Raw genomic sequence first — 288,358 nt, forward strand, 5'->3', positions numbered from 1 at the left:
CTGTGACAAATGACTCTACCACGGATAATAGGGAAATCCGGCAAGCGGTTGATTGGAAGTTTCTCTGTTCTTACCGAGTTCAGATACCAGCTGCAGATTCTCCAATAAATAGGGGTTCTTAGCACCACGGCAATGTTGCGGAAATTAACCAGACCGAGAAAGAGTGCTGCTCATGGACTGAGAATCTTTCTCGTACTGAAATAGCAGAAGTCGCCAAGGGAAGTTTCTCCCTGCTGGCTCACAAAACGATCACTGACTCAGGAAATGACCTAAATGTTTAACATTTGAGTCTTCGTTTTTACATTCAAAAAGTAACGTAACAAACAGCAAATGGGGCCAGAATCAGGATTACCTGGGGTTTCGGTGGGTTAGAGTGTGTTACCACAAGCTCAGGGATAAAAAGAGAGAGGGGAAACCAAGGTGTATTGAGCATCTCCTGACTACTCATTGAGGGACGAGGTTAGTCACTCAGCACATGGTACCTCGTTAAATGTCACAAGCTTGGGAAGTGTTGTCATCATTTTAGAGGTGAGGAAACTGGGACTTGGAGAAGTTGGGTGACTCGTCTCGGCACGGGGAGCGAGGGGCAGAGCTGGGATTTGAACGTAGATGGGCCTGGCTCCAAAGCCCACAGTCATCTCTAGAGCCACCGGACTGTGTCCTGGCTGGTGCAGGCATGGCTCGCTTCTCATGCTAACATGAGGGCAGTTACTGAGGGGCTCCGTTACTAAGAACTCACCAGATCGGACCATCCCCTCTGGAGAACTAATCTGGAGGTTTTACACACATACGTAAGATCCCCACCCCGTCTTTAAATTCTAGACGCGAAGGGGAAATGACTCAGTATTACCAAACACGACTCTCCAAATCTTGAATAAACACAGGTGTGCTGTCTATTCCCCCAAACTCATCCCAGGATATAGAGCACCCCCCTCCCCCGACAAATCCCAGCTCCCAAAGAACTGCTTACCAGGGTGTCAGTGATGCGGAGACAGTCACTTGTTATAAATACCCTCATGGAATAAAGATCTTCATTTACTTTTCCATAATATTTGCTAACTCAGATGAAACGCTTTTCATCTTTATTTTCACCACAGCAGAAAGTTGACATGTCAGAGTGCTGCAGCTTTCTGTCTGTCTATGTCACCTTTGATTCTTTCTCACATGCATTGTGTGCTCCATGTTCAGCCTCCCTTTACAGCATGTTAGGTACTGTATCTGTTTCCACAACACGCTGTCCTGACCGTCTAATGTTCAAGTGCAGCATGGCCCGGTCCTGGACTTCCTACTTTCCTCCCCCTGCCCCCCGGCTTTATATACCTTTCACACGCCCCTCGCACCCTCTTGGATCTCCCCGGCTTCCATGCTTCCAGACAGATGTCCAGCAGCAATCTCCCATTGAACAGAGCTGCAAAGAGTCTCGCTTCCTACCTTCGTCTCAAACCTATTCCTCCCCTCCACCCTGAACGCAATTCTCCCCGTTACGACATCACCATCCATCCACCCTGTTGTTCAAACCTGGAATTTTCCTGGTTGCCAAACTTTCCCTCGCCTCCGTATCTAATTCTTCGGCAAGTTTGGAGGTTCTGCCTCTAAAACATCTCAAATTCATCCACTTTATTTCATGTCACTGCTGGTACTAAGCCACCAATCTCTTGCCTCAACTACTCTAAGCTGGTCTTCCTGCTTTCATCTGTTTCCTGTCAAGCAGCTGGAGTAATAACTTTAAAACATCAATAATATTAATATTTTGCTTGAAATCTTGAAATGTTTTCCAGTTTTACTTTGTCATGGGCTACAGGACTCGCATTATCCACCCTCTCCCTACCCACATGACTTCATCTTCTGTGTGTCCTTTAACTCGCAGCCCTGCCGTCACGTTACCATTCTTCCTATTCCTTGAACATGCCAAGCTTTTCCCTTGGGTTTCCTTGGACGCTCCCCAGATTCTTTCCCCTGGCTTTCCATGGATGGGCCTCCCTTGTATTCAGGTCTAAGCTTACAGGTCACCTCCTGGATGGTTCTTCCGTGACCACCTTAAAGTAGTTATTCCTTACTTTGCAGCTCATTCCTTATCATGCATCCTGTTTTAGCTCTTTTCAATAGCGATTATAATTATCTAAAATTACTTTGTCAATTATTTACTTACTTATTGTTTGCTTCCCCCTGTAGAAAGAGCCCTCCCCAGGAGCAAGGATTGTTCCTTGTGCAGGGCTGTATCTCTAGACCTAGGACTCTATCTTCCTGAAACAGTAGAAGGTGTCAGGGCAGTTTTCTCTTCCGTCAGCCTCCAGAGGAACAGATCACGGACTCAGGACCTGACTTAAACAATAGTATCTTCATTTTAATGTTTGCATTAAAAAATAATGTAACGAATGGAGCCTGAATTAAGGTTCTAATTCAGAATCAGACGGGCAGATAGTTGGTGTTCAATAAAAGTGTGTTGACTCTTGAAGGCACTGTTGCTTGAATGTGATGACAAAGGAGTGAAATGCTGCCCTTTACTAACCTGAGGCTGTAATTATGATAAAGGAACATTGTATCCATTTTACAGCATTGTAATTAAATAAAGAATTCTAGCTCCTATTTAAAATATGCATTGCATTATGTCACGACTAACAGGATCCTTTGTCACATCAGTTGAACATTGCGAAACACTGACCCCTTGAATTCATCCACGGAAGAAGAATATGGGGGAAATCTGCTTCCCTAATCGTGACCAGCTGGCCTTACTGAACATGCCTGCTTGATTCTCTTCACTTTGAATGCCTCGCCTCACTTCTAAAAGCTGAGATGGCCAAATACGGGCTGCCCTAATGAGTGACCTCCACCTCACCTTGAAAACAGTGCCTCCGGGTTAGCTGAACTGGTCTGTGGCAGTCCTGGCTCCTAGCCAATGAGCCGGCAGTAAAGAGGGTTGCTTGTCTTTTGAACGACACCTTTCCTAAGCGGAGGCCCATGGTGAGGACTCACCCCTCTTGGGAGTGGTGGAGGCATTGATTTTGCTCTTTTATTCCCCCTCACAAACAGTAATATATGGTTTATTCTTATCACTCGCTTGCTACCACTTGTGATCTAAAAGCAAAGATGCAAAATGCCGAGAAACACGGTAGAAGCCTGAGGTTTCCTTCTGCCTCCTAAGGAGGACTGCGAAGTAGAGGCATTTTATAAACAGCTGCATGTTCTTTGGGAGAGGAAATTGGAGGAACTGGCTGGCTGGGAAAAAAATGAAACACAGAGCTGTATGAGGCCTTTTCTTCTGATAAATCTGGGTAAACCTGAAGGAGCAGAGGAGGTAAGCGGTCCTTTTATTATCCGCAAACCAAGCCCAAGGCACGCAGGATGACCCAGGGCAACTTCTCCAAATGGAAGTGGCTCTTCGTTAACTTTAGGTGAAAAAACAACAAGATAAAATTGGAAACAGTCTGGATAAGTGGTAAGGAGGAGCCATTCATTTCCGTTAGATTTCTCCTGATTAGGTCTGTGGATCAGCTAAATTGGGTAAAGTTGTCTTTTGCAGTTTGTAAGAGATTTATTTCAGGATTCCATGTCGACAAAGAGTGCAAAATGAGTTCAAGTCAGATTCCGCATAGATTTGGAGGGAGGAGAACATACGAGTCATCATGAATGAAATAGAGAAAGATTTCCTGAGGAGTCACAGCAGTTAAATTCTTTGGGCTTTTTTTAAAAGTCTGGATGGGGGCTGCAAGATGAGTTACACCTGCAAGGGAATTAGGCTCCGCTGTTTGTTCTTGAGACTCGGGAAAGCCAAGAACGAATTGAAGCTTAGCGGAGGTTTCTGCACGTTAGCAGGACTAAAACACACAAGGTCAGAGAAATTCAGCGTTAGGGGGACTTTGAGGATCTTCTACCCAATTTATAAATGGGGACACAGGTCCAGAAAGGCTTCCGTCCCGAAGCTAGAAGTCAAGTCATTTTTAGGTTCACACCACTTTCCCCTTAATCTCTTCTCTGTCTACCTCTCTCTCTTAAGTTGGAAATTCTCAACCTATTTGAAACTACACAGGTCTGAGACAGTTTAGGTAAGGATCTGGTTGGACTTCATGTCCTAGTTGGAGACACACCCACAATTACAAAATGAAAATCTTTTCGGAAAACCGAGTTCAATAGAGGGGACTTAGAGTTTCATGCGTGTTTCTGTTTTGTGTATCAAGGGGTTTCTTTATTTCTGGGACATTTCCCGATGAAGAGAGTGGAAAAAAAACTTTGGTATGATTCAGTGATGGTGGTTTCAGTTGATTTTAATTTCTATCAACAAGCTAATTATATATTCTCCTGTTCCTCAAACCCCAACCACCCCGTCCCCAAAGTCAAATGCCACCTATTTGCTTCCTGCCTCTGTGCACTCAAAGAGAAGCTGGAGACAATGAAGTTTCAGGCAGACAGGTGTACTGGGTCTAGAATACTTGGACATTGACATGTTGATTTGCAAGTCTTTAGGGAAATATTTAAAATTATTGTGAGTCAAATTATTTCATTGACCTTCTGAAAACATGATGACCTCAAAAGCATCCCCTAGAACTTAGGCCCACCATCATTGATGCCAACTGAGAAAAATGAGAACTCCTTTTTTTACTAACTCATACTCTCTAAGAAAAAGAAAAAAAATTCTCTTTACAAGAAAACAAGCTCTTTGCACAAAGAAATGCTCTACTGCATTAATTGTAGTAACGAATGTTGGAAACTATCTTAGTATCTAGTAATAAAGCAGTGATTCAGGAAATCACGGCATATAACCTCTATAAAGTGTCGTGCAAGAATCCAAGTTGGTAGTTATGGAAACCACAGCAATATGGAAATGTTTAATAATTATGCACGGAGTAGACACTGTATTCTAGGACGTTCCTGGGCAGTGGAAATAAAGGAGTCCCTCGGATAGCTTACACTGTAGTAGAGGAATCAGGCATGGACAAGCCTTTCAAGAAGAAAGGACTATGAAGACAGAGGGCTAGAGGTATGTTCTGGGAGTTATAAGCCATTCAGTATGGCTGGGAAGACAGGGGTAGGAGGGAGTGGAGCCAGAGAGGAAGGCATGGGCCAGATTAGGGAGCCTTGGGATTTATTCTGTGGATAAAACAGTGTTATTTTAAGTTTTAGCAGGATAAAATACCTGACTACTACAGTCATGTATTCATTCGTTCACTTGATTATTTATTTGTTAATTCAAGGATCACTTATCAAACATGCATTCATTATGACAGACACCGGGACTATAAAGATAATAAAAAATGATCCCAACTCTGAGAGGCCAACAACCTTAGTGGTGGGACACTGTCATAGAAGAAGATCATTGTTAATAGTGTGATAATCAGCACATCTCCCAGGGACCGTGGAATCACAAAAGCAAATGCTTTGATGGGGGGGAGTGGATGAAATGGTCCAGAGTGTCCTATATAAGGAAGGAAAAACTGTCTTCCTCTATTCATCTTAGCTTTATTGGCTGACGCTCTGTAAATTAGATTGAGAGAAAACAAGTTTGTTAGTGCCCGCATCGCCCATGTACACAGGAGTACTCAGTGATGAGTGATTCAAAAGGGGTATAAGTTAGACCTTGGGCTTCATGGAGTTTTAACAAACACACAATAAATTTTTAAGAAAGTGACAAGACAAAGGAAAAGGACTGAGTGTCTGAGGTGGCAAATTGTGGGAAGGTAAATACATGGGGAACCAACGGATATAAGGACTAGGAGTAAAATTTGTTACACGGATTCCCTGGGTTGTTAACTTCTGTCCTTCCTGGTAAAGGAGGGGGGTGGGGGGCATCTTAACAAGTTTATATCTTGGTTTTAGGCAAATAGGGGGAGCGTGGAGAGCTTCGTTCCTATCTGTTCCTTCATTGATTGCCTTCAGCTCAAAATAATCCTTAGGGACACTGAAGTGGCATATTTTGGGGTGGCATATTCTGCTACCCACCACTTAACAGAGGACACATCAGTCAAGAAAACAAAAAACACATTAAGAATTTCAATAGAGAAAATGTAATACAGGGAATGAGTTAAGCAGGTCTTAGAGAGAACTGAAAATACAAAAAAGGAACCCTGAGGTTTCATAGAGATGGTAACTTCAGGAAGCAAAACCACCTCTGAGGTCTGAGCAAACAAAGAAGACATTGGGGTTATCAGAATTCAGAAGCTTGGAGATGGATGACACACAGAGGGGACCCAGGCCTCAGAGGGGATCCTGGCCAGTTGGCGCTGGTGTTTCTGAGGAAGGTGGGACGAAGAGCGTTCTGGGAGTGCCAAAAGAAACTGGAGTCTGGAAACAACCGCTGTTGTCAGGACGAAGGGTCGCTGCTGGGTGACATTACAGGAAAAGCACAGGTCCCTTCAACTTCCTTGTGCCTTCTGGGCTCCCTTTAGCACCCCCTATTACTAAACCAAAAGGAGTTCTGCTGACTAAAGGAAAAGGTGGTTTGCATAGTCCCAACCTCACAAAAGAGGGAAGAGAAGAGTGGGTTTGGAGCTGACAGAAAACAGCTTCATCTCCAGGTTCAGAGTATAAATCTGATCAAGTGAGGAAGCCAGTTTCCAGGGAAGGCGGTGCCGGCGGAAAGGCACCCCGCATGCTAAGGCAGGACACCATCACAGGGCTGGGTGCTCTTGGGAGTTACAAGTACTGAGGGCCCTTGTAGTTGGAATGCGAAATGCATCGGGGAAGTATTGAGCGGTGCAACTGGAGCGATTGAAAGGGACCACGTGGCCTGAAGGGCTGGGACTCCCAGGCTAAAGAGCAAAGCAAGATAATATTTTTTAAAGATCTCTTACTATATTTTTGCCTTTCAGTTATCCAGGGTTTTTTGTTTGTTTCATTTTGACCCTCGTAGCCATTAAGAATAACCTTGAATCGGAGGCTTTTTGTCCTAGGGAAGGGGAGTATTTGATAGAGCACAGAACAATAGGTCATTGCCTACATTTTTGAATTTCAAAATAGTTTTTTTAAGTCCCTAGGGAAACAAGATAGCCTGAGGACAAGCCCTTTTGATTTGCAAAAGTATGGCTTTTATGCAGAAAAAGATTGACTCAACACTCCAAAAGCTTTATTAAGAGCCAAGAAACCAGAGTTTATTCTAAGGAGCCATAGAGTAGGAATACACAGGAGAGGTGGAAGGCACATCGCGGTTCCACGGGACAAAAAAAAAAGCCCTGAGCTCCAGAGAGGAGGAACCAAACACAACGTCCGATTCCAGCGTTCGTGCAGTGTTCATTCCTCACCCCCCACGTCTGGGTCAGACCTGGGCAGGGTGGGGTGTGTGTGCGTGTGTGTGTGTGTGTGTGTGTGTGAACCTCCTGAGACATTTAACTCTAAGTTCCAGAACAAAAAGTCTGTTCCTCGATTCCCCAACTACGGCCTGTTCAAACTGCTCCCCGAAGAAGCCTGGTGTTAGCTGGGGCCACAATGGCACCTTAGGATGGGGCTGGGGCAGCGTAACCCCAAAGAGTAGAATGAATGGTTTTCTTGTTTTCAAGCTTTACAGGACTGTATACTTGACGCGTGGAACTGGAGTCTCCCATATTATTTCATGTAGCTGCAGTTCACTCACACTTAAATATAGTGGATTGTGAGAATATTCTCTCATTTATTAATCCATTTCCTGGTCAACGGATATTTGTGCTGTTTCTTGTTCTGACTCTTCCCAGCAGTGACGCTGTGAACATGGCACCCGTCTCATTAGGGTGTACATTGGGGTGGAACTGCTGGGCTATAGGCTACATGATTGTTAATTTTATAAGATAATGCTAAGTTTTCCAGGTTAGTTATACCAATTTGAATTCTCAGCAGTAATTTAAGAGTTTCTGTTGACTACATTCTTGCTACCGCCTGGTATTACCTGACTTCTTAATTTTGTCAGTCTAGTGAATGTAAAATATGACCCTGTTATCGTCTTAATTTCCATTTTCTTAAGGATTAAAAAGGTCGAACATCTTTTCATGTGTCTATTTGCCATTAGAGTATTCTGTTCTGTGAAATTCCTTTCTATATCTTCTGCCTGTGCTATCAAGTCCCTTGTCTTTTGATATTGATGGTAGGAGATCTGTCGAGACGCTGGATTCTAATCCTTTGTTATAGTTCTTGCAAACATCCTTTTTTTGTGGTAGGAGTTTTCACTTTCTTAATAGTGTCTTTTGAGAAACGGATGTTCTTAATTTTAATTTATCAGACTTTGCTTTAATGGTCAAAACTTTATGTCTCATATTTAAGAAATTCTCTACTCTGAGGTTATAAAAATTTCTCCTAAAAGTTTTAAAATTGTGCCATTTATTTTATATTCTCAATCCACCTATAAATTAATATTTCAGAATGATATGACAGAGGGGTTGGTTGATTTTACTCTTTTCAAATGGATAATCAAGGATTCCATTTATTGAATAATCTGCCGTGTACTGCCACACGTGTGCATATGTCAATTCCGTAACTACGTTTGATTTTTAACAAGTCCTGATATCTGAAATGAAAAAATTCATTGGTCTGTGAGAGTAATTTGGCCATTCTTGGCCCTTTGATTTTCTACATGCTTTTTAGATTCAGTTTGTCAATTTTTAAGAAATATTCTATTAGGATTTTTACTGGAATTGCATTAAATCCATTCAGTCTCAACCCACTCCATTCTGACTTCAATCTCTAGGACTCCACAGCAATGATCTTGCCAAAAATTACCAAAACTCTCCATATGGACAAATCGAATGGATTTTTCTTCATTCTCACCTTTACTTGACCTGTTAACAGTATTCAACACAGATAAGAACTCTTTCCTTTTTGTGAATCAATTTATGCTCTGGGCTTCAGAAACATTACACTGTCCTGATTTCCTTCCCAAATTAATGAACTCTTCTCAGTTTTTATAGCTGGCTTCTCACCTTGGCCTGACATCTGAAAGTTGGAGTGTCATGGGGCCTGGTTTTCAATTCTCCCTCCTTACTTCTCTTCTGGTCCGATGGCTCTAAGTGTTGCTCTGTGCCAATATATAACTGACCTGAGCTTCAGACTCATGGGTCCAACTGCATAACCGACATTTCCAGTTAAACTCCATGTAGGTATTGGAAATGAAATGTACGCGAGAAAGGACTCCCAAATATGCTCCTATCCCCATCGAGGTAAATACCTCCGTCATACACCCAGTTGCTTAACCCCAAAAAACCAGGATCCCAATCATTCCAGATTCCTCTTTCCCTCGTCCTCTGTATCTAATCCATCAGCAAATTTGTAGGGGCTACTTCCATAATATATATATATATATATTTTAAAGATTTTATTTATTTATTTGACAGAGAGAGAGACAGCCAGCGAGAGAGGGAACACAAGCAGGGGGAGTGGGAGAGGAAGAAGGAGGCTCATAGTGGAGGAGCCTGATGTGGGGCTCGATCCCAGAACGCCGGGATCACGCCCTGAGCCAAAGGCAGACGCTTAACCGCTGTGCCACCCAGGTGCCCCTACTTCCATAATATATTTTGAATCCTTCTACTTTACTCTATCATCCCAGTCTAAGTCACCATCCTCTCTTGTTTTCACTACTACGTAGCCTACTAATGGGTCTCTTTCTTTCTGTTCTTGTCTCACCATCATTCACTTTTCACTAAGCAATGAGTTTGGACAAAACAGCTGCTGCCTCTGCTTAAAATCTTCCAAAGACTTCTTCTTGTACTTAAAATAAAATGCAAACTCCTCACCATGGCCTACAAGGCCCTACGAAGCTGACTCCTGCCTTCCTCTTAGGTCCCTGCTGGCTAATTTCATTCCCATTGGCCTCCTTTGGCTTCCTCAAATACGCAAAGCTCTTTCCCGCGTCAGAGCTTTCGCGTGTGCCGCTCACTGCACGCCTCTTACCACCTCATCTTCCTTCTATCCGCTGAAATATTCTCAGAGGAGCCTTCTCCAACCCTAAAAAGTCTGCAATTATTTTATTTATGTTTTGGTTTACATATTTATTCCTGATGAGAATTAAGTTCTTTGAGGGCTGGGGCCTTTTCTGTCTTGTTCATCATTATATCCCCAGCACCTGTAACAGTGCTTGGCCTGTGGGAGGTATTCAATAAATACTTACGAACGGAGAAAAGCTTCTCCCAGAGGGAGTGTGTGGTGTGATAAGGGAAAGGACAGATGACTCAGGCTTATAGAGCATTTTACTTTTTTTTTTTTTTTTTTTTTTTTGGTCCACTGTGTAAAAAAAAAGGGCAGGCAAATGGACTTGCCATAGAAAGGAGCAAAGAAAAATGAAAACGATGTGTTGGGGTGTAAGTGTTAACGGTATTTCCTTCCTTCTATTGTTATGCTATTTGTGTAATAAATCCAAATTCGAAGAGAGAATTAACTGCTTTGAGTTCTATAGTCTTATAATGAAATGGGCTGCAGCCAGCGTATGAAACCAGTTTATATTTATGATTTTGGAAGAAGAAATGAAGCCTATAAGAAAGTGTTCATCTGGATATTCGCTCTCACCTTGTCTGACAATCTAATTTCTGCCCCAAATACTGAACTTAGACATTTGTTTTAAAATCCATAATACTACCTTATTGTTAAGAATGCAGTTCTTCAACTCAGATGTTTCATGTCTAATCTATTTTGGAGAAGGAGAAGTTTAAGGGATTGTCAATATGTTACTTTTGTCTCAGTTTTAATTATTGCCTTAGTCATGTTTTAGTTGGATGTATAATTGAAAACATAGTATGGCTAACACAACATTCTGTCCAACAATTAGAATATGCTGGAATAGTCATAAATGATAATAAATACATACTTGTATATGTTATTTATTTAACAAATTCATACGTCATGCTTACTACATGCCAGGCACTGTTCTAAGGACTTTAAATATGAAACCATTTAATTCAAATCTTATAAAAACCTTATGACATAGTACTATTATTGTCCCCACTTTACACATGAGGAAGCTGATACACAGAGCGATTAAGTAGCATTCCCAAAGCTTACACAGCTCATAGTAGATGCCAAAGCTGAGATTACAATCCAGGCAGTTTCTCGCTACTGGATGTTACAGTGATTGAAACTTGGTTATGTAAATGAAAATGTTTTCTTCGTCCAATTGCAATAATTTCCACATGCTTGCCATATGCCTGTTCTTTTGAATAGCTGCTTGTTCTGAAACATCATGAGAAGAGCTAGTACCATGGGTAGCTACTGAAGTGTCATTTAACACCATGAGCTTCTGAAGGATATCACTAATACTCCCATGGTCAGAGCCACTGTGGACCATTTTGCAGCCTGTGCAGTGTGCGGCCATGACCCGTATAGACTCAATGTGACTGGCATATCTTAGAGTTGTTTGGGGTCTAACTATCTGCAGTAACCCTGCGAGTGGCCTAAAGATTTATTAGCTTTCTCAGAGAAAAACTTCCAGCTGGGAGACCCTTCTCTCTACATGGTCCATTTTTAGTTTCCATCCATCAAAATTTATTGCTAAGAGAATGTGTTAAAATGCCACTCGGTATACTGGATGCTTGTCATTGTCTCTTCCATGTTCAGTTCACTAGAAAGAAAAAATGCTTACATGTTTAAGTATGTCTCCATATATGGTGCACTATAGAGATAGGGTTTTTTTTTTTTAAATCATTGGCAATCATTGCTTTATTTATTTATTTTTTAAAATATTTTATTTATTTATTAGACAGAGATAGAGACAGCCAGTGAGAGAGGGAACACAAGCAGGGGGAGTGGGAGAGGAAGAAGCAGGCTCATAGCGGAAGAGCCTGATGTGGGGCTCGATACCAGAACGCCGGGATCACGCCCTGAGCCTAAGGCAGACGCTCAACCGCTGTGCCACCCAGGCGCCCCGAGATAGTTTTTTTTTTTTTTTTTATGTGAAATGTTATGATTTTAAATGCCTTTCTGGGTACTTTCAGAGATGGCAACAAATCTAAGCCAAGATTCTATGAAAGGCCACATTCATTCCTCAGTCCACCTGCCTTTAGATAATTTTGAGAACAACCTACTAGATTCTCAATTTATTTGACTGGCAATTTTGACTGCTGGTTTGTACTTCTGATCATCTGAGCTTAACCTCAAAAAAGCAGATGCTGTCATTCCTAGAATGACCAGAACTGGATGAGTCAGGGGTACATGGGATCTGAGTGGTCCTCTGGTCTGGTTTTTCCTTAGATAAAGAGCCTGTGGCTTAGAGAGTTGATAGCAGTCCATGTACACACGGCTGGCTGGTGGCAGGAATGACTCTTGAATCTCAAATTCCAAAGTCTTTTTTTTTCCTGTTACATCTCATTATATCCTGTACTCCTATAGAAAACACAGACTTTACCTTGTGTCCCAACTTTGTTATTTGCCCTTGTCCACATTCATGAGGACATTCAGTAGAGCCCTTTGAGCATTAAATGTGATCTATTCCATCTTTAGGAAGAAAAATCCATTACTAGCCCGGAAATATAGACTGGGGGTTTATTGGTCATGACTTAGGAGTCAGGGCTCCACCACTAATTGTGTGGATTAATTAACTGGTCAATTAACTTTTATGGGCTTTCCCCAATTATGAAATAAGAGGGTTGGACGCGTGGCCTGCCATGTAGTCTCCAGCTCCTGCATTCCATGTTCTGTGGACTCTACTCGTGAGTCCCCATTATCTTGTCCTTAAGATGAATTTGGAACATATGCACACTCCTTTGAGATCATGATTAAATGAGATCATGTTTTCTAGTAGCCTAGTCAGTTTTGGTACCTGATTTTTCCCATGTTGCTTTCAGTACTTAGGATCCTAACCCTCTAATATTCTGTTCTTTTCTTCCAAATTACCACTAAATATACAGTGACCTGTCGTTCTGCTCTGGCTAGTCTAGCCTCACTTTTTGTTTTTGTTTTTGTTTTTGTTTTTGTTTTTGTTGGGAAAGGACCGTTGCTAAAATGAACAAAGGAGGAAATTTCCCAGGTGGGTTCTTCAAAGTCTCAGGGATCTGCCAAGGGTTGCCGTGGTTAGGACTCCATGACTGCTTTAACCAGTGGTAGGTGTCTGGTCCACAGGGAACTCATGGGGCGCCTGGTTTGAGAGCTGAACCCAAAATAAATGCTTAGGACTAGCCTCTTCCCAACACACTCAAACAGACTCTCTCTCTTAGAGCCTTAGAATCAGAAGCAATGAGGTCATAGAAGCTATGTAGTAGAGGAACAGTCAGAAAGGAAGGAAAATGAATAGAGATAGAAGCTGAGTCACAATCATGGTTGGCTCACTAGAGCAGGACTAAATCAACAAGCCTGAGGCAATGACCAAATGACCTGATGACCAGAGCTCTTGTTGCATCCCGAGGGCATCAGACGCTCTTGCCGCATGCTACACCATGTTCTAATTCTCTGTGAGACCCGGCCAGCTAAAAGCTGCTTCTCATAGCTCCAGAGTTCCCCACTATCTTTCCAATAATTTCCATCTCCTGAAAAATCCCGGGTAGTCCTCTGTACCTTGCCATTTGAAAGAGCCTAAATAACATGGCGTCTTTGTCGAAGTGTCTGCATGGTGTATGGGGTCATCATGCAGTAAGCGCTCAGCAGTGTTTGCTGAATGCCATGTCGAGAAGTACGGAATGACTTTGGAAGTGACTGAGTCCATGTTAGGCGGTGAAAGAGTAGTTCTGTACAAGGATCAAGGTGTATCCAAAGCTCTCTGAAAACTTGTCGGCTGAAGCGCAGTGAGGCCTTGGGAGTAGGTGAAGGAAGAAGGGGTTTATGCAGCAAGATAACTAGGAAGGATCCCTACCCAAAGGATTTTTCCGTCCAGTTTGCCCACACTGCCTGAAATTGATGCTGGGAGATGAACTTCTTCAGTGGGTCACTCTGCCTGCAAGCGCCCACTTATAAAATACTTCTGTTCAGAGGCAGGATTAACACGCAAAGCTGTTATCAGTATTTCCTACCTTAGTGTGCGTTCATTCAGAAAACCCACTCCTTGCAGTCTGTCGTCTTCAGGGACTGAGGAAATGGGAGCTTCGATGGTCACAGGCAGTAGAAAGGGGATATTTTCGGAGCGTGGAACACTGCTGAAAGAAAGAATGGTGACCGTGTAGACATAATAAATTCTGGCTGCTCTTGGTGAAAGAAACAGTAGGGACAAAGCCAGATATCAAATACTTCCAAGCCTTACTCTAGATAGCCCCGATGACCAAATATAATACAAAAAGACACTCTTCAAGGAGGTATGTTGTAGGACAAAGATTATAGGCTTTGGAATAAGAAGATCTGAGATCTGAGTCTGTTCTCTATTGCTTGTTTATCACACATATAACTTGTGGTTTCTGGACCTTGGGTGCCCCATCCATAAAACGGGACATAATAATAATAATAAACAATTCTTCAGAGGGAGGTGGCAAGGACCAACGGAGAGGATGGAGGTCCAATGGCTGATAATTGCAGACTGCATCTGTTGCTAAATAGTTCAACAGTAGTAGCTGAAGGGGAGGGAGTAATTAAGAATGGCTTTGGCTGAGGGTAGACCCTTCCTGCTGCTAAGTCCCTATCCCCCAGTCCCCACTCTGGCTGGGCCTTGGAAGAAGGCCCATGGATTGACTTTTCTCCTTCCCCACACTGCTGCTGTGGTGGTTACTCATCACTTGGGAAACATTTTTTTCCCATCCTTTTCTCACTAGCAATCACTTCTTTATTCCTTACTGGTCTTGCTTTTCTGTAATTAGTTCTGAAATTGACCTTAATAGTAGCCCATTAGATTATCTCTTTGTCCCTTCAGTTTTCTTTTATAAATGTCTTCTAACAGATAGGTATGACAAATAGGAAGCATTGGTTGCAAACTACAAAAAGCTTGAAACAAGCTAGTTTAAGCAATACGGGGTATTTAATGGTTTATCTTACTAAATGGCCCAGACAAAGATCTTCAGGCAAAGCTTGATCCAGCAGTAAAACAATGACATTGAGACCTAGTTTTTTTCATCTTCTCTATCCTGCCTTCTGTGGTATTTGCTTTTTTTAGGCAAATGCATTAGTCCCCATCATGACCCTAAGGTGACTGCCAACAGCTTCAGTGGTCTGTCCATCAGGAAAAAGTGACTAATGTTTTCCCAGCAAAAGCCTCAAGATTCACTTTGATTGGATAAACTTAGGTCACATGCCTCTGAACAAATCTCTGTGGCTAGGAGAGATAATACATTGAATAGCTTAACCTAAGTCACATCCTCTATTCCTGGGACTGGAAGTAGATTAAGTTCTTCCAGAGTGCCATGGATCCCAAAATAGTTTCTGGGCTGATAAGAAAGTGAACAGGGAAGAACAGATGCTGAGAGGACACTAACCAAAGATCACTGTAACAGGTTAGAAAAAGAGGCCATCCTTCTGTGAAAAGCTGCAGGGACCATATGCTTAACGGTTTTTCCATCTGAGAACTAGAGAACATGCTGTTTAAACCAAATTTGATGTGTCCAGTGTAATACGGATTTACTTTCATCAATAAGCATGAAAAACAATCATTAACCTTTGAATTTTGTGATTTTATAAGCACTGACTTCTATCCTTCACTGCTCTCATGAGGGCAGCTTTTTGTTGATGCATTTTGGCCATTTTCAACATGCTCTAAATTGAAACAGAGGATGTATTTTTTTTCCCTTCTAGTGTAAAATCGAATAAGCTACAGCACCCTGCAGGAAGTCAGTCTAGCCGCAGCAAATCTGTACTTGTTTTTGTGAGAGAGGATGGGAAGAATGAATATTTGCCCTGTGGCATCAATTTCCTGTTTAATGTTCTCCAAAAGGCATTTGGAAAATGCCCAACAACACAGATGTACGTAAATACCATACATAACTTGTTTTCGTGAGTGGAAAGAGGAGTCTGTAAAATTATGACAAGGCTGGCTTACCTTCACCTGCTGGTAGTTGGTGAATCACTCTACCTTTAACTTAGTGATTTGGAGAATGGATCATTCCAGACTGTGGCATTGAAAGGACAAGCCGTGTAGACATAGCATGGCATTTAGCTTCTGAGCCCAAGTTCTTACTCATTTAAGGCTACTTCCATCCCAAAGTTTGCTGGTGCCTGCTGGAGGCTGCCGTCAGATCACCTGTAAGAAGTATATACATACCAGGACAGTTTTCTAAATAAACGAACAAACAAACAAAAAATAACCGCCCAGAACAGAAACCCATCTGTACGATTAGCAGACAGAAATTTGTTTTCAAACCGCAGAAAAACATATGCACATACCACATAGCCTCTCTCAAGGTGTGGGCTGATGCGTTCTCATTTCTGTAGATCGCCTTACCCCAGACCACTCACACACCATTTTTGGACTTCTTTAAAAGGTCACGGCTTGGTTGGAGAGCCAAACTCTTTTATTTTTTCAGCGACTAACCTTTAGGGCTACTACATGAATTAAGAACTTGACACAGAAAAGAAGATTCAGACTAAAGAATCCATTCTCTAACTTACCCTTCTTCGGAGCCACTTCCCCGGCATTACACAAGGTGAGAAAGAATAGTTACGATCTGTTGAACCCACTAAGGTGGTAGAGACGGTATAGACAGCCCGAGGCCGCCCCAGAAGGTGGTGGAGCCAGCATTTGAACCTATATCTGGCTGACCTAAGGTCCATGCTCTTTTTTCAAATTTAGAACTTATGAATTTAGGATGAATGATAGGCTTCAGAAGATTCACAAGAGCCTACAATGGAACGCAAGTATGGAAGTGTGTTCATACGTGCTTTTTTTTCTGGGAAGAGGGTCTAAAACTTTCATCAGATTTATCAGCTGTATTTCTAGAGCCTGGCACAGTCGGAATACAGTGGAAAAACCGTAAATACTAATTCAGTGAACAATATAGGCCCATGACCCGGAAGAGGATCGGTACCGCTGATTTTAACACGCCTCTGCATCCCTATAGCTTGTCCTAGCACCTGTCCTATGGTTTAATGGATTTGAATTTCCAGTACAGCTGGCTTTGTTTGGGACACATAAATGCATTCTTTTAAAAAGTTAAAAATACATAATTTAGTTGATAAGTCATTTGAAACTATTTGATAGTTATATAAAAATATTAAACTATTTTATATGGTATTGTCTAAGGAGATGTTTTTTCTTAAATAGAGCACATTAATGCAAAGGACTGGAAACTAAAGAACAGAAATATAACATGGGCTACAAATGCAAGTCACAAATTTTAATTTTAATCTTCCTAGTAGCCACATTAAAAAAGGATTTTTTTTAAAAAGCAGGTAAAATTAATTTTAATCATATATTTTATTTAACTCAGTATGTCCCCCAAATTCTCATTTCAACCCGCAAGCAAAATTGAAAGTTGTTAATGAGATATTTTACATTCTTTTTTTCCACACTAGGTCTTGGAAATCCAGTGTGTAATTTTACACTTCCTTCAGACTGGCTTTACTGCTTCTGCTCAGGGGCCATGCTGGCTCCTTGCTGCTCCTAGGGCTGGTGCACACGGAGACTCAGGTGTTTGAAAGAGGGCAATGTTGGTGAAGCATGGAGGAGAGTGGGAAGAGGGTACGGCAGGCTTGGGCATGTGGGGAGACACCTCGATAATCCAAGACCCAGTGACGTTGGGTTAGGCCGCCAGCTCATATTGCCAAAATTGTAGCTTTGCAGGTGATTATTAAGACAGGCTCTAGAAAAACAGTGGAAAAGTCAGCATTTCAGCAGAACTTCTCCCATACCCACAGTCACCTTTTCTTGGTAACCGACGTGCAAACCTAGGGCGCACATTTAGGGGAAGATGTGATGCAGAGTGACTAAAGTTACACCCAGTAATTATAATAATTTTGTTCTTTTAACCACACCTAGAGCAAAGGATCTGTGTTTTATAGCGCACAGCTTCGGCAGTCTCTGGCCCCCTGGGGGAGAAAAGCAGAGCAGAGGTCCTGGACTTGCATTCCTCCCTTTTACAGATACAGAAAGGAGGCAGCCGAGTGCCTGAGGTCATAGGCTGCAAGAACAGACAAAGCTGTAAAAGAGCCCAGGAAACTGCTCTGCACCCGGCCCAGGCTTCACTCAGTCCTTCCCAAGGCTTTTGCCCACGGCGTAGTCCTCCCCTCCTCTCTGGCCTGCCTCCTCCAAGTCCCGAGAGGGAGCACACTTCAAACACCTTCTGCTTCTAGGCAGAGCAGCGCTGTGATCTACAAACACGACTAGAAATGTCTTGTTGATGTAAAGTATCTTGTAAAATAACATCTCTTCTAAATTTTTTAGTGATTCAACCAGACAAGCGTCTGATTGTCATTTTCCAGAAGAGACCGCTAATCCATTTGGGAGCTCATAGTGTGGTTAGCATGGGTGCCACGCCCAGATTCCCAAGAATTGAGGAGTTTTATCTGAATCCATAGAGCATGGTTTCCTTTTATCCTGGGGTCTTAAGTTAAAAGCATTTGCTTGAGACAAACAGTAGAGGATGTTTTAAATTGTAAAGGAAAAAAAATACAACATACGTGAAGACATAAACCACTGGAAAATGAAGATACTGTTCATTTGGGACCCTCCATAGCTCCTAATAAATGACAAAACATTGACAAGATAAGTTCAAATTGTCAGAATAGAATGAAATCTATTGCTGGGTGAGGTGCCAACGTGGTTGAACAAAATCTTTCCACTACCATGTTATCCCCACTGCTGTTACAAGCACCATCAATATGCTCTTTCCATTAACCTTCAGGTAGTCAGGGAAAGGACCCAGGGAAACAACGTTTGATGAGGAATTTCCCCTGTACTCAGGGCCGTGTCCTCCCACAGTTACTGGGTCATGGGATGGTACACACTGGAAAGTGCAGCATTTGTAAACCATTCCACAATCCAAACAATTTCTTGCCCCTGTATAATGATGTAAAGTTATTTGCTGAGGTTGACATCGACTGGCCTAATAGAAGAATCTCAGAAAGCAATTAACTAGGTGGGTGAAAATACAAGTCAGCGATGGCTGTGACTGAGCACCCTTGGGGAGTAATGAGACAGGAATTCCTAGGACTGAATTCATAAAGGAGAGCACTAGAGTGTGGAGGAGTGGATGGGTCGGCGATGACTCATGTTCCCGCACAGCGTGCAGCCTCAAAATAGTGACGCTGATCCTACGAAGTGTGCGTAAAAGCCAGTCTCAGAACTGCAGACGTTACTCGGGGATGATCGTTGACTCTACTTTCGAAGATTACTTCCTAAGACAGCTTTTGTAGAAGCACAGGGCTCGGCTCACAGTCAGTTTATGAGCACAAACAGGAGGTTGGTTCCTCAACACGTGTGATCTAGAGCAAGATTCTTAATGGCCTGAACCTCAGTGGCTTTCTCTGCCAAATGGGCATCATGCAGTATAAATTAGAAAATGCAGAACTCATTACATAGGACCTTCGACACACATTAGGAGAGATGATAACGTAGGTTTTGTTCACTAAGAGAATGCTTGCCTCATCTCCATTAATCTCCCCATCATCCCCAGGAAATAGGTACTATTTTCACCCCCATTTTATAAGTGAGGAAACTGAGGTTTAGCGAGGTTACGATCACACAGCTTGCAGAAAGACTTCTACTTTATTTCTCACTATTGTGCTCAACTAGACCTCTTTAATACGTAAACTGTATTATTTGCAATGGTTTAGACACCGGTGGAAGACGAAGATCATTCAAACCCAAAATATAAAGACATAGAGAAAAAGCCACTGATCTGGAAAACTGGGCCATTTCAAAGGACATGCAGCTTTATTACTTTCCAGTACATACAGTAACCAGAAAAATGACTAATCCGTGCTGGCAGTTCAGGCCCACATTCAGTAAATAGATAAAAATGATCAGCGTATCTAAGAAGTTCTGGTCTTGCCTACACTTTGAATAGACAGTTATATAAATATAAGAAATCTCAAGTGCTGGAAAACAAATTATTTTCTTTGGTAAGTAAATGCTTCCTTTCAAATGTTATTTATACTATCCATTTATTTACTAAGCCACTTTTTCTCACAGAGAGTACAAAGTACACTTCAGCTCAGTCCCCGCACACATTATAAAAAACTTAGAGATTAAAACTGTCTACATTAAATGTTAAGATATTTTAATCAGATTAACTTATTTGCCCTTTAATTCTTTAGAATATAATGTTCCGAAGAAATGTAAATTTCTAAATGGTTTTCAAGTATTACAGTTATCCAAACATCATAAAAAAAAGATTTATTCTAGTATTAATATGAATGGCATAATATCAGCTATGTCCTCTGTTAATGTAGGAAGCTTTTGAGGAATACAATCTTTCCTCCCGTGAAATATTTATGTCATTTACGAGTACTCTTTATAGTAGAAAATGGAAAAACGGAGAAGAAAGTGTTCAGACTGTAGTCTGGGACAACAGTGGTGCTGATCTGCCCTGGGTTACAGACCTGGGACTTTCATTCACTTTGGTATACCAGGCGTGGCCCAACGTGGGCGTGGAATCTTTTAGTTACTGCTGTTAATCCATGGAAAATACTTTAGTGTGCTTTATTCTCCTTAAAAGTGAACAAATTGTTGCAAAAAGAATAATGGGATTTGTTAAATATGGTAGTCCTGAACCATGTCAAATAGTTTGTGGTTTTGTGGGAATACAGCAAAGGTAGTTATTGGTATTGTAATAAATGAGGGTCTCAGCAAGTTCCAGCTGTTGAACATACGATCATTACTTAGGAGTACAAATAGCAATATTTTTCCATCTCCAGAGTACATTCTGCTCCTGATACGCCTGCATAACTACAATGAACCATTAGTGGGAGTTACACACAGAGGAAAGAGACTGAGGAATGACATTTCTTTTCTGCTGCCCAAATGAAACTTCTTCTGGTTGATATCTGTCCAGAGTTTAATTTTCCATATCACACAAACTCTGTCACTATTTGAGTTCCATTTCGATAAGAGTCTTTCTTTATAAAAGCCAACCAAACAGTACATTTTTTATTAGGTGGAATCTGGTTTTGCCACGTATTGGTGTATAACTAAATTAATGTTCAACAAACAACTTTTAAGCATCTGCTTTATGCCTAGCACCGCAACCTGCAAAAGCAGAAGAAAAGCACCAGACGCTGCCCTTCCAGAATTTAAGTCTGAGTAGAGAGATAAGATATATTTATCCAGAGTCAGAAATATGTAGAGTTAGAAGGGATCCAGAAATGATATAGTCTTGGGGTTATATATTCAAACTCCAACAGAGAATTAACATGAACAAGTGAGTGTCCAGGCTGCTTGGGCACCATGTCACATCAGAGGGTCCCCACCCCCATGTTAAAGTTGCTGGGGTGCCTGGGTGGCTCTGTTAGTTGAGCATCTGACTCTTGGTTTCAGCTCAGGTGGTGATCTCGTGGGTTGTGGGATGGAGCCCTGCATCTGGCTCTGCACTCAGCCGGGAGTCTGCTTGAAGAGTCTCTCCCTCTGCCCTTGCTCCACTTACATGCATGCATGCTCTCTCTCTCTCAAATATATAAATAAATCTTAAAAATAAAAGACAATTGCTTTCCTTCTCAGTGGATTTTTTAAAAAAGATTTTATTTATTTGAGAGAGAGAGCACATGAGCATGGGGGGGAGAGGCAGAGGGAGAGAGAGAAGCAGACTCCCTGCTGAGCAGGGAGCCCCACGCAGAACTCCATCCTAGGACCCTGGGATCACGACCTGAGCCGAAGGCAGACACTTAACCGACTGAGCCACCCAGACGCCCCTTCTCAGTGGATTTGCCACCATGCAGAAATGTAGGTCTCTTGTTGCCTGATCTATTGATTTTTTTTTTTCCAGAGAGGGTAGAATTCCAGGCTTTCCAAAAATTTCCCAATCTTTAAACATTGCTAACTAATTTGAGTTTCACTAAGGTCAAATGAAACACATCTGTGGGCCTTATTCAACCCGAGGGCTGGCATTTTGCAACCTATGGTCTAGACTAACTCTTCCATAATGTGCAGATGTGGGAAGTGGCCTCTCCACAGTCTGGAATTGTTCTCCAGGACTCCCAGTCCAAAGCTTTTGTCACTTAACTACACCTTCTGTCAACAAGAAAACAATTAGATGACTCAGAAAGAAAAAAAAATGTAGTTATAAAGCAATATGTTAAAGTTGTTGGGTTTTTTTTTTTTAAAGCACAAGATAATATCATGAAAACAATGGGGTGAATCTTATGGGGAGAAGTAAAAGAGTGCTCATAGTAGGAAGAATTCGAGAAGGTTTTACAAGTCGCATTTAAGCTAGATTTTGAAGGAAGTGACTAATACGAATTGATAAAAGATAACAGTAAAGGGAATTAGGTAGAGGAGAATAGAATGAAGAACATATAACCAAGAATTTGCATATGGACATGTAAGACAATGTAGAGAATCAGGGCTTAATCAGGGAGTAAAAATTATGTCACTCTAATTCACTCAGCAAATATTTCGTGGGCTGGAACTGTGTGCCAGGCACTATTCTAGGCCCTGTAGATAGAGCAGTGAACAAGAGAGCCAATCTGGGTTCTTGTGAATTCTTTTTTTCCCAGTGGCACCATAAAAAACAAGTGGAAAATAATATAAAGTACTATGAAGAAAATAAAACGAAAAGATGTGACAGTAGCATCTGTGAATGCACATTAGACAGGATAGTCAGGGAAGACCTCTCTGAGGAGGTATTTGCACTGAGGCATTTGCACTGAGTCCCAAATGACGAGAAGAAGCCATCATGCAATGATCTGGGCTAAGAACTTTCAAGACACAGAAGAAAGCTTGTGCAGTGGGCCTTGGGTGGGAAGGAGCAGAAAGACATGTGAGCTGTGGCAAGGATGATAGGAAAAAAGCTCAGAAAGATTGGCAGACACTAGCCTTTGGTAAGGAGTCTGAAGTGAAATGAGGTTTCCCATAGGGAAGCTGCATAATTGGTTTTAGGGACCATTTCTGATAAGAAAGCAGCATAATTTCTTAAGAAAAGGAGGTAGGTAATGGAAGTTCTTGAATGGAAGCTGATGAAACACAGTTAATATTGGGGAATGCTGTAGATTTCAGTGGGCAGAAGAACAGTGGCAAATATGGTGGCTGAGAATCTATTCTGTCTGCTGAGTGCAGATGGGTTGAGATCAGGAGCTCTGGGTAAAAGCTGTTGTACAAGTCCAGGTATGAGGGAGGATTAGGATTCAGTCAGGAATAATGGAAGTGAGGGGAGGAAAATTAGCATCATGGACACTAAACAGAATGAACTGATGTAAGTCAAAACAACCAGGAGAGGAAAACTGTTGTGAGGATCTCCTAAGTTTCAGAGTTGGAGGCCCTTTGGGATCAGCCTTGATAATTAAGATAGGAGAGAATATATCAAGATAGTAACTCTTACTGGATTGTAAGTTATATATTATAAGCAATTAGAAATACAAAATTTGAGAGGCCTTGGAGGTGATAGTTGAGGGCAGAAGAGAGGTTTGAAACTACTCCTTGTATCAACAGAAATTGAGGAGAATAGAGAGAACTTTCCTAGAAAGTAATGTAAAGAAGAGAATCAGGTCAAAATACTAAAACCTGATTATATCCACAGCAGGGTTGAAAGTACAGGGTAACTAGGTGTTTGCTTTGTTTTGCTTTTTTTTTTTTTAAAGTTTTATTTATTTTTGTTAGAGAGAGTGCACACACACGTGTTTGCGCAGTTACAAGAGCAGGGGGAGGGGCAGAGAGAGAGGGAGAGAATCTCCAGCAGACTCCCACTGAGCATGGAGAGCGGGGGTGGAGGGGTGAAGGTGAGGGCAGGAGACCTGGCTCCATCTCAAGACCCTGAGAACATGACCTGAGCCAAAACCAAGAGCCAGCTGTTTATCTGACTGAGCTACCCAGGTGCCCCTGCTCTGTTCTGCTTTTTAAATTGATTTGTTAGTCAAGGAAAAAAAGAACATAGACCCTTTGTCAACTCAAGTTTAGAAAAAAATACTTGTTAGAAGCAGGAAGTTATTCTATATCAATGTAATAAATAATAATATATTTTACTATAGGAAAGTTGTTATTTGAAGCAAAATTTAAAGAAACATAAAACTTGACTTACTTGGAAGGCTTTTAATTTTTACTTACTACTGATGATTACTTAATATTTGAATGTAAACCTGAGTGTTTTCCTAGAACCTGCAACCTCTCTATATAGTCTAGAAAGGCTGGTGGTCTTGAACTTGAAAGCTCTGAGTCTCAAAACAAAACAGAACGAATTTTCGGGCAGACTTAAACCGACCCTTTACTCTTTACATAGCAAAGCATTAATTTTATGTTTCAACAAAAATTTTTAAAAACTTTTAATAGCCACAAATATTTATAAAGAATGAAGGCATGGTCTCTGCTCTCATGAAGCTTCCAATTTCATCAACAAAAATAGAATTTGATAACATCTCCAATAGTAGAGGAATAACTATTTTAGCAGAGTGCCAAGTGGGGGTTAGAGAATAAGCATTTGATTGTTTTGTGGGAGACCCTTGGCCAATGTCAGTTCCTTTTGAAAAGAAGAGTCAAGCTGAGTGTAGAGGAAAAGATCAGGGAACAAGTTTGCTCTTCAAAACTCCAAACTGTACTTTCCTCGAGGAAATTCTGAGAAAGTTAGGCCATTTAGGAAAAATCAAAAGGGTTTCTTTCAATTATTTTAAAAATGCTTCCAAATTTTTTCGTTGTTTTGATTTTGAGGAAGATCTCTATCGCTTTTGTGAACATTAAACATGTACATCCATGCTCATCATGAAAATTCAAATAATGCACACGGTACAAATATGAACATGAAAAAACATCATCACATTTCCACCGGTTCATAATGATATTATCATTATTAAGAGTTGAAAACGATATCTGGATGCTTTCTCTGCATACAGACACAGAAGGATAGATAGAAGGGTAAAAAAGGAGTAGGGAAATAGAAATACTTTTATAAAAGTTAAACACTGTGTTGCATCTGTAATAAAATATATTACATTTAACTATCTTAATTTCAATAGAAAATGAAAAAGGCAAAAATAGAAGGGAAAAAAGATGGATTAAAGTGTCAGAAAACACCTGAAGCCATTGGACTTTGGCCTCTAGTGACTCGCTACTGTGTACTAGGTATACTAATCCTCGTGATGTAGTAGATGTTTATTAGCTTTATTTATGCTACGTGAAGATAAATGTTTAACACTTCATTTGATGCGTTACGCTTATTACCCTGCCATGTTTAATACAATTCACTTATAATAGATGAGATAGCTTTCTATCATGAGGAAGTATTTTCTATTGATATTTATGCTAAAACCTAACAGAGATAATGCAGGATAGGCAGTCCTCTGCGTGGCTCTGATATGCATGGGTTTCGGTTACCACACTGTAGTTAAGTAGCACAAGTGCCCCAATAACACAGGTCAAATTTTAGTTACCGTGCTGCAGAGTATCTTTACTGTATTTGCATAAAGTGCAAACTTTGCTCCTAGCACTTCAGCACACAAATCACTATGTAAATAACAGATGGGAATCACAATCCACGACCAATCACTTCCTTGAAAGTCTGTACGGTCACCTCGCATCTGATATTCAGTTCACCCACAGATAGCAAAGCCTGCCGTTGTCTCCTTGTCTCCCAGTGAGAACCCTCTGTGACATTTTACAGAAAGAGTTAATCAAAGGAGTGACTTGACCAACAGAGATGAGAGTGCAGCACAGAAATGAAAGAGATACGCTGGAAGCAGAATCTGAATGCAATGTAACTGGAGTTCTCGAAGACACTGCTGGCCATGGCAGTGTCGCCAGCTCAGTGTGAGCTCCTCCAGATGGGCAGCCAGCACTCAGCAAAGCCAACTTACTGACATCGGTGGGGAAGAAGCCGTGATGAAAAGGATGACGATGTCCCAGAGGAAGTGACTCCAGGAAAATACTTCACATTAAAGAAACTCTTGGAGGTATTTCATGTCACTGAACATGCAAAGGATAAAGCGTTGGGAGCTAATCCAGATTTAGGAAGGAATATGACAGCTTTGCCAAGGCATCGGAAAGATATATAGAAAGTTATGTGATGAGAGGAAAGCAAGTACTGTTGAAACTCTTCTTGATGCCTTTTCGCAAGGAAGTGAAATACTTTCATTCTCAATGTTTTTAATGTTTTGGATTCTAGTTTACCGGATGTCAGTTTTTACAATGTTTTTTCATTTCCCAATACATTGATAACTGACCTTAGGAGAGTTTTTCATGTTTTCGCAAAAGTTTTTCAAGATCTTGGAATGATCATAATGTTCCCTATTGATGATTAAGATTACTTTGCATGGCTTTAGCTTACGTAGGCCATTTTTATGGTCCCACACTGCCATGCAAAGTGAGGTCTCCCTGCACTTAACTCTATCGTACAGATTAGCACTTAACATATATTTTGTGTATTTTGACTCCAACTGGATTTTAAGTTGCTTAATTACAGAAATAGGGCAAAGCAAACCCTTTATTTCTACATTGCCTACTCTGCCTAGCATAGCACTGAACGTTTGGAAAATGCTTGAATAGTACTTATTGGTTCACTACTTATGTGGAAGGATACGGTTTTCATAAAGTGTCAAGTCATAATAATAAATATTATTCCTTTCGTTAGAATGTAAGCTTTCCCCATTTTACTTTCCACTGTTAGGGCAACAAAGTATGACTCCCAGGTGTATCCTACTGTCTTCAGGGTGCATTGTTCCTTTGGATGATGATGCAAATGGTGGCCTGTAGATTTGCTTTGTGCACAACCTGTACAATCCTACAGGCAGCCCTGATGCCCACCCCTATTACCTAAAACAATGCTTCCCATGCCAAAGGTGCATGATAAATATTTATTGAATTAATTTAATTCATAATAATTTCTAGGCCCGTGCACTGCATTATTTTGTACCAGATGTTTTATGTACATTATTTCATTTTATCTTTACAACAATCCTGTGGCCCCATTTCATAGGTGACAAAAGCTTGGCTCGGAGGTTAAGTGACTCAGCCAGCAAGGGCATGCCAGAGCCAGAATGGGAATCCAAGGTTGTTTGACCCTAGTGCGCCTTGGTCACCCCAATGATAATAAACTGACATCAGTGACACCAAGTGATGTGCAAATGGATTAGAGACAAAAAGATGATGCAATTAAAAATCTCTTCAAACTCATTTCCTGTCTATCACAGGCCTACTTTGTGAGGGGAGGACTTCCTATCAAATTTATTTTTGTATTTCTTCACATTTATAATTTCCCTCATGATATTCTTTTTCTAAACACCAATTTTTAGAAAGAATCTCCCCAAAAGCATTTCCCATATTAGCTTAAAGTAGAAAAGGCCCCAAATCATATTATTATTTAAGACCATCTAAATTTACAAGCCATTTCATGAAGCCACCTTGGTATATAAAAGAATGTGTGTGCGTGTGTGTGTGTGTGTGTGTGTGTTTAACACCTCTTCCATTTTAAGAAGTTTATGTTTTAAAAAATCATTTGGTTTTCTGCTTTGGCATTTCCCCACGCTAACCCTTTATTGGTACTTCCTGGCTGATAAACTACCGATTGCAGGGGGAGAGTATCACCGTCGCACTGCACACACTGTAAATTTCCTACTCCGGTAGCAACACATGAGACTCACCACAGCAGGCTTTTCATGGGAAAGGTCATGTAGCACATGAAACCCGAAGAGGTCATCATGGCCATCAGAGGCTGCGTGCGATGTCATTGGGCAAACCCACTATTGTGGGAAGGCTGTTACCACTGTCAACTTGGCAAAGGCCTCCACTTCACACTTGTTTTCTTTCTCTTTGTATATAATAAAATCCTCTTTTGACTACTCTTCTCCTCAGTGAATAGATGTATATATATTATTTGGTGGGAAGAGTTAGTTTGAATCCACTGTTGAACAGAATATGGCTTACGATCTAATGACTCCCTGTCCCAGTTTCTCTCTGTGCCTCTGTCTCTCTTGCTTTCTGTCCCTGAACCCCACACCCCTACCCATTTTCTCTCCCCAGGATTCTGTGCTAAGACTGCTTTTTAAAACCAGGCGTTTAGGATTTGATATCTGCTCTACATTTAGACTTCTTGCTGTGTGCTATTCACAACGCCCTTTCCTGGCAGTCCACGTTCCCTTTCTTCAAATCTTCACACTTCTCTTCCTTTCTCTTGAAACTAGAGGATCTGTTACCTTCAGTTGTGTTTAATAAATGCTCAGTTAAGGTGGTAGCTTGGCCTGTGTGTGGGACCTGAAACAAATAATTCTATCAACGGTGGTCAGTTAGTGAGGTTAGTGAGTTTCTTCTGTTGACATTTTCTCGCTCAGATACCTGGTTCTCCTTGGGGCTTAAACTACAGCGCCCCTGGGCAGATTCAATTGTTCAACAAATATTTACTGAGCACCAGCTATACGCCAGGCCTGTAGATATGGTGATGAATAGGACCAATACTCCTCTTACCTTCCCTGAGCTCACATTTTAGTGCAGAGGGCATTAAACAAAACAGTAAATAAAAGGATATGCAATATACATATTCATAGGTAAGTGCGACTGTAGGGAAGGAAAACTTTTCCTCTAACTCTCTTATCTCTGTAGCTAGGACTTGCAAATTCAGCTGACAAATGACGATTAAACAGGATAAAAGCATACACACTTTATTGGATGTTCGTAATTTTACTTGGCACAGAGGACTTCACAGGAAAGAGGTGAAAACAGACATGGGGGCTTTTATGCCATTTTAACAAAAGGTGACAAATTGTGAAGAAGTAACTTTACAAAAGGAAGAGGTTTGGGGCTCTAGGGGTGGTAAATTGTGGGGAAATGACTAGGAAATATATGAGGGAAACAAATGGAAAATAAGGATTACTTTAATAAGATTTGTTTGTGCAGGCTCATCTTGGCATCAGCTCCTCATCTCCAATGATAAGAATTTTCTATTCTTCCTGGTACCAGCAGGACATCTTTCTCATAGGCAATTTATGCCCTGCTTTTTTTAGAAAGGGGGAAGGGCAGAGAGCCCTTCCTGTATCTGCTATTTTTCAATAGTCTTCAGCTCAAAATAATCAGTATGCCAAAGTAGCATATTTGGGGCTGCATGTTCTGATCCCCTCACTAGGAAGGCAATAAATGGGTACTATGATGTGGTAGGCATATACGAGTTTTAAAAAAGTGGTCGTTGAGGGGTGTTAAGCATACAACTCCAGGTTTCGGCTCAGGTTGTGATCTCAGGGTCATGAGATCGAGCCCTGCATCAGGCTCCATGCTCAGTGTGGAGACTGCTTGAGATTCTCTCTCCCTCTGCCCCTCCCCCTGTAAAATAAATAAATCTTTAAAAAAAAAGTGGTTAGAGAAAATTTTTCTTAGGAAATGCATTTGTTCAGAGAACTGACAGATAATATCTTGGATAGTCAATTCAAGATCCCAAGAAAGAAGCGGGGGGTAGAGGGAATAGCACGGCTACCCTGTGGCAGCAATGAGCCAAGCTGTCTGCTGAAGACCAGAGAGAAGGCCAGAGGGAGTGTGGAGAGGTGAGCCAGGGTGAGTGGAGGAAGTGAGGCCAGGGACTAGGCAGCGTCTGGATCCTCTGGCGCCTCTGTGGGCCCTGGGAAGGAATTTGAATCTTACTCTAAATGTAATGAGGAACCACTTGAGGACTTAAACAGGGGAGTGACATAGCCAGTGTATTGTATTGTATTGTATTTATTTATTTTTTTGATATTTATTTTTTGCTTTCCCTGGGGTAGTTTATTTTCTACTTAGGATTCAGAAATAAACTTAAAAGAACAACTATAGGAACTGTGAATGTGACCATTTATAACAGAAAACAACCACACGAGTTTAATAATCAAATGAAGGATAGCAGGTGTACTCTAAAAAGGTCATTCCGAATATCCGTGCAGGATGGATTTGAGGAGGTGAGATGGTAAGTACAGGAAGTCTGACTGGGAGGCGAACACAGTAGTCCATGAGAGGGGATGACGGTTTGGCCTAGGCAGTACGGTAGAGGTGGGAAGAAGGGCACAGACTCGCAATACAGTTTGGAAGTAGAACTACCAGGACTTGCTGATGAGGTCAAGTAGATAGATACAGGAGAACGGGGGAAGGAAGGAAGAAGAAATGACTCAAGATTTTGGCTTGACCACTGTGGAGTGTTCGCTGAGCTGAGGGAGGCCAGGGGAGGGGCAGGCTATGGGTTGGAATGAAGCGTTCTAGTGAGGTGCCTATGGGATACCCCGACGGCCGTGTGTAGAGCTTGGAGTTCAATTGCAGCTCCTTCCCTTACGTTTGGAGAAAAGTTTAAAAGGCAAATATTTTAAGAGAAACAACAATACATCTATCTTGGAATTAGAATTATACCTTCATCTACTCACGTTCGGGTTAGCTGTCTCAGTTTGGAAAGCAAATGACTGGTGACAGCAAGTTGACATGAGAGAACCCTTTGGACATGTGCTTCAAATCGATCAAACTGATTTTTTCCGAGCAGGACTCTCAAAGTACACGTCCGGGACTGTTGCAAACAATCCCAGTGGACTCTGGAGTTAGACTGACTGGATTTAAATCCCAACGCCATCACTTGCTAATTTTATGATGGTGACAAGTTCTTTAAATCTCTTGTCAGGCTTCCTGTGTGTAAAATGGAGATAATACCAACCTCATAGGGTTAATGTCATCAGCAGCCTCTTTTGTCTTATGTGACCCTTATGTGAAGGGAAGACATGAGAGCAGTGAAGGTTCCTTTGTCCTTGGCTCCCAATCTGGCCTAGACCTGAGCTGGACTGGCCTACGAGGTGCTGGCGGAGGTGCTCGATATAGCCCCACAGGAAGGCCGGGACCCTCCTCATCGTCTTCTCTGCTTTGAGATGTGCTGTGAACATAGGGAGGTGCTGCTGGCAATGAGCGGCTCGTCATTTAGTAAGCTCGCAGGAGGGTGTGGAGTTGACCCTGTCTTAGCCTGGGGCTCTAAGACATGCTTGAGGACGAGATGAGTGTTTGCTGTTCACAGATGCCCCCAATGCAGTGGTTCTCAAATTTAAGTGTGTATCAGAATTCCCTGGACGGCTTGTTGAAGCACAGATTGCTGGGCCCCACTCCCAGGATTTTAAATTCAGGAGGTTTGGATGAGGCCCAAGAATTTTCATTCTAACAAGTTTCCAGGTGATGCTGATGCTCAAGGCCCACACATCAGAGGAGCCACTGCCCTCCTGCACCCCAGAGACCTAGGCAGTACGTGCGACTCTGACCACATACTCTGTACCTGGTACAGACGCAGGTAACCATATCCGCAGCAGTGTGAACAATGAAAACAACATTCTCATCCTGGGGGGAAAACCTACCTCTAAATATAACTTCTCTCAGCTCCAGAGCGCAGATTATAATCCTGGCTTTCAACATCAATTGAATCCAAAGCACAGGTAAGACAAAGAATATAGAAAGGTAGGAAATTACCCTAAAACCACCTCCCTCTGATCTCTAGGCCAGTCCAGGGCCTGGTTTCCCTAGGTGGGACCCCTGCATCCTCCCTGGATTGACTAACCATAGGAATTGGCCCCGGCAGTGGCAGGACCTGAACTGACCACAATTTCCGTATGCTCTCTAAAACAGTATCTTCCTCATGGAGATGTGTGTAGGGTACCTTAGGAATTCCATCTGGGGCTTTCAATCATACTACATCCAAGATCATACTGCAAGGAGTCAAACTTGGCCCAGAGGAGGGAAAAGTATTGGCTTTGCTCTTAGTCCTAGCCTCAGATACTATTTCATTTCTACTCTACAGACAACGAAGAATGAGGTACTTTTGTTCTTTAATTCATTCTGAATTGTGTCCCTTTTCTCTCCTCCTATTTCCGGAAGGAATCCTCATGCAGGTTTTCCCTGACACTGGCTCCTCTTGTAAGAGCCGGTATTGCTCCCCTCAGAGGTCTTCCTGATGTTCGAATGGTTGCTAAGTCTCCTGTGTCATTGTGCACAACCTTCAACTCCCCCCCACCTCCCCCCAAACATTCCTACTGCTGCTCTTTCTCTCTGCTTTCTGGAATTAATGGTTTTATCAGTCAGGTCAAGCTACATTATGCTGCAATAACAGATGAATCTTCTACTTCAGTGGTTTACAACAACTAAGGCTATTTTCTGATTTATTTTCTCACTCATGTTAGTAACAGATCAGCTTCTGATCCATGTCATCTTTATTTTGGGACTTGGACTGAAGGAGCAATCCCCACCTGTGACACACGGGTCATTTTATAACAGAGGCAAAAGCAATGGCAGAACCATGCAATGGTTTTTAAAGCTTCTGCTAAAAGTGTCACATGCCCTTTCTACTCACGTTTCATTAGTCGAAGCAAGTCAGAAAACCAAACATAATATTGGTGTGTGGGAAGTGTAATCTCTTAGCACAGCCTCTCCTGCAAAATCATCCTCCCTTGTTGGGAGGGGCCAGTAGAGAGGAGCTGGACTTGTATATGTTTTTGCAAACTGATACAAATTAAACTGTAACTTAATGGGCATCCAAAATATCCAAGTTGGTAGTGATCTGCTCCTCTCTTCTCTTTTTACTTTCCAGCCTCCCTGTTTTTATTGGCTGCTCAACCCACTTTCTTCCTGTCATTCAAGCCACATCAGCTTCTTTGGACTCTACAAGCCATCTTAAACCATCTTTGATTGAGAGGTTGAGAAAAGGACAAAAAGAAGTGAAACAGGGAGCATGAGGAAAATGAGTTATTTTCTTTAAGAACTTTAAAACCGTATACTTCCATAGAGTTGAATAAAAGTGGGCTCCAGAGGAAATGTTTATGTGTCCTGTGTGGCACAGATTAACGATATTGCCGGTTGTTGGTGGCCCTTTTTAGTCGCTGGCCCTGTTTGCTGGGATTGTGCACAGACTTGGGGTAGTTCATGAACACTCTCCGCTCCTGTGTGGCCAGAGAGTACAGAGGCCGTGAGACTGTTGGAAGAGCTAGTAAGAAGACACATATGGCTATGATGGAAACAAAAGTGGGGGGAATAAACATTCTAAATGAGGAGAAAACGATGAGAGTTGCATGTGTGTAAGGGATGAACTGTTTCACAGGAGGAACAGTTCTGAAGGACAAAGAGAATCAGGCAGCAATTGAAGAGCTGGGCTTTTGCAATCAAGAGTCATCAGCGAGAGATGAGGCAAAGTGATTAACAAAATGGAAAGCATGGCCCACGGGGTTAAAGGATCACAATCAACACAGATGTCCTTTAGCCCGTGTTAATTCAGGAGAAGGCCAAGAGTTTGTTTGAGAACTTAAAGGCTCAGATATGTTTGTGGTAGACCAAGGCCAAGCCGGCCTGCAAAATAAGTGGAAAACTCCTACACCCTGCCGCCCAGGTGTAGATAAGGAGAGACTGCCCCGGGCTGGGCACAGCAACCATTTCAAGGTCTGGAATCTGGACATTAGCCTGAAGGAAGCAGCCCGTTGGATAGCTACATTTTGGCCTTATATGGTAGCATAAATTGTTTCTGGTTGCTGATGTGGCGGGAGGTATGAAAGATAGTGAGCCCGCACTTCGGGGCTCCCCTGACCTCCCAGACATCTCACTCTCTTCAAGCTGCCAAGACCACCAAATTTATGTGTCTCTGTGAAGAATAAAGGAGGCAGTGGGCAGCTGCGTCTGCCTTACCTCATGTCTATCCTTTGCACTGCTTGGATGCTGCTTTGGAAATAAATCAAAGTGCAGCATCTTTGAACTGAACTCAGAATGTCATTCTTGCCCATTCTCTCACCTAGACCAGACTCCATGCTGTGACTCCCATGGAGTAAAAGTGCATTCGGGAAAGCTCTTGTTAAAAGCCACAAGTGGTCCATTAGTTCAAGGCCTAGCCCCATCTGCACTGTCAAACGAGTGGTAAATTCATGCTATATCACTGAGGTCAAGAGATTACTGCCTCAAGAGATTTTCAGTGATCTATTTTGGTGGAGAAAATGCCTGACAGTACTTATGTGTCATTAGAGAGGGGACAAGTCCATCTGACTTAAAAGTTTTGAGAAACATCTAACTCCTATTAGATAGAAATGTGTTCATTATTATAAGCCTAATCTCCTCTTAGTCACATCAGACAGTGGCAATGGGGTGCAAATGTCACCTGCTTAGGCTCTCCCTTTCCCTCTGAGAGTCTCTCCTCAGGCACCCTTACAATACCAAGGGCTCCTTACAATACAGTGTGAACAGCACTGCCCTACCTTAGGCAATGTTAGTAAGTTATAGGCCAAACTAGGACACTTTTGAGTGGGAAAGGGAGTACAATTGGTAATTATGCTAGACAACAGACATAACCTGGGGCCATCCTAGGAAAATTGAGAGTCTAGTCTCCCTATAGATATCCTAATCCCAGTGTTTGCCTGCCAAGTCTCCTTCCAAAGGGATCCTGTTCTGTCCACAGCCCCCACTGAAGAGGCAGCCCCAGGCTCTTCGGGCTGATACTGAGCCACCAGCCTGTATTCTAGTTGAGCATGTGACCCAAGGCTGGTAAATAACCCTAGGCTAGTGACTCCAGGAGACCTCGAGGAGGCTTGGCTAGACAAGACAAACCTGGTCAAGCAGATTCCATCATGAATTGGAAATCCTGACCAAAAGAAGCCAGTGGGTAATGATTCTTTTTTTTCAGCCTCCACACTGTTAACATGTTGAATTCACACTTCATTGTCAGTAAGTAACACCTGTCATTGCACTACAATTCTCAACTGCTAGGGAGTGGGGAGGGGAAGTAATAATAGAAAAATCTCCAGCAATGTCTCCTAAAACCACAAATGTACACACCCTTGACCAAGTAATCCCAAGTATAAATCCCAAATTTATCAGACAGACATGCTTGCATACTTGCAAAATGCTCCATGTAGAGGCTATTCATTGCAGTAGTGTTTTACTAGAAAAAGACTAGCCCCCTAAAATGACTCAATGTTGATCAGCAGGGAACTCATTTGTGAGTTATGCACATCCATAAAGTGTAAAATATGAATGTACTAAATGGAATGACCTTCAGTATGTAAGTGAAAAAAGCAAAGTACCAAAGAGTATTAACAGGTTGCTACAATTTGTGTAAAAGGTAGGGCAGAGGGAATGTGTGTATGAGTGTGTGTTTTACTTGTGTATGCATAAAATAATAAAGATAATAAAGATTGCCTCCAGGGAGAGAAATTGGATGGCTGGGGAGTGAATTGGAGCATTTTCACTATACACTCTTTTATACTTGTTGAATTTTGAACCATGTGAGTTTATGACCTATTTTGAAAATGAGTAAATAAAATTAAAGCTCTAGGATATATGACAGCTCCTAGGTAGAAGCTTAGAAATATTAACTCAGGGGCGCCTGGGTGGCACAGGGGTTAAGCGTCTGCCTTTGGATCAGGGCGTGATCCCGGCGTTATGGGATCGAGCCCCACATCAGGCTCCTCCGCTATGAGCCTGCTTCTTCCTCTCCCACTCTCGCTTGTGTTCCCTCTCTCGCTGGCTGTCTCTATCTCTGTTGAATAAATAAATAAAATCTTTAAAAAAAAAAAAAGAAATATTAACTCAATATTTGCCCACAGGGCACCTAGGATCCCTTCGGGCATGATGCACTCAGGAGCATTGGGATTTGGGGACTGGCAGTTTTAGGATTGGGTGGCAAAGTCCTGATTATTCAGCAACATGTGCTAGGCACTATAGGAATTACAGACATTAACAGAATAATTTATAGCTGCATAAAATGTGAATATATTTCACATTACTGAACTGTACACTTAAAAATGGTTAAGATGGTAAATTTTATGTTATGTGTTTTTTTACCACAATTTAAAAAGCAAGGAAATAATTAAGAACAAAACAAAATTTAAAAAATTGTAGTCTCCTTAGAGCCTGAATATAATCCAGTATTTTAACCATAGATGATGCTTAACAAATGTTTAATAAATGGAATAGAGTTGGCAGAAGAGAGAATAAAAGTAACAAATTAAAACAAAATGGAGTGAGAGGTGCCTGGCTGGCTCAGTCAGTAAAGCACAGGACTCTTGATTTCAGGGTTGGAAGTTCAAGTCCCATGTTGGGTGTAGAGATTACTTAAAAAAATAAAACCTTAAAAAATACAACCCCCAAACCAAGGGCATGTGGGTGGCTCAGTTGGTTAAGTGGCAGGGTTATGAACTCAGGGGCATGGGCTAGAGCCCCTGTCAGTCTCCCCATGCAGCTGGGAGTCTGCTTGGGATTCTCTCGCCCTCTGCCCCTCCCCCACCCGTGCATGCACAGGCATGCGCAGGCTTGCTCTCTCGCTCTCTCGAATGAATAAATAAATACATCTTAAAAAAAAAAGATTCTCTCTCTCTCCTCTGCCCCTCCCCCCCATCAATTCTGATGGAGAGGGTCAGAGTTACATGCATTGTGATGCAAAGGAACAAAACGAAGGCTTTTGGATCCTACAGTCCTGGGATCCTTTCCTGGCTTGACTCTTTTTCTGGCTAATTGACTTAGTCCCTCATTGCCTCCTCGTATAAAGGATTGATAATATCCCCCTTTCAGGACTACGCCCCACTGTTAATGAGGCAGCTCACATAAAGCACCTAGCAAGATATTGGGCACATAGTATATGCTTTACATAGTTGGTCCTCCACTGAGATTCAGTGAGAGCCTTGAAGATGAGTAGAAATTTGACGGTCTGGAAAAAGTCTAAGAAAAAGGCATTTCAGCTCAAAGGACCATTACAGTTGGGTGAGTCAAGCAAGAGAAGCCTTGGGGGGGGGGGGGAGAGAAAGACAGAGAGAGAGAGAGGGGGGAAGTGGAGAGAGAATCTCAAGCAGAGTCCCCGCTGAGCTTGGAACCCATTGTGGGGCTTGATGCAGGGCTGGATCCCATGGCCCTAAGATCATGACCTGAGCTGAAATCAAGAGGCGGATGCTTAACCAACTGAGCCACGAAGGCGCCCCTTAAGTAACTCTTGTATGTGGCTAAATGCCGGTACAAAGACCTAGGTCTCCTCTTTCCCTTTTCTTTTTGTTTCTTCTCATTTTCTTCTTTTGACTTCTTATTGTTTTTCTTTAATCCCTCTCCTTTTGTTCCTCTTCCTTTCCCCCCTTCTTTTTCTTTCTTTCTTTCTTTCTTTCTTTCTTTCTTTCTTTCTTTCTTTCTATGTCAGGAGATACATTGTATTCCAAAAACCATCATTATTTTCCCAGGGAATCTTAGGAATATTACATAACTTTCCTGAAACAGCATAGTTTATAGGAGTTAAGACCTGGAAGGAGCATGATTTCAAATTTAAATCAGGAAGAAGAGCTATTTGCCCCACTGAGACATTATTAACAAAGGAATAATGATAACACCTACTGCGTACTGAGTGCCTGTTACCTACTTCATATGCAATATCATGATTTTTCACAACTGTAAGGCAGATATCAGCCCTGTTTTACAGGGTGAGAAAAATCAAATAAATCCTAGATTTGGTGGAACTAGGATTTAAGCCTAAGTCTCAATTCAAAGACTGTGGTCTTTCCTGCATACCGTCCTTCCTCTCCAAACTTCTTGATTTTCTCTGGTCTCCCATCTCTGGCCCTGTACTCATGCTTATAGTCTTCAGCTCTGGAAGCAGTAGTCATGTTTAATAGAGAAGAGTAGTTAGGTCATCTATATACACAAGAAACATGGCAATAGTATTCCTAGCTCTTTGTTGGTTCTGAGAGTGGAATTTTATTTAATAGATGCCAAAGTTATTAATAGCTTATTAAAATACATGAAAGACACGGGAATGCCTTTGATTCCACCAGATTCTCAGAATGATTAATACTGAATCAATGAGTGCCTCTCCCTAAATTGTTCTGTTTTTAATGCCTGAGGTCATAGAGCTGACCTCCTTCTCTTATTCTTTTTGCTTCATCCTACTTATGCAGTGAACAGAATTATCACCATACAGAAAAACATGGAGAATCTGTTCTGCACACTCAGGAGAAAAATGTATCATTTTGAGAATTTAACAACTATTGTAGATGTTTTATTCATTTATTCTCTTGGTGACTTAGAGCAATTGTCAAGAAGACTGTATGCTTTCAGGCCGGAGCCTACTTTAAATACCAGTATGTATTCTTTGTCTTTCAAATGTGATTTGTAAGGCTCAACAGTTTTTTTTAACTGAACCATGAATGTGTCTGAATACAATGAAAATTGGAACAACTTCTTTGTGAGTTTCTTTGCTTATAAGCAAAATGGTTCAAGTAAGATAGTGTACAATTGCCTAATTTCTGTTCTAATTTTCATGAAATGCTTCTCTCTGGCCTATGATGTTCTAATTTACCACTGGTGGCTACACACACATGCTAATACGTAGTCATACAGACAGACACACAGACACACACCTACTTCTTTGCTCATTTCTAAGATAAATTTTTCCCCTGGAGGAAGGCAAGACTTAAATGTTGAAAGAGGAGGAAATTCACAGGCTCTTTGCTGGAATTACAAAATATTTTTTGTAGAAATGACTTTAGAGAATATTGATCCAAAGTTTTCATTGATAAGGAAAATGAGACCCAGGGAGGCAAAGTTCCATACTCAAGGTCACACAGGGTTGGAATCCATCTTTTCTGACTTTCGGGTTGAGATAGGTTAGACTGATCAGAGGGGGAGCAAACCTTAAAACAATTTATGGAAAAGGTGCCACTTTGAAACAATGTTCCTTTGCTCCTGGCTACCTTCCCCACTCCCTCCTCAGTTTCTTTATCAGAACTTTCGGTTGAAACTGACAGCCCAGATTCTTCTATGCCTTTTACCTGCCTTCAGGCTTTCTACCATCCTCCCTAACTTGACCCCACTTCTCACAAGGGCTGCTGCTTCTTCCTAGTGGAAAAGTATTTTATAAACCTGCTCAGAATTTACAGGAATGTCACTGAGAGAGCTATTGCCTAATGGCAAAGATGAATGGCAAAAATGTAGACAGCAATAGAAGAGAGGTTTTTATTTTTTAATTACACTAAGTAAGTAACGTTGGTTGGGAGAGGGAAGACCTTAGTTGGTGGAGTGGTTCTTAGTCTTTAAATAATAACCACCTGGGCCAATATCAACCACCTAGCCGTACAAACGTCTTTGCATACGGTCAAGCGTAAAATGCATAGTAAACATGAGAACTGTTATCTAGAGCTTGTATCTTTAAGCCTGTAAAACAACTAACATTTTTATAGTTCTTTACCGTTTACAGAGCACTTGCACATACGTTTTCCTCTTTGGGTCGCAAACAGCCGTGTGAGCTCATTAGGGCAATCTGTGTTGTTCTCTAGAGGAAAAACAAAAGTTCGAAGTTAGACTTACTCAGGGTGGACTCAAGTCTGGGGCTTCTAATTCTATAAATCCCAAGGTCTTTTCATTTCACCACTTTGTCTCCTAAAAAGCCCACCAGTTTTAGAAATTTGGAAACTTGGGCCAAATCTATTTAGAAGGTACGAGGGTTAATTTTCTGTGCCATCTGCAGCAGGTCCAGGCTACCATGCAAAGCTGCTCCGCTGCTTGGGCATATGATCCCAGAAGGGTATGTCGAGATTATTTTAAGATACTATTTCCTCAGTGCTGTGGCAGGTGGGGTCAGAATGTGGGGCATAGACATGCACACTGGATAGAACTTGGCTGGTTTTGGATGATTCGAATATGATAGGACACACTGGCTTATTCGCTCTTTTATTTTTATAAAATGCTTCTCTCTTGCATGCATACACACAGAGATTATTGATGAGAAAGCTAGTATCTTTGGGAAAGTGGGCTTCCTAATGTGAAACCCCACTATGAAACTTGTTTCCCCACTCACAAGACCTGAAGAGGCCTCCTTCTGCCCTGTTTGTCTTTGGGCCTAGAAGAGCAAAGGACAGACGTACCTTCAGACACCTCTGTCCTGAGAAAAGAGAAGGGAAGGGACTGGGCTACTCAGGCATTGTTACTCTTTCCAAACTGTCACTTTATCTCCCCTTGGGCGGAGTAAATAAGGCAGGGAGAAAAGCCAGGATTGTAATGAAGCTCCCTTCACAGGGCAGGAGACGTCAAGAGTGGGAAGACATGCTGCACCCTACTGTAAATTAGTGAAGATTACATGACTTAATGTAGGTGAAACACTTAGGGCCTGGTCTAGAGTCAGTACTTGATTCATGGAAGTGCTTTAAATTAGAAATCCACAGACTCATTTCTGGTTCTAGCTCCTCCATTAACTGAGTGATTCAGTGCAAGAGACCACATCTGTCTTGTTCACTGCTGGATTCCCAGAACAGACACAGGTGCCTTGCACAGCACCTCTAATGATGACGATGATAACAACAATAATACTGTTTTTAAATAAATTAATTTTTCCTCTCTGAATTTGCTTCCTCATCCATAAAATGAGGAATTTGATTTTGACATTTAAATCTCTTCCTTGCTCTAATGATCTAATTCTATAATAAAGGATCTCTGCAAATCTGATAAACCTGTTTTTTAGCTTTATTTACTTATTTATTTTAGATTTTATTTATTTATTCGACAGAGATAGAGACAGCCAGCGAGAGAGGGAACACAAGCAGGGGGAGTGGGAGAGGAAGAAGCAGGCTCATAGCAGAGGAGCCTGATGTGGGGCTCGATCCCATAACGCCGGGATCACGCCCTGAGCTGAAGGCAGACGCTTAACCGCTGTGCCACCCAGGCACCCCTGTTTTTTTTTATCTTTAAACAACAACAACAACAATAACAACAGGGTTTACTGCCAGCATTCTCATTTAGTCTTCCTATTTTGAATTCCAATATTCACAAAAGGCAACTCACTAAGAATAGCAACATATGTATCCCTAATCATGTTAGGGTTAATTAATTTTTCTCTATCCCCCAAATATCCTGGTCAATTTTAGTAATAGTGCCAGCATTTTATTTCATTCCTTATAATTTTTTTAAAAAAACTTTCATTTTCTCTGTTAGTCAAGTGTCCACAGCTATTGCTACTATAAGTTCTTCTCAATTTAAAAGTTTAGGATTTTGTGGAATAAATCCAATGTTGCCAAGCATTCAGATCCTTGTTTTAGAAAATCTCTTCCTTGTTCACTGAGCCAAAAACAAAACCATTCTCCGGTTGTTACATATTAGAGATGAGAAAACAGGCTCACGTAGTAATACAACCAGGGCACAAAAATATAGATGGCTGAGCCTAGCTCTGAGCACTTTATTTTGTTGTTTTTTATTTTTTAAAGATTTTATTTATTTGAGAGAGAGAGAGACAGAGACAGAGATAGTGAGAGAGCACCAGCTGGAAGGAGAGGGAGAAGCAGGCTCCCTGCTGGTTCAATCCCCAAGATCATGATGACCCCAAGAGCCCAAGGCAGCTGCTTAACCAACTGAGCCACCTAGGCGCCCCTCCAAGCACTTTTTACAGTGCCTTTATGTTTTATTAGTATTTTATTAAGCAATTGGTACTTATGATCATGTGCTCCATCATCCACTGTGCAGCTAGAAAGCTAATATGCTCTGGAAGAGGGCATGCACAGAACATAATAGAATTTAGCACTTTTTCATTAAAAAGTCTAAAAATTTCTTATTTACATTTGAAGGGATTAGCTAACAAAGGCAAATATCATAAATCCAGTGAACAGCCTCAAAAGGCACAATGGAAAATATCACAGAGTAGGTGAATGAATTCAGCAACTCTAAAAAAGTTTCTTCAAGACTCAGACCTTCTTTATGCACTGCTATTTCAGTTTGGAGTCTAAAAGACTATCTATCTACTTTGTGTCTGACTTATTTTCCTGTCAGGCAGGAACTGGAATTTGAACTTTGCTCTCCAAAAGCCAAAGGCCAACTAATTTAGAAGGAGACTCTCAAAATCAATGATGGTTTCTTCTAGTTTCATTAGCTCTGTCTAAAGTGATGAAAGGATTTGATTCCCAGATAACCATGATCCTTATTGCTATTTTTACAAATCACATTAATTTCTATACTTAGTTCTGATCACTTGTGGCATTCCTGAGGCAAGTCTGGATTCATGCAGCATTCCAATCCTGAGTGCCTTTTCAAGTTTCCAACAGAACCTTGTGCTGGTGAGTGATGATACCTTTATTGTAGTAGCCCCAAGGTGTGGAAGTTGTTTCCTGTGGCCTAGACTCAGCCCTACCCCTCCACTTGTTGAAACATCTGCAAATACTTTTTTCATTTCAGAGGCATCTGACCACAGCTAGCCTCCCATCTGGATTGCTTCCTTTTTCCTGATTGCTCATGTAGGCATCAATAATCTGGGAAGGCATGGAGCAACAGAGAAACTGGGAGGGCTTAGGGATTAGAATAGAGTGCTTCGAGGTTAGTTCTTAGGGGTTTTCTCTCATACTCATTCATTAATTGACTCATTCAATCATCGTGATTGATTACACGGTACTAGCAATGCGAATATCAACATGTAGCAATATCTGTCCTCAAACAGAAAACAATCTATTACATGCAACATTTATTGTCTCAGATAGGGAATTACATCAATCAGTTTATAGTAGTAAACTATTTTTACTAGGTGTGTTCTGTGTGTAAAGTTCCACAGTTGCTTTAATTCTTACCCTTGTTAGGTATAGGATTTGTGGCATATTTTACTTAATCTCTTCCCCCCCCCCTTAAAAACTGAAAAGCAATGCTCTCGATTTCAATAAAATTGAAAGCAATACTCTCTGAAGGCTTTTGTAAATAATAATCATTAATTAATTTAATAAATACCATAGGAATCTTTACTCGATAAGCAAAATGATCAATTGTGTAGTGCAAAGTAATATTTCTTCATATGTTTCATTTGCTTTAGGCCTATATGTTAAGCCATGAATCTAACTGCTTGACTATTATTAGATTCTGAGACTATATTTTAGAAGGTGTTAATGCAGTTGGATCATTTCCAAGCTCTTATATGATATTAATTCCAAGTTTTAAAATATATTTATATTATGCCCACATTTGCGCATTTTAATAAGTTACATTTAAACTCTCATTTTATTATAATCAAATCACACAAAGAACTAATTAACTCCATCCTGGGAGTTGTTGAGCAATGATGATACCTTCAAAGCAACAAGAAATTTAAGGTGTATTCAGGGCGTGGCCCATCCACCCAGGATTTCAAAACGACATGGTTCTTCAGGTCCTGTTGGGGCTCATCTATCTGCACGTCTTCCCTGCAGGAGTTCGGACTAATCAGGTCACTACATCCTGACACTGCAGTCTCCACCACTCATTGTTTGCAATATGACGTAATGTCAACAGACCACAGAGAAGTTAGCAACGGGAAAAGGAAAACACTTTAATACCCAAGGCCATCCCTAGGGTTCAGCCGGACATATATCCTATATCAAATCACCTGATATCAAATCCTACAAATGAGCTCGGCCAAAAGGTTGAGCCATGTGGTCTGACTGTATCATGTTCTTCAGCTGCAATGCAATACTGAGGCAACCTGTTGTGAGCTGACAGTTCTTTCAGTTTGCTCAAACTGAAAAGGCAGTTTTGTTGCTCTATCATTGCTTCCTCTTGGCCGCAGAACATTTCACACGGCATCATGCCGCAGCTAGCTTTCATTACCTAGATATTATTTGAAATTGTGGAAGCTGATAGGGGTTGCTGGTTCCCTTCTTCAGCCTTGGCTTCTCCCCATCCCCCAGTGTTCCCTGTCTTGCTATTCAGAGCCGTGCTATTCAATATAACATGAAAATACATGTCAAGGGCAGATGGCAGCTAGTTGCCTGAGAACTCTGAAGAACAAAGACAGCCACGGTGGCCCTATAGTACTGTGTTCAAATTAGAAAAAGGATGGATGCAAAACACATGTCTTAGAGGGTGAAGGTAGGTGCTAGAATTCAATGCCTACCCACCTCCTCTGCAAGGCACCACGATACAATCAACAAACTGCACAAGTGTATGGTGTCCTGGCAAAAAGGGCATGTGTAGCCTTAAAATGATGGCAGAGGGCATTAAGAAAGATAAGGGCAACTTGGATATGGAGCATGATGGAAAACAGCAGTATTGTTTGGTTTGGACTTTTCCTTTCCCTCTCTAGAGATCTATTCTAAAAGCTGAGACCAGGAATAGGTTTTACATTTACACAAAAATACAAGTAATGTATTACTATTTCTAAGGTAATCTGCCCTTTTTAAAGAGACCAAAATTATTTATTTAAAAAAATTTTTTTTAAAGATTTTATTTATTTATTTGACAGAGAGAAAGACAGCCAGCGAGAGAGGGAGCACAGCAAGGGGAGTGGGAGAGGAAGGAGCAGACTCCCAGCAGAGGAGCCCGATGCGGGGCTCGATCCCAGGACCCTGGGATCATGCCCTGAGCCAAAGGCAGATGCTTAATGAGTGAGCCACCCAGGCGACCCCCAAATTATTTAAATATTACATAATTCACCAGTTTTGTCTGTTTACTCCTGTATCTCTAATACCTAGAACAATGCCTGACACACAGTAGGTCCCTTAATATGTTGAGTAAATCTCTAATCCAAGACTTTTGGTCATCAAGCAATAGGAAATTAAGCCAAGGGGCACCTGGGTTGGTTGAACCTGAGCCTTTGGCTCAGATCATGATCTCAGGGTCCTGGGATAGAGTCCCATGTCGGGCTCTCTGCTCATCAGGGAGCCTGCTTCTCCCTCTCCCTCTACCCCGCTCATGTTCCCTCTCTCTCTCAAATAAATACATAAAATCTTTTTTTTAGAAAAAGGAAATTAAGGGGCACCTGGGTAGTGCAGTCGTTAGGCGTCTGCCTTCGGCTCAGGGTGTGATTCCGGAGTACCGGGATCGAGTCCCACATCGGGCTCTTCCGCTGGGAGCCTGCTTCTTTCTCTCCCACTCCCCCCCTGCTTGTGTTCCCTCTCTCGCTGGCTGTCTATCTCTGTTAAATAAATAAATAAATAATCTTTAAAAAAAAAAAAAAAGGAAATTAAGCCAAGAAGATCGCTCAACCTCAAGATTTCACAGATCAAATTAGGAAGGGTCATCAAAAATTAGTTTTTTCCTAGGCACTTAATAGGCCAGAGGCCTCAGCTTTCATATAAAAAACTGTCACCACAAATGCTACTCAATACTGATTATTTAGAACTTCCAAAGCGCACATCGCATTTGTCGACTGACCGTGAACATCTATAAGTCAAATATTTTACATAAGGATGCAGCCTCCCACTGTACTTCAGTATTTGATGGGCTAAATACAAAAAAAAAAAAAAAAAAAAAATTAAAAAATTTTAAAAATTTGGTGGCACAGTTGTATTTAAACATTATTTTATACTTCTGTAATTTTATATAAGGGCTGCCATAACAGCAGTACATTATTTGTAATAATTGAATATATCACCTTCCTCCAAAGATCTCAAAGCACCTTTCGTGAATAAGGAATATTCCTCCCTACACCTCTGGTGAGGTAGGTATGCTGTAGGCATTATTTCCATCATACCAGGATCACACATGAGTCATAAGGCAGTGGCAGGGCTGCCATTACTCACTCATGACACTTCAGTTCCCAGCTCTAACTATCAGAGAGTACTGCTTACACATTCATTCATTCCCTCATTCCTTCCTTCATTGAAAATACTTATTTGATGCAGCTTACTAAGCACTTAGTGTCAAGCCCCTACTTCCTTACTAACTCACACTGTATAAACATTACAATCTTTAAAAAAATCTCATAACATATTTAAAATTCAAAGAAATTTTTCTGCACATTGTGATTTATCCTGATTGTTTCACAGTGACATACCTACCACTGACTCGCTAAGGAAATGACTGAAATACAAACAAATTGAAGATATACTTTTCATGTTATGGCTGTTAATCACGTGTCTATAACATAAGGCTTTGAAAAAGAAAACGTTTGCCTGGTACAGCTAAATACTTGCGTTTTCTGTGTCTAATTAGAAGTTTCCGCCGTGTATTATAGTTGAGTTGGGACAAGATGTTCAAGACCATGAAAAGATGAATGTAATGGCTTCCTTGTGTCATGGTCTGAATTTTTTTTTCAGTTCATTTGTCCTTTTAAGTACTCTTACTGTTTGTACCCTAACTGAATTCACAATTGTTCCTCTTGCCAAACCATGCCTCCAGACTTGACTGTATAAATTAAATTTCATGCATGCATGTGCAAACCGTGTGCACTGCCTGTTAAACGAAGTAATATAAACAAATTAAAGGCACATTTTAATGACCCTTGAGTTCCGTGTTATAGTGGTTTTCAGACAGTTACCTACTGGGCACAGTGTAAGACACTGATTCACAGAAGTAATTTTCAGTGTGCCAACCGGGTTGCTCATAGAATCCAGTCCCCTAACTGTGCAAGCTGCATTTTGTACGGTTTTCTTCTCGGGCTCCCCACCCCCTTGCGGCCTCTGGGAATAGTTCTGACGCTCCCCCCGCGACCGCCGGGAAGGGGCTGATTCACCCCCAGCTCCCCCTGCCGGAGCCGGCGCGCGGGGCGGCCGCAGCCACGGCCACCAGGGCAGAGCCGGCGCCGGCTGCGTGACAGGCTGCACTCCCCAGCCCCGACGCTGTGGTAATTCAAACTGATCTCATCGCCTGTCGTCACGACACGCGCTTCCTCGCTTGCACGCGGCTTAGCGTGAGAGGCGCCGGGACAGCCGGCGCGCTCACCCCTGAGCCTTCGGGCAGACGCGCCCTGCAGGCCCCTTCGAGGCCCGCGGTGCAGCAAGTCCCTACTAGTTACAACGCCACCATCCTGCCTTCAAAAAAATGGTCCCCGGACGTCAACAAATAACCTAACCTTCCAAGCGTTGGCCTTCGCCCCCTTCGGCCTCGGCGGGCCCTGCCCCTCACCGCTCCCTGACGCACAGCCGCCACCTCCCCGGAGTTGGGGAGTAGGCGCCAGGTCGCCGGGGTCAGTCGCCCGGCAACGCAGCTCGCCTCCCGCGCGCCCCGGGCGTCAGAGCGCGCCGGGTTCCCGGCAGTCGGGACGCCGCGGCGGCCCCTTCCCGGGTCGCCCTGCCGGGGGCAGGCCGTCCGCATCCCTCCTGCGCAGGACCGGCAGGGCGGGAGACCCCCCCCCCCCATGCTGCTGTGACCTGAGACCCCCACGATGGTGCCGCCAGACTTAGAAGGCGCCGAGTAGGCGCCGCGCCTGCTAAGGAAACCGAGAGGGGTCCGCGGGGCGAGACCGATTCCTCGCCGGCGTTCCTCTTCTTCCCTCCGCCGCCAGCGAAGATGGAAACTTTTTGACGTTAAGTTGAGGGCATCACCCTCGCGGCTCAACTCGGCGGAGGGCGCGGTGTGTCAGGAGCCGGGCGGAATCCGAGATTCCTCGCCGGATTACTCGGCCGGATCGGCACGCAAGGCGGGCTCCGTGCCCGCCAGGAAGCCCCGAGCGAGCACGGAAACGCCGAGAGCAGGCGGCGGGGGCGGGGCCGCCGCCGCTGGGGTTGCGTGACCTGCCGGCCGGCGGCCGCACGCACTTCGTGCCGGTGGCGGCCTTCTCCAGCCTGGCCGGCCGCCGCCGCCGCGGGGCGGGAGGCGCAGGTGCTGGAGGGCGGCACCCGGTTTCCACTTTTACAACCCCAGCCGGGAGGGGAGTCACGCTATGTTTCTGGGAAAGGGAGTGAGTTCACCGGGGAGGACACAGCGTCTTCTTGTTATCAGAACGTGGGTAACATTCGGTAATAAAACGCGCTCACACAGGATGTATTAGACGAACTGGGAACCAGAGCTGCTTAATCAAAGAGCAATCATTAGGGGAAACTTTACAAAGAAAACTTTAAAGTAAGAGGCAGGGCGCACAGGTGCGATTCATGTGTCAGGCTTACACGGAAGGGAACAGAGCAAGGACGGCGGTTTTGGGAGGCAGTTTTGTCCACTCTGCGCAAAGATGAATAACAGAGTCGGGATTCTGTGCATACTGTTATTCCTCCTCGAAGCGTTCTTTCCAGTGCTTTATTTCAAAATCAGAAGTACCTATTTCCCTGGCATACTGACTGGAGAGACTTCTTTTATGTGGCGACTCAAGAATCCCAAGGGCATTTAGAAAAGAAAAGGCTACAAACATTATAAGAAGCCAGGATCTAAGCTCCTCTTCAAGATCATGAGAAAAAGTGTTTTTCGCTCAGATATCTGGATAAATCAAGTTTGGAGGGCAGAACAAAAATATTAACACCAAAATAGTTTAACACACAAAACCACCCCAGTGGACTAAAAGCTTTCGGCTTATTATCTATTTATTTATAAACTTTGATATGGTGGATCTAAGCTCTTACTTATTTTCCTCTATTACCCTTAGACCAATGGTACCTGGGGACACACGCATTGATTTTTGTTACACAAGTAACATATTATTGAAGAGGGGGATTCTCCCGGGTTAGGATACCTGCTGTAAACTCCTAGGGAACTTTTTCAAAATGCACATATTTACCTCCCAACTTATCTGTGTAAAGAGAGAGCAAGAGTCACTGTTCAATTTTAGAATGTTTTCCCAGCTAACTGATTCTCACGTAAGTGTATTTGGGGATGTTTATTTTGTCTGCCCAGCACTCTGTTTCCTCTGTGACAGAACGGCCCATTTAACTCTTCTAGGCATATAATTAGAAAGGGAAGTTCATCATGTGTGGCCTTGCCTACCTGATCCTTACAATTGGCCAGGAGGCATGTACCTGCTACCTCCTAGCTTCAGCAATTTGGTCAAGGGATTGCTGTATAACTTAAAGTGTGCCAAACAGTCATTTCCTGGCATTTTTCTAACTGGAGGTTGGGAACAGAAGCCTCCTCTTTTCCTCTTGGTGACAAATCTGGACTGTCAGCCACTGCTGTCCTTCCATGTGCAGAGACTGTAGAAGAATGGAACCAACTTTCATTAAGTGGTAAACTCAAAGGGCTGAGATGCCGCATGATTTTTTATAGTTCAAGAATCCATGTCTGAAGTTCTCAAAGCAATTCTGTTTCCTGCTTTCTTGAAGCTTGGTTATTCAGCTCTTCTGTTGATTCTGTGAGGTGCTCTGGTATCCTAATAAAATATACACTTATACAAATAAATAACAGAATATACTTAGAATGCTATTTGAAAATTTTTTTTGGATTTAAAATATTATTTTTAACTTGCTTTTTTTCACAGGACAATCCATTGGGACATTAATTACCAAAGAACCATATCATCATTTCTAAAAGATGCACAACCTTGATATTTGATATATCAATTTATTTCACATTTTGATATTTCCAACTTTTAAACATTAAACAAGACTGTGAGGAACACTAAATGTATGTACTAATAAGAAAGAACTTTACCAGAAGCTTCTGGCAGCCTTCTCTTGGAGCCTGTTTGATCAGAATTGGGTCATAGGCCCATTTCTTTTTCTTTCTTTTCTTTCTTCTTTTCTTTCTTTCCCTTTCTTTCTTTCTTTCTTTCTTCTTTCAAGATTTATGTATTTTAGAGCAAGAGAGCAAGGCAGAAAGCACAAGCCAGGGGAGGGGCAGAGAGAGAGTCTCAAGCTGACTCCCCGTGGAGACAGGAGCCTGACCTGGGACCCTATCCCACCACCACTGAGATCAAGACCTGAGCTGAAACTAAGAGTCTGACGCCCAACAGACTGAGCCACCCAAGTTACCCAATAGGCCCATTTCTTTTTCTTTTTCTTTTTTTAAGATTTTCTTTATTTATTTGACAGAGATAGAGACAGCCAGCGAGAGAGGGAACACAAGCAGGGGAAGTGGCAGAGGAAGAAGCAGGCTCATAGCAGAGGAGCCTGACGTGGGGCTCGATCCCATAACGCCGGGATCACGCCCTGAGCCGAAGGCAGACGCTTAACCGCTGTGCCACCCAAGCGCCCCGATAGGCCCATTTCTGATTTAAATCATTGGTAAAGGGGAAAGGGCTAGCAGAATTGACCTAATCTGAGCTGATTCCTGGAGTTGGGCTGAGTCGTTTGGGTTTGGAGGAGGGGAGGGGGAGAAGGTCTAGATTCCTGAACAAAAGGAAGAAGGGGGCTCAGATGTCCACTAAAATAGTTCTGAACATTTCAAGGTGTTCACAATATATGTATTAATTTTTGACCCTAGAAGCAATGTTTAAGAGTCCTATTGCTCTACACCCTTGCAAACCAGGGCTACTATAAGTATTTTATTTTTTTCATCTGTTTAGTAGATCTGGTAATGCTATTTGATATTTTTTATCAGTAATTCATAAAATATTTTAAGATGATCCACAACTCCTTATTTAATAGAATTAAATCATTCTATTAATAGAAATATAACAAAATGACAGGAAAATTGCTATAGATTCCTATAAATTCCATAGCTACCTAAAATTATAGGTACAGAAACATGAACTTCATCTCTGCAAAGGTAGAATGAAATCACTTCTGCCAATCACTTATCAGAACACATGTGAGTTAGACTCTTACGTGCTTCATTAGAATCTTATGGAAATCTCAGAAATAAGCTATAATTTCATTAAACAAATTGTACAAAAGCTGTTTTTTAAATATATAAGGCAGTTATCAGTTTTCAGTCTGAATTCATTAACATTTATTATAGGCTATATATTGAATGCTAAGTGTTGAAAGAACTAGCAGGGACATGTATTTGAGCATCAAATTCATTACAAGAGTTTTAAGTCAGTGCCATGAGAGCTTAGTTCTTTTTGTTTTTAAATATGTTCATGGAAGTAAATGTATCCTGGGGATGTAATGTACAATATATTGACTATAGTTAATAATACTATATTATATATTTAAAAAGTTGCTATGAATATAGATCTTAAAAGCTCTTGGGGCGCCTGGGTGGCACAGCAGTTAAGCGTCTGCCTTCGGCTCAGGGCGTGATCCCAGCGTTCTGGGATCGAGCCCCACATCAGGCTCCTCTGCTATGAGCCTGCTTCTTCCTTTCCCACTCCCTCTGCTTGTGTTCCCTCTCTCGCTGGCTGTCTCTGTCTCTGTCGAATAAATAAAATCTTAAAAAAAAAAAAAAGCTCTCATCACAAGAAAAAAAGTTTGTAATTATGTGTGGTAATGGATGTTAACTAGACTTATTGTGGTGATTATTTCACAATATATACAAATACTGACTCATTATGTTGTATACCTGGAACTAATATAATGTGATATGTCAATTATATCTCAATAAAAATAAATACACTCATGTAACAAATATCAAACTATATTTGGCACATAGTACACCTTATCAGTAGTGAACAGGCCATAAGAGAATATACTTACAATCCCTAAAGGTTTTGCTGTAGTGCCTGACTTACTTTTAATGTTTGAGAGTAGGCATTTATCACTTAAAGGCTTGATTGGAAATTTTGTTCAATAATTATATTCTCAGGGCTAAAAAGGATTCAGTATAGGATTTATCACTGCACAGATCACAACACATTTGAACTCCTAGAGAGAGATGCTATTTAAACATTGTGACCTTCATTTTATTAGGTACTCAAGTTTATACTGCCCATAGGATGGATTCAAAAATATACAGAGCAAAAACCCACAAATGGTATTTTGTGGCTAAAGCTTCCCTTTTATTTGGAATTAAAAATATACGAAGCAGCTTTACGAAGGAGTCTACAATTTTAAATGCCGATTAGCAGTTAAAAAAACAAAACAGTATTAGGAAAAAAAATCTAATCCACATTTTGGTGAGAATAAAGTGTGCTGAGGTAAGTACAACAAAGCAAGTAGTCACTTGTAGCTGACCTCTTTTTTGAAAACTGGAAGCTGTATCAGAAAAGTTTTGAAAAAAAGTAAGTCTAAGACAATGTTTCCAGAATTCAATACTTTTTGAGTATTTACATATGTTACTAATCCACAGTAGGCTGATGCCTCCTGGGTATTGACTGGCCAGCAGAGTCAACTAACACAATACATGAGGTCCAGGTGCTTCTGCTTATACTTTTCAGTCCAAGTACACTTCAGTACTCATGTGTTGGGCCATGCCCTTAGCCACTTCTTTCATTTGGATAAAAGTAAACAATAAGTAGGATCTGACTGAGTTATGTTTGGAAGGGTTCTCAATAAACGAGACATTGTGTATGAAGTGCCTGGCAAACAGAAAGAGCTCAATAAATGCTAGCTTTTAAAAAATTCTGCAATTGCTTTGGATAGAACCCAGAAATAGCAGTGAAAGCTGTGGTTGCTTCCAACCTGGGAGGCCTGTCTACAACCATTTTATTCAAACTTTTGAGGGAATAGTATGGTACTGTGTTCTGGTTCACAGGATAAAAATAAAGTTGGGCTAACTATAATTTTGCCATGCTCCTTGGTAAAGTTCTGAGCTCACTTTGAAATTAGCAATCTTGGGGAAGACTTCCTGAAATTTTTATCGACTTGCTGACAAAGTACCTATTCTTCCACATGCTTTTTATGGAGGGAGGGAAGGGGGAAATACTCTTACCAAAATGAATGGGATGAATGACAGTGCCCTGATGGATCAATATCTTAGGTAAATTCATAATAGAAACAAAAGTACAGACACTGTGTTCTCATAAATATTACTATTACAACACGAAAGTCTGTAGACATTGTGGAAAGCCCTCGTTTAGTCACTTTACAAGACTTTTCTCCCAAAACTAGGGACTATATTTTTTTCTTTCAGGAGTCATTGACCCACAAGGGAAAACAAATAATTAAGCGTCTCACAGGAGATTAAAAGGAACTTAATTATCACTGGATTACTTTACAAAGTCACAGTAAAAAGTGAAACTTACCTGATTTAAAATTTAAGAACAGAATAACACAAAACTTTATTCAGTATGTTGAATGATAGGAACATTTTAAATTCTACTTCAGCTCCAGTATGGCCAATAATGGGATGAAGAAAAGCAGCGGGAAAACAAAAAAGACAAGGAAAGAAACTCAGAGGGAGAAAGGGAGGGACTGAGATCAACAGAGAGCAAAGAATAAACACACAGAACACTGGGGAAAGGCTTATTGGATTACTTTTTTTTAAAAAGTAACACCCTGTCACGACTCTTCATCTGTGCTGCTGTCTTTCGGGAATAACACCTTTCACTGCTACTTTTTAACAAAAGCTATTCTTCACAATTTATTAACTCTCTTTATCCCTGAAATTCTTACTGGGCCTACTGCTCCCTGTTCAGTAGAACTTTCTCTGATGATAATGTTTCTAGATATGGGCTATCTAATGCCGTGGCAACATGTGACTACTGAGCACTTGTACTGTGGCTATAGTGCAATAAAAGAATCGAAGTTTTTAATTTCATTTTAAGTAAATTAAATAGTCACTTTTGGCTACCTTATTGGACAGTGCAGGTCTAAGGGGCATTACAGTGTGGATATTTATGGTGGGAGGAAAACTGGTCTTGAGAACATATAGACATGACTAAGGACAGATGAAATTAAATCACAGCCTGCATTATAGCCTTTCAGCTATATCTTCTCCCATCCTTAAAGCGTTCCTTTTGCTTATCATATACACAAAGTACTCAATAAATATTATTGCTGATGATCATACTACTAGCCAAACTAGCCTCAGAAGAGTCATCTTGCTTTAGGTGTGCAGTTTCTGTTCCAGATAAGGCACTCAGTGGATCTAGATGAACTGCCTTTTCTGTGCCCCGTGCCTAAACCCCATTATTGAAAACAGTCCTACCTTCATTGTCCCTCAAAGAAACACGGTGAACACGAATAGCTGTTGAAAGTTCTTTGCACTTCTCATAAGTGCTGTACCTGACCACTTCGTTGGCTGTCCTCTACCCCCTTAATCCTGTCTTCAATTCTCTTATTGCTTATCTTTTCCAGATGAATTAAAATGCTCTTTGAGGGGATGGAAACTCAAAGTCGTTGGTAGGCGTTGGGGCAAAAATATCAGCCAGGTTAAGTGTGCAGGGTATATCTATCTCCAAGACTTTGGGGAACAAGGTTTTTTGAGTTTTCAGTACTTCATGCTGTCGTTTTCATTAATAAACAGCGTTCATCACCAGTTTGACTATTGTTTCAGGACTGCTCTGCATCGTTTGATCACCTCTATATTACAGGTTTTAATTCGTTTTCTCTGTATTTATTCAACACTTCATTCGATAGTAACAAGCCTCTTTCTCTGCTAGTGAGCCACAGATGATTTTTCTTCTAAGAGCTGCATTGTCGACCTCATATAATCCTCAAAAAGGAGAGATCGGGACTATTAATGATCACTTGAAAATCACACCAAGGGCTGTCCCTACCTGCGTTAGTCACAGAATCACCCCATTCCGGTATGCTTGTCTCTTAGTAGTAGGTCATTAATAAATACTTGCTTTATGAAGGAAGGAAAGTAAGTCAGGTGGAAAGGTGAGCGGCCTTCTAGAAATAACTTTTGTACTAGGGGGTCTCAAGATACCTTTTGAACAAGCCCTTAAATCCCGACTACTTTGGGGTTAGGATGAAAATTTTAACGCCTTTCCAGTTGCCCTCGCTGCAATGCCAACGACCAGAGCTTCCTTTTACTCCCATAACCTCTTTAACAGGCGTCTCTCCTGTTAGCGCTCAAGAACTATAATTGCCCACTGCTGTGTCCGCCTAGCGGGCTCTAGAGCCAGGGATCGGAGGTATAGGGACTTGGGCCTCCACTGGAGGCTGAGTCTCTCTCCAACCCACCTTAAGGCTAGGGGTATTTCTCGCCTCCTCAGCAGCCTCTACAAGTACTCCAGCCCGCTCTCCCCCGCCTTGCCCTTCGCGCCCCTTCCTTCCCTCTCACAGCTCTCTGCGTAAAACAAGCCCTCCCCTCCCAATCCCGTCGTGAGCTTTCCCGCTTCCGCCGGGCGCGTGGGGCCCGGGGCGTGGCGAGGGAGCCCCGCTCTGCGTTGGCGAACGGCGTAGGCCGTGACGTCACCGCGCCCTGACGTCGAGCCGACGTGTAGCATAGTCTCCCGGGAGACCGGGAAAGCCGTTCGCACTTGGAGTCGAGGTCTAGGTGAGACAGTGAATGACTTCCTTGAGCCCCGCGGCCTACGCAGTCCCCCGGGACGCATTTCCGGAGCGGAGGCGTGCTGGCACCGGGGAGACGGCCGGAAAGCTGAGCCGCGGCGCGGCAGCGAGGGAATGTGGCCCCGAGCGTCGCCTCCGCCCCCCTTTGCGGCTCCTGCACAGCTTCCGCGAGCCCGCTCGGCCCAGGCGTCCTCTACTCTCCCCAAAAGCGCCGCTCGACCTCCTCCCCGCACCCTCCTCCCTCCTCCCGCCAAGGCAGGTCCCGGGGGAACGGGGTTAGAAAGGGACAGGTTTCAAAACCCTCCCAGCAGTTTTGGCTGGCCTTGCAGTTGATTTCTATTGGGAAAATCCCGCCGCTTTAGGAATGTCTTGGAACGTGAACTCCGTTTCACCTGACCCTGACCTGCTCATTTGCGGGTGATTCACACCAGGGGAAGGGTGTGTTTATGGAAGGGCCTGAAAGCTGAACGTGAGTTAATGGCCCAACGTGCGTGACACTGCTGTGAGGAAGGGAATCGGAAGTGAACAACCTAGGACGTTTCTGTGTTTTTTCGACATCTTCTTCGTGATTCCGTTAAGAGAGCAGGTTCACAAATACTTAGTAGCTACTGCCAGTTTCACCGCACCACTTGCTCAAGGGCAGTCTACTTGTATGTAATGTGAAAGAATAAAAGAAAACTGATTTGATAAAACATGCAAAATAATGTAAGAGTGAAGTAATAATTTAAAAAATTGCCATGTTGCCAAAGGTGAAAGAGACCTTTCCCTCACCCTTTCTTGAGAAACTGTATTTGTGTTTCCTCTGTTCCTTTAGTACGTAGGCAAATCTTTTTAAAGACCCAGAATGTTTTTCTTGAGGACATGAGAGCCATTTCTTTAAAATGTAAACATCAAGGAAGCTGTCTCCCTGTCTACTTGGGAGTTTCGCCTAGGCTCCTTACTTTAGTACCAAGGGATCTGTCATAGAGATTTGTATTCCTTAGAACAATCCTAATTAGCGCAGATAGCTACTGCAATTACTAGGTGAATAGAAAACGAACTACGAAATTGTAGGACAGACTGTATAGAGGATGAGTTAGCATTTCTCTTGAGAAGATGTATGTAATGGGTTGTATCTATATAGCTGTGTAAAAAAGTGGGATTTCTTTCTGTCTTTGTAGTCTGGTTAGCAGATTGGCTCTGATGTGCATCACAGTCTAGTTAAATGCTTATTCAATAATAAGATTGTTTTCTGCATTGTGGAGAGATTTTCTGTGTTGGCGGTATTTAATTTTTAATTTTTCTTCAATAATCAGAACTTGTCAAATTTCCCCACTTACTGTAATAAGGACACAAAGTTGGAATAGCTCTACAGATAAAGGAGGTACTAAACAAAAACTTCCACTGGTCCCTTGTTTATACTGTCACTAGATCCATGCTCTCAAATAATCTTATGGGTGGAATTTAAAAAGGAGATTTAGTTGGTAATTTTAGGAAAAATTCTACTCCCACCAGAGTTTAATTAAGATGATGCCATCTTATTTTACTGATGGTGAGTCCATTGTAAAATGACAGGAGAGAGAATAATGAGCCTTCTGTGAATAATGAGTTCTTGGCACAAGAGAGACAGTCTGCCAAACGTCAGATTATTAGGTACTTGGCTATGTGGGCCTATGTTAGCTATGTCAGTTAACTTTACTCCCATAGTTAACTCCAGTTAACTTTACCACACACACACACACACACACACACACACACACACACATTACCTATGGGAAGGTATGGGAAGACAGCTCATTAGTTATTTGTTTTAAACAGCATCTCATTAAAACAGCAGGCTTTGTGTTAACACAGGGGATGGGGAATTTTCTTTCCACCAGTGGTTGCACAATTAAGAAAAAAATACTTCCACTACAGAAATTTTTATCAACTATAATTTCCCTAACACCTTGCCGTGGCCGATGTTGCCATCTCTGATAGAGTACTATGCCTCCAGTCTATCTTTGTGTCAAAATCCTGCTCTGATCAAAAGCACACAGCCTCAGGGAGCCTTCCTAGTTCCCCATTCCCACCGGAAAGATAAGACATTTTTCTTTCCTGAACTCCTAAGTTGTTTCTTGTCTACCACTCTTGGCCCTCAGAGTTTCTTCCTTGCTATGGGATTGTGCCTGTATCATCTTACTCTGCTGCCCCCTTTCTCCTCCTCACTCTTTAGATGTATATATGAACATTTCTCATGAAACTGGACTGTGTATTCTTTCTCCATATTTGGGAAAGATTTAAAAAAAAAGAACCGAAAATACTTCCTCCATTCATCTTATGTAGTTATATGAAAGTAGTGATAGAATTTTATGTTGAATTGTTTTATTAGAAAATGAAAATCTATTGAAGTAAAATGCATAAAATTATGGAAATGTTCATCTTAAGTCAAATGAACACTTCTCATGCTTTGATGACTCTTCGGTGCCTGCATATGATATTTAATTTGATAACTTTTTTTTTATACTTCATCCTTTAAATCAGCATTCATGTCACAATTGTTTTTCTTATCTGCTGAACTAAAGTACTATATTTAGATATTTTTCTGTTAACTTTTTAGACCCCCCCCTTTTTTAAGAAAACTGAAATAAATGGGCCTCTTTAAAATTTTAAGTGACACTTATTCTGTATTTGCAAAACAAATCGTTAGTAATAAACCACAACAGAAATTACGATTAGACTATAAAGTTATAAGGAAATAAAATGTTTCTAACTCAGTTATCTATTATCTTTCCTGTTCTACTGGCCTAGTAGCTAACAGAGGAAAGCCCAGTTTGTTGTACCTTTTAACACTGAGTTGATGAAATAACTGTCAAAAGTTATCACCATTCATCTCTGACTAGTCCCAAGATTTTATATCTTTTTAACTTGAATTTTATTCATGTTCTTTCAATTCTGACTATTGCTATCAATGTTTTTAGATTATTTTACTTCAGAACTCATATTTTCGGAAATTATGGATCGTCACATCCCCATGCATGCATTACCTGAAGAAATCCAAAAGGTATGATAATATATTGTTATTACAGCATAACATTAAGAACATTTTAAGGTAGATAGTTATAAAACCTGGGGGAATGATTTCAGAGGTTTTACATTTATTTTAGTTAGGGCATCTGCAATGAATTGATGGAGTGGTAAGAGGAGTAACCGTAATGACCAGATTGTAGAATTCAATTCAGTGCAAAGAATGTTTAACCTGTGAATGAAGACATCTTTAATTCCAGCACAGTATTTGACCAGGTATTTGTGGAGCTTTTGTGACAAGAGGGCCTCAGGAATGTCCAAATACTATATTTAAATATTTTCTAGCAGCTTTTCAGGAGAAAAAACACTTGTTTAAAAAAATGGAAATACATGGGCCTGTTTAAAATTTTAAGTGAACCTTATTCTGCATTCGCAAAACCGATAATCAGTAGTAAACCACTATAGAGACTACAATTAGTTTGTAACTTTTTGTGATGCTAAATGTTTGTGTCTCTCTCCATATAAAGATCTATTTCAGTTTCACCTTAATTTTTGCCACTTATCATGTACCAGGCACTATTTTAAAACCTTTCATATATATCAGCTCATTGAATCTGGTTAACAATCAGTTTTTCTTTACAGTTTCTATCCTGCTCTCCTCCCTGTGAGTTCATATCTGTCCTCAGGCAGAAGCATTTATCCTATATTTAGTTTGGCAATGCATGCATTGTTAACACTTTAATTTTTAAAATATCTCTTTGAAACTGATTGACAAATTGTGTATTGAAACCTCAAACATTAACTGTCATTAATCATTGAGGTTTCTCAGTAAGTCTACAGTCAACTCTTAATTAACCACCAATCCGTTACTTTTTAATTAAAAATTGCAGTCATCCCTCAGATATGCTTTTATCCTTTGTGCACATTGCTTTGGGCTGCCTGTTAGCATTAATCATTCCATTGATTTAACTTGATGCTTAATGTTACTGCATGGCCTTCAGATTTATGTAAAATGCAACCTAGCAGGAACTGGAAGGGAAAAGACTCAGAAAAAAGACCTTTTAAACCATTGCATTTAATTTGCTTCACCTTTTAAGTCACATGTAAGAGATATTAAGCACAGAGAGAGAGCTTAGCTATGCTATATTTATCTGAGAAATGGTGCTTACGTATGTTTGAAGACATGGTATATCCTTTCTCTCTCGCTCAACTGAGTTCCTTCCGTTTACTAGGCTGGTATGGTAGAAATTAAGAGAAACAGAACAAAACAGTCTGAAAGAAACAATACCCATGCTTCAGATCCCAAGGAAGAGGATATATAATGACATGAAAAAATAACTCTAAAAGACAGCTTATGATTTAAATATCATAAAGTAGTATCTTCCTTGAGAGTGGAGAGGCGGGGGGAGGAATTCCTGATATTGGGATGGTCAACCAGGGAGCTTTATGTGGGCGATAGAACTGGAATTAACCCTCGAAGGCTGAGTATTTCTGTAGGCAGATGGGGAATAGGGCATCCTAGGCCAAAGTAACAGAAGCTTACTGGTGAGAAAAAGCTGGCCAAGTTAGAGAATGTTTAGCCATGTAAATGTTTTGAATACATGAAAGAGTATGTATTTATTTTGACAATATTGTTATGAGAGTTGCAGAATGATTTTCTCTCATGTTTAAGGTACTATATAAGTAAATTGTTTAAAAATGATAAAATCAAACCTTTCATAAATCTACAGTTAACATTCTTAAGACAGGAATGGCAGGCAGCTGTCCATACAGTGCAGAGAGGGGACATCAGGAGAAACTCAGCTGCCTAAGGCCCTGGACAGTTATGCTGATTTTAGCCCTTGTCCTGCTGAATGTTTAGAATGTAAAGTGCAGCTCTGCACTTTTTCAGACCTAAGTTAGATACATTTATACCACAAATATTTATCAAGTGCCTATTATGTGCTAGACACTGGTTCTGTATACTTGATTATAAAGCAAGGAAAATGTGCACATGTAGTCACAGCCTATTAAGCACAGTCTAAGAATAAGTCAGTTATTTGTTTTCCACAACTTCTTATCTACCTTTAATTCATCTAGATTGTCCATAATGTAACTTGTTAAATTGCTTACTGATCTATTTAGATAGAACCATTTCATTATTTTTTTTCAGTTTTTATATTTTTTAATTCCAGTACAGTTAACATACAGTGTTATATTATTTTTAGGTATACATTTTAGTGATTCAACAATTCTAGAACCATTTCATTATTAATATGAAGAAACCAAATCATCTTTTCCACCATGGCGTTGAAATTGTGCTTTTATCTGTTATTAAAGATAAAAGAAATGTTTATCTTTATTAGCTAAACAAGTACATCAAGTGTGTGGATCAGTATGTGGTGACAGGTTTTTCAAAGGTGGTTTTTTTTTTTTTTTTAATTCTGTTAACTTCTTGTGTTAGTTTTTATGCTGGTTCTTCTTCCTAGAGAAGCCCCTGCTGTGTTTCCTTTTTATTTTTTTTTCTGTGTGTAGGCAAGGAAGGTTAGTGTACAAATTAGGAAAGAAAAGGTGAACCTTTTCTATTTCTTTCTTTCTGTACTTTTGCTATATGATCTGGAAACAGACGGTCAATAAATCCCATGAAAGATACATGATAAAGAATGTGAAAATGTACTATACTGTTCCATTAATAGCAAAATAGGTAGTAATTGAAAGAGTTGCAAGGAAAAGTAAAGGTAGTGGGACAGGTGTGGAGAAGAATGCTGATGACAACCAGCTACAGTTAGAGAATCCATTTCCTGATCGGAAGCCTACAATTGTTAAATTAACTCCCCCGATCTCATTTTCTTAGGATATCTTAGAGAAGAAAGAATAAAATAATCTTTTGACTCCCATTCCTAACTCTTTTTGCTTTTTTTTTTTTTTTAAAGATTTTATTTATTTATTTGATAGGGTGAGAGACAGCCAGCGAGAGAGGGAACACAAGCAGGGGGAGTGGGAGAGGAAGAAGCAGGCTCCCAGCGGAGAGCAGGGAGCCCGATGTGGGGCTTGATCCCAGAACGCTGGGATCACACCCTGAGCTGAAGGCAGACGCTTAACGACTGAGCCACCCAGGTGCCCCCTCTTTTTGCTTTTTATCACAATTTTTGACTGAGCATAAAACACACCTCAGACATCCATATCCCTAAGTGGCAGAAAATGTAAAACAGGCCCATGGGCTGGACAGCAGGACCACACTGTCCCCTTTGTCTTTTGCTAGACTACAGTTCACTTCTGAATGTTCTTAGACCATATCCCTAAATCTACTCTCTCTAGACTGAGCTAACCCCCACCTGTCTCTGGCCTCCAAAATCCAACAGCTTTGCTAGAACTTTCATCCAGCATTCTGAGAGCAGAATGCACTTGGTCTAAGTTTAGAATTGCCACATTTTAAAACTAAAACAATACTTACAGATCAGCAAAGTAATAATTCTTTATTTATTCCCTTTTTGAATGTCAACTATGTTAGAGACATGTGGGCTTTTGTTTTTAGAAAAAGAAGCAACGAACAACTTTCCTTTTGCTGTTTTTGTTAGAGGACATATGCAGAAGTCAAAATAACTCCAACAAACTAATGGAGAAATTAGTTCTTTTGCAAAAGTAAAACTGATCTCCTGTTTTTTAAAACGGTGACAAAATGAACACTTGTAGTAGGATTTTAGCTTCAGGAGATATTTATTACCACAGAACACAAAGTAAAATAAAGAGACCAGAGTTGTTTATTTTACAAAACAGAAGTGGTGGTGCAAGGGCTGGAGAGCACTCTGTTCTTTCTGGGATAACAATCCCTTTCCCTAGCAGTAACAGCTCATTTTGTCCTGTTTCAGTAAAGTAATTTTGGTTCTTTGGAACTTTGAAATTTATTCAGAATAACAGTTTTATATTTCCAAGCACAGATTGTCATTGCCAGAAAAAATAAACGTAATTTTCCAGGTCATTTTGGGCCACTGTGGCTAGGGTCAGATTTTGTGTTGAGTTAAAGTAGAGGAAAAAGAAAGAGAATACAGTCATAGAAATGTTAGCACTAGCATCCTGGAAAAGTGATATTCGTATGTGGGTGTGAATATGTGTGCTGTGATTTTAAGCAATTGTAGTTTTAAAATCTAATGACAAAAGAAATAGGAAGCAATGTAATTTTTCGAGAGACTTTTCAGTTAATAGTGTGAACCCAAGATAGTTCATTAGGAAAAACGTTTTGTTTTTTTTTTTTAATGTTACTATGAATCTTGAAAAATCTGCGTTTGTCAATTTGTAGCCCAAAATACCTTTTTATTTTTTTTAAGTCCAAAATACTTTTGTTGGCTGACTGCAGAGGGTCATAGAGTCTAAGGTGAGGTTTCCCAGTGGAAAAATAAGTATTGGAGGAAATGCATGCTGGAAGTGTATTTATGTAAACATGAGTGTGTCGTGTATAATTTACCTGTGAAGCCAACATTTCTTAAAATTGCTCAATAAAATTTCTTTATGGGTTAATCTCTGTATTTCAGTCCCAGATTGATTTATTTTTACTTTTATTATTTTAAAAGTAAGATTCTTTTTTTTTTTTTTTTTAAAGATTTATTTATTTATTTATTCGACAGAGATAGAGACAGCCAGCGAGAGAGGGAACACAAACAGGGGGAGTGGGAGAGGAAGAAGCAGGCTCATAGCGGAGGAGCCTGATGTGGGGCTCGATCCCAGAACGCCGGGATCATGCCCTGAGCCGAAGGCAGACGCTTAACTGCTGTGCCACCCAGGCGCCCCTTAAAAGTAAGATTCTTATTTTGAGATCATTGTAGATTCACTTGCAGTTGCAAGAAATGATACTAAGAGATGCCAGCTTCTTCTTCCCCAGCTTCCCCTTCTTTCCCCAGTTTCCCCCAGTGGTAATATCTGGCAAAACTGTACAGCAGTCTCACAACCAGTATATTGACGTCGATATAGTCAGGATGTAGAACAGTTCTGTCACAACAAGGGGTCCTCACGTTGTCCTCCTATAGCCACATTCACCTCAACCTACCTCTTCACATACCTCCACTACCCCACCTCCCACCCCTAATTCATAACCACTGGGAACCATCGATCTCCAATAATTGTCATTTCAAGAGTGTTATCTAAATGGAATCAAGAAACATGTAACTTTTTGGGATTAGTTTTTTTCATTCAGTGTGGTTCTCTGGAGCTTTATTCAGGTTGTTGCACGTATCAGTAGTTTATTCCTTACTGTTGCTGAGAGGTATTCCAGGGTATGAAGGTACTACAGTTTAGCCTGTTGAAGGACATCTGGGTTTTTTCCAGTTTTTGGCTCTTATGTATAAAGCTGTAAATATTCGTGTGTATGCTTTTATGGGAACATATGTTTTCATTTTCCTGGGATAAATGCCCAAGAGTGCAATTGCTAGGTTGTACAGTAGTTTCATTGCATGTTTAGTTTTTTAAGACACTGTCAGACTTTTCCAGAGGTCTGTCCCATTTTACATTCTCACCAGCAATGTATGAGTGAGCCACATTTTCTACATTTTACCACAATTTTATGTCATTAGTGTTTATGTTAGCTTTTCTGATAGGTATATAGTGATATCTCATTGTGGTTTTAACTTGCATTTTGCTAATGGCTAATGATGACTATCTTTTCATGTGCTTATTTGGCAGCTATTTATCTTCTTAGGTGAAGCCTCTCTTCATGTCTTTTGATCATGTGTCTTCTAATTGGATTTTTTGTAAACTATTGAGTTCTGAGAGTTCTTTGTGTGATCTAGATAATAGTCCTTTGTCAGATATGTGATTTGTAAATATTTTTTCCCCAGTCTATAGCTTGTCTTTTTATCCTCTTCACAGGGTCTTTTGCAGAGCAAAAGTTTCAAATTTTGATGAAATCCAGCTTACCAGTTTTTCCATTTATGGATCATGCTTTTTGTATCAAGTATAAGAACTCTTTGCCTAGAAAATCCTGAAGATTTTCTCCTAGGTTTTTTTTTCTCCTAAAATCATATTTTTATATTTTACATGTAGGTCCGTAATCATTTTGAGTTAATTTTTGTATCGGGTATGAGTTTAGTATAAGATCCTCCCTCCCTCCCTCTTTCCTTCCTTCCCTTCTTTCTTTCTACCTATGGGTATCCGATTGTTCCATCACAATTTGTTGAAAAGGTTCTTTCCTTCACTGAGTTGTTTTTGGACCATTGCAAAAAATCAGTTTGACATATTTATGTGGATCTATTTCTGAGTTTGCTATTCTGTTCCATTGATCTATGTGTCTGTCCCTCTGTTAATACCACACAGTCTTGATTACTGTAGCAGTATAGTATGTCTTGAAATCAGGTAAAATGATTCTTTCCACTTTATTTTTTCAAGATTGTTTTAGCTCTTCTAGTTCCTTTGCCTTTCCATATAGATTTGAGAACAATTCTGTCTATATCTTTAAAAACATTTTGCTGAAATTTTAATAAGAATTATATTAAACCTATATACATATAAATTTGTGGACAATTTCTATTTTTAAAATTTTGAGTCTTCAGGATGTTTTTCTGTATATTTGGATCTTCTTTGATTTTTATCATCAGCATTTTATAGTTTTTAGCATATAAGTACTGTACATGTTTTGTTAGATTTACGCCTAAGTATTTCATTTTTTTTGAGCAATCATAATCAGTACTGTATTTTTATTTTTTTATTTTTTATTTTTTTAATGTTTTTTATTATATTATGTTAGTCACCATACAGAGTACTGTATTTTTAATTTCACTGTCCATGTGTTCACTATCAGTCTCTACATATATAATTAGTTTTTGTATTTTTACCTTCAATCATTGACCTTGCTGAACTTGTTTGTACTAGTTTTATTGTGGATTCTTTGGGATTTTCTATGTAGACAATCATGTCCTCTCAAATAGGGACAGTTTTCTTTCTTCCCTCCTCTCCTTCCTCCCTCTCTCCCTCCCTCCTTCCCTTTCTTCTTTCTTTCTTCCCCTTTTCCTTTCCTTTCCTTTCCTTTCCTTTCCTTTCCTTTCCTTTCCTTTCCTTTCCTTTCTTGTATACCGTTTACTTCTTCTCACCGCCTTGCTCTGGCTTGAACTTCCAGCACTATGTTGACTAAGAGTAGAGAAAATGGATATCCTTGCCTTGTTCCTGATATTAGAGGAAAAAACACACACAATTTTTCACTATTACATATAATGTTGGCATAGGGGTTTTTGAGATGTTCTTTGCCAATTGATCTTTAAATTGATGGTGTGGCAAATTGACTTATTGATAAGGAAGGGTCCTGATGGCTTTATGAAATGGTCAGGTGGCCTGTATACTTAATGATTCAAAAGGTACACTGTCCTGTCTCAAACTGTTTTTCCCAATCCTGATGAAATTCACTAGCTAGACACTCTTTACATCTTTTTTAAAAGGTTAAAATTTTATACTGCTGTCTGTCTTACCTTTGTGAAATAGTTTACTGTTTCTTTCTTCCTTATCAAAGTATAAAAGGCATGGGATGGGTGGGAGAAAAAAGGAGGAACAGCTCTGGAGCAGAGACTTACTTAGTTGGGTGGCAGGAGGTTACTGGAGTCCTTTTTCTAGTTGAAGCACAGATAAGAACTTTGAAAAGGATCCGAAACCTAATTAAATTTTGCATCATTTTAATATGAAATTACTATAATTTTAAAAGTACAAATACTGTACTTGAGAAGTTTATTTTGTAATTTATTTTTAAATAGCTCTACGTTTGTTTAGTATACTGCATTTGTTGATGCCTCCTCCAAGTGAGTCTTGTAGAGAGCAAAAACATCCTGCTAATGATAGCTCTGTTGTCAAGAATGACAGCATGTCATTATTTTACCTACAAAATGAGGATATGATATAACACCAAGTTATAAGGATGAAACACAAATTATATTTCACAAACAACCGATAACTTTCACCTGGGAACATAATTACAGTATTTAATAATTTCTCAAGTTTCACAATAATGTCCTAAGTAATTAGCCCAACAAACACAAAGAATTTGAAAGGGTTATTACATTTCTTTCTGTTGTAGTTTTACTTATGGAAAATTATTTACAAGTTAAAAACATTGAAAACTTTTGTTCTATATACTTATTTAACATAGATCAATCAGTGATTCAGATTGTAGTAGGCCAAGTCTGGAGACTCTTCTTATGGACTTTTTATAATTTGATTGTCTTGTTTCCTAGATCGTAATGTCATGTTTGGGCTCTTTTTGTTGAACTTCTAGAAGACCTGTTCTATAAAGTGTATTACTTCATGTATTTCAGCGCCATTCACCTCTGCCTTAATGGCTGTGGTAGAATAGCATTCTAATAGCTTTTGTAGCTGTGAAAGGTATGCTCTTTCTATTTTGTACATCAGGCTGCAAATAAGCTCCACCCAGCAAGACTTTTCTTTAGGATGAGGATAAGGCATTTTGCCAGAATCTGGGCAAGAACCGTGATTAATAGGCATAAGGTTAAGAATGAAAGTGCCTTCAAGTAAGCTATATAATTTTCAAATTGATGAGAAGGAACCAAAACTTAAAATGAGCAAAGGAATTATAAGAAAATACCCATCTGCTCTGAATTAGTTCAGGTCTCTTGACCTAGATAAATTATATTCCCAGGAACCAATAGTACCTTTGAATGGGATTGTGGAGCTACTCTTGGTGATCTTTGAGAACATGTAGAGAGTAAGAGGATAAAGTACAAATGCCATCCCATGTGTAAAATGACCATAAATTACAACCAATGAACTCAATTTCAATCCCAGACCATATACTAGAATGTATTTATTAAAAGGTGATTTGTGGGGGGCGCCTGGGTGGCTCAGTTGGTTAAGCGTCTGTGTTCAGCTCAGGTCACGGTCTCGGGGCCTTGCCATCCAGCCTGGTGTTGGGCTCCCTACTCAGTGGGAAGTCTGCTTTTCCCTTTCCCTCTGCCCCTCCCCCAACTCATGCACGGGCACACGTGCTCTCTCTCACTTTCTCAAATAAAATCTTAAAAAAACAAAAGGTAATTTGTGAGGATATACTAGAGAAAGCAGTAACCCTTGAGCCAATTTTAAGAGAATTGGCATGTAGGTCTTGCCATTCCATTTTGTGTACAGTTACTAGATCCCGGAACCGTAGTAGCCATAGAATATATGGACTTCATGAAGACATTTGGCAAAGTTTGTCATAATATTCCTGAGGACAATATGAATAAGTATAAAGATAATTTATATAATAATAATAAGTGTGATTTATAAGATAATTTATGTAAGTATAAAGATAATAAGATAATTTATATAATAATAATAAGTATAAAGATAAACCAGTTGAAAAGTTGTACCTTCAATTCTTCAAATGTGATGAATAATAGATCAGTATCAACCAAGTATTTATGACATGGTATGGCGTTCTTTCCTCAATTTTGTCATATTCAACATTTTTAATCAATGAATTGGATGGATAAAGCAACTTACAAAGATCAATTTTGGAAAAGACACAAAGCTTAAAATTTCCTGGATACCAAAGTCAATAACTAAAGGCTGAGTCTAAGACATACCTATCTTCAAGATATATGTGTGTCTGAGATATTTATGTATAAATATATGTTATTTGTGTACTTACATTTATAATTATATTTATTTTTCTGCACTTTGATCTGAAAAGCCAGATATTCACGCAATAGAATGAAGGTTATTGGTTGTAAGAAATAGGTAATATAAGGGGGAAAGAGAATAGTGCAGGAAGATTAGGCATGGACCCCAAAAGGCAAGCAGGGCAGCTAGGTCTCTAGAGGAACTGAAGTGAGGAATTCGAAGGTCATTGGTTCCTTTTTTCCTCTCTTACTGTGATCCAGATTATCTTTGTCTCATCTTGTCTCTGTGTGTCTGCTCATTTTTCTCCCTCATTCCAGTTCTGTGGCTAACTCTGTACCTTGCATATGATCCTTCTCCATTAAGGCTGCCTAAAGGTGTCCCAAATACCTGGGTCTTCGACACTTACAAGTCTGGTTGGCTCATCCCAGCTTAGGGCTTGGTTCTTCTGGGTCTATGTCTAATCCTCATCCCCCAATCAGCCATGGCTAAGGTGGTTGGGTGGAGGGAGTTTTAGTCACATTACCAAACAGAGCAGCCAGGACTGTAGAAGGTGGATTCTCTAAAAAAGCAGACATAGGTGGGAAAAAATAGATTGGTATATTTAATATTATGAAAGATCGTTTTGTACTGAAGTATTTTTTTTATTTTTATTTATTTTATTTTATTTTATTTTATTTTATTTTATTTTAAAGATTTTATTTATTTATTTGACAGAGATAGACAGCCAGCGAGAGAGGGAACACAAGCAGGGGGAGTGGGAGAGGAAGAAGCAGGCTCATAGCGGAGGAGCCTGATGTGGGGCTCGATCCCATAACGCCGGGATCACGCCCTGAGCCGAAGGCAGACGCTTAACCGCTGTGCCACCCAGGCGCCCCTGAAGTATTTTTTTAAAATAGAGCTTTATTTAACATAAAAGCCTGTTGTAGTATATAATAGTAACATATAATTGCTGAAAATACGAAAGACAGTTGTTATCTAAGGTTGCATTAGGAGATACTACCAATGATATTATGAGATACTAGAATGAAGGAGGTTTGAGCCCTCTCTTATTCTGTTTTAGTGAGACCAACCACACTTAGAGTATTAAATTCTGGGCACCATACTTTGAGACATATATAGAACACTGGAACAAGTTCAGAGAAAATTATTTAGAATAAGGAAGAAATTCAAAACCATGTCATATGGGAAACAGCTGAGGGAACTGGAAGTGTTGACCTGGAAAAGAGAAGATATAGAGTATTCCTGAAAGCTGTTTTTAAATATTAGAAAGAGGTCTAAGGTTGTTCCACATGGTTCCTAGGAGGTCTAGGACCAGTGGATGTTCCAGGGAGGCAGATCTGGGGTTAGCATGAGAAGGAATTTCCTGATAGGCAAAGCCATCAGAAGGTAGGTAAGCTTCTTTACAAAGTAGTATCCCATCATTTGGGATGTTGAAATAGAGTCAGGATAATAACTTACTAGGTTGGAATAAACTTTATGAACCCATCCAGGGCTTGAACCAAGTGATCTTTATGATTTCTTCCAAACTTGTTGTTTTACAAATTTGTAAATTTGGTATTGCTGGCAGTTAGATGTAGTCATTCATCTATATTCCACAGTATTATGTTTTTTAATTTGAAATTTTATTATTGAATGTTAGATGAGAAAAATGTTACTATGTAAAAATTTATTAATTTGTTTCAACTGACTCTTGTGTAATGACATTGATAGGCAGATGAGGTGGTGTCACTTTTAGTTATGGAAGCAGTTTCTACAATCTTAAGGGAGGTTGCATTAAGAGTGAGTACCCCTCAAAAACTTCAAATGTTGCTTTCATTTTAGTGCCCTGGAGCAAATATTTAATGAAGCTGTCTCTCATCCTTTGTGAATAGCAGGATAAGTAGAATAGAGTCTATTTAAAGAATATTTATATACTTGAGACAGAAAAGAGAATTACCTCTCTCTTGACTTTGCGAAAATTCCATTTTTCACTGCCCTTATGTTGACCAGAGATATATGAACATTTCATTTGAAGGAAGGAAGAGGATTTAGCTGACTTTCACATGGCAGATAAATATGACACAAATGGTTACAGACATAGGTGCTGGGTTTAGATAGACTTCGTGTAACCCCAGTGTCTCTGTATATCAGCTGGTTATTCAACTTCAGAGGTCTCCACTTCCCTCTCTGTAAAATTTACCATAGGCATCTACCATACCTATGGGAAGGGAAAAGAACTGGGAGAGAAGAAGTTAGGTTCAAAATGTTTTTGCTATTTGTGGTTTTATGACAGAATTCTGGCATGAATTCTGTCAAATTCTGTAAAAATCATAAAATGTTAAAGCTGAACAGGAACTTAAGAGTTCATTTGGTCCAATGCCAGAATTTTATAAATGAGGAAAAATAAGATCTGAAAAAGCCAAGAAGCATCTCCAGGTTCACAGTGCAGCTGGCAGTAAAAGGCCAGTGATTTCTCTCCACTTCACGGAATACTCATCTTAAAACAAGAATTTTAAAGATGTTTTCATCATTTTTAGTTTTATTTTATGGAAAATATTTCAAGAGTAAATCTTTCTTAGAGATACTGTGGAGAAATAATCACTCTGAAAGACCCTTTACTAATTCCAAAATTTTATGTCAGAGTCAATATCATGCCAGTTTTTAAAATTTTATCCAGATGTAGGCAGTGTCATAATTATACTCCGTGGCATAGTCCAGTGTACATTTACTTCATTTGACCAGCATGGTTGCCGTAACATCTTCAGGGGAACTTTGCTTTTTAGAATTTAAAAAATATCATTTCAATTTATGTATGTATGTATGTCTGTTTTCTAGATGTCTCCTGAAGAAAAAGTTTGTAAGTACTGTGGAGTCAGCTATCTAATTCTTCATGAGTTTAAGGCTATGGAAGAAAAAGTGAAAGCAATGGAAAAAGAGATGAAATTTTATCAAGGAAGTGTAGACCGTGAAAAGAAACTTCAAGAAAAGCTACGGTCTCTTAGTCAAGATTTTGAACAGTATAAAATTGACAATGAATCCAAAACAGAAAGGTTGGAGTCTGTTATTTTCTTCTGTCACTTATTTAGTTTGAAAGGAAAGTACAAGAAATAAATAGAATTTGAATGTTTTTCTAGAATTTGTCTATATCAGTTATGTTATGCTTTAATACATTTGAATTCATTTTATTATTAATAATTATTAAGTATAATATAGTTTGAGCATTTCTTTGAGGCATGTATTTACTATTTGAATAATTAGAAGCCAGTTAATTCAGTAATTATATGTTGAGATGGGTAAAGTTTTATTTTTCCCCAGATGTATATCCTAATTTTATCATTAGGAAGATTTGTCTATCAAAAACCTGGTGAATTTTCATAGTTTTTTGATACTTAATATTTGTTTTTAAATGGCCTCAAATATTTAGATTTAGAGAATAAGGTTTTCAGGTTTTGAAAAGGATGCCAAAACATTAAAATTGGTACATGATTCTAAATCACTGAAATTGCAATAAAATTGAAGACTAGGTTCCTAATGCTGTTGAATCTGATCAGCAATTTAGTCTGCCTTAAGACACTTTAGTGGATTTATACAGACGCTTCTATAGATGGGTTTTTGCTGGTATTTTATGGCTTTTCCTTTTTTTTTATAAGTGAATATTTCTCCATTTAAAATATCAACAGTTGATGTTAGTAAATCTTGAATTAACGAACGTAATGAATATCATGTCTTTGTAAAAGTAGGAACTTGGTTAAATCTCCTAGGATTAAGAGCTTCAATTACATTTTATTATAAATTTTTATAATTACATTAAATCTCCATTGAGCATGATATTTCTTAGACCTTTACTAAGGAAATTTTGTTACAGTTTCTTCAATTTCAAATCTGAATAGTAAAATATTTTGTAATAATTGAGTGGAAAAATAAAAAGTTTGAAGTATTCAGTTGAAAATTTTAGAGTTGGAGAGTTTTTGCTTGTCAGAGTAGAAATTCTTTTGCTTGCTATATTTACATTTTACTTTCTTTAATAACATATTGCATTATATAAGTCATATATAAACAAACAAAGTAGAAGAAGTATATAGAAGAAAAGGCAAGGAATTCTCTTTTTATTCTGATTTCTTCTTACTGGAGATAAAACAGCTTTTAATGGTTTGGTGTATATCTTTCTAGATCCTTTATTGTGCCTTTACCTTTATTATAGATATATTGCTTTAATATATATAATGTATTATATAAGATACATAGTTTTAAAATCTTTATCTTTCAATCGACTAGTTTTTAATATAAGCAATATATTAAATATATCATTCTGTCACTTTTGCCACTTAATTTATATGTATTGAAAATTGTTCCATATTAACACATATAAATCTATCTTGTTTTTAACCGTTACAACATTTTCCTTACTAAAAATATGCCATAATTTACTTAACCATTTTTCTTTTCAACATTTAGATTATTTCCAATACTTATTACAGATAGTACCTATATTTATATTCTTGTGTATGTATGTTTTCCGTGGGATAAATTCCTAGAAGTGAAATTGCTGAAAGAAAGGAAATGCCAATTTAAAATTCTAATAAATGTTATACCAAATTGTCCATGAAAAGATAGTGTTAATTTATATTGGGCCAATAGTTTATAAAGTGGCCATTTTCCTACTTATTGTTAATATTAGAGTTTCTCAGATTTTTACTTTTTTTTAAGGGGGGAGGGGCAGACGTAGAGGAAGAAAGAGAATCCCATGAAGGCTCCATGCCCAGTGTGGAGCCTGATGCAGGGCTCAATCTCATGACCCTGAGATCATGACCTGAGCCAAAATCAAGAGTTGGATGCTTAACCGACAGAGCCACCCAAGTGCCCTATCCACTTTTTGCTTTTTTCTTGAGTGAAAAGTTACTTGATTGGTGTTTAATTTTTGTTTATTTATTGCTAATGAGGTTGAACATTTTTTATATGTTTATTAGACATTTATATTTCTTCCTCAATTACTTGTTCATATCTGTTGTCCAAATTTCTATAAGGTTGTTTAGTTTTCCTTATTTATAGGAGTTTTTAATATAACATGGGTATTATACTTTGTTTATATATGTTGCTTATATTTTCTCATGGTTGCTTATCTTTTTGTTTATTGTGTTTTTTTCTGCATTGATTTTTTTTTTTAATATTCCATGCCAAATTCTGGTCAGGGTTCTGTGTCAAGTTCTTTTGGTTGCAAACAACAGAAACTCACCTGATTAGCACCAACCTAGATTCAGGCAAGTTGAAAAACCAACATATGTTTAAAACTTTTGCAGCATTGATGTTTTAGTCAACTTTTTAATCCATTTGGAATTAATTTTTGCCTGGTGGATTTATAATTTCATGATTATAATTGTTTTCTAAATGTATGGCTTGTTGTCCCAATATTATTCATTATATCTTTCATTCTTTCTCTCTTGATTTGAAATACCACCTATTAATTTCTATTCTAGTCTATTTCTGGACTCTCTGTTTTATGCTATAGATATCTTAGTCCATTTGGGCAGATATAACAAATACCATAAACTGGGTGGTTATAAACAACATTATTTTTTATTTCTCACATCTCTGGAGGCTGGGAAGTCCAAGATCAAGGTGCTGGTGTATTTGGAAGTGTAGCTCCTCCCACCCCGTCTTGGTTCATAGATAGCTATCTTTTTGCTGTGTCCTTACAAGGTAGAAGAGGCAAGGGAGCTCTCCAAGGTCTCCTTTAAAAGGACACTTACCCCATTCGTGAGGATAAAATTCCTCTGTGCTGTGCCTGTTCATCCTTACCTTCTCTTTAAGGACTGGCAACCGCTGATCCATTTGCTGTCTTCATAGTTTTGTCTTTTTCCAGAATGTCATATAGTTGGAATCATACAATATGCAGCCTTTTCAAGTTCTTTTACTTAGTAATAAGCATTTAAGTTTCCTGCATGTCTTTTCATGGCTGATAGCTTATTTCTTTTTAGCATTGAGTAATATTCCATTGTCTGGATGTACCACAGTTTATTTGTCATTTCACCTTCTGAAGGACATCTTGGCTGCTTCCAAGTTTTGGCAATTATGAATAAAGCTGACATAAATATTCATGTGCAGGTTTTTGTATGGGCCTACATTTTCAACTCCTTCAGATAAATACCCAAGAGTGTGATTGCTAGATCATATGGTAAGAGTATGTATAATCTTGTAAGAAACTGCCAAATTGTTTTCCAGAGTGGCTCTATCACTTTGCTTTCCTGGCAACAATGAATGAGAGTTCCTGTTACCACATCCTCACCAGAATTTGGTGGTGTTGGTGTTTTGGATTTTGGCCATTCTAATAGGTGTGTAGTAGTATCTCGTTGTTTAATTTTCATTTCCCTAATGACATATGATGCTGAACATCTTTTCAAATGCTTGCTATCTGTACATCTTTGATGAGGTGTTTGTTCGGGTCTTTTGCCCATTTTTTTTTAAAAGATTTATTCATTTATTTCAGAGAGAGAGAGAGAACATGAGTGGGAGGGGCAGGAAGAGGGAGAGAGAATCTCAAGCAGTGGAGCCCAACTCAGGGTTTGATTTCAGGACCCTGAGATCACAACCTGAGCTGAAACCAAGAGTCAGATGCTTAACTGACTGTGCCACCCAGGCATCCCACATTGTTTTAAAAAAAGATTTATTTATTTATTTGAGAGAGAGAGAGAGAAAGCATGAGCAGGAGGGGCAGAGGGAAGGGGAGAGTGTCTTAAGCAGACTCCACACTGAGCTTGGAGCCTGATGCGGGGCTCTATCTCACGACCCTGAGATCGTGACCTGAGCGGAGACCAAGAGTCTGATGCTTAACCAGCTGTGCCACCGGTGTGCCCCAGCCCTTTTGCCCATTTTTAAATCAGGTTGATTGTTTTCTTATTGTTGTTAAGAATTCTTTGCATATTTTGGATAACAGTTCTTTATTGAATGTGTCTTTTGCAAGTATTTTCTCCAAGTCTGTGGCTTGTCTTCTAATTCTCTTGACATTCTCGTTAACAGAGTAGATATTTTTAAATTTAATGAAGTCCATCTTATTGTTTCTTTCATGATACTTACCTTTGGTGTTGTATCTAAAAAAGTTATCACCATACCCAAGGTTATCTAATTTTTCTCCTGTTATCTTCTAGTTTTCTAGTTTTGTATTTTATATTTAGGTCTATGATACATTTGAGTTAATTTTTGTGAAGGTTGTAAGTTCTGTATTTTTTTTTTTTTTTTGCATTTGGATGTCTTGTAGTTGCTTTCAGAACCATATGTTAAAGAGACTGTCTCTTCTCCATTGTGTTGCCTTTGCTCCTTTGTCAAAGAGCAGTTGACTATATTTATGTAGATCTGTTTCTGGACTCTTTATTCAGTTCCATTAATCTCTTTGTTCTTTTACCAATACTACATTATTTTGATTATTGTAGCTTTATAGTAAATCTTGAAGCCAGGTAATGCCAGTCCAAATTTTTTTTCTCCTTCAATATTGAGTTGGCTGTTCTGGGTCTTTTGTCTCTCCATGTAAACTTCAGAATCCATTTTTTCACATCCACAAAATACCTTGTGGAATTTTAATTGATGTTGAATTAAATCTATACATCAAGTTGGGAAGTATTGATATCTTGACAATATTGAGTCTTCCTATCCAAACCATGGAATATCTCTCAATTTATTTAGTTCTTCTTTGTTTTCTTTTTTCTTTTTTTCGAATTTTTATTTAAATTCTAGTTAACATGTAGTGTATATTGGTTTCAGGAATAGAATTCAGTGATTCATCACTTAAATATAATACCCAGTGCTCATCACAACAAGTGCCCTCCTTAATACTCATTCTCTATTTAGCCATCCCCCACCCACCTCTCTCCATCAATCCTCAGTTTGTTCTCTATTGTTAAGAGTCTCTTATGGTTTGTCTCCCTCTCTCTCTCCCCCACTTCCCATATGTTTTGTTTCTTAAATTCCACATATGAGTGAAATCATATGGTATTTGTCTTTCTCTGACTGACTTATTTCACTTAGTATAATACATTTTAGCTGTACCCATATCATTGCAAATGGCAAAATTTCATTCTTTTTGATGACTGAGTAGTATTCCATCACACACACACACACACACACACACACACACATCTTCTTTATCCATTCATTAACTGATGGATGCTTGGGCTCTCTCCACAGTTTGGCTATTATTGATAATGCTGCTATAAACATCAGGGTGCATGTACCCATTTGAATCTGTATTTTTGTATCCTTGGGTCAATACTTAGTAGCGCAATTGCTGGATCGTAGGATAGTTCTATTTTTAATTTTTTGAGAAGCTTCCATGCTGTTTTCCAGAGTGGCTACCAGTTTGCATTCCCACCAACAGTGTAAGGGGATTCCCCTTTCTCTGCATCGTTGCCAACATCTGCTGTTTCCTGTGTTGTTAATTTAGCCATTGTGACAGGTATGAGGTAGTATCTCATCGTGATTTTGATTTGTATTTCCCTGATGATGAGTGATGTGGAGTGTTTTTTCATGTCTGCTGGCCATCTGTTTGTCTTCTTTGGAAAAATGTCTATTCATGTCTTCTGCCTATTTCTTAACTGGATTATCTACATTTCATTTTCTAATATAGATCTTGTACATATTTTGTTAGAGATTTTTAGGGTTATACCTAAGTATTTCATTTTGTGGTGGGGTACTAATGTAAATAGTAATCTGTTCTTAATTTCAAATTCCATGTGTTCATAGTATATAGGAAATTGATTGACTTTTGTATATTAGCCTTGCATCTTGCAAACTTGCTATAGATTTGCATACTACAAATTCCAGTAAGTTGTATTTTCATTTTCCTATGAAGTATTTTTAAGCTTCTCTTGTGATTTCTTCTGTGACCCATATGTTATTTTTTAATCTCCGAGTATTTTGGGATTTCCCAGCTCTTCTGTTTGATTTCTAGTTTAATTTCCTTGTGGTCTGAGCCAGACATTTATGATTTTTATTCTTTTAAATTTGTTAAGATGTGTTTTATGGCCCAGAACGTGGTCTGTCCTGGTGAGTGTTCCATGTGAGCTTGAAAAAAATGTATATTCTATTCTTGGATTAGGTAGTCCATAAATGTCAATGTTATCAGTTGATTGATGATGCTGTTGAGTTTAACTATGTCCTTACTGATTTTCTGTGTGCTGGGTCTGTCCATTTTTGATAAAGTCTTCAACTATAATTGTGGATTTATCTATTTCTTCTTGTAATTCTATAAATTTTTGCCTCATATTTTGATGCTCTGTTGTTAGGCTCTCTTGTTAAGGATTATTATGTTTTCTTGGGGTATTGACCTTTTTATCATTATGTAATACCCCTTTTTAACTCTGGTAGCTGTCTTTGCTCTGAAGTCTTTTCTGTCTGAAACTAATACGGACATTTTCACTTTCTTTTGATTAGTGTTAGCATGATATATCTTTCTCCACTGTTTTATTTTTAATCTATTGCATCTTTATATTTAAAATGGGTTTCTTGCAGACAACATATACTTGGGTTTTGTTTTTCGATACACTTTGACAATCTCTGTCTCTTAATGGATGGATTTCGACCATTGACATTCAAAGTAATGATTGATATAGTTAGATCAAGATCTACCATTTTTGTTACAGTTGTTCTTTGTTCTTATTTTTGTCTTCCACACTTTTTCTGCCTTTTGTGGATTTGAGCATTTTATATAGTTCCATTTTCTCTTAGAATATCAATTCTTTTTTTTTTTTTTTTACTTTTTTTAGTTGTTGCCCTAGAATTTACAATATATGTATGTAGCTAATCCAAGTCTACTTTCAAATAACACTATGCTGCTTCATGGGTAGTGTAAGTGCATTATAATAATGAAATAGTCCTGATTCCTTCCTCCTATTTCTTATACCATTGCTGTCATTCATTTCACTTTTATAAAAAAGATTTTATTTACTTATCTGAGAAAGAGAGAGGGAGAGAAAGCCCGCATGCACAAGACAGGGGGCAGAGGCAGGGGCAGAAGCAGACTCCTTGCTGAGCAGGGATCCCGATGCAGGGCTGGATCCCAGGACCCTGGGATCATGACCTGAGCTGAACGCAGGTGCTTAACCGACTGAGCCACCCAGGTGGTCTCAATTCACTTTTAAGTAAGCATACATAAATATTCATATATATTTTTAAAAGCATACATAATCAAATCCATTATTGCTCAATTATTAGTTTGAATGAATTGTTACTTATTAGACTAAAAATAAGGAAAAGTTTTTATTTTACCTTCACTTATTCCTTCTCTGATGCTCTTTCTTTCTTTATGTTGACCTGAGTTTCTGTTCTGTGTTCTTTTACTTTTTTCTGAAGAATGTCTTTTAACATTTCTTGCAAAGCGGGTTGACTGGAAACAAATTCCCTCAATTTTTGTTTGTCTGAGAAAGTCTTATTTCTCCTTCACCTTGGAAGGATAATTTTACAGGGTACAGAATTTTAAGTTAATATTTTTTCTTCCTCTCAAACTTCAAATATTTCACTCCACTCTTTTTTTTTTTTTTTTGCTTGAATGATTTCTAAGAAGTTGGATATAAGTGTTATCTTTATTCCTCTATAGGTAAGGTGTTTTTATCCTCTGGCTTCTATCAAGATTTTTTTCTTTAGTCATGATTTTCTGTAGTAGAGATGTAGAGATGGTATACTTAAGTGTGGGTTTTGTTTTTTTTGGGGGGGGTGGCATTTATCCTGTTTGAACCTCTCTGAGGTTCCTGGATCTGTGGTTTCGTGTCTGACATTAATTTGGAAAAAAATTCTCAATCATCATTTCAAATATTTCTTCTTTTACTTTATTTCTTCTTCTTTTATTCTTGTGTGTATGTTACACTTTTTATAGTTATCCCAAAGTTCTTGGATATTCTTTTTTTTTTTTTTTCATTTTCTTCCCTTTGCTTTTCAGTTTTAGAAACTTTTCAGTTCTATTGTCATATCCGCAAGCTCAGAGATTCCTAAATGATGTCTAGTCTACTATTAAAGGCATTCTTCATTTTGCTACAGTGTTTTTGATCTCAACATTTCTTTTTGATTCTTTTTTAGAAGTTTCATCTCTCTGCTTACTTATCCATGTGATCTTGCATGTTTACTTTTTCCGCTAAAGCTCTTTTCATATTTATCATAGTTTTAAAAAAATGCCTAGTCTGATAATTCCAACATTTCTGCCCTATCTGCCTCTGGTTCTGATGCTTGTTCACTCTCATCAAACTGTTTTTTTGCCTTTTAATATGCCTTGCAATTTTTTTGAAAGGTGGACATAATGTACTAGGTAAAAGGAATTGCTGTAAATGAGTCTTTAGTAATGCAGTGGTAATGTGGTGGGTGGTAGTTGAGGGGAGGTGTTCAGTAGTCCTGTGATTGGGCCTCAGTCTTGTAGTAAGCCTATGCCTCTGCACTGTGAACTTCACAGATATTCTTCAGTTGCCAGCCCCTTACCCTCTCCTCGCTCCCACTCTTATATTGGACAGGATGGCTAGAGTGGAGCTGGGTATTTCCCTTTGCCAGGTTAGTTGAGCTCTGATAAAACCCCAGCAGGTTAAACTTTGATAAGATAGTTTCTTCTGAGAGCAGGCCTTGTTAAAAAGAAGACAAAGCTCTGGTATATTTCAGCATATTTACTTTTCCCCTCTATCAGAAGCACAAGTAGATTTTTCTCTAATCTTCACTGTGAGGACCAGAGTTTTTGTTTTTTTGTTTTTTTCTCTCAGACTTGTCAACAGTGAGTTTCTAGTCATTTGCCAGTTGTAACTGGACTCATTAAGTCTCATGAAACCTGAGTTAAAGTATAGATATACCAAGAGAAAGAACAGAACATGGTAGACAAAGGAAATAAGCAGAAAAATCTGAGTGTCTTAAACTTTAAAAAGTATGCATTTCAAATAATATTTTCTAACCTTGACTTTCTGGTTATAATACGGTAATGCTCTTACTTCTTTATCAATTCCTTTGGTGTCTGTCATAGTCTAGTACTGAGCTACCAATGTGACATTGTGGCAGAAATATCTTTTGGGGTGCCTCTGGAAAGGACTTCATTTGAGTAGCCACAAGGAGATTCTATGTTTGTAGACAGATTGATACTATATAGCTAAATACATCATTATTATAGCTACTAGGGTATTCTATTGATTTTAAGCTTATTGAAACTACTAGTTTAAGCTTATGGTGCTCCCCAACTGGTCAGAATGACATGTAGCACATTTTACCTGTAGTCATCACAGAGTAGCATACTGATCACATCTGGGTGTTTCAGAGAACCCAAGAACCATATTGGCAGATTATTGGTCAGAAATATTTGTGTTTAGAATTGTGTATTTATTACATTAAACTTTAATTTTGAAAGAATGATAGATTCACATGCAGTATAAGAAATAATGGAGATTCTGTGTACTATTTACCCAGTTTTTGCAGATGGTAACAGCTTGTAAAACTATAGTATAATATTACCATGAGGATATTGACATTGATGTAGTCAAGATGTAGGAGAGTTTCATTACCACAGGATTCCTCATGTTGCTCTTTATAGCCACAATTACCCTTTCCCTCCTCTGTTCATGACCATTGGCAGTCACCATTTCTATAATTTTGTCCTTTCACGAATGTCATAGAGATGGAATCATAGAATATGAGTCTTTTGGGATAGCCTTTTCATTCAGCATAATTCTTTGGAGATGCATCCAAGTTGCATGTCTTAATAGTTCATTCCTTTTATTGCCGAGTAATATTACAATGTATTGATGTACTTCATTTTGTTTAATCATTTACAGCAATCATTCACTGAAGGGCATGTTGGTTATTTTCAGGTTTTCCCTATCACAAAGGAAGCTGCTATGAATATTTATATACAGATTTTTTGTGTGAACATGAGTTTTCTTTCTCTGAGATGTTCAGAGTGCAGTTGCTGGATTGTAGGGTAATTGCATGTTTGGTATATTTTATTTTATTTTATTTTATTTTATTTTATTTTATTTTAGCATGTTTGGTTTTATAAGAAACTTCCAAATAGTGTTCTCATTGTGGTTGTACCATTTTGTATTTTCACCAGGAATATATGAGTCATCCAGTTTTTCAACATCCTCACCAGCATTTGATGTCAACTGTTTTTTATTTTAGCTATTCAGCTGTGTAATGGGACCTCATCATGGTTTTAATTTGCATTTCCTTAATGGCTCGTGATGTTAAACATCTTTTCATGTATGTATTAGTTTGCCAGGGCTGCCATAACAAAATACTACAGACTGCATGGCTTAGACAACAGAAATTTATTTTCTCACAGTTTTGGAGGCTAGAAGTCCAAGACCAAGGTGCTTAATTTCTGACAAGGCCTCTTTTCCTGACTTTTACATAGCCACCTTCATGCTGTGTCCCCACATGACCTCTTCTCTGTATGTTTGAAGAGAGAGATCTCAGGTGTCTCCGCATCTTCTTATATGGATACCAGTGCTATGAGATTAGGGCCCTACCCTCACGATGTCATTTAACTTTAAATACCTCCCTAAAAGCCCTGTCTCCAGATACAGTCACATTGGGAGTTAGGGCTTCAACATATGAATTTTGGAGGGACATATTCAGTCCTTAATATTGTGCTCATTTGTTATCTGTATATTCTCCTCAGTGAAATGCCTATTTATATCTTTTGCCCATTTTCTAGTTGAAATGTTGAGTTTTGAGAATTTTTTTATGTACTCTCAATACTAGCTCTTTTCAGGATATGTGGTTTGTAAATATTATCTCCCAGTCATTTATTCTCTTCACAAGGTCCTTTGCAGAACAAAACTTTTTAATTTTGATGAGATTTAATGTATCAGTTTTTCTTTGTATACTTTTGTCAAGTCTATATATGCTTTTGTCAAGTCTGAGAACTCTTTTTTTTTTTTTTTTAAAGATTTTATTTATTTATTTGGCAGAGAGAGAGACAGCCAGCGAGAGAGGGAACATAGGCAGGGGGAGTGGGAGAGGAAGAAGCAGGCTCCCAGTGGAAGAGCCTGATGTGGAGCTCGATCCCAGGACTCCAGGATCACGCCCTGAGCTGAAGGCAGACGCTTAACGACTGAGCCACCCAGGCGCCCCAAGTCTAAGAACTCTTTACCTGGCCATAGATCCTAAAGATTTTCCTCTATTTTTTTTTTTCTAAAAGTTTTTGTTTTACACTTAAGAACATGATTCAGTTTGTCTTCATTTTCTTATAAGGTGTGGGACTTAGGTCAAAGTTCATTTCTTGCCTATAAATGTTCAGTTGCTCTAGCACCATTTATTTAAAAGGCTTCCCTTCATTGAACTGCTTTTGCACATTTGTCAAAAATCAGTTGGGCACATTTGTGTTGGTTTATTTTGGGCTTCTCTATTCTGTTCCATTTATCCATGTATCTGTTTTTCCACCAGTCCCACACAATTTGATTACTGTAGAAATTTGGTAGGCCTTTGTATTAAAGGTAGAGTGATTCCTCCTGTTCCCTTCTTCTTTTTAAAGATTGTTTTAGGGGTGCCTGGGTAGCTAAGTTGGTTAAGCAGCCAACTCTTTGTTTCAGCTCAGGGTCATGAGATCGAGCTCCGTGTTGGGCTCTGTGCTCAGTGCCGAGTCTGCTTGAGATTCTCCCCCTCTCCCTCTGCCCTGCCCCCCACTCACACACACACACTCTCTCTAAAATAAATAAATTAATTCTTAAAAAAAAAAAAAGATTGTTTTAGTTGTTCTAGTTCCTTTACCTTTCAGTATAAAGTTGAGAATAAGCTTGTGTCTACAAAACATCTTGCTCAGATTTTGATATTTGACAGGAATTAAATTAACCTGTGTATCAATTTGGGGAGAATTGACATCTTTATTATGTTGAGTCTTCCAATTTGTGAACACGGTGTATCTCTCCATTTATTTAGGTCATCTTTGATTTCTTTCATCAGCATTTTGTAATTATCAGCATACAGAGCTTGTACATGTTTTGTTGATTTATACTCAAGTATGTTTTTTTTTTTGGAGCGTTTGTAAGTGATACTGTGTTTTTAATTTTGGGGTCCACATGCTCATTGTTAGTATAAAGAAAGGCATGTTAGTATATAGAAATGCAGACAATCATGGTGTCTGCAAATATGGACAGTTTTCTTTTTTCTTTACTATTTATACTTTTTTTTTTTTTTGCTTTGTTACAGTGACTAGAACATCCAGTAATATGTTGATTAAGTGTGATGAGAGTGTACATTCTTGCCTTATTCCCAATCTTAGAGGGAAAGCATTCACTCACTCCTTCCCTGCATTAAGTGTGACATCAGCTCAAAGGTTTTTTTTTGTAAGTGTTCTATATCAAGTTGAAGAAGTTCACCTCTAATCTTAGTTGGCTGAATTTTTATCATGAATGGATGATGGCTTTTGTTAAGTGTTTTTTCTTTGTCCTTTGATATAATCGTATAACTGTTCTCCTTAATCCTGCATATATGGTGGAATATATTGATTAATTTAAAAATTTTGAACCAGACTTGTACACCTAGAATAAATCCCACTTGGTCATGGTGTATCATATACGTTTACTAGATCTGATTTGCTAATATTTTGTTGAGGGTTTTGGTGTCTAAAATTATTGAGAGATATTGGTGTGTAGTTTATTTTTTTTTGTTATATTTTTTGTCTGGTGTTGGTCTTGTGTTAGGAGTGGTTCCTTCTCTTTTATTTTCTGGAAGAGATTGATTAATTCATCTTTAAATGTCTGGTAGAATTCTCCAGTGAAACCATCTAACCCTGGAGACTTTTGTTGTAGGTAGCTTTTAAATTACAGATTCCATGTCTTTAATGGTTATAAGACTGCTCAAGTTATTTTTTTTCATCTTGGTTGAGGTTTGATAGTTCATGGTTTTCAAGCGACTGTATCCCAAGTTGTCAAATTTTGGGGGGTATTATTTACAGTAATACCTTACTATTCTTTGATGGCTAGAGGATCTGTAGTGATATTCCCTCTTTCGTTCCTGATTTGTTAATCTCTGTCTTCTTTTTGTCCTTTTAATTCTTGCTATAGATTTATAAATTTTGTTGGTTTTAAAGAGCCAGGTTTTTTTTTTTTTTTAAGATTTTATTTATTTATTTGACAGAGAGAGAGACAGCCAGCGAGAGAGGGAACACAAGCAGGGGGAGTGGGAGAGGAAGAAGCAGGCTCCCAGCGTAGGAGCCTGACATGGGGCTTGATCCCAGAACGCCAGGACCACGCCCTGAGCGGAAGGCAGACGCTTAACGACTGAGCCACCCAGGCACCCCTAAAGAGCCAGGTTTTTGTTTCATAAATTTTCTCTATTCTTTTTAAAAATTTTCTTTGTTTTCAATTTAATTGATTTCTGCTTTTATCTATGGTATTTTTTTTTCTTCTGCTTGCTTAGGATTTATTTTACTCTCCTTTTTCTCATTTCTTGAGGTAGGAACTTAGATCTTTTTTAAAGTTTTTATTTAAATTCTAGTTAGTTAACATACAGTATAACATTAGTTTCAGGTGTACAATATAATGATTCTTAGGTTATTTATTTGAGAACTTCCCTCTTTTCTAGTGGGAGCACTTCCCTCTTTTCTAATGGAAGCACTTAATGTTTCCAGTAGAACATTTTACTCATGAATTTAACTCTCTTCACTGCTTTAGTTATGTTTTACATGTCCTGATATGCTATACTTTCATCTCCATTTTAGTTATCTGTGTGTGTATGTATAATTTTAAACATTTCTTTTAAGACTTCTTTGATATATGCATTATTTAGAAGTGTGCTATTTAGGGGCGCCTGGGTGGCTCAGTCGTTAAGCGTCTGCTTTCGGCTCAGGGCGTGATCCCGGCGTTATGGGATCGAGCCCCGCATCAGGCTCCTCCTCTGGGAGCCTGCTTTTTCCTCTCCCACTCCCCCTGCTTGTGTTCCCTCTCTCGCTGGCTATCTCTGTCAAATAAGTAAATAAAATCTAAAAAAAAAAGAAAAAAAAGTGTGCTGTTTAGCTTCCAAGTATTTGTAGGTTTTCTTGTTATCTTTGTTATTGATTTCTAGCTTGATTCCATTATGGTCAGAGAATATACTCTATATAATTTCAACTTTTAAAAATTTGTTGAAATTGGTTTTCTGGCCTAGTGTATGCACTGCCTTGGTGACTGTTATGGGTGCTTGAAAAAATATGTATGCTTCTGTTGTTGGGTGGAGTTTTTTATATATGGCAATTAAGACCTGGTGGTTGATAGTTTTATTGAATTCTTTATTTCCTTGCTGATTTTCTGTCTAATTCTATCAGTTACTAAAAGTGGAATTTTGGAAGTCCCCAACTTTAGTTTGTAGATTTGTCTATTTTTCTTTGAGTCTATAATTTTTGTTTTACATATTTTGTGATTTTGTTGTTTGATGTGAACACCTTTAGGATTAGAATGTGTTCCTGGTGGATTGATCCTTTTATCATTATGTAATGTCCTTCTTTCCAGTAATTTTCTTTGCTCAGAGGTCTACTTTATCTGATTTATATATGTAGCCACCACTGTTTTTTTTTTTTTTTTTTTTTAAACAGTTTACAGGAGCACCTGGGTGGATCAATCAGTAGGCATCCAACTCTTGAATTCAGCTAAGGTCTTGATCTCAGGGTCATGAGTTCAGGCTGTGTTCAGGTCCTGTGTTGGCTCCACTCTAGGTGTGGAGCCTACTTTAAAAAAAAAGTTAAAACTGTTAACATGGTATATTGTTTCTATTCTTTTGCTCTCAATCTACCTATAAGCAAATTTTGAGTTTTGTAGACAGCGTATTGTTGAACCATGTTTTTTTTTTTTTTTTAAATCTACTCTGCCAGTCTCTCTTTTTCTTTTATTTGTTTGAGAGAGGGTGAGAGAGCAAGTGGGGAGAGGGGCAAAGGGAGAGGGAGAGAAAGAATCTCAAGCAGATTCTGTGCTAAATGCAGAGCCCGACGTGGCGTTCAGTCTCATGACCCTGAGATCATACCCTGAGCTGAAATCAGGAGTTGGTCACTTAACCACCTGAGCCACCCAGGTGCCCCTCAGCCAGTCTCTTTTCATTTTTGTATTTTTTTTTTTAAGATATTGTTTGTTTATTTGACAGAGAGAGAGAGAGAGGGAGGGAGAAAGCATGAGCCAGAGGGAGAGGCAGAGGGAGGAGAAGCAAACTCTTCGCTGAGCAGGGAGCCTGACGTGAGGCTTGATCCAGGAACCTTGTGATCATAGACCTGAACTGAAAGCAGCTTAACAGCTGAGCCACCCAGACGCCCCTTAGTTTATGTACTTAGACCATTTACATTTAAGTTGATTATTGGTGTGTTGGAGTTTAAGTATGCCATTGAATTATTTGTGTTCAGTTTGTTTTCTCTGGTTCTCTTTTTTTCCATTTCTCTTACATTTCTGATGGTTTCTTGAACATTTTTAGGATTATATTCTGATATATTTATAGTGGTTTTATGTATATTGCTTTGCTTGGGTTTCTTAGTGGATATTCTGGTTATTGCAATATAGACAAATAATTTGTAGTCTGTGGTCTAAAAATGATGTTTCTTACGTGGACTTCTTGGGTTGGTTCTGCTTGTTGAATCTATAGGTTTATATCTCTTGCCATATTTAGGAATTTTTCAGCCATTATTTCTTTGAATATTATTTTGTGCTACTTTCTCTTTTTCTTCTCCTTCTTAGATTCTAATCATATGAATGTTAGCTCTTTTGTTATTGTCTCACATGTTTCTGAGACTTTGTTAGTTGTTTTTTTTTTTTCCTTTTTCAATTTTCTCTCTGTTCAGTTTGGGTGAATACTGTTGATTTATCCTGAAGTTTATTGATTCTGTCTTCTGTCATTATAGTCTGCTATTGAACCTGTCTAGTGAGTTTTTTCTTTCAGTTATTGCATTTTTCAGTTCTTTAATTTCTATTTGGTTCTTTTTTTTGGTAACTTCTATTTCTTTGTTGAGATTATTTTTTGTTTCAGTAGAATACTTAATTGCTTTTAAAATAATTTTTATGCTGGCTGCTTTATAATCCTTGTAAGATAATTCCAGCATTTGATTTATCTCAGTGTTGGGTCTGTTGTTTATCTTTTCTTGTTAATGTTATGATTTTCCTGGTTCTGGCATGATGAGTGATTTTCCATTGAATCCTGGTTATTTTGAGTTTATACTGTGAGGCTCTGGATCCTGTTTCATCTTTTTTTTTTTTTTTTTTTTTAAAGCAGGCACTCCCCCTGTTGAGGTATAGCATGAAAGCCAGATGGGTATATTTGTTCAGCCTCCTGCTGGGCTCACTGACACTACTCCAGCAGAAGTGGGTTTTGACTCATACTGCCTTGTATCAGACTGGTGGAGTGGAAGTTCACCTATCCCCCTTGGCCCCATTCACACTTTTCTGGCTAAAGTGGGTCACCAACTTGCACTGTCTTGTTTCCCTGCTTGGATTATAACATTAGCTCCCTGCTGCTGAACTCACTGTCACCAAAGACTGTGAGTCAGAGGGCTGACTCACACTGCTTTGTTGCAGGTGAATGGGTAGAAGCTTGACTCCTCTATGTGCCCCACTGACACAAAGGGATGGGAGAAGTAGAGTGCCACCCAGCCCTGTCTCCTGCCACTTTATTCTGCCTTGTTGGTGCCAGCTTGGAGTAGAGGTTCAGCTCCCTGCTAGTCCCACTGGCACCAGAGGAAAGGAAGCAGATTATTGACTACTCAGTTTCATACTACCTTATTCTACCTCATTGGTATTGAGTAGGGCTGGAGGTTCCTAACTGAGATCCTCGACACAGCATCTGGATGGGGACCAGGAATAGGAGTGCTGCTAGTACTCTTTTTAACTGCTTCATTCAGTCTCTTTGCTGTCACTTGATATGAAGATTTAGTTCCCCACTAGGCCCCACTGACACCAAGAGTGGAAGGAAAGTAGAGTGGTCACTACTATTGACTTATATTACTTTGTTCAGACTCGGTGCAGGGTGGGGGTGGAGGCTTACCTTTCCACTGACCCTGCTGACACTTCCCCTGGTGGGAGAGTTGGAGCATATCTTAACTTCTGCAAGAGGAAAATGGAAGATCAGCTTCCAGATCAGTCCACTGACACCGTGCCAGTCAGGTGAATTGGAGTACACCATCTGCTTCTATGGGGTAGGGAAGGAGTGGTGTGGAAGATCACTTTCTACTTGGCCCCAGCCCCACTGAAACTGTGGGGTGTACCTGCAATTGATGTCTAGCTCAAGAGGGCGGATATTTCCAAGAATGTTTTTTGTTGTTTAGTCACCCTATTCCTGATCAGCTATGAACTGTTTCTTTTTTGTCTGTGGCTACTGGTGGTTCTAGTTTAGAGGCTTTGGCACATTGTCTGGGAAATATGGAGATAATAAGAAAATTCAGGGATCTCATTGCCTTGGTATTTCTCAGGTCCCGAGATTCCTAGGCCATCCATCTTCCTTTCACCTTTCAGAGGCTTTCTATACTTGTGTTGTGTATGATCAGGGTTTTTTAGTTGTGAGAGGGAGGACCTGAGAGTAACAGGGCTACTCCATCTTGGTTGTGACCTGGGGTTGATATTTTAGCCAATCAAATATTGTTTTGAATAACTAAAAACTTTTTAAAGTAATTGATTAAATTTTCAAATTTTTTAAGCAATTGATTAATTTTAAGTAATTGATTACAATTTCACAATTGATTAAATCGATTAATTGATAAATTAATCAGTAGTCAATAGTACATAAATGCATCTCTGTGTGTCTGCTAAACATTTCTTCTTTGACTTCTGTTCTGCTAATGCCAAATTGAGACTGTGACATAGAGATTTAAGCAGCTGTACAGTAGGCCTGCCTGTGAGGAACTAGACTTAAGAGTTTTGTTGATCATAGTTGGCTGTTCTCAACAATCAAGTGAGCCGTAGAAGTCAAGTCTAAAGCAGTCAGCCCAAGGAATGGGCATAGGTAGGTACCAAGGGTTTAGAGAGTCAGATCAAGTCCTCAGTTTGGGATCAAAATTAATACAGAGAGTGTCTCTGAGTTTATAAGTGTACTTGGCTGGAATAGAGGGTCATTGGGCAAACAAAGTAGATTTTGTGAATTATCTTCCCTTGCCAAATCTATCTGCCACATAGACTAGTTATGTCAGTTAGGAATGCATTCTGCAGCAAGTGGCTTAAATGGACATCGCTTTATTTGTTTCTTGAATCCAGAAGAAATGGTATATAGGCAGCACAGTAATGTCACCAGGGACCCAGCCCCTTTCCATCTCTCATTTTGTCTTTCCCAGTAAGTTGAGTCTCGTGCTGATCTTCTTGTGATCTCAAGATGGCTTCTACACTACCAGATGTCATGTTCATTTCTAGGCAGGAATGTGAGGGGTGAAGCACTCAGGGGAAATTGCCTGTATTAGAAGATCAAAAGCTTTCCTACAACTGCAGGGGTTCTGGGGAACTGACTGCAGGGAGTTGGCTCTCTGCTTGCTGAAATATCAGGTTCTGTTATAAGGAAGAAGACACTAGCAGGGCCTGCCTCACTGGACCATTACATCTTCTTCCAGAAAATAACATGTGCATGCTTGCTTTTGTTCCTTGAGGGGGAGAAAAATAGTATCTCAAGGAAAGAAATATATCAAGGACTCCCTTTTTAAAAAGGTCTTCTGTACATGTCTTGTCAAGGCTCTACTTTTTCTACTTTTGCAGTACTCTCTGGGGTTTGTGGAATTAGTGTTAAGAGGTACACATTAAACATGTTTGTGACAACTGATTTTGAATAATTAAGATTTTATAGAACAAAGAGCTGATGCAGAACTATAGTTCTCATGGGGTAGGCACTTCCTAGGTAATCACATCAGATCTCTGGGGCTTTTCAAGCCTTTACCTCTCTCCTAAGATCCTAATTTCTCCCTTTTGGGGTAGAGTGAGAATATCTGCAGTGAAATAAGAGCTGGTAATAATGGGAGTGTGGTTGGGCTGAGCATGGGGAAGGCAGGAAAAATAAGGTTGAGTTCCACTGGGGAAAGCATTTATTCTTTTTCAGGCCACTAAAAAAATGGCTCTAATAGACACAGGGTCATTAACAATTAAAACCTGTAAGTTCATATCATGTTTTTTTTTTTTTTTCAGTCTAGGTGTATACATATGAGTTTATTATATTGATATCTTTACTATACATTACTTAAACCTTGAGAAACCTAAACAAATTTCATTCACATCATGTAGTCTAAGACCAGCTAATCCTTTTATTGTCTTTTCATTGTTCAGCAGTACTACACTGTGTTCCAGACCAAAGTCCTTAGGTATACATCATACTATTTTCCTTTATTCCTTCCCTCTGTGGACACGTGCAAACAGTAAATAAAGTTTGACAGGTGTTTTTACTATTGGTATAAATAATGCTTACATGGGTTTCTTTGTTACTAGATCTGGCAGAGTTATGGAGATTGATATTTATTCAACAACGTTGGTAGACCTATGTATACATGTGTATCTTTTATTAGCAATATAACTTTGAAAGCTCTTCTGTGTACCATTATGTTGTTGCTATAGCAACATAGTTACCAAAATAAGGTACATTTTTTTCTGCTTTGTCTTTTTAAAGAAGGTCTCTTTTTCCCCAAGCTTTTTAATCAGTGCTATAGAATTTTGGTCCCAGACATTCAATATTCTATTTATCTTTTCCCCTTGAATTTCCCTTGCTCAAAATTAGTTATTTATCATTATAAAATGCAATTTTTATTGGACTAAATCCTAGTGGGAGTTATAAGAATGAATGAAGGGAAGCCATGTATGATATGGTATAAACAGTAGAGGTTCTGCTGTAACCTAGCCCCATGACCTTGGTTTGTAAGCTTTTCATACTTTTGCTTCTTCATCTAGAAAGTGGTCAAAGAACTAGCTACTTCACAGGAATTATGTACACATTACTCTGTGCCTGCCAGGAATTCAGTTATATCTTACTTCCTTCATCTTCCTTTTTCCCCCCTTTGTTTTTTTTTTTGTTTTTGTTTTTTTTTTTTTTTTTAAATTTATTTATTTGACAGAGATAGAGACAGCCAGCGAGAGAGGGAACACAAGCAGGGGGAGTGGGAGAGGAAGAGCAGGCTCCCAGCAGAGGAGCCCGATGTGGGGCTCGATCCCATAACGCCAGGATCACGCCCTGAGCCGAAGGCAGGCGCTTAACCGCTGTGCCACCCAGGCGCCCCTGTTTTTTTTTTTTAAACTAAGGTTAATAGCATACAGCTTTTTCCTCCATAGATATCATCACATTCCCACCTACCTTGGATATCTGAACATTACATAATATCATAAGGGAAGTTCTTAGGTCTAGGAAATATCTCCATCTCAGCTCTACCAAAACAATGAATTGCATTTTAATTGGTGATTTAAAATGCCTAACCAACTTTGATTATGTCCACAGCCTATGTTTCTGCTCAGTGGAGTAGAGATTTTGTAGAAAGCATAATTTTAGAACTTAATTGTTACTTTTATTTATTATACCCCCCCTTATTTCCAAAAAGGATAATTAACAACTTGACAGCAAAAAGGAAGGAAGGTGTTGGACAAAAACCAAGAAACAGAATAGGTAAACCCCTCGAGTCAACAGTTAAGTGCAGTTTTACTGCAAATCCTACCTGAACTTGAGGGATTCTGTACATAGCCTTTTATAGGAAAAGGAGTGGAGTAGGGTTTGGACAGGTAGGTTTTATTTAGTTTGTTTATTCGTTTATTTAAGCAAGACTGGCTTAGCACTAGAAGAAATCTGTAAGAAATGTACAGGAAGTAACTAGCAGGGCCATTAGGCCCTAGTGAGAATCTGCACTATCTGTGTAGCTTGAAGCCAATCCTGATAGGTGACAGGATCTAATGCTGCTGTTCACTGAGGAGGCGCAAAACTTTTCTAAAGAACGCAGCCCCAGCCTATCTTTCTGTTAGCTTTCTCTTGACCTTCATCTCTCCACCCACCTTCCACCAGGCCTGAATAAACAAGTCAGATCATGTTATTTTAGCTTAGGACTAGGATAGCTTTTATTTGTTTCAGGTTTGAATTAATGCATCTTCAAAAACATGCAATTTGATTTCTTCACAGATTCTTCATATATTATTTACATTTTTCTAAATGGGAACAGTTTCAAATTAGAGAAAAATGAATTCATTGAGTGAGGTATGATCAACAGCTCCTGTTATAATCCATTTCGTAGATGGATAAACAAACAAAAAGATTAAATAACAGTGTCACACAGCTGATTAACTACTTTGTCTTTTCTATAATATTCCTATTTGAATTAGTTGAAGAAGCCAAACAAATATAGCTATGGAAAAAGATAGCATGAAGATACTGTCATTGGTGAGTTGTTTTGAGGGGACGGGGCACACCAGATCTTGAGTCTTACTTACTGGACTGAAGAAACTGACTGTATAGAAAGCCATCCAGTATCATTAGCAAGAAATGGGTTGGTTGAATTTACGGAACTATTAGGAAAGCTGTCCCTGGAAACAATGTGAAGAACTCAACAAGAAGTCTTCATGTATTATATGCCTTTTAAAAAAGTAAATTGAAGAAGTGATGAAAATGGAAAATTCTTTCCATTAGCCAAAGTGATTCTACATCTGAAATGATGAATTCAGGCATCCATTCTTTGTTTATAGCCTCTTCACCTTCCAACTTCGTCACTTTCATTGAGGCCTGAAATCTATTGCTGCCTCTATCTTCTCTTTCTAGTATCACATTTTTCTTATTTTTTTTAAGATTTTATTTATTTATTTGACAGAGAGGAGCGAGAGAGGGAACACAAGCAGAGGGAGTCGGAGAGGGGGAAGCAAGCTTCCCACTGAGCAGAGAACCCGACACGGGGCTCGATCCCAGAATGCTGGGATCATGACCTGAGCCGAAGGCAGATGCCCAATGACCAAGCCACCCAGGCGCCCCTCACATTTTTCTTATTCAGCTTAGCTTCCATGGTCTGTGATGTCAACTATTCCCTTGACAGTATGTTAAAAACCCTTGTCCCATTATCCTTATGACAGCCTGGAAAACCCCTACCACAGATGACTCCCAACTATCACACGCTGTCCTGGTACCCTAGCTGTCAGGAACCTGATACTACTTATTATTTCCTCTTTCTGGAGTATTTTTATCTTTTCTTTCTCTACAAACTCCTTCCTTTCCAACAGCTTTCCTTAGGACTCTCCAAACAAACAAATGAAACGGTCACTCAGTCTGAAGCTTCTTCCGGGGACTGCCTTAGCCCCTTCTTCCTTTTCATGCTAGTCTTATTAAATAAATTATCTCAACTTACTGTCTCCATTTTCTTATTTCCACACACACCTTGGCTTCCTATAATCTAGCTTGACTCAGCATCATTTCAAAGGAAATGTTCTAATTAAGGTCACCAGCTACTTCATGTTACTAAATCTAAAAAATATGCTAGTTCTTTATTTTTCTTGACTTCTTAGCAGCATTGACACAGTATTTCACCCATTCTATTTGAAATACTCTTCTTTTACTTCCATGATATCATATTCTTCTGGGTTTTGTGTGGCTTCTCATAACTGTTCCTCATTACCCTTTCCTAGCTTTGTCCATAGCTCTCTTCTATTTTTGTTCTTTACTTTCCAGCTTATCTTATCCCATCCCAAGACTTCAGTTACCCACTTTGTGTTGTAGGCTTGTGAATCTCTACTTCCATCTCTAACTTCCCCTCTGAGCTCCAGATTAATCTATTCAACTCTCCATTCAACATCTCCACTTGGAGGCATCACAGCTTCAACAATGCCCCAAAGTGAACTGGTCATCCTCCTTGTATATCTGATATCCTTGTGTTTCTAACTTAAGAAAATGTTACCTTCATCATCACTATGCCACGCTAAGGTAGTGTTGAGAGTCTGTGTTCTGCAATCAGACTGCCTGGGTTTGAATCTTGGCACCACAAGTTATCACTAGTGTGGACTTGGGCAAATTACTTAAATACTCTTTGCCTTAGCTTCGTGCTATTTAAAATGGGAGTAATAATACTATCTGCATCACATGGTTATTCTGAGTATTAAGTAGGGTTGTTGTAAGGTTTATATATATGTAGATTTAATATATGAATTACATAAAAGCTATAATTATGATTATCATCTATCCTAGGTATTATTATTGATTCTTCCTATTTTGTCACCTTCCTTCTGAGTATCTCTTGAGTCTGCCCCTGTGCCTCTCAAACCATATAGCCACCATCCTGGTCTATTCCGTGTTTGGACTTCTGCAGTAGTCTCCCTACATGACCTGTTGCCCATTTCTAATTCATTCTTTACTCTGAAACCTAGGTCAGATACATACCTGACCATTATACTCTACCAGTTTACCTGCCACAGGTTTGTACTGTTTTTAGAATAAAGTCCCAAATCCTCTTTATGGTTTGACACTTTGTATGACCTCTGGCCCTTGATTATCCTTCCAGCCTCGCTCTCTTTGTTCCAGTCACCTTGAACTTTTTTTGCAGTTCTCAAAAGGTACCATGCTCTCACCTCTGACCTTTTGTTTTTTTGCTTTTTGTTTTGTTTTAAAGACATTATTTGAGTGAGAGAGAGAGAGAGAGAGAGCGCGTGCACTTGCATGCGTGCGAGCAAAGGGAGGGGCAGAGAGAGAGGGAGAAGCAGGGCTCAATCCCAGGACCCTGGGATCATGACCTGAGCCAAAGGCAGATGCTTAACCAACTGAGCCGCCCAGGCACTCCACCTCTGACCCTTTGAATGTACTGTACCATCTGCTGAGGATTCCTCCCCCTTCCACTGTCTTTTCTCTACCATTTTTTGCTGGTCTTAGCTAAAATGTCAAATCCTTGGGAAGGTATTCCCTGACCCTTGATGGGGTCCCATGACATTCTTTTTTCCCCCATACTATAGTGCTCTTCGCATTTACCATTATTTGTTTAATGTTTGCATTTCTGGCTATAATGTAAATTCCATGAAAACCAGCCTTATTCTTATCTATCTCAAGCACCTAACGCAGTGTCTGTGTTAGTAATGCTCCAAAATATTTGCTGACCTTTCCCTGTAGATGTTAAAAAGGCTGGACACTCACTTGCTCAGCCTTATTTGCAACTAAGGGTGACTTTCTGTGAAGGTTCTATCAAATTAGATGTAAATAAAATTCTGCTGGGTGTTTATGGGATATTTTGCACCACTCCTCCCCTTGTTGCTTCCTCCTTATTCTTCCTATCTGAAATTCAGAGGACAGGGTGGAGGCAGATCAGCCTTTTTGCAGTGATGAGTTTCCTGTGAGGATGAGCATGACATTCTCTGTAAGACAGAAGGAGCCTGAATCATTGATAACATCTTGGTGCCCTTCTACCAGCCCTGAAATGTTTCTCTCCAGACTTCTTGTTATGTGAGAACAATTAACCACTATATGGTTAATATACTGTTGTCTGGTTTCTGTTATATGTAGCTAAATATAATTCCTGATACATAAACATCTTATCTACACTTATTTGGTACGTAGCAGGAGCCATTTTATGATAGTGGGTAGACGGATGAATGGATGGGTAGATGAGATGGGTGAATGAACAGCAACCACTAGACTATAAACTGCTAGAGAATTAAGACCTCATCTAACATATTTTGTGGCATCCTTTCCCCGCCCAACTCTAGCTACCTGAGCACTCTCCTACATGTAGCAGGTGCCCAACAAATGTTTATTGATGACGATGTTGATTGTGGATTGAAGATATTACTTCATTAAAGAAGGCTCTGAGGGGGCGCCTGGGTGGCTCAGTTGGTTAAGGGTCTGCCTTCAGCTCAGGTCATGATCCTGGGGTCCTGGGATCAAGTTCCACGTCAGGCTGCCTGCCCAGCAGGGTACCTGCTTCTCTCTCTCCTCCCTGCACTTGCTCTCTCTCACTATCTCTGTCTCTCAAATAAATAAATAAAATCTTTAAAAAAAAAATGAAGAAGGCTCTGAGTTACAGGTTTAATTTGGATTCTAAAAATTAAATTTCCCTAAGAGGGTAGCTTCTGGACTTTCACAATCTAAAAAGACTCATAAGCATTTGGATTAATCTGTGGTACATCCCAGATATTTAGAAAACCAAGTATCTTTATAAAAGTTAGAATCTAGGATATATCTTGGCCAATGTTCTCAGTAATATTTAAAACAAAACAACCTTTATTGAATGGAAAGATGTCAAGTAGCACAATTCTGTACTGAGATAGTACATTATAAGTAAGATGACCAAACATTTGTAGTCCATATTGGGAACTTTTTGAGAGTAAAAGCGGTGTTAAGAATTATTCTTTTTTAAGACTAAAAAAGAGCAGTTTTAGGTTTATAACAAAATTAAGAAGGAGGTACCGACATTTCCCATATCCTCCCTGCCACCACACATGCATGCATAGCCTGCCCCATTATCAACATCGCTCACCAGAAGTGTACATTTTTTACAAGGATGAACCTACATTGATATATCATGATCATCTAAAGTTTATAGTTTACCTTAAGTTTCCCTCTTGTATTCTGTAGGTTTGGAAAAATGTGTAGTGACATGTATCCATCTCTTGTATCACACAGAATAATTACACTGCCCTAAAAATCCTCTGTGATCTGGCTATTCATCCCTCTGCTCCAAAACCACTGATCTTTCTATTGTCTCCATAGTTTTGCCTTTCATATGGTTGGAATCATACAGCATGTACCCTTATGAGATTAGCTTTTTTTTTTCATAGTAATGCACATTTAAGATTCTTCCAAGTCTTTTCATGACTTGATAGCTCATTTCTTTTTAGTGCTGAATAATATCCCATTGTCTGTGTGTGCCACAGTTTGTTTATCCATTTCCCTACTGAAGGACATCTTGGTTGCTTCCAAGTTTTGGTAATTATGACAAAAGCTATTCTAAATAGTCACCTGCAAGTTTTTGTGTAGACATACATTTTAAGCTCCTTTGGGTAAATACAAAGGAACATGATTGCTGTATCATATGGTGAGAGTTTATTTAGTTTTGTAAGAAGCTGCCAAACTATCTTCCATAGTGACTGTATTTTTTTTTTTTTTTTTTTTTGCATTTCCACCCACAATGTGTGACAGTTTCTGTTGCTCCACATCCTTCTCAGCATTTGGTGTTGTCAGTGATCTGACTTTTGGCCATTCACATAGGAGTATGGTGGTATTTTGTTGTTGTTTTGATTTGCATTTACCTGATGACATATGCTGTCGAGCATCTGTTTATTTGCTTATTTGCCACTTGTATATCTTCTTTGGTGAGATGTCTATTCAGGTGTTTGGTCCACTTTTTAATTTGGTTGCTTCTTATTGTTGAGTTTTAAGAGTTCTTCATATATTTTAAGTAACAGTCACTTAATCAGAGGTGTCTTTTGCAAATATTTTCTCCCAGTATGGATTTTCTTCTAATTCTCTTAGTATTGTTTTTTGCAGAGCAGAGCTTTTAATTTTAGCTTATCAATTAAATTTAGCTTATCAAATAAGTTTAGCTTATCAGTTATTTCTTTCATGGATCATGTCTTTGGTGTTGTATCTAAAAAGGCATCACCAAACCCAAGCTCATTTAGGTTTTCAACTGTGTTATGTTGTAGGAGTTTTATAGCCTTTCACTTTGCATTTGGGTCTATGATCCATTTTGAATTAATTTTTGTGAAGGTTGTAAGGTTTGTGTAGATTCTTTTTTTTTTTTTTTTTTTTTTTGCATGTGGATGTCTAGTTGTCCAGCAATATTTCTATGCGTCTGTTTTTGGACTCTATTCTGTTCCTTTAATTTCTTGGTCTGTTTTTTCACCAATACCACATTGTCTTTATTACTGTGGTTTTATATATCAGTCTTCCAACTTTGTTTTTCCTTCAGTATTGTGTTGGCTACTCTGGCTCTTTTGCCTTTCCATATAAACTTCAGAATCAGTTTATCAATATCCATTAAATAAGTTGTGGGGTTTTAATTGCATTGAATTGAATCTGTAGATCGAGTTGAGAGAAACATGTTTTTGACTTGTTTTCCTTCTCTCAACTTCTTTAGTATTTCTTGTAAGGTGGGTATAATGGCCGCAAATTCCCTCAGTTTTTGTCCGTCTGAGGAAGTCTTTATTTCTCCTTCACTTCTGAAAGATAAGTTTGCAGCATACAGAATTCTAGGTTGGTGGGTTTTTTTTCCCCCTCAACACTTTAAATATTTCACTCTACTCTCTTCTTTTTTGCTTGGTTTTTGAGGAAAAGTCAGATATGATTCTTTTTTTCTTGTATAGATAAGGTGCTTTGCCCTCTGAATTTTTTCTTTATCTTTGATTTTCTGTAGTTTGGAGATAATATGTAAGTATATTTATCCTGCTTGGTGTTTTCTGAGGTTCCTGGGTCTGTGCTTTGGTGCCCAACATTAATTTGGGAAGTGCCCAGTCATTATTGTTTCCAATATTTCTTCTGTTCCTTCTCTCTTTCTTCTTCTGGTATTCCCAGTGTGCATGTGTTACACCTTTTGTAGTTGTCCCGTAATACTTGGATATTCTGATATTCTGTTCTGGTTTTGTTTTTTTTTTAAGTCTTTGTTCTCTTTGATTTTTTGGATTTCAAAGATTCTGTTGATATATTCCTAGCTCAGAGATCCTTTTCTCAGCAATGTTGTCTACCATGACCAATAAAGGCATTCTTTATTACATTATAGTGTTTCTGATCTCTGGCATTTCTTTTGGGTTCTTTCTTAGGATTTTCATCTTTCTTCCCACACTACCCATCTGTTCTTGCACGCTCTCTACTTTATCCATTAATGCTGTTAGCATTTTAGTCATTATTTTATTATTATTATTTTTTGGTGGGGGGAGAGGGAGAGAGAATTTTAAGCAGGCTCTACACCCAGCATAGAGCCCAGCGTGGGGCTCAGTCTCATAACCCTGAGATCATGACCTGAGACAAAATCAAGAGTCAGATGCTTAACCAACCGAGCCACCCAGGCACCCCAATCATATTTTTTAAACTAGTTTTAAATGCACAGTTTGATTATTTCAACATTCCTGGCATATTTGGTTCTGGTGCTTGCTCTGTCCCTTTAAATTGTGTGTTTTGCCTTTTGGTATGCCTTGTAATTTTTCCTGATAGCCAGACATGATCTATGTAAAAGGAACTGCTGTCAACAGCCTTTGGTAATATGGTAGTGAGGTATAGGGGAAGGGGAAGCAAGACAAGTCTCAGTCTTGTAGTGAGCATCTGGACTGTGAACTTCACAAGGTTCTCAGTTCTCCCCCTGCCCATCCCCCCTCCCCTGCCCCCAGCCCTGAGGTAAGAGAGGATGGCTAGACTAGATTGGAGTTGGATATTTCCCTTTGCCAGGACAGTTAGGATCTAATAATACTTATGCAGGTTAGGTTCTGGTTAACTAGTTTACCCTGAGAGTAGGCTTTGTTAAGAGAACAGACTGATCTGGCATATTCCTTTTGCCCTCCCCCTGCTGGAATCACAAGGGGATTTTTTCTTTGATATTTGCTGTGAGAACCTGGTCAGGTTCCTAGGGGTAAGGCTCACAATATTATGGAGGCTGCACTATGACTGGGTCCCCCTGTAGTTTTTAACTCTTCAGTTATCCACACTGAGCCTCCAGCAATTTATCAATTCCAGTTCAGATTTTCTTACCCTCAATAACTATTCTTTTTTTTTTTTTTTAAAGATTTTATTTATTTATTTGACAGAGATAGAGACAGCCAGCGAGAGAGGGAACACAAGCAGGGGGAGTGGGAGAGGAAGAAGCAGGCTCATAGCAGAGGAGCCCGATGTGGGGCCTGATCCCATAACACCGGGATCACGCCCTGAGCCGAAGGCAGACGCTTAACCGCTGTGCCACCCAGGCACCCCCTCAATAACTATTCTTGAATAAAAAGCTTAAACCAGAACTGTCCTAGGACTTATGACTAATTTTAAGAAAATAACTCATTTACATATGTAAAAAAAATCTGTAATTTTGATATAGATTTGAGTTGGTATAAAACTATTTGAGGCCATTCCCATTTCAGTGTGTTTGCACATGTTTTTTCCCTAGCAAAAGTACCCATTTCATTTCTTTCTTTATGGTTAGATTATTTTGATTCTTGAAGATTCTTCTTTTTTATGGTGTTAACCTAGTTACTCTAGCCCATAATGATCTTTTTGATACCTTATAGCACTTATATTTTTAAACAAATTGTTTGGCAGTTGAGTATGTCTTATTTTGTATGTATGTATGTATTTTTGTGCTTGTTCTTAAGTCTTGCCTTTTTTGCATGTCAGAATCCTTGAGAACAGTAACTGTCTTTATTTTCCTTTGTAATACCCATAGGACCTAGCACAGTGGTGGGTGCATGATAGTAGGTCTTTGTTAATTTGCTGAGTGATTGAAATGTATGAAATGAATTGTGAAGCTAAGGTTTTCATATTACATTTCATTTTGATTTTACCACTCTACATAACCTAAGAATGTTTACACATCTCCTGAAATGCACTCAAGCTAATGTGTTGTCCTGTATTATAAATGATATCCATGCCAAGAAAGGATTGATATGGAACACTATATCTCTTGCTGCCACTTTTGTTTCCTATTAACAGTAAATGCATGTAGGCCTATAGATGGCTCTCTGCCATGATTGCATCATTTACATTGGCTTTTAATATGCCTCCTGGCATTTCAGTTTCTTTCTCAGCAGGCAACCTCACTCATGCTGAATCCTGTAATATTTGTACCCAGATAAATGCTTAGAGAGCTGTGAAAGATAATCTTTCTTTGCTTCTACATGGTTTCAGATGAATGTCAATGACACATTGGAAAGTATATCATTCAAATATAATTTAAAATATTGAATCATAATAATTTCCTAGAATTTATATTCTATTTTTTCTTTTAGTGGACATGACTTTTTATATTGAGTTTTGTTGCCTGTATGTGATTATTCTGGGTTTTGTCATTGTCTGCCCTCAAAAGAGGAGGGGCATTTCTCATCGGCTGCCAGACAGCAGGCACCTTGTGGAATGCCTGTGCCTGCGCTTGGAAAGGGGAGCAGAAAAACAGAAAGAGGGAAAGTGGAAAATGATTTACAACATTTTCCTTACCCATGTTAGGGGTGGGATATGGCAAGGAGGCTGGGAAGAAGGAAAATGCATATTTAAAAATATTAGCTTTTAGTTAAGGCTCAGGGGAAGAGAAAAATTTTTACTCTGTAATAATTATACATTTATTTTGTGTCAGTGATTATATAGATGAGCTGAACAAATCTTTTTAGAGCTTTTTTTCCTTGAGCTGAACAAATATTTTTAGAGCTTTTTTCCCCCTTCGGGATCCTTTGTGTTAAAGAGACTCATACTGCATATGAGATAAGGATAAAGAAAATCACATTTATTTTTACAGAGAACGTTTTTTTTTCACAAGTTTTTTGTTCGTAAAATAATAGGTTTTTGTTTTTGTTTTAGGAAACAAGACTTCATACTTGGAGATGTGTTCATAAACATTATGGATTTTTAAAAATATTTTATGTTCCCATCAGAATGATAGTTTTGAATTCTGAATTCTCTGTTGAAAAATATTTAAATGATTAGTTTATACATTCTGCTTTATTGGTGTATTAGTGAAAGTTCCCTAGTAATTGCTCAGGGAAAAGCAATCAAACAGCAACTCCTATAACTATAATCCCATTATTATTATTATTTTGAAAGATTTTATTTATTTGACAGAAAGATAGAGCCAGAGAGCACCAGCGGTAGGGAGGGGCAGAGGGAGAGGGAGAAGCAGGCTCCCTACTGAGCAGGGAGTCTGATGTGGGGCTCCATCCCAGGACCCTGGGATCATGACCTGAGCTGACAGCAGACCCTTAACCAATTGAGCCACCCAGGTGCCCCTAATCCTATTATTGATCTAATTTAGAATTATTTTTATCTATTAGAAGTTTAAAAAATTAAAAATGGGACATAATTATTGTGTTAAGGTACTGGCATCAGGGTAATCCTTCTGCCCCTCTCCCTACCATTTGAAAAAATCCTATAGACAAAGATTTAGGTTAACTCATTCATTCATTCATGAATGACTCATCATTTTCTAATTTTTTCCAGATGGTATAGCTTAAGAAAGACATTAGAATATTCATTTGTATGTATTTTGCATCATTCTGTTATTTGACAATCTCAAGAGGGTTGTTCAGTCTAAATTCTATCATTAACATGCAAATAAAATTGTGATAACAATAAACATAATGATATAATCAGGGAATTCAAAGAATGTCTTTGTTTTCAAATGTAATTCTGTCAAAAATGTGGTCTCAGTTCGCATACCTCTTCACTATGTCTAATTAAACTATCTAGTTTAATGTGACTGCGTTAAGAGATGGTCAAAGAAGGTACGAGGGTTAGGAGTGGGGAGAGGATTAGGATAGGGAAGGAACAAAAAAGTAAAACAAAGCCGTTGGTCAACACTTCTGTTAAAAAGCAAATGTACAGTTGGGAAATGTATTTATACGTATTTATACGTATAGTATTTATGACCAGTCTAAACGGCAGCATAGCTCAGACTCAGGCTTAGACTGGAAGTACAGTATTGCCAAGTAAAAGAACTAAGGCCAAATCCACAACACTCTCACTGAGCCATTCATAGCTCTGTGATTTAACTTTTCCTTATCCTTTTGTTAATAACTTTGTTTTTGCAAAATAAATAATTTTGTGAAATGAAGTAAATGGCCTTCTAGTATTAAGCCAGAAGATTTTGGAGAGACAGAGAGAGAGAAACAAAAATTAAAGGACTGAAAATGCCTAGTAAGGGGCACCTGGGTACCTCAGTCGGTTGAGTGTCTGCCTTCTGCTCAGGTCTTGATCCCACAGCTCAGAGCCCCTGCACTGCGTCTGGCTCCTTGCTCAGCGGGCAGCCTGTTTTTCCCTCTCCCTTTGTCTGCCGCTCCCCCTGCTTGTGCTCGCTCGCTCTCTGTCAAATAAATAAATAAAAATCTTTTTGAAGAAAGAAAGAAAGGAAAGAAAGAAGAAAGAAAAGGAAAGAAAAGGAAAAAGGAAAGAAAAGGGAAAAGGAAAGAAAATGCCTAGTAAGAACGTTGTGCAAATTTGGGCTGCTCTAATCCAAGGAAAGAGATAACTAATTAAACATTCTTTGTTGCTCTGCTGTTTTTCTTTTGCTTAGGTTTGTTTTCTCTTTCTCTAACCTTTTGCTTTTAGCTTGTCTTTATTTTGTAAATTGTGTCTGTTAAAAGCAGCATTTTCTTGGAATATTTATCACCATTGTTCTTCTGTGTCAGACTTTGTCCAGTGTTCTTAGTTCTCTCTTACCAGAATTGCAGTACAAACACAAGCCTGTCTTTTTTTCTCTGTTTAACTTAATGTAAAACTAATGAGAGTATGAGCTGAAAACATATTGTTTATGCCTTTGAAAAATTAACTTTAGTATAACCTGTTTTATAGCTCCTATCTTCTAAAAAGGAAAGTTTTATTTTCTTGTAAATGCTAAATCATAGACTTCTTTTTAATCTTATTTTCTTTGGCTAGATATTTTATTCACTCATATCTTTATATCTACAAGAATAGGTTATAATTTTCTTCATTTCCTATCCTCCTTTAAAGGGAAGAAAAGTTGGCTATTGAAGTAAACCTCAAAATTGTCAGCGAGTTAGGAGCCAGTCACTTAGTACCTCATTTACACTATTATATTGGCCTGATATTTTATGCTATTATGGGAAGGAAGACTACAATTAGAGAGCTTTCTAGGGTTGATAAGAATTATACTAAAAAAAAATTATGTTTCACATAATTATAAGCATGTTTTGTTTGTCGCAGTGGAAAAAAATAGGAACAACAACCACCACCACCCCTGTGCCTCTTTCCTCCAATGCTTTTCTTTCTTTTACCCACGTCTGAAGTCAGTTTGGAGGCGGCTAGAAAGAGATGAAAGCGATTTGCTGTGGAAGCTAGAATATTAAGTGCTTTGGCAAGCATTTCGGTTTCTCTCTTAGGAAGAAAGGAGTAGCATGCCAAATTCTTACCATGCTGAAGGACAGAGACTAACTGGGGTTGATTCTGAAAACATTTTATGCCATGAAAACAAATGTCTATGAGAATTACCATTGAACTCTTTCCCTCTGTCAACCCCTGGGTTTTGTGAGGGGGTTTTAAAAAGACATACGTTTGGAAATATGTGTAAATTTAACCTGGTGTTTCACTTTTTTTTTTAATTTTTTTTTTTTATTATATTATGTTAGTCACCATAGAGTGCACTTTTCTTCATGTGCATCACATTTGTGGTTCTTAGCCATTGCACACTTTCCTTTTTTGGTAATGCCATTTCCCACTCTTCAATTCCTGTCAATTGCTATTAAGTATCAGTTTAGTTGAAGTAGAATTCAAAGTACAATAATGCAAATCAAAATCCATCTTCTAAAATATGCAAAACACAGTCAAAAGTACAAAATCGTCAGCTATATATTAGTAGCAGGATAAGACTCGGGCTGCGTTGGTTCATATCCCAGCTTGGTCACTTGTGTGCCCTATTGCAGCTTTCTTATCTCTCTGCCTCTCTATTTCCTTATCTGTCAAGTCGGGCTCATAACGGATCTAACTCTTAGGAATATTGTGATGTTTATTTAAATGCCAAAATGAAGAGAAGTGAAATCTGAGAAGTTATAATGTAATTGGCCCAATATATAATGTATGACCTCACCATTCAATTGTTTGCCCAGAGCAATCCAAATTAGTAAGTATCTGAATGATAGAATATTTTGTAAGTGCTCAGTTTTAATTCATGCAAGTACATATAACTAATAAAACCAGGATAACAAAGTACTGTGTGATATAATACTTCATGGATTAGCTTCAGTAATCCCCCAAACCTAGTATTACAATTTTTACTTACTTCTAAATATAAGCAGTTCATATTTAAGTATTTTATTCTGAAGTTTAAAAGCAGGTATTATGTTAATATTTCCATCATAAATAATGCAGACAAACTTCAGCCCAGCCTTTTTTCCCCCCAATTATCAGAAATTCCCTGTTAGGGTGTTTGAAATCAAATTGTAATTTAGTGTTATATTTACCAGGCAACTCTGAGGCCTCTCTGAGCTGTTAACTGTCAGCATTCTGAGATTACCCCAAAGTAACACTCTGCCCCCATTACTTTGACAGAATGGTGGGTGAGAAGAGGCAGCAACTGGGGTATAGGCAGTTATTTTCTAAAAGCCATGCTTCTTTTTAACAGAGAGGACTGCAGTATTTATGGGAAGCCAGTAAGCATTTTTCTGTTTGTTTACACTATTACACTCCAAGAGAATTTTAATTTGGGGAGATGCAATCCAAGATTACTTAAGGGTAATAAAAAAGTATACACGTTTGCCTTTTGAGGTTATAGGATTCCATACTTAATAAATTATTAGTAATATAGGATGGACCCCAAACTGTCTAGCTTATAGCCAGAGTGGAAGAATGAAGGGATTATGAACCTTTTTAATCCAAATAAGGGAAGGAGAGGCTTAAAGGGCTAGTAAGGGAGAAGCATAAGGTGATTGTTTTATGGCATGCCACATAAGATTAGGTATCAGTGAGGATCACCTGAGGGACCAGGTTATCATCTCAGAGAACAGTTAGAATAAATGGTATTTGTTACCTTCCTGAACTCAACTGAGCTTGGCTCAATTTCTTAAGACAAATATATAGCTTACTAGATGGGGCTGGGACCTGGAATTACACTTATCCATTGGCTATATCAGGTGCTAAGGAAAACAGCCTCAGCCTTATGCACGGTATAGGTATAGTCTTCCATTACCACCACCCCCTAACCCCCCCCACACCCTCCTTGAGTTTCCAAGAATGTTGATGTATCTAGATAAGTAGTTAACAAGAGAAATTCAAGGCAAAGTAACTTGCCCCAACAGATAGCAGGGCTCATGTTTGTAAATCCAAAAAGTCTAATCACACTCAGTCAGTGATAATTACAGAAAGTGGAATCGTAAGATTGTGGTCCTGGCCTGGAAAGAGAATATTAAGCATCTGGTCTTAGGTGGGGTTACCAATAGAAGACAAGATTACAAGAAAGTGAGATATAAGCCTGTTTATTAAAAGAGGATAAAGGAATCAGCAGCAAGAATGAATGGGTGTGGAGAGGTGGACAGGGTTGTTGAACTTAGATCTGAAATCAGAATTGGTCCTAACAAGCAGGGGAGAGGGGAGGAGAAGAGAAAAGGCATGAGGGTCTGAGGTCAAGTTGAGTCTCTAAGTGGGGAAATCATATGGAGTAGTTGTATCATGGTGAAATAAATATTGATTGATATTATCAATCAATAGAAGCATGTGTAAGTTGAGCTTTATAGGAGAAAAAAGATTCTGGAGAGGACAGACTGGAGAGGAGGGGGAGGTTCAATGAAACAAATATTCCTATGTCTCAGTGGCAATTTCTTAGGTAATTTCTAGAGCCATCTTTCTAAAATGTGTATCTGACTCCTGCTTCAAATCCTCTAGGGCCCCACAGCACTGAGGGAAAAGTGCAAATTTCATAACATGGTTCGCATGATCTTCAGTTTGCCTTCAATTCTTGTCACTCCACGTGAACCACTAAGAGTTAACCAGAATATGCCATCTTCTCTAAAACTTATGTGCTTTGGCTAATGCCCTTCTGCAACTCCTTACTTGTTATACCTTCCCCTGCTTCACGCTGACCCTAACTCATCGTTTAACATTCAGCTTCCTTGACTGACCTCCTGAGCTCACATAAAATGATGTACGTACCTGCTGTTATAGTACTTAACCTTTAGTGCTGATTGATCAACCCACTAGTCTTCTGCATTAACTGAAGTTCTTTGATGAATGAATAAATGCATGACACAGATGAAACCCTGAGTGGAGAGAATTATTGCTAAGATATCGTCCAGTTTGATTGCTTGTTTGAAGTGCTTTAGGCCTACTAATGAAAGCTTCCTGTTTGCAGTGAAGGAGCCATCCAGAAACTTGCAAGAGATCCTCCTTAGTTGATTTCTGTTTCTCAATAGATCCCTTTGTAGGATACTGGAGCCTTGTAAGGTCAGGATATATAGAAGAATCTCTGCTATTGAGGGCCTCGGGAATTCTTATGCCTTTGCTGTCCTGGGAGGTATTAGATTCTATATTTTGGGGAGTGGAGAAATCTAAAAGAAATAATGTAGTTTCTGTCTTTAAGACCTTGGTGGAGGAATGGCATTGGGAAGACCTTCCCTAGCTGTAATTTTTATCATGGCTCTTAAAGTCCGTGGTGTGGGCTATTTGGCAAATATCTGAAGATCAGATAGGTCAGACTCTGTGCTTTCTTTTATATTTTGACAAGTTGTGAGTATAAGAAAACTCTGTTCTCATTATCTCCCTTCATGTGTCTTTTGGATTGGCTTTACTGATCTGTAGCAAGAAAAATATTAGTATTCAACTTCACCAAGATGATAGGAATAGTATCTTTAGGTATGGTACTATCAATCTGCTCCCATAGTCAAAGAAACTGTCTGGATCTGGAATAGAAAATTGGTTGGGGGCTGGGTAACATGCCCTAGCTACCCCTTCCAGATTGGGCAAGGGTTGGGGTGCACTGACCTGTCCAAGGAGTCTTCCAAGTTGAAAGCAGTGGGCCAAGGGTGAATTTAGATGGGCAGAAGTAAAGGGTCAGGAGCTGGAAACCAGTTTGATGATCAAGAAAGTTTGTAGGGCAGAGCTTGAGACAACCCCTAAAATAGTGTGTATGAGAAAAAAATCTTCGATGGGGCAGATTCCATCCTGGGCAGGAGTGCCCGCAAAGGGAAGAGCTCATTTGGCCAGATAGAGCCTCTGCAAGACTTACCAGAAAAAGAGGAACCTCTATTCTTGTTGGGAGTGCCTGCTATTTGCTCAGCTTTCTGCCTTTTGCTGATACTTTCTAACACCCTATTGAAATGAACACCATTTTCAGTAAAAGTAATCACATAGAATGATTAGAAAATTAATACTAAAAATGGAACATTGCTTCTCAAAGCGTGTTCCAAGGCATTCCTAAGAAGTGTCATTGAAAAGTATCCTATGGCAAATCTTAAGATTGGAACATACTCCACATCTATCTTCTCTTGGTGATTCACTTTACATATTGGCATAGTAAAATCCCTAAGAAGTCTTACAGTACAAAAAATCTGTTATTTCCAATTTTAGTTTACTATGAAATCATTTTTGGAGTGTGCTGGGGCTTACTGTAGAACTTCGACAGCACTAAAATAAGGGTTAGCAAAACATTTGATGTGGCAAAGAAACTGCTAAATATCTGGCAAAAATCCCTTGATTCAAACCAAAAGGAAATTGAGAAGCTGGAGCTAGAATTCCCCAAAAGGTTTAAATGAGAAAACACCTGTAATGTATGTTGCATTGGGTCTTTTGTGGTTGGTACTGGGTAATTTGTTGCTGCTGTTGTTACTGTTTTTGTTTTTATGGAAAAGGAGACGGCACGGCTTATTCTTGCCAGCTGTATGAGACACAAGTTGCTGTCGGTAGGGTAGATATCAGCTAATCTTTCAACTAATGATCCACTTGCCTTCAAGTTTTAGTATCTTGGTTCAACATAGTAGTAGAGGTCCTAGCCTCAGCAATCAGACAACAAAAAGAAATAAAAGGCATCCAAATTGGCAAAGACGTCAAACTTTTACTCTTTGCAGATGATGTGGTACTCTGTGGCAAACCCAAAATTGCTAGAACTTCACCCCCAAAATTGCTAGAACTCATACAGTAATTCAGCAACTTGGCAAGATATAAAATGAATGCACAAAATCATTTGCATTTCTATACACTAACAATGAGACAGAAGAAAGAGAAATTAAGGAGTTGATCCCATTTACAATTACACCAAAAACCATAAGATAACTAAGAATAAACCTAACCAAAGAGGCAAAAGATCTATATTTGGAAAACTATAGAACACTCATGAAAGAAATTGAGGAGGATACAGAGAAATGGAAAAACATTCCATGCTCATGGATTAGAAGAACAAATACTAAAATGTCTATGCTATCTAGAGCAATCTATACATTCAATGCAATCCCAATCAAAATTCCATCAGCTTTTTTTCACAGAGCTGGAACCAATAATCCTAAAATTTGTATGGAACCAGAAAAGACCCCAAATAGCTAAAGGAATGTTGAAAAGGAAAACCAAAGCTGGAGGCATCACAATGCCAGACTTCAAGCTGTATTATAAAGCTATAATCATCAAGACAGTATGATTCTGGCACAAAAACAGACACATAGATAAATGGAACAGAATAGAGAACCCAGAAATGGACCCTCAACTCTAGGGTCAACTAATCTTCAACAAAGCAGGAAAGAGTATCCAATGGAAAAATGACAGTCTCTTTAACAAGTGGTGTTGGGAAAATTGGACAGCCACATGCAGGCGAAGGAGACTGGACCATTTTCGTACACCGTATACAAAATTGGACTCAAAATGGAGGAAAGACCTAAATGTGAGAGAGGAACCCATCAGAATCCTAGAGGAGAAGACAGGCAGCAACTTCTGTGACCACGGCCATAGCAGTTTCTAGGTATACAGATCTCCGAAAGCAAGGGAAACAGGCAAAAATGAACTATGGGACTTCATCAAGACAAAAAGCTTTTGCACAGCAAAGGAAACATTTGACAAAACCAAAAGACAGCTGACAAAATGGGAGAAGATATTTGCAAATGTCTTATCAGATAAAGGGCTTGTATCCAAAATCTGTAAAGAACTTACCAAACTCAACACCGAAAAAACAAAAAATCCAGTCAAGAAATGGAGAGAAGACATGAACAGACATTTCTCCAAAGAAGACATTCAAATGGCTAACAGACACATGAAAAAATGCTCAACATCACTCAGCATCAGGAAAATACAAATCAAAACCATAATGAGATACCATCTCACACTGGTCAGAATGGCTAAAGTAACAGGTCAGTAAATGACAGATGTTGGCGAGAATGCGGAGAAAGGGGAATCCTCTTACACTGTTGGGAATACAAGCTGGTACAGCCACCCTGGAAACAGTATGGGGGTTCCTCAAAAAGTTGAAAATAGACCTGCCCTATGACCCAGCAATTGCACTACTGGGTATTTACCCCAAAGATACAAATGTAGTGATCCAAAAGGACACCTGCACCCCAACGTTTATAGCAGCAGTGTCTACAATAGCCAAACTATGGAAGGAGCCGAGATGTCCACTGACAGATGAATGGATAAAGATGTGGTGGAATACTACTCAGCCATCAAAAAATGACATCTTGCCATTTGTGACAACGTGGTTGGAACTAGAGGGTATTATGCTAAGTGAAATAAGTCAATCAGAGAAAGACAGTTACCATATGATCTCACTGATATGTGGAATTTAAGAAACAAAACAGAGGATCATAAGGGAGGGAAAAATAAAAAGCGATGAAATCAAAGGGAGACAAACCATAAGAGACTCTTAATCATACAAAACAGGGCTGCTGGAAGGGGGGGGATGGAGTAACTGAGTGATGGACATTGAGGAGGGCACATGATATAATCAGTACTGGGTATTATATAAGACTGATGAATCATTGACCTTTATCTCTGAAACTAATAATACACTATATGTTAATTAATTGAATTTAAATTAAAAAATAATTTTAAAAGATTTAGTATCTTGGTAGTTGTCAGTATAAATTCTGATTTTTCTCTGTGGTTTGATCGTTCTATTTCTCTATCTCTGTTTCTCTCTCTGCCTCTGTCTCTCTGTGTCTAATATACTTATTTTTATTATGCAAAATAAAAAATATAATTCATTTAATCTAAAGAATTCCTCAAGTGAATGGCAGGCAACCACCTTATGTAATTTTCAAAGAAAAAATATTTGAGGTAACCAAAGGCTCATTCAGATGGATTTTAAAATGCGTTATAAAAACATCTAAAATCCTGCTAGTGAATTTTTGGAATTAGAATTTAGAATGGCCAGCTGAAATGCAGATATCTCAAATAAGTGAGTGAAACAGGCTGGGTGTGAACTACAGTAAACCGGAAAATGTGTGCTCATTAAGGAGGCAGCTGGTCCAGGAGATTGTTTTGGGGGGGAATGTGGGCCCATTGTTTCTGAATTACTTGATTTTTAAAGAAAGGTAGGGAATCTGCATCTTTATGTAAAATCTCTGAAATTTGAAATGGGGGTGCTCATGAGAAGTCAGGTCAAACAAAGCATGTTCAGGGACTGGTTTGCAACTTCAAAATTGGGCAACTGTAAGACTGCACACAACAGAATCCAGGCAAGTCTTCATACCAGCTCAGCTCTGGGTTCTGAACCCTCTAACAAACTGTATAACGATTCTTACCCAACCCTATAATTGAGGTGTTTTTTGTCATCCTGATAAATGTCTGCTTTAAATTAATTTGAGGGGCACCTGGGTGGCGCAGTCGTTAAGCGTCTGCCTTCGGCTCAGGGCGTGATCCTGGCATTCCGGGATCGAGCCCCACATCAGGCTCCTCCGCTATGAGCCTGCTTCTTCCTCTCCCACTCCCCCTGCTTGTGTTCCCTCTCTCGCTGGCTGTCTCTCTCTCTGTCAAATAAATAAATAAATAAATAAATAAATAAATAAATAAATCTTAAAAAAATAATTAATTAATTTGAGACCACGGTGCCATTATTTGATGATCTACAAAGTCACATTACATTTCCTAATGGCATTGAAATTAGAAAACTTTCAGTGTTAAAGCTTCAGGATTTGAGTTAGAAAATATTTAGTGAAACACTGATAGCAGAAAAACAGGCCGAAAATAAAATAGGTTTGTTAACTACAAGAATATTTGGCTATTATCTTATGTCATTTAAAATTTATAGTTGGAGAATATTTCATAATTTTATTTTCTCAGAATATGGCAGGCCAAGTTGAATTTTAAACAAATACTACTGCATTTCTTTTCCTTATCCTCTTTGAATAGTAAAATGAAGTGCATGTTATATCTTGTCAAAAAGATTCTTTGGGCATTTTTAAATGTCACTGTAGTATTAATGAAAATCTTTGAATGATCTTTCATTTGGAAGTAACCATAATAACTCACAGCTCTTTCCTCTATTAAACATTTTGAGAAGAAAATAAAAGTCTTTCTAACAAATTTTCTTTTCTTCCCTCCATTACGCCTGGGCAACCTCTTCCCTCTGTTCTTCTCCCCTTCTTCCTTGCCTGTTTTCAACAGCATTCACGGTGCAGTCTCTAATCAGAAAGTTCTTCATACTTTCAAGGACACACAAAGAGCAGCTGGTTCCTTGCCTCTCCGCCTCCTCTCATCTGCCTTCTTCCTTTACCATCTTTATCCTGCCGTAATGTAACTCTTCATGTTTATCCTCTCCCACATCTAACCCTAAGTCACAGAAAGACAAATACCATGACTTTATTTCCTAATCTTTAATGGTGCCTGTGTGCTATCATGTACATACTGGGCATGTCATACATATTTTTGAGTGGATGACTTCTATTTTTGTTTTTCTTCCCTAGTGTAATTGCAGCTTTATCAGAAGATTAAAAATAGTGACCTGAAGCTGTTACATATTCTCTTTTCCTTGATTGAGGCAGATTGACTATTGCTTCAAACCTAAAAACGGGAAGAAAGGAAGCCTCAAATTTTAATGATTCTTTGAGTATCTTACAGTTCTATGCATTATTTCTAGAAGCTCACGTATAACTCTCTTGAACCTTTTCAAAGAAGAACAGATGTATAGACTAATGTTTAAAACAACTAATGTAAACTAATGATGTTTTGGGGCGCATTAGTAAATGGGCTATTACACTGTGTTGGTATACTCATTTTTGTAAATCTCTATTAATTTATTAGATTAAAATATTATTGTTTGCAATATTATTTACAGTAGCCAAGATGTGGGAGCAACCCAGGTGTCCACTGAATAGACAAATGGAAAAAGATGTGGTGTGTGTGTGTGTGTGTGTGTGTGTGTGTGTGTGTGTGTGTAGTGGACTATTATGCAGCCATAAAAAGAAAGATCTTGCCATTTATGACAACATGGATGGACCTAGAGGGTGTTATGCTAAGTGAAGTCACATAGAGAAAAACAAGAACCATATGATTTTCCTTGTATGTGGAATCTAAAAAACAAAACAAATGAGCAAAGAAACAAACAAAAAACAGACTTAAATACAGAGAACAAATGTGCTTGCCAGAGGGGAGGTGGGTAGGGTGATGGGTGAAATAGATAAAGAGGATTTAGAGTTACAAACTTCCAGTTAAAAAATAAATATATCACAGAGATGAAAAGTACAGCATAGGGAATATAGTCAATAATATTGTAATAATGTTCTAAGGTGACAGATGGTGACTATGCTTATAGTGGTGAGCACTGAGTTAAATATAGGATTGTTGAATCAATATGTTGTATACTGAAACTAATATAACATTGCATGTTAATTGTACTTCACTAAAAAGAAAAGTCAAAGCCCTAAGGAACTGAGGGCAGGCAGTTTATGGCAAAAATCATAGATCTGGATGAATGTAAGAGAATAATTTTTTTTCCCTGTACTAGGAGAGATAAAGACCCTGTGAATTGAGGAAGTGAGAAAAAAGTCAGTAGAGAAGAGAGAGGTTAGGCACTGGTTAGTGTCCCAGAAAAGGAGAGTGCATGATAGAATCCTCAAGTTAGTTTGAAGATATAAAAGAACTGTACTCACTTTCCCTTAGTAACTCTGAAGGGAAACCAAACCCCATGGAGAAGTCCCAAGTCCTAGACAGCACAAAGTGTATTGGTTAAAGTGGGTTCTGCTGTAAGGGACAGAAACCCTACAATGAGGGATTTATACATGTAGAAATTTAAATACATATACTACATATATTATATGTAAATATGTAACATAATTGTTCTAATTAACGATTATGAATGCTTCAAGTTCCATTTCTCTGAATTTTAGTGGTGTACATTTTTTTTTCAGTTTTTTTACTCAGAATATTGCTTTTCTCCAAGTTGCCTATTTATTGTCATGAGCTTATTTCGCTAAATGTTTTCCATGTTTAAGGATTACTAGAAAGCATTCAATCTTCAATCCAACCTTAGAAGTTAATTTTTAGTTTGCTGTATGATAGATCCTGAGCCATACACTATTAAAACTCTTGATTGTAATTAGCTAAAATCTAGCTTGAACCAGCTTGGGCAAAAAGTGTTTAATGGATCACAGATTTCAAGGAAAAAAAATTAAACCTTGGAAGGGCCTATGAAGGAATAACCTTAACAAAGGACATGACCACCCCAATACTTTTTTTTTTTTTTTAAGATTTTATTTATTTATTTGACAGACAGAGAGGCAGCGAGAGAGGGAACACAAGCAGGGCGAGTGGGAGAGGGAGAAGCAGCCTTCCTGCTGTGCAGGGAACCCAATGCGGGGCTGGATCCCAGAATGCTGGGATCATGACCTGAGCCGAAGGCAGACACTTAAGGACTGAGCCACCCAGGCGCCCCAAGATTTTTTTTAAAGATTTTTGAGAGTACCTTAAAATGGTGGTAATGGTATTTTAAAGTTTTTTACATAAACAATGTGATTTTATTAAGAGCATTTTAAAATGATGGAAATTTCCATTTTTCTCCAAATTGTCTTCTATCCCCCTTACCATCAAGGAAAATACAGTAAAACATTTCACCCCCATTTTGTGAAAATATACATCAACCCTACCATACAGAATTATGTGTTTGTTTTTTTATTAAGTCAGGGTTAAGATTTTTAACTTCTGCTTTATACTAGTACAGCTTGAGTATCATACTTAGTCAGAGGAAGATCTATTTAATAGACTCTGCATATTAAAGAGGCCAGGGGAGTTTTTTTGATTATTGATTCCATTTCATTGCTGGTATCCTGTTCAAATTTTCTATTTCTTTCTGCTTCAATTTTGGGAGGTTATGGTATTATCCATTTAAAAAAATAAAAAATAAAGAGACCAAGGGAGAAATCAAAGACTTGAGTAAAGCTCAAATGAGATTAATTACATGAAATTGATTTAAAAAGCAGTGTTGATTCAGTGCAATGCAAAGTGCCATTCTCTCCCATTGTTGGGAGAGGGTGGAGAGAGACACAGGGAAGAGGAGGGGGAGGGAATGAATATGAATGTGTGATATCAAAGTCAAGACAACAGCTTATTATTGTTAGGCTTTTGAGACCTCTAACTTTTAGCAAAGGTAAATATTCCTCATCCTTCCCTCAATAGGGCAATCACCATTTAGAAGGAGCCAAACTATTAAGGAGTACGTTTGTTATCAATATACTGAAAGTACCTTGATAATGTATACAATAATGACTGGGATAAAATTAGCTACCTCAAAAAAAGGTATGTTTTAGTAACTAAGCCAGAACTTTTGTAGGATGATATAAATAGGTATTACAGTAATTCTATAAGTACAAGTAATAGGATATCACTCAAAAGGAAATTATGTGCTTGCATTCACAAATAATTTTATTTAAAAAAAATTATTTATTTGAGAGAGAGGGAGCACAAGTGAACTCAAGGTGGGCGGGGGAGGAGAGGGAGTGGGAAAGAATCTTCAACGGACTCCGTGCTGAGTGTGGAGCCCAATTCAGGCTTGATCCCACGATGCTGAGATCATGATCCTGAGATCGTGGCCTGAAATCAAGAGTCGGACACTCAACCAGCTGAGCCACCCAGGTGCCCCATAAATAATTTTGTTTTAAATATTGCTACTGTTCTATATACTTGGATGTTAGTGACATTTTTGGGCCCGGGCATTCTCCAATTGACATTTTTGAAGTTGCCACACTCCTGATAATAGGTAAAGAAGTTTGGTTTCTGTCTCCAAAATTTCACAAAGTGCTTAGGGACTTTTCTCTGCAAAATAAGAATTCTTTATGGTTTAATTGAATCCAAATGATTATCTACCTATATACTTGGGCTCCCCACCCCATATTTCCTACTTTCTTGGAAGGCAGTTTAATTTTCTGGATGCATTAGGCCGTGGTTAATTCCAGAGGAGCAGTTACAGAAGCCACTTTTTGTAATTGGCAGTTAGTTGCATGTCCATTTCTGAAATCCATTTCCCAAGAACTCTTGAAGTACTATCTTGTTTTGATTGATTTCTTTGTTGTAGTCCTAATTTTTCCTTTGATAATTGGATGCCTTTGCCTGTCAGATCTTGGTGGGATATAATCCTGAAAACCCCCCACCTCGTTTCTTTAGACCCCTAGCTTCCACCTGTCATCTTAAATTGCTGCAAAACCAGTTTGAGGGAAAGACTAAAAATAAAGGAATCCTTAGATCCAGGAATTTGACATAAAAGAATATAGGTTACAGGTGGTAAAATCCCCGGTGATGTGATTAGCTTTCTTGTGTTTTCTAAAGTGTTTGATTACAGAGTGGAGGGAAGTTAAAAGGGTGTTTTTAAAATATTTTCCTTTAGAATATTTTCATTATGAGTGATATTAATAGATGATCCAAATGGAAATAATTAAGAGACTATAATATTTTTCCCAAATTTGTTTTACAACTCTGTGATTCTCACACAACTCATTTTAGTCAAGTTAGCTAAGGGAAAAGCTGGGAAATAGATAAGGGTAATAAATGTGTTGTTCTCTTGGGTGCATTGGCAAGAGGTTTATAATACTAGTCATCTAACTTCCAGCACAGGACTGTCTACGCTAGAACATGCTGTTAGTCCCTCCTATTTTCAGGAACACCCTCTCACTAGAAAACAACGTGTCCTCACATCAACATAGTATTCAACTTTAGTGCAGAATTATGGCTGTTAAGAAAAATGTGTGCTTGCCCAGTACATACTTTATTATAATATTATGTGAATTGTTTATTTTATAAAGTTGATATATACAGTAAAGCAAACATGAGTGCCTTTCCAGGTATGGCATTTTAAACCATATCAGTGTAATTCTAAAGAACTGAAGTTAGCTTACATAGCCAGAACAGAGTGAAGTAACGTGGCCTAACTTCTCAGGGAGTATTGTTAGAGGGCCTGAGATGCTATTTATATGTAACGTTCATTTGGGGAACATATTAAAAGAAGTAAACTTGGAAAGTGTTTTAATGTGAATTTTTTTTAATTATAAAAAGGAAAATATTTTGTAAAAATACAAGCTTAGAATTCTTTTCTGGGTAAATCTTAGTGTTGGAGTGGGCTTTAATTAAGTAATGTTTAATACAAATGTCATTTAATCCAGCAGGATATTAGCTTAAATTTTCTTCTAGTATTTCTGGATTTTTCCACGTTTACCAATCTTCATTGTTTATACACACATAATAAGCTACCTAGGTGTTTATTTAAATTCTATTTTATTCTTATAAATTTTTATTGAAGTACAATATAGAGACAAATGCATAAATGTACATGTATAGCTAAATTAAATTTCACAAAGTGAATCTCCCTTGTAATCAGTACCCAGATCATGAAACAGAACATAACATCCTTCCAGAAGCTTTCTTTGCCTCTTTAACTGTCACCCACCCAAAGGAATTTACTATCTAGATTTATAACACCATAGATCAATTTTACCTTTTTAAAAACTTTATGTAAATAGAATTATATAGTGTACCTTCTTTTATCTGCTTTCCTTCACTTAACATTATGTTTGTGAGATGCATCTATGTTGTATTGGGTAGCTGCTGTTCATTCCTTTGCTGTTCAGTTTTCTATGGTATGAATATACCACAGTGGACTTATCTGCTCTGCTGTGGATGGGCATTTGGACTGTTTTTGATTCAGGGCTATTATAATCACTTGTGCCGTGAGCATTCATGTGCATGTCTTTGGTGAATAGAGGAGCACATTTCTGTTGGGTATGTACTAGGTGTGGAAATTCTGGATCATGGATTATACATATGGCCAGGTTTATAGATCCGACTATGTATTCAAAGTATTTGTGTTAATTTACATTCCCACTAGAAGTATTTGAAAGCTTTTATTGATCTGTAAATTATAGCTGTTCTTTTTCCTCTATAATTGGTCTTGGTATTCTGTCCATGCCAGGACACAGAGATCTACTTTATTCTTTTTTCTTTTTTATATAGTATTACATAGGAATATAGGTTATTTAGTGTTCCTCTAGTATTGACCATGAAAGTTGTTTCCTTTTATTTTGCTATTAAAAATATTGTATAATCTCCAAAATTTAAAATACACCCTTTTTATACAATTTATACTACAGATGTTTGACATGCACAAATTATTCATTGCATATGTACATGTGATTTTTTTTAACTTTTTGTTTTGAAACAATTTTGATTTGTAGAAGATTGCAAAAATAGTACAGAGAGTTTCCATATGCCTAGCTTCCCCTAATGTTAATACCTTACACAACTATTGTACAACTATAAAAACTAAGAAATTAACATTGGTACAATACTATTAACTAACCTACAGACTTTATTTGATTGTATCAGTTTTGCCACTAACATCTTTTTCTCCAGTCCAGGATTCAATCTGGAATCACTCACTGCATTTCGAGCTCATACTATCTTAGCCTTCTTTGGTCTGTGACAGTTCCTTAATCTTTGCCTTTCATGACCCACGGCTTTTCAACAGTACTTTTCAGTTATTTTGTAGAATATCCCTCAATTTGGGTTTGTCTGATATTTACTCATAATTATATTGAGATTATTCCTTTTTGGCAAGAATACCACAGAAGTGATGTGCCCTTCTCAGTGCGTATCATGGTAGAGTGTATCTGCTGTCAATATGTCTGCTTACAGGTGATGTTAACCTTGATCACTTGGCTAAGGTGGTGTTTGCCAGGTTCCTCCACTGTAAAATTATTATTTTTCCCTTTGCAATTAATACATATCTTGGAGTAAATACTTCCCTTATTCATTCTATACTTATTAATTGTAATTTCTTTGTGAGGGAAGGGCTCTTCTTTCTCTTCCACTTATTAATATCAGTGTGGAATAATTCACTTTTATTTTGTGGGTTATACTCAAATACTATAGTTATTTATTTTGTTTCTAAACTGTTCCAGTTTTGGCTATTAGGAGTTCTCAGGTGGCATCTGTGCCCTGTCTTTCTTGAGCTCTTCCTTACTTTCTGGCACCACAAAATGTTCTAGGCTTGCCTTAGATTTTCCCTGCCCCAACTAATTCTGGAATCAACCAGTTCTCTAAGATGCCTTGGTTTTTTTTATTGGAAAATGGTATTTAGAAATCAAGATGTCAGAATTGGGTGTGCTCATTGCTACTGGGGTAGCTTGCTTCTGAGCATTGATTGTTTTTTGTCATTTATACGTTTCTCTTGGATCATGACATTCAGAATACCCATTCATTGTTGTTGTTGTTTTTAAAATAAATGCATTTAAGACTATAAGTTTTTCTCTGAGTACTTTGATATATAATGTTTCCATTATTTATTTCTAAATAGTTTATAATTTTCATTTTTGTTTCCTCTTTGGCCCAGTGTTTGTTACATGTATGTTTAAGTTTCCATGTATGTAGATTTTTAAATTGGCTTTTTGTTGTAAATGTTTCATGTAATTTTACTGTAAGCAATGAATGTGCATATATGATTTTTTTCTTTTTAAGAACATATTAAAATTTTAATTGTGGCTGGTTACGTGGTCAGCTTTTATGATTATATCATGTGTTTGAAAGAATGATTATTATATCCAATTATATCCATACATCAAGTTTGTTAATTCTGTTATTCAAATCTTGAATATCTTTACTATTTTTCATATCATTGAAGCCATTCCATTTCTGTGAGAAATGTGTTAATACCTCCCATTATGATTAAAAATTTGTTCTCAATTTGATTTTGAACAGATACTTCTTTATGTTTTGAAGTCATGTTTTGGGTATGTAAAAGTTCATGATTATTATTTTTCTTGTAGTTTGGGATTTTTATCAAAACTAAAGAGTTCTATTTATTGCTAGTTATTAATATTAATATGTATCTTTTATCATTTTTAAAGCATCTATCTGGTATATATTTTTCTAACCTTTTATTTTCTACATTTGTTAATTTTTTTTTTTTTTTTTTTTTTAAGATGTAACTCCTGAAAACAACATTTGGCTGATTTGTTTTCTCTTAGTATGCCAAAAGAAATACTTGTCAGGGTACAAAGTGAGGCTGAAAATAGGAGAATTTATTAAAAATATTTTAAAAGTGCATTTAGACTTTCAGAACCTCTCTCCCACTCTTCCTCCCAAAAGGCTTTTATTTACCTTGTCCTGACTCTGGCAGATGGCATAAGTATTATCAAAATAGCTGATTCCCCACATGATCTCCCCACAGTTGAAGCCCATCATTTAGCAATTCCACTGCACACTACAGAAGCTTAATGCATTTCAGTGCCTCATTTGTTAGGTTTTTTTAAAGAGAAAATAGTATAATAAATATGCAGATTCAAAAATTACCATGATTTTTGTCATATGTGTTTTATATGTCCCTTTTTTTTTTGTTTTTTTGCTAAAGTAACTTAAGGAAAATCCAAGACTGCATGCTATTTTCATCCCTATTTACTTCAGAGAGATGTGCCATTTTCTCATATAACAACAGTATCATTATCCCCAAATTAGCAATAGTTCCTCTGTATTTTCTAATTCCCAGTTCATAATCAAATTTCCTTAATATTTAAAATAATTGTTCATTTGTTTGAATCTGGTTCTATACAAGGTCCACATGTCACTTTTGTTGCTTCTCTTTTATTTAGAAAAGCCACCCTCCCCCCTTTCCTCCCTTCGTCATTATTGACTTGCAGAAACTGGACCAATTGTCTTCATTTGTAAATATGAATAGACAACAAAGGATCTCCAGACTGTAAGGGAGGCTTCAAATGTGAAAGAGAAAAAACAAAGCAAAGAAAAAATTGAAAAACCCAGAGGAAACAGAAGCAATGCAGTAAGCTGAAGAAAACTAAAACACAGTGTAATTGATATAAAAATTATCATCAAAAGAATAAGAGAAGAAATTGTATCTATGAAATGAGAACAAGGGGTAATAAAAAAAAGGAACCTTTTGAAGAATAAGAAAGAATTCCTGATAATTAAAATATGATAGCAGAATTAAAAATTTCATAGGCAGAATGGAAGATAATGAAACTAAAACAAAATGTCCAAAGTAGTAAGATGGCAAAAAAATTTAAGAAAATTAGATTTCTCCAGATGGTTCCACATCCAAATAGAAGGATGTTCCAGAAAGGAAACAGAAAATGAAGGGGAAGGAATCATTCTCCCTAGGGTAAAGTTCCTGAAACTAAACATCCGTTTCCAAAACAAATACTCATGAAGTGCCCAGCACAGAGAATGACAAAAGACTGACAATAATATATTGTGATGAAATTTAAGAATACTAAGTGAAAAGAAAAAATTTTAAGCTTCGGAACCAGGGCTTGGGCAGAGTGGGGAGAACCTACCATGTATCATACAAAGTAAGAATTAGAATGCCACTGGACTTTGCAGAAACAGCACTGGAAATTAGGAAATAGAGGACAGACAGTGACCTAATTTGTGCATAAAAAATATTTTTCTCATCTGTGATTCTATATTCAGCTAAACTGTCCAGTCTGAGATATAGTAAAGACATTTTCAGATAGTCACATTCTCAAAATTACCTCTCATGCACAAAACGCTCCTGGAGGAATTTTTCTACCGAAAGGAGCATACCATAGAGGAGGAAGCCTTTAGAGCAAGGATATAGAGGACTTGACATGAAATGGACTCTGGGAAACAAACAGAGGGCGTCAGAGGGCAGGGGGGCGGGGGAATGGGATAGGCTGGTGATAGGTATTAAAGAGGGCACGTATTGCATGGTGCGCTGGGTGTTATACGCAAGTAATGAATCATGGAACTTTACATCAAAAACTAGGGGTGTACTATATGGTGACTAACATAATGTAATAAAAAAATATTAAAAAAAAAAAAAAAAAGAGAGAGAGAGCTGAGGACAGTTCCTGAAATGACAAGAAAGGGAAGTCCCAGGATGATAGTTGTATAGTCAATTGAGAGAATACCCAGACTGGAGCAGGGGAATAGAGAGCTCTGGGAAGAATGTTTCCTGGAAAATAAATCATATGGAAGAGTTTTCTGCTGTGTCTGAAGGTGTTGAGAAAGAAGAATTACACCTCTGTCAGATTTGGAAGATGTGTCAGTAATAGGTACAGAGAAAACTAAGAAGAAAAGGAGATGGTTTTTTAATTCAGGGACAACAAAAAGTTGTACAGGAAAAGAAATGTGATCATATCATAACACGTGGCTCACTAGTGAAGAATAATGTAAATACTAAATTAAAAGGTTGATTTAACTAAACTGGGTGGGTGAGATGGGGAAGGCGGTGTGTTTGTATGTGTGTATAAAAGTATAGGTATGTGTAGGAGGGTCATTCTTATTAGGATTAGGATAGAAGCTGCTAGCTACCTACCCTAACATCATTCTTCCTTCTTTCTTAGTAATAGAACTGTGGCTATATCTGCTTTACTTGGAATAGGTATGGCCATGTGTCTAATGTCTAGTTCAGCAGAAGCAGCTGCTGGTACTTCCAAGAAGTTTCCTTAAAACAGAGTGAGCATTATTCTCCTCTTGCTGCTGGTCTGGAATGGGAAAAGAATTGTTGGGGTTTCTGCCACTATCATGGTCAATGAAAATAACACACACCAAATATGGTAGACCAGAGAGTTGGAAGGATCCTGGGGCTTGATGACTCTATAAAGCTATTATTATCAGCATTGGATTGCCTAATAATACATTTGTTTTATGCGATGTAATATACTCTTGTAATTTGAGCTATCATATTTAGGTCTCATAGGAGCAGAATCAGATCTTAACTGATTTGTAAATTACTAGGTAATATCTAAACTGAAATATTAAGGAATAACAATATAAGCATGTTATTTAGTAATATAAAAGTAAATACTAGGGGGCCCCTGGGTGGCTTAGTTGGTTAAGCATCTGTCTTCTGCTTGAGTCATGATCCTGGGGTCCTGGGATCGAGTCTACGGCCATACCACCCTGAACGCGCCCGATCTCATCTGGGGTACTGGGATCGAGTCCCACATCCTGCTCCCTGCTCAGTGGGGAGTCTCCTTCTCTGCTTCTCCTTCTTCCTCTGCCCCTCCCCCTGCTCATGTGCTGTCTCTCTCTCTCTCACACTCATTCTCTCAAATAAATTTAAAGAAAAAAAAAAGAAGTAAATACTGGAGGAATAAGGGAAAAAAAGTTGAAAGTTGTGTTAGGCAGTGGGAATTGAGGTAAAGGCAAATGATTACTGTATTTTCTTTAGCTCTTTTAGTAATATTTGACATTTGGAATTGTATACATGTATTACTTTAATAAAAATTACATTGATATTTGTTTAGTTACATTTTAATTAGTAATGCAAATGAAAATACATGTTTATTGTAAAAAATTTGAACAATACAGAAGATATAGAGTAAAAGTTTTGCCTCCCTTCCATGTTCTTTGCCTTTCCCCTTCCCATCAGTTCCACTCTCCTCCCTAGGGATAATGGTGTTTAATATGTGTCTCTCCATACTTTTTCTGTACATTCATTTAGCGTATATAAAGATGCATAGTTTTTTAACATTTATTTTTATTAAAAATGCATTTAAATTTTAATTCAATAAAATTCTAAGAATGAAATTTTTAAGCTTGTAATGGATGTTGTTTGTTTATATTTTTAGAATTCGAGATGTAAGCATGCAGTTAAAAAGTCAACAAAATGAATTTCAGAGAGTACAGAAAGAATTGAGTCATTTGCAACATGAATTAAAAATTAAGCAGAGACCATCACAAGTATTCAGGTAAGATTATCTTTAAAGAATTGAAAATGATAAGGATTGAAAAAGAATATTTAATACTATGTAAACATTCAAACAGATTTTAGTAACATAGTTTCTATATTCAGTGTGGTTGAAAAAAAAGGAAACAACTTCACTTGGGTTTTTTTTTTTACCATTATCTCAACTGAATAGTTTTAGCAGTACATTTAAATCAGGCAAACACCTTGCTTTTTTTGTGCAGTAACATTTAGAATGAAAGCACAGTCACTAATTTATTATTTTTTTTTACCAGTATTTTTTGGTGTATTCAATTCCCTGCCTGATAGTCCAGTGATACAAAAAGTAATAGAAGAATGGGATAAATTTTTTTAAATTTACTTATTTATTTGAGAGAGAGGGAAAAAGTGCTCATGTGTGCATGAGTGGGGGAGAAGCAGAGGGAGAGAATCTTCAAGCAGACTGCCTGCCGAGTGTGGAGCCCAGGTGGGGGCTCATCTCAGGACCCAGCGATGATGACCTGAACCGAAACCAGGTGTTGGATGCTTAATCAACTGAGCCACCCAGGCACCCCTAGACCAGGGTAACTTTCTAAATGATAGTTAATAGACCACGTAAATTTCAAAATCTTCAACATAAATGATGTTAATTCTGCTTTTATATAATTTTTGGAGGGTTTATAATACCTGAAGGCAAAACACAATGTTATAAATAAATTAGGAAGTTCATTTTCTTTTATAAAATTGGAATTGAATATATTGAGAATATCAGATTCTTTTCAAAATTGAGTAACTTAGCTCTTAGAAAAGGGAAAAAATTAAATGAACATTATAAATAGACACAGGTTCTGGGTTACTAAAAAAACATACTTTTTCAATCTACTAGTTGTTACCAGAAACATTGTTCCATTAAAAAAATTACCTGGGCTAATAATTTTTTAATATACTATCTGGTGATCATCTGCTGGTCAATTACCTTTCTTAAGTGCCTTGCACATAATGACGCTCAATAAATAATTTTTGAATCAATGAGCCTACTCATAAAACAGATGATCATTTTTGTCATCAGGAATCTTCTCTGCTCTGTCCTAGAAATCTGGTATTGAACCAGCAGGTGATTCCGGTTCTCCACTTTAGTCAGGCCAACCAGTGCTTCAACTCAGCTCTTCCCATAGCTCTGGCTCAGGTCTGCTAAGGAAGTCCCATTTATTTTATCCACTAATGCCCTTGTGGGTGGTAGGATTGACTGAATTTTAAAGTTTAGACCAGGATTAGATTAAATAATTAATGCTGCTTCAAAATATTAAGACTGGCAAAATGTTCATTATTCACATTTTACATGTGATTTGTAACATTTTAAATTCTTGAAAAAACTGAGGCATGTTTGTTATTTTTATTGTATTCTCATTTTATCATTTTGAGTTATACTTTTAACTGCCAAGTTTTTAAAAAAAAATTTCAATAGATATGTGACTTTTGTTTATTTTTAGCTAAAAGATACAAATTGGGAGTCTGGGGTCTGACTTATATAAAAACATAGCACTTACTAAAAAACAATTTTGGAAGTAACCATCTAACTAAACAGTACAAATAAAAGTTTATGATATACAAATAGAAATGATTACTGGTTTTATTCCTCACTAGTAGGTACATTATGGATAGGCACAGACAGTCTGGTGAAAATAAAATCAAAGTTTATAGGGTCACCAATTTTGTTGCATTACTAAAAGCTGATTTTAAAGTAGTTTATCTTAAAAATACCTACTAGAATACAGAAGAAAAGGAGCTTATCATCTCTCTAAATGTGGCAAAGAAAAGCAGCATGAACTTTAGGTACTCAGATATAATAATTTTATTTGTGGAGCCCAAAAGGAACTCCTCCCCCCCCCTTTTTTTAAGATTTTATTTATTTGTCAGAGAGAGAGAGAAAGAGCAGAAGCAGGGGGAGTGGAGGCAAATGGGGAAGCAGGCCCCTGCTGAGCAAGGAGCCTGATGAGGGACTCGATTCCAGGACCCTGGGATCATGACCTGAGCTGAAGGCAGATGCTTAACCGACTGAGCCACCCAGGTGTCCCAAAAGGAACTTTCAGTAGATCAATGAACTATGTCTTTGAGTTGCATTGCTCTTTTAAAATTATTCTGTCATTTACTTAATTGTAATTGGGCTTAATCACCTAGCCTCCAGAAAAATGTTCTTCATTGTCTGTTTTTCCTGACATCATTTCCAACCTGTTTCTTGCAAGGAGGTGATCAGGAGTAGGTGTGGTCTGTCTCAATTGGCTCAGCACATCTGCTATTCAGAATAAAATGCCTTTGAGAATGGAAATTAAGTGTAGAAGGCCTGTAAAATGAACACCAAAAAATAGTATGGCATATAAGTATATTTCACTTTATGCAAATCTGTATATAAATCCAGTGCTCCAAATCAATCCATATTTGAAATATTTTAGACAGTGTTTACTTTCAGAGGATTCCTATTGCAAATTTTTCATAAATTGTTTGAAATTTAAAGTACTTTTTTTTTTTTTTAGAGATGAGGAGTGGGAAGGAAGAGGGGGAGAAAGAGATGGAGAGAGAGAACCTTAGCATGCTCCACATCCAGCACGGAGCCCAATGTGGGGCTCGATCTCACAACCCTGAGATCATGACCTGAGCCAAAATCAAGAGTTGGACTCTTAAGTGACTGAGCCATCCAAGTGCCCCCTTTCTTTTTTAATTTGTAAATCTAGACTCTGTCATCTGGCTTTATTTATTTATTTTTTTGTAGCCTCAATCTCATAGTTTATCATATCACATCTTATTTTAAACAGTTTTGTTGATATCCTGCCCCACTGACATTTGGTGACCTGATAGGCTAAGTGACACTCATTTTTTTTTTGTTAAGTCAATCATTCCATTATTTAATAACAGAATCTGGCACATAGTAGGGACTCAGAAATATTTATTTAATTATTGAATGATAATGGCTATATTTTAAGCATTTCCAGGTAATATTTGAACTTTAAAGATCCCTTCTAAAGATAAAAATCTTAATCTGTTACTCTAAAGTGGATAATCTGGAGCATTGCATGGGTTACATCAGTTACTTACTACAAAATTCACTCATGTTAAGAGCACAATATATTGATTTTTGCACAGTAAGACCTACTAAGTTGTGCAACCGTTACCACATCTGGTATTGGAACATTTGAGTCACTCCTAAGATTCGCGTGCCATTTGCACTCAATCTCTGTTCTTACCACCCATCCTGACAACCACTAATGTGTTTCTATGGATTTGCATTTTTCTGGACATTTTGGATATATGGAATCAGACAATGTGATCTGATTCTACTTTTTGTTTATTCATTTGTGTTTTTTTTTTTTAATTCCACATGCAAATGAAATCATATGGTATTTGTCTTTCTTAGTCTGATGTACTTCACTTAGCATAATACCCTGTTGTGGGTTTATTTCTGGGCTTTCTGTTCTGTTGCAGTTATCTATGTATCTGTTTTTGTGCCAATACCATACTGTTTTGATTTCTACAGCTTTGTAGTAGTATATCTTGAAATCTGGATTTGTGATTATCTCCAGCTTTGTTTTTCTTCCTTAATGTTGACTTGGCTATTTGAGGTCTTTTTATGGCCTATGCAAATTGCAAATTTCTCACTTTAAATGGAAAGCTAGAAATGGTTAAGCTTAGTGAGGAAGGCATGTCAAAAGCCAAGATATGCCCAACAATAGTCAAATTATGGAAAGAGCCCAAATTTCCATCTACTGATAAATGAAAAAAGAAAGTGTGTGTGGGGGCGCCTGGGTGGCACAGCGGTTAAGCGTCTGCCTTCGGCTCAGGGCGTGATCCCTGTGTTATGGGATCGAGCCCCACATCAGGCTCCTCCGCTATGAGCCTGCTTCTTCCTCTCCCACTCCCCCTGCTTGTGTTCCCTCTCTCACTGGCTGTCTCTATCTCTGTCAAATAAATAAATAAAATCTTAAAAAAAAAAAAAAAGTGTGTGTGTATAATGGAATATTACTCAACCATCAAGAAGAATAAAATCTTGCCATTTGCAATGATGTAGATGGAGCTACAGTGTATTATGCTAAGTGAAATAAGCCAGTCACAGAAAGACAAATACCATATGGTTTCAGTCATATGTGGAATTTAAGAAACAAAACAAATGAACACAGGGGAAGGGGAAAAAAAGAGAGAGAGTGGGAAGCAAACCATAAGAGACTCTTAACTATAGAGAACAAACTGAGTGTTGATGGAGGGGGGTGGGTGGGGGATGGGCTAGATGGGTGGTGGGTATTAAGGAAGACACTAATTGTGATGAGCACTGGGTGTTATATGTAAGTGATGAATCACTAAATTCTACATCTGAAACCAATTTTATCATATATGTTAATTAACTAGAATTTAAATAAAAACCTGAAGTCAGGAAACAAACAAAAAGCCAAGATACGCCAAAAGCTAGGCCTCTTGTGCCAGTTATCCAAGTTGTGGATGCAAAAAAAAAGTTCTTGAAGGAAATTAAAAGTGTTATTCCAGTGAACACATGAGTGATAGGGAAGCCAAACAGCCTTCTTACTGATATGGAGAAAATTTTAGTGGTCTGGATAGAATATCAAACCAGCCCCAACAGTCCCTTAAGCCAAAGCTTAATCCAGAGCAAGGCCCCAACTCTTCAATTCTATGAAGGCTGAGAAAGGTAAGGAAGTTGTTGAAGAAAAGTTTGAAGCTAGCAGAGGTTGGCTGATGACATTTAAGAAAAGAAGCGCTCGCCATAACATCAAAGTGCAAGATGCAGCAACAAGTGCTGAAGTAGAAGCTATACGGCCAGTTTGCTGAAGATCTAGCTGAGAAAAGTGATGCGGCGGCCACACTAAAAGCAGATTTCCGATTTAGACAAACAGTCTTCTATTGGGAAAAGATGCCACCTAGGACTTGCTTAGCTAGAGAGGAGAAGTCAATGCCTGTTTTTAAAGCTTCAGAGAAAGGCTGACTCTCTTGTTAGGGGCTAATGCAGCTGGTGATTTTAAGTTGAAGCCAGTGCTCATTTATAATTTTGAAAATTCAAGAGCTCTTAAGAATTATGCTAAATCTACTCTGCCTATACTCTAGAAATGGAACAACAAAGCCTGGATGATAGCAAATAGGTATATGATATGGTTTACTAAATATTTTAAGCCTATTGTTGATGCTTACTGCTCAGAAAAAAATATTCCTTTCAAAATATGACTGCTCATTGACAATGCACCCGGTCATCCAAAGACAATTTAAGCCTACTCATTTTTTAAAAACACTTGAAATGTTCCTAATCTTATAATCATATAAAAAAATTTGATAAGTTTTTTCCAAATTGGACAATGTATAATATTTACACAGTGTTATCAGTAATGATCCATAAAGCTGAAAAAATCTTTTAAAACTACCAATAATAAAAAACTAATGGCCATGCTAGATGAAAGGCTATATAATTTTTATATTCTCCCCACATAAAGTATTATATAAAATGGTTCTCATATGAACAAGTGGTTGTAGAACATGTGGACAAAAATTGCAAATAGGGAGCCTGGTTTGCTCAAGTTGGTTAAGCCTCTGACTCTTGGTTTCAGCTCAGGTCATGATCTCAGGGTCATGGGATCAAGCCCTGAGTTGGGCTCTGTACTCAGTATGGAGTCTGCTCTAGATTCTTAACCTCTCCCCCCACCCCTCCCCACCAGTCGCACGTGGTGCACAAGCTCGCTCTCTAAAAATAAATAAATTTTTAAAAATCTTTAAAAAAATAAAAGGTATTATAGCACTGTTACTTATTAGGAAGTTATATCATTTTCCTGTATTTTGTCATATTGGTGGAATTCATCAACATTAAAAATTTTTTTTTTATAAAGATTTTTTATTATATTATGTTAGTCACCATACAGTACATCCCCGGTTTTCTATGTAAGGCTCGATGATTCATTAGTTCATCAACATTAAAATTTTATTTGTAATGATTTTTCTCATTCTATGGATAATTGTACACTTGTAACCTAATTTTGTAGACATCATTTTTTCTTTTTAGAGAAAGCGAGAGAGAGAGAGTGGGGGTAGAGAGGGAGAGAGAGGATCTTAAGTAGGTTCCACACCTAACTTGGGGCCAGAGGTGGGGCTTAATCTCACAACCCTGATATGACCTGAGCCTAAATCAAGGGTCAGTCACTTAACCGACTGAGCCACGCAGGTGCCTCAAGTAGACATCATTTTTGTATTGTTTTTTTCAAGAAAGCTCTCCTCCCACTCACCACTAATCATATAAGATTTAGGCCCCACAGAATATGGATCTGCTCTTGGCTAACAAGCTTGAATTTTCTGTTTCCTGCCTTTCTTTCTACAGAAGCACCTGCATTTACATCTAGTCTTTTTTCTGTTAAATATCCTTGTAAGCCCTGACTCCCATGCACATGGCTTACTCTCAGCAGCTGCCTTACACCAAACCATTAGCCCCTTGACCTTGACTCAGTTCATAGCTCTTATCTTCCTGTCTTACCAGTTTCTGGCTCTACATTCAGACTTCCCATTCTCACTTTTGGCCCCCTTGATTAAGTGATCTATTCAGACTCCTTCTCTGCTTTTTGAAATTAGCATCTTTCTTAACTCACAGCTCTGTATGCTGATTGAGGCATCCCCTGTGGCTTCTGATCACTCAGGTGGACCTTAGTTACCACATGGAATGACACCATCCTTTTTCCTGACAAAGGCTAATCTTTCAGCCTCTACCCTACCTCTGTCCTTTCTAGGACTTTGCACAAGAAATTGCACCTCTTGTCTGTGTTTTTAGCCTCTGACTGTACTTGTATTGTTACTCAGCTGTGTGCACTCAGGTGTCTCCTATCTTAACAAATCTCTGCATTTTCCTCTTTCTCTTCTTGCCACTTAAATCAAGGTTCTTGATGGCTGGTATCACCTGTTTTGTCACTTCTGCTTTGTTGCTCTATCCTTTCTTACTTAATGCCTCTCTCTGAGATCACCAGAGGCCTCCTTAATACCAGATACAGCACACTCTGTTCAGCCTTTATCTGAAGGCTTAAACACTGACCACTACTTTTTTGCTTAAATTCTCCTATTTCCTGGATTTCAGATATTATTCTTTTGGTATTTCTTCTCTTTTACTCCATAGTCTTTTTTGTTGGATACTTTTCTGTTTTAGTCCCCAAAACATTAGTGCTATCCAGTGTTTTATCCTCAGCACTTCTCACTTATTCATTTCTCCAACTGGGTGATCATTATTTTTACTCATTCATTCATTCGTCAGTACTTGTTAAGCATATACTATGTGGTAACTACTGTGCTAGGTGCTTGGGAAACTGATGAATAAGACAGATATAGTCTCTGCATCATAGATTTAGTCCATTCAGGAAGATAATTATTAACCAAATAATTACACCATGGCTTCAGTCATCATTTTTTTGCTGATAACTCCCAGATCTATGCCTGAATCTTTTTTGATTATTAGATAAATTATAGCCAGGACATCTAAAGTAATAAAATCACTGAGATTACAAAAAATCTGTGATTACTTTGAACTGTGACATTTCTTGAAACAAAAGCACTGGATCAATCACTTTAAAAGGTATTCTTTATTATTACCCCAGGTTTTATACAGCCTGGAGAACCATGGTATATAGCAAGAATACCATCTAAGAATCTGAGATCTCATTTTGGCTTGTGATTAAGTCACTTTGACCTGATTTTCTTCACTAAGTATTTACCGTTGAATGAAGTTAAAACATTAATTGAATTAATGTGTATGAAAAAGTTAGCTGTCTTTCTTTATAGTTAAAATAATGGAAATGAGTTGGGGTGACCATATACCTCAGTTTTCCTGGGATATTCCCAATTTATATCTATCATCTCTGCAAAATACAAATAGCACCTCCTTTTACATTCAAAATTGTCTCCTTTTGGGGCGCCTGGGTGGCACAGCGGTTAAGCATCTGCCATCAGCTCAGGGCGTGATCCCGGCGTTGTGGGATCGAGCCCCACGTCAGGCTCTTCCGCTGTGAGCCTGCTTCTTCCTCTCCCACTCCCCCTGCTTGTGTTCCCTCTCTCACTGGCTGTCTCTATCTCTGTTGAATAAATAAATAAAAATTAAAAAAAACAAAAAACAAAAAAAACAAAATTGTCTCCTTTTAGCCAGTTGATTATATGGTCATTCTCAAACCATTTTTCAAAGAAAACCATTTTTTCAAAGAAATATTTGTTATTATGCTTGCTATTTTTAAAATTCCTAATTTTTTAAACTATTTTACAGTCAAAGATTGGTGGAGTACAAATATTTCTGGAATAAGACTCTTTCATTACTTACTTTTACTAAAAGGGAGCTAACCAGTATTAAAAATGAAGTATATGATAATTTTCAAAACTGGACTTCACTGAAAGGAGAAGTTTTTCTACAAATTAAATCCATAAGTGAAACAGCCTTGACAGGTTTGTTGTGTATATTTAGAATGTAATCATCTTTTCTTTCTTTCTTTCTTTCTTTCTTTCTTTCTTTCTTTCTTTCTTTCTTTCTTTTTTTTTTTTTTTTGCTATATGGTACATCATAAGTAATGGCATAGAATTTCATTTTATGTGATGGGACTTACGATCAACTTTTAAATTTGTTGTTGGTTGGTAAACTAGCTGACCATTATGACTTCTTTGAACCCTGAAATTCAGTAATTATAAGCTGATCTAAAATAAACCATGATACATCCATCTATCTTGAGCTGTGACCGGAAGTCTGTTTATTACGATTAATGCGCCAATTTGTATTTTAAAACTTTTTCTGCTGTTCCTGATTTAATATTTCATGTTGCATCAGCCTTCCCTCAGATAACTGATAAATTCTAGACAAAATAACTACTTAAAAACACTGGAGAGTGACCGAAACCAAGCACATAACAGAGGGAATGTCAAATATTGATAGAAGGCATATTACTAAGTGAAAGAAGCCAATCTGAAAAGGCTACATGCTGTATGATTCCAACTAAATGAAATTCTGAAAAGGGTAAAACTGTGAATATAGTAAAGAAATCTGTTTTTGCCAGGGTGGGAGGGAAGGATGAGTAGGTTGAGCATGGAAGATTCTTAGAGCAATGAAAATATGGTACTATAATGGTGTGTACATGTCATTATATATGTTGTCAAAACCCATAGAATGTAAACACCAAGACTGAATCCTAATATAAACTAAGGATTTGGGGTCGATTATGATGTGTGAGTTCATTGATTATAAGAAATGTTTCCCATTCTGGTGCAGGATTTTGATGATGGGAGAGGCTATGCATTTGTGGAGACAGAGGTTATATGGAAATTTTCTGTACTTTCTGTTTAATTTTTTTATGAACCTAAAACTGACAATTTTTTTAAAAAGGCTATTAATTTTTTAAATTCAAAGTAGAGAATGGAACTGGGTGAATTCCCTGGGGTTTTGTTTTTATGTTTGTGTGTTTGTTTGTTTGTTTAAGGCTATTAGATTGAGGGCAGGGTACAGAGTTTTCCATGTAGGGGAGCTAAAACTCTGATAGAAATCTAGTCTTTTGGCTTGAAGATTGGAGGACACAGATTAAGGCAGCCTCTGAGAAAGAATATTCCAGAAAAGAGATGATCAGAGAGGGAGAGCTCAGAGTTGGCATACAAGCTCTTTCTAAATCTTTGGCCTAGTCCTGAAATACATGTGCACAGGGAAGACTTAAAACAACCCATCAAAGGCCAAAATAATTGATATTTTCAGTGCTGCTTACCTGACGGTAGACATATTTTACAGTTTGAGTTTAGCCAAGTTAACTGCTTGTTAAAATAAAACAATGTCAAAATCACTACCCTTTAGAGGAACATAACCGAATTCAGGGTTTCCATAACATAACATCCCCAATGTTTAGGATACAATTGCAAATTTCTTGATCTGGGAAGAAGACAAGGCCCGTACTCAAGAGATTAGATAGTTAGCAGAGACCAACCCTGAGATGATCCAGATGATAGAAATAACTAACTAGGACTTCAAATTAGCTGTTAACTATGTTCAATGACATAAAGGAAAATAAGCTAGTAATGAATGAAAAGATAGAATATCTCAGCAGAAAACTATTAAAAATTGGATATTCAAGAATGGAAAAAATACAGAGCCTGGGTTGCTCAGTCGTTAAGCATCTGCCTTTGGCTCAGGGCATGATCCCAGCATTCTGGGATCGAGCCCCACATCAGGCTCCTCCACTGGGAGCCTGCTTCTTCCTCTCCCACTCCCCCTACTTGTGTTCCCTCTCTTGCTGGCTGTCTCTCTGTCTGTCAAATAAATAAATAAAATCTTTAAAAAAAAAGAATGGAAAAAATACAATATCTGAAATAAAAATTTACTGGATAGATTTCTATAGCATTATTGTGATTATAGAAGAAAGATCCAGTGGATTTAAGATAGATCAGTCGAAATTATTCATTTTGAAGAAGAGAGATAAACATTGGGGAAAAAAAAAATGAACAGAACCCCAGGGCCCTTAGGATGGATTAAAAAGTACCATAAGTGATAAATACGGGTAAGTATTAAAGACTTTTTTCCTTTGAATTTAAAACAAATTGTATTTTCTTATTTAAAGTAGGAATTATTATATGTGGGTTTTATAAAGTATGTCTACTTAACATATGACAACTAGAGCATAAAGGTTGGAGAGAAGGAGTAAATAGATCCAAATGGTTGCGTTCTTTTTGTATTTTATGTGATACAATGCAATATATATTATATGTAGACTAAAAAGGATGTGTAATTCATAAAGCAACCACTAAAAAATAAATACAAAAAGATAAAGCTAAAAAGCTAATAAATAAACTAACTTTTTTTTATGGGTGGAAAGATCATGAGTAGTTTTTATTTTCTTTTGTTTCTTTCTATATATTTCAAATTTTCTAAAGTGTCCACTTATTATTTTCATAATCAGAAAAAAATACTGTTAAAAACAACTAGAATGTTCTGGGAGAGCAAAAGAAAAGATAATTTGGTCAGTTGGTACAATTTTATTATTTATTTATTTATTTATTTATTTATTTATTTATTTATTTATGTTATGTTATGTTATGTTATGTTAGTCACCATACAGTACATCCTTAGTTTTTGATGTAGTGTTCCATGATTCATTATTTGCATATAACACCTAGTGCTCCATGCAATATGTGCCCTCCTTAATACTCATCACCGGCCTATCCCAATCCCCCCCCCCCCCGCCCCGAAGCCCTCAGTTTGTTTCCCAGAGTCTGTAGTCTCTCGTGGTTCATTCCCCCTTCTGTTTACCCCCCCCCTTCATTCTTCCCTTCCTTCTCCTACCGATCTCCCTGCTATTCTTTATGTTTCACAAATGAGTGAAACCATATGCTAATTGTCTTTCTCTGATTGACTTATTTCACTTAGCATAATCTTCTCCAGTCCCGTCCATGTTGCTGCAAATGTTGGGTAATCATTTTTTTCTGATGGCTGAGTAATATTCCATTGTATATATGGACGATATCTTCTTTATCTGTTTGTCTGTTAAAGAGCATCTCAGCTCCTTCCACAGTTCAGCTATTGTGGACAATGCTGCTATGAGCATTAGGGTGCATATGGCCCTTCTCTTCACTACGTCTGTATCTTTGGGGTAAATGCCCAGGAGTGCAATTGCTGGGTCATAGGGTAGCTCTATTTTCCACTGGTGAGGAACGTCCATACTGTTTTCCAGAGTGGCTGCACCAGCTTGCATTCCCATCAAAAGTGAGGGTTCCCCTTTCTCTGCATGCTTGCCAACATCTGTCGTTTCCTGATTTAATTTTAGCCATTCTGACTAAAGTGAGGTGGTATCTCATTGTGGTTTTGATTTGTATTTCCTTAATGCTGAGTGATGTTGAGCATTTTTTCATGTGTCTGTTAGCCATTTGTATTTCTTCTTTGGAGAAATGTCTGTTCATGTCTTCTCTCCATTTCTTGACTGGATTTCTTGTTTTTTGGGTGTTGAGTTTGATAAGTTCTTTATAGATTTTGGGTACTAGCCCTTTACTTGCTAAATATATTTATTAATATAACTAATATATTAAATATATTTATATATATAAATATAGACCCACCTAAGTATGCTGAACTGATTTTTGACAAGGGTAAGCAAGTAGTTGAGTGGAGGAAGGATAGCCTAGCCTTTTTTTTTTTTTAACAGATTGAAAGTAATAACGGAGACAGTGGAATAACTAGAGTAATTACTAGAGTAATTGGTTATCCATAGGCCAAACAACAAAGCAAAAAACAAAACAAAAAAAAACTCTTGACCAAAACCTTGCACCTTATACAAAAATTAATTCAAAATAGATCATAGATCTAAAGGTAAAAAGGAAACTAGAAAATCTTTGGGACCTAAGATTCTCAGACTTGAACTAAAAGCATGATACATAAAAAGAAAACTTGATAAAAAGAACCTCAACAAAATTAAGTTTTGCTCTGTGAAAGACACTGTTAAGAGGATGAAAAGGCAAGTTACAGATTAAGAGAAAATATTTGTGGACTACACAAAGGACTTTTATCTAGAATACATGAAAAACTCCCAAAACTCTACATTTTAAATAAACAGACTAATTAGGAAATGGGCAAAATCTATCAGCAAAAATTTTGTCAAAAATGATAGGCAGATGGAAAAAACGTGAAAAATTGTTTAACATCGTTAGCCAATTAGGGAAATGCAAATTATAACATGATGAAATGAAATACATATCTATTAAAATGTCTAAAATTGTAGAGGTTTCCTAAAAACATAGTGACCTAAAATAATTTTAAGTCCACGTGCCTAAGCTAAGAGGACTAAGAACAACAGAAAAATCTTTTCAAGATAAAGAAATTGATTGTATAAGATTAATACTAATAATTGTATTTATGTTAGCTAACATTATATAATACTTATTCTAAATCTAAAAGCCTGTATTAGCTATAAACTTTGACAATATTGCAAGCATTTTAAATAACAAATACTTTTTTTTTTTTAAATACCAGCTTTTATTTGTCATCTATGTGAATATATCCTTATGGGGTGAGTTGATTCTGCATGGCATAGTTCTTCAATTGAAAAGTTGATATAAAAAAATGAAACATTTTTATAAGAAGTAAAATAACCTTCTAATTCATAATCCTAATTCCTTTATCCTAACACAATTGTTTTCATTTTCCCATTTTATCTTCTAGTCCAACACATGCTCATTTATTTTTAACATATTTTTAATCACAATATAAATGCCAATAAACATTCTAAAATGTAGTGTTATTGGCGGAATTTTGTCACTCCTCCAAATTCATATACTGAAGTCCTAATCTGTATTTGGAGAATATAACTGTATTTGGAGTTAGGGTCCTTAAAGAAATAAATTTAAGTGGGTGGGCTCTAATTTAATGTGATTGGTGTTCCTTTTAAAAAAGAGGAAATTTGGAAACAGACCTTTACAGAGGGAGGAGTCTTGAAGACACAGGAAGAAGATGGCCATTTACGAGCCGAGAGGAGAGGCCTGGAACAGATCCATCCTTCATGGCCCTCAGAAGATACCAACCCTGCTGATACCTTGATCTCAGACTTTTTAACCTCTGGAACTGTGAAAAAAAATCAATCTCTGTTGCTTACCAAAGTACCAGCCTGTGGTACTTTGTTACAGCAGCCCTAACAAATTAATAAATATCATGAACCACATGCACATTGCACAGCATTATTCCAGATACTTTAAAAGATTTGCATATTAAAATTTAGGTCTAAAATCAAAGTCCAAAACAGAAACAGTATTCCTAGAAAAGGCATTGCTTAATATTTTCTTGCTGACAAAGTATGTTGATTTTGAATAGCAGATATAAGTGAAATATTTCCTACCACTCTAATTAGAGTGGCTTTCTCTTTATGTAATCAAGATTTTTAAGTTCAAATGTTCATAGATTAGGTTTTCTTAAACCAGAGCACACCTATTTTAATAATAGAAATTTCAGGGAAAAATTATTTTTAGTGTAGAATCACCACACTAAAGGTAGAATATTTTAAGTGTGTAATCAATTTGCTTCCATTCCCAAAGTACCTATTGATTGAATAGTTCTTGGACTTTTAAAATTCAAGTTTTGAATTAGGCTTAGAAATGTAGTCCACACTTTTCATAAAATTGAAGGAATTAGGGATAGAATAGGCTTATTTGCTTATCGTATTTAAAATGTTTGCTTCTTTTGCTTGTGTGTTTTTATCGCCTTATCTAGTCTGACATTAAATAATCTGGGGCTCAAAATGCTTGCTATAAAGTGAAGGGTAAGGTAAGACAAAAGAAATATTTAGGATATTCAACTAGTATATCAGAAAACTACTTAGAAGTTTTGCTCAATAATGACTTTACTCATTTGGTAAGTGTGTATTGAGCTCCTGTTATTTCAAGGACATCATGGTAGAAATTATGGATGGAATAAAAAATAAGTAAGATATTAAAATAAAATAACTTGCAGTCTAATAGTAGATCATATGTATACATATGATCAGTGCAGTAAAAATTGTGTAAATTGGTGCAAGTTCCAGGAAGATCTAGGTCACTTCCAGATTGGGTCAGAAAAGATTTCCAGGCAGTGGTAGCATATGCAGTGGCAGGCCAAATGAATGAAGTTAGGAGGACCTTCTTCATGGGGGTGCCGAGACAGGGGAAACACAAGGTGGATACAATGACCAGAATAGGTTAACCTGGTGGAGATCATAACTTCTGAACTCCAAATTGGGACACATGACTGACAGATACGAAGTTGTAGGATGATGAAGGTAGGATTGAATATTTGATACCAGGATTGCCAAACAACAAGGGATGTGTAATTTGCCAAGGGTGAGTTAATTCACCTTCTTTGAGTTTACTCTCCTAATTCCATGTTAGAAACATAGCTCCTGTTAGTTTGGAAATCTTGCTGTACTTTTCCATGTGTTAGAATATATTTCACAAATAAATTTGTATTGCAGATTCTTATTCTTTTAATGTCAGATAGAAAGTCATGTTGACATGAGTAGTTATTTTAGAGACAGATAGTAGTGTACACTTACAGAGTCAGCCTGCTAACCTAAGCAGTATCATTCTGGCAAATGAAAAATAGGTGCCAGCATGTGCAGTGTCATTCTGACTTAAACATAGACAGATATGATTAGGATATGGTACAATTTATTCAGCATAAGGAGCCACCTTTATGGATACAGAAATACCCAAGACTTTTTAGGCGTGAAGAAAAACTGCAACCTCCATATTTCTTAAAACTCTCTTCTTTTTAAAATTTTATGCACTAGTGTGTTAGCAGTTTTCCTCATACAAATGGGTGCATATCCATAAGTATTTAGAAGCATATAGTTATTTGTAGGAAAAAGATTCCCATATAAAGTAATCATTGGAATATAGTAGAACCTTGCTTATTTGGTTTCTGCCAATTTATTTCTCCAGATTTTCCATTTTTTAAAATTAATTATTTGAGAGAGAGAGCACGGGTGGGGTGAGGGGCAGAGGGAGAAGTGGACTCCCTGCCGAGCAGGGAGGCCAATGTGGGGCTTGATCCCAGGACTTCGGGATCATGACCTGAGCTGAAGGTAGATGCTTAACCAGCTGAGCCACCCAGGTGCTTCACCAGGTTTTGCATTTTGAGCATTAATTAAAAGTGAAGAAGTGCCAGACCCCTTGTGCTCATGCCCTAGATCTGTCTTAAAGGTCATGTTTTCTTCCAGACATACTACTTCACCCACAGAAAGACATTTTTCTTGTCTCTCTTTAGACCACATTCCTAATCATATTCATCACCATCCTTTAAGGCATGTTCTCATCTCTGTACTCTGTCTAGCCTACCACTTTACTTCTCTGTGACCACTTACTAGCCATATTGCTTCTGCTGGCATGTCTGTTTTATGGATCTCTGATTCTGGTTTTCACTCGCCCCTGTGGCTGCTATTTCTGCTGTGGTGGCTCCAAGACCAAGCCAAACTCTTCTGATACCCAGTCAGATGCTAGACCCATCACATGGCCCAGGATAAGCTAACCAAGGAAGGGGATGCCAAGAGAACTATCTGAAAAAACAGACTGTCCAGATTTTCACATAGATCACATCCTCATCAATTCAAATTAATAGTGATTGTACAAATTTTGCAGTATTTTATCATTATTGTGTAGTTCTTTAAATATTTTAATACTGCTTTAAGACAGTAGTGCTGGAGAGACTATTAAGGGAGAGCTTGATAATTATTCTGAAGGATAATATGCTCCATGCATTTCTTACAAAATTATATAAAATTAGCACATTTAAATCTACATAATGCTATGAAGGCATATTTTTATCAAGCTTAATCTGAGTAGGTAGAGTAATGACAAGTGATTGCTATAATGAAATTCTGGTCTCATTTGGAGGGCACAGAGTATTATTAGAATCATTAAGGTATATTAACTAATACTTTCTGCCCATAAATTTATTAGTTTTAGACACTGCATCCTTTTATCCCTCTCCATCCCTACTGCCTTTCTTCATAATTTGTATAGAATGTACCCTAGTTACTCTCCTAGAAATGCCACCCAACAGCTCATGCTAGCAAATTTAAATTTACTTTTCAGAATCATGTTGCCAAGAAAACAATTTAATTTCAATAAAACTCAGGACATTATGCAGATATTGTGTTATTCATTTATGTGAGTATTTGAAAAGCAAGACAGATTGCCATTTAATACAATTTAAAGGCTAAACTACTAAAAGTTTTCATGCATCATTTAGCAATATAATCCTTTTTCTTATTTCTTTTTTCAGAATAACTACTAAATTTAAATTCTTTGGTTAGGTGTCATTATGCTGACAGAAAAGTCATCTTGACTTTCAACTATTAATTTTCTAAAAGGAAATAATCATTCTATGGGGAAATGATTTATGATTCAATTTTGTCTATTTGTAAACTTTGAATTTTCCTTACAGAAATAGAGATACTAAAGAAAAGTTTGACAGTGTCCCAGAGAAATAAGATATGCCTTGAAGAGGAAATGAAAAATCTGAAATTGTTGTCAGATGCAGCCATATTGAGGTCTCAGCAGATTCAGACATCCAAACAACAGGAAGTAAACTTGCAAACCAGATGCCATGACTTGCAAAAAGAAGTACTAGGTAAAAGAGAATTATTTTTTGCTGTTGTTAGCAACTAGCCGTAATAAAGAAATGTCTAAATTTTTATTTCTCTTATAAATAATCTTGCTTTAATTAGTTCGTGTTGCAAATATGACTAATTACTAGTAACTATGTCCATAACTGTGTCTGTGATCAATGTTTATGATCTTCCCTTCCCATTCTGCTATTTAGAGTGATGAGACTTAAGTGAATATACTCTTTCATTTTCCCAAATGAAAATATTAAAAATTGTGTTTTGGGCACCTTGAGCAAAGTTTTAAATTTCTACCCCAGAGGAATAAGTGTCTTGGCACTAAGGCTATGGAATTTGCACTTTTCCATAAAGGCAGTAGGAATCATGGAAAATTGGTAGTCAGCAGAATGATATAATGCAAACAGTGTTTTAGCAAAATTAAGCTATTAGCAGTGATTGGAGGTGTTCCAAACATCAAGCAATTGGATCTAGGTAGCCATTTAGAAAATATCTTTGCTGGTAACCCAGGCCTAGACTAACTGTAAGAATATTAAATAGAAAGGGAACTAACATTTTTTCAGTCCTAATATGCACTATGTACAAATTACTTCTGTCAGTTCCCACAGTGACCATGAAAAACGGGTATAATTATCCCATCTTGCAGAGGAATCAAGGCCTAGAAAGGTAACATGCCTGTTTTCACAAAGCTGGTAAATGGCAGGGAGTGAAAGCAAACCTAGTGAGATTCCAAGATTTGTGCTTGTCCCAGTATGTCTGTCTCTGTGGTCCTCTCTATGACCACAATGGGAAAGCTAAGATAGAGTCAGGATTGAGCCGACTACTCAGGACTAGGGAGATGAACACCTGACTGAGTAGCCAGGGAGAGAAGGAAGTCACAAAGGACTCTGAACCTCTTTTCTTGGGAGTATTAAATAATGGGAACATATCACAGACTAGGAAATCTGGAAAGAAACTGGTGTTGGAATGGAAAATAAGGACTCATTACATGAACTTGGAGCAGATATCAGATATTTTAATTTTCCCTTCTGTGGATTTAATCTATTTGTAGATTTTGCCAATTTTCTATTGCATTATTGGAATTTTCCTTGATAATTTTTAAAAGCAGTTTGTAAGTATAGTAATTATAATTTATATTCATTTTTTTCTAATGTTTAATTTGTCTATTGACTTTTTATGGTAAATTTCACCATATCAAAGTTTTTCATTTTGATATGATGAAATTACTGTCTTTTATTATTTCTGGTTAGTTTTGGTTCAAATAGTGCCTCCCATTCTTAAATTGTACAGATAGTCTCCTGAGTTTTCCTACATTTAAGTCATTAATACATGTAATTTTTATTTTTTACATGGTGTGAGATGTGGGGGTCTAGTTTTATTCTTTGCAAATGGGTAACCAGTTCTATCAGTATTATATATTAAATAATCCATCCTTTCCACTGAATAGAACTATCATCTGTCATATGTTAAAATTTTATATATGCTAGCATTGATTACTGTGTTCTCTCTTCTGTTCCACTAATTTATTAAATATACCACTAATACATATTCATTTGAATATAGTGACTTAATAGCATATTCTCATAGCTGGTAAGTCTTTTCTCTCACCACTGTTCTTTTTAAATATATATTTGGAGGAGTTATTCTTTGATTTGAACTTTTTAAGATCCTTTATTTACTAATTACTAATAATCCAAAGACTCTAAATAGATACCTAGTAAAGTTTTTCTCTTCCAGTTTATACTTTTATTACATATTCACTAGCAGTTATTCTTCCACATAAACATTAAGGTAATTCATTTAATTCTAATCCCAACAGGGATTCTAGCTGGAATTGCATTATATATATATTCTAAGTTTTGGAGAATTGACATTTTAGTGACAGTCTTTTTAATATTATCAAAGTCTTCTCATTCAAGAATATAATATGTCCTTTTGTACCTTTAAATTTATTTATTTTTAAATGATTTCATAGTTTTACTTGAATATGTTTCTTTGCCATTCTTGTTAAATTTATGACTATCACGTTTTTGCATCTACTATAAATTGACTATTTTCTATATTTTAGCTTCTTGATATTTGTTTTTTTGTTTTGTTGTTGTTGTTTGGTGCAAAAAGGTGTTTTTATTATAGCATAGGGACAGGACCATGGGCAGAAAGAGCTGCACTGGGATTGTGAGGTGTAACTTGTTATATACCTTTTAGTTAGTGGGAGTTAGGGATAGTCTCTAAGGAATTTGTGCATGTTAAAAGCAAGGTCTCCAGGATCTTGAAGGGCTAGCTATTGTTAAGATAAGTTTGCTTTTAGTCTTCAGTGAAACATCAGCAGTAAGGCAGCCATGAGTTCCTTGAGGAATGTCACACTCTGCCTGTCTCAGGGATTTATCTGCAGGCTGAACATTGTTAAGGAGACTGTTTTAGCTGCATTTCTCTTGCCTTTGTTCTCATCATTTATCCCCTGAACAGTTTTGACCCTTAAGTTTTTAAGGTTGCTGAGGGTGAAAGGTTTTATCCTCTGTAACTTTTTCTGGATGAATATGGACATAGAGTTGTCCCTACCTAGTGGTCAACATTAGTCAGTTGGGGATGTAGGAGTTATGAAAGGCAGAGACAGCTGAATACAAGGTACACAACATATATGAATCTCCTTGAGTAGAAAGGATCATCTGTCAGCTTGAAGTTATGGCACTGAAAGAGTCTTGGCACCAGGTGGAGAGACATTGGGAAAAACAGCAAAACATGATTAAAATTATTATGAGAAAAAGAAGCCCAATAAAGAGACCTTTGATAGTTGACTAAAATCCTCCTCCAGTCCAGGAATTTAACCAATTATTAAAGGAGAGGGAGGGATTGTTTAAAATGGCAATTTGAATATTTATATCTTTTAGCAATTCTGTTACATTTTTGTGATAATCTGGAATATATACATAGCATTCTGTTTTTATGATGGCACATGTTCACCCTGTGTAGCACTTAAAGTATCTAATGCCATTTTATTTTGGAGAACTGTTTTATGAATGAGTTATTTCAGTGTTTAATAATGTGATGCTATTTTGAGAGTCACTTAAGGCCTTAGTTGTGGAGCAGGTGGTATTAGCCATCATATAGACTGTTTTGTTTAGCAAGCAATCAGATAATTAATAAGAGGCCCTTTTATGGAAACAAAAGAAAGATATAGGTTAGTGGTTGAAGCAAATTACAAACTCAGTGTCTGAGTCTCCACTACTGCCAGTGAGAAGAGTTTCAGATGTCAGGTTTGAAACATCCTCAGACAGACTGGGATCAGGCAGTGGGAATCAGATGAATTTTTCTGGTTTGTAATTTAAATGTCTCTGGTGATCCTTTTGAATGGCCCATAATGCAACAGGCACAAAGATTGTCTATACGTGACTTTTGTGGCAATTTCTTTGAAGCTACCCTCAAGTTGTCCAGCATCAGTTTTCAGGGCTTTAGGAAAAAGAGCAGTTTTAATTAAGAGAATGGGAGAAGATCAGATATCTTGGTATTTGTTGATAGAATAAAGAAAGGCTATTGTTTTTTGTGTATTTGTCTTATATCCGTCAACTTTATAAAATCCTCATATTAATTCTAGTAGTTTTTTACTAGTAGCTCTTGGATTTTCTAGTTCTACAATTATATAATGTGCTCTAACTCCCCTGATAAAGAGTTCATCTATTTTTTCCAGTGTTTATATCTGTTATTTTATTTTCTTGTCTTGTTCATATCTTTTTAAATTCCTTTGAACTGAGACTGTATTAAATAATAATGATGACATTGAGCATCCACATCTACTTCCTGATTTTAATTGAAATTATTTGGTGTTTTGCCACTTGGAATTATATTTGATGTTTTTGGTGAATATTTATTTTTAATCAACTGTTTTACTCCTATTCCAATATCACTTAGATGTTTTATATGAAATGCTTTTGGATTTTGTTAAACGCCTTTCAGCATTTATATAATAGTATTTTTTTTCCCCTTTAACAAACTGGTAAAATAGATTAGTATTATTGAATTTCCTGATATTGAAGCATCTTTGGTCTCATGGAATAAGCCCTACATCATTTACTTTTTAAATATATCATTTGCTACATGGTTATATTTTATTTATAACTTTGGTACATGTATATTAATAAGTGGGATTGGTTTATACATTTTTCTTTATTGGGGGCACTAATTTTATAAGAGTTTTGCATTAAAATTAAGTGAATATCATAAACACTCTTATTTTTAAATATTTTCTCTATCTGTGGCTAGGCCTGGTTTCTGATTTTTAATCTTGTCTACTTTTGTTTTATCTTTTATAATTTATCAAGCTTGCAAAGCCATTATTTTTAGTCTTTTCAAAGAGCTAGACTGTATTTTTTTATGCTTTCCATTACTTTTATTTTCCATAACATTACTTTTTACTTCTATGTTTATTAATTTCCTATTCCTAGTTTCTTTTTGTTTTGTTTGTATGTTTTTAATTTTCAGACTTCTGAAGGGCGTACTTAGTTCTTTTCTCATTTTTTTTGTTTAATAATAGACATTTAATGGAATAAGTTTTCCTCTGAGTAAAATTTTCTCTATGTCATATTTTTAATATGAATTACTCTCCTTTTAAGCGCTGTCTAAATACTCTGTAATTTCTAATTTTTTTCTTTGGTGAAAGGGTTATCTAGGAGTATATTAATTTCTAAGTATAATTATTTGGGGAAGGGGGTACTTTCTTATTCTTTCTATAACTTGGGGGTATTCTGACTAAATAATATGACTTACACGACCTTTTTGAATTTGTTAAGCTTTCCTTTATGTTGTATACATGATCAAGTGTTATAAATGTTCCTTAGAAATATAAAATGTAATTCTCAGCTTGATGAATATAAGTGTAGCTATGTATAGGTTATGTGTATGTACAGCTAAATGTAGGATTCTTGGGTTCTTTTTTCTCTGTAGACTATAGATGCTCTGACTTCTAGCTTTCAGTGCTACAAATGAGAAGTCTACTGTAGCTCTGATCCTTTTTCTTTTAAAGGTAATTCATTCTTTTTCCTGAAAGCTTCTTAGATTTTTCTTTCTTTTGTTTTTTCTCTTTTTTTCATTGGACTTCAGTTGGCTCACTCATAATCCTTGGTTCATGACACATATGTACTGGCTAGGACTTCATGTATAATCTTGAATAGAAGAGAAATAGTGGGCATCCTTGTCTCATTCACAGTTTTACAAAAATACAGAGTAATTTTGGGGGTTAAGCAGAAATTATAATGAATGTAAAATATCTAAAGAATGACATTAAAAACACTATAAATCAAAACTCACGGGATACACCCAAAGAGGTGTTTCGAGGGAGATGCATAGCTTTAAACAGTCATGTAAGAAGGAAAGAACAAGCTCAAAGAATGTAGAAGAAAAAATAATAAGAGCAGCAGTCAGTGAAATAGAAAACAAAGAGATGACAAAGAAGATCAGCAAAATAAAGCATTGGGATTTTTTTAAACCAGCTAAGTAGACCTTTGGCAAGTTTGATCAGAAGATGAGAGAAAACACAAATGAAAAATATAAGCAGTGACTACAGATAAAGAGTAAAAAAATAAAATGGAAGTGGATGCTGTTAACAACCTTACACTAACAACTTTGAAATCTTAAATGAAGTAGACATACTATTAGAGAACTATATCTTACCAAGACTTACTCAAAACAATTAAATGGTCCTATAACTATTAAAGGAATTGGAGCAATGTCTTGTCACAGAGAAAAGACCATATTTTTTTACAGGTAAGTTCTACCAACTTTCAAAGAATGAAAGATCTTAATTTTATACAGTATTTTCTAAACTACTGAAAACTGGGGACTATTTCCCAACTCAATCTACAAGGCCAAGGCAACACTGTTACCAAAATCAGACAAAGATGTTAAAAGAAAGGAATATTATAGGCCTATTTATATTATGAATGTCAATGTAACAATTTCAACTGTATGATATTTTTAAAAAGATTTTGAATCACCTGAGTCTGTTACCTATTTATAAAATTAAATAAAGTTAAAAATAAAATAAAACTCTGAATGCCACGCTACTTGGGAGGGCAAATTTAAGACACATTTGCTAAAATATGCATTAAACACTTATAAATAACTTTCTTCAAAGTGCAAGGTTTTGGGGCACCTGGGTGGCCCAATTGGTTGAGCATCCGACTCCTGGTTTTGGCTCAGGTCGTGATTTCAGGGTTGTGAGATTGAGCCCTGCATCGGGCTCTGCACTCAGTGTGGAGTCTGCTTAAGCCTCTCTCCCTCTCCCTCTGCCCCTGCCCCCTGCCCTCGTTCCCCACACCAACCCTCCTTCTCTTAAAAAAAAAAAATACAAGTTTTCCTTCAAAACAAAGATTATCATTCTAGCCTCTCTTTCATTTCATCCTTTTAATTTGGCTTAGAAAATAAGCAGTTTCTTTGAATATTATGATTTCTTAGAAGAACAGCAAAACATTAGAGAATATGATATCTTATATACTTTTAAGAAACTATAACGTATATATTACCTGCTTCCCCCACCTCCTCCTCTGGTCCTGAATACTGGTTGATCTTGGAATGAATTCTCATTACTTCTGTTGCTTGGTGTCAGTTGTTCTTGGGTCAAATCTTGGGAAAAATATATTTTAAAAATAGTCTGAAAACTAAGAACCATGTTTGGCCACCTAGCCCTAGCATATTTGGAATATGTTATTATAGGAGTGTGTTGCAGTTGTAAAAAATGGCCGTGTATATTTTTAGAACAGGATAGCAAATTCAGATGGTGAATCAGATTTTAAGGTAAGGATCATTATTAACAAATGGGGAAAAGCAAAATTATGTGGTGAGTGGTATAGGAATAACTAAAACAAAATAAATACTCCAAAATCAACCTCAAAATAAGTAAGAAAAAAAATAACAGGAAAAACTATTACCAAAGTAAGTATACACAACTTACCCAAATCATGGAGGGATAAAGCAACATTTTATAGGTTAAGATAGACAGATTTTGCCTATAAAAAATATAAAATCTCTGACTGTAAAAACTGCCAAACAACCTAAAAATAAAAGATGGACAAAAGATGTGCATAGATGGTATGCAAAGAGTAACTATCCATACCATATAAAGAGTTTATTTAACTATGTGTGAAAACTCCCAAGACCCCAAGCAGGCAAATGGTTGAAAAACAGAAACAAGCACAGGAAATATAATAAACACAAAATGCTTGATCACTAATAAACAAAAAAATTCACCTTTTTAAAAATTAGTACAAAGACTTCAGTGATGAATTTTCCTTCATTTGATGACAAAAATTATGTATTTTTATAACCCGCAGAAATGTTTGTGATCAAGTAATCTCCTTCTTGAGAATCTATGCTTAGGAAATAACAGAAGAGGAAAAATTATTTTTATGTAAAGATCATATTTTTAATAGTGAATGATTGGAAATACTTTTTCTGTAACATTAATGAAATGGGTAATAAATGATCATATGCCATCACCTAGAACATTATTCAAATTTTTAAAATGACAGTATGAACACGGAGTATCAACATGGGAAATACTATAATTGTAATATTACATAGCAAAAGAACTCACAATTGTATGTAACTTGCAATTATGTCAAAATACATATATTTACAAATAGAAACCAGAAGGCAACATGAAAATATTATTTTTATAAGTTTTAGGGTGATAGAAAAATATAAGCGATTTTTCCCCTTTTAAATTTTTTTCTCGTGTTATTTTAATAACCTTTCTTCAAAAAAGACAAAACTTTACACATCTTTTAAGATTTAGCTCACATTCCACTTCCTACATTAAAAAACCTCACCAAAACATTGTACTACTAATTAGTCACAGTTTTTAGACTCATTAAGACCTCACCTTCATTTAAGTACAGCTATATTCAAATCGAAAGTGCAGCTGGAGACTCTGATCTATTCAGAATTTATGTAGAGGTTGTATAGTTATGGATGCAATATAAACTCATCTAAAGGACAGTGTAATTGCAGGGCAAAGTGGCACATAATTTCAAGACTAAATTAGGGTTTCATTTTTGCTGCTGCTGCTGAATAGGTTCACTCCATGGGTAACGCCCAAACGGTGTTAACAGAGAGAGAAAGCATTTTAAAAAGCTGTCTGTTACTCTCTCGTGGTTGAAACTATTTCACATTGGCAAGTCAGAGTGGACAGGATCATTAAAGCTAGTGATGACACTAGTGATCTCAACTAGTGATGACAAATAGCACTTCGTATGAATCTACCCATAAAGGACATAGGGTTTGGGGGATTTTGTTTTGTTTGTTTATCCATTTGTTTATTTTTACCCCACCACAATCTTATGCCCAGGTTAGGGTCTCAGTATAGCAGTTGTCTATAGAAATGTAGAAAAATGTTCATAAATGTACCTCTTGCTTTATCCTCAAATACCCTTCTGGTGAACTGATTGTACCAATGTATCCTTTCTTTCTAATTCATTTTTCCGAAGTGGTTACAGTGGTTTAGGAAAACTACAAGTGCAGGAGAGATAGCATAGTTTCTGTCTCAGGTCTTAACAGTGTTGTATTGCAAATTTGGTAAACTTTCTTGGGGATTTTCTCAGGTATTCCCACCTCCAGGGGACCAAACCTGCCCTTTTGCTCCCCTCCTCTCACTATCTGTTTTCTACTTCTGATAGTCTAATTTTATTTCTGCCCACTATGGATGAACTTAGTCATTAGCCTCGTCCCACACCTCCTCTGTTCCCTGGCCCTGGGCTGACCATGCCTTTGAGTTTAACTTCATTTTTTCAACAAATGTTTATTGGACATTGACCACATGTGGCCAACTGGCCTCATCTTTGCTTTGACTTTGGGTGTGTAGGTATTCTCCAGCTCTTCATGGGTCTTCACAGGATTTCTGACTTCCTAAGTCCACACTGGTTGTATGTGCTGGCACTCTAACTTTAGCCATTCTTGACAGATATTTTTCTCTTCTATATTAAGAATAGTCTTCAAATTTCTTTAGCTCCAATTTTGTTGTCATTCAAATTATTTTTAGTTGTGCTTTTTCTGCCATCGCATGGCATTTACTTTCATAATTTTCATGAACTTCAACACTCTTACTTTTTATTCTGCTTTCTTTTAAATGCATACTTAATTTTTCTCTTACTAACCAATTAATGTCCTTAAGATTTTCTGCTGTCTTGAAAATCATCACCTATAGCTTTTCCAAATTATTAATGTCTTTTCAGAAATCATGTCAACCATTTGAGAAGAGGAAAAACCAGCATATCACAGCGAATATCTTCTCCCCAGATAAATGACTAGATTAACATAATGGGCATAGCATTTTAGATTTTCTTTGGGCAAATTAAAATAAAGACAGACTGATATAGCACTCATCTCATAACTCTTTCTGTGTCTTATTTTTAAGAAACATAATAATTTGTTCAAAGAATCCAATAGATACTATTTCAATTCATTTTTGATGAGTGCTGTAAATGGCTTATCATTTATAACCTTAAATCCTATTCTAAGCATTTGCATGGTTTATACGCCTTCCTATGAATCATTTTACTGGGCCTCCGTTGTTGCAGAACTATCTTTAAATGGAAAGCATCACAATAAGGCTTCCTTTCTAGTACTAGTTGAACCTTCTGTTTTCCTTGCCTAATTCTCTGCCCCACCGTCTGCCTTCCATTATTTCCTTCAGAGTATTCATTCAGGCCCTGTACTATATATTCTCCCTTGTCCTGGAATCCACTTGCTATTATCCATGCTCTTAATTGTTTCTTATTCTCTCTTAGATTATCTCTCTTAGTAAATGAGCTAACATGTTATACAGTTGACCTTTGAACAGCAGGTTTGAACTGCACAGGTCCACTTATATGCAGATTTTTTTTCAGCAAATAAATTGGAAACATTTTTGGAGATTTGGGCAATTTGAAAAACTCAGACAAACCGTATAGCCTAGAAATATTGCAAAAAATAAGAAAAAGTTAAGTATGTCATGAATGCATAATAGATATAGATATACATATGTAGATGCTAGTCTATTTTATCATTTACTGCCATAAAATATACACAAATCTATTATAAAAAGATTATCAAAATTACACATACAAACACAGACCATATACTGTCTTTTCATTTTTGATGTCTAGTGTCAGTAACACATATGACATCTACAGTCTTTTATATCATATAAGAAAATATTGAGGTGAGTACTGACAGATGACCATTTTATAAACAAATAATGTAAACTTATGGTGTCAGTAAATACACGTGCGGTTCTGTAAATGTATTTTCTCTTATGATTTTAATATTTTTTTCTCGCTTCTTCATTGTAAGAATACAGTATATAATGCATGTAACATATAAGATATGTGTTAATTGCCTGTTTATGTTATTGGTAAGGCTTCTGTTCAACAATAGACTATTAGCAGTTAAGTTTGAGGGGAGTCAAAAGTTAAATGCAGATTTTCAACTGAGCAGGGGGTCGGTGCTTCTAACTCCCATGTTGTTTGAGGGTCAATGTACTTTTTTGACTGACTAAATATATTCATGTATTTGAATATGTTTTAGATTCCACACATAAGTGAGTTCATACAGTATTTGTCTTTCTCTGTCTGACTTATTTCACTTAGCATAATGCCCCCAGGGTCCATCCCTGGCAAGATTTCATTCTTTTTTTATGACTAATACCACGCTGTATGTATCTACCACATTTTCTTTATCCACTCATCCATGAATGGGTACATAGGTTGCTTCCATATCTTAGCTATTGTAAATAATGCTGCAGTGAACATTGGGGTGCATGTATTTTTTTCAAGTTAGTGTTTTTATTTCTTCGGATAAATACCCAAAAGTGGAATTGCTGGACTGCATGGTAGTTCTAAAATGTTTCAGGAATGTCCATGCTGTTTTCCATAGTAGCTGCACAACTTTCCATTCCCATTGATAGTGCATAAGGGTTCCCTTTTTTCCACAGTCTTACCAACACTTGTTACCTCTTGTCTTTTTGATAATAACCATTTTAACAGGTGTGAAGTGATAGCTCAGTGTGGTTTTGATTTGTATTTCCCTAACAATTAGTGATGTTGAGCACCTTTTCATGTGCCTGTTGACCATCTGTGTATCTTCTTTGGAAAAGTATCTATTCAGATCCTCTGCCCGTTTTTTAATCTGATTGTTTGTTTTATGGCTATTAAGTTGTATGAGTTCTTTATGTATTTTGGATATTAATCTCTTATCAGATACAGAATTTGCAAATATTTTCTCTCATTCAGTGCGTTGCCTTTAAATTTTGTTGATGGTTTCCTTTGCTGTGCTGAAGCTTTTTAGTTTGATGTGGTCTCACTTGTTGATTTTGTGCTTTCATTGTCTTTGGTTTGGGTGTCAGATCCAAAATGTCATTGCCAAAACTGAAATCAAGGAGGTTACCACTCATGTTTTCTTCTTGGAGTGTTATGGTTGCAGGTCTTATATCAAGTGTTTAATCCATTTTGATTAATTTTTGTGTATAAGGTGGTGTAAGATTCTTTTGCCTGTAGCTATCCAGTCTGCCTAGCACCACTTATTGAAGAGATGGTCCTTTCCCTACCATATATTCTTGGCTCTTTTGTTGTAAATTAATTGACCATAAATGTGTGGGTTTATTTCTGTGCTCTCAATTCTGTTCCATTGATCTATATGTTTGTCTTTATGCCAATACAATACTATTTTGATTACCATAGCTTTATAAGAAAGTTTGATATTATAGGGCATGATGCATCCAACTTTGCTGTTCTTTCTCAAGATTGCTTTAGCTATTCAGAATCTTTTGTGGTTCCATACAAATTTTAGGATTATTCTATTTCTGTGAAGAATGTCACTGGAATTTAAACAGGTATTGCACTGATACAGTTTTTTGGGGGTAGTATGGGCATTTTAACAATATTAATTCTTCCAATCCATGAACACAGAATATCTTTTCATTTATTTGTGTCTCCTTCCGTTTCTTCCATTAATGTCTGAGAGTTTTCAGTGTACAGGCCTTTTACCTCCTTGGTTAAATTTATTCCTAGATATTTTATTCTTTTTGATGCCATTGCAAATCAGATTGTCTTCCTAATTCCTCTTTCTTGTAGTTTGTTATTAGTGAGAAACACAACAGATTATTGCTTATTGACTTTGTATCCTGTAACATTTATTAATTCTAAAAGTTTTTGGTTTAGTCTTTAGGGTGTCCATTATATATAGTAGTATGTCATCTGCATATAATGCCAGTTTTACTTCCTTTTTAATTTGGATGCCTATTGCTCTTTCTTGCCTAATTGCTGTGGTCAGGATTTCTAATACTATGTTGGATAAAGTAGCAGTAGTAGGCATCCTTGTCTTGTTCCTTTATCTTAGAAAAAAAGCTTTCAGTGTTTCATCATTGAGGGTGATGTTAGCTGTCGCTTGTCATTTATGTCTTTACCATGTTGAGGTACTTTTCCTCTATACCTGCTTTATTGAGAATTTTTATCATAAATAGATGTTGAATTTGTCAAATGCTGTTTCTGTATCTGTTTAGATGATCATATTATTTTTATCCTTCATTTTGTTAATGTGGTGTACCATACTGATTTATTTGTGGATATTGAACCATCCTTGCATCCTTGGACTAAATCCCACTTGATTAGGGTGTGTGATCTTTTTTAATGTATTATTGAATTTGGTTTGCCGGTATTTTATTGAGGATTTTTGCATCTCTGTTCATCAGGGATTTTGGTCTATAAGTTTCTCTTCTTATAGTGTCCTTGTTTAGTTGATATCAGAATAATGAGGGCCTAGTAAAGGGAGTTTGGAGAAATATATTTCTTTATACTTGCAATTTTAGATTTATGCTCATTACTATACCGTTATTGTGTTCCCTTAAAAATACATTTTAAAAATCATTCTAATATTTTATATTCCCAATTCTCTTACTTTTAGAATTCACCTTCAGAATAAACTTATCTCTTTCCATTTTAAACCACATAACTATCTCTTTGTTATGTCTGTCCACCTACCCCCTCCCCCACCAAAATTCCTACTAATGTGGTGTTAAATGAAAGCAGGTTAGGCCAAGAATCAGAGGATGATGACTGTCCATACATTAGCCAGGTGACTCTGACATGCCATTTCTCCCTGATGAGTGTGTGTCCACGTCTAGGCAATGGATGGGTTGTACTAAGGCCTTGGAGGACCCTCTGGGCTATAATGTGCTGTAATCTGATTCTAACTCTGATGCTCTTTGCTTGTTTCCAAAGTTAAATAAATGTTTTTACATTTTGATTTTTTTCTTTTAAATCACCATTAAATAATTTCAACTTTGATTCAAGTTTAGTTTTTATGTCATTATTTTTCTACATAAAAATTTTTAACCTTGTTTTTTCCACACTTCCTTTTATTTATCTTTTAAAATATAGACACTCAAAAATTTAAATTCAAGTGATAACTCTGGTCCATATAGTTTAATAGTGGTCTAAGAGTAAATAATAAGCTATTAATAGCAGCCTAATTCTTTTTTTTTTTTTTTTTTAAGATTTTATTTATTTATTCGACAGAGATAGAGACAGCCAGCGAGAGAGGGAACACAAGCAGGGGGAGTGGGAGAGGAAGAAGCAGGCTCACAGCGGAGGAGCCTGATGTGGGGCTCGATCCCATAACGCTGGGATCACGCCCTGAGCCGAAGGCAGATGCTTAACCGCTGTGCCACCCAGGCGCCCCAATAGCAGCCTAATTCTTAATGCCAAAATTTAATCTGTTTCACAGGAAAGTAAACATATAAAATTTTGATGACTAAATTCTTGATTCTTTTAAAAGATTTATTAACATAAGTTTTGTAATTTTGTGTTTAGCTTACACTAATATTACTCCAAAATGCACAGTTTATCTAAATTGATAATATTCCTCTCAGAGGTCATTGTGACCCACAAATCAGTCCACTTAAATGATTTTCCTTTTACCCGGCAGAATAAAGAGTCCTTTACTTTTTGTCAATAGTCACAAATATTGGAAGATGGAGTTCAGATAAATCATTTCAGCATTAATGTCTTTCCTAAAATATATTTGACCAAATTTCAAATTTATTCCAAGTGAAAAAACTTAAATTTTTTTCAGTAAGCTTTTTGGTGTAATAAGTAACACACAAATATTTTAATAAAATTATTTTGCATATATTTTAACATTTTCAGTGCATTTTTAAAAAATACCTTATCAAGAGATAATTTAAATACCATAAAATTCACTCATTTTAGGTGTGCATCTTAATGGTTTTCAAGATATTTATAAAAGCATATGACCACCACCAAAATCTAGAGCATTTCTGTCTCCCCAGAAAGAAATGCCACGGTCTTACCTTTCTGCGCTTCCCCCATCAATCATTAATTTACTTTCTGTCTCCATAGATTTACCTGTTCTGGACATTTCATAAATAGAACCATACAATATGTAATCTTTCCTATCTGACATCTTTGACTTAGCATAATATCTTTGAGTTTCATCCATGTTGTAGCATATGTAAGTACTATATTTCTTAATTAGTAGCTTCTCTATTAAAGTGAAAAATAATCACAATGAGCAATGTGGTTCAGTTGAAAAAATAGTGATCCAGCAGTCAAATACTTCTGCTTTCTGGCTCTGTTTATGCCTTTTACAGGCCTTTGGGCATGTTATTAATTTCTTTGACTCAATTACTTAATCCGTGAAATGGAAATATGATAGTGTTTCTAACATTCTTAGAGCATTAAGAGAATTAACAAAACGTAGGAACCCCGAAAGAACTATACAAATATAGAATATTAAACTACATTTTAAATTGGTTTTCCTGGTCTGATAGCAAACCAAATTATTATATTTGGGATAACGTATTAGAATTTAAAAAGTACTCCTTTAATAATAAAGGAAAACTATAAATTTTAATTCCTGTTTGCCCAAAGGTCCATTTGCCTCCACTAATTTATATTCTAGTCAGCCTTGGTTAGCTTTAACAATACTAGTCACTCTTTCACTCACGGACTAACCCAGGCACAAAACACACCTGCTGCTCGTAGACATTTACAGATTATCCACCTTCTGGGCCAATAGCATGAGTAATAGCTACCCTGCCTGAATGAGAAAAAAATGACCCCCCCACATGCCCAGTGTCCAATGTCTCATCTGTTACCAGCATCCCTGTCCTACTTGCTAATCACTAATACTATCCTTACATCATTAAGAAGCAAAAATCATTCCTATGATTTCAGGTAGCTTTTGAAATTACGACAGTCTAAATAATAGCTAACATTCACGAATTGCTAACCACATCCCAAGCATGATATAGTCACAGTGCACTCATTTATCATTACCCTCCTGCCCTCCTAGATTAATCACTTTTCTTATCTCCAGTTTACAGATGAGATTACCAAGGTTTAGAGGAATTAAGTCATTTGTCCAAAGCCACATAGTTACTAATGAGCAGAATTGGAACCTAACTCTAGAACTGTGCTGCCAAAACTTGGGCTCTTAACCCTTAAATTCCACCACCTGGGAGCATTAAAACATATATATTGTTATCATTAATTTATACTTCAGGAGAGCTACTGTGCCAGATCACTTCCGGTACTGATGATAAGCACAAGAGGAAAGCAGAAGAGGTCTGGAGGACAATAGACACCCGATGACAGGTTATGGGAACTCCTGTTGGGTTATGTGATGGGTTATGAGATGGGTATGCGTATGCTTTAGGCTACTTTAATATGATTCTTTTGTTTTCTGTCACCGAAATAAGCCATGTTCACTATTGATTAGGAAATCTCAACATTCACAGAGAGTTCTAAACATTTGTTGCATATCCTCCTAGACTCTCTGTTTTGAATATATATTTTTATAAGAATGGAATAATGGAGTTTTATAATCTCTAATACCCCATTTCCTTTTTTATGAAGATTTTCCACGTCAAAAGTATTAGTGTATTTTGATTTAGGGTGAATCATAATTTATTTAGTTGTATCCTAGTTTTGGACAGTTGTTTTCACTTTTTTTCTGTTAAAACAATATTGTGATACATATCCTCATACTAAGCCTTTTTACATATCTGTGAGTGTTGCCTTATGATCTCTTTCATCTTCAAATTATAAACTGTTTTTGTTTTTTGATTTGACACTTTTAAATTATGTAATTGGTAGAATTTTTTAATGCAATTAGCACAAAATATGAAAGCAATCTTTTGAAGAAATTCTTGCCCTTTACCTGTACTACTGCCATCCCAGCACAACAAGGGGAAATGCTGTAGCAAGAAGAATCAGAGCTCTGTGTGGCTGACGATGTGCTTCAGCTCCTTCACAGTTTTGCATAAAATTGTCCTGCAGACAGAAATCTCTGTAAGCATTCTGATTGTAAAACACACCGATTCATGAAGGAAACTGATGTTTATATAGTTATGTGACTGTATTTGAAAATGTCTTAAATATTTTTAGATCTAAACTTCCCTATCTTTCTATATTCATTTCCTTTATTATTAACCCTAAATCTTTTTATCCCATAAATATTTTTAGCTAATACTCTGTTCATGGTAGGTCCCTGTCCATATCCATTACTAGTATTTTCCAGTCTTGAAAAATCCTGTTACAAGATATATGTATGGTTTGTGAATTTATTTATATGTACAAATTTGTCAGAAAACAGAGTACTGTCCTAAAGTATTCAGAAGTTTCTGAATCCATCAAGATTATTACTATGATATAGATGATGTATTATCTATCTTCATTTGCCAGTTGAGAGAGAGTAGATTTAATCAAGGTAAAAACATTAGAATTTAAGGTTCTTCCTATCTTATCCATCCATGATTTGTAATATTTCATAAGCCCCCCCCATAAGTTAGAGTTATTTTCATGTTATATTGCATTGGTTTAATGTTCAGAATAAACTACAGTGAAGGTTTAGAAGCATTTTTTTTTTGCATTCTGAAGTAAATTTTTGATTCTTAATATTAGAATGTAAATCGTTTCCAAATTTTAAATATCTGATTATCTCCTTAGCATGATTTAATACTTATCCCTACTCTCTCCTGTCCACACACACCTAGCTAAATAATTTTCTGGTTTTAATATAACTACATCTGGACTGAATTGCAACTTTTTAGCTGTATATCCACACCTGTTCTAGCATCTGATGTATTAAAATCTCCAAATGTTATTTCAGTCCTTTCTGGCATTATGCAGAAAATGTTAATGTACTTCGAGTATACTTGTTTCAAAATAGATGTGAATCAAACCTTTGAAATATAAACCCTAAAATGAAATGAATTTTCTGAGTGGCTATATCACCATCTGAGCTTTGTAAAATGTTTGCTAAAGTTAAAATATGTTAATTTGCAATTGATATAGTTGAATACTCATTATAGAACTTTCTTCTATTATTGGTATATATTCTTACATCTGCAAAGGTTTCCTCTGTTAATGCTCATTTAAAAAAATTTAAGTGAGACATTAACTTTTGTAAAAGTCTAAGCTCATCAAACTATGGTGTAATAATATATACATATAAATATCCTCTAAGTGAAATATACTGATTGTGTTCATTCACGTCAGTTATATCTGATCAAAATGCCACAATTTCAGCCATGTAATTAACCATCTAACTAAATAAAGTCATTTAAAATATTGGAAAAATAAAACAGGTTTAGATTTAAAGACGTTATTGATTTGTTATCTAAAACATAATTCATCATCTTGAAGGCAAAATGAGGCACTTGATTATAATTTCTCTAATGACAAGGGAATATATCTTACTGGTATTTGTAGACTGAATCCAGTTTGCATGGACCCTACCTATGACAGAGTAGATACTCAATGAGTGTCTATTTAAGTAAAATGACCTATTTATAAGAAAGTTTGCATTTTAATGCCAAGATACATATTAGATATTACCAATGAAAACCACACAGCTCTTTCTGTTCCATGCCTTTTAACCTTAGATACATAAATTTAAGCATATATTTGCAGGCATTCTTATTTCTCCTCTCTACAACATTTCATTTATTCATTCAACAATTATTTTTTTTAACATCTTCCATGTTTCAAACACTATAACAGATAAGGTTTCTGCTCTCATGGAACTTACATTCTAATGAGTTTATATTGTGAAGATTAAATTAGTGTAATGCATGTAGAACATAGTGCCTGGTAGAGTAAGTACTCAGCACTTATTAGTTGTGATGATGAAGATGGAAGACACTTTTATATAAATGCTATTCAAAGCCATGAGACTAGATGAGATCCACTAGAGAGAAAATGCAGGTAGAGAAAAGGGCTACAAACTGAATCCTAGTGCTTCCCAACATTTAGAGTATTCTAAATGGGAAGGGAAGGAAAAATAAAGTATGATTAAATACAAAGAGGGAGGCAAACCTTAAGAGACTCTTAACCATAGGAAACAAACTGAGGTTCGTGGGGGAATGGGGTAACTGCGTGATGGGCATTAAGAAGGGCATGTGATGTAATGAGCACTGGGTGTTATATGCAACTGATGAATCACTAAATTCTACCCCTGAAACTAGTAATACGCTATATATTAACTAACTAGAATTTAAATAAAATGTTTAAAAAGGAAAAAAAGCTATTTCTGTGAAAGAGTGAAAACGAAAGCTCAATGGAAGTAGATAGAAAAGAGACTGGGGGAAAAAGGCAAATCATGAAAAGAAAGACAGGAATGACTAAGAAGTGTTTAAAATGAGATCATCAGCTTCAATAGTAAGCAGAGAACTGCAGATTAAACCTGCAATGAGACACTACTTTGCACCATATGAACTGGCAAAAAAAAAAAAAAAAAAAAAAAAAAGATAAATAACTCTTTCTGCTAAGTATAAGGAAAGCAGGGGCCTTCATTTAGTGAGGTGGAAAGGGACACTAGTACCTCCATCCTGGGAACCATTTGGTATTAGTTAAGTGTGTGTATGCCTATGACCTCATAAGTTTGTTCTGGGGACATGCTGCAGAAAAACTCCCCTATAGGTACACAAGAAGATGAGTAAAAAGCTTTTGTCACAGGATTATTTGTGGTGACACAAAGTTGCAAGCAACTAGGTTCCATCACTATAGGACTAGAATAGTAAAGTAAGTTTCAAACTCATCCCCCACTTTCACATCAAGTTCTCTAACCTTTGTTTTCTTTTGTTCCTTGAACACACAGAACTGAGTTGATTAGACTCCTTAGTACAGAGCATGCAATCATCCTTGACTGTGCAAGCAAGACCCCTCCCTAAATAATATTTCATAAAATATGTCAAACACAGAAAATACAGAGAATAACATAACAAATGTGGGTGAATCCATCACCCATATTTAACAAGTTTTAACATGGCCATTGTTACTCTGTATATTTTTAAAGAAAAATACGCCATTAAACCCTTCATTTTTACCCTTGCCCATGCAAGGATAACCACTGGTGACGCCTGGCCCAACTGCAAGAACAAGGTCCTCAAGACCAAAAAGTGATGAGATTCGGAGAGGAAGTGAGCGTGGGAGCCAGGTGGCCTCCCAGTGCCACCAGTGATAAGAGCTAGCAGGGAGTACTCACTATGCGCCTGCCACTGTTCTCTTTACATGTATTAAGTCCCTTAATTCTCAATCCTATGCTGTGGTCACCATTTCATAGATAAGGAAACGAAAGCACCTAAAGTCACAGAGCTCCTAGAAGTAGAGCCAGGATTTGAAAACAGGCAGTCTGGCTTCAGAGATCATGCACTACACTATGTTACCCTGTCACAGGAGCGTGTTAAGAACGGTGAACTTCTGTGTTTCCTCTTCCTCAATCATCTCTACCATTTGAAAAAGTATACAGCCTTGAATTTCTCATTAAAAAAAAAAAATCCCATGACTGGGATCTCGGGAGGCCAATTCTGCTTGCTTATTCTTTCATTCTGCTTCTTGAACCTACGCTCAGTTTCCTCCACTTTGAACCAGATTTTTTTTTTATCCAGAAAGCTTTAAGTTTGAAATATCTTTCCACTATAAAGGTTCTACTTATTGTTTTCTCAAACGTTATACTAATTATACTCTCCAAGTGACTGTAGTGTTTTATATCCTTCTATAAAATAGCTAACTATGAATACCTTTTGTATTTGTAGTTTCTACAAACCTTTTGGAACAACAGCATTCTCTTAAATGACTAATTACCCCAAATCTGATGCCTGTGTAATGCTATCCAGCAAGCAGCTGGCTTCATATGAAGAGAGACTAAGAGCTCTTTTTTGTCTTGTTCATTTAAAATCATTTGCTTCTTATTTAATATCTGTAAAGAACGCAGTCACATCATAATAGAATTTGCTGTTGTAAATTTTGGATTGTTTCCATGGGTTCCGCCTTACATCTGCATGGTGTTTAAAGCCAATGCTTCCTTTCTTTTTGTAGGCAGTTAGGGCCTTTTGCCTCATAATCCAATGTCATGCTGAATGACAGAAAATTGAAGTTGAATTTATTTAACTATAGAGAAGGACTGCACAGAACAATACACTTATTTAGGAACTCCTTGCCTCAGGAACTGAAGGAGCTGTCTTGTGCAGGTGGCTTAATCTCTCTGGTGCTTATCCTAGCTGTGCTCCTTTATTAAGGACAGAAACTGGGCACTCTGCTTCCAGAAACAAAACGACCCTGCTAATCTGCTAGAACCAATAATAAACTAATAGTATGCTTACTCCTCATTCAGAACAGTAAAGATAAGTTCTGTGTATTTTTAAAATAATTCTTAGCACTTCTTTATTAGAGAAAATGTAACCGAAAGTAAAAACAACAACAAAAAAGAAACAGCCATGAAAATATATTAACTCTTAATTATACACTGCTGGTCAGTTTACATTATGGATTATTCATAATTTATCTTTTTTTCCCCCTCAATTCTCTGTGGTGTCTTCTCTGTTTATATAAAGTGATTTCTTTGTTGACATTACTTGTATTTTCTGTTTCTATTTACTTCATATGGCAACCTTCAGTGGTTTCTGTGTTGTGGCGTAAAACATTTATTTCCTTTCCTTATTTTGACCCAGAGCTGCTGTAATACATAGTAAAGTTTCTGAAGAAAGTGGCTTCTTCACTCGCTGGGCACTGTGAATTAGACTAAGCTATGTATACTTAGCTTGAACCAGGGAGAAAGGGAATTTGGGTGGGTATGCAGAGAGACTAATACCAGAAAGTATAGTAGCTTTTCCTTTCTTGAGTGGGTTGTGATTATGTAGTTTATTTTCCTTTAAACCTAGTAAATTCTGGAACTATGATGTACAATATATTCAAACGTGAGCTTAAGAATACTTTCCAGGGGCACCTGGGTGGCATAGCGGTTAAGCATCTGCCTTCTGCTCAGGGCGTGATCCCGGCGTTATGGGATTGAGCCCCACATCAGGCTCCTCCGCTGGGAGCCTGCTTCTTCCTATCCCACTTCCCCTGCTTGTGTTCCCTCTCTCACTGGCTGTCTCTATCTCTGTCAAATAAATAAATAAAATCTTTAAAAAAAAAAAAAAAAGAATACTTTCCAAAGCAGGGTGCCTGGATGGCTCAGTTGGTGAAGCCTCCGACTCCTGATTTCGGCTCAGGTCATGATCTCAGGGTTGTGATATAGAGCCCCACATCAGGCTCCACGCGTGGAGTCTGCTTGAGATTCTCTTTCCCTCGCCCTCTACCCCTCACCCCGAGCTCTCTTGTGCTCTCTCATGTGCTCTCTCTCTCTCTCGCAAAAAAAAAAAAAAAAAAAAAAAAAAACTTTCCAATGCTATAAAAATCGGGTTTTAATTAGCTGCCATTTTTACTATCTACTGTTGTAATGATCAGGTAATTGAGAATTAATTGCATAAAATTCACATATCAAGTACCAATTATTTGGAATTTGTTTTCAAGATAATCAGTTCTTTCCTCTTAACAATAGCTGTATGTAGAAGTGATAACATGAAATTTATTACATGGGTTTAGACCCATGCTTCATCTAGTTTAAGATTATGTTTTGACAAAAGCACCAAGGGACATTAATAAGAAGGCATAATTATTCTCTCTGAAGTCAGTCTCATAAAGTTGGTCACAATGATACCATAGTTGTCTTAATATCTTTCATTAATTATAATATATTAATTTTTAAACTTTCAAAAATTAAATCTAAACCATCTCTTGAAGTTAGATATTCTGCTAATTTACTACATATTTTATGTAAAATGCTTTTCATTCATCTTAAGTATACCTCTTTAAAGATTCTTAGATATGTAAAACAGATCTATAGCTACATTAACCATGCTATCATGGACAAATATCATATCCCCTTGTAGCTTTTATATTTTGAGAGCCCATGTAGGAGAGTTAGAAAGATCAGGACTTTGGGATGAGTCCTGTCTGAGTTTGAATCATGAGAGCACTTCTAACTAGCTATGTCACATTTGATAAGTTAGTTAATTACTCAGATCCTTAGAGACTTCACTAGTAAAAATATGTATCTGTTTTTCATGGTAGTTGTGACTATAAATGAAATGATACAGGAGAAAGCATTTTGCATAGTGCCACAGAGTGCACCATTGACAAACACTAACCTCCTGCCTTCCTTATTCTTCAGAGGATGGGTTGAAATCTTTTGGCTGTGCCTGTGTGAATGGAACCCCTCTGCAAGTCCATATGAACTCAATGACAAAGAAATCCATTGTGCAACATTTGTAAAAGATTGCTTTGTTTCAGAAGGTTGTACTCAAAAATGAATTATATGTATGTTATCTTTTCCCTCATATAATGATGCCACTCGATAACTGGGAAAAATGTACCCTACAAATATTATCTGTCAGTTAAATCCTTATTGACTTTTACTTTGAGGGGCCTTTCTCTCAAATTGATCCCTTCAGCTGAGTTAAAAACCTTCAGCCAGTTTAACTGTTGGCTAATGCATTAATGCCTTGTAAGATATTAGGAAAGGGGTGTCTGGGTGGCAAGGAACTCTTGATTTCTGCTCAGGTCATGATCTCAGGGTCGTGAGATCGAGTCCCACTTTGGGCTCCGCATTATTCAGGGAGACTGCTTAAGATTCTCTCTCTCTCTCCCTCCCCCTCTCTCAAAAAGCATAAAAATAAATAAAGATAAAAAGCATATTGTAAGATACCAGGCAAGAGAATTGGAGAGGATCTGCATTTTTTTTTCTTCATCTGAAAAATGGGGCTATTTGCACCTATCTAGAAGTTTGAGGGATAAAATTAAATAATGTATGTGTAAGTACTGGATAAACATGAAGATTTATATTAATGTCTGGCAAATTCTAATTAAGACATGCGTTTAGAGTGAATTTGTTTTCTGATTTTTGTCTTGTTTTGTTTTCTAATTTAAAGGAACTGGCTCTTCTTCATAAAACAAAGCTAAGAAGGCAGATTGTCGATATATATAGAAATGTTTTATGTATTTGTATGGATGCGTAAAGATTTTAAAGTTTACTATTAAAAAGTATGTTATTAAAACATATCTGGGCAAATGTAACATAGAAATTTTATAGTTCCAGTGTGTTAAATTATTTTCTCCATAGAAACCAGTTAGTCCATCTGTGTAAGTTTGTTTTCTACCTTTCTCTCAAAAAAAAGTGCCAACAAAGGCTGTCATTACAGTGGGGGTTCAGATCATAGTCCCCACACACAGGCAAATGGCAGGACCCACTTCATTCAAGCCATTTGTTTTCTCTGCTTTAGTTTCAGTTCTGCATCCACACACATAGTAGACATGGCTGCTTGAATAATCTTTCTCAAACACTGCTTGAATTTCCCAGACTATGGAAGCCAATTTCCTGCTTGTATTTTCTTGGCTTTGGAAGTCATTAAAATTCCTATTAGCTGGTACACAGAGTTAACAAATTCTTTACTGGGAGCCATGTACTTGGTTTGTCTATTTCAGTTCTACCAGGAGGCCTCAGTGATACTTCTCAGTTCTAGGTCACAAGAGCGAGCTCAGGCAGTCAAGTGTTTCAGAGGTGAGCCACATGGTCAGAAATTCATATATGTGTCAGCTACATAAATTTCCTTTAAAAACATTAGTAAAATTTAGCCTATTAGCTGTTTGAAAATTAGCAAGATGTTGGAGGCAGAAGAGGCCAATAAATTGGATCCGTCAAAAACCATTAATTCTGTGGGGTTTCTGAAGAGATGAGCTGCAGAGGAGTAAAGTGGAGTAAACAGCTGTAGTATGCTGCAGGAACTGAGTGGCAATTCTAAAAGAATATGGTTTACACTCTGAAACTATCTGGACATTTCGAATGTACTAATCAGATGAACACATTATGTCATTTCAGATTTACAGTGTCAAGTAGAGGCAGTTGGGCTAAACCTTCAGAAGGCAGTGACCAAGATTGACAACTATAAAGAAAAGCTCATGTAAGATGGTAAACATGGAACAACCTGTAAGATTTTAGAAAGCTCTCCCCCACCCCTACCATCTGTTCTCTGTGATTCTTTTGGCAGTGATTTAGTTGTGTGAGTGTGGTCTGCTTTTCTCAGGCACTTTTCTGGCCTGTATTGTATATTAAAGGACCTCTAAATATTTTTAAATACATGAAATGTTTCTTTCATTCAGTAAGAAACTGAACCTATTCATGTATTAAAGCTTTCCCTGGTTGTTCAAGTGTAACTTAATGTGAAATATTCTGATTGTTTGTCTCTTAATGTGTCTCTTTATTATCCATCCAGAAGAGACAACTTTAAAGTTGTTTCTTAAAATTATCAATTTTAAGTTCAGAAAGAGAGTATCTTTGAAGAAGTATCTTTGAGTATCTTCAGAACGTTGGAGTACTTACACTTCATATAAGTGAGAAAGAAAATATTAGAAAACAAATGATAAGAAAATGCCCTTATAAAATATCCAGAGCACTACTGCTTTTAGAAATGAATTTCCTTCAGAAGTTTCAAAAATTACTTTATGGTATAAATATCATACATCTATAATTATAACACTAAAATAGAATTTGTGTAATCTTTGAAAAAAAAATATATATATATATTTTTACTTTGTGGTATGTTATCTGGTAGCTCTGGTTTTCAGTTCCTATATTTTGGAAGAATGAACCTCATAAGAAATATAAATATTTAGAATGCTTAGCAACCAAATGTTGTGTTGACTATGGACTACTCCTAAGAACAACGTGCTTAATAAAATTCTTAACAGCACAAGGAAGAACAAATCCCAGATATTCCCTACCAAATTAACGTATACTTGAATTATTTGTAGCAAAATAATTTGTCTTTGTAAAACAAAAGACTGTGGTTTATAGTACAGTAAATACAATAATTCAGCCATCTGTGTATGATGGCTGAGGTTGAAGGAATGAGTGGACAGGGGGTTCTTGGATGACTCACTGGGCCCAGGAAGTGACTTTCTGGATGAGAACAAGCATGAAAGACAGAAGCAAGATGATGATTGCCCCCCACCCTAGAAAAAACCATTGTTGCCCACCCTCTAGTACCATTAGGGAGGGCTTTGGCCATATGGACGTCTCATGTGGAGGGCAACCTAATCAGGCCATGGCTGTTGTGTGACTTTGGCTTCTTATATCTCAATAAGTGACAAAGGCACATTCCTGAAATAGAGGAGTAGAGCTAGTACCTGACTAAACTAAAAGGGAATTTGTGGACCCACCAAGACTTAGCATATGGAGTGGAGTCTTGGCAAGTTAGGAGAGAGGCTAACCACAGAAATAAGCATACTGAGGAAAAGGAGTAAAGCTCATTGGTTGTGACATGAATTGATTTTCACTTGATAAATTGACACAGAATTTTCTATATATACAAGGAACATTCCCATTTAATATTAACGTGCTTTGTGGTATTTTTTTATTAATTATATTTTTAACATTATTTATAATGTAAATGTTGAAAAATGACAAGAGTCAGAATAGATTGGAGAAATGTCATTAATGGAGGAAATCACTATACAATTGCAGGTACACTGATGCTTTTGTTTCAGTTTATAAAACTGGTGCTTCCTGCCCTTTATAAGAACTTCTTAAAATTAGAAAATGGGCTGACTATCCATTTTTAGAAAACTGAGTTATGAAAGAACTACCAAGTCCCTTGTGATTAAGAGATGGTACCACATCCAAACGGAACCATCCCAGAGACAGGAAGGGCCTGTTTTTCTGGTGTCTCCTTAGAAATGAAGAAAAAAATGTCCCAGAAGCCATCAGACATCCCTCTCTTTACATCTCTGGCTGGAATCCTTTACATGCCCTCTCCTAAATGTATCACTGGCAAAAGGGGAACAAGATTACCACAATTAGTTTAGACCAAGCAGGATTTATTCTGAAAGCAGATGATAATGCGGCTCTCATGGCCGGGAAGAAAGCTGTAGTGCATGGCTAGAAGGTAGCCGGTAATGCTTGCTAACATGGTAGAGCATTCATGATGCTTTGAAAAGTTATGACATGAGGAAGGCCAGTTGAACTTGATGACCAAGTTCAAGACACAAGGAAGGCCAGTTGTAGTGGACAGAAGAGCATTACCCAAAGATTTTCATATCCTAATCCTAACCTGGAATCTGTGAGTATATTACTCTATGTGACAAAAGGAACTTTACACATGTGATTAAGGATTTTGAGAGAGGGAGATTATCCTGGATTATTCAGGCAGGCCTGATGTAGTTGCAGAGATACATATAAGAGGAAAACAAGAGGGTCAGAGTCACAGAAGTAGTTGTGAAGGTGGAAGCAATGTTTGGAATATTGTGATTTGAAGATAGAAGAAGGGGGCACAAGCCAAGAAATGCCAGTAGTCTCTAGAAGCTAGAAAAGGCAAGGAAACATTTTCACCTGGAACCACCAGAAGGAATACAGCCCTTGTGATATCTTGATTTTAGGACTTCTTACCTTAGAACTGTAAACTAATAAGTTTGTGTTGTTTTAAACCACGAAGGTAATGGTAATTTGTTACAGCAGCAACAAGAAATTAATAACTCAGTGTGTTCAGAGCCTAGTGAGGATTTATGTGGAGGGGAATGGGAAACTATTAGAGGGATGTTTGGCAAGAGAGTGAAGTGATCTGATTTGTTTTAAAGGGTCAGCATGGCAGCTACCTGGAAAATGGACTGGAATGGGAGTACAAGAGCCATCAGGGAGACCAGGTGGGAGGGCATGAGTTCATGCAAGTGAGCAGTGACTGGTTGAGTATAAGGCTGTAGTGTGGCGATGGGGAGAAATATGTGTCAGTTCAATCTGACAGGATTTATTGGTGGAGTGGATGTGACTGGGGAGCAAGAGGATTGGAAAGGAAAGAATAAAAGATGGGATTTGGGGATTTTCAGCCATCAGGGTAGACAGTTGAGAGGCAGTGGAGTAGGGTGACAAGGAGCCTCGACTCCGGATCCAGACTGCTTCCAGCACTAGTGTTTAGTAGTTCTATCACCTTGGGTGTGGTACTAATCTCTCTAGTCCCATTTTCTCAACCGTAAGAAGGAAATAAAGGCTACCTTATCATTATTGTGTTGATGTCATTGATTAAAGTGAGAAAATCATAAAAGAGATAGATATGGGGTGAGGGAAATAAAACAACTATGCTTTTGATGTATTAGATTTGGAATGCCTTTTGGACAGCAAGGTGGAGGTATCAAGGAGACAGTTTGAAGATGGTTATTTCAGATGAAGCAGTGGAATGGTACGGAAACTTGCCCCCCCCCCTTTTTTTTAAAGATTTTATTTATCTGAGAGAGAGAGAGGGAGGGAGAGCACAAGCAGGGGAAGGGGCAGAGAGAGAAGCAGACTCCCTGCTGAGCAGGGAGCCAGACATGAGGCTCCATCCCAGGACTCGGGGATCATGGCCTGAGCCGAAGGCAGACGCTTAACTAACTGAGCCACCCAGGCACCCCAAAATTGCCTTTTTTTTTTTTAATATTTTATTTATTTATTTGACAGAGAGGCAGTGAGAGAGGGAACATAAGCAGGGCGAGTGGGAGAGGGAGAAGCAGGCTTCCTGCCGAGTGGGGAGCCGGATGCGGGGCTGGATCCCAGGACGCTGGGATCATGACCAGAGCCGAAGGCAGACACTTAACGACTGAGCCACCAAGGCGCCCCAAAACTTGCCTTTCAAATCAAGAAAAATATCCAATTATTTCACTTCATTTCCTTTATGTTAGTTAGCAGGGGCCTTTCTGAAGGCTTATTCCAAGCAGTTGAAGAGAAAGGATTAACACCATTTGCTGAGAGTAAGGAAGGAAGGAAATGTTGAAAGAGTTGTAGGCTTTCTTTCTATTCCCTCCAGTTCCTCCTCTCCCCATCCTAATGAAGGCGAAGATACCAATCGGGTCATGAAGGGTGAACCATAGAAAGAGTGGCTTAACTGGCGTGGTGGTGGGAGTTGACCATGGTGACTGGAGTCCTTGGGACGGTAGGCTCTCTAGATTAATTGTCCATATAGTTAGCAAAATAACCACTCAAAGTTTTGAAGTTCTACTGTCCCCGCCTCTGGATTTGAAAAGTTGTATATGAGTCTGAACATAGAGTGAATGTCATGGTGGAGATACTGTACCTCAAAGCATTTTTAAAAGTTTTTAATTCCAGTTAATTAATTTACAGTGTTACATTAGTTACATTGATTCAACAATTCTATACACGACCTTGTGCTCAAAGCATTTTCTATTTTTATTCTTTATTTTTATTATTTATTATTATTATTATTATTTTTTTTTTTTAGGGAGAGAGAGAAAGCATGCAAGCGGGTTGGGGGTGAGGGGTAGAGGGAGAGGGAGAGAGAATCTTAGGCACACTGAGTGTGGAGCCCGATGCAGGGCTCAGTCTCACGACCCTGAGGTTATGACCCCAGCTGAAATCAAGAGCCCAATGCTTAACCGACTAAGCCATCCAGGTGCCCCTCAAAGCAATTTTTAAAGTAACATTTTTGTTTGATTTCAAAGCAAATATATAAAACTCGGAAAATACGGGAATATGCAAAAAAGAACATCATAGTTGTATTTTGATAAATCCTTATAGTCCTTTTTCTAAGAACTTTTTCTTAAAGTCTTCTTTTTCTAAGTAATGTATATTTTTTTATGTTTTCACTTAGTGATAAATATATCATGTAATGACATCTTCCATGTCATTACATGATACATTTATAGATAACTATTAAATGGCTATATAGTATTTCAATCTGTAGATGAATCATAACTTATTTACTAAGCTTTTGGTTTATTAGAATTTCTAAATTTTTCACTTTTATAAGTAAGGTACTTTGAAATTCATATAGATAAATCTTTCTACTCACACACAAGTATTTCCTTTGGATAATTTTTGCTAGAATCAAATAATTTTAAATACATAATGACTCTTGCCTTCCAATAAGATTATACTGATTTATAATCTCACCAGTGCTTGTAAATACCCATTTCTCCACTTCCTAACTAATAGTGTATAGGGTATAATAACTTAAAAAAAACCCAAAAACTAGTTTTATTGATGAAACATTGTACTCTTGCATAGTTGACTCTGAATTCTTTCTTTTGTGACTCACCTGAGCATAACATTTGCCCACTTTTCTAATAGTCTGTCAATCTTTTCCTTATTCTTTTTTCTGTTGTTTTATTCAGAAATAACTTAAAACTTACAAGAAGTTGTAAACATAATGATAGTACAAAGAGCACCCAAATAGCCTTTACCCAGATTAACATTTTAACCCATTTGCTTTCTCCCTCATCCTTTCCCTGGCCCCCTCCTTCTCTCTCCACACACACACACACACACACACACACACACACACACACACACACTTTCCTTTCCTGACTCATTTGAGGATAAGTTACCTGCAACATGACCCTTTACCTTTAAATACTTTAGCCAGCCTTTTCTCAGGATGGTGATACTTTACATAAGCACAGCAATCTCTGTCGTAAGTTTACACACAGTATTTTAATCTACCATCCGTATTCTAATTTCGTTAGTTGGCCTTTATAGCATTTTCTCCTCTAGTATAGGAACAGGTAGAGTTAGCCTGTTGGGCAAGTCTTTTTACCTCCTAATTCTGGAATATTTCCAGTCTATCTTTTTTTATGACATTGACATTTTTTGAAGAATACAGAACCCCTCAAACTTTTTTAAATAAAAATTTTCATTTTATATTGGTCCAGTGTTGATTGAATTAAGGGCATGTACTCTTAGCCAGAAAACCATATAAGTGAGGATGTGGCCTTCTCAGGGTGTGGCCATCTGCCTGCCTTCATTTGGGGATGTTAATCTTGATCACTTAGTGAAGGTATTGCTCAGTTTTTTTCACGCCCTCATTCCTGGGTTTTTTTGGTTCCTTTTCAACTAGTAAGCAGTCTATAAGAGACACTTTAAATACACTTTAAATGCTCTCCTTATCAAAATTTATCCCTCGTTATAGCATCCATTAATGATTTTTGCCTTATCTAAACTGTACCGCAGTGGTTGCTAAATGATGATTTTTCTGACTCCAGCCCTCCCTCCCCATTTATTAGCCCTCAGCATCCTACTTTAAGCAAGAACCTCACTTCTTCTCATTTATTTATTTATTATTGGTATGGACTGATGAACTCTTATTTTTTCAATGGTTTATAATTGATTACTGTACTGAATTGTTTTGATATATAAATTATCTAGGCTTAGCCAGTAGGAGCCTCTTCAAGTTGCCTCCCATGACATTGGAACTTGGTTTCCTCATCTTTTATAAGCACTTCCTCACCTTCTGACATAACGAGATATCTCAGATACACTTACTCTGCCCTAGCCTTCAAATCAGCCATTTCTCTGAGTACTCTTGGTTCCTTTGAATAGGAATGGCATTAGAGACCAAGATCTAGGCTCTAAGTACGCTCTTGTGCTGCTTGATTCTGCTGATGGTTTCATGGGTTTATATATATGTCAGACATATCAAAGTATACATGTACTTCATTGTATGTCAACATGATACCTTACTCTATTTTACAAAAAGCAGATAATAAAAGAAAGTAACATGTTTTATAAAGACATATTTTGCAAAAGAAAAAGTTAAGCTAAAATACAGTGTTCAGAGGTAAAACTTGGGTAATAAAACACTAAAGAAAATTAAAGTAATTATCATAAAATTCATGAAAATGGTTATTTTAGGGAGGAGGGAGTTGGCTGTGACTGGGGCGGGGGGACATGAAGCTTCTAGGGTAGCTGGTCAGGTTTTATGTTTTTACCTGGATGGTAGTTACAAGAGTTTTCTCCTTATAGTAATTCATTATATAATTGTTTTAAGCAATTTTTCTATAGCTTACAATTTTATTGTATTTTACAATAAAAATGGTTTTAAAAATAAATGACTGTTGTTCATGTTCATGATGCAAATAAATTATTACTTATCGGAAATTAAAGTCATGCTGCAAGTAGGGCAAACTCATTGACAATCTAACATATAGTTCATTGTATAGTTTATAAGCTATTTGAAGATACTTTCAGATAATGACTTACGAATAAGCAGTCTATACAATCTTAAACTGGAATATTACTCTTTCTTAATATATTAACTTTTTGAGTTTTGTTACAAAACCCAATTATATATAAAATCAAGACATATGTTTATTTCAGTTTTGAAATTTCCATTTGTTCATTTTAATGGTTTATTTTTCTGCTGAGATTTGTCATCTTTTCACTAATTAGAGTGGATTTTTTTGTTGTTGTTGTTATGTCTTTAAGCAGAATTATAACTGCTCTTTGAAAAATCCTTGTCTGGAAATTTCAGTATCTGGGTCATCTCAGAGGCAGTCCCTATTAACTGTCATTTCTCTTGAGACTAGGTCATGCTTTTCTGTTCTTTCTTGTGTTGGGTAATTTTTATTATATTCTGGGCATTGTAAATGTTATGGAAATTCGGATTCTGTTGTATTTCTCCAAATACTATTGTTGGTGGGTGTGAGGGTGGTGCTGTTTAAGCACATAGTTAATTTGGTTGGCCTCAGACAGTAAACTCTCTCTAGGGCAACAGTTCAAATCTCTGTTTAATTCTTTTATCTTTAGCCTCCTTGGAGTCTGCCCTGTGGATGTATAGTTCAGGGCTCAGCCAGATGTGTGTGTAGGGTCTATATGCAGTATTGGGATTCCCACTCTTTGATTCTCCTATTTTGAGTCAGTCATCACTTTTTAGAACTATGGTTGACCCAAACACTGTGCTCTAGTTCTTTAGGCCAGACTGTTTTCTATCTGAAACATTAGTTTCCCTGCATGGGGCAGACTGGAGCCTCAGGTTTGAAATCATAAAAAACCAAAAAACAAAACAAACAAACAAAAAAGCTGACCCCATGCTGTCACCTCATTCCAAGTGTCAACTTACCTCCAGAATCTGCTTGTTTTTGTTCACTTTCCAATGCCTTCTAACAGAGTTTTTCTTTTTTTAATGTTCTCCAATGTTTAGACTTTTTACTTATATGCAGATCAGTCTGATAGGAGCCTACTTAGCCATTATAGAAGTGACTTGAAAGTTTATTTCTTTAAAGAAATGATAATATAAAGATGCTAAGAAATTTCTCCTAAGGATGAATAAAATAATGATACAGAAAAGCACATTGTTGGACTAACAGATTAGGTTATTTTTTGGCAGAGAAAAACCCCTCAACTTTGCATTTTTTAATTTCAAGGAGGTATGCATGTATAATCACAAATAGAATATAAAGATAAGTAATACAGGAAAAACATATTTTTAAAAAAGGAAAACATATATACTTGAACTATGTTGAAATAAAATATTTGAATTTCTTTTATATTATTTTAGGAATAAATCTAATGAAGCTGATGACTGTCAAAGAGAACTTAGAAAACTGAAGTTTGAATCCATTATTTCTGAGTCACGGTATACACTGCAAATTTCTAAATTAATATTTTTAGTCATTGAATTTGAAACCATACTTTAACATTTTATTTGAAATGTACTTAGCTTTTCTTATTGTATTATTTAAATATATAATACCTAATTCACATTTATAATATCTTGAAGTTCATTGATTTTGCCTCTGCCTAGGTGGGGGAAGTTTTAATATCACAAAACTATCCATTTTCTTAGTATTTTTAAAGTTTTTCTTTAAAGTTAAAATTATAGTCTTTAGTTTCAAATGAGATTTTCATGTATCTTTGATAAACATAAAAATACAGTGTCTAATTTGTATTGGTGTGTGTTTTTTTTAAATCCTGTTCCATTTTAGGCATACCAGATTGCTTAAAGAGAAAGAGGATTCTTTAATGGCTTGTCAACAAATATATAAAACTTTACAGGAAGAACTGACTGCAAAAGAAAAGCTAGAAGAAGACATAAGGAGAAGAATTAATCTTGCAGAAAATGAACTACAGATAACCAAAACTCTTCTGAATCAGACAAAGGAAGAGGTTGTAACACTGAAAAATGAAAGGTGCAGTCCACAATAATTTCTTCCAAAAATATTTTGTTTAAGTCAGTATTCCATATATATTTGAAATATCAAGGTCTTATGTATATTAATGACAGTGAAATCATGGCATTAAAGCCATATTTCACAAGAAAGGTCATCACATCCTATCACCTCATTTGACAATAATTAAACGGAAACCCAAATTGGTTAGATGACATGCTTAAAGTCACATAGTTAGTGAAAGTAGAGATGGAATCCACATTACATTTGGTGTTAGATTTTTATTGAAAAGTATCAAAAAGAGCATGTGTGATCTTATACTACTGAATTTCACCTGCGCCAATAAGTGGTGGATTCTGTCATTTTCCAACAGAAAGACATCTTTTTGTACCACTTTTTCCTTTTATTAGTTCTTATTTTCTTCTCTGTTATTTATCAACACCTCTTATTGAGGGCTTTCCACAAAGATACCTCTGGCATTTAGGTAGTAAAGGGAAACTAAAAAGCATGTTCATTTAGCCTTCCTAGATATTGTTGCTCAGTTAATTTGTCTTTAAATTAACCTATTTATACTTAATATCTCAAGCCTGCTTTCTTTCTTTTTGTTTTCATTTGCGTGGTATGTCTTTACTCATTCTTTTCAAGTACTTTAGTTTTAAATGCATGTCTGATATATAATGCACATTTTGGGCTTTTATTTTATTAGTTTTTATCAAATCTGGGAATCTTTAATGGGAGATATTATCCCATTTATTGATATAACTATTATATTCCAGAAGAACACAAGTTCCATAAAAGCATGAATTTTTGTCTTATATTATTCTCTGTGAACAGAACACAAAATTGGCTATTTGTTTTTCATTCTTCCTATAATTTTTTAGTTTATTTTTTAATTTTGTTAGTTTCATTTTATGAGTATTAGACCAGTTTCTAACTTAGAAGATTTATAAACTTTTTTTAGTTCTTTACAAGAGCAGCTATTTGTTCCCAGAGGAAAAGTCTGGGAGTGGGTAGAAAGCAGCTTAGAATTAAGATAATTGTCTTAGAACTTTCTCATCAACTCTTTGCCCTGGGTTATATCTGTCTCTACTCCGGGCTAGAAGGAGTTCTGTTCAGTTCACAGGGGACAAGTCTTATCTCTGGTCCATCCTGGGATAAGATGAACAACTGCAGTGCTGATTGCTAACCACCATTTCTTCCTGACTCAGTCATACCAGTAACCTGACTCTTGCAAAGATGGTATACCTTAGAGTTACATGAATGTTTATTCCACCCCACCACCTCTGCCATTTCACAACTACATAGTCACTCAGCCCATAGCATATTAGAAGCAGCAATTTCATAAGCAGGAAATTTGCAAGAACCAGGCTTACTAATAACAAGAAGGAATGGCAGCTGAAAGATTGGTCATGCATAAGAAGAAAAAAATATGTAAATCCAAACAAAAACATGAAAAGCATTGCAATTTGACCCAATATGCAATAGAAACAGCCCTACACACATCAATAACTTTGAGTGTTCCTTTATTTATAACATGGGTAAATAATTAGTGGCCATGATGATGACCCTGAGTGAGAAAAATAAAAATCAGTTTTATACTCTACATAAAAAGTACAGAATCATATGTCCTAGGACACCATGAAATAAATAACTTTTTTTTCCAAATCTTCTGCTTATAACTTTGGTTATCTGAGTAATTTTCTTATATTCCTGTATTATCTAGAATACCCCACTTCTAATGATGTCAGATTAATTAGACTTAATTGCTTATCCAAATGAATGCCATCTTCTTTACAGTGGTCATTGAAAAGATCCTGTCTTTGCTCAGACATTTCTGGAACTCTTTTCTGAGGATTGACTTAAGTGCATATGTTTTACAATATTCTCTGTATGATGAATCTTTGCCCCTTAGGAATGAATTTGATTTTAAAATCAATCTCAGTAGGTTCAGTGAAAGCCAAGTCCAGTGAATATGGTAGGAAGTCAATCTGAGAAATACCATGTGGGATCAAAAATAAATTGTATTTTTTTTTTCTGTGCTTAGTAAATTATTTCTTGCTGCAATTTGAAGAAGGCAGTCTTATGAGTGTTTTGAGGATTGATGGCATCATTAAAATAAATACAGAACTTTCGGAGGATTGCTTTGAAATACACACTCGCCTGGGTGTATGTGTTTTGCCACATTTTAAAGACATTTAGTATGGTTCTAATCTTACCTTCTGTTGTAAGTGCTGAATGAGAAGGATAATTTAAGTTTTCAGAGAATAGAGACGTCACTGAACTACCACCTTCCTTCTACTTCCCTCCTTTTTTTCTTTCATATCCTTCCCCTGTTTCCTTTGCTCTTTACAGTTTAATCTATCCAAAAGCAGGCATGGTATTACTTAGTCATTTGGTGGTGACTAAGTTTACTGTTTGCTACATAACAAATTAAAATGTGCTTATGGACCAGTAAGTTATCATACTATGATAGGAGTACTCCTAGACAACCCATTGTCCTTTTTGTCCTAGGCCACCTTCAAATTTTGTCTGCCGTGTCCTCTATAGTATCCTTAAAGTCTAGCACATATCCACTCAATAAATATTTGTTGAGTGAATGAATGACTTGCTTTGGGTAATTCAGTCGGTTGGCAATTATTTGAGCAGCATTTACTATATGCCAGCTGCTCTGTACCCTGGGGCTGTAATAGTGAATCGGAAACATCCCTGTCTTCAAGAATCTTACATTCTAATGAGACACATAGTTTAAAAAGATAAATAAAAGTGAAGAGCTAACTAGAATAATTATAGATTGTGATAATGGATATAAAATAAGTAAAAGGGTATTGTAGCAGAGACTGATAGAAAGGGGGCCTTGATTTGGTAAGAGCAGTCATAAAAAATGACTTTCAAAGTGATACATAAAGGAAGATGAGTAAAAGTAACCGGGCCAAAAGCCAAGAAGAGCTTTACAAGCAAAAAGCAAGCTTGGTGAGTTCTCAGAAATGGCAGTATGACTAGAGGCCTAGCAAGCGTGCGTGAGGAAGGTGAGGACCAAACCATGCAGCATGTCCCAGGCCTTTGGGAGTTGGGTATTATATACAGTGCAATGAAAAGAAACCATTAAAGAGGAGTGACGCTGTGGAAAGATCATTCTGATGCTCAGTGGAGAAGGTATGGCAGTGGGCAGCAGGAACAACTCAGGTCATTTACTGTTTTGATATTAATGAAAGGACTTTATGTATGGTTAAGCCTAACAGACACGAGAAAAATGAAAATCTTCGGCTCCCTCCCCCTGCCAGCTTGTGCTGGGATATTTAAATGTCTGTACCAAGTGGATAGTGGCGAAATAGCCAGAGTTTACTCCATTTTGAGCCAAAAGGGATATATAAAAGCCAAGTTAGGGGCACCTGGATGGCTCAGTCATTTAAGCATTTGACTCTTGATTTTGGCTCAGGGTCATGATCTCAGGGTCATGGGATGGAGTCCCTCATTGCATCAGGCTCCATGCTCAGTGGGGAGTCTTCTTTCCCTCCCCCTCTGCCCCTCTCCCCATGCACTCTCATTCTCTCTCTCTCTCTCTCTCTCTCTCTCTCAAATAAATAAATAAATAAATAAATAAATCTTAAAAAAATAAAAAAGAAAGCCAAGTTAAAAGGATATCTTGAAGAATAATGACCTTTTGAAAGCTTTTGAAACTCTGTCCAAACCTACCTTGAAACTTGTTTATAAGCCGATCAAAGATTCTTCTTTCTCTTTAAGCAATCTGGTATGCCAAAAATGGAACAGGATAAAAAAAAAAACTACCAAGAGACATTAGACACTATATTTTTATGTTTATCAAAGATATATGAAAATCTCATTTGAAACTAAAGACTATAATTCTAACTTTAAAGAAAAATTTAAAAATACTAAGAAAATGAATAGTTCTGTGATATTAAAACTTCCCCCATCTAGGCAAAGGCAAAATCAATGAACAACTTCAAGATATTATAAATATGAATTAGGTATTATATATGTAAATAATATAAGTCTTCCTTTGACTGCTGGGGCTACCTGTTAACCTGCCCCCTTTCTGTCTCTGGTTCTTTCCTATCCCCTCCTGACAGCAGACATTCCTTAAGGTTAGTGCATAGTCTTGGCTTTCCTCTCTCCTCTTTCTTCTCTTTAGTAGTAAACTGTCTCAACTGAGCAAGTTTCTCTGTAAAGCTTTACTTTGAAGTGCCATTGGGACCTCTAAACAGAGGTGTCCCTAAGCAGTTGGAGATGTGAAAAGTCCCTCCAAAGAAGAAGTGAGGCTCAGCAAAAACTTTTAAAATTTAAGCCCACTGTTAGCACTCTTCCCTTTGTAAATCTTGCTACTCTCACCTAAAATTTTTAAAGCCTAGGGGCACCTGGGTAGCTCATTCGGTTGAGTGTCTGTCTTCGGCTCAGGTCGTGATCCCAGGGTCCTGGGATCAAGCCCTGCATCAGGCTCCCTTCTCAGCGGGGAATCTGCTTCTCCTCTCCCTCTCCCCCTCCCCATGCTGTCTCTCTCTCTCTCTCTCTCTCTCTCTCTCTCTCATGCTCTCTCTCAAATAAATAAATAAAATTGTAAACAAAAAAAAACCTTTTAAAATAGAGATACTGATAGCACTGACAGAGATTCTTGTTCCGTAGCACTGGGTGCTGCCTGGAAATCTTCCACCCAGCAGTGTCCCAAACACTGTCATGGAAGGACTTGCAATCAACCAGGCTGCCAGATGTGCTCTCCAAAGGCCAAAGCCCAAGTTGCTCCCAGTGACAGCGTGTGCTTCCGTAAGCTCAGGCAATCTCATGTACACGCCACCCTTCCCTCACCTCTCCTGATACAGAACCCCTGCCCAAGCTCCACTGGGACCATTATGAGAAAGGTGCAATTTAAATGCTATGTGACTTCAGAAGAGGAGAAAAGGAAGATGTAAAAAGCCAAAACTAGGGAAAAAAACTGGTAGAACTGAATTTGGGGCAGGAAAGGAGTTGGTGACTAGGAGATAGTTGAAGTATTAGGACAAACCTATTTAATCCTACATTGCTCTCTCCCCCACACTCAGGAAGCTCTATTAGGAGAAGAGGCTCCAGTAGAAGGAGGAAAAGTAGGCCTTTCGAGATCACAGAGGCTGGGGGTAGAGGTCTGGCCAGCTTGGTCACAGACACACTGAGGCTGGAGAGAGAGGTCTCCTCTGTGGATGAGGAAAGATGCAGTAAGGCAGTGGACAGCGCCAGAGAAAAGTGCAGCTGTTTTCTCAATTCTATACTAAGAGCTTTCTGCGCTCCTGCTTCTGGGCTATAAGGTCTAGTCAGTCAGTGCCAGAACTCTGCCCAGAACTGTGAATTTGGGACAGCGCTTCAGGCCTATAGTGGATTAAATAGGGTTCTGTGGGCTGGCCTGCAGGCCTAATTCCATTTTTATAGAAAATTATTTCTGTGGTAAAATGTGTTTGGAATTCCCTATAACCAACTTCCAAATAACGTTTTATAAGGACATATGTGTTTAAGCTTGGAGACTGCCCACATATAGCACTTAGAGAAATTTATGCACTGACATGTGGGCTACGACCATAGTGCCGAAACACGCAGCTGTCTGTAACAGCTCTTATACACTATGCGTTCCCAAGAGCTGTATTAGCACCATTTTGGTAAATTCCAAGAAGAAATATAGGAAAATACTTATTCGCCTAACTTGCCAATAACAGGATGGGATTAGTGAAGAGCACTGTTGGAGGAAAAGTTTAGTTGTAACCGAAGTTACGTGCAAGTTGCTTACGTATAATTTCTTCTGTGAAATAAATAATATACGTCTGTATCTCTTTGTCTAACTTATTTTTTTAAGATTGATTGATTGATTGATTTACTTGAGAGAGAGAGAAAAAGAGAGCACGAGAAGGCGCACAAGCCAGGAAGAGGCAGAGGGAGGGAGAAGCAGTCTCCCTGCTGAGCAAGGAGCCCGATGCAGGGATGCAGGGCTAACCGACCGAGCCACCCAGCTGCCCCTGGAAGTGCTCCCTGTCCCTCCAGAAGGATATCTTAGGCTCTAAGGAAGGGTTTTATTCACCCTCCCCCACACATGTAACTTTAACTTCTTTTCAATTCTCAGGTCCTCTTCTTTCTCTTTGTTTCTGGTTTTTGTTTGTTTGTTTGTTTGTTTTTAATTGAAAGCTACAAACCCTCACCCCAGAAGAATATATACAAAATCTGGCAAATTTTTTTAGGAGGCTCAGGGAGTTTCCTGCTTTTCTATTATGTGACATGACCCCATAATTAAACAAGCGTGCTTCCTCTTGCTCTCTCCCTTCTCTCCCTTTGCCCCCACCCCACCTCTGTCTTTCTCCCTCTCAAACTTCCTCACACACAATCCATAGCTATCACAGTTGTGGGGAGCCCTCCAAGGTCTTCTGTGATCATGTCCTGAATGAGATGCTTCCTTCTGTGGCACTCAGTGGCAGGAGTAAGGGATCTGAAAACCAATCCGGACTCTGCTGTCCTAGCCACATGCCACAGGGGAAGGAGCTCAGTTTTCTTGCATAAGTATGCCATTCCCTTCTCCTCTTACCAACCCTTCTGTCTCTAGGTCTGACCCCACCCCAAGGGAATATTGTTTCTAATTTACCAACCCAGAGGGGAATTCATGTCCAAATTTGCCCAAAGGCACTGGTTAGCAGAGCTGGGGCCTTCACCTGTGAAGCAGGTCATTTTCCACATTTTCTACATAACGAAAGAGGTTAAGCAAGGCTAAACCTCTCACTCAGGGTCACGTAACTGGCAAAGACAGAAATCAAGCTCTGCTGGGTCTAACCTCATTACACGTTCCCTCCGTTACATTCCCTCCACTGTAGTTCACATAGTTGCCTCAGCATCTGTCTTGAAGGGCTGTTCTGCCAGCTCCTCTCTGTGTGACTTCTTTCTCAACCATGTTATAACACTGAGCCTTCAGGGGACTCCCAGCCCTGAGGAAAGCAGGAGAATCCAGAGTGCTCCCCTTTGTATCTCCTTTTCCTTTTTTTTTTTTTAAGATTTTATTTATTTATTTGACAGAGAGACAGCCAGCGAGAGAGGGAACACAAGCAGGGGGAGTGGGAGAGGAAGAAGCAGGCTCATAGCGGAGGAACCTGATGTGGGGCTCGATCCCATAACGCCGGGATCACGCCCTGAGCCGAAGGCAGATGCTCAATCGCTGTGCCACCCAGGCGCCCCATGTATCTCCTCTTCCTGCCCCCTCACTTTCTTACCCCACCTCTCTACTCTTTCGGGATTCCTCCATTCACTCAATAAATATAAGATGGTGACTTTTGTCTTCTGTTCCCTAGTATCTTGGCAAAATCAGAAGTGGAGCTGTATCTTGAGAATGAAAATAGAATGAAATAACATTTCACAAGACAGTCTAGAAGAAGAGAAGCTTAGTGTTTAGTTCCTTTAATGAGGCTTGTCATATTTTCATGAAGGTTAAAAAAATGAGAAGTGTAGACTATAAAAAAGGATTCAGAAGTAGTGTATAAAGGGTCTGTTACCTCTGTTACAATAAAGGTACTGTGGCTTAAGTATTTAAAAAAATGGACTTTAGAGTTAGGCAAATAGGTTAAATCTCAACTTGACCAGTATTAAATTTGGACAACTTAGCCACTTTAAGGCTCATTTTCCTCATCTGTAAAATGGGGACAGTAGTAATAGCTATCTTCTTATGAAGACTAAAACATCCAGTATTGTGCCTGGTAGGTTTAAGTGCTCGGAAAATGTATGTTTAAAGCATCATATCTTATTAATGTTTATACCCTGCACTGGTGATGTATCTATTTATTAAATGTGTATTGAATTCAATATTATCTGCTTTACTCTTCAAGTTGTAAAGATTGGTCTGTGGAGTGATTCAGTTGGAATGCTATCCTATTATTTGAAAGCATCCTGAAACAAAATGTTTTAAGTAACATCATTCTAAAATAACAAACCTTATCTTTTTCCCCCCCAAGACTCACCTCTTTCTCTGATTTCCTATCTATCAACAGCTCTCAAAACAAGAGGCTTGCCAAACTTCTTAGGATACCACAGAGTTAACTGCTTTTAACTAAGGCAAGAGTTGTGGCAAAATCCAAATTTCCTCTTTGATTGACAATGTGAAGACATCTCTAAAAGAACAACTTGTGAAATAGAATTTAAAGCTGTCGTTTGGCATTATGGTTTGACATTTGTTTGCAGTTACGTTTTTAACTACAATTAAGGGAATCTAGATTTCTGCACGTATATAAGAAATTAGATTCTCATTTTCTTTTGGGTCTAAGAATGTAAAAGTTAAAATTTTAAAAATAAATACTCTTAATTGCGAGAGATCCTAATTTGCCTATTGTGCCAACTCCAGAAATGTTATTTTTAAACAATATTTCATGAAATTGCAGAGTAGAGTGCTGCAGCTAGCCACACCTCCCTCTCAAATATAAAAAGCAAAGGCAGCATAACACTGCAGAAAGCTAGAGGCTGTGAGGAGCTTGAGCCAGCATTGCTCCTGAATTGTGTCACTTTAGATGGTCATTTACTACTTCAGGATCTTGTTTCTTCTAAAGCTTAGGCAATTGCATTAGTGTATTACCAAAAAATGGCAAGAAAGAGCCACTATATCCCCTGAGACTAAAACAATGCCTGACACATAATGGACACTCAATAAATATTTGCTGGATAGATGGATGTATGGATGAGAATTAATTTAATCCCAATGAAACCACTGATTGCATGATTTAAAAATCAAAAGCTCCCAGTGTTTCTCTCAGGTCTAGAGAGCTTCTGACTTGTCACAAATCAGAGGTGGGAATACAGTCCAAACTCCTGGATTCTAGTGATAATCTTCTTTATTAGATTCTTAGTCAAATCCAAATTTAGGACCTAACTCTGTGTTATTTCCTGTAACTCTAACGCATCTTTATCTCTCGAACTGGTTCTGAAGAGGAAATTAGATGTCTGTATGATATTCAAAAATGGCTACAAATTTTCAGCTTTTTATAACATGGAAAAATATGGAATATGCATCTAACAATGTTTTATTTCTTATCATTCCTCTAGATTTCTAGCAAAAAGGCTCACAAGAGTCAAAATTGATCCCTTTTAGTTTCTTTCAACACAAATTTTTTTTTCATCATCAGTGTCTTAAAATGGTTTTGTATTCCTGAATAATGTGGAAGCTCTTTCATGGGCGTAGTAAGTGTGATTTTTGTTTTTGGAATCAGGATTATCTTCTTCATACATATAATCATCCCTGTTTACATTACTCAATGCCCATTTCATGCTAATCAAGGGCAGTAAGTATTTGTACAATCACATATAGTTATTCTTTCTGCCTTGTCCCACTAAAGAATCATGCAAGAGTCTTAGAGTCTGGGTCAGAGGCTTAGCAGGAATCAGAGATCTGAAAGTCCTTCTCATTTCTATAGTCATAAATATCAAGCAAATTTACCACTGCAGACTTTAAGTCCATGACTTTTAAAAGAGTTCATTCAAAACACCTGATACTTTGTGGAAATGTCATAGGGAATTTCATAACTCTGAAAATTCAGTGAATCATTATCATTTCATTAACAGTGTTTAAACCTTAACCTACTATATTTTAGCATCTATAAGCTACTAGACTTTCAGTTTTTGTTCTAAAAGGAAACAAATAACAGCAGTGGTGTTTTGTACTCGGTCCATCAGAAGAATGTATATGGAATGGATTCCACTTTTGGTTGTATCTAAATTATATTCATCTCCAGAAAGACTGAAATTTGAGCATCTCAAATACTCAGCACCACCCATTTAAAAATAAAGGTAACTTCTAGTGTACTGACAGGCACCCATCTGGAAATGCTTGTTGGAATTTTCTCATCAGTAATACCTCTTTTCAAATAGGAAATCAGGCTTAAGAAATAAAATGGACCAAATTGCCAAGACTGTGGTGTCTGCTACTTCTAACAAGTGCATGGCCGGCCACATTCATTCCGTGTACTGGCATTTTAAGAACCGGGTCAGGTGCTACCTCAGTTTCCATTGACTGCTTTTCCTTATGTGTTTAAGTTTACTATTATAAGATTCTAATATCATACCTAAACTTGTATGATGTCACTTGAAGGTAGACTATGGCATTAGTTTTCTATTGCTGCTGTAACAAATTGCTACAAATTTAGTGGCTTAAAACATCACGAATTTATTATCTTAGAGTTTTTTAGGTCAGAAGTCCAAATGAGTGTTAAGGGACTAAAATCAAGGTGTCACTAAGGCTGGTTCTTTCTGGAAGTTCCAGGGGAAAGCCCATTCCTTGCTTCTTCCAGCTTTAAGAGGCTGCTGGCATTCTTTGCATCCTAGCCGCATGAATCCAATCTCTGCTTCCTTTGTCACATCATCAGCTTCCCCCTCTCTCTTGCCTCTCTCTTATAAAGGCCTTGGTAATTACATTTAGGGAACAACCAAATAGTCCAAGATAATCTCCCCAACTCAAGGCTCTTAACTTAATCACATCTGAAAAGTCCTTTTTTCCATATAAAGTAACATACAGACAATGTAGATTAGGACATGGATATCTTTGAAAGCAATTACTCAGTCTACTACAACTGTGGTGAGTTAAGATGGCCCTTATTAATCCTATAGCAACCACTAAAATACAACAAAAGATTTATAACTAAACAGCCAAGAAAGTGGATAAAATTGAATCATAAGACAAGCAAAATCCAAAAGAAGGCAGAAAAAAGAAGGAAAAGGACACAACAGATGAGACAAATAGGAAACAAATAGCAAGATGATAGATTTAAGGCTAACCATATCAACAATTGAATTAAATGTAAATTGTCTAAACATTCCAATTAAAAAGCAAAGATTATCAGATTGTATTAAAAAAATAAGATTCAGCTATAAACTGCCTATAGGAAATTTATTTTAAATGCAATGACACAAATAATTTTAAAGTAAAACAATGAAAAAATACACCTAGTTGATGCTAATCAAAAGAAAGCTGAAATACTATTGATATCATATGAAGTAGATTTTAGAATATTACCAGAAATAAAGAAATTCATTTCATAATGATAAGTGGATCGGGGCACTTAGGTGACTCCGTCAGTTAAGGGTCAGACTCTTGATTTTGTCTCAGGTCATGATGTCAGGGTCATGAGATGGAGCCCCATGTCAGGCTCCGTGCTCAGTGACATGCTCAGTTCTCCCTCTCCCTCTGCCCCTCCCCCCACTCACACACACACTCTCTCCCTCTCTCTCTTTCTATGTCTTAAAAAGATTCAGTGCAATCACAAAACTCCAACATAACTTTTCGTAGAAATTAACAAGTTAATTCTAAAATTCACATGGAAATGCAAAGGACCTAGAATAAGCAGGACAACTTTGAAAAAAAAACCTAAGTGGTTAAAAGATCAAAGTGACTACCTGACTCCAAGACTTCTTGTAAAGCTACATATTTAATACAGTGTGGTACTAGTCTCAAGAAAGACAAATAGATCAGTGGAACAGAATAAAGAATCCAGAAATAGGCACACCTATATGGTTAACTGATTTTCTACATGGGTACTAAAACAATTCATTAGAGAAAAGATAATATTTGAAACCATTGGTACTGGAATAATTGTATATACATGTGTGAAAAATGAACGTTGATTCATACTATGAAATATATTTATATAAATTCAAAATATCGATCTAAATATAAAATCTAAAATCATAAACTTCTAAAATGGAAGGACAACATTTATGACCTTGAGTTGGGCAAAGATTTCTTGGATTCAATACCAAAAGAACACTCCATAAAAGAAAAAAATAACCCTGATAAATTAGACTTCATTAAAATTAAGACTTCTGTTTCCTGAAAGACAGTTTAGAGAATGAAAAGACAAACTGCGAAATATACATCTCATAAAGGACTTGTTTCCAGAATATGTAAAGACCTTTAGAAACTCCATTATATGACTGTAAACAACCTAATAAAAAAATGAATGAAAGATTTGGACACTTCACCAATGAAGATATACAGGCGGTCAATATGTACACACACAAAAATCTCAACATCATTAGTCATTAGGGAAATGCAAATTAAAGCCACAGTGAGATACTACTACATACTTTCATAGTGTCTAAAATTAAAAAGTTTGAACATAACCAGGTGTTGACAAGGACATAGAGAAACTGGAATTCTCATACCCTGTTGATTGGAATGTAAAACAGTATAACCTCTTTGGGAAACATTTTGGAAGTTTCTTAAAAAATTAAGCATTATATTTACCTTGTTACCCAAGTATTTTACTCAGGAGAAATTAAAACTTGTACAGAGGTATTGATAGCTTTATTTGTAATGGCCAAGACCTATGAAATAACCTATATGTCTATCAACGGGTGAAATCATAAATTGTGGTGTAACCATACAATGAAATACTACTCAGCAATGAAAACGAACCACAATCTAAGCAAGGAATATCCCCCACCTCCAGGGAAGAGATCCTCCCAGTGGGTTCCAGGGGAATTTCAGAATTTCAATGGGCTCCACCTGGTGTTAGGTGCATACCTCCCAGTGAGAGGACTACTCTATCAATGCCTGACTGCCATCGGACTTGGCCACTCAACTTGTTCTTGCCACTGAAATGTGAGAGAATGCACCAATTCTGAGTAGAAGCTTCAACAAATCCAATGTTTTGGAGATATTTCTTTTCCATCTGCTGCAAAAATAGCATTCCTGGGTAAGCGTTGCTCGTTGAGCTACATCCTGGAACAAAACATGGGGAGCAAAGCAGCAGATGGCACATAACATGAGCAAAAAATAAACTCTAGTACTTTAAGCTTCTGAGATTGCAGGTATGTTAAGTTTGAGATGTCTCTGAAATATAAAAGTAGAGCAGTCAGATGGTGAGTTGGGTTCATGAGTCAGATACTCAGATAATAGAGAGAATAGATCTGAGCCAGAGATAAAATTTGGGAGTCGTCAGCATCTAGGTTGCATTTCAAGCATAGCAGTGGATAAGATCACCTAGAGAAAGAGTAGAAAGGAAAAAGTGCTGAGGAACATGAACATTTAAATGACAAGTACAGGAAGATGAGTCTGCAGGGGAGACAGGAATGGTCGAATATTTGGAGGAAAGCCACAAATGAGGTTTTTAATGTAATCCCACTTTTGCTGTCCTCATTCTTTGTTTCTTCTGCTTCACTTCCTTTTCTTCAGCCTAGAGACTGCTAAGCAAGCATCAGAACCTGCTGGGTGTACCTCACACTCTGAAAGATACATTTTTCTTTTACATTACTGGATTTTGAGCATGATTTGGACAGGGATCCTGCCTTCCTAATTCACCTCTGTCCCTTCAGGGCCCAATGACACTGCTTTGTCCCTAGCGTGCATAGCTGACAGTAAACTCTACCCTACTAGTCACCTGCCCGGTCCTTCACCTTAGTCTTTACCTTTAATTCCTTTCCCTCCACATACATGTGCTCAGGCTTTAATCACTAATTATTTTAAAATAAATATTGAATAGATACATAGAAGGTGAACATAGATGTAAAGTATAAAGAAGTAAAATACAATGAACATCTATGTGTCAACCACTCAGTTTAGGAAAAAGAACCTTACCATTAGCTTTGAAGTCCCTTTGTGCTTCTCCCTGGTTCCACCACAGTGACTCATTGCATAGAGGAAACCACCAACTTGCATTTTGTGGTTCTCAGCAAACTAAGAATAGAAGGGAAACTTCCTCAAATGGATAAAGAGCATCTATAAAAATCTATGGATAACACCTGACATTTCTTTGCTTCACTTCATAATTTTACCAAGTTATTAACATTCCTTTAAAAAAGTTACAGTTTGCAAATATTTTATCTTCATAGAAATAAAATCATACTATAAGTATTACCCAATTTTTTTTTTGTGCTCAAAATTATGTTTCTAGGATTTGTCCATTATGGTGCATGTAGCTGAAAAGCATTCACTTCTTTATCTATATTGTATTCTAAACTATACAACTATACAACTGATTTATCCTTTCTGCTTTAACTGTGTTCTGTAAGTTTTGATATGTAGCAATTTCATTATTGTTCAATTCTAAGTATTTTTAAATATCAGTTACGATTTTTTACTTGACCCAAGACTTACTCAGAAATGTATTTTTTAAATTTCCAAATACATGGAGATATTTTACATATCTTTTGTTACAGACGTTTGTTTTCTGGGAATATGGACTCTAATGGTGCTGTTCAGTAGTATAATGTGAACCACATTAGTAATTTTAAATTTTTCAATTACCACATTAAAAGAGAAAAATAAACAGGTAAAATGTATAATATATTTTACTTAACTCCATATATACAAATTATTTAAATACGTAATAATCTTTAAAAATTATCACGGATATTTTAGATTTTTGGGAGGTACTAAGTTTTCAAATTTGCTGTGCATTTTAAATTTAGGTATCCTAATTTGAACCAGTTACACTTCAAGTGCTTAGAAGCTACGTATGGTTAGTGGCTACCATATTGGACTATACAGGTTAATCAGACAACTGTTTGAAATTCACTTTCTGGTGTAGGATGTCCATTTCATGTGAGCTGGAAAATAATTATGTGTTTTTCTACTAATCGGGTACAGGCTTCTGTACATGAACCTTAAATCAGTCTTATTTGCATTATTAAAATCCTCTATATTTTTGCTGAATTAATTGTCTGCTTGACCTTGGGTTGCTGCATTGCACATTACAGGACGACCTCTCACATAATAGCCTGAAGTTGTGCAGTATACATTTCCATGGCCTTATTTGGTGGTCCCAGAGACTGACTTACATAACTGAGGGAACTGTATTGAAATCTACCACTATTGTATGGATTTTACAGTTTCTCCTTACAGTTCTATAAAGTTTTACTTTATATAGTTGGAGGCAATTTTAGCAGGTACATATAAATTTAGGCTATGGTGAAATAACCTGTTATCACTATAAGCCAAGAATAATGAATTTGTCTTAAAGTTTACTTTGTCTAATATCAATATAGTTGCATGCTTCTTTTTCTTTAACATTTCCCTGTTACATCTTTAAAAAAAAAAAGGAAATCTTTCCATGTCCTTATGTTTTTGTGTTTTTTTTAAAGATTTTATTTATTTATTCGACAGAGATAGAGACAGCCAGCGAGAGAGGAACACAAGCAGGGGGAGTGGGAGAGGAAGAAGCAGACTCATAGTGGAGGAGCCTGATTTGGGGCTCGATCCCATAACGCCGGGATCACGCCCTGAGCTGAAGGCAGACGCTTCACCGCTGTGCCACCCAGGCGCCCCCCCCATGTCCTTAAGTTTTAGGAATGCCTCTTATAAAGAACATGTAGCTCAGCTATATTTGTTTATCAAGCCTGTTTCTCTTTTTTAACTTGCGAGTTTAATTTATTTACCATCATTGTGATTGCTACCTTAAGCTTTCTATTTTTTCCTCTTTTTCTGCACTGTTTCTACCTTTTGGGCCTTTGGGTGGAGGGGGGTATTACTGGAGTTTTGTTTATTTTCTTTGTGCTTTTTCCTCTAATGGTATATTCTATTTCTATTCTTTTAGTGGTTGTTTTTGAAATTTTACCATGCATACTTAATGAAGTCTGAAATTAATATCTCAGACTCCCCTTGAATCATGCAAAGACCAAAGAACACTTGAGCTCAAAACTATAATTTTATACAGATATTTGTTTACAATTACCTGCATAGGGCTGGCTACATAATTTTCAGGGCCCGGTACAAAATGGAAATGTGGGGTTTCTTGTTCAAAAAGCTACAAAGAAGCTTTTTTCCCCTGTCTTCACACTATCTCTTTCAACCTGACATGGTGTTTTCTTGAGTACTATTGAACGTTGTGATCCCTTGGACATGGGGAAATGGATGCTGGCTTTCACAGACAGCCAGTACTCTTCCCCAGGCTTCAGAGCAAGGGGGGTGTACACATGCCCACTCCTCACCCTTCCCCATGCAGGTACCTGCACCTGAGCCCACGTCCAAAGCAGAGGAAGCCCAGATGCTGGGCAAGGGGTGAGGAGCAGGGGCTGGAGAACCATCCTGGAAAGGCAGGGAGGTGGGAGGAGGTAGGACTGTATGGGAACCAAGGCTCCAAGCCAAGCCCCTGGTACATGCTCAATTGCCCCATCAGACCTCACATAAAACACAAATTTAAAGATAAAATTATTAAGAATTTCTTGATGATGACCATAAAGCATTAATTCTGAAGCACAGGATCCCCTTCTGAGCATGGGCCTTGTTCAGCTGTCCCGATCATATGCCCAGGAAGTCCTCCCTGCATGTGTGTTTGCCAGTTTCTTTGCTCACATTTCCTCTTGCATGCTTGACCTTCCTTCTGAGATCTTACCCCTTCCTGCAAAGCATATTCTATAGAAGGTTCTTTCGCAAAGATCCTTTAGCTTGTAGAAAACACTCTGATTTTATTTATCTGAGCATATTTTATTTCGGTCTCATTCTGAAAGATAGTTTTGCTGGGTACCCAACTTTAGTTGGTGGTTATTTTCTCATAAAATTTTGAACATATTGTTTTGCTGTCTGACTTCCTTTGTGTTGGAGAATAAGCTTTCAATATGTTTGGGTTCCTTTGAAGATAATGGTTTTTTTCTCTCCAGCTTCTTTTAAGACCTCTTTTACTTTGATGTTCTTCATGTTCACAATCAGATACCCAGATGGGAAATTTATTTTTATTTGTCTTGCTTGGAATCCATTTGGCTTCCTAGATTTGTGACTTAGTGTTTTTCCTCAATCTGGAATAGTCCCCTCAAATATTGCTTCCTCTCCTTTTCTCTCCTCTCCTTCTGAAATAGTGAATTGATACATATTAGATCTTTTCACTCTGTCCTCCATGCATCAACTTCTCTTTTATATTTTCCATATGTTTCACTTCCTGCACTTCACTCTGTATAATTTCTTTAAATCTCCTTTTCAGTTTATTACTTCATTTTTTAGCTATGAATAATCTGCTACAGGACCACCCACTGTTTTTCTTTTTGATTATTATATTTTTAATTTCTGCAAGTTTGATTTGTTTTTTTTTTCCATGTTTCATTAGTTATTTAAATCACTCTTTTATTTCTTTGAACCTTTTATATTCTGTATCTGAAAATTCAACACTTTAGAAAGTATGAGTTTGATTATGCTTTGATTTGTGTCTGCTTGTTCTTTCTCTTATTGGCTTTTTTTTTTTCTTTATAGTTTTGTGATTTTTAAAAAATCAGGATCTCCTAGGTCTTGACTTTTTAAGCTGTAGAAAGTCTTTGAGTCCCAAGTTGAAGATAGGTTGCTCCCAAAAATATTGATTTTTTTTCTACCAGGCATCTGGAGACAAAGTCAACCTATAGGTTGCTCCCAAAAATATTGATTTTTTTTCTACCAGGCATCTGGAGACAAAGTCAACCTATTACCACTTTAAGATACAATTTCAACATGAAGCTGTTTGAACTACTTAGGTTGAATGAATTCATGATACAAACGTGCATTAGGGTTAGTTTGTGCTTACAAATTCCTGCGAGAGATTTATATTTTTCCCTCTACCTAGCACCAAAATTCAAAACCAGTACTTTTCTTTTGCACCTTGAGAAATGTTATTTGAATTTTACACATACTAGGTGTGAATTTCACGCATGTGTAGCTCTTTGAGATGCAGCTTCATGCAGGTGAGTTTCCTCTTAGACTCTTTCTCTCCTGAGTCCTTCATGGCTATGAAATTTAAAGCTCAAGTTCATCAGATTTGGAACGTATCTTCAAGGTGAGAATCGGTTTCAATGCTCTATTTATTGTTGGGGGTTCTTCCTTTTACTTCACTTTTTTAAAGATTTAGTTTGAAATAATTACAGAAAAATTACAAAGACTGTACAGAGAGAGTTTGTTTCTCTTTGGCCCATTTTTAATAACAATGACACAACTGTAAAAACTAAGAAATTAACATTGGTATAATACAATTAACTAAACTACAGACCTTATTCAGATTTCAATAGTTTTCCACTCATACCCTTTTTCTGTTCTTTCACTTGAGTTTTGTTCTCTGCATCCTTCACACTTTTTGTCCAGCTCACTGATGAATTTTAAGATTTTTTTTATAAGTTGAAAAAATGTTTAACTTATTTTCAGTAGGAGAGTTGTCAAAGTACCTAGTCCAACACACTTCTAAAAAGAGAAGTCTGGGGAGTTTTTCTTTTAATCATTTTCCCTCAAATGATATTCAAAATCCTGGTTACCAAGTCCAACATGTCTTCTTATGTTTGTGTCCTTAAAATTTTCTAGCCTAGAAATGTAGGCATTATTTTTATTATGGTAAAAAATGTGTAATTTTTTACACATTATAGAGTGAGACTAGAAAAGAAATCAAGAGATAGATTGAGGGTCTATTATAATACTGTAGGTGGGAGAAAAAGTCAAGAGTCTTAACAAGGCTATTGGTAGTGGGAAAGGAAGAGAGGAACTAGTTTGAAGTTCAGCCAGGGAGCAAAATATAGAATTTGGTGTTGAATGGATGTGGTAGAACAAGGAGAAGAAAGAGTCAGAGAAAACTCAGGGATTTCAAACCAACGATTTTGACTTTTGAAGATTTTCAGAATCTTCAAGGAAGATAAAGGAAAAGCAAGATTGCAGGAGATGATGATGAATTTGTTTTTTAATGTATCTGTTATTAATGGTTCATTAGGGTGGAGATGTCCAACAGGCAGTTATAATTAAAAGTCACAATTTTGAGAAAGGAGTCAGAGCTAAAAGGAACAAGGTGGTGATGGAAAACAAAGAGATTAGAAAGAGGAATAAGCAATGGAGAAGAATCACCTACATAGAAACTAAGGAGGGACATGGTGATTACAGAAGAGGGAAGGAGCCTGATCAACAAGTATGCTTTTGCCACTACTTGTGATATTCAAAGGCTTAATTTCAGTGTCCCTGTGAAATGCTCTTACGAATCTTCTGCACTTACCTCCACCCAGAAGACTACAAACTAAACTTTAAGATTCATTTATGTGGACTAAAATATTAAAATGTTCTGTGTGTTTTCTTTTCAATTTTCTAATATGTTTTGTACAATACCATATCTCATTACCTTCTACTTAATTTGGTTTTTTCCTATCAGTACTTGAGACAAGTAAAAAAATAAATAAATCTAGCAAGAACTGCAAACATGTGTTGATTTTATGGCATACCCCAACATATTTTCCTTCTTTTAGGAAACAAAATATTATCTAGTGTTAGAATTTAGTCATAAACTTTGGAACCATAATGTGTAATGTTTTATGATATCTATGACTCCACATATGTTGTTACTATTTCATGCAAAAGTAATAACATAACTTATTAAGCAAAAATTAAGCCTGAGAAAATACTTACCTTGTATGTAGTATTTATAAATTGCTGTTAATGGTAAAAGTAGTATCTAGTGGTAATATATATATATTGCTAAAGAGAAGAAACAGATGTAAGTTATGAAATACTATTCTCTGAGCCAGGAACTGCAATTTAGGAAGAGTTTCAGGGTCTTGACTCATTTGTTGGGTTTATGGTTTTCAGGGAATTAATGCTGATTTCACATCAGAAAAGCATCAAACAGCTGCAGGAGACCCTTCGACAGAAGCTGCTGAACGATGATAACTGGAGAGAGAAGGTAATGATAATGTAGCTCTCATCAGCATGTGTCTTATTTGCTTTTTAAAAATTCTGTTTGCCAGGAGACTCTTCCAGACATTTGGCTTCCATGCACATTTTGATTCCTTCTGGAATTTCCTAGACCAAACATGCTTATAATGTGTATCTTTTCCAAAATATTAGACAACATAATGGGAAATAAAAAGGTAAAAACAATTTAAAATCTTGTAAAATTAAGATAGCCCTTAGTTCTCATGTAAAAGTGTAATTTTTATTTTGAAATATTTACCTTTTTCCTATAAAGGGACAGAATCTGCATTTGACTACAACCTTAAAAGCAGGGGAATATTAATTTATTCTCACAATTTCTCTGCTTTTAAGAAGATATTACAAGAGAATGGAAAATGACAAAATTACTCAGTTATAAACTTTTGGCAAAGTAAAATGAATAAGTATTTAGCTCACTGTTTACAAAGAAAATATTTTCTCTTACAGTACTGAAAAATGCATTAATTTTTGTCTTTGGATTTTTCTAAATTTTTCAAAGTTTCAAATAAATATGTATTACTTGCATAATTTTAAAGGATACAAATAATATTCTAAAAATTATTGGTCCCTACCTTTTCAGGCCTTGTACAGCTCTAGTTATTGAGGCTATAGCGATCATCTCCGTGTCATAAACTTCTGATACTCCTTGATTGATCCCTGGGCCTCATCCTGAACAATGCCCTGAAGCCTTTCCAACTCTTTCTCTTGCCCATCTGATGCCTGCCCTAGCACTAGCCTCCATCCTTGGTTTTCTGATAACATTGTAAATTTATATCTGGAGGTAGAGCTGGCTACTGAAATTCAGATTGCTTGACTAAAGTCCTGACAACCTATTTGGTTATTATCAGATTCTTCTCTATGATGACTATACCCTATAACTTGTAACCTCAAGCAACAAGCAGTGGCCACTTCAAACTAACATCTCCACCTGGACTCTTCCACCCTACCATCCACCGAAGTGACCCCTTTAGATATTGTTGCTGGCTCAGGTCAGTTCTAAATTTTTCACTTTTATTTCCATCCTTTACTCAGTTGGCCATACTCAGGCATTACTGGCCCTCTTTAAATCAATCCCATTTTCCTTGTCCCTCAGGGACAGCACAGTCAGGCTGTAAGAGAAATGATCACTATGACAACAGTCCCATAGAGGCAACAATTAAAAGTTGAGAATACAGACTAAAGTTGTTCTAAGTGGCTCATTCTTATTCTGTTTTATTTTGAAGTATGAATCTTTTCTTTTCCTTCTTCTCTAAAGCCTACATTTCTTTAATTCTTTCTAATTTTTATTAGAGGTACTAATTTTTATTGGGGGTACTCACTTGGCTAGTCTATTCTTATCCTACTTCCTCCATCCTTACCAATCCATGTTTGAAAATACAAAAAGATGGTCAACCTAACCAGCAATACAAAAAATGCAAATTAAAACAATGAGATTATTTTTTTAACCCATCCATTTATCAGAGTGGTTTTGGCATTGTGGTAAGGTCTTTTAAGATAATCATTCATACTCACTCTGTAAGGGGCTGGAAGTTACAACAACCGTTTGGAGAGCGATTTGGAAGTATGTATGAAGAGATATTATAAACATCTCATCTTTTGATGCAGAAATTTCACTCATGGGATTAACGTGAATAGAGATTCATATATTCTTCCCTTCCTTCAAACACCTGAGCTCCTTTTAGACTGGTAGAGTGAACTTTCCTGCCTTTGCTGTGTAGAAGTTCCTTATCTTCATGGTCACACCCCATGAAGGACTTTCAGATACAATCTACTGGAGAAGTCTCTGCATTTACAATCTACTCTATTACTGCTACTTAATGTACCCTGTCTGTGAGGTGCTAACACAGCAAGTGGACCAAGTTAATGTTAGCATTTGATTATATAGAAGCATTATGGTCTTGCTTCATGCTGTTAATTTGATGATGAAAATAAACCTATGTTAAGATTTTCTAAGTTCTTGCTAAGACCGTGATATCATTCTAATAAATTAATTATATCATAGATGTATCTTGGCATATATAATTTTCTGTGTTATAAATGGGCATTTCATTTTGTTGAGAGGACATGTCTTCTTGTTAATAAATCTTATCATTTAGCTTAGCAGTAAATCAAGATCCAGACCAGTAAAGCCAAGGAATGATAATTATGTCTTGGCTGTGCTAGTTATTGAGACTATGAATAAAAAGTTCCCTTAAAGTCCTCTCATGAGGAAGGAAAATCACTAATATGACATTGTCATCTCTTTCTTGGGTCACTGTGCCTTTGTGTAGGAATGAAATGTTCCCTTTACAAATATATAATACACATATTAGAATAAACTTCATAACTTAAATGCTTTTAACATTCAAAAAAAGTAGATAGCAATTTGTGCCTGTACTTAATTATTTTAGAGTATGTAAAAAGCACATAATAGAATCAATAATTGCTATGCAACAAGGATGGCACATTTTAAAATAAACTGCATATTTACTAATTGCCATAGATTTTTATTTATTTCAAGTATTCCTTTGATGTGAAAAAAATAATGTGCATACTGAACATTTAAAATTGGTCCCAAAGGCACAGTGTTGTTACTTTTCAGTTAAAAGTTTTGTAATTAAAAAATTTCCTGGGGTGCCTGGGTAGCTCAGTTGTTAAGCATCTGCCTTTGGCTCAGGGTGTGATCCTGGAGTCCTGGGATCAAGCCCCGCATCGGGCTCCCTGCTCCACTGGGAGCCTGCTTCTTCCTCTCCCACTCCCCCTGCTTGTCTTCCCTCTCTTACTGGCTGTCTCTCTGTCAAATAAATAAATAAAATCTTTTTGAAAAAATTTCCTATAGCCAGACTGCTGACATTAAGCAATAGTCATATGTTGACTATTACTTTGTAGTGCAATAAACAAATTCCAAACAACTATTTTGTTACATTATTATTAAGATATCATCCCATTTAGGAACATTTTAGACTTGTACTACTATTGACCTCATTTAAAATAGTACATAGAGCTTTTAAAAACCAATAGTTAAAACAAACAAACAAATAGAACCTTACTTCCTGGCTAGGCAACTGGATTAATAGTGAAAATGCAGGAGGGTGGGGGGAGTTTACCTCAAGAAATAGTCAATTCCAGCACAAAAGGGAAGCAAACAGAAAATCTCAAATTCTTCTTCAAAATAGAAGAACCAAATGGCTGAATAATTCCTAATGTGTTTAAGTGTACTATTAATGGAATTTAAAAGGATAGCTTATGAAATAACAAAATTTGACAGGGATGAACTTGTCATAAAATATCGATTTTCATTTATGCATAATAAATGAATGGCTAAAAGAATATTGAGAGCACACTTTAATTTGTAAAATTATAATGTAATTTTCAAAACTGAACTAATAAAATCACAGAATTTTAGATCTAGAATAGCCTGTAAATATCAACTGATTTAAACCCTTAATCAAGATAATAAGAATAATGTCCATTTTTAGAGTGTTTATTATATGCCAGGCCTTGTGCTTAATGCTTTCCATAAATGTAATTTTAATTATTATAAAATTATTATTCCCATTTTCACCTGGAAAAAAATAAGGCTCAGAGAAGTTAAGTAAGTTGCCAAGGTTCTATAGCCAGGAAATAGCAACTGATACAAACCGGGAAAAAAAAAAATGAGAGCTAACTACAAAATCCAAAACTTCTGCATTTGGCCTGGATGGACTAATAGGAGCCAGATTTACCCTCCCTCCTAACTAACTAAACCACTGGAGAAAAAATAGAAAACAATGGTTTCAAGACACTAACTATCAGACAATGAAGGACAATGATTCTTACAGATAGGAGACAAATGAGGTGAGCGCTGTGACTACCCAAACTTAGTTTCTTGAAATAAATTTAAGGCCACAGTGCAGGAAGTGTGAATCTAGGTAGTTTGGCAGGTTCTTTGAGTTAAGGAGACCAGAGAGAGCAAAACAGCTAGAATTCACAGGATAGTGTTCTCAGGCAAGAGCGGCACACAGAAAGAATGCTGGAGATCTACAAAGAGTCCCCATTAAGTATATGTATAGTCAGTACATATGTGTGGGGAAACTACCCAAAGGCAGAGAAAGACCCATCTGAAAGGACTAGAGAGGAGTACCAAATGCTCACACAAGGCCAGTCTGGAAGACCTATAATTCACAGGGCATTGGTAGAGTTCTCAGAAGGGTCTTGCATCAGTAGTAGGAAAAAACTAGCTCTAGACTAAATGCTGAGCCGACTCTAGCTAACACATTTTAAAAGGAAGAACTATAAAAATCAAGCTGATTCAAAGAAACTTAACTGCATCCCAGAACAGAGTTCAATAATACTCCTAGGAGTATAAAAATATCCAGCATCTAACAAAGTAAAATTTATAGTGCCTACCATTCAATCAAAAATTGCTATCCAAAAAGACATAATGAGAGAAAAATCAACGAATAAAAACTGATTCAGACAACACAGATATTAGAATCACCAGATAAGGACATTAAAACAGTTGTGATAACCATATTCCATTTGCCCAAAAACTAGAGGGAAAAGTGACCATGTTAAATAGAGATATGGAAGATACAAAAAAGATCTAAAGTGAACTTCTAGAGATGAAAAGTACAATATCTAAGATAAAAAGTACATTGGATGGGATTAATGGCAGATTAGACATTCCAGAAGAAAAGTTCAGTGAATTTGAAGACACACAGTTGAAACAATCCAAATGAAACAAAAATAGAAGACTCAAAACAAACAAGAACATCAGTGAGCTATGAGACAAATTCAAGTGGACTAATATATATAATAATAATTGGAATCCCCAAAGTACAGGAGAGAGAAGGAAGGACAGAAAAAATATTTGAAGAAATAATGGCTGAAAAATTTAAGATTTAATGAAAACTATAAACCACACATTTGAGAAGCTCAACAAACCTCAAGCATACCGAGGAACATTCTAATCTAATCATTCAAAAATAGTGATAGAAAATCTTAAAAGCAACCAGAAAATAACAGACATGTTATGTAGAGAGAAACAAAGGTAAGGATGACAGCAGATTTTTCATCAAAGACAGTGTAAGTGGGGCACCTGGGTGGCTTAGTTAAGTCCAACTCTTGACTTTGGCTCAGGTCATGATTTCAGGGTTGTGAGATTAAGCCGCACTTTGGGCTCCATGCTGGGTTGGAGCCTGCTTAAGATTCTCTCTCTCCCTCTGCCCCCCCCCCCGAAAAAAAAAAAAAGACAATATAAGCAAGAAGAAGGTGGGACTAAAAGTACTGAAAGAATGAGGAGATTGGGAGTGCAAGCTGCTGATCTAGAAATCCATACAAAGTGAAAATATCTTTCAAATATAAGGGTGAAAGACTTTTTCAGAGATGAAAAAGCTGAGCAAATATATCACCAGCACATCCACACTGTGAGAAATGTTAAAAGAAGTCCTTCAATCAGAAGAAAAATTGTACCGCATGAAAATAAGGATCTATACAAAGGAATGTAGGACGTCAGAAATGGTAAAAATGTGGATAAACTCATTTAATTATTTAAATTTCTTTAAAATATAGTTAACTATTGAAACAAAAATATAAACAACCTAATATGAGATTTATAACATGTAGAAGCAAAATATATTACAAAAATAGCACAGTGTCTAAGGGGAAAATGGAAGTATACTCTTGTGAAATTCCTATACAGGAAGTGTTGTATCACAGCACTAAGTTAAATATGTAGTCTATAGGGATACTTGGGTGAGTCAATCAGTTAAGCGTCTGCCTTTGGCTCAGGTCATGATCTCGGGGTCCTGGGATCAAGTCCCACATCAGGCTCCTTGCTCAACAGGGAGCCTGCTTCTCCCTCTTCCTCTGCCTACTGCTTCCCGTTGCTTGTGCTCTCTCTCTGAAAAATAAATAAATAAAATCTTGAAGGAAAAAAAAAAAGATGTCTATAAATTCTAAAGCAACCACAAAAATAGAAAAAAGCATTATATCTAACAAGCCAACAAAGGAAACAAAATTGAATTAAAAAAAAAAAACTTCAGAAGAAGACAAAAAAAGAGGAAAAGGAAAAGAAATGGGCTGAATAGAAAACATATAGCAAGATAGCTTTAAAGCTAATCATATCAATAATCAAATTAAATGTAAATCATCTAAACCAGGGGTCAGCATACTTTTCTATAAAGGAGCAGTTAGTAAATATTTTTGCTTTGTGGGGACATTGAGTCTTTGTCACAACCACTCAACTCTGCGCATCGTAGTAGCTTAAAAACAGCCATAGACAATAAGCAAATGAATGGGCATGGCTGAATTTAGTCTGAGGGCCATAGTTTGCCAAGCCCTGGCCTAAATATGCCCATTAACTGACAGAGATTGTTATGTTGGATAAAAATGCAAGATTCTACTCTATGCTTCCTACAAAAAAATACACTTTAATATGAAGAAATATTTAAACAAATAGGTTAGAAATAAAGGATGCATAATACAAAGTATACGCTAACACAAATCAAAAGAAAGCTAGAGGAACTAGTTTCTATTAAAACAGTAAATTTTGGGGTGCCTGGGTGGCTCAGTCAGTTGGGTGGCTAACTCTTGATTTCCGCTCAGGTCATGATCTCAGGGTCCTGGGATCAAGCCATGTGTCAGGCTCCACTCAGTACAGCATCTGCGGTAAGATTCTCAATCTCTCTCTCCCTCTGGCCCTTCCCCCAGCACGTTCTCTCTCTCTCTCTCTCTCAAATAAATGAATAAATATTAAAAAAAAAAAGAAAAGTAAATTTCAAAGCAAAGATAAGAGAATATTTAGAATATTAGCAAGGATAATGAACATCATTTCATAATGTGTAAGAGATCAGTTCACCAAGAGGACATAAAAATCCTAAATGTTTATTCACCTAAAAACAGGGTTTTAAAATTAAGCGAAAATTGATAGAACAGCAAGGCGAAATAGACAAATCCATAATTAGAGTAAGAGATGTCAATAATAGCCTTTCTCAATAATAATTTATAGAAAAATACCTGGAAAATTAGTAGAGATATATTCTATGGAAAATAATATAATAGTTTTTTAGAACAACTTATTTTTAAAGAAATATATTGGACAGCACCATTAACAAACATGATCTAATCAATATTTATAAAATTCTCCATTTAAGAGCAGAATAAACATTCTTCTCAAGTGCACATGGGATATTTACTAAAATAGATCTATTCTGGAGCATACATAATTCTCAATAAATTTAAAAGGATTCAAGATATACAAAATATTTTTTCTGACCACAGTGAAATTAAAATAGAATTTATTAACAGAAAGTTATCTGGAAAGATCCCCAAATATTTTGAAACTAAATAAACACCAAGTCCATGCCCTTAATCACTATGCTATGTAGATGTGTGGGGAGACAGGCTACATGGAAAAATGAAACATGCTGAGCCATGGGATCTACCAGAAACACCTAAGTGTGCACGCCCCCTCCACCTCATAGTACCTCTGTGATCTTGGTGAAGGTACTTAACCTCTCTGAGCCTATTTCATAATCCAGTGTGAATAATAATTATTATATACTATTATTATTATATGTTGTAAGAATTAAATGAGTTAATATATAAAAATGTGTTCAGTACCATGCCACCCTACCTCGTACTGGTATCAAGTGAATATTTTCTCCTTTCATCCTGACTTTACATAGTTTTTGGCAGGACTTCAATATATATTCTGATTCCTTAACATTGGTTTTTACTGCAAAGTCTGTGTATTTGAATAATCATCTACTTTACAATATTTTTATTCAGTAGTTAATTCATAAATAATCTGAAGTATTAGTTTTCAACCAGCATTTGTTTAACTTTTGGAAAATAGTAAAATAATTTATTTTTAGGAGATTTATTTTTGAAAATTATATACGTACATCAAATATAAACAAATGACCTAATTACTACTTTGGCATCTGAAATTCCCTTGCTTTTTATAGGGATTGTCAGTAGTGAGTGATTATGTTACAACATGGTGTTTGGCTCCATAGACAGAAAATTATTGCAGAATCAACCACAAATATCTCACTTGGAAAAGTGAAAAGACAGAATTTTGCACGTCAGTATTAGACACAGGTGTTATAAATACGAATTATGTGTTTCAACACAAATACAAAGGGAATTAAAAACAACATACTCAGAGTGCTCTAGAGTCATCAGGAAGCCTTCACCACAGAGGGAGTTCGAGGTAATGGGAGATATGGGTAAATAAAAAGCAAAAAAATTAAAAACTGAAATGTGTACAAAGATAACAATTTATTTTACTTTGTGTTAACTCCTGAACTCATATATTATTCATGCTTTGGTTTTAGAAATCAGCATTTCCCCATGATTATTTAAAATTACTATTATTATATAAAGTGGTTTATATTTTATATAAGCATCATCACCAAATTCATTTATTTTGCATAAACTTAAGTTCTGCCGTCTAAGACATCTTATTTACTTTCTTATCTAAGATGTTTTTTTCAAGGTTTTATTTATTTCTTTGAGAGGGAGGGTGAGCGACGGAGCAAGAGAGAGCAGGAGCAGGGGGGAGGGGCAGAGGGAGAGAAAGAAGCAGACTCCCCGCTGAGCAGGCAGCCCAGCTCCATCCCAGAACCCCAGGATCATGACCTGAGCTAAAGGCAGAAACTTAACCAACTGAGCCACCCAGGTGCCCCTATGTAAGATATTTTAAAGAGCTTCTATCAACATATAAAAACATAAACATGATAATTTGGTATGATTCATTTTCTCAATGACAAATAATATACTGCTTTAAAAAATCATTATGTTTGTGGGCTCATCATTTTGTTCAAACTATTCAGATTATGAAGGAACCAGTAGTATCATCTTTCTATGCTACAGTGTAACACATTCAGATGGCCTTTAGCTTCCTTCAATGTTTAGAAATCCCACCTGAAGCTCGTTACTTTGCTTCTCTTTCTCTGGTTGTGCAAATTAAAAATCAACTCAGTGATAGTAAATCACTCTTCTCTCTTCTATCTACATGCTTTTTCTTTCCCACCTTCCTTCTATTCCTTTTTTTTTTCTTTTAAGATTTTATTTGTCAGAGAGAGAGAGTGCATGAACACAAGCAGGGGAAGTGGGGCAGGCAGAAGGAGAAGCAGGCTCCCCACTGAGCAAGGAGCCCCATGCGGGACTAGATTCCAGAACCCTGTCCCAGGACCCTGGGATCATGACCTGAACTGAAGGCAGACACTTAACCGACTGAGACACCCAGGTGTCCCCTTCCTTCTATTCCTCCCTTTTTTACTCTCTACCTACAAGGAATAGATTAGGGGCAAGAAGGATTTGCTACTTGACTTGCTACTTGACTCTTTCAGTCCATCAGCTACCTCCTTTTCTTCCCTGAATACTTTCTGTTTTATCCTCTTCTAGGGACTCTACTGATTTCCTAAATGGCCTCTTCCCCATAATAAATTAAAAAATATTTTTTTAAAGAGTCCTTCTAAAGTCTTTCTGTCATTTAATTTACAGTTTGTCTAGTCCCACCTAGTCTGTATATATTCTTTTTTTTTTAATGTTATATATTTATTTGTCAGAGAGAGAGAGAAAGCACAAGCAGGGAGAGCAGCAGACAAAGAGAGAAGCAGGCTCCCTGCTGAGCAAGGAGCCCAATGTGGGACTTGATCCCAGGACCCTGGGATCATGACCTGAGCTGAAGGCAGATGCTTCACCGACTGAGCCACCCAGGTGTCCCCTGTTTATATTCTTATTCTCTTAATTCGAGCAATCAATCCGTATTTTGAAAGATGTCTTTTTTTTCCTAAAATAACTCTTTGGCTCTACCAATTAGCCACACAAGGAATTTTTTTGAACACTTGATAATTTATTACCTCAGCACACATTTTTCTTGAGCTTCTCAAAAAACGTCTTATTTAGTTGTGTTTTTTAGTAGTGTCAAGGTATCTTGTAGGCTATTAACTCTTTTAAAGTTACACCTTGCAAATTTTTCAAATGTTTTGCATTTGATATCCTCCTTTCATGTGTTCCTATCTATTCCAGTGTGGTTGGAGCGCTGTGTCGTAATCAAATGGGGAAGTGAAAGTCAGGTGGAGGAAGTCCAGGGCTGTCACAGAAGGTATTTGCCTTGTGCCCAACATAGCCGTGCAGGCCAAGGGAGAGAAGGGAGCTGGACTGTAGCCAGTGCTGTGCCCACCAGGTGCCGTGCTCAGCCTGAGGCTATGTTCATCTAAGGGAGGGGCGCTTTCTCAATTCGCACAAAGGTGTCACATGGGCTGGTGGTGGCCCAGCAGGAGATCACGTACGGGAGTTTTGATTTTATACTAACACACTGAGAAACCACTAAGAGGGAATAAAATAGTCCAATGTATATTTTGTAAAAAACACCCTGCTGTGTGGATCATGGATTGGACAGAAGCAGGAGTGGAAGTAAGGAAGCCAGTGAAGAGGTGATGGTGGCCAGAGCTAGAGCGTTAAGAATGGAAATGAAAAGAAATGAATGGATTCGAGGCATCTTTTGGAGGCAAAGTGAATAGAACTTGGTGTTGGATTAGGTGTTAAGGGTAAAAATGATGCTCCAGTTGCCGACTTGAATAAATAGATGGGTTGTGGTTATGTGTGTCCTGACTGGGGAAGGAGCAGGTGGGGAGGGGATGGTATGTAGGTTTCTGGTTCAGTTTATTTGAGACACCTGTGGTATATCTCAATGGCTAGCAGGAGGCAGGTAGATGTAAGTACCTGGAATTCAGAAGAACATCTGTTTTGGGTTTTTTTTGTGTGTGTCTTCCTGAGTACCCCTGAGGCTTCCCTTGCTTTTAGGAGTCTGAGAACAACACATCTGAGCAATGCTATCATGTTCCTAAATGAACCTTAGCATCCTTTTTCTCAAACAATCCAGAAACTTATTTTGAGAGAGCCAGAATAGCTCCTTGCCTTGAATATAAACATAATTGTTTTGCCTTGGAGGAAACGCTTAGTCCAGTGCAATAAACTCAACTGACCCCACACTGGGGCTAGTCTTTTATCTATATTTTATAATTTAAAGGACTTTATGTAAACTTTCTTAGCAAATTTTCTGTTTCCTGGTACCCTGGTTTCAGTGTTTCCTGAGAAATTCATGTTGACCTCTTTCCTCCTCTCCTAGTGGTCTGAATCCCAGAGTCACAGTAAGTCAAGTTTGACAGTTTTTCTCCCAAGTTATCTGGCATTTACTCCCTCTAGGAATTTATAATCATGGCACAATGTAAATCTAGAGCCAGCCTGCCACTGGGATTCTCTAATCTCACTAGATGAACGACCAGGCCTGAATGACTCCAAAACCCATAGATCTGTTCTCTCTCTTGCTCTAGTGGGCAGAGCCAAAAGCAATGGTTAAAAACCACAGGGAGAGAGATGTTGGCTCAACTAAAGGAAAAACTGCCTAATGCTCAGCGCCGTCTGAAAATGGAAATGCTTGCTGGGAAGGAGTGAGTTATGGTTTCTAGTGGTGTTGAGGCACAGGGCAGACCATCATTTAGTGCAGATTCTGTGGTAAAGACTGAAGAGTCAGAGCACAGAAGTAATCTCCACTGACTCTGGAATCCCTGCTCCTGCTAGAGCTTTATACATATGTTTTGTCCCGTTCATCTTCATAACAATTCCCAAGGGAACTAGTTGTAACTCCACCAGGAGAGGTTATAGTCACAATTTAAGATTATACAGCTAGAATATGGCAAAGCCAGGCTTTAGAGCCAGGATTTAAACTCAACTTCATCTGGATCCAGAGCCCTTGCTTATTCTTTCCATAATTCACGGAAGCTTGAGAAGTGGAACCAGGGGATTTCTAAGGTCCCTTCCAGTGCTGGGGTTCTATATAAATATAACATGGATACAGGCATCGCTGACTTGACTGTGTTTTCCTTAATCATCCTTCTGGCCTCAATCACATTAAAATGATAATCTGTGACTCCAAAACTTTCTGAAATCTCCATCAAGAAAAGACCATTAAAAAAAAAATCAACTTTTGTACTTTGTATCCCCTCTGAGCTTTCAGTAGAATGTAATCTAAAGTCCTCAAAATCTTTTTTATTTCTTTCTTACAGGGTTTCTGGGAGAGACTGAGTTTATAATACAAATATACAGAAGACTAAGTTTTTAATATTTCTCAAAACTGTCATAATATAATGTCCTAATTTCTCGACTCATTTTACAAGTCTTAGAAGGTCTTAGAAGATCTTGAAATATTTGACCCAAGGTCAATTTTTCTGGCCTAAGTTCTGAGTCAGATTATTTTTAAATATTAGAATTAAAAAATTAGATTCATTAAAAAATTTTAGAATTAATTTTTTTTTAAATTGGAGTCTGAAAATAAGCTTAGTTTACTCATCTTTGGGTCGAATGGCTTTATATGTGTGTTAAATGCTATTTTCTAGATTGAAGCTGAGCTGGCCAAGGAAAGAGCCCGACATTTAGTTGAATTTGAGGAGCAAACTCTGCTTTTTAAGGAAGAAGCTAAACTGGAACTTGATATTGAAAAGGAAAAACACCAAGAAATAATCCAAAAGTATAAGAAAGAACAAGAGGAATTACAAACAAAGGTCTGTCGTTATGATGTTCATTATTATTTAATGGGTTTGAAATTATAGATGTTGGCTATTTCCTTCTAAGAGCACTATACAGTATTTTTAACTCAAGGAGCTTCCCTCAGGGTCATTATGCCTTGGTTTTAGCTACATAGGTGGAATGGTTTGGATAGTCTCCAGAATGAATAGCTGAGATAAATCATATAAGCATGCAATACAACTATGTATGGAATTTTTTTCTACTAAAATAAACTTTTTTAAAAGATTTTTTTTATTATTTGAGAGAAAGAGCGAGAGTGAGAGTGAGAGAGAGAGATCATGAATGGGGGTGGGGGGAGGAGAACCAGACTCCCCACTGAGAGCTGAGCCAAACCTGGGGCTGGATCCCAAGACCCTGGGATCATGACCCAAGCCAGAAGTCAGACATTTAACCTACTGAGACACCCAGGTGCTCCAAAATAAACCTGTTTTTAAAACAGCATAAATTAGGTGCACTTGGGTGGCTCAGTCACTTAAACATCTGACTTCAGCTTGGGTCGTGATCTCAGGGTCCTGGGATCCAGCCCCAAGTTTGGCTCAGCTCTCAGTGGGGAGTCTGCTTCTCCCTCTCCCTCTATGCCTCCCCCCTTCATGCTCCTCCTCTCTCTCAAATGAATAAAATCTTTAAAATAATAAATAGAAATAAAAGAGCATAAATTATATAACTAATAATTAGCATGGTTAGATATTCCAACACCTCAGATTCCAACATCAAATGATAATGAGGTGTTTTACATAATTAACGTTTTACCAACAACTAAAGCCTATCTCCTTTAATTGCAAATATTTCCAATTCTAGATATTTTTGAATGAAGGGAAGTATTTTAAAAATGTAACCCACCTCCATAATTTCTGAAACAGCATGTCCTAAACATAATTTTTTTAAAGATTTCATTTTTAAGTAATCTCTACACCCAGCATGGGGCTCAAACTCACAAGCCCGAGATCAAGTCACATGCTCTTCCAACTGAGCCATCCAGGGGCACCCTAACCATAATCTAAGGTTTTGTTTAGGTTGCCCTGTTATTATAAGTCCTGGGTGTCATATATATGCATGTTTTTGTGTATATGTATATGTTTGTGTGTACATATATGTGTGTGTATATTAACCAAGACCCAGTGGGGAAATTGTACTTCGAATAAACTCACTAACAGTCTGTGTAAATTAAGTATCAAATGAGACTTAATGGCCTCTACTCTGGTGTACAGGAGATACAGTACAGCCTTTTCAATAGCACTGTGAACGATAGGCAGGGCCGCCCGCGTTGAGTACATGATAAGTACAAAATCACAAGGCCCTACGCTCAAAAAAGGCCACATATCACTTGGGTTTGATGCTATGCAATATTGTCTTGAAATTCTTAATAATTTTATCTTTGGATCTGTGTTTTGTATGTAAAGTTCTATTGGGACAATGGTGCACTTGCTGGGAGGCTGAAGTCTCACCTCACCCAAATTTCTACAACTCCTAGACTAGTTTTCTCCGAGAACAGCCCTCTTAAGGCAGGCCCCAACGTGCCAGAGGTTATGGTTTCTCAAAAGAAGTCATAAATCCAGATTTTGTAAGTGAATTCTCTTGATTTTTAAAAGCTGACTCCCTTTTTGAAGAGATCAAAACATATTTGTGGCTCTGTGAGTCTCCCCTCCCGAGGATAACCTGGTCTATTTCAGTGTTGGCTCTCCTCGGGATGATGGAAACTACTGCTCAGACCTAGCAATGACCCTCTTCCTTCCTGGATTAATTGAACATAATGGAATATTAATTTAGTTTTTAAAGTTACTAAGTGCGAATAGATTTCTTGCAGAAGTTATTTGTAATGTAAACTTAACAGTTGAAACAAATCTTGGATACATAGCTCTTAAGTAATAGTTCACAAAATCCTTGGAACTTTGGTCAATGAATGTTTTCCAGATTCTTCATGAACTGCTTTCTTGTTGTACTAGTATTTATACTATAAGGATATTCATAGCATACATAATAAGGATATATTTCATCAGAAGCAGCTTTGTTCTTCCTGGTTTGTTTTCTGTTCTTTGTTTTGTTTTTTTAAGCAGAAGGAAAACAAGCAGTTTTTCGCTTCTAAAGACTCCCATGACTCTCAGGAAAAGCTGCTCGTCTTCGCTTGTCTCTTCATCTCTCATTCTCTTGTCTCTTTATCTAGAGGTACCACCTACACAGACAGTCTATTTTCAAAGTGTTCTGGTATTCTCTAGAATGGCACAGTCTAATATGTTAGCCATGTGTGGCAACTTTAATTTCAGTTAATTAAAATGAAATAAAATTTAAAATTCTGTTCCTCAGTCACATTAGCCACATTTTAAATGCTCACCAGCCAGTCCTGGCAAGCCAGAGCCTATTGAGCACATCTCTTCCCAACTCAGCAATGGGCCATGGTGAGAATATTTACACCATGGAGACTAGATACAAATCTGGCTTTTGTGCATATGGGAGTCAGTTGCTAAACATTTACTGACACACTACTATCAATAGGCACATGTGTCTAGCGGGTACCATATTGGACATCACAGAATATCCCTGTCACCACAGAAGGTTCTGTTGGGCAGTGCTGCTCTAGAAGGTGTGGTATCTGAGGTACCTCCAGTCATTGTATGTAAGAAAGAAAAAAAATATCCAGTGAAAACTTCTTGCTATGGTATGAGTAGAGTATAACTGCAGTGCTCCCCTATATGCATCCCCAAACATCCGGCATTTCTAGTTCCCAAAGCCACCCCATACTGAATCCAGACAGGCACCGGGATCAAGACTTGAGCTGTCCTTGGTAGCTCAATCCAGACACAGAGATTTATGTATTTCCAAGGATGCCCAAGTGATTAATATGCGATTCCATTTAAGGTGGTACATTTTAGTCTTAACTTTTAAAAAGAAAATCTTGGAGGCCTACATAATGTCATAGGATTTGTTTTCATTTGATCAGAAGAGTACATTGATTATTTAGAATAAACCTCTTAGAACCCTAAGAACTCTGTGGTTACCTAGAGATATTGTCTACAAACTAATACAAGATTTATCTTACAGATATCTGACTTAATAGCAGGCGCTACTAGAGAGCTGAGGCTGGAAGTGGCCACTCTTGAAGAAAAACTCCGTGACTCTTGTATCCGATATACTGAAGATTCTGAATCAAAGGAGAAAGAAATCGAGAACCTTAAAAATTTGGTTGCAGAATTTGAATCCCGCTTGAAGAAGGAAATTGATAGTAAAGATTCTGTTTCAGAGGACTTGAGGAAGGAAATGCAGCAGAAGTCAGAGGAGCTAGAGAGAGCAATGCTGGCGCAAGCACAGCTAATACAGCAGTTTAAGCAGTCCCAGGAACAGGTAGGAACAGATGATGGTGCCATCGCGGACAGTGAAAGAGCACACGTTCCTTCCAAAAACCAGACAAGCAAATGAAAACGTGAAAGGCAGCCTGGTGTCATGCAAAGAGTCGGGGACTATTAGTCAGGGACTTGGAATTATATCCTGCTTGTGCTCTTTACTAGGCAATCACTTAACCTCTCTGCACCTGGCTTCCTTTTCTATAAAATGAATTCACTGAACTACATAATCTCTACAGTTTCCTGGCACTCAGGTCTATGTTGTAAATGACTATTTAAAACTTCTAAGACTAGGAATCTTTGTATATTTATGTCTGTTTTGATGTTAAATCTTTGCCAAAGAAACTTTTAGAGCACTTGCCACTTAAGTTCAGAAAATAATTTGGACAATATATTTTATTTTATTTTTTAAGATATTTATTTATTTATCTGAGAGAGAGAGAGAGAGAGCATGAGCAGGGGGAGGGGCAGAGGGACAGGCAGACTCCCCGCTGAGCAGAGAGCCCAGATGTGGGGCTGGATCCCAGGACCCTGAGATCATGACCTGAGCTGAAGGCAGACACTTAACCGTCTGAGCCACCCAGGAACCCCTGGACAATATATTTTAAAAGTAGTTTCTCTTTAGGGCTCTATCTTTCCGTCAACCTAAACTATAGGGTAATTTGCATGTGTTGGTCTTCTTTTTTATGTATGCATGATTATTTCAGCAATGTTTTTATTTAAACAGGAATAGACTTATTTTGATTTGAATTTTTTTTTCTAATAAAGTCTTATTTCTGAACTGCTAAGCAGTTTAGATCACACAGCATGGAGGAACCAAGATTCATATTTGAATCTCCATGATACAGTGTTTCCTATTTCAGGAAACCTGAATTCTAGTGATTCTTCTGAATTTCAAAGTGACCCTCAGGCTTAGCACTCAACATCTCCAAGCTTCATTTCCTTCTTCCTTAATTCATTTTTCCTTCCTTCCTTCCTTCCTTCCTTCCTTCCTTCCTTCCTTCCTTCTTCCCTCCCTCCCTCCCTCCCTCCCTCCTTCCCTCCCTCCCTCTGTCCCTGGCTCCCTCCCTCCTCCCTTCTTTCCTTCCTTCCTTTTTCTTTTAAAATATCACTAAACATGCTACTTACCTCTCCAGATGTTTGGGGGGTCAGCTGATTGAGTATCTCCTGCCAGCACATAGCAGCGCAGCTTCCCTGATAAAGGGAGCTGCTTCACAGGCCAGGCAGGAGAGGGAAGGAAGAGCACAGATGGACTTAGTTCCACTGAAGAAATCCTAGGAAGGAGAGAGGTAATGAAGGTTTGCTTCAAATGAGACAGCAGTGGTGAAGCTCTAGAGAAGGGGCAGCAAGTTAAAGGAAAGAAAGGTCAAGGCAATTGGACCAGCAGGTTTTCTAACTCTTAAATCACCAAAGAAATGGCAATATGGAAAGTAAAGAGTAACCTACAAACTAGGACAAGTAGAAAAAGGTAGAAGAGTTGAATCCAGTAAAAATATAGTGAGCTTCTATCTAGGGGCCAGGCGCTGTGCTGGGCCCTATCTGTGCAATTATGAACAAGACTGACAACTTCCATTTCCTGCTCTCAAAGAAGAATTTAAAGACAATCTTATATGAGTAATTAAATTGACATCCAGGGGAGCCTGGATGGCTCAGTCAGTTAAGCGTCCAACTCTTGATTTCAGCTCAGGTCATGATCTCAGGGTCATGAGATCGAGCCTGCATCAGGCTCTGCATTGAGTGTGGAGCTTGCTTAAGATCCTCTCTCTCCCTCTCCCTATCCCTCTGCCTCTTCTGATCTCCCTCTCAAAAATTAATTAATTAATTAATTAATTAATTAATTCGACCCGAACAAAAGCATAACATATAAAAAGCATAGACTAAAGTCTTAAAAATTGGCTTTAAGGACCTGTCTTGGTTATCCCTTGCTGCACAATAAATTATCCTCAAATTCAGTGGCTTCAAATAACAAACATTTACTATCTCACAGTTTCTGTGGGTCAGGATCTGAATGTGACTTAGTTGGTACCTCTGGCTTAAGACCTCTCTTGAGGTTGGTGTCAGGAGGTCAGGGGTACAGTTTTGTCTAAAGACTCAACTAGAGGAGGAGCTGTTTCCAGGCTCACTTAGTGGTTGTTAGCAGGATTTATTTTATTATCGCTGTTGGGCTGAAAGCCTTAGCACCTTGCTGGCTATGGTCAGAGGACTCCCTCAGTTCCTCACAGCAAGGACTTCTCCATAGAACAACTTTACACGTGACAGCTGGCTTCCCTGAGAGCAAGCAAGTTAGCAAGACTGAGAGTGCAAGAAAGGGTGTCTGAGACAGAAGCCACAGTCTTTAACCTAATCTCGGAAGTGACATCCCAATGCTTCTGCTAAATTCTGTTCATTATAAATGAGTCAGTAAGTCCAGCCCGCATTCAAAGCAAAGGGATTGCACAAGGGAGTGAATAAGCAAGAGAGCCTGGATAACTGGGGGCCATTCTAGAGGCTGCCAATCTCAGTGCCGCTGGCGGTAACTTTGGCAAGAGAAACTAGATTAAAAGTGAAGAGAGAATTTCTTTTTCAGACAAAAGGAGCTAGATGGGAAGCTCTTCCTGCTCATTAGTTGTAAAAGTAAGCCACTTAGAGATGGAGTTGTTGTTTTTTTTTATGCACACTTTTGAAATATACAAGACACTGGTTTGGCACATAAACAATCATTGATCATTACTGGGGAATAGAAAGGGTTCATTCCAAAAGTAAAGTTACCTAAGGATTTGCCGGGGGACAGACTTCCTTTAGCTGGGGTGAGAGGAAGGAAGGTAGATTAGATTTTCCATTAGAAGTTAAATAATTACCATTGAACTGTAAGAGTAAATAATTAAGGCTGCTTCTCTGGTTAAGCATGCCAAAGTCCAGCATATTCTTATAAAAAGAGGTAATGAGACAATAAAAATGATAGGATTTATGAGCCAGAAAGAATAGAGGTTGTAGCATGTAAAGTGAAAAACACTATTTTTGATCATACATTCCAGACACTTGAAATTTCTCAGATTCTGGAGAAATAAAGCTACATTTTAAGTGAAGAACAAATTCTCATTAGAATAAAGATAAAGATGGTCTATTAAGGAAGCTAATTAAGGGCAGGAAAGCCCTGTTCTCTTTCAGGGGTCAGAGAATGGGTGGACTTTGCTTTTAATTGTTTAAAGAATGTTTTCAAGTATAGGAGGAAAGCCAGAGCCTCTAAAGGGCAAATGGGCATTCCTGCATGGAGCAGGTATTATTGGAGAGCGTCCACAGAGACAATGAGGGTCAAGAAGGTGAAGCAACAAGAGGTGCAGGTGAATAAGAGGAGAAAACAGAACGTAAAACTGTATGGGAAATGTGAATGAGAAAAGAGGGCCCATGAAAATTCTTCATAGGGAGAAGACACACGTGTAAAAACAACAACAACAACAACAACAACATTTTTTTAAAGATTTTATTTATTTATTTATTTGACAGAGAGAAAGAACACAAGCAGGGGGAGCAGCAGTGGCAGTCAGAGGGCGAAGCAGGATCCCAGCTGAGCAAGGAGCCCGATGCGGGATTTGATCCCAGTATCCTGGGATCATGACCTGAGCTGAAGGCAGACACTTATCCAACTGAGCCACCCAGGCGCCCCTGAAATATTTTTTTAAAAGAAGAAAGAAGGGGCGCCTGGGTGGCACAGGGGTTGAGCGTCTGCCTTCAGCTCAGGGCGTGATCCCGGCGTTATGGGATCGAGCCCCACATCAGGCTCCTCCGCTGTGAGCCTGCTTCTTCCTCTCCCACTCCCCCTGCTTGTGTTCCCTCTCTCGCTGGCTGTCTCTATCTCTGTCAAATAAATAAATAAAATCTTTAAAAAAAACATAAATAAATAAAATAAAATAAAAGAAGAAAGAAGTCAGAAAAGAAACTTAATATGTTAGAGAACAGAACATCATCATTTAAAACCAGGTTAAAATAGATCACATGCTTCTTGCTGCCAGTTTTCCTTCCTACTAGCTTCATATGAGTCCTGTCAAGACAGTGTGGCCTGGCCCCACTGTCAGGGGTCTTGTTGTAATCCAGAAGAAGAATGTGGTAAAAAAAAAAAAAAAAAAGTTCACATACAACTACCAAAGGAAAACCAGTATGGAATGTTCAATATTTTTGTGTCTTAAGATTATCAATAAGGAAAACAAAGGGACAGAAGTTTTAAATTCTGTCAGTTCCTCTAGCCATCTAATGAAACTCAAAGACATTCAAAGATAAAAAGGAATGCTCTTGGTTAAACGTGGAGAATTGAATGCATATGTTTATCTATGCTTCATCTCAAAACAGCACTAAAATGACAGTAAGTTAATAAAAAGTGAATACATCCATAAGGAAAGGAGAACAGGAGAGGAGGAGTTGACACCAGATGAAAGAGATGTTGATCAAATTTTGGAAAATAATTCAGAAGTAATTAGTAGACTGTAGGATGTTGAAACCTAATGCCCTTGGGGATTGGGGGAGTGGGGTGGAACCCTAAAAGGAGCAAATCCAATTATGTGGCACAGCGATGAAAAGTCTCAGGAATTGGAGACACGAGATCCTTCTGAAAGAGAGAAGAGTGGATCCGAAAATAGGATTGTTTGAATGATTGTAAAAGGAACATATAGATCCTCAGATGCGCTCTCTAACCCCTAAGCAACCTTCACTCACCACTCTGCTAAGATACCAAAGATTTACATTCTAGAAAAACTGAACGTGAGGGGCTTTGGACCTGAGGATACAGAACAGCAGAACGTAGGAGAAGGCTGGAATGAAAGTATGTATATTAAAAGAGTGAGACCTTCTGGTCCACTTTACCCACTTACTTCCCAGAACACAGACAACTAGGTTTATATATCAACAGCTAGGAAATTGGAAGTGCCCTCTCTGGAGAAATGAGGTGGCTTGAAAGAAAAAAAAAAAAGAAAAGACCTATGAATCCTGATAATTGGGGTCTCCCAGTGAAATGGCAATAGTCATGTCTTATCTATCCACTAAGAAGTATACCCATCATTAATCCCTCACATAGGCCCACAGAGCTTCCAGTAACATTTTGGAGACTCCTTTTTAAACATGAACAGCCAACAGATCAGCGAACGTTTTAGGAACACCTCTAATATGAGGCAGAAACAAGGATCAAACAAATAAACAAAACAGAACTCAGAAGAAAAAGATACAAAAGGATGCAGGGAGCAAATGTAAGCTTCAAAAAAGAATAATTAATATCCTCAGGGAGGAAAGAAAAGATATTGCATCCATAGAACATGAGCAGGAGGCTATGAATAAAGAATAAGAATAAATATTAAGATATAAGAGCTGAAGTAAAAAAAATCAATACTTGTTAGATGATAAAGATGAAAAAAGTCTCCCAGAAAGTAGAAGAAAAAGGCAGAGATTGAGAAAAGAAAAGAAAATTAGAAAAAGAAAATTAGAGGAAATAAGGAAAGAGAGAACAGAAGTAAGCAGCAGAAGAAAATTATCCAGAAACTAATCAAGATCATTTCCACGTAAGGAAGGACATACATTTCTCTAACGGATGCTAGAACAACCACACCAAAGCACTTCATCATGAAATAACAACACCTTAAGGATAAATATAAGTACTTAGTTTCTGAGCTGGGGGGGGGGGGGTCACTTAAAAAGGATCAGGAATCAAAATGGCTTTAGAATTCTTAACAACAGCAGTAGAAACTAGAAGACAGTGGCTTCCACATTCTGAAGAAAAACTATTTTCAACCTACAATTCTATAGCCTGCCAAATGATCAATCAAGCTAGTGTCAAATAAGCATATTCTTAGATATTAGAGTTCTCAAAAATGATACTTCCCTTTGCAGCCTTTCTTGGGAAGTTATCAGATGATATATGACACCACGATGAGGGAACAAAATAAGAAAGGAGAAGATACAGGAATCGGGAAGTAAGAGTTCCAACACAGGAGAGAAGTGGAGAGAATCCCTAGGACTGTGGTAGGGAGAAATCCAAGAATTACAGCAGGGCAACAGATTTAGAGAACAGCCAGTCTGGGTTCGGCAGAAGAACGGAGGGTTTTTAGAAGTATGTTTCCAAGAACAAACAGAAGCTGTTGCATTACATGAGAGTTTGAACATATTGAAAGGATATTTACATTTCTATAAGTGGGTTTGATGGAAAATTAGTAATCAGCACCTAGAACCCTGAGCAGATAAATAGTGGGACAATGATTAACTTTGGAAGGAAGCTATGCAAGAAGGGAAATGTAATCACCGTACACTGCGTGGCTCAGGTATACATAATATTTATATACTATGATCATATAAAGTAAAATATAGATTTGACTAAAAATCATGATGGAGATTGGGAAGATTTTCCAATAAAACTGTGATAGAAATTTCTCCCAGGAGAAGAGAAACATCTGCTCTGAGAGGGGGGAGGAGGGTGAAACATCTACTAGGAGTTGGAATAGGAAGCTAAATCTTCATTTTCCATTCTGTGAAGCTGGTAGATAATGACTTCAAAACTGAAAAACCATGAGATAACTGCATAATGTTATTATATAGGAAAATTGAAATAAATACCACAAGAAACTGCTTAAAAACCTGAAAATGGTTATTCCTGGGACGTAGGACTTGAAAGTGTGAAGGTGTGCTTTTTTCATTATACTATAGTACTATTTTAATTTTTAAATATGTATGAGATATTACTTTAATTTTAAAAAATAATTTAAAACAGTAGAAAGGAGTAGCTTACAAAAAGGACCTAATAGAAAGGGTAGCAGAGGATAGCATAAAAGACAAGGTTTTAGAACATGTAAACAGGTTTTTAAAAAATAGATCCTGGGGCATCTGGGCTCAGGTGATTAAGCATCTGACTCTTGATCTCGGCTCCGGTCATGATCTCAGGGTCATGGGATCGAGCCCCGCTTCTGGCTCCGCGTTCAGTGCAGAGTCTGAGATTCTTTTCCTTTCTCTATCCTTCCCCCTCTGCCCCTCTCCCAACTCATGTGCATGTCTTCTCTCTCTCTCAGTCTCTAAATAAATAACTAAATAACTAAATAAATCTTTAGAAAATAAAAATAAAAAATAGATGCTAAGAAGAAAAAGAGAGTTAAGGGATACTTTCTGAAAGAGAGGTCCTGTGGGAGATGAGGTAGTCAGAGGACTCTCTGAGGAGGTAATATTCAAGCAGACCTGAAGTGAGGAGATGAACATTCCAGGCAGAGGAAATGTGAAGGGTAAAGGCCCTGCAGCAAAGAACATCCTGGGAACCTTGAAGAAACCACAAGGAAGTGAGCAAGCATTGCTGAAGCTTAGTGAGCAAGGAGGACAGTGTTAGAAAGCAAGGTTGGAGGGACCAATTCATGTGGAGTCTGTAGTCTTGCAGCAAGGACTTTGGATTGTTTTCTTAGTGTGATGGAAAGCCACCTGGATATTATGAACAAGGCAGTGACATGATCTGATTTATTGTTAGAGGGTAACTCTGACTCTGTGTAGAAAATAGGTTGAAGGGAGGCAAAAATGAAAGCAGGAGCACCAATTGCAAAGCTCTTGAGAAGGTCTAGAAAAGCATGGATGGTCATAGTGCTGAAGAAGGTGAGAAGTGGCCAGATTCAGGATATATTTTCAAGGTAGAGGCAACAGAAATTGCTAATGGGTGAGATGATGTGAAAGCAGAAGAGGGATCAAGGATAACTCCAAAGTTTGGAATGTCAGCAACCGAGGGAGCTAAAGTGCCATTTATTGCGATGGGAAACACTAGGAAAGGAATACAACTTGGGAGAAATATCAAGAATTTGTTTTGGCACATGTTAATCTTAATGTGTCTATTAGATATCCAAATGGAGGTATTGAATGGGCAGTATGTTTGGGGGAAGGCTGGCTAGAGATTGATTTTGAGACAACCACATGTAGCTGATACTTAAGCCTGGGTACTGAATGAGATCATCCAGGAAATTGAGGTAATAGAGGGCTGAGAACAGGCACTCCCAACTTTTAGAGGCTGGGAGGAGGAGAAACCAGAAATGGTGACAGAGAAGGAATGTCTAATGAGGGAGGAGGAAAACTAGAGAATACTAGCAAGGACTCTAAAGAGAAAAAGAATTTAAAGAAGGGAGCACACAACTTCTATGGGGCCGCAATCCTTTATACACAATGTTGATTTCAGATAGGTTTTGGAATTCAAATTATTTCATATTTTAAAGTACCTATGCCCCCAGCGATCTAAGGCAGGCCCTCCCATGCAATGACATCAGTATTTCTGCAGTGAAGCATAGGAATGGCCCCACTGAGTGAAATAAAGATTATCGGTCCTGTCAGATTTTATTACCAAATATTCTGAGTTACACAGAGTTTTCTTCTCAGAGCTTTGTGGGTGTCAACATTGTGGCTAATGGATGTGCACTCGCTTTCTTGACAACAGCTATTTTTGTTGGTTTGTTCATTCACCAGACCATCTCGTGGATATGATTTTGTTTAGAAAAACAAAAAAGGAGAGTACATGAGGTCGCTCTGTAGGGTTACTGACACAGAGAGGCGATAGGAACAGTGAAGGAAGAATTTTCCCCACACTATCTACATTGGTTACTTTTTGTGGGGTAGGGAAATGGCAGGGGTTTCAGTTCTTATACTTTTCAAAAATTGGGGGATCATGGGTGACTTAAAACTTTTTGGTGTTTTAAAAATATTTTTAAAAGATAAAATCTATTTAAAAAGAAAACTCATTTATTTAGGAAAGTTTATTCATAAATCTGGCAACAATGGATTTATGTAAACTCAAAGATTAAATCTGAGGAATACATGGTGTTTGCAAACACAAATAACTTTTTTTGCAAGAGGGATTTGCTTAGTTTTATGATGTGCATTTTCTATATTTACATATTCAATTGATACAGATAAAATGCCACACATTTCTCTGGTAATTCCATTTATGAGAAAACAAAGTACCAGTTAGTATAGCAACAAACGAGTAGTTCTCAACTTTGGGACCAAATTAAATTAGATCATCTGAATTTCTTCTCTAACCTCTGGCTCCAAAGGGAGCAGGGGGAGAACTGGGAAAGCTTTTACAGGCCACAGGCTATTCCTAGGGTTGGTTGGCAGGGAGAATGGGTGAACTGACAGCCTGAGAACCTTAACGGTGGGGCATGGGGCAGTCAGGAGTGTGGCGGTCAGACCGAGAGGCTTCAGCAGTGGAGAGGGAGGGCTAAACAAGACTGCCTTTTACATGTCGGAGACTGTCCTGATACAAAGTACAGATGCCAAAAAATTGACAGAATGAGAAAAAAATACAGAGAAATTGTTTCTGTTGTACTTAATTAATACCAGTTAAATCCTAAGTAGATTATTGACTTAGAAAAATGAATCCTGAATTCTGTGCCTTCATGGGCTCTTCCTCCCCATTCTGAAAACCTGCTCTGGAAGCATTTTAGTCTAAGGGATTATTTCCCTGTTTCTACTCCTATTTTGATATATCAGCAGTAGCTATTTCACAGTGCCCATTATGTTTGTGAGCATTGGAATACAATTTTAGAACAACCTGCCTAACATTCATCTTACTTCTTTCCTGGAAATATATTCACATTCTCATTCCTGCCTTGCCAACGGGCCATTTCCGCTGTTTTTCTGCAGTGTTTTGGGCTGATCAGATTAGTTGACCAGAAGCCTTAAATGGAAGGCTAGCTCTTACTCATTGTTCTGGTTTCCACACCTTTCCCACAGTTTCCCTTTGTCTCAGCTACCCCCCGTGCCCAGCCCCCAAGTTGTTCAGCCATCCACTCACCCTGGGATATATCTAGTTTGGGTGGATGTAAACTATAATCTGATCATTCCATGACTGGTTCAGACCTCACTGGGTATAAAGCATGAAGAAAGACACCCATCTGTGCCTATTCTTCACTGAAGACTTGCTTTCCTGGCATGTTCCCCCCGATTTCCAAATTCTGGTGATTGCCATCACAAATGGGACTCTCACCTTCAGAGTGATCAAGTTGGCCAGCAAAGCCTTCTCTTGCTTCTTCTACTGTTTTTGGAATTGAAAGCAATCCAGCTGTCTCTAAGGATAAAAATGAAAACAAACATAAAAATAAACCACACTTACATTGCAAAGAGTGGGGAAAATTGGCCATTTTTTTAATATTAGAAATTTCAAACAGATGGCGAGCTAATTTATATTTTCATTTTGACATTTACTTACCCAGTGGGAGTGCAATTAAGCCATATTTTAAACCCACTCAAAGGGGCCTTCATCTGAAAATGTCATAGATGTATCTACAGAATAATGCTCTTCACCATCAACAGAGCTTAAGGACCCAGAAACAGTAGTTATTCCATGCCCAGACCACCCTAATCAAGGGGCACATGGGATAGGAACCTCCTCTGTGAAAACGCTGGCCTCCTACTATCCTCCCTGCCTCCCATCTTGCCCCACTTGGGGCCATTTTCCCCAGAGCTAGCAATGGAATCTTCCCTTAATGCAGATTTGACCATGCCAGCCCCCTACTTGAAATGAACCTTTCAATGACTCCATATAGCCCTCAGAATTAAATTAAAACTCTAGTATTATCATGTTACTAAAGTCATCTTCAATCTGACCCTGCTCACTCTTCTCTGCCTCAGTCTTCGTCTCTCCTCCCCTTGTGCACTCTGCACCTGAGTCCTACTGAGCTATGTGTCATCCCAAGATGTGCCTCTTCCTCTCGCAGTGCCAGGCATTGGCCTTCACTGCCCACTTTGCCCGGAAAACCCCACTGCCCCTTCTTCACCTGGCTCATGCCTCACTTTTCATTTTGATTTACAGTTTAGTTGCGATCCAGTGATACAATTTTATCATGCTGAGATATGGCCAAAGATAATCTTACCTGAAACATTTAGAATGTTGTGGCTTCACTGATTATTCTCATGTTTGCCCAGGATTTTCCATCTTATTGCACTTCCATCTTACAAATTTTCCTATGTTGTTCAATGCAAACACACATTAAAATGCTGTAACAATACAACCTTCCAAAAACACAGCCCCAAGAGACATTTTGCCTAAATCACTGAAAGCAATCTAATCACAAGTGAATGATTCTTTTCCACACATGATGGAATTTTCCACTAATGGGTCTTACTGACTCTGGCCACATCCACGTGTGCTCTTGTCATGCCCCGTCACACACAGTCCATCCCTGAAATAGCAATCCTCTCAGCTTGATGTGTTCTATTTCCATTTTGTTACCCCATCGTTGGGTAAATTATAACATCTGAATTGCCAGTTGTACAAAACTGTGTTATAGTCTCAATTTTAAAAGAGGATGGTAGCAGGGGTGCCTGGGTGGCTCAGTCGGTTAAGCGTCTGACTCTTAATTTCAGCTCAGGCCGTGATCTCAGTGTTGTGAGATCAAGCCCTGCTTCGCAGTCTGCACTGGGCATGGAGCCCGCTTCAGATTTCCACCTCTCTCTCTCTGCACTCCCTTAAAAAAAAAAATGTGGTAGCAGAGGATATGCAGATATTGTGAGAATCACCTGAGATTTCACAGCATTTGTGGCAAAGACAAAAATAGAAGTTCTAACTCTGTAGCCTGTTTTCAGTTCAGAGGTCCTCCCAGTTTGGAAATAATAGAAGAAGGAGAAATAGTCCTTTGTACTGGAAGCTAATAGCCTTGAAGAAGGATGAGTTCCAGAGCAGTGGGCCCCAGACCAAGATGGTCAGCAGCCCTTCCAAAGTTCAGTCTGGAGTTGGCGGGCACTTTGCTCCCATTATACTTGCTATGGGGACATCTTTGGGTTCACTCCACCTTTTCATTCCCTCCTTCAGTGGAGTGTCATTTGCCTAAAATAGCTTTTAAGTGACTTGCTTTATGGATGTTTTCCATAGAACACTGCTCCTTTCCTTTCAGACTTGAATTTAATTTTAGTAAATGGATTGAATTTTATTTTTCTTTTAATGAGAGCTCTTGTCATCACATCACCCATCACGTTATCCTTCCATATTGGTGGACCTGTTATTCATGTCACCAATTTATTGACCTCATTAGTTAACTGCTATTCATTCTTTTCTTTTATATATTCAAATAAACTTAAGTCTTTCTTATAGCTTTCTTAAGGGAATTTTTTATACTAAGTTATTGAAAGCCCCTGAAATCTAATCACTTTAACACATTTTGCCAGCTAACTCACTAGTAGAGAGGAAATAATGCATTGATGGTTGTGCCTTTTAAAATAAAGTTGATTATGTTTAGAAAACTTGAGCAAAACCAAATGAAGTGTCTTACTTTTTTTTTTTATTCCTTCCATGTCCTAGAACAAAATGGCCCCTGCATACTTGATATAATTAATTAGACAATTCATTTAGTCATGGGCCGCTTAGAGCAGGGTTCTGGAAGCAGGCGGGACCCTACCCACTTCAGAGCTGGGTTACTCTCAGCAAGTTACATAAGCAGTGGGGCTTCCGTGTCTTTCTTTGTCAAATATATTTGTTGAGAGCAGGAAATGAGATGACACTTAACATAGCAACTGATTAATCTTCTCTAGCCCACCCTCCCTTACCTTTTCAACAAGTATTTTGGGTAGAGTTAATGAAAACCAGATGAGAAAGCCACAAACACCATCCTTGGTCTCCAATTCCTCAAAAAAAAAAAAACAAAAAACCCCAAACAACAACAACAAAACAAAAACAAAACAACAACACCACCAAAAAAAACCAACCTAACTGGAATCAAATACTTAACCCTCATGATTTTAAAAAAATATATGATTATATATTAACATTATATATTATATATTATATATGTATGTTAATAACATATGTAAATGATGAGGCTTTGTTTGATCCAGACATGCTGTTGATTTTATAGAAAATTATGGAGCAACTGTTCATCTGGAATTGTGCCATATTCTTCAATTCTGATTACCAAATTTGGAATCGAATAGAGTTCTGATCATAATCCCAAAAAACTCAAATACCGGAAGATGCTACTTTCTCGGATGCTTTGTTATTTAGTTCCACTGACAGCAGATTAGTCAGTGAAGCCTTAGGTAGTAAGTAAACACTTCCCACTGAGAGTCAGATTTGGAAATGCCTTGGATAGTTTTACAAACAAACTAACCTGATGGAAATTCATTTTTAGTTGAAGAATCCTATGGCACAACCATTTTAATTGTGTACTGCCTTAAATTGTTTCCTTTTCAACCTCTTTTGACACATTCTACAGACATGAATGTCAGGAGGTTAGAAAGATCCAAGACCTAATTCTTACCATGGGCTTTGAAGTAATTTGTATGAATTCCATAGATGAAAGATGGGTAACTCTTCAACCTAAACTGTAGAGTTTCAGAATTTGAGGGGGCCTTAGTGATCTCTAGTCTAGGCACACATTCAAAGCTTTAATTTGCTCCAGTATATCCCAGTCAAGTGAGACTCAACCCTTCAAAGTATCCTCCGGACAGCTCTGGCTATGAAAAAGTTCTTCCTTATCTTCAGCCCCAAAGCTTCTACTCTTGGCTCCAAATTCTGTTAGAGACATAAAACAATGGCTCTGCTCAAACTCATGAGGCTGCGAACTTCTTGAGGGCAGGTATCGTATCCACTCTTGTATCTACAGCTTCTAGTGACTTGATAAATGATTGTTGAATGGCATTAAAAGCAAAAGATGTTCTTCTTTATTTTGGTATATATCTCACAAATAGCAAATGATCAGTATATTTAAGTTCTATTGAGAAAGCATCATATAAAGTAACTGATTTTATTGTTTAAATGTCATAGCTGATATTTTTAACACTTTGTCTTATAATTCAAGCAATTTTATCTGTCTTATGTATTGCAGTTTACCTTCATTATAGAATAACATACTTGCCCCTACAAATATTAACTATTAGACATCACATGTGCCTACAAGCTGAAACTCCACTAAAGTAGGCTTTAGAAGATCTGTGTTTCAGCCCCAGCCCCCCACTACCTATCTGAGTGATCCTGGCTCTTGTTTCCTATTCTGCAAACTGCAAGGGTTGAACCAGATGTCCTCTTAAAGTTCCTTCCAGCTTCACAAATCATTTGCGTTTTCGACTTGTCTGTCCCATGTGGTAAGAGTATCCACAAAGACAGTCAAAGACAAGACTTTTGATTCTGGTTCAGTTCTCCACTTCTATTACCAACCATTTTCCATATGTACAGTTTAAAGCTAGGGATGCTTTCCCCTGTCTTTTCTCATTTCAGAACACTTTTCTTCAGGAAACAGTGCGTAGAGAGTGTGAAGAACGCTTTGAACTGACAGAGGCTTTGGGTCAAGCCAGAGAACAGCTTCTGGAGCTCAGGAAGCTCAGTGGAAGTTCACCTTTGTCACGGTGTTCCCTTCACCAGGGCAGCCTCACCTCGTCCGCTGCCGTGGTCAGTCACCAGGGAGAGAGAAGCCTCCTGAGCCCGAACTCTGGAAAAGGAATCAAAATCCCCAGCCTGCACAGAGTGTCAAAACCCACCGCTTCCCCAACCTCGGCTCAGTCCAAGAGGGTCAGCAGCTCAGGTTTGCCCACTGTCCCCCAGCCCCATCCTCCCAGGGGTGGAGCATCTTCGGTAAATGAGACCAGACGAAGACTGGCTGCCATTCTGCGGAGGAGACTGAGTCAGCAGTGACTGATCCAGTCGAGAGCAGCTCCACGCAGCACGCCTGGTCTTCCCCAGTGCGCCAGAGATGCGCTGTGAGTGAGGATGACAAAGGTCAAATTATTATCACAGATCAAGAATGCATGTTTATAGATATCTTTAATAGGGTAATTGGAGAAACTAGGATTTGTCAAGCTACATTTCCTAAGAGACCTTTGAAATTGCAGCAGATAATGAAGTTGTTGATATTCCAGAGGGCCAATTTCTCTATTTCTATATTGCATGTTTAGATGTGTTCTATGACTATGCCCTTTTAGAGATCATAGGTAAAAATTTTCACTCATAGCATCTTTGCTATTTTTTTTTTCACCATTACAAGCAGATATATTTCCACAAAAAACAGATTGTGTTGGTTCTGTCGGTGTTTGTTCCTTTGTTTGTTGAGCTGAATGAGTTAAATAGATGTAATTCATATACCAAATAGAAAATGGAAGTACTTTCAACCTAAATTTGATAATTTCCAAAATGTTTAGTTCAAATATTCACAGAATTCATCATCATCTTCATAGAAACCTTCTCTTTTTCATATCACAATCTAATTGGTTGATCTAATTTCTTTTTAGGCCAGAAGTAATGATAGGTACCCTTCAAGAAGGCAGTCTTCCCTGTGAACCTGGGACCTTCTAGAAAAAGGGCAGCAACTCCAGTTCAAGGAAAAGGTGGTTTACTTTTCAAACTATAGAGATTATTCTTTTTCAAAAACAAAGAGCCTGGCTGACCATACAAATATTTCTTGGTAGAGATTTTCTACATTGAATGCTTTTTGGTAATCACAGTCAGATTTTTATTTGAACTTGTATCCTTCAACCATTGGGAAAAGAACTAGTTCAAGACTGTTCTATGGAGGCACATAGTGCTAATTTGGAGTTCCCATTTTATTACTCCCCAAGATGGGCAACTGGTTAACATATTTTCTATTTTCAGAGTGAAAAATTAAAACCAGCAACCAAACCAGCTATTTTAAGTTATAAAGCTTTAGGCCCCTCCTATTTCTTAAAACATAACTCTTTACCTTAAGCTAGTGTTTGCCTATCTTTTTCCCCTTCAAAATGAAATGTATTTTTCTTTCAAGACTGACTTTACTTAAATTCTTCATTTGACTGTATCAGGGACATCCAGGCTTCTTACTCCCATATGAGGATATAGTAACACATGCGAAATATGGCACGTAAAACTCTCCTCTGTTTGGCTCTCATATTCATTAGAGAATCCAAAGGTACTTCCCATCTGGGGAAAAAAAAAAAAAAAAGTAAAGCTACTAAGTAAATTCAGGTTTATGTCTAATCTTTCAAAAGATTAGTGTAATCTACCAGTAGAGTATTTTAACCTCAAAAAGAAAAGGAAATTTTCACATTAGGTCTGCTGATTTCCCTGACTAGTGTAAGTAAGTACGTCTTGTGTTAAGGCTTAGGATGCTGAGTTTCGCTTTATAGAGATCAGTATTCCCTATAATGGCATTTGACAAGAGAACAAAACATCATAGAATGCTGACCCCCAACCATCTCTTTCCAAATAAGGAATAGATGCCCAAAGAGGTCTGACTTGGCTAAAACATCACAGCTAATTAGTGACAGAGCTAAAACCAGACCACTGTTAACTTTCCACCTCCATTTCCACTTTTCCATTCATCAGATTTCCCCAGCCTCCATCATGACAGAAGCCCTACAGAGTATTTACCTAATATTTTCTTTAAATGCATTCACTTTTTAAACTTAAAGTTATGTAAAAAGAAAACTTGACCCAAGAAAGAATAATTGTAGAGTAATGAGTTTGATTTGCTGGGTATATTTTTCCTAATACTTTAAAATAAATGTGTATCTATTAAAATACGAAATGTTGATTGGTGTACCCCCTAAACTCGTCTTGTATAATGATGGTAGTACTCATGCCACACTCTGGGAACCTCGATGTTTCTGATCTGGTATTTGCATGTTTATTGCAAATACTGGTGACATAAGGTAGATGGCAAAAGCTAGTGAAAACTTTAGTAAAAGCATACAAGAATATTTGGGGCAGCAGTCTTTGTCATCAGATGATACATGTTTTTCCACAGTCTCGCAATTTCAGCTCCCTTCAGGAGCCATGGGGATACATTTTTCCTAAATTATGAACAGATTTAAATTTGTAAAGAAAGTCACACATAAGCTTTTCTAAAGCAATGTAAAGGCCATCAGTGCAAAACCTGGTTTCTTTGCTGTTACTCTCTTGCATTATAATGAGTAATTATGTAAATAATCTTTCTGAGAATAGAGTCAGAATGTGCAGTAAGGCTGTGTTATATTCCACAAGTATATTAGAGAGGTAATTCCATGGATAAACAAAGAGACAATATTTACATTTGTTTCAAACTAGACCACTTGAATGGAGCCATCTAAGCTATGTTCTGGCATCTTCTAAAGAAAGACACTTAAAGAAAAGAGAATCACATTAGCATATATAAAGGGGGTTTAAGAACACAAACTTTCTTCGATGTTCTCACTAATGAGCTAACTCCTACCATGAAACAGGATCAGGAATGTTAAGGAAGTAGTGAATACGATAGCAAATTAAAGCTCTCAAATGCATATAATGGATATTAATTTAAGTCTATTAGTTTTGATTTCTCTATATGCATATGTTTTCCATGACCTCAATGGAAGGATTGATAGGTGCAAAAAGAAAAGAATATCACAGAAAATATTCCTCACAGAATTATAACCCTATTTGTTTTTTCTTCTTCTTAAACTACTACTGGTAGACAAAGATAGGAGTATTCTTCTATAGTTAACATAGATTTCTCAAGTAATTTTCGAAAGTCTTATTAAATTAAATTACCATATTTATACTTAGAGTTACTTAAAAGTTATATTTCCTGGCAATGGAATTGACTGGAAGAGACATTAATGTTGAAAATTATGTAAAACTAAGATTTTTTTAAATGTTCCGTTAGTCTGAAAAGTTTTTGTAATACTACAGATCAATTATAGCTAATTTCTTTGACTATGGAACAAGTTTTGTCAAGCTTCATCTTGTAAGGTTCTTACGATTATTATGGTATTGCACTGATAGGGCAACCTAGTAACCCAAAAGGGTTAATGTACTGGAGCTGAGAATTCCTGGCCATCATGTTGTATTTCATGGAGCACAGGAAAGCAATTTAATATGTGCCCAAAGTTCACAAATCCTACAATGATTATAGATTTTTTTTTTTTTTACTTTTTCACTTTCATGTTTCAAGAAAATAATGTATGTGCACTGTACCTTGCACAGGACACTTTTTATGGTCCCCAGGCCATGACAGACAATAATGGCAGCCTTCCTAAGGTGGTGTCTGTGGTATCTTCAGGAAGAAATTCTACTTTTCCTTTTGAAAATATTAGCAATAAATCGTGAAGCCAATATAATTAGGTTGCATCTTTAGAATCTTAAATTATGTCATCTTGGTTTATTCTTAATTCACACATAAAACTTTCTAAACAACACAGTAGTTGAATCTGAAACACACAAATCCTATGACAATATTTACCATGATCCAGAAGGTCAGAAGATTTCCTTCTTTTCCAGCATTCATATCCATAATGCTGTATATCCATTGAGTAAAAAAATTTACTAGACACCCCTACCCCCACCCTAAAATATATAAGAGAATACTGTGTCACAGAGATTAAGTAATTTATCCAAAAGAAATACTAATTAAGACCAAGGAATAATTTTAAAACTTACACAGTTTCTGAGCATCTTGATCTGTAGAATAATAGTGAAGATCTATTATACATTCACTCATTTTTTCAACAGATACAGAGAATTGAAAAAGCACTGTAAGAGTTACAATAATGAAGACAGACTACAGAGTCTCGAGAATTGTATAGTAGAGTGAGAGGAAGCATATACTAAAATGGTAATGTAGGGCAGTAGATGTTGAGAAGAGAATCAAAAGCAAGGTGTTACATGAATTCAACTTCTTGTTGGAAGAATCGGGGAACATTTTTAGCAAGAATTGGTATTTATCATAGGTCGTAAAGAATTGGTAGGGTTTTATAGAAGAAGGTATACCAGATAGCGAGGATGTATAAAGAGGTACAGATATGAGAAGGGTAGAAAATATTTGGTGAAGGAAGTGCTAAGAACCTGACTCCATAGCATGAAGGTGTTGAATAAAGCCCTTTGTGGCATTTTGACTAGAAGAGGCATGCACTTTGTTGAAATCTGACAGGGCTTTATGAATTATTACGGAATGAAAAGACTGGAGACGGAGCACAAGTTGGTAGATCAGTACAGTAGTCCAGACAAGAGTTACATGAAGTTCTGAATAAAGATGTTGATAATGGAAATAAACAGGAAGGAGCTGACTCCAATTCTATTCTGAGAAGGGAAAGAATTTGTTCTCTGTTAAATATATTTTGATATTGTTACTAGCGATTGCTCCTTACAAGGGTGCGGTGTATGAGATTGGCTCCAATTAAAAGATCACCCTCTACTTAAGAATATTACAGCTTCTCTGAAAAATGTGAAATCATAGGAACTACATTTTCATTTGGGCAATAGGTAACTAATCCCACAGACTCAATATTCCTAAGAATTTTCCTTAAAGTTAAAAGAAAATTCAAATCTGAATAGTGTTTTAAGAATTATGGAGGAAGAATGTGGAAACTGACATTTAAAAAAATAGCTATCATGTTGGCCTCAAAGAACGCAAAGCACAACTCAGTGGTGACCTTTGGGAGTAATCCAGTGTAATAAAACTTTTTCTGATTTTTGTTAACTGTTTATGAGGGAAAATACAGGACATAGCAGCCAAAATAAAAATGAGTGTCATCTTAAAATCCTTAAATTTTATCATTCTGAAACGACCTGACACATCTCCTGGACCAGACCTGTAATTTTACAGAAGGAGATAATGGGTCTCTTACAAGTTAAATAATCTTTTAAATCCTTACAACTGCTTAACATCTGACTTGATGAGAAAGTCATGGCCTCCAGCTCTTGGCCAAACATCTCATTTCTAGACTTCTGGAAGAGTAGTATAGATGCTGTGAATTTTTGCCACTCAAAGTGATCCAGCAGGATCAGTGTCTCCAGGGAGCTTGTTAGAAATGGAGACTATCAGGCCTCACCCCCAAGCCTACCGAATGAAATCTGATTTTAATGAGACCTGCAGGTGATTCTTATACATATTAAAGTATGAAAATCTCTGCTCACAGTAGTGCCACTGGCCATGGCGTATTCTGCCTCTAAGAGCCATGTATTAGTATTGAACAGAAATAATCTTGCTAGACTCAATTCCTTTATGCCTAACTGAAACCAGTGGTGCTCTGAGACCACCCACCCCCCTGTTGACCTACCCAACACCTCAGGTCCCAATGCACTCAAATTCTCCCCCCCCCAATTGATTGTGAATTGGAAAACTCTAGAAAAACTAGTGAATTAAAGGAAATCAATATCCAATCAATATTCATAAAATCTTATGTCATGATCTAAGTTTCTGAGACTGCAAAGAACTGAAGATTTGTTATTTTTAAAAAAATCCAATAGAAATGCTTTCATTTTAATCATTGGCAACTCATTGAGTAATCGTAAATTTTAATCTTATAATTGTGGATTTATTTCTGGGTTTTCCATTCTATTCTATTGGCCTATGTGTCTATGTTAATGCCAGTACCATAATGTTTTGATTACTACAGATTCGTAATATAACTTGAAGTCTGGAATTGTGATGCCTCCTGCTTTGCTTTTCTTTCTCCAGATTGTTTTGGCTATTCAGGGTCTTTTGTGATTCCATGCAGATTTTGGGATTGTTTGTTCTAGTAGTGTGAAAAATACTGTTGGGATTTTGATAGGGATTGCATTAAATCTATGGATTGCTTTGGGTAGGATGGCCTTTTTAACAATATTTGCTCTTCCAGTCCATGAGTATGGAATGTCTTTCCATTTCTTTGTGTCATCTTCAGTTTCTTTTCTTTTCTTTTTTTTTTTTAAAGATTTTATTTATTTATTTGACAGAGAGAGAGACAACCAGAGAGAGAGGGAACACAAGCAGGGGGACTGGGAGAGAAAGAAGCAGGCTCCCAGCGGAGGAGCCTGATGTGGGGCTCCATCCCATAACGCCGGAATCACGCCCTGAGCCGAAGGCAGACGCTTAACAACTGAGCCACCCAGGTGCCCCTCATCTTCAGTTTCTTTCATCAATGTTTTATAGTTTTCAGAGTATGGGTCTTTCACCTCTTAAGTTTATTCCTAGGTACCTTATTATTTTTGGTGCAATTGTAAATGGGATTGTTTTCTTAATTTCTCTTTCTGTTGCTGCATTATTAGTATATAGAAATGCAACAGATTTCTGCACATTGATTTTGTATCCTGTGAGTTTTACTGAATTTGTTGATTAGGTCTAGCACTTTTTTGATGGAGTCTTTCAGATTTTCTATATAGAGTATTATGTCATCTGCAAATAGTGAAAGTTCTACTTCTTCCTTACTGATTTAGTTTGATGCCTTTTATTTCTTTTTGTTGTCTGATTTCTGAGACTAGGACTTCCAGTACTCTGTTGAATAAAAGTGGTGAGAGTGGACACCCTTGTGTTGTTCCTGACCTTAGGGGAAGGGCTTTCAGCTTTTCCCCATTAAGGATGATGTTAGCTGTGCATTTTTCACATATGGGCTTTATTATGTTTAAGTGTATTTCCTCTAAACCTACTTTGTTGAGGTTTTTATCATGAATGGATGTTGTCAAATACTTTTTCTGCATCTATTAAATGATCATATGGTTCTTATCTTTTATTGATGTATCACGTTGATTGATTAGTGAATATCAAACTACCCTTGCCTACTGGGAACAAATCCTACTTGATCATGGCGAATGATTTTTTTAATGTATTTTTGAATTCCTAGTTTTTTGTTGAGAAGTTTTACATCTATGTTCATCAGGGATATTGGCCTGTAGTTCTTTTTAGTGGTGTCTTTATCTGGTTTTGGTATTAGGGCAATGCCGGCCTCATAGAATGAATTTGGAAGTTTTCCTTCCTTTTCTATTTTTTGTGAATAATTTGAGAAGAAAAAGTATTTATTCTTTCCTTAAATGTTTGGTAGAATTTGCCTGTGAAGCCATCTGGTCCTGGATTTTTTCTTTTTTTTTTTTTTTTTGGAAGTTTTTTGACTATTGACTCAATTTTTTTGATGATTTTCAGTCTGTTCAAATTTTCTATTTCTCCCTGTTTCAGTTTTGGTAGTTTATATGTTTCTAGGAATTTATTCATTTCTTCTAGGTTGCCCAATTTGTTGGCATATAGTTTTTTATGATATTCTCTTATGATTCTATTTTTATGGTGTTGGTTGTGTTATTTCTCCTCTCTCATTTGTGATTTTGAGTCCTTTCTCTTTTTTATTTTTTTAATAAGTCTGGCTAGAGGTTTATCAGTTTTATTGATTTTTTTTCAAAGAACCAACTCCTCGTTTTATTGATCTCTGTTCTATTTGTTTATTTTAGTTTCTCTATCATTTCTTTCTGCTCTGATCTTTATCATTTCCTTCCTTCTGCTGGTTTTAGGTTTTGTTTGGTGTTCCTTTTCCAGCTCCTTTAGGTGCAAGGTTAGGCTGTTTATTTTTTACTTGCTTCTTGAGGTAGGCCTGTATTGCTATAAAATTCCCTCTTAGAGCTGCTTTTGCTGCCTCCCAGGGGTTTTGGACCCTTTTTCATTTGTTGAAGTGTACTTTTTTTAATTTCTCCTTTGATTTCCTGGTTGATCCATTCATTGTTTAGTAGCATGTTATTTAACCTCCATATACTTGTGGCCTTTCCAGATTGTTCTTGTTGACTTCTAGTTTCATAGCGTTTTGTCAGAAAATATGCATGTATGATTTCGATCTTCTTGAATTTGTTTGTTTTGTGGACTAAATATGTGATCTCTTCTGGAGAATGATCCACGTGCACTTGAATGTGTATTCTGCTGTTTTAGAATGGAATGTTCTGAGTGTATCTATTAAATCCATCTATTCCAGTATGTCATTCAAAGCCATTGTTTCCCTCGTTGATTTTCTGTTTAGATGATCTGTCCATTGATGTAAGTGGAATATTAAAGTCCCCTACTATTATTTTATTATTATTGATTACTTCCTTTATGTTTGTTATTAACTGTTTTATGTATTTGGGCATGCCTATGTTGGATGCATAAATATTTACAATTGTTACATCTTCTTGTTGCATTGTCCCCTTTATTATTACATAGTGCCCTTCTTTGTCTCTTGTTACAGTTTTGTTTTAAAGTCTAGTTTGTCTGATGCAAGTATTGCTACTCTGGCTTTCTTCTGACATTCATTTGCATGGTAAGATGTTCTCTAGCCTCTCACTTTCAATCTGCAGGTATTTTTAGGTCTAAAATGGGTCTTTTTTAGGGAGCATATGGATGGGTCTTATTTTTTTATCCATTCTGTCACCCATTGTCTTTTGATTGGAGCATTTAGTCCATTTACATTCAAAGTAATGATTGATAGATATGTATTTATTGCCATTTTGTTTCTTGTTTTGTGGTTGTTTCTGAAGATTTTCTCTAATCCTTTCTTGCCTTTCTTTCATGGTTTGCTGACTTTTTTGGTGATATATTTGGATTTCTTTCTCTTTACTCTTCACATATTTATAGTGGTTTTTGATATATGATTACGGTTAGATTTGTATATAACCTCTTCTGAATATAGCCATCTATATTAAGTTGATGGATGCTTAAGTTTGAACCCATTCTTTACTCTCTTCTCCCCACATTTCAGGCATATGTTATTATATTTTATATTACTTTTTTGTGAATTCCTTGACTGATTTTTTACAGAAATACTCATTTTTACTTTTTTTCCCTACCAAACACTGTCACTTTTGGTCTCTTCTTTCCACTCAAAGAGTCCTCTTTAATATTTCTTGCAAAGCTGGTTTAGTGGTCATGAACTCCTTTAGTTTTTGTTTGTCTTGGAAACTTTTTTCTATTCTGAATGATAGTCTTGCTGGACAGTTTTCTTGGGTGCAGGATTTTCCTATTCAGCACTTTGAGTATATCATGCTACTTCCTTCTGGCTTACAAAGTTTCTGTTGAAAAATCTCCCGCTAACCTTATGGATTTTCCCTTGTAAGTTACTGACTTCTTTTTGTGTGTGTTGCTGCTTTAACAAATTTTTTCTTTATCACTATATTTTGCAAATTTAATTATAACATGTCATGGGTATGGGTTTGATTTTCTTGGGAGTTTTCTGTGCCTCCTGGATCTGGATATAAATTTCTTCCCCAGATTAAGGAAGTTTTCAGCCATTATTTCTTCAAATTTTCTGACCCTCTTTCTCTCTTCTTCTGGGACTCCTATAAGATGGATCTTACTATGTTTGATGGAGTCACTGAGTTCCCTATGTCTATTGTCATTTTCCATAATTCTTTTCTCTCTCTTTTCTTCAGCTTGATTACTTTCCATTGCTCTTTCTTTTAGTGCAGTGATTCACTTCTCTGGTTCTTCTATCCTGCTGTTTATTTATCAAGTGTGTTTCTCATTTCATTTATTGAGCCCTTTATCTCTTATATGTTATTCCTAATCTCTGTGTTAAGGGTCTCACTCATATCTTCCTTGTTTTTCTGTAGTCTGGTGAGTATCCTTATGATCATTCTTTAAATTCTCTATCAGCCATGTTACTTATATCTGTCTCACTTAGATCTCTGGCTGTGGCCTTGTCTTGTTCTTTCATTTGGGATACAGTTCTCTATTTCCTCATTTTGTCTGCCTCTTTGTGTTTGTTTCTGTGTGCTAAGAATGTCAGCCATGTCTTCTGCTCTTCAAAATAGTGACTTTATGAAGAGGTACTGGAGTGCCCCAATGAAGTGTCCCCTGTTCACCAGAACCTGGAACATCAGGAGAGTATCCTATGTGTGTTGCTTATGCCCTGCTGTTGTCACTGAGTCGCTTTTTCCTTTCCATGCAGTTATCTGCCCTGACTCTCTGCCAGCTATAAGCTGTGCTTGCTCTCTGTGGCGGTAGTGGGTCACAGGCAGGCCAGCTCCAAGGGAGTGTGCCCACTAGGGAACTTGGGAGTGGGGCAGTGGTGTTAACAAAATTTGCACTGGGCCACTAGTCCTGTACCAGATCCCCCTGAAATGCTGCAGTGGTTGGGGGCTGCATGCCAGGGTGGGTGGGGGCATATGGCTGGGTGTGACACACAACAGTGACTGAGGACCCATGGCAGGGCATGGTGCAGTGGATGGGTGCAGCATGAGTAGACAGCTGTGTACCTGGCAGCCACATGGTGTGCACTCAGGACTTTAACAAAATTTACTCTGAGCCCAGGGCTGAGGCTAGCAGCCTTGAGGTGGGCAAGTCCTCAGAAGAAGTGGTGGGCATAGCACACTGCTAGGGGGTTAAGTAGCAAGTGTCTGTGTAGCACCACCTCCCACAGGTGCCTCTGTGTTTATGTTAGGGGGCAAGGAAGGAAAATAGCACCTGTTAGCTCCCTCATTTTCAGAGAAGTCCCCCAACACACTCTGAAATCAGTATGAGCACATCTGTCTCCCATTTGCCCCTGGCGTTGTATGAACTGCCATTTTTATGTTGCCTCTCTGTGCAGGCTGCTGTCTCTTTAAGTGCAGCAACCCAGCAATCACTCACCGTTTTAAAGGTCCAGGCTCCAGTCCCACTGGTTTTACAAACTCATGGAATTCAGCCCCTCTTGTTTTTAAAGCCAAATGTTTAGTCTTCCTCATGTGAGCTCTCTGGTACAAGGGCCCGTTTCTCTGCCCTTTCCACACGGGTAGCTCCCTCCCTCCTGCAGGCAGCCTCCCTCTACCTTCCTGACCTCCCTAACTTTTCAGATGCAACTTCTTCTCTGTATTTAGTTGTGGAGTTATTTCTGCCACTCTTTGCTCAGATCACTCTCCAGTTTATTGACTTGAATATGGATGATATCTAGTCGAAAACATGGTACAGGGTAAGCTTAGAGTCCTCTTACTCCGCTATCTTTCCAAGCTCTCTCCAGGGTCTCTTATTAATATATTACTATTTAAACAACACAAATATATTACAAATTTTGATAAACAAGTAAGCGTAAAAGTTTTTACGCTTTTAGTAAGCGTAAAAGTTCAATTTTATTTACAATGCACTTCTTGATGAAATGAATCAATATCTAATGTTTCCTTTTGCATTTAATGAAAAAGAAGGTAGATGTAGTAAAAAAAAATGGCCTGTACACAGGATATTGTTTGCTTTTTATTAACAGGAGGTAGAAAATATTAAACGTTCTATGATGAAAGCAGATGAAGATTTTACTGTATTTTAATTCATTTCAAGCAGTATCTGAAAAAAATTAGTTTTAACTACCTGATTGAAGAATCGGTGCCAAGTGGAAAGATCTCATAGAACTTTTATGTAGTATATCTTGAAAAGTTTGGAAGTCTAAGAAAACGTTCTAATTACATTTAAAAGAATTAGGGACACTCACCTATACTGCTTTGCTATTTGAAGTTTGTTTTTTTTCTTTTGTAGCTAATAATATGTCTGAGGGATAAATATCAAGAAGAGCTGAAAAGAGCTGCTTATTTTAAATGTATTACAGGAGGGGGCATTTTCAATAATCAACCTTTCTTACTCAACACTCGCTAACATTATTTTTGCCTTGCTTTCATGAAACTGTCCCTCAAATGAATATTGGACAAATATAGGACATAGAAGAGAATCATTAGTCCAAAATTATCTAACTGCCATCTCTGCAATCTACCAGAAAATCCCAATTTGTACTAAAACATACATTTCTAGCATGACACTTCAACAGCAATATTTATTTTTTTTTATTATTTTTTTTTTAAAGATTTTATTTATTTATTCGACAGAGAGAGAGACAGCCAGCGAGAGAGGGAACACAAGCAGGGGGAGTGGGAGAGGAAGAAGCAGGCTCATAGCAGAGGAGCCTGATGTGGGGCTCGATCCCAGAACGCCGGGATCACGCCCTGAGCCGAAGGCAGACGCCCAACCGCTGTGCCACCCAGGCGCCCCCAACAGCAATATTTATAAGTCAGGAAATTAGGGCAATCTTAAGTTCATAGATACTATGATAGTTCAATATCTATGAACTTAAGATCATCAACCCTTTCAAATACCCCCTGGGGTACATGTTCTTCATGTAAAGGCCACTATTCTAAGTTAGCAAGTCAAATCAATCGAAATCCTGTTTACATCAGAGCATTAGACTGTCTGGGCATAATCAGAGGGCTGGGCTCCCAGACATCAGATCCAAAACAGAGGTTGCGCTCTCTTCTCTCAGCCTGCCTCCTCCCAGGGTACAGAGTGTCAGGGAGAGGATCCTGAGAGCCCCTTCAAACTTCTTTTGGCCTTGGGCCCAGATCAGAGAAGAGGGAAATTTTTGAGTGTAGCATTGGTGCTGTCTTTGTGGTTCTCTGTGATCGTGTCCCAGTGGAACTCTTTATAACACTCTTAACCAAAAGAACTCCAGAATGGACCAAGCCTATTCACTTTATGCCGTCTAAGGCACACCTGCAATCACCAACAAAATTCTTCATTTTCCAGTCCCTGGCAACAATAGAAGTAGTAAAGAGGAAGTGAGCCATTAAAGTCAAGTTTGGGGTCAAATTAAGTTTAAGGAGGGCTTAAACTTTCTGTAAATAACATGGTTGGAACTCTGATCCAATAACTGTTAATGTCACCAGATTCTTGATATCTACATGACTCATGTAGAAGTGGGGAAAGAGTTTATTTTGACCATTTGTGCCGGACATAGTACATTAATAGGGAGAGATGGCTTATTTGATGGAAAGAGAGATTTTTCCATGTTTTGATGTTATTATTCATGACTCAGATATAGTTATATAACCATTATTAGAGGCTTGCTTATGTTTTAAAGGGCCTTGAAAATGCTTGTTAAACAATCTGCAGTTCCGTGCTTACTTTGGTCGTGATGCATTTCGGTAGCAGGTGTGTAGAGTCTGTACTGCTGTTCTTATTTTAATTACAGCGTCCTAAATGTTTCTAATGCTAACTTCCTAGGCACAGTCTTAATTACTAATGGCCCCCAGATGCCCAGAGTTTCTGCACCCATCCCTACCCTCCAGAACCAAGATAGTTAATGGAAGGACACAGGGAAAGGTGGGTGTCCACCTGGGTCTGAGAGCATGTGACCTGACTGAGTGTATGATTCTGACTGATTCAACCACAACATCTTTATAAACTATTCGTGTATTTATTTTTATTATGTATGCCTCTTCTGGCCTTTCTCAGTGTAAAAGTGACCAAACTTTAATAAAGAAACTGTGTATTCATACATTATTGAAACTCAGTCACTAGAGGTTTAACACAAACCTTATTCCAAATGTAACACTGTGGGGTTCGGTGTACAGATCTTCTCATAAAGGCTCTGAATTTTCCTGGAAACATGATGAGGATATTGTCTGACTAGCTTTTCTTGGCCATCGTTAGATTTAGTCTTAGCACTCCTGAGGGGACATTGTAACCTCAGATGTTCTAACTTATCTAAATGTGTGTAAAAAGGGAGCTATCACACTCCCTTAGCCATCTCAGGTTAAAATCAAGGTCTCACTGCAGGTCAGACCTAGCAGTTTTCTTTCATTACTGAAAGAGCATGAATTTAAAAAGCCTGGATGCCTTGCCTGGTGAGAGGGCCGTCTTCAGGGGCATCATGTGCCTTCACTCTGTGTTCCCAGTCTAAAAGCAGGAACTAGATTGCTGGTGTAAAATGGTGTGAGAGCTGGTTTGCAGGCCCTGGCGCAGTCCCTTCCAACATCTCATTAAAAATCCTGTGATGGAATAGAAAAGGTCACACACTCACAGCACATAGGCAACAAAATCACAAGAACCTGGCCCCCCACTGCTGTGCCACATGGGTGCTGCCCCTCAAAGCACCCGGGCAGGAAGGAAGGAAGGGAGGGAGGAAGGGAGGAAGGAAGGGAGGAAGGGAGGAAGGAAGGGAGGAAGGAAGGGAGGAAGGGAGGAAGGAAGGGAGGAAGGAAGGGAGGAAGGGAGGAAGGGAGGAAGGAAGGGAGGAAGGGAGGAAAGAGAAAAGGGAGAGAGAGAAAGAGAGAAAGAAAAGACAGAAAGAAAGAGCTTAGAACTAATGGAAAAAGCACTATAAAACAAAGGGGGGGAAAGAGCAGATAGGAAAAAAACAAGACAAAACAGATCTATGGAAAAAATCTATTGCAGAATCTTTTAGGCCCTTTAGGAAGCTATTTAGCGTCCAGTAGAAGCAGAATATTACAGGTCTCATATTCCTTTTTTTTAAAATGTGTCATTTTCTATATTAGGTCTTTAGGTCCTGTGCTTTCTGATTTATTTCTAGAATATGATGTCCTAACTGTAGCCTTAAAAAAGCAGGTCCTTCTAAATACAGACAAAGGAGAAAAAGAGTGTTAAAACTGGTACAAAAGAGAGAGATATAATGAATTATACAGCTGTTCACAAGAAAAACTCTCCAGATAAAGTCAAAGGCCAAAATTTATAAGAATAAAAACATGTTCTAAATTTAGTAATCATAAGAGCGCTCATAAAAATTGTCTATAAAAGCCCATTTTTGAGACGTAGGTCTTCAGAAGTTAAAGTTTCTTTTGTGGAATAAAGCCTTTTATTCTCAAAGGTCACTTATGCCCATTTTTTTCATTGTTAATAACAGTATGAAATTAACACCCATCATTTTAGAATGTGTATAAACTTCCATTGTTTTGATTTGGGGCAGAGGATCTTAAGACTCTGTCTTTGCTCTTCTTCCTTTGATTTATTTCTATCATCTTATTATGTGCTTTCCATTCCTCTCTCTCTTTCTTCCTTTCTTGCCATCTTCTGAATAGATTTCTTTTTTCTTTTCATCTTTTGCTATTCCCACCCCACCCCCTACCTCTCCTTTGGAATTAATTATCTCTATGTCTATTTTTAGGAGTCACCCTAGGCATTTGCACACGCTTGCTTCATTTCTTGATGCTCCATCCAAACAGTGCGAGAACCTTAGAATATTTAGACTACAGTTTTTGTTTTGTTTTTTTAAAGATTTATTTATTTATTTGACAGAGATAGAGACAGCCAGCGAGAGAGGGAACACAAGCAGGGGGAGTGGGAGAGGAAGAAGCAGGCTCATAGCAGAGGAGCCTGATGTGGGGCTCGATCCCATAACGCCAGGATCACGCCCTGAGCCGAAGGCAGACGCTTAACGACTGTGCCACCCAGGCGCCCCTAGACTACAGTTTTTTTTTTTTTTACCCCATTCCAATTTATATTTCAGTTTGACCAGTATTTGAATTCTATCTTGTTTGTTTAGCCTCACAAATTAGACATTATTCTTACTATGATATGTAGTCAGTGTTTTTATTTAGATTTACCCAACATATTTATCTATTTCTTTGCTTACCATTTCTTCCTGCAGACCTTCCTCCATTTGGTCTCATAATCTCTCTGCATAAAGCGGTTTTTCATTTCAGAAATTTTATTCAGTTTTCCATCGGTCTGCTTGATCTGTTTGTTTCAATATCCATCTCTTATTCCTTGCTCACAAAATGTTTATTTCTTCACTACACCAAGCACGGTTATTTTATGTTCTGTGCCTGATCTTCTTCACAAATCTGCTCATTCTCACTCATGGTGCTTTATTTTCCTGCAGGGTCGGGGAGAAGGCTGAGTATGCCTGTGTGTGGTTTTATGTGAGCTTATGTTCTTTGGGGCTTTATCTGTAGGAATTCTTTGAGACCTGGGTTGAGATTGCATTCTCTAGAAAATATTTCATTTGCTCCTCCCAGTTGATTATATAAACATAGTGGGAGCACTTTAATTAAAATTCTATTTTGGTTTTTCAGATACAGGTGGTATAACTTCATACAAAAAGCCACGTGAGGGTCAGGCTGTACTTATAAATTCTCAAGTGAGATTTCCTACCACTCTCTCCCGGCATAAAAATCACATCAGACGTGTTGCTGTCCCCTTCTGCATAGCAGTTCATTTTTTACTCCTCCTTAATGGAAGGTAAAGCCCTTTGAGATTCCAGCTTCATGTGGGTGTCTCCTGTAACACTTCCAGTTTTGTGGGTGGGGAATGGGCGAAAAAGTTAAAAAGAATTAAGGGTCCACTTACCATGATGGGCACTAAGTAATGTATGGAATTGTTAAATAATACTGTACAAAAAAAAAAAAAAAGATTTCCAATTTTGTGTGGTCTTAACACAAAGAGAGCTAGCTTTGGTGTTCTTCTCTCAAAGTTGTTACTTTTTTCTTGTTTTTGATCTCTCCAGATTCTTTACTTTTGTGCCATCTCAGTGTCTTTTAAAAGTGTTTGCTTAGTTATTTTATCTAATATTTTGGTTGTTTTCATTGCATAAACCTTTTAGGATGCCTAGTTCACTAAACTAAGGACAATACTGTGTGGAGGGGGGGGTGCCATTCTCCAGAACGCAGTATATGTGCTGAATTGAAGACCTCTATAAAGGACTGTGTTGAAAGAATACAGAGGTCTGGGAACCAAAAGATAGGAACAGGAGTGGCCCCACTTACCATCATTCCAGTGAGCCACTGGCATAAGTTTTCCATCCTGTTCCTACAACTCTGGGCTCTGCAGTCTCCATCTCCATAGGGGGTGCACTCTCACCCCAACACATCAAGAGTCCCTGCTAATTACAAGCGACAGATGCCACCAGGTTCTTTGGGCTCCTTTGTGCCCAGGTAGCAAGTAAGTGAGAAAAGGTGTCATCATACTGGCAACTACAGAGATCAGCAGGGGTGACAGCAGGTGATTGGGGGGACAGAGAGCAGGGGAGAGTGACAATGAGTACCAGCAGTAACCCTAAAACCAGCTGCTTTGGCAGGGGCTTTAGTTTGTCCCACTAACTTCCCTTTTCTAAGTCTGCCTTCAGGAAGGGACGTTCATGGGAACTGCAGTAGCTTCCAAGACAGCCCCGAATGATCTCTGCCCCTTGATATTCATACCCTTGTGTGGTCCCTCCCACATTGTATCAAGGTTGCTCTGGGCAACCAATAAAATATGGTGGAAGGGATGAATATAACTTCCAAGATCAGGTTATAAAAGACTATGCCTTCTGTTTTAGTCTCTCTCTCTCTTTCTCTCTTTTCCTTGCTCTGTCTCACATCACTTGCCAACTTCCCAGCTACAGTTGGTCATGAGACACTCAGGTGGCTTTCAGAGAGGCCCACATGAAGAAGAATGGAGATCTCAGACCAATAGCCCGCAAGAAACAGGCTGGCCAGCAACCACATGAATGAGCTCAGAAGCAGATTCTTTAGCCCCAGTCAAGTCTTGAGATGACTCCATTTCTAGCCAACATCTTGACTACAGTGTGAAGAGAGACCTTGAACCAGAACCATGCAGCCAAGCTACTCCCCTGTTCCTGGCTCTTAGAAACTGTATGAGACAATAATGTGTGTTCTTTAAGCTACTAAATTGGGAGATAACTTCTTACATAGCAGTAGATAACGAATACAGGAACCATGGCAAATCTGTGCCCCAAATGTATAAAGGAAGCAAATCCGTGTGGCACAAAGAGTAAACTGTAGTAGCCACGTAAGAGTGTTATTCAAATGTCTAAGGGGTGTGAGTTCACCAATAGCCTCCAGCTATGGGAGCCTTTAGGATCTGCCTTTGTTTCCAAGCTGAAGCCATATGCTTCCAGGAAGAACCTGGGCAATGACTGAGCATTGTTGTAATTTCTGGCCCGTGCAGGACCGCTCATGGGGGACCACCCCCCCACCATGGGCTGGCTGAGATGTGCTCACCTCTGCACCCCTAATCTTCCTTACTGCTTTCTCTCACTCACAGGTGCCACCCCTGCATCGTGGCCTGAAGGGTTTCCCTGCTGGCTCTTTCTCCCTCTCCTCTTTCCCTTTTCAAGGAATTTGCCGCAATAAATTACATACACTTCTAATTCCGTCTTGTGTCTCCTTCCCAGAAGACCCAAATTTTAACATTATTATTACCTTTCTTTTATTTATTTTGTTTTTAATTTTTTTTCCCATTCCTGCTTGTGAAAGTACAAGTTTAGCATAACTATTTAAAACATTTCTCTTTTTTTTTCTAATGTAAGAATTCAAAGCTAGAAAATTCCTTTGGTCATCTGTTTCTGGGAGAAGCAAGTTGATACAGTGTTTAATGAAACTATTTTTCTGTTTAAAAAAACCCAGGATATATTTTTTTTTCTTTTGATTCTTTGGTTTATTTTAGTCCATAGCAAATTAGAATAAACATGGCTATCTAAAATTAATCCTGAAAAGTAATGCTGAATTTTAAGTACAATGATCATCCATAATTTTTAATTTTATATTATCTATTCATTTATTCATTCAATAAACATTTGTTAAATTATTTATTCCAATCATTATGCTGAGGTAGTGAATTAAGGAATATCTTTACCAGATGGTGGATTTTCTTATATTTAATACTGTAAAAAAGAAATGTAAAGAGGGAAATCAAAACCCTGTTTTTCTACAGTTCACATCTTGATGTTTGACCATAAGACACTGCTTGGCCTGGCTTCAAATTGCTCCTCAATAATTTTCCAATTCGAATGAACCCCAGGTGCTCCCTTGACTTTGTCATTAATAAACTGTTGACCTTATAACTATTTTATGAAGAAATAGATGAAATAAGAAATTTCTTTAAGAGATGAAAAACATATTGCCTGTTCGACCAGTAATTCACTAATTCATTCAGTATTGATTCATGGCTTCAGGAAAAGGAAAAGAATATAAAAAATGACTTCAATCAAAAAGCTTAGGTAAAAAGGACACAGATTTCTACCTGTATCTGAACTCTTTGCATTTTGCTTACTGTCATCATCGGCCAAGAGCATGTACTGCACCGCCTCTCTGCTCTTTGCTTGTCCCTACTACGTGCATGGCAGAGGCCTGGAAATGTTACCTGTATGGTGGGCTGGTTGCAAGGGTTAGCAGAACTCTCCCTATGGTACCCCAAATGATATGTGACTGTGCAGCATGTATTTCTCATTCAAAGTAAGTTTCAAGTTAGTCTTGTTAAGAAACACCCTTTGAAGTTGCTGGGGAAGTATGGCAAAGCTTAGACAGTTGACCATCTAGCTTTTATCTGACATTGGGATCAAACATTACATCTGTCATCTGCAGAACAATAGTATTTTAACCTTTCTCTCTTCATACAGCATTTAGGCCAGAGATGGACTGTGTAAAGATTTTTTCATCACACCCTGCCCCTATCTGAGCTAGATAGTTTTTATGTCATGACATCACTTTTACTTATTTAAAATTATTCTTTCTGTGTCCACAATATACTCAAATATATCAAATCTCCTTCCATAGTTAGCATTGACTGAATTCCACACCTAATGTGTAAGTGACTACCTGGGGTGTGTTTTTAGGAAGCAACTCTGAACCGTCTGTATCTGCCATTTTGTCGTGCCTGGGGAGAAGCAGACTCTCCTTTGTTAATGTATGAACAATTTAAAAGGAATGAACATCAGAGTTGATCAAGTTCATGTTACTATCTTTATGTATTGGCACTTGGAAAAGTCTCTAGTCATTGTTTTTCATTATCACTATAGCTTTTAAAATCTCCAATATAGTCATTTTGGCAAAGGCGTGAATACCAGCAACTGCACGAAAACAATGGGCCTTCCTTTGTAATGTGATGTGGGGGAAATATTTTTTAATTTTCTAACAGGTGCTGGGCTATGAGTCTGACTCATAAAGATAGAAATTATGCCTCTTTTCTGAAATGAAGCAATACAGAGAGAACATACTAAAATTAATAAAGAAAGCATGACTTGGGTTCACTCTCTGTCTGGAGAGTTCATGATCCGGGAGGTTTTTTACAAATGAGCCCTTGCTTTGTAAGGTAGCACAGGGGCACGTATTTGTCTCTGTGTCAGAAACAAGGACTCTTAGCAAATTGAATCTCATCCTACCTTTAGGCAGACGGTTCAAGAAGATCAAATCTTGAGAGCTTTATAGTGTTGGGCAGGGATAAAGCCTTCTTACAGCTTGGAACAGAATTCTTGCCAGTTTCAACCAACAGATAAAATGCATTTCAGAAGGGATGTTCGCATAAAGAACTGTTGCAAATTCGAGCACTCTGTACAGGCGGGGCGGTAACGGGCTCAACATGCTACCCTGTGGAAAATGAGAGCCAGTCGCTTCTTGTGGGGCATTGGTGATAGCGTGGGTCGGAGCAAGCAACGCCTCCTCATTCCGTAAGTGGTAAAAGTACGGTGGGCAGAGGGCTGGGGAATGACAATGAGGTAGTGTGACAAAGACCAGCTGAACACAGGGTGAAAACAGCAAGATGGGTGTGCTGTCGTTGAAATTGCAAAGGGCAAATGTGTGACGTTGAGTATTTGCTCCATGCCTTAGCACCTGTAGCTCACAGATCTGGGCATAAAATTGTCCCAGATCCCATTCAACTCTGTAGAAGGTTGTGTTCTCTCTTTCTCTCTCCTCTCTCTCTTTCACTCACTCACTTTTGTTTTTTGGGTTTGTTGGTTTTTTTTTAAGATTTTATTTATTTATTTGACAGAGATAGAGACAGCCAGCAAGAGAGGGAACACAAGCAGGGGGAGTAGGAGAGGAAGAAGCAGGCTCCCAGCAGAGGAGCCTGATGTGGGGCTCGATCGCAGAACGCCGGGGTCACGCCCTGAGCCGAAGGCAGATGCCTAACAACTGAGCCACCCAGGCGCCCCTCACTCCCTCACTTTTGGAATATGATATAACATAATAAAAACAGAGGCTGACCACAAAGGAAATTGCTAGGAATTAATTTGGAAAAGAAGAATTCCAGAAAGTTGTTGCCAGTCACTATAGCTCCTGGCATTCCTGCATTCCTTACATCATTCTCTGATCGCTTTCGGCAATTGCCTTCTCAAGCCCTTTTATTGATGCACTTGATTCAGCGTCAGTAAATGGATGGGAGGCAGTGGAAGAACACCCACGGACACACAGAGGAGTGCCTGGATCACTCTACAGTCTGCGCTGTGTCATGGCCGACAATGATACAGAAGATTTGTTGGAGGTTGCATTGGGCATCAAACGAAAAACCAACAAAAAAGTAAAACCTACATGATATCAAACGTCGTCACTGGATGTGGAGAAGGACAAGTTATCACAGGTGTCGATCACATAAACAGGCCGTTATCTGAAAGGCTATGAGAGTGGGAATGGTATAAGCCTGGAACTTAAAACCAGGCAAGTGTTTATGGATAGAATTTGGATCACTGAGTTCGTTCATTCCTTTTTTTTTTTTTTTAAAGATTTTATTTGACAGAGAGATAGAGCACGAGCAGGGGGAGCCATAGGCAGAGGGAGAGAGAGAAGCAGTCTCCCACAGAGCAGGGAGCCTGATGCGGGACTCAATCCCAGGACCCTGGGATCATGACCTGAGCGAAAGGCAGACACTTAACCAATTGAGCCACCCAGGCGCCCCCATTTTTGTTTTTACTGACACCTACAACTACAGGGAATGCAAACAATAACTTAGAATCCATTGTGTCCTTTGGTGTGCTAGCCTGGATTGTGTACCCCTCAAATTCATATGTTGAAGCCCTACTTCCTACCATAACTGTATTTGGAGATAGGACCTTTCAAGAGGTAGAGTTAAATGAGGTCATAAGGGTGGGGCCCTAATCCAATAGAACTGGTGTCCTTATAAGAAGAGGAAGAGACACCAGTGGTGTGCGTGCATGGAGAAAAGACCACGCAAGGACATGGAGAGAAGGCACCAGTGCGCAAGCCAAGGAGACCTCAGAGAGACCAAGCCTGCCAACACCTTGGTCTTGAACTTGCAGCCTTTAGAACTGTGAAAAAATAGGTTTCTGTGGTTTAAGCCACCCGGTCTTTGGTATTTTGTTATGGCGGCCCAGACAAACGAAGACATTGGGACAGTTTGCAGCTATAATGCCATCCCGCTGTGATATTGACATGCAGCCCAGAAACAAGGAAGTAGCCAGAATTCCGTGAAAGCCTGACGTACACATTAAATTTGGTTTCGGTGTCAATTTCCATCTCTCTTGTGGATTATACTAGGAGCACGAGGCATAGAGGAACCCTCCTTTGGATTCAGTGTGCTGGACGCTGTGCGAGGTGCTCTGAAAAGATAAAAATGACTCACAGAGTTGCTGCCCTTAACTCATCATCTGGAGAAAGACAAGATGAGTCAGTCCTCTGATACAGGTATAACAAAGGACTTTGGGAGACAAGAATGACTCGTTTTAATTTGGGGCTTGGGATTGTGGGAAGGACAGGAAGGAGCAAGGAAGGTTTCACAAAGAGGAAGAAGTTTGAGGAAAACTGTTTTGGTATCCGTTGAAGTCTAACAAAGCACCCCAGACTAGTGGCATAAAACAACCACTCATGTATAAGGCTCAGGGGTCTGTGGGTCAGGAATTGGAATAGGACACAGTGTGGACAGACTGTCTCTACTCCATGCTCTCTGAACCCCAGTTGGTTGGAAGCAACTCAGAGGAGAGAGCGTGGGAAGCATCCGCTTCTAGGATGGCCTCCCGTGCTGCATCCCTGGAATGAAGGACAGACTCTGCTCGAATGTCAACCATAGAGCCCCCAGATGGCCTCGCCCATGCTGCAGCTTCAGGGTGCTGGACCTCTTACATCGAGGTCCAGGGCTTCCACATCAAGTGCTCCTAGCAAACAAGGCAGAAACCGCATAGCCTCTTATGACCTGGCCTCAGAAATCACACAGCACCATTTTCATGGTGCTCATTGGTGGAAGCAGTTTCATCTGAAAGGACGGGACACAGACTCTACCTCTCAGTGGAAGGAGTCATCAAACGTTTATTGCCACATTTTAAAACTGCCATCATGACCTTGAAGCATGAATAGGATTCCAATAAACCTCATGTACCAAAGCTTTATTTCCTAAAAATTTTCTTTCTGATTTTACAAAGAATGCACATTCATTATTAAAAGAAAAGAAAACCATGGAAAAGTAGAAGGAAACTCATTCATTATTTCAACAGGCAAGCTATGTGCCTGGACCTGAAGTAGGAATTAGAGCTATCACCATAAATACGAAACAGTTCCTACCCTCAAGGAGTGCACCGCCTGCCTGGCCACCCATGACCATCCCATCAAGAGATATTGCGCTAATATGTTGGTGCGGTCCTTTGCAATTTGAATAAAAATTGAGATTATCCTGTACATACGTTTTTGTGTCCTGGTTTGTTTGTTTCCCCAATACACAAGATAGTATGGGAATTTTCCTCAAGGTATTAAATATTCTACAAAACTGTGATCTTGAATGAATGTATCATATACCATCATATGAATAGGCCATTGTTTATTTAACCATTTCCCTAATGCTGGACATTCAGGTTGTCTTCAAGTTTTTGCTACTACAAAATAATACTGTACTAAATATGTTTACTCATCTTTATGCTTCTCATTTCCATAGGATAAATTCTCATAAGATAAATCTCTGAGTTAGTTGAATTACTAGTTTAGTAAGAACATTTTAGAAACTCTTGATTATAGTTTTCCAATTTGGTTTGCAAAAATGCTGTCTTGGGGGTGCCTGGGTGGCTCAGTCGGTTAAGTGGCTGCCTTCAGCTCAGGTCATGATCTCAGGGTCCTGGGATGGAGCCCCACATTGGGCTCCCTGTGCAGCAGACAGTCTGCTTCTCCCTCACCCTCTGCCCCTCCCCCTGCATGTGCTGTCTCTCACTCATTCTCTCTTTCTCAATAAATAAAATCTTAAAAAAAAAAAATGCTGTCCTGGTTTACATTTCCCTAGCATGTGTTTGAGGAGCATCAAGCAGCAGACCACATGGAAAGCAAGCCTGTTCCCCAGGTATGGGGTTGGGAGATTTGGCCCAGTCTGAATTGAACTAAAAAAATGCTGAAAGAAACCAAAGGCGGTTATAAACCACAGTCAACTAATAAACAGCATGGGCTTGGCAGCTAAAGAGACGGATTCTAGGAAATGATTACTGCAGAGTCAGGGTAAATATTAAGGCTTCATTGGCTTCTAGCATAGCTTAGGGGCAATGTCCTAAAACTAAGTGTGACTTAAGGGACACTCAGAAACCTAGATTCATTGTGGGTGTGAGTTTGGACTCCTTAGGTGGTAAGCAACAGAAGCCAACCCCAGCTCATCTAAACCAACGGGGAATTTACTGGAAAAACAGTTGATTTCTCAATGGCTGGGAAACCAGACTCAGAAATGAGAACATAATGGAAAGGAAGTGGGAAACTCAGTGGGCAGGAAGCTGCATAGGATTGAGGGTCTAAGACACAGGACCTCTTAGCAGGGTTCCCTGGGTACATCGCTGTGAATAACAAATTAGCTCCAATTGGTTTCTGTCTTTTGATGACTTGGCTCAAATTTCAAATTCCTGGGAAGGCAGATCCAACCAACCTCATTAAGTTCCAGTGCCTCTCCTGGGACCAGAGACAGGAAGGCACCTGGACTAAACTTCCTATGTACGGGAGAAGTAACTACCAGAGGTGAATCAGGGCAAAGCCAGCCCAAACCAAAAACTACCTACCATACCGTGTTACCTGGCAGGGGAGGCACACTCATACCTAACCATTATTAATCCCTGAACCCAATTCACTTGCCACACTGAGCCTCTGCCTCCACACCCCACCCCACCCCACCCCACCACACCACACCAAAGTAGGAATCTATGGCGATGACCAGAGATCCAGGGACCATTAAGCTTCGATGAGGGACAAATGGGAACTGTAAATGTGAGCTACAATGTATGAGGCACCATGCTTGATGACAGGATGAAAAAATCATTGAAATAAATAAATCTGCTTTAATTTGAACTGAGTGTTAGCCTCTTCTCCTCCCCATTTCTTTTTTGTTTGGAAGTCTGGGCTTGGATTAAAAGCAACCAGGAAACAAGTAGCCAGGAAGCGGTCTCGACAGAGGGCCAGAACCAGGTCCTGCGTGCTGCCTTCAGCAAGGCTCCACTCCCTCCACCTCCCCGATGCAGAAGAGAGAAGCCAAAAGAGATTGTCACATGGCTTCGTTTGAGGGGGATGCCAAACATGGATCAGGGGTGTCACCCCAGAAGGCTGGCTCTCTCCAAGAGGACACCCCTTAGGGCAGTATCTCCCAGACTTGTCATTCCCTGCTAGCCGACGACAGATGAAAATGAAGGCTTTGGCCCTGAAGTTACCTCTGGTGCTTGGCAACAGGAAGAGAGACCAGATTCCCCCCTCACAGGCCACCCATCGTTTAGCCTGGCAGCAACAGCATAACAAAGGGGACAGGTAAGTTTTAAGAACAGAAGCAAGGTAACACAAGCCTCATTGCACTTGGAGGACATGAAAAGTCAGGGTCAGGGAGGGATTCCCCAGGGAGGGTTGGAAGAGTGTCATAAAGGGGAAGAGGTGCCCACGAAGATGGGAGGGTGGTCAGGGAATGACAGACTCCACTCTTTCTGGGAAGAGGCTACGACGCCTTGTCAGATCCTCATTGCTTCCCTTCCTGGCAGGATCATCTTAAAGTATGACAGATTAGACATCTTAAAATATTCCCTTTGAGTCATCAGGAAGGTAGGTAATTAGCTGCTCCCTTGAGACATGGGTATTGGGCTACAAGGTGGGGAGAGTGGTCCTGTACTGGCTGCCAGAGTCGATCTCTGTTTTCAAGACCATATCCCAAAAAAAAAACAAAGTACAGGATTTACATCCGCAGAACCATGGCAAGATCTCAAGAGTTCCCAAGAAAACCTTTCTAGCAACTTGGAGGGGAGTGGGGAGATGGCCATTTGTTTGAGGGCCTTGCTGAATTGGATAGGGTGGTCTCATCAGTCGGGGGGCCCAGGGTCAGAGCAGGACCAGAGGGTTACAGTGGGTGGCTCAGTGGGTTAAGCGTCCAACTCTTAGTTTTGGCTCAGGTCGTGATCTCATGGGTTAGGAGATTGAGCCCCTGTGTCAGGCTCCATGCTCAGTAGAGAATCTGCTTGAGGATTCTGATCCACTGCCCCTCCCCCCACGCACTCTTTCAAAATAAATAAATCTTTAAAAAAAATAATAAGAGGGGTTACAATGGCCCTGCCACATGGAGAATTTAGAAGCTGCCACACCATAGAGCAAGCACAAAGAAATTTCCGTTGTGACTTTCCTCACGGGGAACACTTTAGTCATTTTTTTTCTGAAATACCAAATTATTTCCAATTCTTTTCTCCATTTTCCGGTGCTCTGTCTGCTTAGCGCGCTTGGGGTAGCTGCGTGCTGGCTCCGTGAGGCGTGACCAGCGGGACTTCGCTGACTCTGCGGCGGCAGCTGGACGCAGCACAGCAACAACGACGTCTAGACGTGAAGCATACCCTGCCTGGAACCTGTGAGTCACCGGGACCCCTTCCCAAGGAAGAGGATATCTGTCCTGGGCGGGCTCTGTGCTCCCCACAGGCCTTCTCCAGGGGAACCCCCAGCCCCTTGCAGCAGGGCAAAGGCTGAAGGACCAAGAACTCCCCAAGTGTCTGAAGGGGCATCCACGATGGGCTGTCGCCCTGGGAACCTCCTGCTCCGAGACCCCAAGTCCCGCTCAAAGGGCCCCTGTGCCCTGAGTGCGTCTACCGTCGCCCGCAAGCTTGGGGCGTGGGCTCTCCCTGGGGCCAGTCCTCCTCCACGGAGGCCCTTCTCAGCCTTCGCCGGAGCCCCGCTCTGCCCTCCTTCCAGTCCCTTTCCCATTTCTGAATTTATCCCACTTACGTTCCTCTGACCTCTCAGTCACCTCGCTGATAGTTACCATTTCTTCTTAATTTTTTTTATCTATTTTATTGTCCTGTCCAAAAGTCTGTCCTATGTTCCTGGAGGGCAAGAATCGTCCCCACTTCTCTGTGGGTCCCACACAAACCCTAACACATGGTACGGTGCTCCTCTGGGTCCCTTTCTCCTCAAAACTCCTTACTGATCACAGCTTAAATCTTTGCTGGTAACAGTTACACATCACTTTCACGCATTATCCAAGCCAATGTTCTTAATCTTTTAAGAGGAATTCTATCCGTGAGAACACAGTGAAAGCTATGACCCTCTCCCCAGGAAAATGCACATAATCACGTGTGAACAAAACCTTCGTGCTCATTTCAGGCCTCTGCGGCCCCCACGAAACCTGTCCAGCCCTTGACCCTAAGCTAGGAGCCCTATTCAAACTGGTTCTTTCCATCAGGCCGCCAGGCAGCGGCCACAGGCGTGGCGATGCGCATCTTGCGGGTGGGAAAGGCGGAGGCTGGGAGAGCGAGCCCTCCACTCCAGGCTGCTCTGAGGGGCGGACTGCCCTGCCTCCTGGCCCGGGTTCCTGGTCTCCTTTGACATCTATTTTGCAGATGTGCCCTTACAAGTGCAAAATCAACATGAGAAATACCTCTTCCGCCAGTATCTGTGCGTCAGCGCAGGGCTGTAATTCTTGTCATTCTTGCTTCTGTGACGATGTTTGGCAGTGCCTTGCAGAGCCCCACTGCATGCCCTGCCTGTGAGTTTCTCTCCTGGTGTCAGAGAGGAGCGTAGGATCTCAAGAACCTGCTTGCTGCCTGGAATCTTTGATTTTCTCATCAGGACCCCTCCCCCCGCCCTTACCCCATCCCCCCCTTCCCCCATTCCCCCCCGCCCCCGCGCTGGCTCCCCCAAGCCAGATGCAGCCCGATGTGAGAGCAGCCAGGTGGCCGTGACTGTGGCAGGCAGACCTTCTCCCCTCGGCAGCTGGCAGGCCTTCTCCTATCTCGGCCTGAGATGCTCTGCACTGAACCGCAGGCCTTGGCTCAGCCTTCCACCCTCCTCCAGCCTCAGCCCCAGCAGGTAAATGATGGGATGAGGAAGGAGTCGCACACGAAAAGGCATCAAGCCCACGCTTTCCATAACAGCTCCAGTCTCCACTGCCCGAGTGTGACACGTAAATGAAAGTCCCCACGTGGCCATGAATGCGCAATGCCTCGGTCACTGCATCAAAAATCCATCTCCAGTGCCTCAACGGGGGGAAACACAATCCTGCAGCTCCTGGGGCCCTGGACCTAGAGAGCCTCCCGGCCACTTGGGCATCCCCCAGACTCAGCTCCCTGACATGACCCAGTGTCAGAGCTTCAAAGAAAAGCGAGACTGGTGGTTTGTTCTAACGCCATTTGCCCTGTCTGAGCAAACGCGCCTCTTCGCAGCTCCGCCTGCCTGTAGGCTACTGTGTGACTGATGGATGCCCCCCCCACCAGAGGCCGGGGTGATGATGCACGGGGGTTACCTCCCTGCACACCCAAAACGTTCAAACCTTTCCTACCCGCAGCTCCGGGGCTCAAAGTAGGCATGCACCTTCCTTGAGTTTGTATGCGTTCGCTTATTAAGCGGGGATGGTCCCCCACAACCTGCTAAGAAAAAATATGTCTTTTGTTTCGTTTTGTTGTTATCTTTTTCCTTTGTGCTCTTGCTGGTATGACCCCGGGCACCTCCTGGTAGCTGTTGTGCTGTCTCCAAGGCTACAACCTCCCCCTGCAAAATATTCATATTTCAAAAGGGAAGAGCCTTACCTACTTCTCTGTTTCCCCACCTCACTTAAGAAAATTCCAGCATTTGGAGCGCGTGGGTGGCTCAGTCGGTGGTTAAGCGGCTGCCTTCGGCTTGGCTCAGCTCACAATCCCAGGGTCCTGGAATTGAGTCCCACATCTGGCTGCCTGCTCAGCGGGGAGTCTGCTTCTCCCTCTCCCTCTCTCCCTCATTCATGCTTTCTCTCTCTCTCAAATAAGTATATAAAATCTTTTAAAAGAGAGAGAGAGAGAGAAAGAAAATTCCAGCATTTGACTAGCTGTCAGGGCAAAATATTTGGCCAGAAGGCTTAGGAGCTGCGTGAGGCTGATGCATGAAAACAGTGACGATTAGAGGGGCAGGGGGCAGGTCTTCGAGGGAGCCTCACCAGGGAGGGCCCACCTCAGACTTCCTCTCTGCCTCCTCGGGGACTCTCCTACCTCAGTGGTTCTCACCCAGGATGGTTCTGCCCCCAGGGGACATTGCCAGTGGTGATATTTCTGGTTGTCGCACTTGGGAGGAGGGGGAGATGCTACGGGCATCGAGTGGATGAGGCCAGGGATGCTGCCACACACCCGACGGTACGCAGCACAGCCCCCCCCCCCCAAAGAATGATCCAGCCCAAATGTTAGTTGTGCCGAAGCTGGGGAAACCTGACAACGTTGAGTCAGTCACTCCCACTTTCATACAGCATTCCAAGGAATCTGTGGAAGAGACACACACATCTGGAGATCCAGCCCAGACTTCCCCGAATCCAGACTCCCTGGGGACCCTCCCACCCTGGTTCACAATCTCTGCCTGGGCTGCAGTTTGAACCTAAATGACCTCGAGTTTCCCTCAAAACTGCACCCCTCTTCATTTCAACATCCCCATTGCTGTATCATTTGCCCCACTTTAGGGCAAGCCCACTTGAGAAAAAGCCCTGGCTTTCTTTCTAAGGGCCTCCCTAGTTTATAATAGCAAATGGATTATTTCCTCAATACAAGCCTGCTCAGGGTGTGACTCAGAGAGCTGCTTTTGTCGGGTCATGAGATGGAGGAGGAAACAGTGTGGGGAAATCCCAAATCCTTGGCTACCCCAATTTCCCAAAGCGAGCCTTTCCCCTGGTGTCACTAAAGGGCTCCGGCAGCCTTCTACCTTTGACAAATGAGCAAAAAAGACAGATGTGTAAAAACCAGATCCTTTTTGTGGGACAACAGAATTGCTGTACGAGATCCTTTTAGGGCATCCAGGAATCATTTACTCATCTTTTGCTCGGTCCAGGGATAGTCTCCTTCTACTCAGAAGAAAGGCACCTTCCTATAAAACAGGCTCAGGCGGAACCCTTGGCAGGGAGACGAGAGCAGTGAGATCATTCCCTGCAGGGCTTCTAGGGGTTGGTGATACCCTCCAAGAGAGCCGCAGTCCGGGTCACAGCAGTGTCCCAGGCGGCCTCCCGCCCACCCCGAGGACGCTCAGGCGGTAGGGACAGGTTTTCAGGCCCCGGCCCTGGCTCTCTGCGGGAAGCTGGTTGTGTTTGCGCCGGAGGTGAGTGCTTGGCGCAGGCGCACTGGGCTGCCCCTGGTGAATGTTGCTTGGGAGCGGACGCGGGTACACAACAAACCCGCTACGTGCGGCCTTGTGAGAACGAAGAGGCATCTTTTGGCACATCACAGTCACCCCGGCTTTCTAGCACTCCCGGTGACGTAGGAGGGATTCACCGAAAACAGAGGCTGGCTGTGCTACGCTGCGATCTGCGCCCACCTCGGGTTTCTGGTGTCGTGGGAGCCGGGGCAGCCTGCGCGCTCTTGCTCTCAGAAACCATGGTCTCGGAGAGACCCTCTTCCTCAGCCTGGTCCTTTAGCTGGGCCGCCCGCGGGCCCTCCTGTTGGACCGTGAGCATCACTGCTCGGGCGTGCACTGCACGAATCGCGTGGCCCTGAGCGGCCCGGGCGCCCCGCTCGCAGCTCGCCGCTCACAGCGCCCATTTAGCCAGTGCTGACTCCTGCGACGGGGCACTGACCCCATCTCCTTGAATCCCCACAGGGAGCCTGGGCTCATTTTCCAAGAAGGACCCTCCTCTTCACCACACCTGGGCCATGTAGACCCGCTAAGGATCAGAGACCAGACCCATGCCTCCGCGACCCGGTTTGAGCCTCCACCAAGCATTTGCAAGTGAGAGACTTCCCGGTTTGAGTTTGCAAGGACATTGCTATTCCAAACTCCAGGCCTCCCAGTGGGAAAGACACGGGGGAAGTGGAGGTGCCTTGGGTGTGGCTGGCCCAGGGTACAGACAAGCCAGGAGCGGGATGGGGATCCGGGATCAGGGATCAGGGGGCTGTGTGCTGGGAGATACCCCACCTGGCTGCCCAGCGGGGCCAGCAGCTCTGCTTCTGTTTCCCCCCAAGAAAAGCTGAAATCCAGGCTTGGGTTTCGTGGGTGGTTTTTTTGTTTGTTTGATTGATTTTTCATGGGAAATCCTCTAGTTTTACCTGCTGGCAGTTGGTTAAAAAACAAACAAAACAAAACTTGTTTAATACGGGTGAAGTAACACATTGTGGGCTGGTTTGCGGTTTATGGAGTAGGCTTTCTGCTAGATACACGTAGAGTAAAATGGGACTCTTCTTTGTTCTTTTTTATTAGAATGTGTTAAAATTTTCAAAATTCAGAAAAAAGTTCTAAAAATATACTTACTTAGGTATTTTCATCACTACATTCATTTTTCATATTAAGATCGCCTTCTACCCACGTGACAGCTTCCACAGCGCATTGAGAGGGAGGGCATTCTCCTGTTGGCTGTTCACAAGGCAGCGGTGAGGCGGGCGCCATCCCTTCCACGGGGCCCACAAGGACACTGAGGCTGAGAGAAGCCCAGTGACTAATGCGAACCCCATGACCATGTGGCGGCAGCCTAAAACCCAGCAAGGGCTTTCCGCCTCTGACTGTGCCGCTCACTCAGGAAGCCTTGAGTTTTAGTCTCTCCCACCAATGCTTCTCTGCCAGTAACTACTCTTCACTCCGGCCACATAATTTTTCTTCCAAGTCAGCTCTAGATATTAAGCAGAAGAGAAGCCATGAACACTCCTTAAAGCTAGCACTTAGCTTTCCCTTTAAGGGGCCAAGAAGGGAGAAGGCGATGTCCCCTTACCTGAGCTTGGGGGACCTAAGAGAGAGTAGAAGGAGAAGCCTGAACGCCCTGCGATTGTTTGCGACACTGGGGCATGTTCGGGGCAGGGGGCCTGAGCCTTTTTCCAGACGGTGCCCAACTTTCTCAGAGGGAGCAAGGTCCACACAGGTCTGACTTGAGCCGTTGGTCTTTAGCCATACTGACACATAACTTAGGCAGCTGACCTAGAATCGCTAACTGATGTCTCCCTGATACCTTTGTTCTATCAGGACGACGTAACTCAGGACATTTTGCATCGGGAACAGGTCACCACCAACTAATTTGCTGTAATCCCTTGCTTGTTGAGGCCTTATTACCAGGGACTGAGTTGCGTTCCTCTAGGACAGGCATCTATAGTTGTTAAATTTGGATCACCCCTCAGTCTCTAATTGGTTTCTTCTTCTTTTTTAAAGATGTATTTATTTGAGAGAGAGCACACGTGGGGTTGGAGTGGGGTGGGGAGGAGCAGAGGGACAGGGAGAGAAGAATCTCAAGCAGACTCAGTGCTGAGTGCTGAGCCTGACATGGGGCTCGATCCCCCGACCCTGAGATTACAACTTGAGCTGAAACCAAGAGTCAGATGCTTCACCAACTGAGCCACCTGGGCGCCCCCCTATTTGGTTTCTTTTTAAAATGCGTAAGCCCTTTAATCCTGTAATGAATGTTGCAAAACACTCTTGAACAAAACGTAATCTTTTTATGAGGTAGTAATTACCTCATGCTAACAATCACACGTTAATAATATGTAGAAAGAATAAAGTGAAGTGGGCATTTCTTCTGTTAAGAAGGTTTTCTGGGTAGTGTGAGAACTTCCCATATTAGGTACTTCTCACTAGGTGGTATAAAGGGCATCCTGGGCCTAGAGGCCCACGCATTTCAAAACCTTTACAACTCTTTGTGAGAGAGAACGCACGGAGAAATTTTATTATTGGGGGAGCCCCAAAAGATGACGTCGAGGGGACCCACAGTGCACATATGGAGTCAGATGGCCTGGAATGTGATATCCAGCCTTGTGCCAGCTCATGGAGTGACAGAAGACATGTCATCTTCCCCCTCCAAGCCCTGAGCAGGACCCTCCTTTCTCAGACAAAATGACCTGTGGGGGCAGGAAGGTCAAAGTGAAAAGAGCAAAGAAGAATAACATCTACTAAGAATCCAACGGGTCCTCAGGTCCCATCTGTGCTATTACTACACGAAGTCTCTCGTTTGATCCTCACAGCAGGATATGTGGCTCCATGCCCAAGGCCACATGACCAGAATCCAAAGCTGGGTCGGGCAGCCCCTAAAGTTGAGCTCTTTCCACACGCAGTTCAGTGCTTCTCAAACTCCGCCGGTGAAGCTACTTCTGCAAGAGAAAAGACTGATAGCTTGGATTCATTGGTTCAGGATTCCCACGACAAAGTACCACGAGCTGGGCGGCTTGGAGGACAGAAATTGACCGTCTCACAGTTCTGGAGGCCGGAAGGCTGAGACCGACGTGTCGGCAGGGGCAGCGTTGGCTCCTGCTGAGGCTGTGAGGAAGACCATTCCAGGCCTCTTCCCCGGCTTACGGGGGTTTGCTGGCAGTCTTTGGCGTTCCTTGGCTTGTGGGCACGTCACCCCCACCTCTGCCTCCATCTTCACGTGGCATTCTCCCTGGGTGCATGTCTGTGTCCAAATCGTCCCTTTTTCGAAGGACCCACCCCACTCCAGTCCTACCTCCTCTAAACTAATTACCTCTGCAATGACCCTCTTTCCAAAATTAGTTCACATTCGGAGGGACTAGGGTTTAAGGACTTCACGATATTTGGGGGCAGGGAGGGCAATTCAACTCATCACACTACCCACTTCAGGAGTCTGATGTCTTTGAAATGTCTGCATTTTCTTTAAAATTCAGGCAAATTGAGTGCTCCCCTCCAGTGTTACTTCACCATTTGGTATAAAAACAACATTTCCCAAAAGCCTGTGAGTAAAATCAGTGATCCACAAAGCTGCTCCGTGTTGATTCTAGGGATCCAAGACCCATTGCCAGGCCCCTATCCCACACTTGTTCGTGTCCTGCGAGGAGGTTCATAGCAAGTGTGCAAGCCCCAAGAAGCAGAGACACTTGTAGGGAGGCAAAGGCACATGCAACCTAAACAAACGTGAAGAATATCGACTTAGGGCTGAACAGGAAACCGTGTGATTTAAATACACAGAGGAAATATGGACCATCCGTGACCAGAATCAACAACGAGCCAGGCCAGCGTGGAAGGGCTTTGCGGAGGGAGAGCCCTGTTGGAAGTGCACGGCTGTTTCTCATTCCTTTTTAAAGGAAATCAGCGTCATCTAAGCACTGTTCATCCTGTTTCCCCAGCACAATGGCTTTTGAAGAACATACTTTTGAAGTGCAGGTACCGTGGTGTTTGGGGACAAAGATGATGGTTGTGGCAGTGATGGGCTTTGTAACACACTGATCAGATTCATATTTTTCTATTAAAGTAAATGCGCCTCAAATAATAGAACTTAGCAGTAACACTAACCACGGCCATACTGTTCTTTTATTTCCAAAGAAATAACATTTTCAAAAGTGACAAAGGACTCTGACAAAGGCCCAGCAATGAGAGCGAGAATGACTCAGTAGCAGAAAGGCCTTCTCAGTGGAGCTAGCTTATTGCCCCACTTGGTTCCTGACTGGAAAGTGGGTTGAGCCGCTGCTTTTCCACACCCAGAGAGTCCGCTGCTAGCCCCGCAGGGCTGCACTCCTACCCGGGCCTGAGCCAGAGCCAGAGAGAACCTCAAAAGTCAGCCCCAGGAACCTCGACAACATGGAAAAAGAGACAGCTTTCTGCTTCCATCGCTTGAAAACATGGAGACCACAATGTTCCTGACCCTTTCCTGTCTATCAGGAGAAATATAAACTTTACAAGGCATTCACTGTCTGCTTCGAAGAAATGTCTAGAAAAGTTAGACGCCAATCAAGGAGTAGACATCTCCACAGAAGGGGTAGCCCACAGGGTCCGGCCAGCCGACAAGCCTGGAGAACACACCTAACCTGGATTATTGCTCAGGGCGGCTGTGAGGCTGCAGCTCCATCCAGGAGAAATCCCTACCAATCACTGGGTTCTAGAAGCTATGCGCCACAAGCCCAGAATGCCAAGGGGGACACCCAGGAGACTCTGTTAGCAAACGTGGGGGACCTGACCCTTGAGTAAATCATGTGAGGACAGAAGAGGGTGGTCCGCAAGGGGATCTGAAGAGCCAGAGCCTGCAGGCTCTAGACCCCTTCAGCAAGAAAGCAGCTCTCCCAGGGCAGCAGTGACAGCTCCCGTCTCTAGGGAGATGAGCTTTTCTCAGAAGCAAGACTATTTCATCAGGTTTTTCCACAGCCCGGAGAGAGTATCTCATGAGATTGCCCCACTCCCTCTGTCCTAATTCCTCGTCTGCCAGAGCTATTGCAGTTTCCTGGCCATCCTGATAACGGCAGGCAACGCTGGAACGGTGTCCACTGGGGACAGGCAACTGGCGCTGGGCCTCAGGACACTGACATTGAAAGGAAGCAGAAACTGTAAATGATTTCTAAAGATTGTGCTGTCTTTCAGTTCTCTCCTCGCAGATCCCAGCCTGCCCGCCCTCTCCCCAGCCAGCCCACAAGGGTCATCTCCTTGGCAGCAGAGGCAGACAGAAGGGGCCAGACGCCCGGCCAGGGCCTGGAGTCCACTGGCCCGGGGGCCCTGTGTGCACTCTGGACCGCGTTTCACGCTGCCCGCCCCGCATTCCACACCGCGGTGAGAGCTCTGGGAAGATGCACATTTTTAAAGCAATAGTGTCTTCTGGTTTGTAAGCCTGGTTTCTGGTGAGTTCAGTTTGTGTGAATTATTGCCCCAACGGCTTATGAATTGCTGGGGAAGAGAGAAAAATCGAGTTCCTGCGTGGGCAAGGGGGAGGAGCAGGTCCCCAAGCACAGCGCCCCCTCCCCCGACTCTGGGACAGGAGGTGGCCCTGCCACGCACCTCTGACTGACTGCCCCTCCTAACAGTTTCTTGTGTGCCCCTCAGAGTTTTCTGAAAGCTCGTGGAATTTCCAGAACAAGATGAGCTGAACGACAGAAAGCAGGACCCGGCCCAGTGATAATGGTGAAAACTAATGGCCTCTAAGGAGGAAAAGGGGGCAAAGTGGTGGAGTACTGTATAATTTACATGCATTTTGGGAGACGCCCGAAAATGACTAAGGCAGAACACCATGCTAGTTACATTAAAAAACAAGAACAAGGGGCGCCTGGGTGGCTCAGTTGGTTAAGCGTTTGCCTTCGGCTCAGGTTATGATCCCAGGGTCCTGGGATCGAGCCCCGCATCAGGCTCCCTGCTCAGTGGGGAGTCTGCTTCTCCCTCTCTCTCTTCAACTCCCCCTGCTTGTGCTTGCTCTCTCTCTCAAATAAATAAACAAAAATTAAAAAACAAAACAAACAAAAACCTCCAAAGAGAGGAAGAACTCCTGGTTGTGATTCTCATTCCCTTCCGTCCAGTCTTCATCCCTCAGGGTACTGGCTCCTAACCAGGCAGTTAATAAGCTGTTGGGGCAATAATTCACACAAACTGAACTCACCAGAAACTAGGCTTACAAACCAAATGATACTATTTGCTCCCCTCCCAAGGGGGACATTCGACAAGGCTGGAAACGTTTCGGTTGCTGCACTAGGGGATGCCAGCTGGGTATCTAGAGGGTGGAGATGAGGCCTGCCGCCAAGCATCCCACAAAGCCCACGCAGCCCCCAGGACTAAGTTGTCAGGCCCAAAGTGCAGAGTGCCCCTGTTGAGAAAACTTGCCTGCAGAGAATGATTCTCTGATAGCTCACCAACACACTTGCAGCCACACCAGACAAAGTGTATGTGGGCAGTTCCTGAGGAGGGAAGGCTCAGCGTGGCTGAGAACATGCATGAATTCCTAGACTGTTAAACATGAGTTCTAAGAGGATGAGTGGTCAGCTCTAGTGAGTGAGCCCCTTTCCCGACCTCCATCTTCGGAAGTCCATTAAGCATCTAGCCACTGGCAGTGTTGCTGTCGAGTGATGGGCTGAGGGGCTTCCAGGGACCCCGGGTCCTCCAAGAGTTTACAGACCAAGATGGAGAGCAAGGACAGGGCAGCCAGAGAAAGGCGGCACAGACAAGTAACAAAACTGAGATACAGGCCACGCCGATTGCACAGGCCAAGCCGGAAGCTGAGTCCAAGGCTGAGAAACGCTGAGGGGCGGACAGAGAGCTCACAGGTAAGGACGGTGGCATCCGAGGAATGTACGGGAAGGCCGCGGGAGGGCCGCATGTCACCTCCATTTCCCCGTACGTTCACTGCAACACGCACCGTGCGCTGTGGCCCGGGACAGGCAGACGCCGAGCGCACCTGCCCCGCGCTCCAAACACGCGCGGTCACGTCCGACTGAGACGGTTCAGGCGCTAATAAGCAAAAGACAGAAACGTCCTTTGGAGAGGGAGGGACCGCAAACACGCGTTACAGTGTCCGCGGCAGGGGCGATGCCTGCACGTGGCAGAACTTGCACGTGACCTGGGCCTCGGCGCGTGGGCGCTGCTGGGGTGGCTGCGCTTGCTGAGAGCCCCAGACCCGGGCGACGGGGGGGGGGGGGGCGGGGGGTGCAGGGGGCGTTGGTTGTCCTGCTGCCAAGAAGCTCTGTAAGGGGGCTTCTGGCTTAAAGGATTGTGTCCCGGCTTGTGCTTTGGTCACTCAACAAAACCTTCTGGGCTTCATTTTTCTCCGGCTCGGGCTCGCAGGTGTTGCTTTCCCGTGCCTCTGCCTCCGAAACAGCAACTCGGATCCCTACCCGGGCGAGAAGCCCTCTGCTTCGAAGAGGTCCTACTATTCCAGCAGCCCACACCCTTTCGGGGAGCAAGTCTTTACCAGAGCGGCTAACAAGCAGGCAGACGACTGCCCTGTGGGCTTTCTCCTCTGACAGTGAACCCACGGAGAGGTCAGCAGCCGGACACAGAAAGAGGAGAAGGATCCTGAATACACACAGACAGTTTAATCACCCGTGAAGAAATCCAAGAGTTGCCTGAAAGTGCTTTGTCAGGGAAGAGAAGGGAGGCCCCTGCGAAGGCTGGAGGTCGCTTTGGCCGCAGAGATGGTGGCTGACCACAGAGGCCACCGTGGAGACACCAATGGCCGGTTGGGGGTGGCGGTGGGGAGACTCAAAAACAGGAAGGCAGGGGGGGCCCGCACTTTTCAAAGGGCCTGGCAAACAAATGTTCCCTAGAAAGAAGACAACTGAGCTCCATAGGAAGGGAAGACGTTGTTTTTAAAACCACCACAGTTACTTAAGCGTGGCTTAGTCCTTCAAGCTTCTGTCCATCAATTCTGTCGTTTCTGATTCCAGACTCCTCAGAGTATTTGAAAGACTGGTTTATTCGGATTACATCAATGCCCCTTACTTGCATTTTAAAAATCAAGGTCAAGCTATGTTGATATGCGAAAGGGAATTTAAATGAATGAGGGCTGGCTCCCATGCTCTGGCCCTGTAATTACTTTCTTTGTAAGCCTGAATAGCCAATCAGATGGATGCCTTCTCAACACTTTTTGTCATATTTATGGAATACCTTTAAACAATGGAATCTGGAAACTCCAGCAACATCTGTGTCCAAATATATCCAAGCCTGTTTATGTTTTTAATTGGAAATCAAACAATTTTAGATGAACTCATCTATGGTATCATTGCAAATGCATATTTTTAGGTAATTCTAGGGAGCATTTTGCAAACCATTAAAGTAACGACATCATGCTTTATCTTTAAAAGATATTTCTCAGCTGTGATTACTATTGGAATGAAATCAGGGGTGGCATTCAAAAAAGACGGCAGCATAAAAAGGTTTGCATAAGAATTCTGATTCCATTAGAAAACCATTCCTTTTAGGCCAGTTCTTCCATTCCCCATTGGCTCATGTAATATGGTTGGTTTGTTCTCATTCCAATTAAAGATGCAATTCATTAAAGAGTCTTTAACTTCATTAAAGCAAAGCTTTCTATTAAGGTTATCAAGCATTGATGGGCTTCTAATCGGACATTCTCTGCAGGCAGGAGAACGCCACTTTCAAACCCTCTGATTTTGTATGAAGCGACTCTCCTTTCTACGCAAAGACTTTCATTTCTGTGGTCTGGCCTAGTAAAATGTTTATTCCTTTACGCTCAGCTTGGTTACTTTAGGCCCAGATCTATGGGCCCAATAATTTTGATAAGAGGATGATTTGTATAGAAGGAAAGTCGGGTTGTTTTCATTTAATCCTTGGTGATTAGAAAAAACTTAAACCAATGAAGGGTTCCCATTACCTGGAGTTTCTTAGGAGGAAATGACTTTTCAAGGCATGTGGGAATTGTCAAGAAAAGAATTTTCCCTTGAAATGATGTGTTGGTACACAAGAGAAGTGTGGGCAGGACAGCAAGAGGAAGTGGGAACTTGGCCCGTGAGGAAATCAGTTGCTGTTTTGGAGGCTAGATGAACAGGAGACCAGTGCACGGGTGTTTGTTTTGTTTTGTTTTGTTTTTTAAGATTTTATTTATTTATTTGACAGAGCTAGAGACAGCCAGCGAGAGAGGGAACACAAGCAGGGGGAGTGGGAGAGGAAGAAGCAGGCTCCTAGCAGAGGAGCCTGATGTGGGGCTCGATCCCAGAACGCCGGGATCACGCCCTGAGCCGAAGGCAGACGCTTGACCGCTGTGCCACCCAGGCGCCCGCAGTGCACATTTTCCTCACTTACCTTTTCATTTTAAAAAGTGTTAGAATTCAGGTACATCTTGATTGTTCTGGATAATAAAGGATACATGAGACATGAATAGAAAAACCACCAATGGTGAGTAAAATAAGAAAACCAAGGGTCACTTTTTTTTCCCTGTTTATTAACATTCACACCAAGCTGTATACTTTGGTTACACCATGGTCACGTGGTACCTGATGTCACAAGCCACGGCATATAAAATCGCAGAGGCCACAACAGGCAGGAAAAGAGGCCTGGCCCTGTCGTCTGAGTAATACAAACAGCCCAGTGTGTTGGATGTGAGCCTGGGTGTACTGCGGCCTGATGAGCCCAGCTCGGGAGCCCACTGGCCACCACCTCACTTCTTCCCCTGCCTCTGCCTGCCCCCTAGTGGACAAGCATGGAAAAGCGTGGGAGTAAGCCTGGGGGGCTTGGTGGGGGCTGAAATACGGCTTCCGGAGAGCGAGCCTTCCCCAGCCCTGTTCCCAAGCTCTGCCTGGACGCCCTGGGGTCCCCCTGGGATGAACACCTCCACTTCCTGTGTCATTTTCCTGGGCCCTTTGTCTATCTCTGCCTGCCCTGTTCCCCAGTTTGCTGGTATCTTCCCTTGTACGGTCTCCACAGGAGACGTGCCTTTCCTAGAAAGGACCAAAGATTCCGTCTCCGGGTCCTACCCACTGCGGAGAACCAACAGGGTGCCGTACTATTAACCATGTTCCCGCTATAGGAGCCTCCCGTGTCTCCGGTGTGTCCGGAGAGGCGTTATTTACTCGTCAGAAACCTACTAGACGCCCAGCCCTGGAGACACGGAAGACACTAGGCCAAGGTTCCCACCTGGAGGAGCTCAGAGCCCGGGGAAGGGACAGCTCATCCAGCCATCACCGATCCGCATGTGATCAGGTCCGTGCCCGCAGGAAGCCGTCGGCGCCGCGGGAGCAAAGGTGGCGGGGAAGAGGCGTTTGTGCTTGTCGCAGGTTCTCAGCACAGCAGAGCGAGTCCAGCAACTGCTTTGTTCAAATGACTCAGGAAAATAAACGGGGCCGGCACAGGCCGTCCTGATAGCACACACCGCTAGAGAACCGTGGCCGAGCCGGGTATTTTCATCTCTGCCCCGTCACAGTGATCTGACTGTCCCCGCAGGGGCCGACGTGGCCAGGGGCGCCCTTAGATGACGCGCCGCGTGATCTTCCCACTGTGGCAGCCCTCGGCTCCTGCCCACACTCTGCTCCGCTCACTTCAAGCCCCCCTTAATTTTTCCGAAGCTCCCGTTTTCCACGTTGCTGATTCACACATATGGAAGACCTAGAAAGAAAAAAAAGGCAATTATCTCAAATGACTCAGGAGCCCTCCTGGACTCTGTGATCTCTGTGTAGACTTTCACTTTAAGAGCCTGAGGGTAATACTATTGTCATCTGTGTAGGCAAAGCTGGAAGGAAACAGATTAATGTTCTTCTAAACTCCTGCCTCTTGGCAAAAATTAGTGTGGAGATGACAGATTCTCAGCTCTGGCCTGACAGCTGAGGTGAAGGCCTCTCGTCCAGAGGTGAAGGTACCTGTAAAGAGCCCCAGATGATGACAAGTTCCTGGGGTGAGGGCATCACCTTGCTCCCCTCTCTCTTCTCAGTTTCTGTCTCTCTGTCTCCCCCTCTGAGGCAGTAAATGTTTGTGGGAAGAATGGCTGCCACCCTGAGTCCTGTCAGGCTGCCTGGGAAAGGAGCAGGGGTTGGGAAATGAAGCCACCGGCAGGCCTTAGACTTGTCAATTTAGATTCATGAACAAATCAGGGGAAGTGACTTACCTGCTACAAAACTGCTGAGATGACACTCGGCTCAGGGTGGGAATCCCCTAAGGGAGAGGAGAGCAGAATGGATTATGTTCCATTGTAGGCTGCCTGACAAGTCGTCCACACTCGTCCACACTCGGAGGAAAGCAGATGCCCCTCCACGGGGCAGAAGCACCAGCAGGGGTGGCCAGAGCAACATGGGCACTGCGCCCCTGCGGGGAGGGGTGAAGCTGTGAGTCAGCAGCAGGCCGTGCTGGGATAAGGACTGCAGGGCCGTGCTGGGCTAGAGCGCGCAAACACTGGAGCCCTGAGAAAGGGGGTCTGGTCTGGGGGGTCTCTACCCAAGCCAGCCCTTCTCCATGGGCAAAGGAGAGCGGGCATGAGGCCCCAGGGGGACAGAGCTGGTGTGGCTGGGGAGCGTGGAAGAGGTGGGAAGGCAGAGCCAAAGACCTCCGGGGACAGACCTGAAATCCGTGGCTTTCCTTGAGGCTTTTGGGGGCTGGGGGAAGGGGAGAGACACACAACTATAAATGTTGTGCACTCTGCATGTTTTATAATTAGTCTACAAACACTCCAGCATCCTCATTTAGGACGGTGTACATTCAGACTCTTTTCCCGTGCCCCAGCTTTGGGTTCCATTAAATCCTCATTCTCCCTGCATCACCCCATTGACCCTCAGTAGCACTCATAATTCATTCCTCCTCTCAATACATGCTAATTGAAGGCCCGCCCTTTTCCAGGTCAGGCTAGGTACCAAGAATCGGATGTCAGCAAAAACAGACAGGGCCCCTGCCCTCACGAAAATTCCGCAGTAGAAAAGGAGAGACCTTGATCGAATACCCACACAAGTTAATGTGACATTGCAATGCAGGGAGCTCTGAGGCTATAATAAGGGGTTTGGTTTAATCAGAGCTGTCAGGGAACTCTCTGAGGAAGTGATGAGTGGAATAAAATCTGAAGGAACAATGGGATTAACCAGGCCAGGCGGGTCCTGGGCCTCCCTGTGGAGGGACGCTGTCTGTGTCTTCTTGGCCATGGGAAGACAGAAGGGTAACCATAACACAGACAGCAAGGCAGACAGGAGGCACGACAAGGCTGGACTTGAGACAGACGTGGCCCGGGGAGCCACTGAACGGTTTAAGCAGATGGGCCATGGGATCGAACAGGCATTGCAGAAGGATTGCTCCAGCGGCCCTGCAGAGAAGAGCATGGAAGGGGTCATAAGTGGATGTCATGAGACCGGTTAGGAAGCCGTTACAGGTGAGTTCGAGACCAGAAGGAGAGCAATGGAGGAAAGAGAGGGTGAAGATTCTATTTAGGACACATAATTGTCAAAACACGGTGATGGAATAGACAGGCTTACAATGTACTCCCCAGCTGTAGGAGCTTCCAACAGCCTCCCCCGCAATAAGCCCTCTCTTCTCGGGCTAGGTCACTACCGGAGACACAAACACAGCACTCTCTTTGTCGGGTTTGTCCCTAGGGATGCCTTCATGATTTCTCTCTAGTTTTCTCTAAAAAGGAAGCGAAGAAAGGTCCGTGATGCCTGGAACATATCACTTCAAAGGTCACGAGCTGAAATGATGATAACAACTCCGATTACAGGACTGTCAACTTCTAAGCTCCCCTGACCTCAGCTGAAGGGCTGAAGGGTTGGGACGAGACCAAGAGTGCTTAACAACATCGCGGGCAGCTGTAGCCTTAGGTGGGCTGACCGAGTGCTCGAAATTCATGTATTGTCCAATTCACCCAGGCATTCTTCTACTGCACACTGAGGGGATGCTTTCGCAGGACTCCCGAGCCAGCCGGGAGCGCACCTCGCTACCAGGTGCCCTCTGCTGGGGCCCTTGCTTCTACCACAGCCACCGACCCATCTCACGAATGGGGCTTTCTCTCTGCACTGCACTAGGCAGCAGGGACTGGAAGATGAAGAGAAGTGTCCTGCCCTCCAGGAGTTGCAGCCTCGCAGGCCCGTCCATTAGGACGGCACGGTGTGACGCGTGACAGCACGGGCAAGGGATAGGAGCTCTGCCCGGCGGAATTAAGGAGGTTTTCCAGAGGGCACGTCTAAGCCAGATGTCAAGGGGTGAGCAGGAGTTTATCTGGAGAAGCGGGGACTGGTTGTTTCAGGCAGAAAAAAAAAATAGCTTATACAAAGACACAAAGACACCTAAGAATGAGGTGTGACCAAAAAGTGGTGGCCCAGGAGTGACGGTGGGGCTGTAGGAAGAGGTGAGACTGGGGACAGCATTGGTGGGTCACATAGGCTCTTAACTACCTGCTTTAGACATTAATGTTAGGATTAGCATTTCTTTTGCTGCATAACAAAATACCCCAAAACTCAGGTGTTTAAAGCAACAAACATGGGGACGCCTGGGTGGCTCATTCGGTTAAGCATCTGCCTTCAGCTCAGGTTATGATCCTGGGGTCCTGGGATGGAGCCCACATCGGGGTTCCTTGCTCAGCAGGGAGCCTGCTTCTCCTCTCCTTCTGCTTCTCCCCCAGTTTATGCGCTCTCTCTCTCTCCCTCTCTCTCAAGTAAATAAATAAAATCTTTAAAAATAAATAAAACAACAAGCATGTATGATCTCGCTAGTTCTGCAGGTTAGGAATCCAGGTCTCAAGGTCTCACAGGCTGCAATCAAAGTGTCAGCCAGGGCTGCGGTCACCTCAACGTTCAACTGGGGGAGGATCACCTTCCAGGCTCACTCATATGGCTGTCGGCCAATCTCAGGTCCTTGCTGGCTTCTTGCTGAAGACATCAGTTCCTTGCCACATGGGCCTCTCCATAGGGCAGCTCACAACATGTCAGCTGGCAGAGAGAGAGAGAGGGAGAGATGGAAGGAGATAGGTTGAGAGAAAGATATAGCCTTTTTAAAACCTAATCTCAGAGGTGACATCCCATCACTTTTTTTATTCTATTTGTTTAAAGAGTCACCAGATCCAGCCCACATGCCCGCAGGTGAGGGGGGTTACACAGGGTGTGAATCCTAGCAGGTGATGACCCCCGGGGTCGTTTTAGAGGCTGCCTACCACATAGAGGAGAGCTATTTAAGACACAATCCCAGCATCATCCCATTCTGCGTAAATTATATAGAGAGACATATAATTTCACTGCGTATTAGTTTGGTTTTGTTGATGGGTACACTCTGGTCCCTAGGAGCCCTGAAGAACAATGTGCTTCATTTCGCGTCTCTCCCTAAGGATTTTATACAACCTACTTGGCACTCATGCTGTTATTATTAGATGGATTCAGCCAAAAGCTGCCTGTGTGGGTAGAGATAGGTGGGAAGGTAGGGAGGCAGAGAAAGGATGTGATCGGGACCCCAAATTGAATCAAGAAAAAGGTCACACGCCAACTGAAAATTAGAAATGAATCTGAGTGGAACTAAGTATCGTGGTTGACAGCTCCTACACGCGATGCCAGCTTGCCACAGCTTGGCAGCGGACCTTGGTTTTCCCACATGCAACTGAAAATAACTAACATTCATCCTGAGGGAGTGCCACTAAAATAAGTAACTACTGGGAGCTATACCTCACTGCTCATTCAAGCTGGAAGCAGTCTGCAATTACTTAGCTGAAATTAGATACAAATTGAGTTGCCACTTCCGGAACCCTTTCTCCTGTACTATATTACAAAACAGAAACTGATTTTTGAACTCTGACAGTTTCGATTTTGTTTTTTTTCTTGCACATCAATGTGATAGCCCATAGAATATCCACAATGGCAGATTATTGACACGAAGCTCTTGTGAGACCTCCTCTCTTCAGAAGTCCGGCTTTCTGATTTTCAGACCTGGGTGTAATTGCTCTGGACGGGGCGACAGGCTGGTAAGAGTCACTAGAGAAGAGGGCAACTTGCCCGCATTTGAAGTATAGCGCATGGGAGGTGGGGAGGAAAGAGGACTAGCACAGAACTATCCCTGGAGATGTGTGTGGATGGCTCTGCTCCCACTTTTTTTGCTCGTCTGAAAGCTCTCAGGGTCTGCAGCCACTTTAATACAGAGGTTCTCTTATTTTTTTATAAACAAAACAAACATACATGGGAACAAACAATAATAACGATAACTTGAGGGTCTCCCCTCAAACTTGGCTAAAAAGGAACTGGCATGCAGATAATGTGGGTGTTTGGGGGTTTCCTGTTATGAAAGAGCCCCTGGGTTGTATTATCTCTTTAATAAAACACCACCTTCCTTGACCTGCCATTGGAAGAAGTGAGTGAATATCAAAGGTCCCAGCTGTGGTGGAACCTAGGAGGCCGTGGCAGCTTTCAGGGCAGGTTGCTTCTCCATAACTTTGATGTCCAACATCCCTTTGCAGAAAGCAAAGAGTACTTACTTTCTTCCCGTTGTGGGAGACATTAGTCATGGATGAAGCTCATTTAAAACTACCCCCACCCCTTTTCACCAGCCCCACACATTCCTACCCTATATCCTTATCATGATCTGGTGAATCTTAGAAGTGACAAATTAGTTTCCAGGTAACCTTTCTGCCTCCATGAAGGTTTACTTTTGCCTTTTTTTTTTTTTTTTTGTCTCCCTAAGTCTTAAAAAAGAAAGCTAAAAGTCACCTAAGGAAACTCTTAAGATGGTGAATCTCGACAGCCTCACTTTAATTTGGGGGGTTATTTCATGCCTAGTTTAACTTAAATTATTTTTAGTATCGCCTTTTCCAGACTTCTTAGGGCTTGGGAAGAAAATAGAATGAAGTTAAATGAACTCAAAGTAAACTGAGTAATCCTAAATGAATTGATGTCAGCAGTGATTCCACAAGCAGCTCTCTCCCACATCTCCTGGGAGTGGTGAGCTCAGCGCTGCATTTATTCTGACAGACGAAAGCACACACACGGACCCTGGCTGGCCCAGGCCGCCTGAAAATTCAAGGCAACCACCCTCTCTGCCTTCCCAGCACTAACCATGGCCTGAAAAATCCCTGTTTGAGGAAAGACTTTCCTTTAAGTCCTAGCAGGACCAAGTCATACCCTTAACAGTGACAACATGAATGACAACTTGGCAGAAGTGCTCCATTTTCCCAGCTCCTCCAGCCCACTGCTCCAACCCTCGGAAAGGCCATCCCGGGTTAACTCAGGAGGGAAAAGATAACCTCCAACTCGGGACATTCCGAAGATGCCCAAGTGGTGGAAGGACTGAGGGGATCCAAGGGGCAAAATCAAAATGCAGAGATCTCATTTATTTTCACCATTCAGGGAACTTTTTGATTAGTCTCCTTTCTTCTTCCCCGATTTCAAAAAAATAATAAACCTCAAGTTCTGAGGAGGGTCTGTGCCGCAGGAAGAGGAATAAGTCACAGGATGAGTAGGAAAAGGCTGCACGTGTTCCCTCCCCACGTCATACCCCCCACGCACGCACGCACGCACGCACACGCACACCCCCGGTCAGCGTGGACAAAGAGCTGCCCAGGTTTGTTACTCCTCCCCAAGCAGCAGCGAGGGGCGGGCCTGGGGGCCCCGCCTGCTCTCCTTCAGCAGCCTGTACTCTCAGGGGACGCCTCACACCTCCCGTTCCCCACCCCTCGCCAGATACGTGTCTCCAGTGACCTCAGAAATTCTCGTTTTGATCAGGAGTGTGGTTTTCGAGAGGCAAACCCGGCCCGCCCCAGGCCGCCGGGCGGGAGAGCGCTTCCCCCCGCGCTCGGCCGGGACCGCCTCTCTGTGCCGCCCGGCACGTCCCGCGCCAGGACGCCGGGCCGGAACACGCCCTCCGCGGGGAGCCGCTCTCCCAGGGGCCTGGGGAGAGGCTCTGGCCTTTCCTAAGGAGGGCCGGGAGCGGGCCCTGTGGGCTGGTTCCTGGTCGGCGCTCCCCCTCCCGGCGGGGAACCCCGATTTCCCCACTGCCGGGGGAGCGACCCGCTTCTGCTCCCTGCGTAACCGCTCCGGCGGCCGGGCGCGGCGCATGCGTGGAGAGGGCCGCGTCCGCTCTGGGCTCCGGGGCTCCGGGCTCCCGCGGCCGGGGCGGCGCGTGCGTCGGTGGTGGGGCCGGGGGCAGCCCCAGGAGCATGGAGCTGCTAGAGTGCGGCTCTCCTCCGTTTCCTGGCAGCACGTTGGGGACCCCGCACCGTTGGATGAGAGCCACAGAAAGCTAAATCACGGGCTCCTTACAGGGCGTCTGCTTCATGCCTCCATTTTACAGATGAGGAAATTGACCCGAAGAAGCGGTGGGAAGTGACCAAAGCTGCATTTCTGAATTCTGGCACCTGGGACCAGATCCAGCTCTTACTGGCATGGTTTAGGTACTCCTTCAGTGAGCATTTATCAAGCTCCTGGATGCGGTGTACTAAATGTATGTATGGTATGAAAGATTACCACGGATACATCAGAAGCAGTGTAACCATGGCTGCCCCAGACTTGGGCATAGAATGAGACAGACCTGGGTGTGATTTTGATGATTTGCAGGACTATGCTACTAGCTGGATGGCCTTAGTGAAGTGGTTAACCTCTAAGCCGTAGTTTCCTGGTCTGCATAAAGGAGATAAAATAGGACCTACCTGCTGGGTCGCAGAGTTTAAATGAGAAAAGGTGCATATTGCTTAGCACGGTCACTGCACGTGGAAGGCACTCAAATAAGTGTTCACGCAGTATTTTGACAGGTAGAAGCGGTAGGCACATAGGCGTTCATGAGACCGTCACGATACTCATTTCCAGACGAAGTCATGCAGAACAAGAGGGAAGGTACTTTCCCCTGTGCAGTACTCGGTGAGACACACACAGGGTGACATGACCTGGTACTACAGAGACAAGAGGAAACCGTCTCTGTTTATGTTTCCACCAGCTGCTCCCACCTGCCCTCTCCTCTTCCTCCTTTCCCAACTCTCACTGTGACTCATGGTGGCTGCAGAGATACGGCAGGACCTCTTATCAGAATGAAACGCGTTCTGCAAGGTGCTTTAATTTATGTTTGAAGTCCTACTTTATTACAGGGCCTCTCTCCTCTTTTCGAAGGCAGGAAGGTACAAGAAGGAGCAATCGATTTACGTCAATGACAAGGAACAGTGGTTAAGCACCTAAGGTGTCAGATCAGAAATGTCTGGAATCATAGATCATCAGAGTTGAAGACCATCTGGAACAACACGTTCATGTTAATGAAGGAGCCTTGGAAAACTGTAAAAGGTAAAATACATCAAGCTTTAGACTCAAGTTAGCCCTAATTTTCTGTGTCCCACAGTTCATTCATCTACTCATGCACACGGCTCTAGGGGTGCATTATATACTGCCAGGTACAAGGTCTTGTCTCAGTAAGCAGGGAAAGGGAAGGGAAAATAGGATCCAGAAGTATTCCTAGGTACTTTGTACAGCTTCATGGATAGTGGTACCATTTGCTGTGATAGTGACTGGAGGAATAGAAATACCCCGAGAGGAAGATGGCATGTTTTTAACACATTTTTTTTTATGTGCATGGGACTTCCAGGGATGACCTCCAGAATGCAGTAAGGAACATGGGTGCCGAGCCCACCAGAGAGGGGCCTGGAAGTGCCCCCTGGGAAACAGTCAACACAGAGTTTGTCACTGAAGCTGGGGCTGGGCTGAGATGGTCCGGAGAGAGCAGGCGGAATGGGAAGATCATGGGATGGACGAGAAGTGAACCTGACAGATACCAGCTCCTAAGGGTCAAATAGAGGTCCTGAGGAGAGGGCAAAAAAGTGAGAAGAAGACTAGGAAAAAAAATGGCATCAAGCAGTGCAAATGAAGAGGTTCTCTAGTGTGAGGAAGTGATCAGGAGTGGGAAATGCCTCAGAGATACCCAGCGCGTGAACACTGGAATGTAACCATTGAGCTGGACGATGAGGAAGTCAAGTCACTGATGACTCGTATGACCCCGGTTTCGGTGGGGTCATGAGAACAGAAACCGGGTCACAAGCGTTAGAGGCAAATGGAGTCAGGGAAGAGAAGCAGCGGGGAGAGTGGGTGTAGCTCACTGCTTCAGAAGAGTCGGTTGGGCAGAGAAGGGGAAATGACAGCTGGGAAGGCCGGGTGAGTTTCTGTTAGTGTCTTTTTACTATGAGAAACTGAAACATGCTGACAGGGTAAAGAGAGGCAGGACGGGTCAATAGGGAGAACTAGAACGGGGTCTGAGTGCAACCTCCACAGGAATGAATGGGAGGAGAAGGCATTCTGTCCCATATAATCCGAAGGAAGGATTCCTCTTCCTTCATTCTTTTTCTTCTACAATGTGAGAGGAAGCAAAGCACTTGAAAGGTTTAGGGATGGACTTGAGGGGCTCTTCAAAACAAGCTTTGTCTGAGTCACGGGTCTAGCCATGGCATCAATCATTGACTGTCAAATGCATTTAATTCACCTCATTTGCATGTGGAACTGTGCTCAACGCCACACAAATAATGTGACATAGATCCTGTTATTATCAGGTCTGTCAGGGCTCCGGGTAGCAAGTGACTGAAACCCAACTCTGACCAGCTAAACCAAAAATGGAACCCATTAGTTTGCTAAACTGGGTAGACTGGCTTTAGGTATGGTTAGATTTTAGGTGCTTAGAAGATGTTGTGAGGAATAATAAGGATTATGATAAATGAATTTCGTGTACTCAAGGCATTCATCGGCCTGGTTGGGGTGAGGGGGTAAAGATTCTTCCCAGAAGGTAGGCAAAGATAAGGGAGAAGTGGCACTCAGCTTCACAATTCAAAAGTAGAGTTTGTAGCAAGACAATGGCCATGTGATTCAAGCTCTTACCTTGAGAAAGTACCCTCTATATTCCATTACCTTCTTTCTTTAGCAGATCAAGAACTGGGTTTGGTAGACTAAAATTGGAGTTTTATGTATGAGAGGTCTAGACAAGAAAGAGAAGTGGGGGTTTTGGGGGGACAGAAGCAGCAGAACAAGACAAGAAAGAGGCCTAGGAGGAGCGATAGTATTGGAAAAGTAATGACTAACCCTGCAAGCATAAGAAGACCTTCTCCCCTATTACCCCCTCCCCCCTAGAATTATGAGAGGGAGACCTTGGGTAGCCTTGCACTGGGCAGGCCGAGGGAGACCCAGCATGGACTTCCCAAGCTGTGCTAGTCCCCTTATAGCCTAGACCCTACCCAGATGTAGCAGCAAGTCTGTGACCAGCTTGCCAGAGGTGATCACTGTAACAAGGGGACTCAGCAATGTGGGCTGCCAAGGGAACCCCAGGATCAGGACAGTAAGAAAGTCATGGTCAGAAGTCAGAAGCACCTGAGAGAGCAGAGAAGAGGCTAAGCAGACGGAGAGCACCTTTGGGAGCATTCTCTCAGACTAGAGGATGGACCACCATCTCAACATCCTCAGACATCACATCAGAGGCTGGCAGTCCACCCAGGACAGGCAAAAAGTGGACACTGCCCCGAGGTGGGAAGACATCAGGCAGCTGTGCTCTAGGATCATACAAGGCCAAGAGTTCCCTTTCTCTCAATACCGTGAGGACACAGAAGCCACACACCCCCCACCTCTACCCGATAGACCCGATAGGGGTGATCAAAACATTTAAAAGTCCTTATAGGCTCAGGTACTGACCAGTCTGAATGGAGGTGTTCTGCTGTCCCACCACTAACCCTTTTTGTTGACAGATTGTGAGGACCTTGGGGAAAAGTCCCGAACAAGGGGCACTGGGGGTTGCTCAGGGAACTCAGGGCAGCACCTGTTTACCACCTGCACCAGGCATATTTCAGGATTGTATCAGTTAGGTCAACCGTACTGGTGGGTCTAGGTTGCCAAACACCATCATCTTTATTGGTGAAGCACGAGAAGGGCAAGGCCGTCTGAGAAACCGAGCATGTTCTCAAAGGGGATATTGAAACTATTGGATTGGGCCACTACTTCAACCAGTGTCTCCCCCTACTAACCAGTGCCTCCACATTGATTATGGGCAAATGAGAAAAATTGCATTTTATTGACACACCCACATTGCTGTGTGTGTTGAATTTACCATCCATCTGCTTTCCTTTATGTTGGCTTCACTTTCAGGCAGCAGCTCCAGGCATTAGCAATCCCAAAAGGCAAAGCACGTCTTTCTCAATGGTGCCAGCAACAGTCCCAGGGCACGTTCTCATTGGTCCAGCTTTACTCATGTACCCATCTCTGAACCAATCCCTGGTTGGCCACGCCCAGGTCACAGGACTATTTTCACCTCGGAGACAGAGTGGGGAGAGGCATGGCTCCCCAAAGGGAATCGGGGTGTTCTTAGTAGAAGAGCATTTGAGGCGGGCAAGAGCATTGGGGCACATACCACTGTTGCCTTTTGGAGTTTAACTTTCTAAAACTCAGGGATGAGGGGGGTGTCTCCACAGCATGAAATGAATTTGTCACTTGAGCATTTATCCATAAATTGATCCATGTAGATAACTAATATAGAAAAACAATAAATCAAAGCAGAATTTTTCCCCTCTTAAATTTTATGGTCCTGATTAAATTAATTTTTAATAATTGAATTAGAGGAATATAATCAACTAAGTGTCCGGTATGGTTTAAAGCATAGTGCATTTCATAATTCCATTTAGAAAATTGTCTCTTTTCTTGTGAATGTGAAGACAACTGTCTTACTTTTTCCTCTATTATTTTCTCTTTTTAAAGCAAATCACCCTCACCTAAGTCCAAGAAAAACTAGATAATACATTATTGCCTGTAAAAACAAAAAGTTTTTGGTAATAAATAGAAAGTTTAATTATCCAAGAAGAAATAGTAAAGACAGCATCGGGTTTTCTTCACAGACTTTTATTTTCACTACTGTAAAACACTCCACTCCATAATTTTTTTTTAAGTCAGTTCTAAGTAAAAAGAGATATTTAAGTTTTCAGGAAAGGAAAAATAATCATCAGTTTTACTCTAAAAATTATGCTGTGTCTTTTTGGAAATAATATTACTCCTTAAGGGATATCTTAAAATTCATAGTTTAAAAGGTTTACATCTCAGAATTGAAAAACTCTTCGGAAAAAAATAATCATTAATCACAATAAGTAGAAATAAACTCATCGTGCCCTGATGTTTGAGTCACATAATTAATTCAGAAGGGGTTGGCTTTCTCTGCATGTGGAATCCAGGCATTCGTTTATTCATCAAATATTTATCACACCCTTCGTAGCTTCCCTGCTCTGTGCTGGGCGCTGGGGAGGCAGAGATGAGTCAGACAGGCTCGCGTCTGGGAAGGAAGGAGACAAGCGAGTAACAGGGAGGTCCACAGAGGTGTGCAGGCATGCTGAGGGCTTGTAGGAAGGAACAGTCGATTGATTTTTCAGCGGGGTGGATGGCTCCGAGGCTAGCTGGGATAAGAAGCTGCGTGACCAGAGCTGTGACGGGGAAGTATTTATAGACTTTGGGGTTTTTTTTGTTTGTTTTTCTTGGCCCTGGCTAAGGTGGACGACATTTGGAAATCCTCTCTGGCAGCCCTGAGGCAGCTGGGCTCTGTGTCAGCTAAGAAATGGGAGCTTCTGGTCTTCCCAGCTCCTCAGTATTGCACTCTGGCCTTGCCTGCCTGCCATGTCCGTTCCAGTCCCCCATTCAACGTATTCAACGATCTGTTGTCATGAGCCGCCCTCCGTGGGCTAGACCCTGTTCAAGCGAAGCAGACTACAATCTCAGGGAGCTTACTTCTAGAGGAGGGGAGGCGGACAAATAGTAAGTCAAAATGGTGATAAGTACTGTGAAGAAAAACCAAGAATGGCAGGACAAGGAATGTAGGGTGGGGGTGTATAATATAAAATAGGGGCTTTAAGAGATCCAGCCTAAATTCAGCTTCCCCAGTTACCCGGGCCCCCACGAACTGTGGCTGCTGGTGCATTAGGAGCCCACCAAAGAAAGTGGCAAGCCGCCCGACCCCAGAGTCCCTGAGAAGTGGCCAGCTCAGGCTAACACAGGCTGCTGTGTGTCCCTACCCTGTCCCCAAAGAGTTTCCTCAGCTGGCGAATGCGGCCGGTACAGCTAGGGTCTGGCAGCTTGTGCCTTGGGAGGAAATGGGTTATTTATTCTAGAGGTGAGAGGAAGGTTTGTATCTTGATAACATCTAGGGGAGAAGGACATCCAGCTCCCCAAAGAGAACTTTGGCAAAGCGAAGATAAAAGGTCAAGACCTGGGCCAAGAGTGCTGGGGCCCAGTCTGGGTGCAGACCCCCACTCAAACGGGTGGTATCAATCAGGAAGGGGGCAGGTGGCAGGTCATTAGAATGGGCTAGAAGGGACACCTGTGTTGGGGTGGGAACAAGGAGGCACAGAGTCCGCCATACTGATTATCAGGCTAGAAGGCAGACTGAGAATTCAGGGTCAGGACCTTTAGGCTGGAGCAGAAAGCTGGTGTAGGGTGGCCAGGTATGGAGGCTTTGGGAAGAAGTCAAGGGTTTTGTGTTTATCTGCTAACACTGGCTTAGGTGTCTCTTGGCTATAGCCAAGGCTCGCTTATTCCGTCGTCTGTAAAAGCACCACAGTACTTTTAACCATGAGCCAAATAACACTGAAATGAATTGTAGTTCTATGGGGGGGCAGCTAGGGAGAGAAGGAAGGTGAAATGGCAAGGAATCTCCAGTATTTTGCCCCTAAAGCGTAACTGCAGTAGAAACCAAGTAGAAAGAGACTTAGACCCCTAGGGAGGGTGAAAGTATGTACGCTAAACTGACCAGCACAGCATGCTGTCCTGTATGGACGCCAGGACCAGAACAACTTGTCGTGCTGCCACTTTGATCATGGGATTTGGATCAAAAAGAACATAGGCTTTGTGCTGTGGGGCTTGGCGCCAGTCTCTGCCACCTGTTGGCTATATGACCTTGGGTAAGTGACTTGATGCTCTGAGCCTTTGTTTCTTCATCTGGGTAGTGGCGGTACAAGCCGGAGCCTATGCTGAGGTTTGGTCGTGCCTGGCGAGCCAGTGGGAAACCCCACAGGGATCAAGCAATCTGCCTTTCGCGAAGAGCTGCAGGGAGCCAAGGACAGTGAGCTCACCAAGTGCCAAAGTGTCCGTGTGGGAGAAAGGAGTAGTTTTGAGATCACCGTGGTACCAATGGCCGACTCTAGCCCTAGCCCTACCCAGGCTGGCTCCCTGGCTGATTCCTGGACAGACCTGTCACTAAACGCTGACGGGTTTATTTACTGCATACTCTATAAGGCACTGAGACACAGGGTCACTGTGATGAGACCCCCATAAACGAGCATAACAGGAGAGGAAGACGTCATCTCCACGGGGCAGCTTTGCCAGAGGGGGATGGCAGAGCAGGGGAAGGGGTGGTGCCCGGCATCCGGGCACAGATATGTTAGTGAGTACATGCAAGACGCCTTCCCCCAGGGACTCCCCAAAAGTACAGGGGGAGGAAAGGTACTTTGCTGGGATTAAGTTCTAGGTGAGAGATGGTGGGAACAAGCTAACATTTGGATTCTTAGTCTTGGACCATCATTTGCCCCCACAAGGTGACAGACCCTTGGTTGAAAATAAGGACGTTCCCATGCATGAGCCTGGACGTGACAAGTACCCCGTAAATGTCAGATCCCCTTCAGAAACCATGTTAGGGACCCCACAGAGCCCTTGGGGGACTGCTCAGGACAGGCCCTGGTGCGTTTGGGGATTGAAACAACATTCCCACAGCAAAGACTGTTAACAAAAAGTAACCTAACATGTATCTTTGAGCACTTACTATGTGCCAGTAAGGGATACATGCTAAGAAGGATTTATTTGAATTATCTTTTTCTTGGCACTTGGCAGGTTACAAACTACCCTGATAACGCATCTTATTCCCGTTAGCCTTCCCAACAACCCAACAATGTAGGATCCCCGTGTACGGATTGGAAGATGGAGTTTTAAAGAAGTCAAATAATTTCTCCATAATAATCCAGCCAATAAGGGGTGCAACTGGGCTCTCTTTCTTTGGAGACCAAACAAATAAAAGAATGAGGGGAAAACTCAGCAAACACTAAACCTGAAGTTCTGACTGGAAAAGCTGGAGAGAAAGACAGATCTTTGTGGCTGGACATCTGGAAGTGGTCAGCTGGGACTGGAGCTGGATCTAACCAGAGGGCAGAAGGTGGGGGGGGGCAGGATGTAGAAAAGGAGGCAGAAGGCCCGTGGGGGAGGGCAGGCCCCCTGTGGTGGTCGTGGAGCCGCCCCTGCTCATCCCATGTCAGAGAATTTTTATAGCCTTTCAAAAAGAAACTGCACCTCACTGCCCCCAAGTCTTTGGAAATCACACTGGAGGCTTTGCCCCTACTGCGGTGTCTGGACCGTCCAGATCAGCTCTCATGACTTGGGCGACTGCTGGTCTCAGGGTGGGTATCCCCATCATTTCTAATTCTTCTTGGAGAATTATTTATGACATCTAAAGGTATGCAAAGCCACATACAGAAATGTGCCAATATGAGAATATTAGCCAGAAATTATGCTGATTTCAAATTGCAGAAAAAAACCAGGAGACGGGAGTAGGAATGAGCATTTATGGGCCAGACTCTGTGCCGGCACCTTTCACATTCACGACCCCTTGATTAATACTCATTACAGCGTAGCCATTCATTACAACACTACCAATTCCCCTTTGGCAGTGAAGGAAACACATGTTCAGAGAGGAAGGTAACTTGGCCAACATCACACAGCTAATAAGTGGCAAACGTAGAATTTGAATCCGGGTCTGACTTCAGAATACCATGTTTTCCGATATGCCACAATGTACAGCTTGTGGAATTCAGGTGCGACTGAGAGGACCAATAAACACAGTTTATTGACAGTATGATTTTTTTTATCCTATTTTTTTATTAATTCAAGTTTAAAAACCATGCAGTTCCCAAATTACCAGCTTCAGAAAGTTCTTAAGTCATTGAGGTACTCAGGATTCAGAGACTGAGCCCTATCAAAAATGGGGCCCACCTTGCACTGGGTGGACGATGAGGAGGAGATTTTCAAGGGAACCTGCCTCATTTCCTCAAACTCTGTCTAGTGCAAATGCCAAAGTTTGACGCATCCTAACTGCTCTGCTTTCCTCGGCAGCTCCAACTCTGCTGAGAGAATAAGAAATATGCCTCCCCCTTGACAGGAGCAATGTTTGAAATGAAGGACCTCAGGTGCTACGCTGTTTTCTGACAGTTCCTCAGAAGAAAGCACTTTCTGCCTGTTCTATTCAATCCCAGTCCCGGTGAGTCACCACATTTTCAGTCAGGCAAGTAGTTTAAGGCACGAGAAATCTGAGCTGGAACCAGCAGAGAAAGGTGCGGGATGGTTCGTCACCCTTAGCTCTGGTGATGACTTGTTGTCATAGTGCTGGGAAGATCATTTCCAGTGAGAGTCCCACTCCCCGCTGCTCGGCTGGACTGTTAGACGTGGGAGACCGTGGGCCACCCTGATACAGGCCTGGGCCACGGCCACAGCCACAGCCACGGCCACGGCCACGGGCACCTAGAGCAGACAGCCACCCAGCAGGCTCGTGTAGGCTGTGGGTCATGGTTAACAGGCTGTGCTCGTGGGGATGGCAACACCGTGCCCTCCAGAGGAGCTTGCAGGGAGCCAGCACGACCCCTCACCCGCCTCCCACAGCAGCGCCCGACACTGGAGCAGACTCAGCAACGGCCTGAACCACCTCCCCTCTTCCTCTGCTCTCGGCTTCAGCTCTTGGCTCTGCAGAACGCCGCCACCGGCAGCCCCTTCTGCGGGCATCTACACTGCAAAGCTCGGTGTTGCCTCTTCAGACGGGGACCAGGAGGCTAGCTCTGAGCAGAAATGCAGGGTGTGTCGTGGCCCTGTGGGGTGAACCACACTGGGGGAGCATCGGGGTGAACTGCGCTCCTCACTCAGACTTCCCACTGGCTGCTTCCCTGTCTCCTGCCCTCACCCGGGGGACTGCAGTGACCACGGGCTGGGGATGGGGAGCAACCGTGCTCTATAGTTTTCCCTGAATCCCCTTAATTAAGCTTCCACACGAATGTAAGAAACAAGCAAGCTCCGTACCCAGGCCCTGTGGTCACCTCCCCCAGATTCTGACTCGGGGGCTTGGGGCAGGCTTATTTTTATTAAGGGCCCAAGTGATTTGATTGCAGGTGGTCCCAGACCACACTTTGAAAAACACTGGGGCAGAAATAAGCCAGCAAGTGTATGAGATACATCTGGTATGAGTGGTGATTCATCTAATTTCTTAAAATAATATTATGGGGTAAATTGTGACTCCCACCCCCCGAATTTACACATTGAAGTCCTTACTGCCAGTACCTCAGAATGTGACTGCATTTGGAGATAGGGCCTTTCAAGAGGTAATTAAATGAAAAATAAGGTCACTGGGATGGACCCCAGTCCAATATGACTGGTGTCCTTATAAGGAGAGATTAGGACGCAGACACCCCCAGAGGAAAGAGCATGCAAGGGCACAGTGAGAAGACAGCCACCTGTAAACCAAGGAGAGCGACCTCAGAATTCGGGAGCCTGAGACAGGTGATACAGTGCGTGTGTCCCGGCTACATCACCTCCCACAGCATCTGCAGCCGTATCCTGCAGCCAGACAGGCTAATATTTCTGTAGGCAGGCGTATACGTTGCATAAGTAAAGACGATAAGTAGCCTTATATCAACTCAAGACAGTTTTTTTATGCCAAATGAATTTATCTCAGGTCAAGTTTTGCTGTCAAATGAGTAATAAATACAATTTTTGGTATTTGGAGCTTTTAGGGTTTTGAAATTGTGGACCCAAATTATCCTGTCTTAGGGATGAAGAAACTGAGGCACAGGGAGACAAAACAACTTATCTACCTTCATTAAATCATTGGGGGTGGGACTGGGCTACCACCCCAGGCAGCCTGGCTCCCACCCTCAGTACCGCCCACCTCTCATTGCCTGCAATGTCTACGGAACAGTACACCCGGCTTGCAGCCTTGCTGTGAGGACCAGCTGTGTAGGCTGGGTTCTGTGATGGGTCCAACTGTGTTTCCTCCCCAAATTCATATGTTGAGATCCTAACCCTAGTCCCTCAGAATTTAACCTTATATGGAAATAGGGTCATTGCAGATAGAATTAATTAAATTAAGATGAGGCCATTAAGATGAGCCCTAATTCAATATGACTGGTGTGCTTATTAAAAAAAGAAATTTGGACAGAGAGAGAGGTGTACTCAGGGCTAATGCCACGTAAATACGTAATGCAGAAATCAGGGCGATGCTTCCACAGGTCAAGGAGTGCCCAAGATGGCCAGCACCACGCCAGAAGCTAGGAAGAAGGGTGGAACGGTTCATCTCACTGAGTCTTCAGAAGGAAGTTACACTGCCTATACCTTGATCTCAAACTTCTGGCCTCCAGAACGTGAGACAGATTGGTGCTCAAGCCCCCAGTTTGTGGTAGGTTGTTATAGTCCCCCTAGCAAACTAATATACATTCTTTATGCAATGTATATTAGTATACATTAGTCTACGTACATCCGATACACGTATATACATAGTATACATACATACAATATACAACCAATATATATTTATATTAGGTTCCAGATTTCCAAGTTACTACTTCTATTATGGGGGTTGTGGAAGATAAAGCCCTTAAACGAGATGAGTTCTAAGGCCTCTTCCAAGTTTTGGGTCTAATTTTTTTTTTAAGATTTATTTCTTTGACAGAGAGATAGTGAGAGAGGGAACACAAGCAGGGGGAGTGGGAGAGGGAGAAGCAGGCTTCCCGTTGAGCAGGGAGCCCAATGCAGGGCTCGATCCCAGGACCCTGGGATCCTGACCTGAGCCGAAGGCAGACACTTAACGACTGAGCCACCCAGGCGCCCCTGGGTCTAATTTTCTGTGTTGACAACATGAGGATAGCCCAGCTCCACTTGCCACTTGCCCCAGTGGTCCGGTTCTTACGGCATTTCTTTGCTTTTTTAAAAGACAGGCTCATGTAAAGGTGGTCTTAAAAAGCAAAACAAAGCGAAGAATGTCTTTTCTGCGATGTGGGTTATGTCCTTGTACGTTAAAAATGAAACCATGTGGGCCCTAATTTCCCTTCTGATGCTCCTGCTTGTATCATGAACTCAGTCAGACGTGGGTTTTCTGAATCCCTTTCACTCGTGCCTTCAGATCTGCCAAGTTTAACCCACAGTATGTGTTTGGGCTACAAATTCTGCAGAGGAAAGCAGAAAGCTAAGTTAGAAGTGGTTTTCTATAAGTTAAGTTGTGTATCGTTGGAACCCTATGTTGGCCTGGAAATTTGGGTTCTGCGTGTGGAAATGTGTCCCCTCACCACCATTTTATTGAGCAGATAAAAGCTGCTTTAAGAAAGTATAAAAGGCTGATGAATGCTTTTTCTGTTCGTAGAACAAGGCACGGTTGACCCGGTGTAGAGAAGGAGGTAAAAATGCTAAACGGTTCTCTTCGGGCTTTAGTGATGGGACCCCCCGTTGTAGAGCTGGTTTGGACCTTTAGGCCTCTGCCTTGAAGATTCTACATGTCAATTGCAGAAAATTATTTGCTATAGGTGGAGTGTGGCTCCCAACTCCCCACCCGTGGAAATGGGACCTTAATGGCGTGAGCGTTCAAAGAATGAGCTTCAGGTTTTCTTCTGACATCCATTGGCAGCTGTTCTTCAGCTCCCCATCAGCTCTCAGCCCTTGTCCAGCAGGCTGCTTCCAGTGGCTTTCCTCACCAAGCCGAGGGGCCTCTCCCATCTCCCGGCAGCCCCGGCCCGGCCCAGAGCCAGAAGGGGCACGAGCCTCGGCTTAAGGCTTTCCATCTTTGCTCCTTGATCCTGCTTACCCTTCCACCAACTTTAAGAGAAGTAGGCCTTTTCCTATCACAGATGCAGCCCCAGTGGAATTCTGTTGGAATACCATAACGGTTGCAGGGTGGGAGGTGACACTTTGGGGATTTCACGGTTGGTGACTCTATCCAGTATTATCGGGAGAGATTTAATTCAGGCAGAGTAACTGCCTAATAGATGGAGCTGCTTGGGAGTAGAGACCACATCATGTTCATTTTTGAATGCTTAGCGCCTGGTTCCTAGTGGCCAGCAGAGCCCAGGTGGGAACCCTACCCTCCAGACTTCATTCCCGCTGCCTCTCGATGGATCGAGGTCCTAGTAGGTAATGCTGTGCCTCCTCCTGTTTCCTGTTGCTAAGGCAACTAGGTGAACATAAAACAGAAACAGTCCACGTGGTCTTGCTGCCTCGACCCACACAGTCATCTCACCCAGAGGGCCACAGTCAGACGGATCGATCTGGGCCGAGCATGTGTTTTGGGGTAAGGAACCCCCCGAGGAGAAACACCTGAGCTGTGGGGAGGTCAATATTCTCTGAACACTCTTCCCGGGCAGACAAGGTGTTGAAGCCAGGGAATGGTGGAGGGTAGAGAGTGAGGAGTTGAAATGGCTAGAGTGTGCCAGTTGGCAGAATGTGACAAGGGCTGAAATTGTCCAAGGCCAGGGTTCTAGCTGCCCGTGCTTAGTTACAGAATGAAAGAGCAGGGGGCATGGCCACCAACCCTCACCTCTGAAATCTGTGCCCTTAGCTTTCCTGCTTTTCCCCAAGAGGGCCCTTCGGAGCTTTTAGACAAGGGTCTTTCTTAAGGAGTAATACGATACCGTGGGGATAAGGGCAAGGCCATCTGAGAACCAGGCAGCTCTTAGCACCGTGCCACAGAGCCGGGAGACAGTCACACGAGAGGAGTGCAGGGCAGACCATCCCACAGCTGTCTACTGTTAGGCCTTCCTTCAACTTCAAGGCTCAACTCAATGATGACCTTCTCCAAAAGCCTCTTCAAATCCGTCTGGACAGGAAATAACACTCCTCCTCTCTCTTCTCCCGTACTTTCATCCATGCCTCCCTGTGCATTCAGCACCTGTTTACCATGTACTCACCCTTTGAATGACTTTTATTGCACACATACTAATATATGCTCATTGAAGGAAAAATCAGAAATGCAGATACTCACAAAGAAGAAAATAAAAACCACTCTTAAACCTGCCACCTGGAGATAATCACTGCTGATGTTTGGGGTGTCAGCAGTATTCAGGCACATGTCTTTTTTTCTGCCTACATTCAGCTCTTCAAAAGCCAAGTCCACACCTTGCCCCGTCTCTGTACGCTCACAGCCACCGTAGTGCTTTGCATTCAACAGTGGGTGAATAAAGAGGTGGAGGAGTGGACAGAAGGACGGAGAAAAGGTTCTCCTACCCAAAAGTGGCCCCAACAAAGGAACTAAAAAGGGAAGAGAAGGTCACATGCAGCCCCCCACCCCTCCCCTCCACTCCCATCAGAGCCGAATCAATGCCAGGAAGTGAGCGGTGCACAGAGAATGGGCCAGACCTGCACAATGATCATTAGTGGAAAGACGGAGATCCCTGCCGTGTGACTTGGAAATGTCGGCCACGGCTTAAGGGAAAAGAGGATTCATGGAAATAGCCAAGTCAAGGTCGCCACATGTGTGCAGTATTTTAGGCTCAGCAAGCAATCTGGCAAATTCAAAGCCTCTCGTAAATGACTTCCAAGAAATCTGCTTTTAGCCGTGCCATTGACATGGGAGTACATCCCTATGACTTGCCCCTCACTGGGTTGAAGATTATCATTGATTTATCTGGAGCAGAAACAGCAGGATTCCACATCACCTCTTGGAAGGCAGCCGGGGCAAAAGCAGAGAATTAACAAATCTTTATTATTAATTCCAATACCACAACACCCCATGGGTCCTGCAGCAAATCACCGGCTCTCTTAACAAGAGTTTCTCTGTGTTTAAGTGGAGCTAATTTTTTTTTTTTTTATGGATCCTGTCGTCAGTCTGAACTATAAAGACAACCTCAAAATATTCATTAATCAGGCACAAGCCCAGAACATGTTAGGTGCTGCAGGAGATGCAAGAGAAATAGAAGAATCCCTATATTTCATTCGCTCAAACACGAAACATTGATTGAGGCCCTTTGGTGCTCCATACGCTGTGCACAGCACTGGGTTTTCTAGCACGTTACCGCCGTTATCCTGCTTTAGAAGCGAAGAGACGAGCCTCTGGGAGGTACACGACTTCCCCAAGTGCCCACAGCCACACCGTCTGTAAGAGACTGGGGACTAGAATAAAGGGAAAGAGTCTGACAGTTTATTATTTTTATTATCATTTAAGTGCCGTTTAAGGAGCCTTAGAAATATTCAGCCAACATTGGTGTGCGCCTCCCTCCCACTAACCCAGAACCAGCAGCAGTTCCTGCTAGGGGAGTAGGAAAGGGGTTTGGGTGCATTTCTTCCCCCACCGATGAGCCTCTGGGGAGGCTGGTACGTGCAAAACCAAAGGTCAGCTGGTCCTCGCTCAGTACTTATTCTCGGTGGTCCGTTGATGCCTGCCTTCCACGTGGTGCCGAGAGATGCAGCGGTGATCACAGGCCCACGACCACGATGAGCCGGAGGAGAGGAAGCTTTGGTCCCCGGCAGTGTTTTGCTTCCGACCTCAGTGTTTTTTTCCCTCAATCCAAAGCAGCACTTGGGTGCTAAGAGAAAGGAGCCTGAACTCAGGAGTCCTGCAGGTTCAAACCCCAGCCCAACCTCTTCCAAGTTGTGTGAGCTCGGGCAAGCCTGTCTGAGGCTCCCCACTAAGTGGAGGCAATGCCTACTGTGCAGAGAGGTCCAAGTGGGTGACATAAGTACAACGTTGCTCAGTCACTAGTCGTCGTTCGCTATCGTCCAAACTAAATGCCACCCAAAACGCAGAGTCGTGGTTTCTTTAAAACCATGAACTAAAAAGGGTTTATTAAAGATCTATTTTAGGCAGGAAGATGGAGGGAAACCGTGCCCGCCCACTTCAGGAGTGAGGGGGCCTAGGCCGGGAGAAAATAAAACTCGTGGCAACGAGCGACTTCCAGCAGCTCGAGCATCCAAGATACCGGAAGTGAGACATCCAGGTCTCTGGGGTCTGCAGCTGTGAGTGTGGGCAGCCGGAGGCCCCTAGTGGACCCCCAGCTGAGAGCCCCCCCAAGGCCACATCACAGGTGCTCCTCAGAGACTCTGTTTCCACGCCCTGGGTCCTTTCTCCCCCTTCCCAGAGTTTGCTTTCCTGCTCGGTGCAGGTACTTTCCTTCCCCAGAGCCACCGAGGGTCCCGAGCGTCCTCAGGTTATCTGTGGCAGGCCTGGCGGCTCCTCACCGGGCTCTGACCTCGCCTCGGCGTCAGGCTTATCAGGTGTGGACAGAACTGTCTCCCTGCTCGGGGAGCTCCGAGCCCAGGATTCTCTCCACACCCGGGGAAGAGGAGGGCCAGGCACCTCGGAGACCGAACCAGGCGGTCACCCGCCCTATCGGGAGCAGTCACAGAGGGCTGCGAGCAGGGCCGTGGGGCCCGCCTGGGGCAGGAAAGGGAAGGTTTAGGGAAGTGTTGACAAGGAACAGAGCCGATGCTGAACTCTGCCCAACAGGAGAGAAGGGAGGAGGGTGATGGAGAAACACAGCAAGTGCCCAGCTCAGGTCCTCATGGGGACACCAGCAAAGGGCAGCAGGTCACCATGGGGATCCGGTCCCCTCCAGAAGGTGGCTCCTCCCAGGGAGCAGGGAGATCCAGCCCCGCCCTGTCTTTGGAGAAGCGGGCCTTGGGACGGTGGGAAAGGGAAGTGAGGGAGATGGCCCGGAACCAGGGGTGGGCGTGGGCCCTTCGCCCCCGAGCACCCAGGCACGGTACCAGCTGCTTGGTGCCAGCTCCTGTTCCGGAGTCGCCAAGGACGCTTCACGGTGACCGCAGCTCTGTTGAGGTTTGTGAGCCAGAGTGCTCCTTGGAGTTAATGGCCTGGGGGTGAAGTGGGGAGTGGGGTATTTAATTAGGATTCATTACACACAGGCTCCTTTGTCCTGCTGCTCCAGCCGCTTGTGTGTTTGCACCGAGACTCTTGCGTTTATTGGACTTGTTAGTGTCTGTCAGTAAATGATAACTTATCTGAACTGTCCACAGAATCATAGTTACGTAGTTCCCAGAATTTTCAAATTCTAGGGCCGGGAAGGGAGGCAGGGGTCAGAAAACCCCTCACCACTGGAACACCAGTCCTGCCTGGCCTCATCCCTGGGTGGTAGAGGGCGGGGTGAGCCGGAACTGGCAGCTTTGTCCTTGTCAGCAAAAGAGACAAGTAGGGACACTGGAAATATGCAGTGGACAACTGTGCCGGCGAGAAAGGGGAGCCCGAGGAGCAGAGGACATTGGAAACATGCAGTGGACAGCTGTGCCCGAGAGAAAGGGGAGCCCGAGGAGCAGAAGACGTCTCCTTCCCCACAGGTTACAGTCCATGTGCGGCCCTGCTGCACTTACCCCGTGCCAGGCGCAGCCAGGAATTCATCCCGCGGAAATGCTCGCCTGTGTTGGAGTGTAACGTTGCTCATTGCAAGTGTTGCTGCCAATAGCAGAAGTCTGGAAACCATCTAAACGCTATCAATAAGGGCCTGATTAAATAATTTATGGTCTGCGCATACGATGGCACACTATAAAGAAAGCTCCTCGTGCACTGGGAGGGAAAGAGCTCCAAAATACATTGTTATGTCAAACAAGTACAACCAGGTTAAGAACTGAGTGTTCTCATTCGTTTAAAAAAGAGGGGAAGGGGGGAGGGAGGAGAATATATATTTATATAGAGACCGTCTTTGGACAGATTCACAAGTGGGTATATCGTATTCCCTTGGGAAGCAGTGTCCCCAGGTGGGGGTGGGAGCTGGGAAGGTATCAGTTGACGTGCGCTGTATAGCAGCCCAGCCCAAACTTAGTAGCTGAAAACACCCATTTTATCCAGCTCACCTTTCTGTGGGTTGGCTGTGTCAGCTGGGGCTTTTTCACACAGCAATGTCAGAGCCCCCAGAAGAAAGGGAGCAAACCCAGGGCACCAACACTCTAACTAAGCCTTTACTTGTGTGATGTTTGCTAGAGTCTCTTTGGCCAAAGCACTTCACACAACCAAGCCCAATTCAAGGAAGAGACATAAACTCCACGTCTTAAAGTATAATGGACGTTAATTTTCATCGACCACATGG

At 39.6% G+C, this 288,358-nt stretch overlaps 1 protein-coding gene and 4 long non-coding RNA genes across 8 annotated transcripts; 3 read left to right on the forward strand and 2 right to left on the reverse strand.

Annotated features, from left to right (window-relative positions):
* Window positions 1-11,664: 11,664 nt before the first annotated feature.
* LOC148108428 (uncharacterized) lies at window positions 11,665-47,471 on the reverse strand. Its single transcript, XR_015727905.1, has 4 exons — window positions 46,575-47,471; window positions 39,030-39,113; window positions 15,830-16,030; window positions 11,665-14,006 (listed from the first exon to the last, which is right to left on the reverse strand). It is a non-coding gene; the product is annotated as an uncharacterized LOC148108428 (long non-coding RNA).
* A 7,156-nt stretch (window positions 47,472-54,627) lies between these two features.
* On the forward strand, window positions 54,628-226,071 carry LEKR1 (leucine, glutamate and lysine rich 1). Of its 2 annotated transcripts, XM_045811980.2 has the most exons (13): window positions 54,634-54,697; window positions 57,651-57,733; window positions 70,075-70,289; window positions 122,733-122,852; window positions 131,103-131,278; window positions 139,764-139,949; window positions 164,188-164,269; window positions 172,625-172,702; window positions 173,052-173,255; window positions 192,736-192,829; window positions 205,230-205,394; window positions 208,456-208,755; window positions 222,937-226,071. In XM_045811980.2, the coding sequence occupies exons 2-13, from the start codon at window positions 57,686-57,688 to the stop codon at window positions 223,348-223,350; spliced, it is 2,082 nt and encodes a 693-aa protein (XP_045667936.2). In that variant the 5' UTR covers window positions 54,634-54,697; window positions 57,651-57,685; the 3' UTR covers window positions 223,351-226,071. The 2 variants fall into 2 exon arrangements, with proteins under 2 accessions (XP_087726435.1, XP_045667936.2); XM_087870309.1 differs by lacking the exon at window positions 70,075-70,289 and having other exon boundaries at window positions 54,628-54,697.
* A 32,298-nt stretch (window positions 226,072-258,369) lies between these two features.
* On the forward strand, window positions 258,370-262,117 carry LOC148108429 (uncharacterized). Its single transcript, XR_015727906.1, has 2 exons — window positions 258,370-260,195; window positions 260,713-262,117. It is a non-coding gene; the product is annotated as an uncharacterized LOC148108429 (long non-coding RNA).
* A 7,758-nt stretch (window positions 262,118-269,875) lies between these two features.
* On the forward strand, window positions 269,876-285,467 carry LOC123801748 (uncharacterized). 3 transcript variants are annotated; one of them, XR_015727908.1, is made up of 3 exons: window positions 269,879-271,595; window positions 279,411-281,736; window positions 282,697-285,467. It is a non-coding gene; the product is annotated as an uncharacterized LOC123801748 (long non-coding RNA). The 3 variants fall into 3 exon arrangements; XR_015727910.1 differs by having other exon boundaries at window positions 269,881-271,595; window positions 279,411-279,555; window positions 281,570-285,467; XR_015727909.1 differs by lacking the exon at window positions 282,697-285,467 and having other exon boundaries at window positions 269,876-271,595; window positions 279,457-281,460.
* On the reverse strand, window positions 285,456-288,001 carry LOC148108430 (uncharacterized). Its single transcript, XR_015727920.1, has 3 exons — window positions 287,646-288,001; window positions 287,028-287,132; window positions 285,456-285,847 (listed from the first exon to the last, which is right to left on the reverse strand). It is a non-coding gene; the product is annotated as an uncharacterized LOC148108430 (long non-coding RNA).
* Between the last annotated feature and the right edge of the window lie 357 nt (window positions 288,002-288,358).

The sequence above is a fragment of the Ursus americanus genome, chromosome 20 (genome assembly GCF_024610735.1).
Source record: "Ursus americanus isolate L20-20 chromosome 20, mUrsAme1.1.p, whole genome shotgun sequence".
In the NCBI taxonomy this organism is placed as follows: domain Eukaryota; kingdom Metazoa; phylum Chordata; class Mammalia; order Carnivora; family Ursidae; genus Ursus; species Ursus americanus.

Coding starts and splice junctions, on each gene's coding strand:
- LEKR1 (XM_045811980.2), top strand. CDS start 57,686: ATGGATCGTCACATCCCCATGCATGCATTACCTGAAGAAATCCAAAAG. Junction 131,279..139,763: donor AAGTGAAACAGCCTTGACAG/GTTTGTTGTGTA, acceptor TTTTCCTTACAG/AAATAGAGATACTAAAGAAA. Junction 208,756..222,936: donor TTAAGCAGTCCCAGGAACAG/GTAGGAACAGAT, acceptor TTCTCATTTCAG/AACACTTTTCTTCAGGAAAC.